Raw genomic sequence first — 211,062 nt, 5'->3', positions numbered from 1 at the left:
GTTTTCGCTCTCTCGTTTTCTCTTCCTCTCTGCTCCGCTCGCCTCTTTTCCTCTCTCGCTCTCTCTCTCTCTTTTCGCTTTCTCTTCTCTCTCGCTCTCTCTCTCTTTCTCTGCGCTCTCTTTTCTCTCGCTTTCTCTCTCTCTTTCTCTCTCTCTCCCTCTCTTTCTCCCTCCTCTTGCCTTCTTCTCTCTTCTCTCTTGGTTCTCTCTTCTCTTCTCTCTTCCTTTCTCTCTCTCTCTTTCTCTCTCTCTCTTGCTCTCTTTCTCTCTCTCTTTCTCTCTCTCTCTTCCTCTCTTTTTCTCTCTCTCTTTCTCTCTCTCGGTTTTTTCCTCTCTCTCTGGTTCTCTCTTTCTCTTCCTCTTCTCTTCTCTTCTCTCTTATCTTTTCTCTTTCTTTTCTCGCTCTGTGGAGAGATTCTCATTTCTTCTTCTCTCTCTTTTTTTTTTTTTTCAAACTCTTTTGAGAGAGAGAGAGGGAGAGAGTGAGAGATTTGATTTTTCAAAAACACTTTATTTACATATTCTTAAAACAAACAGTTTACTCATAAAGTGTAACGAAAAATCATATTATCATATCAAAAAATATACATTTATAAATAACAACTCTATAAATATATAAAATTATCCAATAAAAACCTGTGCAAAGTGTAAACATTCATTGTTCACAGTGCAGATAATATTTTTAAAACACCAACGTTTTTTAAAAGTGTCGAGATCCCCGGTATGTTTGTGAAACCTAAAATCGAGCCAGAGTCTTGCCCTGATATTGCAGAGCCACACTGTCTTGGCCTCCTGCCCCTCTCTGTTCTCAACTCTGTTTTTCCTGCTAATGTATATGGCCATTTTTGCCTCTCTTGAGAGGAAATTTAGGAGCTGCCACTTTTCTTTGTTATCTTTTTTGTAGGCAACTCCCATGATAAAAACTACGTTAAAAAGACTAAAAACCAATGTTAAAAGAGAGAAAAACTCTGTGAGTCTCTTACACTCAGTAAAAACATGGAATACAGTCTCACGTAAGTTGCAGAAAGGGCATTTGTTAAAAACAGCAGGATTAATGACGGAGATAAAAGCGTTACAAGCGACGGCACCATGTAAAATCCTCCACTGGAGGTCGGCTGTCCGCTTTTTGAGGGGAGGTTTGTAAAAAGACCCCCACTGTGGGCTTGGTCCACTTCCTGAACCCAGTCTGTTACTCCACACAGTGGAGGGTCTGCTGCACAGGCCTTTCTTGTGGATGCTTTTTACACAGTTCATATATAGAGTCTTTTTGTCGGCTCTGTGCAGCGTCAGTCCTGCCGGGTTGGTGACCTTGAGCAGGGGACCGGTCAGTTCTCCCAGCCCTGGGCTCAGGTTGATCTCTGGAAAAGGGTCTGCTGGGTCTGGAGAAGCCTTCCCGTCACTGTAGTCTTTTATTAATCTCTTCTCCTTCCCCGATAGCCTCTGGCTCCACAGCTCCAGAATCCTCTCAGCCACTTCGAACGGAGGTCAGACCCAGCAGCAAGCCCAGGGCTCGGGCATCACTCAGCGCCGGCCCCACTGCATCCACCAGTTGCTGCAAGCACAGGGTTTTGGACCTGCAGAGCGCCACCATCAGGCTGGGTGTGCTGCTGCTGCTGACGTCCAGCATGGCTCTGTAAATCAAAGGCTCCTTCAACAACCAGTGCAGAGAGTCCGACATTGGACACCTTTTATGATTAAAAAGGGCCCAAGACTTAAAAACACCCTGATAAAAAGGAGGCAGCCCATTTAACTTAAAAAAATTAGAATCAGTTAAAAACAGAGCAGCATCCAGCCCCAGGTTATTTACACGTCTGAGAATGCAGCTGGTCTCCACACCAAATCAGCCGGGCCGGTAAGATATTTTTGTAAAAACTGAAGTCTAAAAGTGGCTGTTCGGCTGGCCAGGTGGACAAGGCCCTGTCCCCCCTCCTCTCTGGATAAAAACAGCACCCCCTGTGGCACCCAGTGTAGACCATCCCAAAAAAAATCTAACATTTCTTTCTGTAGTTTTGCTAAAAGGCCTGAGGGAGGGTCTACACAGGTTAGACGGTGCCACAATTGGGATGCTACAAGGTTGTTTAAAACCAAAACCCTACCTTTAAAAGACATCTGAGGGAGCAGCCACTTCCACTTGGAAAGCTTTCCCTGAATCTTTTCTGTGACGTTCTCCCAGTTCTTCTGGACAATAATTTCTTTTCCTAAAAACACGCCGAGATATTTCAGGCCGTCAGTTCTCCAGGTGAGGCTCTGGGGAAGAACTGGGAGACCGCCACGCCACTCCCCGACAGCGAGGGCCTCACTTTTCTTCCAATTTACCTTCGCCGCCGATGTTACACTAAAACTATCTACTATATCTGTTAAAATGTCCGCATCTCTCTGGCTTTTAATAAAAACAATAATATCATCTGCGTATGCGGATAAAACAAATCTGCTATTAAAACCAGGTAAAACCAGACCTTGTAGGTTGGAGCGTATTTTGCAGAGGAGAGGTTCCAGGGAGAGCGCATAGAGCATCCCCGACAGAGCACAGCCCTGCCGGACCCCTCTACACACTCTAAAAGGAGCACACAGAGTACCATTAAACTTCAGCACACTCTCAACTTCACTGTACAACACCTTGATCTTGCCTATGAAACCAGCGCTGAACCCAAACTTCTCCATTACTTTCCAGAGGAAGTTGTGTTCAACGCGGTCAAAAGCCTTTTCCTGGTCTAGAGAAATCAGACCAGTATCAAAGCCCAATGAGCTGGAGACCTCCAAAACATCTCGAATTAGGTAGACATTGTCTACCATGGACCTGCCGGGCACACAGTAGGTCTGGTCCCGGTGGATGACCTGCTCCATAGCCCCCCCCAGCCTGGTGGCCAGAGCCTTGGACAGAAGCTTGTAATCCACACACAGCAAAGACACAGGGCGCCAGTTTCCAATGTCCTGCAGGTTTCCTTTCTTGGGCAGGAGCGTTATCACGGCCCTGCGGCAGGACATCGGCATGGAACCAGAGGCCAGACTCTCGTTAAAAACATCTAAAAGATCTGTTGCTAAAATGTCCCAATATGCTTTAAAAAACTCAACAGTGAGGCCGTCGATGCCGGGAGCCCGCCGTCCTTGCATTTTTTGCAGAGCAGCCTGTAGCTCCCGTGTGGTCAACGGCCCCTCCAGCTGTGAGTTGGTTTCCTCTGCTACCTGAGGTAGTCCCCCTAAAAACCCCTCTAAAAACGTTTCCTCCCCCTCGTACTCACTCGAGTATAGGGAGGAATAAAAACTCACAGCCCGTGTTCTGATCTGGCTTGGTTCCGTTATCTCTTGCCCTGTGACTGAGAGCAGTGAGTGGATTACCCTCTTCTGTCCGTTCTTCTTCTCCAGGCCGAAGAAGAAACTGGATGGAGCATCCGGTGGCGTTTTGGAACCGGGACCGGACCAGTGCGCCCTGGACTTTAACGTCTAGCAGGTCGGCTAATGCCATTTATTTTACTTTGAGGATTTCAATATATCCTCGATCTCCTGTGGACTCACTTATTTGTTCTAGTTCCACTATATCACCCTCCAGGTCTTTCATAGATCTGGTGATGTCATGTGTGACATTGAGGGTGTGCTGCTGACAAAGCATTTTAATTTCAGTCTTACCATGGTCCCACCACTGCCTAAGACTGTTAAAATCACTCTTCCTCTGCCTAAAAACACTCCAGAAATAAATAAAAGCTTCTCTAAATTTTTTATCAAATGTTAAAACTGAGTTAAAGTGCCAGTACGCGCTTCTTGGCAACACATTTCTAATAAAAACATTACATAAAAGCAAAGAGTGATCTGTAAAACCAACAGGTATAATATTACACATTTTAAAAATGTTAAAATGATGTTTAAAACAATAAATACGATCTAACCTGGCAGAGGAAATCCTATTCCCTCTGCAATGGGACCATGTATATTGTTTAGCCTCTGCGTTCATCCTCCTCCATACATCCACCAGACCATGAGAGCGGACCAACTGCCTCAGAACATGCTGGGACGCTGGATGCGGCTCTGCGTGGTTCCGATCTAAAAAAGCATTTTCTGTACAGTTAAAATCCCCCCCCAAGAATAAAAAATCCTCCGAGGCACAGCTATTTAAAACATCATTCATTTTTTGTAAAAACAACTTCCTCTCTGCACCGATTGTTGGGGCATACACATTTATAAAAACAGCATTAAAAAGGTCAAACCGGGCTTTTACTAAAAGCAACCTCCCCTCGATAAAATGCTCGACCTCCAGTGAGACTGGAGTAAAAGATTTGGAGAAGAGGAAGCCCACTCCTCCACTAAGAGATGTGTTGTGGCTTAAAATGACTTCCCCTTCCCACTCCCTCCTCCAGTCTATCTCGTTAGAGCCGTCGCTGTGCGTCTCCTGTAAAAAAAGGACATCAATGTGTTTTAATTTTGCAGTTTCATAAATTTGTGTCCTTTTTTTAAAAACTCTGGCTCCGTTCACATTTAAAACACCCACTTTAAAAGTATCCATGGCTGAGATGTTAAAATAAGAAAAAATAAAAACAAATAAATTAATTAAGATCCCCATCATCACTATTTATTTGTTTTTTTACTTTAAGCACAAGTTTTTTTAATCTATACACCTCCTGCTCAATGAGGCCAGACTCTTTTTGGCTCATATGGAATCTGCTTGAGCTAATAAAAACGAGTAAATCCGGGAAGTAATCCTCCACTTTTACTCCGTGTTGGTTTTTTGTTTGTTGGAGAAAAACTTTCAACATTTCAACTGAGTACATTTTTGTTTTCTGGCTGTTGCTCAGAGTAAAACCAGGGATGTCGCTGCTGTCTGACACACACTCCTCTTCACTAGCACTGTCTTCTGCCTGTCCCTGCTTCCTGCCTGTCTGTCCTTCCTCCCCGACTTTACTATTCTTGGCATCACTGGATGCACTCTGACTTGTCTTTTTCCGTTTTGTGGCAGGTTTTGTTTTTTTAACCTCTTCCTCCATCTCTGCCTCTTCTACCTGCTCACTCCACGGAATCTGTATTTTTTCTGTCCTCTCTCCTTCTACACCACCCATTTCCTCAACTACATCGCCCGCTTCCTTTTCCTCTTCTGCCCTTTACCTCACTCACCCCCTCTGCCTCCTTTACCTCTTCTACTCCTACTTCACTCACCTCCTCTGCACCCCCCCCCCCTCTTTTGCTACATCACTTACCTCCTTTAAATCTTCTACTCTCATCTCTCCAACCTCCTCTGTACCACCTACCTCTTCCACACCACCCATCTCCTCTACACCACCTATCTCCTCTACCTCTTCTCCTCCCATACCACCTGACACCCCCTGCACTTCCTCTCCCTGTTTTTTTTGTTTTTTTTTCCCATTTTTTTCCACCGCCCCAGCGGAGAGCCCTCCTCCGAAGCCGCGGCCTCTCCCGGCGAAGAGCCCCCCGCCGGGGGAGCGGCAGCCGCTCCTCCAGGATCAGGCGGAGCTGGACCCCCGCGCTTCAGACAGGCTCTCGCGGTGTGTCCCTCCTCCCCGCAACCAAAACATTTCATAACCGATGAAGTTGCAAATAACACGTATTCATAATCATCTACTTTAACGTGGAAGCGGAGGTTGAGCTCCGCATCTCGGTTATTAAGTATCATATACAGCTGTCTTCGGTGAGACACTACGTGCTTCAGCAACTGAGATTTACATCCAGACAGAATCTTTTTTACCGGGGAAACAACTTTCCCGTGTCTGGATAGTTCTCTGCTGAGAAACTCATCGGTTATGAACGGAGGGACATTAGATATTACAACTTTGGTTGCGGGCAGAGTGAGTGGCATCACCTGCACAAACACTCCGCTCACCGTAATACCTGTCTCGATGACGCGGTGCACCCGCTCCACCTGGTCCAGGAAGATGACAACAGCCCCGTTCATCTGCGCCAGAGACTTCACACTGCCATGTCCGACCTTGTCTCCCACAGCTAACCCGATCTCCTCAACGCTACACGGGAAGCCGGCTGATATTTTGATCCCGTGCTTCCTCGTTAGCTTGGTATAATCTCCATTTGCCATGACGTCAGACGCCGGCCGGCAGAACACCGGCAGGAGAAAAACACCCAAGAGCACCCCGACTATCCACCCAAACGCACCAAAAAGTAAACTAAATCAAACTGTCACCAATGAACTAAGTTAAATCAAAACCCATTATTAAATAAAGTAAGAAAAAGAAAGTATCGAATTAGCACCTGCTCAGCGTCTCACTCACACAACCAAACTCCCAGCATGCACCGAGAGAGAGAGAGAGAGAGAGGGGAGAGAGTGAGAGAGTGAGAGAGAGAGAGAGAGGGAGAGAGTGAGAGAGAGAGGGTGAGAGAGGGAGAGAGAGGGAGAGAGAGAGGGAGATAGAGAGTGAGAGAGAGGGAGAGAGAGAGAGTGAGAGAGAGGGAGAGGGAGAGAGAGAGAGTGAGAGAGAGGGAGATAGAGAGTGAGAGAGAGTGAGAGAGAGAGGGAGAGAGGGAGAGAGAGAGGGAGAGAGAGAGGGAGAGAGGGAGAGAGAGTGAGAGGGAGAGAGAGAGAGTGAGAGAGAGTGAGAGAGGGAGAGAGAGAGGGAGATAGAGAGTGAGAGAGTGAGAGAAAGAGGGAGAGAGGGAGAGAGAGATGGAGAGAGAGAGTGAGAGAGAGTGAGAGAGTGAGAGAGAGGGAGAGAGGGAGAGAGAGAGGGAGAGAGAGAGTGAGAGAGAGTGAGAGAGAGGGAGAGAGCTGAGCCCAGAGAAGAGTCCCCTATGTCAGTTGGTGCTGAGGCTAACGACCCCTCTCAGACATACTCTGACCAGTCTCACAACAACACCGCTCTGCAAACACCAAAAAGACAAAGTAGATTAGAATGTAATCTGTCCCTAAAAAGAGATTATGAATTGGCAGAATATCTCTCCTGTCAGACAGAAAGCAGAGACAGATCCTTACCAAGAACAGGCTCAGTAACCGCACACTGGAAGACACAAAAAGAAAAGTGATGTGTTACTGTTGGACAGGTGATGCTGAGACAGAGACACAATTCCTCATAACATGTGAAACATTCAATGAAATAAGGAACATTTATTTTGTCAAATTCAACTTTCTAATCCCACGTTTTAAAGAATTTAACGACCTCTCGAAATGAAAAATACTCCCTGGAGAAGGAAACAAGGCATATCTAACACACAACCTACAAACAACCGTCCTTCCCTGGTTTGGGCTTTGAGCTGTTCTTCTTTCATTTTCAGATCTTAAAATAGTATAATAAATGCAAACTAGTGAGAACAGATTTGAGGATGTGAGAACATTGTGTTGAATGTGTAAAAGAAAGAAGTCATAGTCCAGCTGGCCATATGAATCTGAATGCTGAGACTGAGCCAGAGCTGGGACTGGTGCCGTAGAGTTTCAACAGTCATGTGACTTGAAAAAAAAACAGTTTTGGATATAATGCGGATTAAATAAAAAATTGAAACCAGATGAGAATACCTCCAACTCAATATCTGAAACAGATACTGCCACCTCCTGGTCACAACATATACTGCCGGTTGCAAGAAATCTTAGTGTCCTGTTTGATTTATGTTTTGAGCAACATATCACAAAGCTTACAATGATGTTTTTATCACCTCAGGAATATTGCAAAAATAAGATATATATCCCTCCTGAACCCTTCTGTCTCTTCCAGAGGCTGGAAACTAAAAGGCACATAGCTTTTGTGATAAGGCTCTGGGACACCATGCCCGAGGAAATAAGGCTTCTAAAAACACACTTTTAGCCGAAAACAATGTATCTTATACATTCATGTTATCACTAATTTTTGTATTTTATTTCATTCTTCTCTCTGTGAAGCACTTTGTACTTTGACAAGTGCTCTATAAATACAGTTTATTCTTGTTATTCTTGTTATTCTTGTTATTATTGTTATTATTATTATTATTATTATTATTATTATTATTATTATTATTATTATTATTATTATTATTATTATTATTACTAACAAATAAAACATGTATGCAGTATGCCTTTGTTTGTTTGTTTGTTTGTTTTTATTACAGAAGAAAATATGACTTAATTACAAAGGTGTTACTGATAGGTGGCTCTCTTCTATTCAAATGTCCCAGTAAGTAACGCAACAGTGAGCCAGCATGCACAATACCAAAACCCGCATATGTATTTAAATCACATACAATTGTAATTTAATGAGCACAGGTGTAAATCATTTCATTATTTGTTTTCTGTTGTTTTCCTAATGTGATCATTCAAAGTGAAAACAGCCTATTTTGCCTCCAGAAAGCAACAGCTGATTTCAAAGTAATAACATTTGTTAGGAAATCAGGAAACCACATACAGAACAGTGACTGTAGTGTAACTGCCCCCACCAGCAGTTAGTACAACAGAACAGTAGATGGCACTCTAAGAACAAGAATGTTGTCAGAAATGTCTCGTTCAGAATGACTTCAGATTTTAATTTCATGTCTTGAAACATATATGAACACAAATGACACATGACATCACCCTCTAGTGTCACATAACACTTCACTCATATTTTACAAACAGTTTATTGCATATGCACAAATATTAATGTTTACTCTGAAAAGAAAAGAACGCAATACATTTCATTAACATTTACCTTATGAAACATACATGCTGAACTCATAAAATGAGAAAAGTTAAGATTTCTAAACTACCACACAGTGTATCAGAATGACTTCTCAGCTCCACATGGGACACCTACAACATATATCTTATATGTTGATACTGCATAATACTGCTTGAATATTTATACAATTTCTTTTTTGAAATGGCTTCTATTCTTAATGAGGTGTTTCCTCTTCATTTCTGCTTTTAAATATGCATATGAGGAAGTGAGCGGCCTAGTTTGTCCACTTCTGTAAATAATTCATTTTAAATGTAATCATATTAATTCATATTATAATTTAAAAAATCAAAGACTAAAGAAGAGTTGTTCTGAGAAGTTACTTACTGCAGTCATCTAAAACATGTAATGGAGTCTCTCAACCTGTAAACGCTAAAGGGAGCAGGAGTTGGTGATCTTCATAGTTTGGATTTAACACTCAATATTGTCCACAGGAGCAGCAGATTGCTGATTGGAGTTTTGTTCTCTGCTCTTCTGACGCTTAACAACATAAAACCTTATCACGATTATAAACACGGCCACAGCCGCAACAAGGAAAATCCAAAGCCAGAGTAAACCACCAGCAGGCGCAGAGGCACCCTGCCATGTATGATTATCGGTGGATGGTTTAACAAAACCTATAGCGATAGGAATTACAACCAAACGTTCCCCGCCCTCTGCTTTGATGCATTTCACTTGATCTTTTAGTACAAATCCTTCTTGGCAGGAGCACACAAAACCTCCAAAAGTGTTTTCACACTCTTGATCACATCCAAAATTCGAACATTCATCAATGTCCTCACAAAATGTTTCACTAAATACAAAGCCTTCAGGACAGAAGCATGAGCTATTGGTGTTTCTCTCACATATCGCGGGGCATTTCTGTTGTGCACAGTGTATGTTGCACAGCCTGGGGTCCTCGTTGTCTGGGATATATCCTCTGAAACAAGAGCAGAGATAACCTCCCTTTACATTTGTGCATTCATGTTCACAAGGACCATCTGAACAGCCTGCAGAGCTTTGGATGACTTTTGGATCTGATAGTTGTTGTGCCCGGCATGCATCTTTGTGCGTTGTTCTGCACAGAAACCCATCAGGTTTGTCCGAGCACAGCCTCTCATTCAACTTTTGATCGTTTGAAAGTGACACACAGCGTGGAGAGCAGACTTTAACACTGTCTTTCCAGGTGCTGAAGAATGGAAAAACGCTCCTGTGCACACTACCAGAGGTCCACTCATAGCCTCTCAGTGGAACTGAAAGGTTGCTGCAGGCGACAGCTGGTAAATGCAGTCCAATCCAGAAATCTCCAAATAATCTTTGACTCAAAATGTCAAAGGAGCTCTCATCTGTCTCAGACCGAAATGTCAATAATTCCCCGTTCCTGTCCCGGCATGCTTCCTCAGCTGTTTGGAAATCCACTCTGTCCTGGTTTACAGTTATGCAGTCATTCCCAATACAAAAAGGACTACAGACACCAGTCTGCTTAATGCACAATCCTGTCTTCATAGACAAGAAAAAAACAACTGACATCAAAATAGTCATTGTTGTTACCTTCAATAGCACACACGCAGTCAGTTGTAAACACGCCATGATGTCGTGCAGTAGATAATCTTATAATGTTGGCTGACTTGTGTAGAATATAGAGGCAGGGGCTTCCTACTGCGGAAGCAACACCCCTCAGGACAATGAGAAAGTCAGGAAGAAAGACAGGAAGGAAATGAGATACATTTGGACTGCTGGGTTTTTTCCATTGTTGGTAAAAGGCAACCATCATCATTATGCAAATACAGGAACAATAACCTGTTCATATTTCAGAATAAAAAAATATTTATTTGTTTTTTTCGTCTCATAGCATGACTTTATAATAAGATAACATATGAATTTGATACTCTGGTGTTCATTACATTATATTTACACTGGCATCAGATGTAAAAACAGTTATTGTCAGTTATTGCAGGTTTGAGTAAACGATCTGAATACTTGTCCCATCACTGCCATGTGGTATTCAAACATGTGTATAATCTTTGTCATCTGAATGATGCAGTAAAGACTGTATGGGCTACAAGGGGATCACAGGTTGAGTGAACAGGCAGTGGCACACACATTACTCAAACACAATTAGCTCACTGATTTTAAGATTAAAACTACATCCTGGTACAACATTCTTCCTGTTTAACTCAAATCCAAACAGTCTTGGATCATATGGCACCCAATCCAAGTATCAGTTCTCTACATGAAGTCAACCTCATTATTCACTTCCCCTCCATACTGGAACAGCCCCTTTGTACTAACAACACCTACACATATGTGCACTTTGCTAATTCTTGCAAAATTCAACATATTTTTGATATTCTTTTTTTTTTTACTTGTGAGTCACAAGTAAGTTCTGATTTGTGATCTGATATGTAATCACAAAAATAACACAAAGCCTTACCTATAGAGGTTGCAAGACCATAAATTACATAAATAAGGATAGTAATCCATGTAGACAGGCTATAGGTCATCAGTTAAGATTGACTCATATAGTTTCTCTAAACGTGGATCCAAACCAGAGGACACCCAACAGTAGCCATCTGTAGTGGTATTTTTCTTGGCTTCTTTTTTGGAGCGACTGCATCGAAAAATTGCAATAGCCAGAGTCACTGCGACCAAAAGCAGCAGAGGAATGACTGAACCGAGGACGCAGACAATCACTTTGGAATTAAATGTCTTGGCAAAACCTGTCCTACCTAAGGATGTGTTGCTCTGCTGATCGTCGTACACAAGGTTCACCAGCTCTGGAAGTGGTGAGTCAGTGCGAGGGGATTGGTGTTGGAGCTCGACTGTGGTTCTGGTTAAAGACTCTGTGAAGTTTTCTTGTGTTTCCTCCTCAGCAGGGCCATTTGATGAAGCTGCTGACGTTTCTGTCACATCTGGAGCGCAGGTCCATCCATCGGTCTCCAGGTGGAAGCCTTGCGAGCAGGTGCACCTGAAGCTGCCGACAGTATTGAGGCATTTGAACTGACAGCGACTACTGTTGCATTCATCAATGTCGTCACACGTGTGACCATCTTTAGATAAAGAGAAGCCTTCACTGCAGTAACAGGAGAAAGAGCCGATGCTGTTCTTGCAGCTGTGCTCGCATCTTGCTTGCACGCACTCATCTGTATCACCGCATTTACCGTCAACCATTTCGTAGCCGCTTTGACATGTACACGTGTAGCTACCGTGCGTATTTACGCACACATGATGCTCACAAGCTTGTGTCTGGCACTCATCTATGTCAGAACAGTTGCGCTGGTTTGCATCTAGTCTGAACCCCTCTGGACATTTGCAGGAATACCCGGACTCCCCTATTACGCACTGATGCTCACAGGTGCCAACACTGCACGCATCTTTTATCCTGCAAGTGAATCCATCCTCATTCAGGTCGTAACCTTCTTTGCAAAAGCATCTAATCTCATCTGCATCCTGGTGGCACAAATGTTCACATCCGCCATTGTTAATGGCGCAATTTTGCTTTCCTCTTTTGCAAAATGGACCAGGGACAGTCCAACGATAGATGTCGTCCACCCCCATGCACAGAGAGTATGAAGACTGTTGGTCGCTACATAAAATAACAGCATACGTTCCGAGCGGAAATAATTGCATTTCACTTCTTTGTGAGTTTTCTGAGAAGGGCGCTTTGTAGGTTATTTGTCCAGGTCCTGATAAAGCCATAGGTTTGCACATACCCTTAAAATAAAACTTACATGCATAAAAAGCAGGGCTTTTACAAGGTCCAGCTGTCCATTTGAGTTGGTTCTGTCCTGATTGAGTGTAATTAATCATTACGCATCTCTCCTCAGTGCATGTGGTGACAGGTTCTTTTTCCCAGTTGGAGTAGTGGGAATCTTTGTCCCCAGACACCCACTTAAACCCCCTGAGAATCTTGTCAGCCAACATACAGTCCCTTGTGTGCAGTTTTAATCCAATCCAAAACGTAAGGGCCCTGTCCTGATGTGGTCTTTCGATCTGTGAGAGAAGCGAGCGCAGCACATCCTCTTCTTCTCTGTCTCTGACTGTCATCAGATAACCTCCATTGTGGTCACAGTTCTGAACAGCCTTCTCAAAGACCACCCCGTCCATATGTAGGGTGAAGCAGGCATTGGAGGTGCACAGTGTCTCATGTTCAGCTCCAGAAAACCCCTTAAAGCTGTAGATGAGCTGCAGCAGAACAATCCACAACATATTTGCTACAGAGATCAACAAATAAGCTGATATCCAGAAGCTCTCTGGGAGTTTTTGGAGTGAAATGCGACCAATATGTGGTTGTTCATTCGTAGCCAAAAACAAGTGGTGTGGGTCTGAGACTAACAGTCATGCTCATGCATCCTGTTTGCGACATAAACTAAAGATGGAAACCATGTTCAGCAGTAGTTATGGGTTATTCCCCCCCCACCCCCGCTAACCAGTTCCGTTTTGAAATCCCAAACAATGGCAGGCTCCGCAGTGTTTTGACTGCGACTCCAGATGTCTCCGGCCCCAGTAGGCTTTAGGCATATAAAATGACTCCCTTGATTGTGATGACTTACAATATATGAACATGCAGGGGTCAGAGTCTCAGAGACACTTTGACATTACAAATGGATGCTGTAGATGGACGCACAATAGCTGCTGGAGGGACTGAACGTGAGACCTTTGCCACCCTGCTGTCACCCCCTGCAAAAAAACATCAAAGACACACACACACCCACACACTCACACACACACACTCACACACACACACGAATTACATTACACATTATAGTTTGGACTCATGCATGAAGCGATATACAAACAAATCCCCTCTTACTTTTGCCGATTAGTTGATTAGTTTTTATTTTGTTAGATTTTTGGAATTCACCATTGTTTCATATTTTTGCTCTTCTGTTAGGTAAGAAGATATTTTACGAGTGATCAAGAGCACTCTTACCAAGATGAGAAAAAACCTCTCCGTTTCACAGTGCACAAATAGTTTGTCCTGCGCAAGGAAAACATACGTTTTATATTTGAGAAACATAAAAAAAGCATAAATATCGTATATGATCACATTTAGAGGATTATATTTTTTTTAGCAATTATAATGATTGGATTATTTTTTATAAGACATACTATTGTCCCATTGATCTTAGTTAAGACTATAAAAACCTTGTGTTCAGCTTATGAATAGTTTACATACGGCTCTTAGATGATGTTTGATTTCCCTTTAACACTAGTAGTGTTTACTTTGTTTAACTTTATTTAACAGCAGTGATGGAAGAATAATAAGTTAATTTACTTAAGTAAAAGTTCCAAAACAAAAGTGTAGAAATACTCTGTAAAAGTATTGTCAACTGTCAGTAAGGTTGTGCCAGTTTTGGCCCTCTGGAGCGCCACAGGAGCTGAAGTGGTTTGGACGGCTGAATAAATATGTTGTGTAAAATCCTTAATGTAGGATAATACAAAAAATACATGTATAAAGTATACCTCACTATAAATATGAAACCTTTACATGTATATTGCTACTGAATTAAAGGGGTGGAATCTGTCCCCAATCTGACAACACTGTCACTAGCTCGGCTAAGGTTTCATGCTAGCTAACATCCATCCATCGTCTACCGCTTATCCGGGATCGGGTCGCGGGGGCAGCAGCTCCAGTAAGGAACCCCAATCTTCCCTTCTCCGGGCCACATCCTCCAGCTCCGACTGGGGGATCCTGAGGCGTTCCCAGGCCAGTGAGGAGATATAATCTCTCCACCGAGTCCTGGGTCTTCCCCGGGGTCTCCTCCCAGCTGGACGTGCCTGGAACACCTCCCTAGGGAGGCGCCCAGGTGGCATCCTTACTAGATGCCCGAACCACCTCAACTGGCTCCTTTCAACTAACAAACAGATATAAATGTTTTGATTTCTAAGCAAACAAAGTGGCAAACCAGATGGACAGAGTAGTAGACCGCTTATAGGTTGTCACAGTAAAGACAGAAAGAAAGAAAGAAAGAAAGAAAGGTATGAGCCATACAAGATAAACAGAGGACACTTCAAGAAAAATTAGCAGATACATTTTGAACTGTCCTTCCCCGATCCAACCATTTGTGTTTAGTGTGCACACAATTCCTACCAAGTAACTTGGAGAGCCATTTCCAAAATCATGCACCCAAAATTGCTTGATTTTGGTGTTCCATAAAAGCGGGGCTTCACAATGTTCATAATCGCAGACTAACATACTTTTCATACTAAGCATGATGTAAAATTGAGTATGTAGTGCATTCCAACTGCAGAGTATGTGGATTCTGTGTACACGAGAAATATCAAGATGTATGCTGGATTAGCAAGAGTTTGTATGAGTAGGAGACGTGAATTTACAGCACATACTCAACCCCCCCCCCCTAAATGCATTAGATTCATTCGGCCTTATTACAAATGATGGCGAGTGACAGTAATGTACAGTTAAGAGGAAAAACAGTGGAGCTCACACATGTTGGAAAGATATTCAACACTAAAATATTAAATTTGCCTTAAAATAATACTTGAAAATAATAAATTGAGTGGAAGAGGAAATGTTGATTTACATTAAATAAATGACATTACATAAATAATTTTCATTGAACGGTAGCTCGGACCGGTAGCGTCATGATCGATACGGTCATGTGATGCAGAGAAGATGTATTGTTTGAGTTTACTTCCGTGTGAACAGTCTGCTGGCAATGACTAATGACAAATCTAATCTTTACACTTTATTTACTAGAGAACATGCAAGGAGATGTATTTGTTTTGTTGCACACTGAACAAGCACTGAGACACCCAGGCAAAAACAAAGACTTCTTTCAGACTATTGGAAAGAAAACATCCAAAATACACAATCAGGTGCTTATTTTACTACACTTTGTCTATTTCCGTCTGTAGCTTTCTCTTAAATTCACCAAAATTTATCATTAAATGATGCCAACAATGTCGTTTTTTTCCATGCTTTAATAAACCCATTGCTTTGTATTATTGTTCCTATTTTCAGGGCCGTACAGTACAGCCATGCAAACTGAACTAAAATCAAGAACAAAATATTGTGGATTTGGGTCCACCTGTGTATCCCCTGTGTGTGTTTAAGTAGGCCGATTGTACTGATTTGGACATGCCAAGGACATCCAGACAACATTTCCTGTGTTAGTTTAAACACAGGAAATGCCCCAACTACAATCGCAGGAAAGAGAGTAAGACCCTACTACACCCACTGAGCAGTTACTTCAAATAAATCTCTATAGACAGATTCTTCAGTTTCTATCTAACATGACATTGCTATCAGGTTAAAACCTTATCCAATCATTCAATCATTCAAATCATATCACAGTCTAACTGGAGCCACATGTCTACGATATACAGCAGCAACAAAGCAGATGGACATGAGCTCTTGCTACTTCAGAAAAAAACACCAGTCAAGACTCACATAATGGCATAACCGCAGTACTTCTTGTAATAGGTTATTTTCATCATTGTCTTGTATACCTGAAGATCCCCTCCACTCAACAATGTGTCATTACAAAGATCGCTACTGTGATCTATTTTTTCCCCATCCATCAAACCTTCATCTCAAATTACGGCCCGATTCAAATCAAACAGTACATTTTCCCTTCGTAAGGGTTTATCTTAAATTAATATTTATTTTCTGTTCATAAAGCTGAGTGGCTGTTCAAACAAGATATGAAATATATGGTGGATCAATATTAAATTGATACTGTTAATGATTAAGCTACGTTGGTTTCACCTTTTATAAACATTGGCAGTGCAATTGTACTGCAAGCTACAGTTCTTGTGACAGTTTTTTTTGACTAATCATTGATAACCACTGTGAGATAAATGTGTAAACAATAAACACTACGTGGTTCAGATTTCAGGACATAAATGTGTGCTTGTGAAGGTTGCGTGACCTTTTCCTTGAAACTCTATGTTTGTCTCTCGCCTGGTTTGTCATTCTGCCGCTTACAAGCGGAACAAGATAAGGTTGCATGGAACTACAGGCCAAGACATATCTTGTTAAGAAAAGTCAACTTTGCCAGCTCTGGTAGCTTCAGGCGTTTAGAAACTATTTAAAAGTGAAGCAGCCTGTCAAGCTTTCACCTGCAAATTCACTTGTTCTCTTCAGCCGTAGAGGTAAGATCTTCCAAAGCCAATTACATCTTAAACTGGTTGATTCAGATTTCATATTTTAGCAGATTGATGTATGTTGATTTATAGCCTACCCGAAAGTGCATAGCCTTTTGCTGCAGGAAACCAGGCAGCCCATGTAAAGATGTCCTAGTTTACATTTTAAGGGACTGAAGTGTACATGTGACACAGTGCTGTACTTGTGTACTTTACACAATATATATATTATGAAGATATTTTATTTATGTCCTAGAGATATTACTCTTTGTATCACTAATAATATTAATGGTAATATGTTTTGTAGATTACAGGAACAATTGTTGGATTGCAGTCAAAAAAACCTAAAGAAATAAGTGGAGAAAGAAATCAAATGCAGATGCTTCCATATAGGGCACAAAGGGTCACTGAATGGTATGATGAATATAGTTGTAGAATGTTACACCATTTGTCTTCTATTTTGCAATTTTAAGGAGTTGACTCATTTTCAGCCGATTTCCTATTATATTATCTTATCCCTTTTTATAAATTGAAAATTGTTAACTTCACATTAATTGCTACTTGAAACATTAGGGATTTCGTACAAAATAAAACAAACTTTGAAAAAAAGATACCTCAAAAATAATTGAGTTGTTATTCCTGTTGTAAGCCTGCACGTTTTTCTTGTGATCACGTTTTTACTTCTTCTGACTTGTATTGGCTCTCGATAGTGTGTAAGTGTAATTCTTAGAAGTTTGGTAAATGGTACGGGCTCTGATCTCAACCTGACTGAACACCTGTGGGACATTTTGAACCAACATGTTAGATGGCAAATGAGGATTTATCTTTATGAAGAATGATGTTCCTCCCTCAAAGCAGAGATCCACATCCGCTTATGATGGGCCAAAACACTTACTCTTACTGCATGCTGGCTTCTCCTTTCATTTCTCACCCATCTCTTAAATGTGTATGCAAAATGATTGTAAATGTCAAAATGGTTCTGGATCTTATTGTCCTGAACAGAACCCGAATGCTGCAACAATGCCTCCTCCCGGTGTGTGTCTGAATATCATGGAGGCTCGTCACAAGCAAGAAGGTTATGGGACCTTTGACAACCCTGACAAGTTCTTCAACCAAGACTACCAGCAGCTGAAACAGTACTGTGTCATTCGAGGAGTAAGATACGTCGACGACATGTTTCCCCCTGACACGAACTCCATCGGTGAAGGGATACTGAAACCTACTGACGTGGCCCGTGTGGTGTGGCTGAGACCAGCGGTGAGTGTTTTGGAAGGGTTAGACAGAGGTCAAAGAGAGCCGTATGTATGTTTACTCAAGCATGTCATTTATAGAAGTCTGTCATCAGCATAGAGCTAAACGGATTCAGCTGAGTAAAAACAAAAAGCACCTATCATCTGCTCTTATGTCAACTCACAATGACATCAGTTCTCAAACTCAACCTGACTGACAGGCTAACGTGAAAGTTGCATGTTCTCCCTGTGTGTTAATAATTTGCCCACAGTTTAAATAAATACAGGTATGTTTGGTGTCTGGTTAGAACTATGCATGTTTGACAGGGACTGTTTAAAAATTATTGGCGTCAGTAGACCTTATATTTCACTTTTTAAAAAGTCACGGCCCTCCCCAAGAATATTACATTTTCTTTGGACCCTCCTCTGACTGTCTTTGTGGCAGTTTAGCTAGCTCTGAGAGAACAGACGATAAAGTATATGTGGCCAAATCCCCCATGAAAAAAACATTGATTCAAAATATAATTACTTTAGCTTAAATCATAACTGTAGCTCTGCATTCTATTAGAATGCTTTATAAAGCAAACGTGGCATAGTGAAAACATGACGTGTAGTGATAGTGTTCGATCATCATTTAACTATAAAGATAAATGTGTATTGGGGGAAATAAACGCCTTGAAACAGAGATATGATTAGTCCTAATCTGTTCTTTTTTAATGTATGTATTTAGTTGTTTCTCACAAAGTGTCCCAGATGACAGTCGCATTTTTAACCACATGGTTGCGAATTGAAACAAAAACAATATTATGTAAGGTTTAGGGTTAAAGTGAAAGTCCTGTGTTTGTTTGACCCATCCATCCATCCACCACCTAACCCTCCTCCATATGTGGATTCATGCAGACTTTGATCAAGTAATTGAGATTGCGGTTTTGTTGTAATCTTTACTGCGTTGCACCATCCCATCATAAAGTCTTTGAACATTCCCTTTCTGTATTGATATGTTACGTTTTCAATATCATTAGTACTTGTATTGTATTATGATATACTTCAAATTTGAACCTATCCTTTTCGCTATAGTCGTTAACACTCCCTCCATTTCAGAAAATTGCTCCTTATCCAGCCTTCGTGCTTGATGGAGTCTCCAGGTTTGACTTTTGTCAAGGAATACTTGGTAAACAAATTTCTTCACTCATAATTATTTTATTTTATGCTTCCTTGTGACAACAATTGAAAAGCTTTTTTTTTTACTCAGGAAACTGTTGGTTTCTTGCGTCTATTGGAGCGCTGACATTCCAGAACGACATCCTCTGTAAAGTCGTACCTCTTGACCAAACATTTGAGGAGAAATACTGCGGGATGTTCCACTTCAGGGTAAATACTAATAGCACAACTGCTTTTTATTTTTATTGTTATATTTTCATTGAACACTGGTTGAAAACAGACTTAATGTGCTATATGTGTGATGTTGGGGCTGTGGCTGTGGCTCAGGAGGTAGAGTGATCATCCACCAGTCGGAAGGTTGGTGGTCGATCCCCAGCCCCTGCAGTCAACATGTCGAGGTGTCCTTGGGCAAGATACTAAACCCCAAATTGCTCCAGATGGCCAACGGTGTGTGAGTGTGAATAGGTATCACTACTGATGACCTGATGTGCTCCTTGTAAAATGAATGTGTGTGAATGGGTGAATGCTGACATGTGTTGTAAAGCGCTTTGAGTGACCAGATTGGAAAAAGCACTATATAAAAGCAGTTCATTCTCCAGCCACATTACTTTATGAGTTCTTATGGAATGTGCTTTATATTGTGACAATATAAATAGCTGAAATTAATTATTTACCGTGAATAAGAACGTGAAAAAGGAACGTTTCCACACCTAAAGATAATTATTGACAGCACATTGACACACAACTTAAGTCATAACACACACAGTGCCCTGTTTTACTTTAAACAGTTGCTTGGTAGTGAATGCATCTTATTTTAAAAGAGACATTATATATTCCCTTCTTTGTTAAGTTCTGGAGATTTGGAAGATGGGTGGACGTCGTCATTGATGACAAGCTTCCAACAATCGATGGCAGACTTATCTTCGTTCAATCCAAAGACAAAAATGAGTTCTGGCCTGCTTTGATGGAGAAAGCCTACGCCAAGTATGAAATGAAAAGTACATTGGTTCTCAATAAATGTATTTTATAAGCATGAGTTGGAGCATCTGTAACAATTATATCACATCCACTTTTCAGAGTGTGTGGTTCCTATACCGACATGAATGCTGGAACTCCTACAGAGGCTATGATAGACTTCACCGGTGGTGTTCACATGTGTATCCAGCTGTCACATTCCCCTGCAAACCTGTGGGAGCTGATGTGCAGAGCTGGCCAATCCAAGGCACTGATGGGATGTGGTACACCTCAGGGGGTAAGTATGAATATACCACACAAAACCACTGGTGACTTCCCATCAACAGTTGGGTTATGTGCTTCTCCACTGATTACCCTCCTCCAGTAATTTTTCCTTCAAATGAATGGACGCAATCTTCCCACCAAACTCTCAAGTAGCAAAGCCATTCTGTAGAAGTTAAGAAGACTGTATGGACGTGTAACCCCAGTAACCCAGCTTTGGACATAGTGTTTCAAATGCTACCAACAGGAAGAGGAAACTGCTGCTTCTTTCCTTCTTCGGCTCCGTGAAATATTCCACAAATGGAAAGAAGGTGAACCAGCTGGCTCAGCCCATGACAAGATGACTATCCGAGACCAGCTTGTCTTTGGGTTGAGGACCGATATGGTACAACAGGAACTTCAATGACAGGTGCGTAGAAATCCTACAATGTCCTTCCGTGAGGTGTCTAGTGAAGTCAGAGCTTTAGAAACTGAACTAAAGATGGAGTCTGCCTGTGCATCACGTGTTCCAGTGCCACAGCCACGACCAGCCATGGCATCACTTAGCCTGGAAGAATGGAGAGACACAGTGAGAACTGAGCTCAGGAAAGAAATGAAAGACCAATTGTCTATTCTTAAAGAAATTCTTACAGAAGAGAAATGGATCACCCCTGCGAAATTCTCAGAGACAAAACAGGGGTAGGCCCCCAGAGAGGTATGGACGGTAAGATTCTCTGGACGACAACTGTTAAAGGGGGAAGGAGTGTCATAAAGCTATCTTTTAAGACAGTGTGATGTATGGTTAACCCTTTTTATGACTGTTGCATGTTATATATATTGTTGTGATTTGAATGTTGTTGTGCGCTATCATGGCGATGAACTCTTGTTGTGTATAAATATTTGCATGCTTCCTTTAACCTTTTCCACGAACTGTCATAACAAAGACACACAGACGCGTTGCTAATTGACACACCTGAACCCAGCATTGCTAATTGACACACCTGAACCCAGCTAAAATCAGCGATCTCATTCGCCAGTTGCCGACTCCACTCCCCTATAAATACGCCAGATTACCTGCTGAACTAGAACTGACGGGATGTAGACCTTACAGGATGTAGACCTTACAGGATGTAGACCTTACAGGATGTTTCCCTCGCCGGGCACTGATCCTCCTCAGCTCCTCCTCGTCTGGTGAACCAGACCTTGGAGGATGTTTCCCAGGACAGTTGCTGCCTTGCCTCCCCGCAGATCGGACCGGATCGGATCCCTTTTGCTCCTCGTCGAGCACTGACGGGAGGATGTTGCCCAGGACAGTTGTTGCCTTGCCTCCCCGCAGATCGGATCGGATCCCTCTTGCTCCTCGCCGTGCACTGATCCTCCTCAGCTCCTCCTCGCCTGGTGAACCAGACCTTCCTACTCTCGCCTTGGTAAAACGGCCTCCGACCCTCGCTGTTTTAACGCACTCTATTGACAGTCCCACTGAAGCACGCGCTTTCCCTGGCGCAAGTGTCATTCTCGCTGTGTTGGTGTGGCTGGGAATCCGAACCTTTTAGATGGATGAGATGTTAGCGGGCTACTCTAGTCCGTTACACTAGACCTTTTAATTTTTCCTTCAAATGAATGGACGCAATCTTTAGGTCCAGTATCCAGTTCTTATAATATGTCCACCGTCGAGAGCCTCCCGTTTCCAGTCTTTGTTCCATAGCTGTTGACTTTAACTTCACAGTTACCATAAATACATGAGTGGTGTAGATCTCCTCAGTAACTCTATTGCTATAAGTATTGCTTTAACCTTAGCCAAAGTTGTGTGTAATTTAGCCTTTAGCCAACCTTCATTTTAATTCTTTGTTACAGATGCATAAAACAGATTTCTAGACTGGTGTCACAAAATGTAATCCAGTTCTTTTTTTGACAAATCTTGTCGACGACACAAACCAGCCAACTTTTATCAATGATAAATGTTTTTGACTTGTAGAAGACATCTGCCAACAGCCCTATTACCAAATGGATTGGTCCAAGGCCATGCCTACACTGTGACGGGTGTGAAACAGGTGAAGAATTGCACAACAAACACCTGTCTAAAAGTGATCATAAAGATTATATTACCAGCAATCAGGTCTTTGTAAATGATTCATCTAGTGTTTTTACATTCATGGTACATAACTGTGGCGCTGTCTCCCATGATGCTGGTCAGGTGATGAGCCGAGGGAAACAAATAAACATGGTGCGTTTGTGGAACCCCTGGGGCAAAGGAGAGTGGAACGGAGACTGGAGTGATCGGTGAGAACGACGATTTGCAGAAATATTGAGATGACAAGATAAGCAAATTAAATTAATGTATTGACATATACATTTTTTTTAAAGATGTATTTCATTACTTTTTACATTAACTTTTAGCTGAAAGCCAACAGGTTGGTGACAGTCTTTTGCTTTTTTGAAATTTGATAATTTCCGTGGTCTTTGCGGTACATTCCTGAAGGGAAAACATAAAAGGCTTTAAAGGTTTAGTTGCCTGTGAAAACTGTCCTCTAAAAATCCCCCTCTGGTTATTCTAAACTGGTTTTGCCAGTTACAGTGAAGTAATGCCCTGTAATCTCCAGCTTTCAAGACAATTTCAAACAAAGACTTAATTTGCAGAACATACCACATGCGACATATTTGCATATAAGGACATTAGTTATAACTTGCCTCTGAACAACTTGAAACAACTGATTGTAAGATATTGTCTGCCCTCAAGGTCCTCTCTGTGGCAAACTGTGAGTGCTAAAGATCGTGAAGTGTGTCTTTCAGTGGCTGACGATGGAGAGTTTTGGTAAGAAAATTCAATCAAATGTAAAACTTTTTTTAAGCGTCTGGATGTTTTCTGTCTCACTCACGCCTAGACGGTAACAACTACAGTAACAAAACAGTGAATGTTTTTAAATCGCAAGATATTCACAACTATGCTTTACAATTGCCACAAATAGAAAACTACTGCTTAGCATATACAGCATTATAAAATATAACATTGTAGAACATTCAAAATATTGAGACACATTTTATATTTATATTAATTTGACTGTGATGCAAGGTGAAACACAACAGGAACACTGGGTTGAAAAGAACAGTTGCCTGTCACAGGATTGTAAACATGTTTTAAGGCACAAAGAACCTGGTGGAACTGGCTTGTTTGTCAATCAAACTCACTAGTTCGCAAATACTCAGAGGAAGCTGTTAGTCAATTAGCAGCAGACAGGTACATGAACGTTTGTGAAGATAAGAGATTACATCCGCACCTCCTAAAAAATGTAATATAGAATTAAGTATTTTAATCTTGTACTGTATTTCTCAAGGTTATGATTTCATAGTTTCAACATTGCATCAAGAGTGAGAATTAATAGTATCAAAATGAATCTCTGATGCCAACAGGATGACCCTGGAAGACTTTTGTAAGTTCTATGATGATCTTGACATCTGCTGCCTGTGTCCCGACTTCCTCGATGGAGACTCTTCTTGCCACTGGAAGACCTCCATGTATGAGGGCAGATGGGTTGCAGGAACAACTGCTGGAGGATGCATGAATAACAGAGGTACTTCCAGGATATCTGGACTTGCATTCAATAACACCTGATATTATTTGTCCTACGATGTGATTGATAACACTTTAAAGTACTAACAAGTGGCAACTGTCATATCAGCATAGCCTACACCACCATTTGGCAATTCTTTTTTTCCCTTTTTGTCCAGGAAGTGATTAATCAAAAGATGGACTGAATCACAGTGGAGAAACCAACAGATTGTCTTTCATATTCACAACTCCCTTTGCTCTATTAGTCAAACACACCGCACAGCTAACAGCTAACAGACTACCTCTCAGTGACAGTTACTACGGTAACAGCATAAGAAGACTCGCTCTGTTGTCAGCGCTAGATTTAGTTTGTCATTTGCTTAGCAATAGTTATACATGCATACGTAAGCCTACATATGTACGTAGCCTATGTAGCCCGGATGCTAAAGTTATCAGAGCAACTTTTATTTTAATTTGTAGCTCCAGCTCCTTCGGCTAGGATAGCATTGTAATCGCCTGAGTAATGGCAGATCTCCTAATGACTAATAACAGATACAACGGGGCAGCAAGTAAAAAAAAAGAACATTATTTGCTTTACTAATAATCCTTTTGTAGTAATGGGCCTACATTTAATCTGTTGTTCAAGTCTTACCAAACTGAAAGAACCCCAAAGGATGTTTTGTGAATGTGTATTGCATGTGGTTGATGCAGCTGTTTATTGAGATGACTACTGTTAACGACCTCTGTACTGACGGAGCGTAATAAAATATATAATTTTTATTTTAACAACATGACTAGCTTCAAGTGCTAAGCTAGAACTCTGTGATTAGCTGATAATGTTTGCAAGACTGTTGTGGATGAAAGTATTTTGGTCAAATTAAGGAACAAGTTGGTCACAAGCAACAAAAGTCGAGTAAAACCATGCGTCAATTTCCCACTTCCAGCTCGAGGAAGTTAAAAGATAAAATATCTGTTTCACACCAGCAATTAATACCATGCAGTAAAAACAGGACAGTTAAAACAAAATAATTGTGTTGTGCTTATAACTTTAATACAAAACTCATATAAATAGTTGACTTTGCATATTATATAGCACAGAATGAGTAGAAGTTTCACAAATGCTCTATTGCTACAGGCTATGATACTGTACATCCAGTAATAGATACATTTACATTTTTAAAAACAATTTCGACTTAAGAGTGAGACTTGCCTAACTTAATTATTTCAACACAATATCATTTGATATAATGTAAATCTCCATAAATCAATCTAATCACTCACCCTACTCTTTGCAAAAAGAAAAACCACGCACATAAATCTCACTCCTCTCTTTGTCTTCCAGACAGTTACTGGACCAATCCACAGTATCGGGTCAAGATTGACGGCCAATGTTCGGAGAAAGATGGAGAGAAGAATGTGCTGCTCTCTCTCATGCAAAAGCCTGACAAGAGGAACAGGCATATGGTTCAATATCGCCACATTGGACTCTCTGTATTTGAGGTAAATACTGCATTACCTTGTATTGTGTCTGTTACAGTATGATGACTGGTATGGATATACTATATAGTAGACATGGAAGATTGCTGAAGCTACTTGACACCTGCAAGCTGGAATACTGGGCAAAAGAGTTTCACTCTTATTACTGGATACCATGCTTCATTTTTCTTCTCTTGGCTTTAAATTTAAAATGTAGAAATATTTAATATATACATTAAGTACATAGAGAGGAAATTACAGAAGGAAAATACACAATGAAAATTGTTGAAACAATGTTGACAATAAATAGTATCAAGAGTAGGTTTTATTTTAATAATCAACAAACGATTATATCATATATTCATTAAAGCTCAAAATAATTATACAGTATTTTCCAAGTATTCTCAAGTATCTGTTCTCTCAGATATTCAGATTGCCCCAAAACACTTATTTTCATTATAACATTTATTTGTTGCAGCTCCATTGGTGAAGCTGTCATTGCACATTTGAAAGTAATTATGAGTAGGGGAGACTAAGGGCTATTGTAACAATGTTTAGCTTTGATGTATTACTCAAAAACCTCTTGAACTGTTTTGATACAATCGTACGTAGGTAACTTTTATCTGTTATACTTGTTAACAGTCATCAAATGTTTTTCAATCAATGTTAGAGTCACAATATTGATTGAAACAGTCAAATGTTACATCTACCCCCACGGGCCATTGTAACAACACGCATAATTCCTTCTAAATACCAAGTACCACAATAAACTCAAGAATATACATATAGTTAAAACCATTTAATTAATATCCATTGAACAATTAATGTGTGAATGTTAATATCTCCTGATGAGCATATGGCACCGTGTATGAATGTGTGTGTGTGTGAAGGGGGAATGCTGACTTGTGTTGTAAAAGCGGTTTGAGTGCTCGCAAAGACTAGAAAAGTGCTTTATCAATATAAAAATATGAGACTTCAGTTTGTCTGGAGTTTTATGGTTCTCTCTTGATATTTTTTATTACTAGGCTACTATTAGCAGGAGGGAGGGGGGCTGGATTTCTTGTATTTTCTTATCAATAAAAAATTTAATCAGGTTTTCCAAGGGAGTCAATGCTGTGTCGCAGTAAATCACTCAGTTGACCACAGTCAAAGTCCACTTGGGCAGAGTCTGCTTTTCATTTGTGTGACTGTGTAAAGGCATGTAATAATAACTGTACATGTGACACTTATCTATTCAATCAATTGCTTGTTGTCTCCAACATGAACTCTGCTGCTTTCCCTCAAGGTGAAGGAAAAGGTAAGAACAATTTCATCCTAATCCCAATTCTCCATCCACACTGTGCAGCTCAGGTAAATGTTATAAACGGCAGAGTTCTGAAATGCATATTTATTGCTACAGTACAAGGCGCTGAAGGGGAAGTTCCCAGCATCTTTCTTCAGAAGCCATGTACCTGTCGCCCAAACTAAAACCTTCATGAATGCACGTGAGGTGATGGAGTATCTGATGCTGAAGCCTGCTGAATACCTGATTGTGCCATCCACCTTTAATCCCAATGAGACAGCCTCCTTCATCCTGACCATCCTCTCCAAGGCAGAAACCCACATCTAGTATGTTCAGCCTCTCCTTACCACCACCGTTAGTCTCACTCCGTACAATAAAACCCTCTAACCCTGTGGAATGTCTTTGGTCTTTCCCGACAGTGAGAACTCTGGTGACTGTAAAGATGAGCCAGTTGAAGCGGTGTGTAAGATTGAATACAATGTTGTTGGTGTTTATATTATATTGTGTTACATCTTCTTAAATATACTTTATGTGAAATATGTTTTGACAAATTTCATTTGGAGTAAAATTACTCTCTTACACTTTCTCGCCCAAGCTCCAAAAGGCCACAAATGTCCAGGATGACGAGAATAAGAAAAAGTTTTTCCGCCAATACTCCGACCAGGTACTACTTGGAACCTATCATTAAAAACCATAAAGCTTTAGTAATGGATATTTTTGTATGAACATTTTGTATGAAATTTGTAATAACAAACATAGTAAATGTATAATTATCACCTGACTGCAGTTCCCTTTCAGCTCATTGTTTTGGTTTTGGGACAGAAACACACATTTATGTTTAGTGTCTGCCGGATATGTAAGCAGACATCTGAGCATAAAAGTGTAATTTGTTACCGCAGCAACCCATAAATTGGCCAAATACAGTAGCAGTCTTTGCTAGCTGGGTCTGGGGACACAACAACTCGTGGCTGACAGAACTCACACATGAAAGCTTAAAGTCAATTATATATATTTTTTAATCTATTTTAAGTACCAAGAAGTGGACGCTGAGCAGCTCCAGAGGCTTCTAAATGAAAACATCCTGAAAGGTTTGGGCTGTAAAAATAATATTTACAGGCTTTACAATGAACATTCAAATACTTTGTAGTAATCTGAAATGACATGCACACTGCTATTGCATAATTTAGGCTAAAGCAGTGTAGGCTAAAGGTCGTCTTTTTTTTTTTTTTTTAGGAGTCTTGAAATCTGGAGGCTTCAGCGTGGATGCCTGTCGCAGCATGGTTGCTCTGATGGATGTATCCTGTTGTGGTGCATGTGATATTGATTTTGGTATATAATTAATTTATAAAAAGTATTAATCGAAGTTAAAAATGTATACTTAATTTTCCTCTATTCAAGCTGTTCTGTCCTTTTGTATATAGAACATGTCACATGAGCAGATTTAAAGAACAACATTTAGAGCTTTATTACCTTAATGCTGGCTAAGACTTCAATCACCGGCAAACTGAATGGTGAGGAATTTGTTCGTCTGTGGAAGAAGGTCATCACGTACAAGGTAAAATATATACTTTTTAAATATATTTCTGTATAGCAGCCGCTTCATTCTACCATTAATAAGATAAGTATCTAATATAGATATGGAGCATGTAACTGCTCATTGTTGGTGGTTCTTCTCTTCACCAGGACATTTTCTTCAACACTGATGTTTCACAAACTGGAACACTGTCACTGAGTGAGCTCAGGAATGCTTTCGTAGCTTCAGGTACACCATTTATTAATTTCCTTGCTTATAAAATGTATTCGGTACACAGACCTTCATTAGATGATTTATAAATTATTAATACTTAATCTGATGAAGGTCTGAGAAACAATATTATTAAAGATCTAAGTTAAGAGGATAGTATGCAGGAGTCTTGTTTCAGAAAATTGTTAAAAATGTTGCAAACCTGAATAAATCAGATGTAAATTCAAACGTGAATGTGTGGCTAATTGTGCAGATTGGTGTTTGTGCGTTATCACACCAAGAAGTTAGAATAACCTCAATTCCAAAACTCCTCCTGGAATCTGCTGTGTGTATGTTGGACAGGAATGAGGGTCAAAGACGACATGCTGAATTTGATGGCTCTGCGCTACGGTACCTCCGCTGGACACTTGACACTGGAGAGCTTCATCAGTCTCATCCTTCGCTTTGACTGCATGGACGGTAAGTATAAGAACAATAGTAAATATGTTCAAATACATCTTAATGTTGGAGCGATTAAAAGTTCCAGTCAAGATATACAATTAATAATACTTAAGGCTTCAGTGGATTCAATTGATTTAAAATCTGTGTTGCTCAACAGAAATCTTCAAACAATTGTCGAGCGGAAGAGCCATGACTCTTCAAGAGTCAGAGGTAATAAAGTATTCTTGTCACACAACAGAGGAAATAAATACTTGTATTCAATAAAAATGAGAAAATGAAATAATGTAACTTAAAGTTGCAATAGACAACAGTATACTTGTTTCATTTATACATGTTGCACCTTAATAACTATTTAACTATCTATTCTTTATTTTCAGTGGATGTACATTTCAATGTACACTTAACTCAACAAGGAAGATGGATGGAACAATTCATCAAGACATACAGGATTAGAGTTTTTTTGCTTTAACTAAAGAGCGTTTTCGTTTGAATAATTTACTTCTGTTGCAATGTGAAAACACATCCTATAATGTGAAGCCCCAGCACCTTTGGAGACTTTGTTAGATATAACATGTTAAAATGATATATTGAATTACTAAACCTGATTTATAAGCCATTATACAATCACATTTCAGTATGACATGGGCTCATGTTTTAATGCAAAAACTATGTAAAAACATGTTTCTACAACTTAAAATAAGCAGTTAATAAAAGGTAAATTCTGTGAGTGTGCATCGTGTTCTTATGATATCCTCCTATTTTTAGTCATCAGCAGAACAAAGTATTTTTGAGTTGGGAGTCAAACATTCACACTTCTGCCATCTTGTGGCTTCAAACAGTACAGGGTGCATTCTGAGGATCAGCTTTATTGTACACATACAGTTTTAATTGTGTTGCTCTCAATGTACATACACATGTGATTATGTTCAGATACAAATATGTATAACAAAGTATTTATATAAAAACACCACAATGAAATTTGCAAACAGTAGGACAACAGTGTGACATGCATACTAATGTAACAGGTTGCTTTATATAAGGTTACTTGTCTTCCATGGGAGAAAAGTGCCTTGGAGAAAGGGAAATTGCTGCACCAGACAGCACAATCAAATATGACACTTTAAGAACACATGTGCAAACATCAGCCTGAGATTAAAAAAATTAAATTACCAACGCTAATTTAATTGTCTGACAATATTCTAAATGGGTGCACCAGGCCAGTGTTGATTCTCAGTAAAAGCTGTTTATTCAACCTGTTGGTCAGAGACGAGATGGACAAAGCACACCCAGCGTATGAATGAATGCAGATACAACCTTTGATAGGATAGAAGTTTTGAAAAAACGGCTATACTGTTTTGAAATGAAACGCATAAAACAGACACTCCTCCCTCTCTCTTCACAACTACCTGTTTCTGACCTTTCATGTGTGCCAAGTATCGCCAGACATGAACATGCGTCCAGCGTTCCACACACTGCAACAATGTCTTGCTCTCCATCTTTTTTCACAAAATGCGAGAAAAGAACATGAACAACCCTTTCCTGTAACCTCTATTACACTTATATCACTGGTTTGTGCTGTAAACCGTGCGACAGAGTTTGCATGTTCTCCCTCTAAGACAGGGGTTGGAACCTTTTTGGCTGGGAGAGCCATAAAAGCCAAATATTTTTTTTTATGTATTTCCTTGAGAGCCATATAAATTTGAATGCAACTTTATGCGTGCATTTTTTAATATAACACGTCTCCGAGTACTAATAGAGGTATCAGTGTTTCATTGAACAGGAGCTCTTTTATTAAATAAACTAAACGCTTACGTTATTTATCTCATTTATGTGCACGTGTCAGTGTTTACTGCACGGGTGTCAAACTCAAGGCAATTATATCCGGCCAGCAGAAAAATATATGTCTGTCATAACTGGCCCGCCGGTTTTGGTAATTAAATCAATGCATGGCACAACCACGGGAAAATTCATTCGAGGAAGAATCTAAATGTGTAAATGAAATGAAAGTTTTTGGAAAGCAAAGGGAAACACACCACAGATCTCTGGGACGATGTGAGCTGGACTGTTTGTGCGACATAACGAAGCATCTCACTGTTAAACCTGCAGCTTCAGGGCCATGTGATCACAGACATGTATGATGCCAAGCTGCCTGTGGGAGACTCGGATGCAGAAGGAAACTTTGGTCACTACGTGTTTCCAAACACTGACAAACATCTCCACCGCTGTGTTCCCGACAGCATTCTGCTGATCAACTGAGACCATTTGCCGACTTTGCAGCTCAAAAATGAAAACTGAACTGCTCAGCAATCCGACTGCAGTTGACTTAAATATGTTCCATATCTTTTTGCACTTTATGTTTATCGTGTTCAATAAATGTGGACTGTGTTTGGCCCTCGACGTAGTCCCAGTTTTTAATGTTGGCCCCCCGGTCTACTGCTTGCTTTGCGCAGTTTCTCCTCTGCTCGGTTTCGCGACGGGCGGGGCTCCGCCCCCTACACCCCTACACCCACACCTACACCCACACCTACACACACACCTATACACACACACTTATACACGCACACACACACACACACACACACACGTGTGTAAGTGTGTGCGCTGTGCAGTCTGAGACAGAGCGGAGGAAAGGAGAGGGGAGAACTAAAAACAAATCCGCTGCTAAATGTTTTACTTTAAAATGACACAGTATAATTGTTTATTACTTGTTAATCATGTTAAAAAATGTCAGCTCAAAATTGTCTGCGAGCCATATCGCGTCATCGAAAGAGCCATATATGGCTCGCGAGCCATAGGTTCCCGACCCCTGCTCTAAGACATGCAGGTTAGGTGAGTTAAACGTACAAAGTGCAAGTGAAGTACCTGTCTGTCAATATATGCTTCATCAACACCCATGGGTGTTTCCTGCTTCTCACCTGATGCATGCTTGGGTACACTCCTTCCACACATCGTCACCAGGAGATGTTTTATAACTTTCTTGGGTAAAAAAAGATGTTGGCCTCAGGGAATACTGGTGTTGCCACTGCAAGGCAACCAACACCCTGAGAGATGTCTTTGATGTCTTTACATGCACAAAACAAGGTGTCCGATATATAGTGCAAGCAGCCAGTGTTGATCATGTGACAGCTTTGTCTCAACGGCTGTGAAGAAACAGGTTCCAACATTTAAACAAGTCAACGGTGTAAGGCAGGATGAGTTGATGAATGAAAAGACAGCAGTGTTATATTTAGTCCCACTGCTCTTATGTAATCCCTCTCCCCCTCCCTGTCTCTCTATCGGTCTAACTCTCTTCTGTATCTGCCTGCAAACTCTACACAGCTGTGACAGGTAGCGTTGGGGGGTTTGCAGGTTTAATACAAAAACTGGAGCTTCTCTTCTCATACTTGCTGTTCCACTCAGACTCTACACTTCCCCTCTCCGGCTGGTGAGGTGAGATTAAGATCTTCAAATGCCAGTAACATTTCAAACAGGTCGATTTACAGTTTAGCAACTTGTGCTATTGTCATTGTTGTTACATTTGAGACTGAAAATGTTATCATGGGCCTGAACTCTTTTTATGTCTACATACAATGGGTTATTTTTGACATTTTAGGGACAGTAAGTAAGTACAATTTTGAAAGTCAAATCCTCTGTGTCTTATGTATTTTACTGTACACGCAGAGTCAGTGGGTGAAAATCCTCTTGGACTTGACTACATGTTATGGCTGTGAAATGCATTCTTTCTTTCTTTATTTGGACCCTCATTAGCAGCTTTTCTTCCTGGGGTCTACACACAACAAAACACAACATTTAAAAACAATACAGGATATGTAACACTCTCATTAAGAACATATTTAAAACAAATAAAAGTTCAGTAAAAACTTGTTGACTTTGGTTAATAACTGTAATGTTGTGGTTATTGTTAATGTGATTTTTAAAACTGGGTGCTTCAATGATCATTGTTGGTCACATTGTGATTGCTCTATAATGCTATACATTACAGACCTGCATACTGCGTCTGCTCTGGTTTTATGTTTGACTTTATAACCCTCTAGTAACCTGCCTGGTAGTGTGACTCATTATTTTGTGAGTGCAGAGAATGTGGTCGTTTACTATAACACATATTCCTAAAGAAACTCATTAGATTGCAGGCAAACCTATTAAACCAAGACGTAGTTCATGTCTTATGTTATGTTTGAATAAAACAATCACAGTTATAGAACTAAAACTTAACTGTTTAATTTTCCTGGATTCATCCATACTTTCTCTTTTTCCAACACAACATAATTTCTGTTAAATGTTGTATTTGTACCATGTTGTTTATCCTGTACACACGACATCTATTGCACGTCTGTCCGTCCTGGGAGAGGGATCCCTCCTCAGTTGCTCTCCCTGAGGTTTCTAACATTTCTCCCCCTTTAACTGTGGGGTTTCTTTTAGGAAGTTTTTCCTTGTGCGATGCGAGGGTCTAAGGACAGAGGGTGTCGTAACCTGTACAGTATGTAAAGCACACTGAGACAAATGTGTCATTTGTTTCCTTTATATTATTTGGAAAGCACACTTCTGCAAACTCCAAATACTAGTAGACTGTAGACTACGAAGGGCATATAACACAAAGAAAATAATTACATTATTTAATCCCTTGCAGAAGTCGCTGAACCATGCAGCGAGTGTTACCATGTGGTGGTCTATATTTTTAAAGGATCAGAATGTAGTTTGGGTTATATGACATTTTCAAAGGTGGCTTTAATAAATATAAATTGAGTTGATTCTTACCAATCAGGTCAGTTACCACATTTGACTTAGGCTATTTCCTTCATCTTGTTTTAAACTGTAATGGCATAAAATAATGCCAACGCATTTCTAAATCACCAAATAAAATGGGCACAATTAAAAAACATTTTTAAGCAAATTGTTAAAATTCAATTTCAACTTTCAAATACATTAATGTATGTATTAAATATAATATAATCTATGCAATCTTTGCCTAATTGGTATGTGAGGAGAAAGAGGGGGAAAGTGGCAGAACGTACAGATAAATGTGATATAAAAGTTTAAAGAGTGCGCTAATGCCAGCCACTCATTTTGCCTGTTTTAGAATTTAACTTTTAGTTGATCACCTATGGACCATTAGCTGGAGATTAGTATGCATGATGCAGCAGATATGTGGCCACTTGATGTCTCAAATTCAACATTTCGCCTCCAGTTTCCCTGTTTATGGTGTTACTGCACGTGTGGCCTTTTTCATGTGTTGGCTGTTCTGCTGTTTATGTCGCCCAGAAACCCATAGTTATAATGGAAAAGGGGAACTTAAACAGCTACTGGTGATGGTTGATGTGTTAACTCTGTTAAAGCACACTTTTTAATGTCAACATTGTTTTCAATCTCCCTTTTCTGAACAGAGTTCAAACACTGACGCAATGCCTCCACCGGGTGTGTGTATCAACATCCTCAATGCCCGTAACCTGAAAGAAGGTTATGGGACGATCACCAACCCTGAGAAGTATCTTAGCCAAGACTTTGAGCAGATTAAACAGCACTGTCTCATTAAACAAGTGAGGTACATAGATGAAATGTTCCCCCCTGACAAAAGGTCCATTGGGACAGGGACACTGAGCCCTGCTGACCTGCAGCGAGTGGTGTGGCTGAGACCACATGTGAGTGTTTCAGTGTTTTTATTTTCACAATTTTTCATTATTTTCATTTAGTTGCTCCTGAGACAAAATGTTCAACTTTCTTCATCTATCGCTTGTTTAATTGTGATACCTGTTAATGTTGAGCAGGTAGAGGCATTTAGCTTGCGTTAGCTCCTGTACTAGTTGCTGTTTATTCAGATTGTATACAAACTTAGATTGTTGCTTCGAATTGTTGAAAGTGTTGTCAACAATTCCTCTGTTTCAGAGAATTGGTCCTAATCCAAATTTTGAAGTCGATGGAATGTCCAGGTTAGATTTTGGTCAAGGCGCCATTGGTAGGACAATTGTTTCAATCACATTTTTCATCCAGCAATACTACTTTGAGATGCAAGTGCAGGCAATGGGCAGAAAACCAGTGTGTTTTCTGCCTGCTTGGTTGTTTTAGTATTCTCAATAGTTTGTAATCTGGAAACCTTTGTGTACACATTTAACTTTCATGCCTTTGCTCTCTTGTTACACCCCAAACTCAATGTCTATTTTTCACTCAGGAAACTGTTGGTTTCTTGCATCTGTCGGATCTCTGACGTTCCAGGATTACATCCTTAAGCAAGTTGTTCCTCTTGAACAAAAATTTGATGAGGACTACTGCGGGCTGTTCCACTTCAGGGTAAACCAACAATCATTGCCAGCTGTGTTTGTCTAAATGTTGGATCTGCTAAAATGGTACATACTATATGTCATATTGCTATAAAACCCTTCATATTTTCTCCTTTCTCAACTATCTAGTTCTGGAGATTTGGAAGATGGTTGGATGTTGTGATTGATGACAAGCTACCAACTATTAATGGCAGACTCATCTTTGTTCACTCCAAAAACCCAACTGAGTTTTGGCCTGCTTTGCTTGAGAAAGCCTACGCCAAGTATGAAAGTCATAAAGTGCATTTTGTTAAAGTGAGATTTGTCTTATTGTGGGAATATCCGTGTAATTAATTTCACTCCCACTTGCTTCAGAGTGTGTGGTTCCTATTCGGACATGAATGCTGGAACTCCTGCCGAGGCTTTGGTGGACTTCACAGGTGGTGTTCACATGTGTGTTGATCTGACAGAGCCTCCTCCAAACCTGTGGGACCTGATGTGCAGAGCTGGCCAATCCAAGTCATTGATAGGCTGTGGTACACCTCAGGGGGTAAGTACAAATAGACCACAACCAATGCTGGCTGGTTGCAACTCTTTAGGGTGTTCAAAAGACCAGGTGCCCATTTCATAAAAGCATCTCAAGGCTAAGGCTAGTTGGAAAGAAAATAATAAAAAAAAATGTTTTTGAAATGTTTGGTATTCCGGTATAACAGCCTACATCTTTGCTATAGATGTTCGGTGAGATGATATTTCTGGCTGTGATATCAGAAAACTAATCATTATGATGGCATTTACAGTAGTGTCAACAACTCTGTGTTCATACACGCACATGGACTGAAAGACTTAAGTGCCAGGATGCCAGGCTTCCACTTCTCAATAAATAAAGGGCATGAAATGCAGAATATGAGATCATTACAGCTATATAATTATATTCTAAATTTAGTTTGATACTCTTGGAGCGACAGATTTCTTTTAAATCCCCACAGGACACAGAAGTACGTAGTTATTCTCTACTCGATCCATCTAAAGGAAAAAGAGATTTAAATAAAACTGATCATGGCCTTTATTCATGGCCTCCCAATTCTCTTCAATACAACTTTATTACCTATACTGTGGCTTAAAAGTGAAAAGTGACAATCAGTCAGGAAATTACTACTCAGAGCTGAGTATGCACATAACATGACTAATGCTAAGCACAACTGAAAGCTGCAGACTTACTAGAGGCAAGGAACATCCTGCTGCTTTTGAATCTGTCTGTGGATGAGGTGTAAACAATGCTAGTGAGGAACCTGTGCACTGGCTCACCTATATGGCATGTAGTAAATATTAACATTATTAATTGTAAGGCAAGTATGACAGGTGACAATGACTTGTTAAAGTTTTATTGTGCTAAGAAAGCAGAGATGAATGCCGTTGCTAACTAATGTTTCAAAGTGCTTTGCTTATAATATTTCTCTCAAATACCTGACATTTGAGTATTTTTTGGAATGGAAATAAAAGGTATTGTAAAAAATAAATAAAAATGTAGTTTGCTAATCTTTTTATTCCAAACTAACCTCTAAGTGGCTCCATAGATTCTCCCTATGCTACAGTATATCTCAAAAGTGAGTACACCCTTTAGATTTTTGCAAATATTCTGTTATATCCTTTCAGGGGATAACATTATCCTACTGAAACTTTGATATAACTTAAAGTAGTCAGTGTGCTGCTTGAATAACAGTATAGATTTATTGTCCTTTGAAAATTACTCAGTACACAGCTGTTAATGTCTAAACAGCTGGCAACAAAAGTGAGTACACCCCATAGTGAACATGTCTAAATTGTGCCCAAAGTGTCAATATTTTGTGTGACCACCATTGTTATCTAGCACTGCTTTAACCCTCCTGGGCATGGAATTCACCAGAGCTGCACAGGTTGCTTCTGGAATCTTCTTCCACTCCTCCACGACGACATCACGGAGCGCACGGATGTTGGACACCTTGCACTCCTCCACCTTCCTCTTGAGGATGCCCCACATGTGCTCAATTGGGTTTAGGTCTGGAGACATACTTGGCCAGTCCATCACCTTAACCTTCAGCTTCTTCAGCAAGGCCGTTGTCATCTTGGAGGTGTGTTTAGGGTCATTATCATGTTGGAAAACTGCCCTACGGCTCAGTTTCCGAAGAGAGGGGATCATGCTCTGCTGCAGGATGTCACAGTATATATTGGAATTCATGTGTCCCTCAATGAAATGCAGCTCCCCAGTGCCGGCAGCACTCATGCAGCCCCAGACCATGATGCTGCCACCACCATGCTTGACTGTAGGCAAAACACATTTGTCTTGGTACTCCTCACCAGGGTGCCGCCACACACGCCGGACACCATCTGACCCAAACAGGTTTATTTTGGTCTCATCAGACCACAGGACATGGTTCCAGTAACTCATGTTCTTGGATTCATTGTCTTCAGCAAACTGTTTGCGGGCTTTCTTATGCATCGGTTTCAGAAGGGGCTTCTGTCTGGGGCGACGGCCATACAAACCGATTTGATGCAGTGTGCGGCGTATGGTCTGGGCACTGACAGGCTGACATCCCACTTCTGCAACCTCTGCAGCAATGCTGGAAGCACTCGCACGTCTATTTTTGGAAACCAACCTCTGGATATGACGCTGAGCACGTGGACTCAACTTCTTTGGTCGACCCTGGCGAGGCCTGTTCCGAGTGGAACCTGTCCTGGAAAACCGCTGTATGATCTTAGCCACTGTGCTGCAACTCATTTTCATGGTGTTGGCAATCTTCTTATAGCCAAGGCCATCTTTGTGAAGCGCAATAATCCTTTTTTTCAGCCGCTCAGAGAGTTCCTTGCCATGAGGTGCCATGTTGTCCAGCATTCAGAGAGAATTGTGCCCAAAACACCAAATTTAACAGCCCTGCTTATCATTTACACCTGAATCCTTGTAACACTAACGAGTCACATGACACCAGGGCGGGAAAACAACATCATTGGGCACAATTAGGACATGTTCACTATGGGGTGTACTCACTTTTGTTGCCAGCTGTTTAGACATTAACAGCTGTGTACTGAGTAATTTTCAAAGGACAATAAATCTATACTGTTATTCAAGCAGCACACTGACTACTTTAAGTTATATCAAAGTTTCAGTAGGATAATGTTATCCCCTGAAAGGATATAACAGAATATTTGCAAAAATCTAAAGGGTGTACTCACTTTTGAGATATACTGTATGTCTGGTCCCTTCAAATGTGGTGAAATGAGCACAGGCATGACAGTACATGGTCCTGTTATGAACGGTAAGAGAAGTAGAAAAGTGCTCGAGGGTAGTGACATATTTGACATTTAAAACTTGTGAAGGAAGATGGGCGCAGTGTAATAATACGTGAAAGTTGATGCAGCTGTCACTCACTTACAGTAATCCAGTTAATTACCTTCGTTTTCGGTTCGGTTTGTTGGTTTGTTGGTTTGTCAGCAGGATTACTAAAAACCAACTGGCCCAATTTTCATGAAACTTGGTCGAAGGCATACTGTGGGCCAAGGAAGAACCCATTACATTTTGGAGCAGATTTGAATCATAGGGCGGATGCACATACCTTTTTTCACTTATGGAAACTGCTGGCGGAGGTCTGCTCTCTCAGAATGCCCTTCTAGTCTTCACATCATATTCACATCATATTTGGCTGAAAGCAAAATAAAATGTTGGTCTTCTGTTTACTTTATTTATTGTGATATTAAATTAAAGTATGTTGCACAAGACTATCTCCAATCATAACATATACATTATCTATATCTAGGAAACATCTGCCAACACTGTATCACCAAATGGAATAGTCCAAGGCCATGCCTACACGGTCACAGGTGTGAAACAGGTGAAGAATTGCATTTTCTTTTATTATTATTATTATTATTATTATTATTATTATTATTATTATTATTATTATTATTATTATTATTATTATTATTATTATTATCATATTATTATATCCAGTATAAATCATTTTAAAACTCTGCAAATAATAAGGGCCTTAAAGGTGCAGTATACGACATTCAGAGCATATCTATGATTCTCAGTCTGGGTTGGGATTACCGGCTCTTAACATTGCGACAGCTAAACTGCTAATGGTGTTTACGGTGCTAACAGGGCTAACAACGGTAACAGTGCTGACAGAGCTATTGTTTATAGTGTTAACTTGAGGAGGAACCGGAGCCACCGTGGGTCGGGGTGGCATCATCAGCGGTAACCACTGTATGAGTGCAGTGCAGAGCGAAAACGATTAGCTAGTCAGTGAGACATGGAAGGATGAATTCACACGCACTAACATGCACGTGGTGCTGGACCAACTACCAAAACAAAAAACCGATAAACTCATACCGATATCTAACATATCTTAACATAGCAAATTGTTATTTGCTGCTAAATTAATGTGAATCTGAATGTCGTATATAGGCCTACTGTAGAACCAGAAGTTGGCCTCTACTTTATAGTCCTATGCATTATAGTAAAGTGTAGTTATTTTCTATGACGAATAACAGTTGTGTTTTCTCTGGTAATTGCTGGTCAGCTCATGAGCCGAGGGCAACTGGTAAACATGGTGCGTTTGTGGAACCCCTGGGGCCAAGGAGAGTGGAAGGGAGACTGGAGTGATCAGTAAAAATGACACAATGACTGTTTTGCAGAGAAATTGCTTTGATTTGCTGCCTCAGAACATAAAACACTGAGATTATTTTCCAATGCCAAAATAGTACATTGCAGATGTATTCATGTTCGCACACAAGCAAATTACTTAGGAAAGCTTTGGCAACAATACTGTATGCTTGTTGATGATAATCTCTAAAGTATAAAAGGGTTGCAGAAACTTTGAACGGAGCCATTTGCTGTTAACTTGAAAAACTGGTTCATAATAACTTAATTATGGACTGGTTGCGCCAGTAAACAGCAAAGCAAGGGAAGGGAAGCAAAGGTTTAACAGGTGTTCTACATTCATGTCTTTAAGGTTTTATCAGTTGTAATGAAAAGGAATGTCATTTATTTTATATCAGTGAATGCAAATCTATGCTAGTACAACGGCATTGCTTTTGAAATTGGCTAAATTTCCAAGTGTCTGAGTTTCCTAATCATAACCATATTTTGACATGCCTGAATGCTACTCAATGATTGCAGCAGACACGTTTAATTGATGTTTGGTGGATTTGGCACTTAAGTTTCTTACTAAGGCAGTTAAAACAGTTCTCCAGTGATTAGTATTGCACTTCCATATAGTCTGGGGTTTCCCAAAAGACGGATGGAAAAAAGGTTTGGTAGACATCAACATAGAAGAGGCTGAGATATCCTGACGATTAGTGCCTAGTATGTGTCAAGCTCCAACTCTTCAGGATCCTACATTTTCCATAAAGCACCTCGACAGTGTGTTTATGATAGTTTTTAAGTAAGGCTTTACGCTGCTAAAAATATCTAGCCTTCAGGCCCGAGCTGAAATACCTTTGCTTCTCCAAAGCTACCACACTATGCCAGTATTTGCAATAATAATAATTCCTCTCCTCTTGCTTCACACACAAATTGCATCTTAAGGTCGCCTTTGTGGCAAACTGTGAGTCCTCAAGATCGTGAGATGTGCCTCGCAGTGGCCGATGATGGGGAGTTTTGGTAAGCATGTAATTTCTAAAAATGATAAATGCAAAATGTTTCGTGACACTCTTACCTCAACTGACTGTTTTCTTTGATGGATCAAGTGAATCTCAGACTAAAGCCACGATGATTAATCAAAATGAATCTGTGATGCCAACAGGATGACCCTGGAAGACTTCTGTAAGTTCTATAATGATCTTGACATCTGCTGCCTGTGTCCCGACTTCCTCGATGGAAGCACGTCTTGCCACTGGAAGACCTCCATGTATGAGGGCAGATGGGTTGCAGGAACAACTGCTGGAGGATGCATGAATAACAGAGGTACTTCCAGGATATCTGGATTTATGCAAAACTGTCACCTCATTAGAACAATTTAGAGATTAGATATTATATATTTGTATTACTTTTTCATTTTAAATGTATAAATGCATAATTCAAATGTAACTTTCATTTCTAATATAGTATAACATTGTCAAAGTTCAAGCTCTTAACATGACAAGCTTTTACTAATATACTACAGTATACTACATTTAAGTATATTAAAAACTTTCATTTTATAAAAGGCGTAATTATTTCCTACTTTTTTTATCATACATTACAGAAACAGTATGAGTATTTATGGTTCATCTCACATGATGTGATGTCTGTTTGCTTTCTGCTCGATTTTTCAGTTGACCATTAAAATGTAAATATGTAGAATAATTAGTTTTCCACCTTGTTAAAATAATCTTTGCCTTCCAGACAGTTACTGGACAAATCCTCAGTATCGGGTCAAGATTGAGGAATTATTCAGCGAATGTTCTGCGAATCAGGGCGAGAAAAACATGCTGGTGTCTCTCATGCAAAAGCCTGACAAGAGAAACAGACGCCTGGTCCAAAATCTCCACATTGGATTCGCTGTATTTGAGGTAAGTTTTACCCATTATTATTGTTTTTGTCACATTGCAAAGATTATTATGACATATCATACGTAGACATGGAAAATAGCTGTTAGAGAAAGTCACATTAAAGGAAAGCAAAGATGAAAGTGTTGTGCAGGCTCAGGTATTCTGTGTCATTGTGGTGAAAGGATAATCACAAAGATAGCAGTTACAGTTTACAACACACGAAAAGAAACTAAAACTAAAACATCCGAAAAGTGATCATTAAATTCCTTGATTTCTATTTGCATTATATGTTTTGATATGTTGATATTTGACTTGAACAAATGTTTTTGTCCCCAACATGAAACAAATTTCCTCCTATTTCTAACAAGGTGACCAAAGAAGTAAGTACATTTTTTAGCCCTATCCTCATACACAGTGCATGCCCACCTACATTGTGAAGCTATGATATAGCATGAAAAGCATATAAATAAATATCTATTTATTGATGGTATTACAGTACAAGGCACAGAGCGGGAAGTTCCCAGCCTCTTTCTTCAACGTCAACAAACCTGTCGCCGAATCTAAAAAGTACATGAATGCCCGTGAGGTGATGGAGTTCACGATGCTAATGCCTGGCGAGTACCTGATTGTGCCGTCCACCTTTAATTCTAATGAGACAGCCTCCTTCATCCTGACCATCCTCTCCAAAGCAGAAACCCACGTCCAGTAAGTCACTCGCAACCCACTAGTCCTTAAAAGCTTGTACGATTGATATGCCACACACCACATATTAAGTACACTGCAGTCCCACAAGCAGTGTTGGGCAAGTTACTTAAAGTCACTGTTCAATTACTCTCCTGACTCATTAAACTTACATTACTTTAGTAATTACTCAGCAGCAAAAATAATGTCTCAGAGATGCCTTTAAAACAACTCCAATGCACACAAAACAACATTTGTACATCAATTAATTACTAAATAATTTCTCGCATGTTTTTTCTGATGGTGAACGAAGAATCCAGAACGGAAAAGTCTTGATGAATTGAAGTAGAACAGAAATATTATATAAAGAAATTAGTTTACAAACTCTTTAAACATCTCGTGCAGTATAATCAAAGTCTCATTTATACAGTTGTATGCTAACTACTTCCTAAACATATGCATTTTCCACTAAAACCTTATTATTTAAAACACCGCATAACAGTCTCACACTTGCACAGGCGCACTATACGTCCTTGTGAGTATAGTTTTATGCAGAAGCGTTTTAAATAGTAAGGTTTTAGCAAAAATGCATGTGTTTTGGAAGCAGTTAGCGTAGAGACTAGAGGTTTTTGGTTCACCATGGATGCATGCGAGGCATACAAAGTTTTCTTCACAAATTCAAGGTAGGCCCTACCGTGGGGTGAGTAGCCTAACTTATATGCAAATCATCATTTTGAGGGTGAGCTATTCCTTTAAGAATGTGAATTATTCCTTTACTGTGAACACAATTACTGGGACTAGTAACTGCAATGTCACTACTGAATTTCAAATTGTAACACCTTACACTACTTGTTACCGCTCAGAACGGTCTCTAAGCAATGTACGATATCTCTCGTCTTTCCTCTCAGTGAGAATTCCGATGGCCACAACCATGAACATGAGGAAGTAGAAGAGGTGTGCAAGATTTTAAAATATATTGTCGATCGATAGATAGATAAATACATTGCTGTTCTGTTACATGTTGTTTACTATGTTGATTACATTCATCTGGAGCTGAAACACTCAATATGTTGCAGGCCATGCAAACAGGAAAAGGCGAGGACGACGAAAATAAGAGAACCTTTTTCCGTCAATACTCTGACAAGGTAATTTGTGTAGAGCAGCATAAACTATGTGAAGTTAAACTAGTCTCACACAAGAAATAGTCAGGCACAGAGAATTCTTGTCCTTGCCCTTCTGATTTCGTCCAGTCTTTGTGTTAAGCTAGCTGCTGGCTGTAGCTTCATATTTACCGTACAGACGTGAGAGTGGAATCCATCCTCTCATCTAAATCTTTCACCAGAGATGGCGAATAACCTCATTTAAACTATTTATTTAATTAAAATCCATGTCTGCACTGTATCTTTTATTTGAGCTGTCATTAATACCTTTGGTATTGTCTTCTCTTCTTTGGGGTTACTGCTGATTACTACCAAACCCATAAAGTGTAGCAAGCGATTATTTCCCCTCAATATAAAAGTAACTGACATTATGAAAGCCAACATGTGAGCCAAATACTACCAGATACAGTAAATGCAGTACTGTTAATACAAATACAGTCTTTTCTTGTCTTCATTTCATTTCCAGTATGAAGAAGTGGATGCTGAGCAGCTCCAGAGACTTCTAAATGAAAAGATCTGGACAGGTTGAACTGTGTAACACCAAGAGGCTTGACAGCATAACAAACATTCACATATAATAATCCTGTGTTCTGCTATGTTGCTGGATTTCAGCCAAATTAAGTGTCCTGTTATTTTTCTACTTTTATTTAGGAGACTTGAAAGCTGGAAGCTTCAGCATTGATGCCTGTCGCAGCATGGTTGCTCTGATGGATGTATCCTCTTATGTGTAGTAGAATAATGTGGTTTCTTTCATTTTTCTCCATCTCAGCTACCAATTTGCTTAAGGGGGAATCTCTCACAGTAAATGTAGTTGCATAAGACACATAAGTAGTGTACATGCCAAAACTTGCCTGCCCTCTTGGATGTTTCACACAGATTTAAATGTCAGGCTAAAACAAGACTCAACACAACATGTACGGTTGGATACCTTAATGCTGGCTAAGACTTCAATTACCGGCAAACTGAATGGTGAGGAATTTGTTCGTCTGTGGAAGAAGGTCATCACTTACAAGGTAAAAGGGAGTTGAACAAGTCGTAAAAAAACAAAGATAAATGGTTAGCTTCCTGACAGACATGACCTTCAATGAATGACAAGGTTAGGGTGCGTCCTGTTTCAGAGTGTGTTTGTTCTTACTGTGTTAGGTTTGACAAGTGTCTTCTCTTCACCAGGACATTTTCCTCCGCACTGATGTTTCAAACTCAGGAACACTGTCACTGAGTGAGCTGAGGAATGCAATCATGGCTTCAGGTAGACGATCAGCCGCTTCTCTTTGCATTTACTGTATGTGAGCAATCTTGTCATCTGCTTTTTAACTGCTGGTCTTTAAAACAGTCTTTGATGCAAAACAATGCTTTGAAACCAGGTGCCTGATACATGTGAACACACACAGTAAACAAGAATACACACATTCCACACAGACTGAATTTGATGATAATCTATGTACTTCCACGCATGCATGTTAGCACTTGCTGTGACAATATCTCAAGTAGGGGTTACATAAACAGAAAGATTTAAGGCTGTCATGATCCCATCTAGAATTGATTTATTTCAGTTTACAGTTTAGTAAACCTACACAGCACTACAGGTGGGAGTTGACGAAGCAGTAGTAGGGGTTCTACATTTATATAAGGGTGGTGCGTGACAGCAATGTTAATGTGTGTCTTTATACATCTGGCACAAAGACTGTCTCGTGCATACACAGCGCTTTAGTCTAAAGTCAACAATGAAAGAAACGCATTTGGCTCCCAGGCACGATATATGCAAATATTCTTGTGCAGCAGTAGACGAGATTAAGTTTGTTGCAGGGAATGTTAAAGGAAGGTTGAGCAAAGGTTAGCCAGAGATTATTGACTGTGCTTCTAACCTTAGATTTCTAAGGTGTAATAATAATACAGCATGCTTGTCTGTCAGCAATATAAATACTGAGCTTTACTTTAGTTATGTATATTATGTAATGTTAATCCCCTGCTTTTGTGTGCGACTGACATGGATGATGAACATTTAACTACTTAAACCAACCTAAACTTTTGTCCTATGTATGTTGTTCAGGTAAGAGGATCAACGATGACATGCTGAACTTGCTGGCCCTGCGCTACGGGTCCTCCTCTGGACACATAACACTGGAGAGCTTCATCTCTCTCATCCTTCGCTTCGAGTGCATGAACCGTAAGTACATTAGGGCAACTGCACAGAAAAAGTACCTAAATGCTTTTCTTGAAATTTTATTCTTGACTTTGAGGATGATGTGTTCAATCCTTTTCAGGAACATGACAGGCGAGGAACTGTTTTTTACGTTATGTTATGTTAAACCGACTCAAATACGTCATCAGCAGAGTCCTGTCATGGGTTTGCTCGCCCCACAGGTGTCTTTCGTCAGATGGACGTGCTTGTCCTGAACTTTCGTTCAGAACACAGCCGTACTGGCATTTTCCCTGAGATGAGATGTTCCTTGGGTCTTGTGGTGGGAAATTGACGGTAAAGATCCCGGAGTATCGATTATTGCTGTCATTCACACATGAGCCCATGCAGGAAATATTCCTGAACATTTCAGGGTTAGACATAATTAGGTCTCTTGCTGTTCCTTGAATTTTGCTGACGATTTCGGCGCCAACCCTTCCCGACAGAAGGTCTCTCCAATGCACAACTGGGTGGGCTTTGGTAACTTAGTGTATTCTACCGGCGGCACACCATTGTTTTAACATGAGAAAACACAGGAGTGCAGCAACTACTGGTAAAGATGACGTGGTCGTGCGAACAAGGGACATTCTGAACTTCTGTCATGGCGTGTGACGTACACGTCTCCTTGCCTTTACAGTTTCTGGAGTAATGTAATAAGAATTAATTTTTTCTTTCTCAATAGAAATCTTCAACCAGTTGTCAAATGGAATGAACATGACTCTTCGTGAATCAGAGGTAACAGAAGTTCTTCAGAGGTGTATTCTTGAAGTTTGTTTAAGTTTTGAACCACTCAAAACCTGCACAGCTGCTGATCTGAAACAAAGGGGGGGAAATATCTTATTGGCAGAAGAAAAGTCTGTTTCAAATATCATTCACGAGTGTGTTGTTTCAGAAAACAAGGCATTCATGTACTACATCTTTACTTTTCTGTGGTGAAATGATCATGCTTTTAACCAGTGCTACAGATACATTGAAGCTCAATAATAATTTATCCCTCCTTCATTTGCAGTGGATGTACGTTTCGATGTACACTTAAACTGGCAGAGGAGATGAACTGCAGGATTCTTTTGGAATCAGCAGATGATGTGAAAGAAAATAAATACAAAAGGTGTTCTTCTGCAACTGAGTTCTTACGTGGTATGAAATAACAGGGTATTTACTTTCCATTTTGATAATGTTAAGGGTGTAACAGAATGTCCTCCCTGTGTCTCTTTTCCACTGCAGTGGGAGAACACATGGGAAGAACATGGTCAGAGATCTTTTCATATTTTCCTCTCATTTTTATACTTGGTCTCACACCTATGAACATGAAAAGTGATAATCTGCTTTGTAAACCTGTATGGGTTAGAAGAATACAGACTCCCCATCTGAGTAGATTTTAGTTTTTGACATAATTTAATCAATCTAAATGTCAATATATTTAAGCACTCTTTAGTAGTAGATCTCTTCTAGAATAACGTTAAGATTTTTAATTTGAGAATTTGTCAGCAGTAAATCTGCAGGGAGGTTTAGTTGTGGTTGGTTCTACATGTAAGTCTCTCTGATGTTCTTCATTCATTGTTTGTTGGTTACTGCATTTTCAGTCCACCATTTAATATCCCAACAATCTTTGTACGGATTGTCTATAATTTGGTTCATATCCATGGTGCCCAGAGTAGATAGCCTCCTGACTTTGGTGATCCAAATTGCTTGTCAACTATTGGATTGATTTGCAATGAAATTTGGTTCACACAAACATATTCCCCTTCAGGATGAATTGCGATCGCTTTGGTGATCACCTTTTCACCCAGCAGCATCATCAGGTCAAATATGTAACTGTCCAACACAATCACTAATCATTTATTCAATGAATCAATAAATACTTTTTTTTCATTCAATTATTGACTAAAATGGTGATTATGGTAAACGTTAAATATCAGCATGTTAGCGTCTACCTTGGGAGCATATTGGAATTCTAACAATGCTAGCATTTAGCTCAAGTACAGCCTCAGACCGCTGCTAGCATGGCTCGAGACTCTAAGATGTGTAAAGTCTATAAGCTAGTGTTTTTGATGGGATTCCTTTACACTTTAAGTGGGTTAATGCATTTTATGTTTTAGGTGGGAATAGACTTTGTACTTTACAAAATAAAGACATTTTCCAAACAGTTGTAGCGCATCAATATTTCTTTTACACCTTGTAGAATGTCTTGCAGATTTATTGAAATACATTTCCCTTATGACATATGTTACGTAAATATGGCATACATGGCTTTGACGATAAGTAAACTTTATACATAAAGGTCAGGACTAAAAAACTAAAGGACCTAAAGGACCATGTGGTGTAGTTACAAAAAGTTGTGATGGAAGATGGTCTATTTATTGAAGATATGCATGAAAACATGGGGCTTTCAGAATCCGTAAGCCAACTGCATGTCATCCACACTATGTCTTATTATTTTAATTATTAATAATAAAGTCTTACGGATATAACCGTCAGAAATATAAGAGGAAGTTGTGTTCAAAAGGTCGTCCAAACATTTCGCACCCAGTGTACAATAACGTACTGTATATGGTATTACTGGAAACTACTTTTGAATGCACCTTCACACCCCACGACTACATCCACATCGCCCCTGTTGACTGGAAAACCAAGAAGTCAGATCTCACATTTTACAGTCACACTGTTTTGCCAAATGTTATTTTCGTCAAAAATGTCAGATTTAAGTTACATATTTTATATATCGGGGCCTGGCATTCTCCTTGTATATGTCTGTATAGCACGGAACTCTTCAGTCATTTGTGAGTATTGACCAATATTAATTTGATTTATTACTATTTCAGTGTTTTTTGGGAGATCTATTTGTTATATGGCTGTATGGAAATAAAAAGTGTTTTGGAGTAAAACTCCCAAATAACATTCAACATGTATTTTAATGTATTTTCATAGAATTTACTGTCATAGTTGTAGTAAGAGTAGGAGAATGCATTCAGATGAACAATTATTCATAAGTTCTTGATTGTAATGATGATATTGCAAATTTTGATTATATATACTAGCCAATTACATTACATTCCTTTATTACATCTCCGTTTACTCTGTAATGGTAATATATGTTTACTTACAATGAATTTATATTTCTTATCTTTCAAATGAGGCCATCATTATGCGTATAGGCCTTATGGTTAAGGATCTATTGTTAATTCATTTTTGGGTATTTATTTTTATGCATTTCTTCCTGGGATCAGGCCGGGGTCGTGAGAAAGTGTTTGATCAGTTACTTTGCTCCATTTTAAAATATGCAGACTTATAATAATCTTTTTTGGAGACTATCCAAGAGTAGCGTCTTTGATGATGATTGACGGTATGTGAGGATATGTGGAATTTCTTTACAAAACTGCTCCAAGAGACAGAAATCACAAACATCAGATATTTTTTAGTATGTATTTATTCATTTGAGAAATAGCAGCGCATCTTAAATTACAATAAGATAATACAGTACTTTTGAGAGATGTATTTTTAATTCACTTCAGCTTTTTTAATAAAAAAATAGGGTTAAAATTAACAATGCTTAATTTCAAAGTCCCAGTATGTAGAATATGCAATAACCCATCACCACTTAAAACATATAATTTTAATTCCTCTGATTTTGCAACATGAGCAAAAGCAATAAATCAGTTTTCTTCAGGGATAGTTAAATATATTTAACTTAGTATTCTTAGAATCTCACTCTAAAGATGTGAGCGTTACTAAAACATGTATTTAATAGTTAATGATTATTGATTAGTATGATTAGTAAGTCACACATGTTTGTACGCTGGTTGTTGTAGTATTTGCAGCACAGATGTCAGCAGAGCAGCCAGGAATATGGATGTTGGGTTTTTTCAAAACACACAAAAGGTATGCTCACCTTGTGTTGTTTGCACGGTCGGCGCCAGGGTTGCACTCGAGCCACCTGGTTTTCCTGTGGAGGATATTCAAACTAGTTAGAGGGTGCGTTGTTAAATCAGTCAACGTCAAAGTTAGTCATCCAGCAGTGTTACTTCCTCTACTATAAATCTACTTTGTTGCATATCATTAACCAGATGTTTAAGCATAAAAACTACTGTCACTCAAAACACACAAAAGGTATGCTCACCTTGTTTTCACTGTGCTGGCTGCAGTTGATGCAGCAGCTTTTGTGCTGTCGTTGGAGCTGGGTGGTGCCGTGGTCGGGTCGGTTCTGTTGGTGGTTAGGCCCACACCTGCTCGATCCAGGTCTGACTGTGTTTGCATGTTTCTCCAAGTCTTAACCACGGTAACGTTCTCAAACAACTTCAGATCTTGTAGATGGACACCCATGAGGCCTTGAACGTTGGTCACAGTCAAACCCTGCTCATTTCAAATGAAAGTGTCAAAAATCGGTCTGAAGTTTAACATATGAGCAACAACTACAATATCACAGATTTGAAAGGGAGTTGCTTAATTTCTTTTCCTAGAGAAACCTTCGGTATAAACCATAACATTTTAAATATCCGGTAAGGATTTAGATATGTTTACTTGTAACTCTAGCACCTGGCAGCTTGTTGGCACAAAGGAAAAGTACTCACATTAAAGAGTATCAAACATTACACAACTTCCTTTTGGCACTATGCGAGTACATACAGCATGCTATGTTAAATAGAAAGGATGATAAATTGCACATCTAACCCATCACTTTGCAGCCTGTGGTAATTTTGAAGACCTAATTTCAGAAGTCAATATTTCAGATTTGTAAACTGTCTGTAAAATGACCTCATTGTCATGAAAAAGTCTAAGATTGATTTAAATTCTGAATTAGAGGAGTCATTAACTAGCTTCCATTAAAAAACTTCCAGTGATGGGTGTATTCTTTAAAACCATTATTGGAATAGATGGATGAAAAGAACAATACCACTTTCATATCTGTCTGTTCAATGAAAGGCTACAGCTAGCAGCCTGTTAGCTTAAAGAGTGGAAACAGGAAGAAACGTCAAGCTTATCCCCCTTAAAAGTACAAACTGTAATTTGTTTTTGCACAGATTAAACAAAAGATATAAAATGTGTTAAAGTAATAATCTCAGAGATTTTCATCGAAGAAATGTCTGTCGCTTCATGAGGTAACACATCGATGATTGAGCCTATGGCCCACTGATTAAAGCCCTTTGTTTGTAGTATTACGAACTGGCGGTCTGTGGCGACATTCCCAGGAAATTCACGAGAGCCGCACACTGTTTTGATCTCTGGGAAGTAAGATCCTAAACCACACCTGCAATTACCGCTTATTCCTACAGGTGCCGCCAAAGAAAACGAAGCTAAGCTAACCAGCTGCTGGCTGTAGCCTTTTGTTGTGTTAGGCAAGAAGTCAAATATATACACTTTTTTTAAATGTCAAACTAATCCTTTAAGTCTTCGAGTCAAACATTGTACAATTCTTTGGTTCTTCATACCCGTAAACCCTCCCAAATATATTACAGTGTTAGCTCAGTTGACATATATTCACAATAAAACAACCAAATGGAAGTCCAGAACACTTTCTGTTGTCAACGCTAACATCCTTACCGAGATCACGTTAGGATCCAGGCTCCGGAAAGTGTTTATGTCCATGTTGACGTTCTTGGTTGACAGTGCTACTACATCTGACAGTGGTGCCCCACCTATCAGCGTAGGAAGGAAAACAGGAAATTACAGAAGAGTTTTACGAGACAGAAACAGCAGAAAAGACGGATAACACGTGTTCTTACCTAGATCAGCCTTAATTAAATTGTAGTAGGCACTGGAACTGGAACGCCGTGAGCTGAAGGAAGTGTTACTGATCTCATACAGGACTCTCTTCTGTTCTGATGAACATCATGCCACATTCACATTGACAAGGTGCAAGAAAAAAGTAACAAAGTGTTAAGTCTAAGTCACCAAGGAGCAACCTCTGGGTCAGAAAAGTAAACGTCACACTTCCTTTTCATTTATACAGCACAGGGGCTGTGTTTAGGCCTCCTTAAGCTACATGTGACCACCCACCTGATACTGTCTGGGGTGATGGTCCTCAGTGTACTGGTGTCTAATGAGCACAGGTTGGAGTCGATACTGTTCAGCTCAGTGCTGCCCAGGGAGTTCCCAGACGTATTCAGAAACTTGGTGATTATTGCTTTGCTCTAAACGACATTAAAGAAAACACCGTATGTGAACAAATGTATACAGGTATGAGTATATTCCATAATATTGTATATGACACGGTTTTATAATAAGAAATTCCAACATTGTGTAGTTTCGATAATCCCTCTACGTTGTACCTTTGCTGTCTCCCATGATCCATCATCAGTTTTAATGAGTGCTGCCAGGGTGTCAACTTAGGTGATTTTCCACTTGGAGATGTCATCAAGTGACGCCATACGAGACACTGAAACGAGCACCTGAACTTCCTCATCAGAAACACCTGCTGGGAATGCCTGAGAATGTGAAGTAACACATGGTAATGTGTTATAATATAAATCCATTCATGTAAAAAAGAGTTCAATATATTTTCCTATCAATAGGTCAACCAGAACCACTTGTGTCAGTTCTACATGATATGGAGAACCTCTTGATGTATTAACACATTCACACTGAAACAAGTGATTCACTTTCCTTGTCTAGTTATTTCTCAAGATTTCTAGATATGTTTCTAAACTCCATTACCAGCCAGGCAGAAGGGTGAATACATGTTAAAACTAAGTAATCACTATTTCAGGCAATTTCACATTCCATACACCACAATAACCTGGTTGAGTTTCTTCAGAATGACTTTCTGAAAGTCATCATCGTGCACTTTCTCGCAGATAGAGTTGAGGTTGTCTTTCAGAACCGAGATATCCAGGCAGAGGTCAAATTGCGTCTGCTCGTAGCCAAAGGGGAAGGAGTTGTCACTGACCGTCACATGGGTGATGTTTCCCACAGTGCAGCCTTGACAATAATTGAGCAATGAGTAAGACAAGTTAGACACACGAGTGTATCACTTTGCATTAAGTATTAAATACACACAACACATACAAGTTGTGTTCAAAAGTGTACGGAATATCAACAGCTGCTATGTAAAAACACAACATTGTGGCGTTCTGCCTCTTTTTTCTTTACCTGCTCCTCGTTTTATCTTGTGAGTGCTGATCTGCTGAAACAACTTCTTGAACTTACTCTTCCTTGTCTTCGTTTTCCTCAGGGTGAACATAAAGGTCTTAAGGTACCGTCTCTTTGTTGACTGCAATAAACCAAACAAGAAATAGTTTTTTTTAATCAGGTGTCTCTTACAAGGTATTTTAAAATTATGAAATGAAATTAATATTATTGGACTAAAGGAGAAACAGGTAAAAGTCAAACACATACAGTTTTGAAGACGCCCCAGATGTTTCTTGTTAAATAGAGAGGTAGGACACCGAGATCTTTCAGTGTTTGCCTGTTCCAGGTACTGACATTCCTGAAAACAGAAGATGAAATATTTATAAAATCTGGCTTTCTAGCTTAATACACACATTGTGGTGTAGGATGCAACATGTGGGGCATTAAAGATCTTGTATAGAAAATGCCTTTAAATAAAGGAGGTAATGATTCGTCAATAATACAATGTTGTATTTTGCACAGTTCAAAGGATAAAGCTGATGTGATTCTTCATTATTTCTTAATATTCTATATTCCCCGTGTGTGAAAAACAATAAAGAGTTGTTGCAGTCTTGGTTCACGCTGGTTTGGACTATGGAGGGTCTATGTTTTTATTTTATTTCCTGCATTAATAGATGTGCAACTCGGCGATAATATGTTTTGTAAGTAGCTCATGCACAAAGCATCATGGTACACTGAGGAATGTATTGCTTCAATGGACTACATTTTCCATCAACACTGATTAGACATTAAAGGTGCCAAGATTCCCTTTAAACATTCATCACCAATATATAGTTTCAGTTTATAATGAGACTAAGTGCTTTCTGAAAACAGCTAGGCACTGTAGTTATTGTTGGTAGTGAGTGTTCATGATAATGAAGGACCATGTCACCCAGTACAACAGTGTGGCTCACACTCATAAGAAGAATAAAGAAAATCTCCAGCCTTATCCTTTAAATTGGATAAGAATTGATCTAATTTTACCCATATTTTGTTTTCCCAGACAGCAGCAGTGTCTCCATGCCATCCACCTGGCTATCAGAGAAGTCTTTGCAGGCTTGGAGCTTTTCCATAATAAGAGGATCAGCGTTCTGGATGTAAGAACCGTCCAGAGTGCAGGCCATGTTTCCCAGCACCTCCACGTTGCTTCTGCTCAGATCCACACCACTTATACCCTGGACAGTTAAAAACACAGCATTTCCTTTTAAATTGTGCCACAGTACCTTGACAGTCTCACAAGGGATATACAAACCACTTATATAGGACATGGCAATTACTTTTCAAGCTATACTTTTCAAGTGGTTTGCTGCTACACTGTTTACAAGGTTAGTTTAAAAATGTTATCCAATACAATTACTAATTACCTGTTAAAATATGTAGTCAGTAACCTAATACAAGTATCACAATATGAAAGTAATGTAACTTGATTACTTTCCGTTACTTTTAGATGACCTTAATACCAAATATGCAAATAAAGACAAGAGAAAACAAGAAGATTTTTATCTAAACTCAAGTACTCAAGTAATATGTTTATTTTTATTTTTAGCAGTATTGATGTTTGGAAGTGCGCTGCATGATTTCTACCAGCAGGTAGTGCCTGTGAGTGATTAGCAAAAGTAGAGAAGAACTATTCTTCCCCTATTCTTATTGTTTATAATTGTTTTTGACAGGAGGGAAAACATGCAGGCAGACTTTAGATGGTGGTGGTTTGTTTTGTTAAGTACATAAATAAAATTGTGAAACTACGTCCGCCTGTATCTCTGCAACCTAGTAGTGCTCATTTAAACGTAACGTTACTTCAAGTATGCCATTCACAATGTTGTAAACATCTACACACTGTTGCCATATGGTGATTCAAGCTTTGATTTTACAGAGAGTTATAACAAGCTGCAGGATACCCTATAACCCTTAGCAAACGTTCATGTCAATGGCACTCACCAAACGTCCTGGCTTCACTGAGAAGGAACGAGTCCTTGTTCAAACTCAGGAGGTCACAGAGAAGTCTGCAGCACCCACTGCGGAAAAGTATGACGTGCAGTTGGCACTCTTGACATTTTCGTTGCTGTAATAAATAGACATAGAGGGAAAATAAGCAAATATCTACTATTTTAACCAAGGGCAAATTATGTCATAATGCTCATCAAGAGACAGACTCACTTTAAGTAGAGAAGCATGTCTGAGGGAGAATCTGCAAAGTTCTGGGAGAGGTTTCCTTTAAGCAGGTTGTACATGCATGTCAGCTGTAGAAAATGATGCAAAGACACATGATGATATTATTATTTCATCCTATCCTTATCTTAGTTATCAACTCAGATAAAGGGCCATAGTAATGTCATTTCATTAAGCTTAGTTTCATATATATTTAATATGGATTTACCTGTGATTCCTTCAGCTGCACCTTGGCCCTGCCTGTCCTTGGCCTACAGGCGTGGATCAGCCCTTGGATCCTGGTTTCTTAAATTGAAAAATACAATTGATAATTGGATAATTGAAAAAAAAAAAAAGGTTAATAGGTCGTAAAAAAAATTCCATGGGGAGGAAAAAACTTTGTGAAACTTGTTCACTTACTGCTCGATGTCAAAGTTTGTTTCAGCCAGTGATCCAAAAAACATGGCGCCCTAGAAGTACAGAAACAATGATGTCAAATAATCCTTTAATTATTTATCTCTTTTTTTACAGCATCACTCTAAAACTGCAGAACACACTATTTCACATTATGGTGAGGTTGATTAAATATGATAAACTAAAGACATTTGACAAAGGACTAAGACTGAATACAAACATAGCTAACAAAAGTAACACTACGTGGCTTGCGCTGTAACCAAGGCGCTCCGACCCTGGATTGTCTTTGATGTAAATATTTTACACAACAGGGAGTCTATGGGTCATTGTTGAGTATCTTCGGGATGTTAATCACCTAATAATCCTAAACTCATTTTACATTTGCATTGGTTTCACTGGGGAGTCACACGATGTGCTAAAGGTCATTTCTGGAACTATAATGGAGTATATGTAGCTCTGAATATATTGCCATCAGACTTCAAAAACCTGTTTGTATAGCTACATACTGACCTGCTCTCCCGTCCATTACTTTCTGTTAAATCTTACTGATGTCTACAGTCTCTTCAGAGAATACCAGCAAGGACGGTGGAATCTCAGTTGCCATAGCATCGGGGACATTCTGCACCACGCTGGCTGCACTTGAGTCCACAGAAATGATCTACCAAGGAATTAAATAGAGTTTGTAAAATCATCTAAAAATTCCTGTAAGTGAATACATTCAAAACATTTCTTAAACGCTATTATCTGCATTTACACTCATTTATATCAACTTGGCATACAGTAATTGTGCCTTTTGAAAAGTCTGACAATGAATGTATTAATGCACTAACTCAACTGAAAAACAGCTCCTGTAGTTTTATTGATAGTCAATACAGGTCCCTCAATAGATCTTGACACTGACCGCTATCTTTCATCAAAAATGTGTCTACAAAACAAGACAACGGTCATTTTTGGTGGGTGGTGATGGCCTAGTGTTCTAGTGGTACCCCTTCTCAATATAACACCAGAAGGTTGTGAGTTCAATACCAGGGCTGCCACCATTGTGCCCCTGAGCAAGGCACTTAACCCTGAGTTGCTCCAGGGAGACTGTCCCTGTAGTTAGTTCACTGTAACTCACTCTGGATAAGAGTGTCTGCTAAATGAACTGTAATGTAATTTTTGGCATTTTGTGATCAGCTTGAAGTGTAGCAGGCAGTAGTGGAAGAGTCAGCAGTGAGCTGCTAGATGAAGAGCTGCGGGGGACCGGCTGCACGCCTCCAACGTCTCAGCCAGGTAACAACTACTTTCATTTTCACTGTTTGCAGACTCATGCCTTGTGCAGAATAAAATCAGATCATGGTTATTTACGTAGCCGCTCCAGCCGCAGTGCATGTCGCTGCGTGTGTGTATGTCCCACTGGCTCGCTAATGTTTGCTGCTCTGCACTGCGCTTTTCAAAATAGTTTTTCTTATTTGTTCTCTGTATAATATTGCAGTAAAATATGCACTCTTGTATCAAATGTGTATTTATCTTAATCGTAGACCAGAAATATATGCAATGTTGTGATAGAATCAAAAGTTAACAAGTACCTTTTGGACAAAGGTCTGCTGGACGACTGTTGGGGCTGTCAGCATGTTGGAAACAAAGGTGCTGCTCTGGGAGATGCTGAATAGCTCAGAAGCTGAGATCTCTTCTATTGACTCTGAAGGAACTCCAGCAATAAGTGTGCCCAGGGAATCCAGGGAGGATCCACTGTTGATCTTTTCACTTAGTTATTGTGTAAATTATTGGTCACACGAAGCTTCTACAGCAAGCAAGCCTCTTTAGATGATTATATAATTGTGTAATTAAAACGTTGTACAGGAAGCTGATAAGGACATGACAGTGGGGAGATCTTAAGAGATTAAATATCTTAAGTTTTTATAATTCAGTTAATATGCTAATAATAAACTCTTCCACAAATGCCTGACCAGGCATTGGCATGGTGGTCTCTCTCAGGGTTTCTGGCTCAGTAACTCAGGTTGCATCTTTGGGGAACTGTAAGGTGTCCTTTTGTAAATTCTCTTTTGGACAGATGTCTATGTCAAGGGGATCAATATTTGTAACTTCTTACTCAAAGCACTCCAAATGTATCCTGACTAGAATAATTCTAAACAGTCATGTAGTCGTTAATGATCTGGTGTTCGCAATTCAGTGTTACAGTCATTGGTTGTATCATTGTTTGTGTTTTGTGCTGTTTTGTATGTATTTTCTTGTTCCCTTTGGTGTATATTAACGGCCCATCTACGGGACAAGCATTTCAAACTAGCTTGTGCTGGAAATGCTGTGGTATGTAAAATGCCAAAGAATGTAAGAAGTGATTTTTTTACAGACAAAAATTGTGTAACTCTTTTAAGCTACTGGATACCTGAATTTCCCTCGGGCTAAATAAAGTATTTATCTATCTACCTGCCTGCTTTGCCATTTTCTCTCACCATCTGTCCACCGGGGAAGAATCCTATAATAAACTATTTTAATATACTCCGTTTCCAGAGTCTGGTGTTCTGTGCCTGGGTCTCCCCTGAACGTACCCATAACCGATACGCTATCAATAGGCTTTGTATGCATTCATATACGTTGTATATGCTAATTTTCATATGGCCAAATTCTACCCACATTTTGCGGATGGGCGGGTGCTGCCAAGCCCTGTATTTATGTAACAATTACATATTTTGACAAATTAGTGGATACTCACTGCAGAGGGTTGAAGGTGGGGTTGAATTCAAAAAGATGTAAGATGTAGTAGTTGGTTACACTTTCTGAGATTGCAGTGTTGTTAAAGAGCTCCAGGTTGGTTTGGTCCACCAAGAACACTTCTGCCTTCAAAAATATGTCAAAACATAGTTCAATAAATTACTTCTTAAAATCGCCTTTGGTTTTCTAAGCCTTGACTAAAATTGATTGAAAATAAAGTTTAAATTGATATAAACAAAACCAGATTACAATTGTGAAAGCTATGGCTAGTTTAATTAAACAAACAACTTCTATATTTCGTTCTAAGATTAAGCATCACTTTAGATACATTAAATAGAACGCATATCAGGACATACTTGACTGGTTGAGATGAAGGTGTTGAGATCCTCCGCAGTGATAAACGTCACAAAGTTGCCGACATTATAGGCAAACCAGGCGGTAGAATTTAGTACTGCATCACTGGCATTGTAGCATCTGGCTTCAAAGCCTATGAAACAAGGAAAACACAGGATATTGCCAACAAAAGTAAGCAACAATTATGTGTGTAACAATCTTCGAGGCTGTAATTCAGCACAGTGGAGCCTGTCAGCATGTTAACATGCTCACAGTCACAATAGTAACATGCTTGTGTTTGGCAGATATGATGTTATCCATCTTAGTTAAGCATGTTAGTATGCATTGTCCAATTAGCACTCAACACAAAGTAAACTGCAACTGAGGCTGATTGGAGAGTCATTCGTTTTGCAGGTTGAGGAAAAGTCAGGGGATCTTTTGGAATCATGTTCTGGAGTACATGAAATGGTTGTACAACAACATTTCATGACAGGCTTTGTATGCATTCATATACGTTGTATAGCCGTCCAAAAAAAGTCATTTGAGATGGAAAGTTTGTTTCAGAAAATTTAAAGCAGATTAAGAAAGTGATTTTGTATAAAAATCTAGTCATCCCTTCAGTCTAAATTACAAGTATCACATCCCTTCTATTATTTGCCAAAATTAATCTGCACAAATGGGTGTGGACACTTACACAAAATGATACATTCCACCTTAAAAACAAAATCAAAAACTTTCATCTAAATGACCTCTAGCAAACTCTTGGGGTAGAAAAAAATATAATTTCAGCTGTGTGCGCTCCAACTAGAGAAAGATAGACTCAGTATGGACTTTTACATTATACATTTGCTCAAAAATGCATCTTACCAGTTCTCAAGTAGGTGCTGATGGTGGTGTATACATCACTCTGTCCAAACTCAGAGTTGTTGTATGTGAAGTTATTTCCCATTACAGAGACCCTATTGAAAGCAAAACAATGTCAATGCTAACTCAGTGACAATAGGGCTATTGTCACTGAGCTTTCTGAAACCATGAAAAAAAGAGACTTACAGTTTCTGGAAGGCAAGACATGAAGCATTCTGCACTTCGTTGGAGCTGAGGAACCTAAGATACGAACCAGGAATTGACCTCGTATCGGCTGTTGCTACTCAGCGCCAAAGGCCAAACACAAGGGAGGATCACCATCTTCACATCATCTGGAACGTCCTCCTAATGGCATACACAATTATTTACATGTTTAAGGAGAGGCTTGTGTAACATTTGGTATTTTAAACAGACGATCAAATGAGGTATTATATGCAAATACTGTAATCACCACTTGGATGTTACTAATACCAATATGTAAAAGTGGTATGTCTCCTCATCAGTAATAATGTAAGTTATGTGGCACCATTCAGAAGAGGGACATACAGTTTCTAGGAAGGCAGGAGTGTTGTTGTAGTTATTGAAGATGACACAGATGTCAGATTCAGTACCAATCAGATTGGGCTGACTGAGGAACTGATGCAGCTCTGAGGTGCTGATGGTACTTAGGAGCTGAAAGACAACAAAGATGTTGTAGTTGAAAAACCTTTTTATGTTTTGATATTAGTGCCAGAACAGAACACCATCTGTGGGCATTTGCATTACAGGGTGATGATCACAAGGTGGTTGCTCTTATTTCATCCTCTGTGTGTAAAACAAGTCTTAAAAGGTTCAATGTGTAATTCCGAACCACCTGCTCCAAGAGTGGGGGGGGGGGGGGGGGGGGCAGTATTTCACCTCTACACTGGGTCCATACAATCTCTAGTGTTTATATTTTAGTTATAGCAGTTTGCCATATTTATTGTATTCGAATGTATTCTTTACATTGTGTATTGCATTTCATCCTGTGTAATACCAGTCAGTCAGTCATCAGTCAGTGGGCAACAATTCGACCAAACTGCTGAAACTCTAAGAGCCGGTCAAAAAACACTGCTGTTTTATAATCTTCACGTGAAGCTGATCTATCTGTGTTACTGGGGCACTGATATTAACCAGGGGCTGTAGTTCATGTAACGTTACATTAGTTTGTTTACTGGACTAAATCCAAAGTGGCAGAAACGAGAAAACTACTGCACATTTGTCTCGTCTTCCTGGTGGCGGCGCAGCCAGGAGAGCAGCCCGCCTGGGGACGAGAGAGGTCGGCCTTCGGCAGCCGCCTCCGTAAGACGGAGCTCCAGTCAGCAGTCGAAGAGACTTGAGCTTAGCCAGAACTAGCCCCAGCGCCTGCATTCACAGCTGCTGGACCTGCGTAACGGCTGCAACAGGAAGTTTGCAGTTCCCTGGTGCTGTGGCTGAACTCAAGCTGACTGCTAACAGATGTTACGCCGTTTCCCAGGGCTGTGATAGCTATATGCTCAGTTAAACAGCCTTCTGTCCTCGTTTTCTACTTTTTGCTACTTTGAAAGTGATCCAATAAACAAACTATAAAACAGACAAGGAACATGGCTGTAATATTTACAAGTGAGTCAGCAGCTGTACTTCTTCTCCCTCTGTACTGAGGCAGACTGCCGCTACAGTGACTCACTATCGCCTCTAGAGGAACAAGTGGTATTACAGACAGTGCAAAGCTAGTCAGTTAGCATGCACATTTCAGTAGATATCTCTGCAACACAATACATAGGCGTCTTTGACATAACATCAACACTGTTACCTCTTTACAATCTGTTGATAATATTAGTTAAAAATACTTACTTAAGAATGATTTTTTTTTTATATATAAAACTATTTCACAACAAAATGTACTTTGTCATAGATGTGATTTGCACAAACCTTGGAGGAAAAGCAGGCACACTTCTGTAGATCTTCCTATGGGTGTTATTGCTGAGTGTAAAGTGTTGTGTATCCAGCAATGTAATCCTAAATTCAGATTAAAATTAGTCTGAAGCAATTAAAAATACATATTGCAATGACCATGATCCCCCACAGACATTCTTACATCTCTTGGCTGCTGTTACAACTCCTGTTCTTCCCAATTTCAAATAAAGGAGTCACCAGGCTGGGAAAAAGGTAAACCAGGAGAGGGCTTAGTCGCCTGAGCTACATCCGGAACTCTGTGTCATTGATAGCTGGAGAGGACAGATTCCCTCTGTCAAATACTGCCTGGAGGAAGGCAGATTTCACCTCCACTGTGTAGTTGGCTGGGTGGGTCTGGGGGAATTATATATAGTATTAATAAGAGTTTGAATTTAAAGTTTTACATGATAGTAATGTTACGTTATTAATCATGTAACATCAAAGTACCATGTGAGTCATTATCTAATTGTACATAAAAAGCCAAATAGCTTAAGGCCCTGTCACACATATCCGTATGACAGAAACGTATGCCGGCGCAAACGAAAATTTGTCAGAGTCCAAATACGTCCAACTTTTCATCGGATCGGAAAAGTCAACATATACAGATACGCATGTCTAACCTATTGATAGCGCATCACTTACTTATACAAAATGTATCAGACGAATGCCCAACGAATGCATAAGATATACAAAAATATGGCGTATACAAAATATCGGCAACACGCTGGTTTACGTTGATATAAAGTAAGGTATAAGTAGTATTCGTTAAGAGCAGGCGGTGTTACGCTGGGGTGCGTTGTTGAACGCTGATGTTTCGAGCATGTTCAAAATTACCGGACGTACCCGACATGTGCTTCATAAGATATGCAGACGTTACGTTACGTTAGACATACGTGAACACGGAATACGTAGGTGAATAATTACCTACGTAAATACAGTACGTGAATGCTTACCTACGTAAATATAGTACGTAAATACCTACGTGACTACGTTAGAGGTACATTAGATATAGGCTACGTCGGCTGACGGTGAACCCTACAGCCAATGTATTGATAACGAGTGAATAACCTATTCATAACCTATGTTAAGATTATCCCTGATGACGGAGTAACTTATTAAACGTGTTTCTACAGTACAGCTAGCGTTCAGCATTCTAGCCGTTCTCCAGCATCAGCATGACGTGAACCAGATGGCACTTTTTCAGCTCCGTTAGTCAGACGCTCTGATACGTTTTAAATAGATAAGTGATACGCTATCAATGTTTGACATACGTATAATAATTTGTTATGTATTCGTTATGTATGCGTCAGCTACAACACCGCTGTGGAAAAGTTGGACGTATTTGGACTCTGACACATTTTTAGCTAATTTTTATATACGCCGGCATGTTTCTGCCATACGGAACTGTGTGACAGGGCCTTTTATATGTTCCCGTGTTGCTTTTAAAAATTCCACCCAAACTAACAAAACTTCTGTTTAGGATATCCGGAAAGGCCCCTTGAGCTTAAATCCCCTGGAAAGGTGGACCAACAGTTGTCCCTGTTTGACTGAGGGTTAAGCAGGCTCACTAAGTAATATCTGTGGAAACAGGACAACCCCATTCTGCACCAAAAATACCCACCTCAACATGTAAGCCTACAGGTAACAGGTAACTTTAAAGCTGTTTGAAATGCTACAGCAGTTAGTTAGTTAGTTAGTTAGTTAGTTAGTTAGTTAGTTAGTTAGTTAGTTAGTTAGTTTTTTACTAGCTTAAGTTACCCTGAAAAACATTATGTTAGCCAGTGGTTGCTAGCGTGTTCAACAGGCAATGACTAAAGACAAAATACATCTAGATTCTGAATAAAAGCTAATATTTGCTGTTGTTCACAGGTACTGTCTTATTCACGTATCATGTGACTGCTAAAACAATACAGTTTAATGAGAGGGACAAAAAAATATGTTTACAAGCCACAAGCAGACACCTAAAGATAACAGCTAAGATTTCTTCATGTTTTGCTTTCTCATGTTACTACTAAAAAAGAAGTTTATAGTATATAAGAGATACAATGGCTGGACATAAGACATTAGTAAGACCTCTCAGTAGAATGCAATGCAATTTAATAGCATCACACACTTCAGCCTCTCATTATGTTGATTCAACACTCTTTTGAAACTGTTTATTATAGCCTTAATGAAGTTAGTAGGCTATGCATTTTAAACCTGTTATAACATTGCATTAAGCTAGGTAAATATAATAAACTGAAATATCAGTGTATAATGTTGCAAAAAAAGTGTGTTTCAGTTTGACTATGTGTAAAATGACCAACCGTGTCTTTTTAAACCTGTTTAAATGGCTACAGAAGCTAGTTAACATTGGGTAAGTACACTTTTCCTCAGTGTTTGATAGTTTCAGTTGGATTTTAAATAATTAAATTATATTATCTTTCAAATATTCTGATGCCATGTATTTGGGTAGAACAGTATTATTAAGCAAAAAGAAGAAATTTCAGCTCTACAGATTTTTACCTCAATGGCCGGTGAGACTATGTCAAAGAAAGCACCAAAGTCAACAGGGTTGATGACTGTCATGATATATGTCACATCCATCATCGTCCTTTCCTGTGAGGGACTTGTTGCAAGCTGGGCCTGCTGACTGAGAGTGAGAAGATCTGCAACCTCCGCCTAGTGACAAGCAGCATTTCAGTAAGCAAACACCAACAGGGGAACTTTAAACTTTTATGGCATGCAGTGGTATGCTTAGGTTAAGCACTGGACCTCACATGTTACATATCTGCTAATCATCCAACTTAAACATTTGTTAGTATTTGTAATCGCTGTGTAAAACATTTCTTTGTGACAAGTGATGTCAAATAATGACTTGTTTACCTTCCAAATGTATAAAGGTACCTGTCAGTTTCACCCTTTCATTTAAAGGTTACTTTAATGAGTAAATAATTGTTGCAGCTGAACTACTAACAGTAGGATATTTAGTGTTTAATATCTATATTGAATGTAGCATTGATTATTTTATTATTATTTCTTGTCTCCACATGCACAGGATTTCGGTCCACCCAACTGATCTACACACAAACTCACACATCCTCACACACAAGTGATTGATATCTAACATGTTACAAATTTCCAACAACCAACCATTTTGTTGTTTTTTTGGTTATTCTTGGATAATAGAGTATAATACAGAAGACATTTTAACACTTTCCAATTTGTTGGCTTCTGCTTTTTGGGGATTTAGCTGACTGGCAAAGATTTTTGACTTTTTGTTCTTTGAGAATCTGTTCTTCTCACATCAAGGCAAAGTGGTGAGAAATGTAAAATTATTTAAGAGTAAAGTGATCGACAACTGCTTGTTGATTTGTTGATATGATTGTTCTAGGTTGTGTTTTGTGGGATCTGAAGATTTTGCCCTCAACATTTTTGCATGCGAAGATGGTTGGCTAACTAGGCTAATTCTTAGTGAGAGGTATACCATTACCATTGTTTGTTTTACTATTTGCAATCAGCCTCACAATTAACGTAATTGGGATGTATTGGGTGATACAGCAGCAGAGTATAGTTGTCGTGATTGCACCTTAGAGCTTAGAGAGAGTGGGATAAAGAAAAGTAAGGGAGAAGGAGAGTTTTGACTTTAAAGCATTGGTTCCGAGTTTTGGGTTGGGGTGTGGTTCTGGCTGAATCATTTTTGTAGTTACTGGGTCCAGCTGTGTCTCGTTCCCCTCATTAGTTTCTGTTTATATATCCCTGTCTGGCGCAGTGTTCATTGTGGGATCGTTGTTCATGTTACATGTCTGTTATCTGCCCGCTTGTGTCTTGCTCAGCCTGTTCGTGTCCTGCTCGTGCCTACCCTAGACACGGGGTAGACACGGTGTAGATACGCCGTGTCTACCTGGTTTGTCTGTTCACTATTATTTTGTTACTTTGTATAAGTGTTTCAGCTTTGTTTTATTAAAGCTCGCTTTTTGTTGTAAATCTTCTGCATTTGGGTCCTCTCCTGTGCCATACCGTGACAATTCTATATGTATGCATTTATATAAATGTATGTTACTAACTCAGCATCCGGGGCATCATCCCTGGAGTTTCTGTGTCTCTCATGTGGCGATAACGCGACAAAAATATTCACCCCTTGACTCTACGTCATGATGGAAGTGGATGAGAAAACGTTACTTGGCCCAGTGAATGGAAAGTTTACATTAATAAACTCCCGGATGTAACTGTTGATGCTCCGTTCTGTGCGATTCCTGCAGCAAAGAATGTTCAAACCATCGGAGAACTTCAAGCCTGAAATATCACCTCAACGCAAAGCACTTAGCAGCTCGGAGCTAGCTAGCACCGCCGCTGATGTTAAAGTGAGCGACCCGTCTCGTCATACATCTCGATCAGGCGTTCAGACGTAGAATGAGCCGGTCTACCTGAGACACATTAACAGCTCCATCACGAAATGTATTGCAATGGACTGCAGGTGGTAGAGGACAGGGGGCTAACGGAGGCTTTACAGAAAGCGTCAAATGACACAACCTTTAAACCGCCACAACAGCTATCGTTTATTGTGCAATGAAAGATGTTATGCCCGATTTGAAATTGCATTTTATGTCAAACTGATGGTCTGTGTTGTCTAAGATAATTGTGGCAAACAAAATATTGGAGAAATAGTATTGAAATAAAAGACATGTTGACCAGTTTATAATGCTACTCATTGATTCACTCACCTTCCAAAAAATATTTAAATATTTTGAAATGCTTCTCACAGCAAATATTGATATATGTGATTAATTTAGAGTAATTAATCACAAAGCTTGTAATTAATTAGATACATTTTTTTAATTGCTTGACAGCCCTATATATATATATATATATATATATATACATATAGTTATTATTTAAAAAGTTTGGAGACACCGGGAAGCCTTTTTGACATTATCCTGGATTCATCCTTTCTTTTTCAATCATTTGTGGGGGTTTTTTAGGAAGTTTTTCCTTGTGCGGTGCGAGGGTCTAAGGACAAAGGGTGTCGTATGCTGTACAGTTTGTAAAGCCCACTGAGACAAATGTGTAATTTATGATATTGGGCTATATAAATACATTTGATTTGATTCAATTTAATAAACTTCCAAAGCTAATAATTTTTTCCCTGTTTTCCTGTTGGATTGAGATTTTCAAGGCTGGTGTAGAAGCTAGGAATCAAACTCTTGTGCGGATAACAAAACTGGAATGAGTTGGTTCCTTTCTAAACACAATCTGGTTTCTGGATTTTAAGCATGAATTAAAAAGTTAAAAAACTGTTAAATCTTCAGATAATCAATTGTAATAGAAGTGAAGTTAGATATAATCTGTATTACCAGTATATGATTATCATAGTATCACAAATGTTTACTTACTCGTACTTACCATGTGAGTGTGGGGAATTTCCCGACATCGTCCACAAATAGAACAGGGGTTAAACAGCAGTAATTACAAAACCACAGGTAAGACATTTCGGTGTGGGACCCTAACCCTAACCACAATCTGCCACTTACACTGGAGAAGTTGGCATTGAGGGCTTGTAGATCCTGCAAGGTTGCAAGACCAGAGAAGTTGCCAACGTTTGCCTGAAGCCACTCTTTACTACCTCTGATAGATGAGACACAGCCAGGATCTGTGGAGAATACAGAAACAAAGAAATTGCCAGGGTATAACCACCACATGCTATCAAGACTTTACCAAATTGAGCCTGAGCGCCTGCCTTTACCTGATGAGTAATTTCTTGAAAGGAATGGCTTTATGAAATGAGTGAAGACAGCTTGTTGTCTTTCTCTGTCCATGGATGGTTTGACACAGAATTCCCACAGGGAAAAACCAATGTTGTGATAGTGTGGGATTGGATTTACTATGGTTGCAAATGTCACAAGAGCCTGGTCTAGAGCAGTAGTAGCTTTTTGGAAGAAAAGCTTCCAGACCTCTACCGGGTATGTCCTTTGACTTTCCAGTGAGCACTTCATCAGTGTGACCAAGTTGCTGGCTGGGAGATGTGGAGACTTGGGAAAAATTAGATAAGAAATAAAGCTAAGACTCTCAAAGCTTATGGAGATTTGTATCAGGATGCTAATGTAGCAAAAGCCAAATCTTTCTTTGGGATTCACAGCTTCCATACGACAATCTTACAGAGGAACAAGCATGCTCAGTGATGGTCAAATTGCACAGGGCTTCAGAGGAATTGTCACCAGACATTGTTTTTTCGACTTGTGAGCTGAGGAGAACAATAAAAAGTAAATCATTGTCACCCTAGTTAGATTGTGTAAAAAAACTTTACCTGAGCAAACCTAGCACCGGACAAAACAGTAATTCCCCTACCTGTTGACTGCAGCTCAGATAAGGTCCTCTGTGAAAAGAAAATATTTTTGTACATCAGATAGTATACCTTCAGAATGCAATCGTGTCATCAAAGTTGAAATGACATTTAGCTTTAGACATTCATTTAAGGACTTACCATCAACCGGGTTTGCTTGCACTGAAGACAAGCAAAGCATAATTGTTAGTCTAGTGGCAAAAGTTCCTTAAAAGTTCAAATACCTAAATGTGACTCCTTAATATTAATAACTTAATATGCCAAACTTGTGTCTTGTCAATTTTGATTAAATACTGCATAACGTAGTCCATGTGCCACACCCATAGAAATTAACTCACCATAAAGGAATCTGGAACTGAGCAACCTGTTTTTGACTAAATTGAAAAGAAGGCATGGCATCAATACAGTAGTTGTCATCTGCTTTTTAAAAAGTTTGTCAGCTGAGTGTTTTGCCACGTACGTGTGAATGTCTCCTTGAGTGACTTGATGCTTGATCTCAAACTATGTGAAAGGTGCAGTGGCGGCGATTCCACACTTTACCTAAGACCAGCGAGTCTGAAAGAAGAAAACAGAAATCCTTGTGACTCAAAGTCTTCAGGCTCAAATTCTTCAAATTCAGGTGCAAGGGCTCTCAAGGTCAGGTTCAAGATGGTGTCTCGTACACCTGGATTTCTGATGAGGGTGATGTTTTTCTGAATATAAAATGATACAAGTTTCAGCACAGGAGGACATTTCACACCTCTGAAATGATTTGAGAACTGAGAGCAACCTTGGTGACACATCTCTGCACTTTATTGCATCAAGAGAATGACACAAGCCATCATCACTTGCCATTCATTCAAGAAGCCTATCCGTTTTTGAGTCAATTGTTGGCCTCTTTTTAGATTCTGCTAAAGTTCATCCAGCCCAGTACAAGTTTGACATGGACGGTTTGCCAGCCGACTTTGTGGGAAAATATGGCAATCTCAAAGTTAAGCATTCACCTGCTTGTTGATTTTTGCAAAAGCCTGGAAAAACTGATTGAGCTGCTCATCATCACAGGACTCTGTCAAGCTTGTTAACACCTCCCTTACGAGGTCCTCATCCTCCAAAGCTTTGCCCTCTGGATCCATTTAACATGAGTTTCAGAAAAGGAAATAAAAACATTAATTTATTATATTATTTATATTAATTGTCTGAATTAATAAAATTCTCTGGGAACCATCACCTTATCGTGGTGGAGAGGTTTGTGTGTCCTTATGAACCTGAGAGCTGTGTTGTCTGGAGCCTAGTGCTCCTGGTAGGGTCTCCCAAGGCAAATTGTTCTCAGGCGAGGGGCCAGACTAAGAATGGTTCAAAAACGACTTCATGAAAAAAAGGGAAGGGAAAGGAGAGACCCTGCCCGGAGGAAGCCCGGAGCCCCCGTCTGGAGCCAGGCCCAGAGGGAGGGCCCTACAGCGAGCGCCTGGTGGCCGGGTTTGCCACGGAGCCCGGTCAGGCACAGCCGAAGAAGCTACGTAGTGCCTCCTATCCATCCATCCTGTGGGCCCACCACTCATGGGAAAATACGCTGGGGTCTGGCTGGCTCTGGGGACGTGGAACGTCACCTCTCTGTGGGGGAAGGAGCCGGAACTAGTGCGGGAGGTGGATCGCTACCAGTTGGATCTGGTGGGGCTTACCTCGACGCACAGTCTTGGCTCTGAAACCGTACTCCTGGATAGGGGTTGGACTCTATTCTTCTCCGGAGTTGCCCAAGGTGTGAGGCGTCGGGCCGGGGTGGGGATACTCACTAGCCCCCGGCTGAGCGCCTCTACGTTGGAGTTTACCCAAGTGAACTAGAGGGTCGCCTCCCTACGCCTTCGGTTTATGGGGGGGGGAAACTCTGACTGTTGTTCGTGCCTATGCCCCAAACCGCAGTTCGGAGTATTCATCCTTCTTGGAGACCCTGAATGGAGCCCTGCAGGGGGCTCCGGTAGGGGACTCCGTAGTCTTGCTGGGAGACTTCAACGCACACGTGGGAAATGATGGAGACACCTGGAGAGGCGTGATTGGGAGGAAGGGCCTCCCTGATCTAAACCCGAACGGTCGTTTGTTGTTGGACTTCTGTGCTAGTCATGGAATGGCCATAACAAACACCATGTTCGAACATAAGGATGCTCATAAGTGCACGTGGTACCAGAGCACCCTAGGCCAAAGGGCGGCAGCCTCTGCCGTGTCAGAGGCAAAGCAGCGGGTGTGGGAGAAGTTCAGAGAAGCTATGGAGAAGGACTTTCGGTCGGCACCAAGGTGCTTCTGGAAAACTATCCGGCACCTCAGGAGGGGGAAGCGGGGAACCATCCAAGCTGTGTACAGCAAGGGTGGGACCCTGCTGACTTTGACTGAGAAGGTTATCGGCCAGTGGAAGGAGCACTTTGAGGAACTCCTGAATCCGACTAACATGCCCTCTATGGTAGAGGCAGAGCTGGAAGCTGATGGAGGATCATCGTCAATTTCCCTGTTGGAAGTCACTGAGGTAGTCAAACAACTCCACAGTGGCAAAGCCGCAGGGGTTGATGAGATCCATGAAAAAAGTAAAGTAACTAGTAGTAGTAGTAGTAAAGTCTACTCCAAGGTACTGGAAAGGAGGGTTCGGCCGGTAGTCAAACCTCTGATTGAAGAGGAACAATGCGGATTCCGTCCTGGTCATGGAACAACGGACCAACTCTTCACTCTCGCAAGGATCCTGGAGGGGGCCCATCCGGTCTACATGTGTTTTGTGGATGAACAAAACACATGAAGGAGTGAAGGAGTTCAAGTACCTCGGGGTCTTGTTCGCGAGTGAGGGGACGATGGAGCGAGAGATTGGCCGGAGAATCGGAGCAGTGGGGGCAGTATTACAGTCACTTTACCGCACCGTTGTGACGAAAAGAGAGCTGAGCTAGAAGGCAAAGCTCTCAATATACCGGTCGATCTTCGTTCCTACCCTCACCTATGGTCATGAAGGCTGGGTCATGACCAAAAGAACGAGATCACGGGTACAAGCGGCCGAAATGGGTTTTCTCAGACGGGTGGCTGGCATCTCCCTTAGAGATAGGGTGAGAAGCTCAGCCATCCGTGAGAGACTCGGAGTAGAGCCGCTGCTCCTTTACGTTGAAAGGAGCCAGTTGAGGTGGTTCGGGCATCTAGTAAGGATGCCACCTGGGCACCTCCCTAGGGAGGTGTTCTAGGCACGTCCAGCTGGGAGGAGACCTCGGGGAAGACCCAGGACTCAGTGGAGAGATTATATCTCCTCACTGGCCTGGGAACGCCTCAGGATCCCCCAGTCTGAGCTGGAGGATGTGGCCCGGAGAAGGGAAGATTGGGGTTCCTTACTGGAGCTGCTGCCCCCGCGACCCGATCCCGGATAAGCGGTTGACGATGGATGGATGGATGGATGGATGGATGGATGAATTAATAAAATAATATATTACTCACTGCAGAGAAATTGTTGTTGATTTCCTTCAGATCCTCAAGACTTGTAAAGTATGAAAGAATTCCAAGATTTCTTTTCAGCAATTGTACACTTCCATTCCCTTGATTTGTGCATCCAGGCTCTTTGAATAATTAAATATGATAAAAAAGATAAACATAAGATTACAGAGCTTAAAAAATAAAGTATGTTTTAGTATCAACAAGCTGAATTGCGAGTGATATATTCTTATCCCCTTTTAAATATTCTTGATCAGGAGTTAATAATGTGTATAGAAAATAGTTTATTTTTGATTTAAAAATACTTAGTTTGTCCCTTATAATAAATTGGCCTACCATTGTATTTTTTGTCTTTTACATATAGTACATATTCTTAGCATTTTACCTGGTAAGTCATTTCTTGATAGGTAGGCTTGAATGTGTGTGTAGATTAGCTTTCCTTCCATTCTTTGAGAGTTCTCCAGTTCATCGCTCATAGCCTCAATCCTTGAAAATACATTTTCATTATTGTGTTTCTCAAAACAGCTAAAATGTTTATCATGATTCAGTTTTGTTGTCAGAATGTGTGATAACATGGGCAGCCTAATCTACTAATGTGCACAATTTTTCGATTCAAGGCCTACATGTCTACCCGTTAATGAACTCTATCTGATCACGTTCCAACCTGCATGAAAAAATAACTATTTACAAACTGAATCCCCTTCTTCGACGGGTTTCACAAGTCTCATTTTCTTGTGTTATTTTGGAAAGGCAATTACAAAATAACATGTTAAATCAAACAAAAGTAAGTGTGTGAGGAAGTAAGGCTAGATGCATTGTCTCAACGCATTGCAATGTACATTTTCTTTTGTTGTGAGTGCTTGCAATGAGGCTCTCGTCACTTTCTGTATGTGCATTTAAGGGAGAGTCTTGAAAATAGTAGGAGACATGTTACCAGACATTGATTAGTCCTCTGAAACTACTATAAAATCTGCCAGGCAGCCTAAAAACCTGCATATATTTTGTATAAATGTGCCTTCATACACATCAATATTCTTCCACAACAGAATAATGCATCAACCCAGCACAGCGAAATCCCGAGATTATTTAAAAATGGAAAATAATATTCCCTCTGTCGAGAAGGGGGCGCAGCAGCCTGCAGCAGGATGTTTATCATGTTACACCATATCTACAATATATACAATCATTATTTTAGCTACATAAAAATTGCAAGTTCACTTACAATTCTTGGAAAGAACTGCAGCAGGGCAAAAAAGGAGCCATCTTCACTGAGAACCACAGTCTGATGAATCTTGAGTCACCGTTGTTACCCAGGCTGAGACTGTGCAGGACTCCAAATATATCCAGAACATTGAATCCAGACTCATTGCTGCCCTGTTATAAAACAGCCATTAATAGGAGCTGTATTTGTCATATCAACGCCTTTTGAATTTTATGAAAAATGTGTAAAAATTGTAAATGATCAACTTAATACTCAATGGTGTAGCCCCACCACCAAACATTAAAACATCAAAGTAGAACCTCTTATCCATCTTATAATACTGACTCTTTCTACTATTTTGAAGAATTTTATTTATTGGCTTGTAGGGTAGATATTGGCTGATATTTGATTTTTGTTATTTCCTTATAAAGTAATGAGGTGAGTCAGGTCAGTGATTCATTTGTAAACAATAAAACCTAACAAAATACATGTTACACACATTTAAAAACATTGTTTTATACCAGGTCAGAGAAGACTTTTAAAGTTGACTTCACAATCTGTCTGAGGTTTTCTTCCAACTCCCTGGATTTGTCTTCTGGTAAGGTTACATTGTTACCACTTTTACAGGATAGCTCCCTTGCCAGTGTGTCCACTGCAGCAGATATCTAGAGTGAACACAGACAGATGTATTTGTAATACACAGCAACATGGGAAGGTGACAGGCATAGGTTAATGTTGGCAAGTGGACACAAGGGGGTGTACTTTATCACCAAAGATTATTGGGCTTATTGTGCATTTTGAATTCACTACTAATGTGAATTCTGAAAGACTTACTCTTTGACTGGCGTTTTGTAGATTCACTAGATGACACGTTTCTGGGGAATCATCGCCTGGATTGGTAGCATTGCTTTTGGAACAAAAATAAAATGGTGAAACAAAAACGAACATTAATGTAAATAAAATTGAAATGATTTTGCCGGTGAACATTAGTGTGTGAACGTGTTAGGTTGAACGTATAAAGAATGTGCATACTGACCTGTTTTCAGATGTCATTGGACCCGTCCCGACAAATATCAAAACATAAATGATTACCGGTACAAAGAATTAACAGTTTGATTACACTCTGAGGACATACTTTATTTCACAATTAAATATTAATTATGTTGACTAAAGATAGGTTTCTCATTACCTGATTTTGTGTTTGACTGAAATATAAAATGAAAGCTCATTCAGTATTTTACAGACAATATAAAACTGAACATTTAATTTAGTGCTAAATCAAAACAAATTGACTTACGATTGCAGAGACCAGTGTTGATATACATACTGAGAGAGTAAAAGAAAAGTAGTTACCATGTGTGCTGGCAAAAAAAGTGAATGATTCTCATCCAGATGTTGGTAGAGCAGAATAAAAAGAGAGGGACACTTACCGACCCCGACAGCTGAGAGGAGAAGAACTTGCGGTGAAGTTCTGGGGCCACCCATCGTGAGAACGGTGTTCTACTCACTTTATCATTTGTAAACCTCAAGTGATCTTCAATTTATTTAACTGGTATTTTACAAGAAGAAAAGGAAAAATGATCACAGTCAGAAGCAAGTAAGATAAGATAAGATAAGATGTTCTATAGAGGAGCTCACCTCTATCTCCTCCGCTCTGTCAGAGAAAGTGAGGATTGAAATACAGGTAGTAATACTGAAGCAGCTTAACATTTGGGTGGAGTACATGCATGCACACAATGAAAGAAGGTGGAAAATGTAATTCCTCAGCTTTATGATTAGATAATTGCGTACAGCATTACACAATACAATACAAATGATGGGCTGTTTTTTATTATTGTTTATAGGAATGCCAAAAGGTTAATAATAGAAATCTGTAATATCCACAATGGGTCAAAAAACATGAGATAAAAAACAATAAATGAGTAAGAAGGGGGCCAGACGGTTGGGATGAAAGTGCTTTAAAACACCATTTATAAATATCTTAAATAGACATCATATGTCACCATACATTATGGCTAATAGTTCACTGATGTTTTTGTAAATCTAAATTGCAAGCTAGGTGACTTGCCGCTTTTAAAACAACCAATATGATGAGTCACACTGATCTGTAATGTCTATCCTTAAAAAATGATACTATTTCAGGATTCTGGTCTATTTTCTTCCAACTTACACATTAGTTATTGGGCTGAATGAATATTACAATTCTTCTGAGTGCACAGTAGCTAATAAAACAAAGGAAGCCTGCAGAAGCTGTTCTGCTGCTGCTTATTAAGGTGCAGTCACACCTCAGTCATGCCATAGGAATAAAAGGGACCTGAGCACCCACTGAGAACTGAGAAGCACCTGATTCAGCTGCAGAGTGTGAGAAAGAAAATATTAATGCTTTATATGTAGAAATCTACACCTGTATCGTCTGTGCTTTTGTGTTAATTTACACATTTTAAAACTTTATGCCACGCACAATTTTAAGGCAAATCTTACCTTTGATTTTTAGGATTACCCGCATCAGGGAACAGTTAGTTGTTAGTCGTAGAGATGAGCCGGCTTTGTATTGGTGCGCAGTGGGCCTACATGTATGTTTAAGGTGTAACTTGATTGGTGATTTTCTAAATAAATAAGGCAAATTCATATCTTCACAAACTTGTTAATTCATTAATGATCATGCCAATTACGAATGTGTAAGGTCAGTAATTGGTTGGTAAGGTAGCTACCATAGCACATTTAGTCCCACTGTATGTATAATTCAGCACCTGTTGTAACATCCCGTCATGTGTGTTAATGTATTTATGTTATGTTTCATGTTTAGTTTAGAGTCTATGTTTAGTCTTGTCTCATTGTTCACTAAGTTACAGTCACTCATGTCTCGTCTCGTCATGCACTGTCTGTCATTGCACTTCCTGTTTTATTTTGTAATTACCTTTCCCTCTCGTTTCAGAGCACTTCCCTTGCATTACCTTTGTTCTACATTTTTTCCTCATGAGTGATTTTTTGTTGTACTTTAAAACAATCTTGAGAAAAGACCTTTTTACTTTTGAAACCTCGTCTTGAGTTGTTGCTTTTGAGTCCCACCTATTATGTCACGTTCATAACACATGCTTGCTACTGCGACACTGATCAACTGTAAATAAACTCATCAAGATGACATGTGCGGATTATGAGTTATATACTAAAATGCATTGAAGTCTAATGCAGAAGTGTTTTAAAGCCTCCACTCACTCTCATTACATCCACACGTGAACCAATACATCGAGGTGAGTTAAAGGAAATACCTCTCTAATTAAAAATAACCTGTAAAAGGGAACTCAGCTATTTGACTCCAGAGCAGCTCTGAGAAATCTCACACACTGTAATGAGCCCAAGACCCTGTGGATCATGTGTCACAGGACACACAGGTACAACCTGTGTGATGAGTTTTGGAATTCTTGCTGAACCAAATGTCTTTGCACATTTGTAAACCAAATTTTAAAACAGCATGTGAAGGTAATAGCATGACAGCAGTTAATGACAAAAAATGCATTATTACAGTAGAGTACACAAAGAGAATGCACCGGTTGGCATTCTGGTATGGCACCGCCCTCTTGATGCCTGTAACTATGGTGTATCTGACACATCCAGAGACAAAAACTGCAGTCAGACGATTTCCCACTCATAAAAAATAGAAATTGGGAAATAAGTTCAAACAAAATAAGTTGAATCAAAATGTGTTGGTGTTTTCCATGTACTTACAGATACGTTTGCCTAACATAATTTAGGTTATTTGTCTAAAATGTCTATGTAACTTGCCCTGAGTGTTTCTCTACGTTTTGCCCAAAGCTTGATGGGAGAGACCACCCCTCCAAAAGGTGAATAAGAAAAGCAGGCCTGCAATGGATGGATGAATTGATTGTCAGACTTTCTAGACTGAAACCCTGCCACTGTGGGACACACCAAGATGAATCATTACTTGGCAAAAGGCTGCAGCCTTTGTTCTGCTTAAATGCCAAAAATAGAAGAACACCAGAAGAGCCATGACACAAACAGTATTATAAAACAAATATTACACAATGTACATGCATGTACAAAGGGAATATCTCATGCATAAAGTAGGAGGAGCCCACAGATGTTCTTACCCTCCAGAGTTTCTGTGCAGGGTTGTCCACTCTACTTGCACTACTGAACATTGGCAACTGGTCACTGCTAACTTTTTGTAAAGCAATTTACTCAGAAATTTAAGCTCTTTTATAAAACAGTAAAGCAGAGCTTACTGTGAAAAACCGGGCTTGAATTAATCCACAAATTTAAACGAGCATTAGAGCTAATGTGATCATGCTAACTTCAGCCTGGTTTAATAACAACCCGCTCATGATTTTAAGACACAAGTCTGAGAAATTAGGCACAAATTACAATCAGTGGCCACAGACCAGCACATATTATGAATATAATATTAAGAAAAAAGTATTCAACAAAAAACAATTAAATCAGTTTTTTGGGTAATTTCACTTGATTATTAACATAATCGATAGCTGATAAAAATTGTTTTTTTATTGGAACTACGTTACACCGAAGAAATAGCACTATTCAATTTTAAAGCTTCAAGGTTATGAGCGCCACACATTCAATTCAATTCACCTTAATTGTGTTGGCGCTTTGAATGTTGCTTGAGATATTTTTTTCATGGGGATACACGACGATTCATGAGAGTGGTCACAGATGAATAGGGACTTTAAAATGAACCCGGTGGTGCTTTTATTATCAGATGAGTTGTGTCATGATCTTGGCTTTCAGTTTTTCCTGTTGACACACTGGGCTGTATTTGGCCATGTCAAAAGCCTTTCTCAAATCCCCAAAAAGCTTCTCTAACAAATACACCATTGTCCATTATAGAAACATTGTTTCTGTGGTATGAGTAGGTCTGTTTCGTGGGATACAGGTGGAAGTGACTGTGACTGTAAAGACCCACTGTAAGGCGGCGTGGAAGGGAACAAATCATCACCTCCATCATCGGTAGCGCCAAATAGTACTTCATTTTTGTTTGTGTCTGCTATCCTGAAGGTCAGGGACATCTATGATCTTCTTCTCCACAGATGTGACATAATTATTTTGACAAAACACTGCATACTGATGCTGCCAGCGAATTTAGCCTTCATTTGCATGAAGTTTTTATTTGCATTGCTGTCAGTCCTACAATGCCTTGGAAAATGAGTCACCGATTTCACATAGAAAAAGATTGGGGACAAACATTGCAGCAGCGCGGTGCCATGAGGTGCGTCTAGAAGTTCGTCATGCTCATTGCGTGTTCACCGTTGGTCAGGTACAAAATAAGCTGCCTCACCACCAACTTTCAGGTAACCTTCGACAAAACCAGTTCAATTATAATAGGATTGTAATTGATGACATTACAAGTGTCTGGGGAACTACTAAGACTTACGTGAGTGAGTAAGTGACACTGACTGAAACGTGATACGATTATAAAGTCACTCACATTGTTCAGGTACAAAGCTGCTTTTGATGTACTCACAACAAACACTATTAATGGTACAGTATATTTTCTGTTGAATTGTTGCTATTATCAACAGCTGGTATGAAGTTAACATGGATCCAAGGGATTTCCCAGCAACCCCGTTAAGGGGTTAATAATGAATACCACTCTGACAGATTACAAGATATTTTTCTATATTTCATGATTTTGTTGATTGAATAAAGATGATAATGTTATTTAATAATAACTGCTTGTATGTTGTAACTTTCTTTTACATTTGGTAGAATTTTACTTTCTGTCATTAATTGCATTAATACAAATATATACACTAAACTGTAAAGTAGCTTCTAATATACTGTATCAAGCTCTGAGGGGCCCAAGGTAGAAAAAGAAAAAGACAAGAGGAGGAAAAACGGGAAATCGACAGAGGTAATGTGATGAATGGATAATTTATCTGTTGTATAGTTGTCAGTTTATTGGATGATAGTAATGTTTGCTAATTTGATAAATAGCTAGAGTTAACAGTACTTACTCCCCCCCTTAAATTTTAAAGCTGGAAAGACAGTGTTAATCATTTTGGGAAATACAGTTTTTATTTTAAGTGTGCTGCATAAACCATCAACTGTTTGCTTAAAAAACCCATAAGTAAGCCTTTACATATACTACTAACCAATAATGAAAATGCATAGTATTCAGCGTACATTCATCATGTGGCTATGTGCTATTATTAGCTGGGGTTCACAATCAGCACTTTTGTATTAATATAATGTAACCCCCAATGGTCACATTTACTCCTCTTCTTTATTTAATATTTTCACCCCTGCAATTCTGCGCCACTAGCACGTTCCCACTGCAGCATCATGTTCTTCTGCCACACCTTGCTTTGTTTGTAAGGGTTAGGTAAGACATAAAGCTATGCAGTTTCTGTGTGAGTGTAAGAACACAATAATTGGCGGTAGATTTGGCTCAATGCAAGGGGCACCAGCTAAACTCTTACCTTGGGCACCAAACTGGTTCTGGTTCTGCTTCTATCCCCCTCTTTCCTTTCCATTTCCTTATAAAGCACATCTTATTTGAGCAGTTTATACAGTTTGTATACAGTGCCCTCCAAAGTTATTGGCACCCCTTTAGTACAAAGGAGCAAAACAGGCTGTAAAATGTATTTCATTGTTTATTGTCTTGGCCTTTCACTCAAAATATTCACAAAAATCGGACCTTTTCACTGAATTAAAATTATTGAACGAAAAAAATAAGTTGACCAAAACATCTGTGCCACAATTATTGGCACTCCTAGAAAGTCATATGATAAAAATCTAACTGAAGTATATTTCCAGTCATTTCTTACATCTTTAGGTTCACCTGTTTATGATTAGGAACTCTTAAGTGGTCAACCATGACTTCCTGTTTCACTGGGGTATTAATATGAGGTGACACCGGCCAACATTCTCTTTGTCATTCTTCACTATGGGAAAGACCCGAGAACACAGATGATCTGCGATGAAAAGTTGTTGGGTTGGCTTTGATTGGGCCAGGGTTATATGGTCAGATGAGACCAAACTAGAGCTTTTTGGCAACAAACGTCAAAGATGGGTTTGGCGAAGACAGAAAGAATACAGAAAAGATCCTCATACCCGGTGTGGGTCTCCTCACCCACACCTGCTCCCGTGACCACATCACCCCGGTCCGGCAGAACCTCCACTGGCTCCCAGTCCCCCAACGCATCCATTTTTAGATCCTCCTCCTTACCTACAAAGCCCTCCACAGCCAGGCCCCCTCCTACCTCACCGACCTGCTCCATTACCACACTCCCTCTCGCACCCTCCGTTCATCCGAGGCCAACCTCCTGTCCCAGCCACAAAGGACCAAGCTCCGGACCTGGGGTGACAGGTCCGGAGCTTGGACAGCGCTCTTTAAATAACATGTATTATTATTATTATTATTATTATTATTATTATTATTATTATTATTATTATTATTATTATTATTATTATTATTATACCCACTGTGAAGTATGGTGGTGGATCTTTGATGTTGTGGGGCTGTTTTTCTTCCAAAGGCCCTGGACATCTTGTTAGGATACATGGTATCATGGATTCTATCAAATACCAGCAGATATGAAATGAAAACCTAACAGTATCGTTACCGGAGGCTTAAAATGGGCCGTGGTTGGACCTTCCAGCAGGACAATGATCACACACCTCAAAATCCACACAACAATGGTTTACTGACTACAGAACATTTGTGGGATGAGCTGAAGTGGAGAGTCCACCAGCGTCAACCTCTGAATCTGAAGGATCTGGAGAGATTGTGTAGAAGAATGGTCTCAGATCCCGTGCCATGTGTTCACCAACCTCATCAGGCACGTATGTGTGTATATTTTTTCTAACAGAATTTTACTAGCAAATGTAAAAAAGGTTACAGAATACAAGCAGTTATCTTTAAATAACACAAGCATCCTTTATTCAAAGAGAGAGAGAAAAGCATATCAATGTTTCCCAGAGCTTGGTTGTAAAGCTATGAAGCATTCCTGGATCTGCCCGATGTGAACAACTCAGTGAGGGGTCCCTGTGAAAAGATAAACAACAATATGACATTTTAATATCATATAATAATGATGCATGCCATACCAACATCTCCCTCACCTTAGCTTCCATATAACTCACAGAAACTGGCAGGTCCTGTTGTGATAACAGCCAACACCTAACTTACCTTAGTAAACTGTAAAGTATTTCTTAACATACTCCATAAGACACAAGTTATTTCAAAAGTCCGATGGATTCTAAAATACTGATAATATACAAACAGAGTAGAGGGAGACTGTATACTGTATAGAAGTATACTGTCCCACTGAACGGGAAAAAAACCCATAAGGCTTCAGTCCCCCTTCTGATATTATCCCTGCGTCCTAAGCATTAAGATCTCTGCTGTTGTTGATTTAGTATGGAATGACGTAAACATGTATGTGCAGTGAAACCTGATATACAGAGAACATTGTTTGACTGACTTAGATTTAGCATCTCATCATTGACAGAAACACAGAATAACACAGAATCATAAGAGAGATATGATACTTTTTCCTACTCCTTGTAAAATATCTTGTGATTTTGAGAAAATAATGTTTTGATTATCAGTGATAAGTGACCTGTCAAAATGGTATTCAATATAGACTCTTTAACTGGTTGGTGTTGCTGAAGAACTGTTGGTAGTAACTATAATTCAACAGGAATTACATTTGAAGCCATTTATGCTGCTTGTTGTAAAATGATCTATGTAAATAGACTGCTAGGGCAATCTTAAGTACATTAAAAGCAGCTTTGTGGCTGAACAATTTGACTGACTTTATATTGATTGATAAATGGGATTTTTCCGCATTCTCACAAACACCTGAACACACCATTGAGAAAAGGTTGTGAAATCCATTCCTGCTATTAACTGCGTTATCACTCAATGACCCAACTTTGCAAGATTTGAGAAGACATTGTGTTCACCAAACTACACCAATGGTTGTATACTACTCTTGACATAAATGGCTGAAAGGTGGATCACAACCTGTTGCCTAAATGAAAAATAGGTGGCAGCTGGTTCAAATCATAAATCAGCCCCATTCCCAATATACTTTCTATTGGAACATTTTCCTTTCTCCATAAGTACCAGCAGATAGCAGTGCAGCTCTAGGCAGACAGGGGCCCTACAGTGCTGCATGTCCATGGATAGATATGTGCTGGGTTGTGTCTGAGGTTTTTAAACCAAATCTTTTCAAGACTGATTTGTATATGTTTCAATCCACACCTGTTCAAACCATCAGGGTAAGTTATTAACCAGCTGACAATGAAATCTCCCTTTTAATGACAAACCACTCAACATGTCATAGTCATTACAAACAAATGTTAGGAAACAAATCCACGACAAAAATAATTCATATACCTGTACATTGTGGGGGTTGATTACTCCATTGATTTCCCTCACACACTATTGCAGCGGCACCCTTTAACTTGAAACCATGGTAACAGGAGTACAGAGCGACCAGTTTTCCATATGTATTAGAAAGAATAAAATCCCCATTCTTTATCCTTCTTGGAGTGCCACACTGTTCTAAATCTGGAATTGAGAGATACAAGTTATTTATGTACATGTGTAGAGGAATAATACAATTCAAATGTGAATGATTTTTCAAATATTAGCAGTAGAATTTGCCCAAAAGTTGTTTACGCCACCTTGGCTCTTCTCGTCTCTCCAAGCTTCCAAATTAATTGATGGCATATGATCACAAGAGACAAGAGGTATCCTGAACCCGAAAGAATCAGGAGGGACTTCCCTAATGTCACTGTTGTCACAGATGATCCGAGACAGAGAACCTTTTAAAAGCTCAGCCTTCTGTTGCTGGCTGAAAATACCTTCAGCCTCCCACCAAAACCTGAAAAATAAAAACTGTTGAACTCTCCATTTAAAAAAATGTATAAAGTATTCTAAGGTAGTCTAAACAACGTCATTTAAAATGTGTCAGTGTCAAACTGAAGTATAACTGTACCTATCACCGTCACGAAGTGCTTTCATCTGCTTTCCAATCAGGCAAGCAAAGAGTGGACCAGTTCTTGAGCCCGGCAACACGTATTCAACAAGCCCTCCAAGCCATACATCGATATTGTTAGGATGTTTGTATATTCGTGCTATCTTCTTTGCAACCCTGTAGTCTCTCACAACCTTTTTAAAACCATCCATCGTCTTAATGCGCTGCAATCCACAGAATGATCTCCAATCATTGTATCCTGAAAAGTAATTCCAGCAAAATATAATTTAAAAGTGAACATACTCAATCGCATTTTTCATTCTCGGAGAGAGTTAAACTAGAAGATCCATACCACTCTCATGTCTGTGCGATAAATATGAATCTAGAACCGAGAGAGGGTTAGCTTAGCTTACCAGGAAACAGAGAAGAATAGCTAGCTAGTTCTCCTAAGATGACAAACCACCTACCAGAACCTGTAAGGCTCATTAATTCACACGTTATTAGCCTACCTCACTGGTACAAAAAACAAAGTATAAATACTAAAAGTTGTGGTTTCACAGAGAGTTATGTGCTAGACTAATTCTAGACTGGCACCGAGACTCACGTTGGATAGTTTTTAAAAAAGGATCAATATCGATGCAGCAGAACCAGAGATGTTGGTTTTTTTCATGCATTCTTCTTATTACCCACAATGCAACTCAACCTCCAACAATTTGGTGGGACTTTATGGTGTGCTATGCTAGTAGCAGCTACTGTAGCATCAAGCTACAGAGGTCTTCAGATTTTTCATTTTCAAACTTGTAGTCTTCAGACCCAACACTGACTCAACTGACATCACATGAGGCACTTTATTAGACTTCACACAGTTCCCTCTAGAGACACAAAAGGTACAACATATTCTTCATACTCCCCAAGACCTGTAAACAGACTTTGATGTGTACAATTTGTGGAGTTTCCCTTAAGACACTGTAAGCTAATCGCCTAGCTTTATATTAAGTGAACAGACGAGAGTAGTATCGATCTTCGTTTGTATCTCTCTAACAGAAAGTGAATTGACTCTTTCCATGACTCACCTGGGAGGGCGTGATCTCGTCCTCTCTGCAGGTTCAGTGAAGCCAGGTCCATGTACTGTGACACATTGAAAACAAGCAACCGCTCTGTTAACTCCTCGGTCAACAGTGTGTTGGCACTAATAGCTGATGCTGCAGTTCCAAATGCACCTCTCAGGGTTGGTTCAACTCCACCTAGACACAAATGCAGAAACACTTATTTAATTTTCACAACAATTTGGACGGACTTTGACTTGCCTGTAATCCCTTATCCCACACAGACAAGAAACACTAAATATACAGTATATGGTTGGTGAACACAGTTATTTTTCCTGAATAGTATGATTTCTTTACACTGTTCAGAAAACAGGTTGTATGTTACTCCTGGCTTCTCTGCTTCCCCTTTGCTCACTGGTGTCCAAGCAATTTCATTTGAGCAAACAGGATGAATGGGGATGAATGCTGTTTATCATAACAACACGTAGTTTCATTAAAGAAATAGACTTGTGGTAAAGGTAAAAACTTCAGCCACTGGAGGTCAGCAAAATAATTGTTACTATGTAATTAGAAAGTAATAAGTAATGTACTGATATGTAATAATATATTATTGCACATTCTGCAATAATACTGCTGGTACTAGTAGCACATATGTATACATCATGTACTAGGTTTAACACACAGTATTAGTGTATTGGTCTATTCTGTGGTCTAACACACATGAGTCAATTGTATTACATGCAAGTATTTATACATTCATTCTGAACAAAGTCCTGCTGAAGCTGTCCTCAATAGATTTGTGTTTGGTGTGCCTGCAGGATACATTATTAGTTCCAATAGGCAGCTTTATAAGTGTTTACTGACCTTCTTTGACTATTCTCCAGGGACTAAAGAGACTGCTATCCATTCTCAGGTGGGGGAAGTGCTCATGCTTCTGTAAGCTCTCGTTCAGTCTACTGAGGATCGGAGAGATGGTAGCGTGGCCGAACCTGAACGCAGCAGTGGCAAACACATTGGAGACTGAGGGGTCTGTAGATGGATCATATCCCTGATAGGGTCCAATGTGATGTTCAAAAGCCTCCTGGCCAATGATTTTTGGAACATAATCTCTCATGGTTATGATCTGGGAAAGAGAGGGGGATCACAAAGAAGCAAAAAGAATCTCATAGATGGCCATGAAATAAAATCTCTAATTTAAGGATTATGTGTGTCAAAAGCCACAAGATGGAATAGCAATGTCATTTATCAGATTGCTATAACATATTTGCACTTGGAAATGATTGACAGTATCTTGTGAACGTGTATGCAGCTAAAATGAATTCCCATAGGTTTTCCAGTGTGATTGAGTATTGAGAGTATGGAGCTTGGACAAATGATTGCACATTTGTTCCATCACAGTTCACTGTAGAGAATTCCATCTATCCTCATCACTATTTATAAAGGCCTCAGTTCACCATCTGAATCCTAACACATATCACACAAATGCACACGCATGCATGCACTCACACAGATGCAAACAAGCACACACACACATTATTGGCATCACATGCTGTGTTGTAGTGTTCACTGTAAATGGAGCATTGGATCCAATGCACTTTTTTTGTTGAATTGATGATACTAATGTAACAACATCGGCCTTTAGTGTAAAGACAGTGTGTTTAAGATTAACTTGTTATGGCAGGAACGATGGCAAAGACTGGAGGATTTAACGGCATCAGCCGAGTTGACTCCCTGAACAGCAAGAGTCTGAGCAGTTTGACTGGTTCGAGGGCATACTTAGACTGTTAAAGTATTACAATTAAAAACTGAAACCTGTAAAGAGAAGTTCAAATGTAACTTTCTAATACGAGTTTATTATGTATTATGGACATGCAAGTGTCCTTCTGGTCCCAGTAATAGAGCAGCCACAAGACTGCTATGTCAGTCTTTCACTTCACAACTGAAAGTTAGGGTTATCAGGCATCCATGCAGTGATGGAAAGTAACTAAGTATATTTTCTCAAATACTGTACTCAAATGCAATTTTTAAGTACTTGTACTTTACTTGAGTAAATTAATTTTATAATATTGTATTTTTTCCTTCTCTACATTTACCTGACAACTATAGTTACTGGTTACTTTTCAGATCAATATTTGTACATGTGATATGTAGTATATAACACTTATTGTGTTGCATAAAGATTAAACCAGTGATTGTTGGCGTATGACCCCTTACAAAAAAGTCGTGTTTATCACATCTCAGATGAGTCGTTAACTGTTCCAACGAAAAGGGATTCCCCCTCTGGCCAAAAAGGTAAACCTTTATATATTACAAAGAAAAAGACAAATATAAGGGAAAAATCCAAAATATCAAACCAAATGTATGGGATGCAGAGCAGAATGAAACCAGATGCTGTTAGCTGATCATTTTTATTTTCTGTTTGCTGCAAATCACAGGCTTTCACTCTGTATTGAAATGGCTTCTGACCTTTCCTTTTGTTTCCTGCAAGCCATGCAGAGCACCACACATCCCCCCACTGTTTTCAAGTGGCTACCTACAGACAGTCAGTTGGAAAAGAAGTATGAACAGTTGCACCTGCCTGCATCCTTCTCTGACTGAGCTGGAGGGTAACGTTACTTTGTATACATAGGAAAGAAGTTATGATTGAATTAATAACAGAAAGCTTCTTGCTGACACTAAAGTGTACCGATAATGCTATTCAGGTTGGAATTTATGCATAGTACAAAATAAGCAATAATGGACTAAAATGTTTCCCTATTTAAGTGTTAAGTGCATTTAAACAACGCTACTGTTTTCTTAATAATTATATACAATCATAAAAGCACACATTTACAGGCCACTGAGACTAAAATTATTTTTAAACAAGCATTAATAGTTTTTCTTTGTAGGAAATCACTAAATCACTATCTTTGTAACATATTGTCCAAATATAGCCTCCTAACTTTTTAAAATCCTTATTCTGTTTTCAGAAGTTCGATTGGTGTTAAGATGATTTGCAGAGTTACCTCTGCAGCTCTGAGCACATGAGAACCTGTCCCTCTGCTCTAAACTCAGACCTAAACATCCCTCTGAGGCCGTCTGTCTTTTACACACTCTGTGTTTTCTTTTATGGCCATCAACCATTGGAATATTCTTTCTACCACAGAAAGCATAAAACTAGCCCAGACTTTCACTCTTTTTCCCACGGTACAAAAAGACATTTGATATTGAGCAACCAGTCTTGTGGACATTAATTTGACCATGATTCAGGTTTTTTAAAATTGCAATAAATGTATAGTTGTACTGGATGAAAGTGCTAGTATTTATATGTTGATGTGTGCTCGTGGATTTGTCTGTATGATTGTTAGTGTGATAGAGATTATGTAATGGTGTTGTGTATTGTTCTGTGTGTCCCCGCCCAGGGTCCTTGTTTAATAAAGACTGATAATAAATGTGATGTAATACACTGGGTTGTTTCTTAGATGTTACTGATTACATGTTTTTGAATGTTTAACCAATCACAATATCTGTATTATCATGTGGGATGAGATGAGATTATATTACATTACAGGTCATTTATCAGACGCTCTTATCCAGAGAGACTTACATTGAACTAAGTACAGGGACAGTCTCCCTGGAGCAGCTCAGGGTTAAGTACCTTGCTCAGGGGTACAATGGTGGCAGCCTGGTATTGAACTCGGGACCTTCTAGTGTTTTGTTTGGAAGGCGTACCACTAGACCACTAGGTCTAGACCACATTAGCATAGTATTGCTAAAGGCACCTGTGTTATGCTCATTTTATCATTGCGTATTGGGATTTACTTAATCAGATCTTTACATATACAAGCCATGTGCTAGATGTCTCAATTTATAGTAGTCTGACATTTCCCCACAGTTTGTATAACTTTAGTTCTCTAGTTCTACGGCTTTCCTGTGTTGCACTAATATTGCGTGCCACAACAATGACATTTGCATAGAATTGACATGCACAGCCATAAAGGGCACTGTTGTGTATCTAACCCTGACCTATACGCACTGAGTGGAGGGGGAAGACTAAGACATAATATTGTAACAAAATGGAAGATGTGATCATGAAAAACTGGAAGCTTTAGTGATTCTTTAATTCTTTAATTCTTTATCTCAGCTTTGAGATTTTTCTTTCCTATGAAAAACCCCCGATGATGTTCCAGTGTGCTGGTTTGCAGGCTGGTCACAGCAGATAGTGCCTTACATTTCACTCCACGCTGGTCATGGTTGTAGCTACAGTATGTAAATCCTCTTCCTGCTTTTTATACTTTATCCTCACAAATTATTTAAAGAACCTATCCACCTTCTCTTTTTAATACTGTAAGTCTCTTTCCTCTTGCATTGTCCAAGAGTCACTGGAAATGGCAGGTGTTAATCACTGCTGTGGTCAAATGTCAGCCCCCAAAGTTTGACACATTACAGACTTATTTCTCTCTGCTCAGATAGGCTTTAAACTCTGCGGCCTATCAGCAGGCTCTACTTGTACTTCTACTCTCCCTCTCACGAGAAGCAGTCAATTCCATTAAAATGTTTCTTTTGTTAATTTGTTTTTCATGGAAAAAATGCAGTTTGTACACAACATGTCCTTCACTTTTAATAATACCCCCAGCCTACAGCTAATAGAAAGAGCTTCTGTCAACAGTCATTCCAATCCGTCATTGCTGCACAACTTGCCTCCAATGCATCGCTACGCAATATATGACAGGGACGTCTTTGTGCTAACTAGTATGAAACATGAATGTTTTCTTTGCACAGAGTTTGTATAAAGAAGGATTATGACCATGGTCAATCTTCAAATACAAAGAGCCTCGTGTTATCCGAGCAGAAATGTGTTTCACTGAACAAAGCAGAGCCACATCAGCTGTACTCTGGTTCAAATTGATATTAGCTAATAAGAAGAGACAGTTGTTTCTGTGTTAACATCCAACACAATGTCTACACGGGAATGATCATTCCTCACTTCCTTGCCTTCTACTCCCGCCGCCCTCACTCTGACCACACCCATCTTCGAACTCAGTGTTCGTTTTGATCTCGACTACACGCCTGTGAAGTTTTGTGACTGCATGTTGCACGACTGTGGCTTTGCTGTACTTCATTGCTGCACAGTTTACAATAAGTCAGCAATAACAACCACAGCAATAAATGCAAGAATTCTATGTGAAGGTTTATTTCTTCTTAACTGTGTGAACACTTTAATGATAAAGAATCTCTTGTTTTCTTGTGAACATCTCAGTTTGCCAATCTTTAATATCATGTAATTGCAACCTGCTCACACTCCTGACATCTCCTCATTATAAAGTCACCACACTTATATGAATGCTACATTAGTTTGTTTCCCTTCAGGCATCATTTGTGTTTCTCAATGGAAACGTTTATAGCTGTAAATCCAATTGGCCTTTGTTTTCATCGTGCTGCTGTGTCTCCTGCCTTCACCAACTGTATCCACTGCACAGGCGCAGCTCCAGTAATGAGCTTCAGCAAGGAATGTCCGGATTGCAGGATTACTACATGTCCATAATCTGCATCACTCACTTTATCCACATCCCTTTGAATCTCTCACAATCCTGCTGCTTTTGCTCTTAAAGGACCTCAAACCAACCAAAGTAAAACTTCAATCTCAGGTAACAAGTTCAGAGCGCTCACTTCAAACCTGAAGAATTGAAATACAGTTTTAAAGTAATGTTTGCACTTAATGAAATGTTTTCTTAGAGGTAACTTCTCTCAACATTTTTGTTGATTTTTCTAACATTTTCAAAATAAAAGAGTTAATCATGAAAGTAATCTGCATATTAATAGATAATAAAGAATAATGCACTCTAATGTTTCCCTCATTATGTCAGCATGTCAGCACGGTGCAGTTTCAATTGGATCAGTTCAATAAGGTTTTTATTTGGGCATACTGAAGCATGTTTAGTTGCTGGTCACATACCTGATGCAGAGCTCCAATTATCCTGCGAGTTTCTTGGTAAATAGTCTCCGGGCTCCAATGACCATTAATGTGTTTCAGTGCCTCCGCAATCCGATTGTGTTCCCTAAGCCACAGTGTATGCAAACATATCAGGGGCAGAGCCTCATTAACCCGACTGTCTCCAGCTCTGAAGCACTCCACTCTTTCCCCGTGCGGACTCTGTCGGCAGGCTGATGGCAGCGTGGCTATGAACGGAAGGTAGGCTCTTCCTCTGGGATCCCTGAATTTGTCGTTGACAGCAAGTTTCCCATCGAGGCCAGAGAGGTCACGGAGGAAGCTCTCCAGCCTTGGAGTGCTGCCATACACACCTGAAGCGTCTAAGAACGATGTGATGGCATTCATCTGTTGTCGCTGCAGAGCTTGTTGAATTTCTGACCCAAAATTGACGAGGCAGGCTGCTTTGGAGCGAAAGAAAGGCATGCAGCTGTGCGCATCAGTGGTAGTAGCCTCTGTCTGTGCAGAACACAAAGTGATTTAGTACAAGCTGCTTAGCATCCTGGACCACTTCTCATCCATTTATCAAATGTATAGTGTTTGTGATTTTAAAAGGAAATAGATTAAAAGATTGACTCCATTCTCAATATTAGAGTGGTGATGGATCTTTTCATCCAACTCTCAACAAGACTGCTGTGCTTGAAGTTTACCTCGATGGGAAAGCATGGATGCACATTTTGACATGTGTTGAAACAGTCCACCTCACTCCACACCCCGGCACAGCCTTTGCTTTGAGGGGTGAAGGTTATGTCGTGGTCGATGTACTGGCCCCACTCTACCAGCAGGTGAGAATAGACGTCATCTTTGGGTTTAGAGGAGCACTTCACTATTTTCTTGCTGACTTCCCATGGCTGTTAACACAGTCGGATTTGTTATTTTGGATGACATTAATTTACATTAATAAAAATGAACATATTTTCTGGAGATGAACCCACTATTGTGTCCCAGTCAGGGGTTATGATGGATGATGGCTTTCTTGTTAGTGTGAACGAGTTCATTCTTTAATTCATTGAGTTATTTTATAAACAGATAAATGGCTTAAAGTCAACAAAGGGGCTGTGATATGTTCTGGAAGCCTCTTTTCTTTCATATTCTATTTTCTCCCAACAAAAAGGAGTGCCACTGATTACAAATTAGTTGTGCAATACATGAAGTATCCAATGTATTATTTACATGACCTGCTTTATAGGAAATGGAATAGCAAGGATCAAAGATTATTTAATATCCAACACACTTAAGTAAATTATAGCTCTTATATATGCAGGTAAACTGGAAGCTGGATACACCTGATGCATATTTAATGATTTCTTCCACTAAATGACCTCACTGTTACACTCACTGTGTAATGAGTGCAGAGAGTGACACTGAATTACAATGCAAATATCTGCCGTTTGAAAGAAATAATGTTTATCCCCATGACTGGAAACCAACTCCTATCAAGCGATGGAACTAGTGTCTTTGAAAGCACAGGCCAGAATATTCCAATGTAACTGTAATCTGTGTCATCACACACACACTTCTGCTGTCCCTATGCTGTGGACTTTATCGGCTGTAAAACAGGTTTGAAAAATAAATGGAAAGCTACATTAACTTGGATTTGCAGGGTGAGCTCGCTTCATTTCTAACGTCTCCACCAAGACTTCTGTGTCTGTCCGACCAGCATTTTGCAGATTACCGGGGGAAGTTGGAATCCATTATGGAGCCGTCCTCGGTTCCAACCCTTGGGTTCTCTCCCTCCGTCTTCATATTCAGCTGGAAGCCACCTGACCAGGGGAGTGTTGGACGTTCCCCAGAGAGGATTTTCACTGAAAAAAAAAAATGAAGTGTGTCCAAAAATACAGCAATACAAATCAGTATATGCCATCCACAATGCAGCATCATTTGTCTTCCTCCTAAAGGCTTTACAATACTACATTTTTAACAATAGTTTAGCTAATTTGGGGATTTGCTGAATGTTTTTATCACTGACAATACAATAGTGATATAAGGTGTAGTCAGTTCATGAATGTGTGTATGTGCTGTTCAAACAGGATTCCTTAATCCAGACAGGCATGGTGTTTTCCACAAATAAGTGAGGTAGTTTCCAGGAGACAGGGTTGTGTAGAAGCAGAATATACAGTAGCCTATAGGAGCTACGGAAGTTCATAAATGCCCATTTTAAAATTAAAATAGCACTTTTATTTACCATTTGTATGCGCATCATCACAATCCAAGTGTTATTTAAAAATAAACATGCAACTAAGTATATTCTTGCTACAATAAAAATGAAAGTAAATGTGAAATGGATTTAGTATTTTCAATTTGGCAGAAATTGTGCTATACGTAACTTTAAACATTTAAAAAGAGCTTTTGCATTTTAACCAGCACGGAGGTGTGGTGGGGGTTGGGATTAACAACATGGGGAGAAATGGCTTTTACCGCCTTTCACTTTTCAGAACCTCGTCATCAATGGCACCTGATGCTCATTTAGTCACTTTACACAGTTGACCAACAGTTAGATTTACTAGAACCAGAACGATTCTGTGTGGTACTTATACAATATTGTTTACTTTATTACATAATACAGTCCTGGTTCACTGACTTATGAAAAGGTAAGAAGTTAGTTACCCGTTATTGCAAAGGCCAGATATGGAGCGGTACTTGTTGAGATGACTTTGCAGACAGATGGTTGGATGTGTTACAGGAGGACATTGAGACAGCTCTGCAATCAGCTCCACGTCCTCCCAGGAGAGTAGCTCTAGCATTGTGAGTAAAGTTAACACAAGGTTTGATTGAATGTAGTCTTGCTAACCTTTAACATATCAAACCTGAAAGGACACACACTATAATTGGAAATGCTCCTCTTCTGTTGTTTACTCTTATTTAGATTTTTGGTCATTTCCTTTATGAGCACTTTGGTGATCCTATGGTAACCTTTAAATGATCCTGTGTTTTGGTAGACTATTAAAATCCTTAGAATTATGGCAGTGGAACAATTAGAAAGGCTTTGAATATGGTGTCCCAACTGATTCAAGGTTTCTTGCCAGACAAAATGGATTTAATAAAAGAAATGAATTCTACCTGGTGCCATGACATCCCTTTTATATCTCTGTTTCGCTCTGTTCTTTAGTACTTGCAGTGTTGTTTGAAAAACCTCTGCGGCTCTTGAAATCTCCAGGGTCTCAGGCTCGGTTTGCCGAGGGAATGTAAACACATGCTTGGAAGACGAGGGGGAGCTTTGTCTGGGAATAGAAATTGACAGATAAAAGGAAAGCTTTGGTTTCTTTTGTACTTTCTTTGATGGATATTGCTTCAGGTAAAACATTGATAACTCATTTGATAGTTCATTACCGTTGTCTGGAGTGGAGTGAGGCTTCATGTACAATTTGATAGCTTTCTTGATATGAGGAGATCAGCAGTTCTCTGACAGATGTAGCTGGAAGAGAACAGCATGAACATCTGTGACTACAATATGTTCTGTATAGAGTGGTGGGAAGTAAATTTACCCAAGTACAGTAATTAAAATACAGTACAATGTTGAGGTACTTGTACCTACCGCTGCTTCTACTATAACTATTTCTTCATTTTAGAAAGAAATATTGTACTTTTTTCAGCATTGGATAAGTTTGTAATATATAATGCAGTATTATATGTATTCAACCAGTTGTTAACAACGTTTTTGGCTTGTGACCCTTATTTGGTACATTTTTCAGAAGTCTATGAGTTGTTTCATGTTGCTTAAAAACAAAGATGTTTGATATTTCACCAAAAACAAAAGAAAGATGAACTTTGTTATTTTACTAATTTTACTTTACTACAGGATATATTTTCTACCACTGCTGACTGTATATTAGACAATATTGAGTGATAAGTATGTCGTTTAAAATGTCAGTAAATAATTAGTACATTAATATATTTGAGGCATCGTCACTTTCAAAACACAAAACGGGAAAAAAAGATTTACTCACAGTTTAAATGTCTGGCTTCATCAGTTGAAAACCTTGGGAGTGTAATGGAGAGCAGCATAACAAGGACAGTTAAATTGAAATAAAATGCCATTTTTTGTGGGCAGTTTCCAACAGAAGAGTTAAAGATTTTCACATTAATAAACAAAGACTTAACAAAGTGCTGTGTTCACTGTCCTGTCCTTATATAAAGCAGGGAGCCCATTGGAAGGGTTAAGTAAACCAGCCCACACTTGGATAACTCAGAGATTCAGTGTTTCTCTTGTCCTTGGTTGATGAGTTGGAAAAATACTTTTTCCTTTTTTCCAAAAGAAATGTTGTAAGTAAACCATGACTCTCATTATTTTGACTTGTATAGGACTTGACATTGTTACAGTATAAAACAAATGTTTAGATCCAATGTTTAGCCTAATAACACAAGTTCATGCTACACTGTCATTTAGGCTACTTACTGCACTGTTGAAAGAATATGACAGAATCAGCCTAACATTTCCTTTTACCTTCTTTCCGTTAAGGTTTTGAGTAAAAGCTTGGGCACTAACGTACTTGTACTGCTAGTTGGTGAACTACTGTAACTAGCTGGTGAGATAACAGCTAACAAGCTAGCACATGCAGGCAATAGCTTTCTGAGCTTCTTTTTATTTCTCAATAGGTCTACTGGGACATGTTATCCCCTTGGCCTTTTGTTTTCAGGATTGTACATTTTATGTTATGAAGAGTAATAAAGTAGGAGAAAAATCTATCTGAGTGAGCAAACTTGCTAACTGTCCGTTTCGCAAGCTAGTTAGCTTGGTCGCTTATGAATCAATACTTTCACACGCTTTATTTGTTTACAGTCTGCAAAGCATTCCTCATTTGTGGAGCACTTTATACTTAGACAGATATATCTCAAATTAAAGCAGATGGTGCAACACAGCTTCTAAACTATAAAAGTTTCCTCCATTTTTTGAGTTCAGTAAAGCAAAATTCACCAGAGGCTGCTTGCTAAGGAAGGTTCCTAACAGTGAAACAACCCAGAAGTATTTAAGTGGCAGCCTTGATAAGAGATGGTCGAATTCTCTAAATGCCAATGAAAGGTGCTTCAATGCTTCCTTTCTTAACTCCTTAAGGGTTGCCTATGCTGGACCATCCTTTACCAAAGGAAAGGCGATAATGCCGTCCAGGCAGAAACGTTTAAAACCAATAACCAGCTGTCAATAACATCGACTGTAACTGTTTAATTGTATACGATGGATACATTGAAAACGTTCTTCTTAGGAGGTGTGATTCTGTTTTGGACAGGAATTTGTGCTTCATTTGTACAGCATTTAGATGGTCCCTGAACTCATGTTCTGTATTATAAATAAAGTTGCTGAAAAAAAATAAAAATCCTCCGTCACATAGTGAGGTTGTCTTTTCTTAAATCCTTATGAATTCTTCTTCGCATCTCCTCACCTTATAATGCTTTCCAACGAGGTCAAGGAAAAGTGTTTAGGAAAAGACATTGGACGTCATTTTTGTTGACTATTTGTCCGCAGCCATTATATGAAATTATTTCAACCAGGAAATCCACCAAATTCCAAGGGAATGATTTGATTTTGCACAAAATTCCACTGTTGTAAATAAAAGATAATCTCACCATTAAGGAAATTAATTAAAAACATGCAGTCAAAATATTTAAGCCTTTTGCTTAAACTCTCTTACAATAAACCTCAGTCTGAATACAATGCTTTTGAGAGTATTTATTGGACTTATCGGACTTGTCACTACCGTTCCGTCAAACTTTACTTCAAGGACATAACTGTTGAAACAATAGAACACAGTATCAGCTGCAGCAGGCGTTGCGGTCTTTTAATGGGTTTGTGATCCTGCTTCCTTCCCTGTGCTTCCATCCTCCTGAGCCTATTTTCTGAGTTTTAGATGCAGACTGTGGGGATTAGCAGCAGTGAGAAAGGCCATTGCAGCGGTCCTGAAGTCGCCCTGGAAACTTCTTCTCTTCACAAATACTTCAGTTAGTGTTCAGGGTCCAATGACGCCAGCGGAGTCAACTGTGAGAGTCACGGCCCATTAATAGTTGAGCAGTGTACTTGAAATTCATGCTTGACATGGTGCTGATGCAACTTGATGATGCTGTGTGTGTGGCAGCAGTCAGTAGTGACTTCAGCAGTTGTAGCTGTGCACGGTGCCTGGTTGAGCTTCAACGGAAATCTGTTTCAGACAAAACTTTGACATCTAAAGAAAAACTTATTGCATATATCTGAATATGTTGTGTTCAATCAGGCAGACCATTATGAAATACTTATTTGATTATGCTTAAATATAGTTAAAGACAAAATAACTGACACCGTTACAATATATTGCAATCTAATACTATGCAGGTGCAATAACGGCTATCTCTCTGAATGTTCAGTTATTCACTGTGTCAGCAGGTGTTAAATCCACTTTATGGCAATTTCTATTGTGCTGTTATTCATATATCCTATTAAATGTCCTTGAGTCAGTTTTGCCAACAGTCTCTTTCTGACTGCTGATGCTTTTTGTAAAGACTTATTCACTTTCCAAGTGTGTTGGGTTTAAGGATAATGGAGCAGCATTAAGCAGCAACTCTTCATTTCTTTTACCTCTAAGTGGCCTAATGAGGCCTTTAAAAAATCACCACTAGATGGTAACTGTCAAACCCAAAACACTCTGCAAATCAGTATCCAGCTCAGACTTACAGGTTACAGATGGTCAACGAAATTACATTTTTCATGCAGTTTTGTTTAATAATACAAAACACCTCTTGTGAAACCATCATAACATGGAAGCCACTGAACACATTAAATATGTTATATATTTGCTAATATAAAGGTGTGTCCTTGTTTTTTAAGATAGCAGATTAAGCTGTAATTTATCATGATGGTGATGTAGTTCAGTGGTGAACTAATGTTTCCCTGATCTCAAATAGCATACACTTCAGAAAGGCAGTATTTCTTTAATAGCAATTCAGCCCTTCAGAGTTCACCATAACACATGAGTGTATGAGAGATGTAACATTTGCCAGGCAAGGACATAGCTACTATTGAGGACACCAAGGCCTTGTGCTCAGTATTACTTAAACAGCCTGAGTAAGACGTTACATTATACACTTACACGTCATGTCTGGAATTAAGACTCTGTATTTCTAATATCCTGTCTACGGCCTTGTAGCCAGATAAAGTTCCTCAAATAAAACTAAAATGTTTGTAGTGCAGAGGATGAACTTTGGAATCCAAGTCAAAAGGCTCTTGGTCACAACACCATATGTGAAGTTCTGAACTAGGGGGTGGATTAGGTTACATATTTCTCCTGCTTATGGAGCATGAGGCATCATACTACTTTTTAAATCAGAAACATGGTGGGACAGTTGAGTGTTCAGCATATTGAGGTTTAAAGTCAAAGGTAGGATCAAGTCAAGTTCAGTTCAGTGATAAGTGATCACAGATTCAGAGTTTATAGGTTTTTTGGTAACACATTTGTTGAGTGTGCATAAGACTGACATGACACCTGTCCTAAACATGAAGGAGTCTTTATGAATGTTAATGATTGTTGTCATTAACTGTCACTCAGTCAATTATGTCATTTTTTAATGCAAAGTTGACATTATTTGAGATGTCTTTGGTATGACAACTGGACGTTGACCCAGACAACATAAACATGTCATAGCAGGCCGTATCATCAAACTAATAGAAACTATTTGCTTTTTGTGTTAACATTATATTAAACTGTCATATGTGGTTGGTTTTTGACATTGGCTGATGATATCTTTATAATTGTGTCATAAATATTTTCCGAGATCTCTACTAGAGTGGTGTAATTTGGAATTGTCATAAAGATGTCATTATGTTTTATTGGACCCCGGTTCTGAGTCAGCTAATAAGGCTGCTAGCTGTACCACTGTAGTTGAAGTCAAGGAAAATATTTATGACAATTTTTAATGGTCTAATGACAGCCAATGTCAACACCAAGCACTTAGACCAGGGGTGTCAAACATACGGCCCGCGGGCCAGAACCGGCAAACTACTAATTGTGGTTTTTACAAGGGTTATGTGGGGCCTCTGGTTGCCTGCAATAAATAGTCCAGCACATAGCCCTATGTAAAACAAACAATCAATCATTTTTTTATTTCACGTCAAACTATTCCTTTGAAATAAACTGTAAGCTAATGTTAGGTACGGAGTGTCAGCTCAGCTCATTATACCCAATAACATAGTGACTGGATCAGGCTCATCCAGTACAATCAGAAAGAATGTCAATTTATAGCAGAAGTTGAGCAACTTAGTGTGAAACATATGAACCCACAGAGAGCTGAGACAAGTCTCAGATGACAGGCAGTTGTGCTTTATGTGCAATTTATTTAAAACACAGCAAATATGCTTTTCACAATAAAACCATTACACAACGCAACTAAAGACATACAGTAAGTTCACTGTATTAGAGTGGGAGCTGATCAAAAGTGAGTCTTTAACAATACTTGTCACATTTCAGTGAAATGTCCTCATAGGCCAGAGAGAATGGAAACTCAGGCATTTGCCTTTATTAGATAAAACATATTGTCACAACAGCACAAACATTATACAATTTAATCTAGGCCAATAACGTGGCCCTGCAGATAAATGCTGCCTTATGTTTACCTTTAGTTGGGACCATATCAGAGAGGTGCTGATTCATTAGACTGCATTATACTGTAAAGTGTTTGTGTTCACAGACATGACAGAAGGAAAGCAGAGGTACAGGGGACAGAGACATGTTAGCTTATCATCGCTGTTCAACTGCGAATTTCAAGGAAAGTAAATCCCCGTCAAAGGTCTGGAGCAAATGTGAATTCCCCCAAGACAGGAAGCCAGCATCAGATTCATTTTGTCTGTTAAAATGCACTCTCACTAGATGTATTCTTCTTCACACTATCAGCTGAGATCTTCTGCTAAAAACATGGCAGTTGCTATGTTTGGCAGTTTGTGTCCTGTTGTCAAGTGTATGGCAGTTACACACCATGTGGTCGAGAAGTAAACTTGTTCATCATTATGTAATGAGAGAAAATATAATTCAAAAATGTAATAACATCTTCCTTCCGCCATTAATTCCTACGTTATCTACCTATACAGTCTTTTACAAATGTGTTTTTTTCAGTAGTTCATACAAAAATAGCAAGAACAAGATATACATATCAACTGGCTCTGTGCATAAAATACTTCTGGTTTGCCAAAGGGGAACATGACCATGAGGACAAGTCTTCTTAACTGTTTATGTAGTTTCCAGAGAAGCTTTGACTGCACATGAAGAGAGGGTCCATGGAGGCCACTTTGGCTGCGATAAAAGAATGTATACAGTGAAGGACGGCTGTGAGATTAGCAAACTCTAGTTCCTGCAAAATAAAGACAGATAGACACATCAATTAGTACATGATGTTCATACACCATGCAATAACAACACTGTTAAACTTGAAGTAATACTTCGCCTACAAGATGAACATTTGGTTATCATTTACCCACAACGCGTGTTTCCTTCAATACTCAAATCTTTATTTTTCTTGCATGCCTACAAAAAACGGAGAAAAGTCCTGATGGATTGAAGTAAATGTGGGCAAAAATATATCAAAACATCCGTTTAACACACACACACACACACACACACACACACACACACACACACACACACACACACACACACACACTTTTGTTTAAATTCATCAAGACTTTTCTCAGTTTATTTATTCTTCGTTCATGCAAAAAAACAAAGTTGTCTTCAAGAATTCAATGTAGCACAGGGTGAGTAACTGAAGGTGAAGTATATCTCTAGAAGAACAGAGTTTACTACACCAGACACTGTGGAGGAAAAAAATCCTCAGTGAGCAATAACTGGTGTCAAATCAAATCAAATCAAATTCAACAGGTAACTTTCATTATGATGTTAAAATAAATACATTTCATTACCTTCATCTCTATTTGGTTGCTTTCAGCATTCTTGAAAAGCAGTTTTACCCTGGTCTTCCCATCATCAGAGGAGCCTTTAAGTTGAGAGAACTTATATCGCCACAATGCCGTCTACAAAGGAGGAAGGGGATTATAAAACACATCAGCAGCAGCACAGGGATTTCAACAATTAATAATATATATTCATATTTGATCCTAGACTCATGTTAGAGGATATTTAAGTAGGCCTGAGGTCAAACACTAACATCTTGAGTGTCTCTTTTTCTGGTCAGATCATCTCTCCAAAACATATAGCTCAGCTTTTAGTCTACGGGAGCTGACAGCCCACAGTTGCAAGATAAGAGTTAAGATGGGCCCTGTCTGTTCAGACTGGCAAGGTCAGGGAGATAACGACCCTTGCCCTAAATGAGACTGTTAATGCTATCTATGACTGTCTTACTTAGAATCTGTTGACTGGGATTCCAGGAGCCATCTAGGGGATCCATCTTTAGGTAAACAATTGATGGATTGCTTTGTTTAGGATTAATATGGAGGGAGAGCGGCTGGTCAGCAGAATGGATGGTAGCATACAATGTGACTGCATCTCTGTATTTGCTTGTACTGTTTATGATCTGTTCTTCTTGTACAAGATTCTAATAAACATTCAGCGTAAGACATCCCTTTGGTCTCCATCAGCTTCTTTGGTTTCAAGTACTCTGCTCATTAAGAGAGATCAAGGCTCTTCAATGTGTAATATAGTACTTTGAGGAAATGTCATTTATAACAAAATAACATTAGTACTTTTTAAATCAGTGCTGTAATGTTCTTGCAGTGATTCAATGAACAGAAATGCTACCTACTCAAAATGTAGCATGGCTGCCAAAATAATGTCAAAATGTACCTTTAATAACAACAGTATATCATTCTCTGAGACACAAAGTCTCGTTCTGCACTGTGCAAAATTAGTGATATTTAAGAGACCCTCTTTATATTTTCGTGGCTATTTCAGAGTTATTTAAATTGCATTTACAAATACAATGGAAGCCTAAGTGAATGAAGGACAAGTGCACAGTGAATCAAAACAGGAAATAAAAGATGTCAAACTGCAGTCTCAGGAGCTATTTAGGGAAGAACAGCACAGCACCAGGATTTAAGTTGGTAATACTTCACCTTTGAAGTGCCTTCTGAGCAGGTGAAGCCTGATCCAAAATCTATGGTGAAGCTCAGCACATTCCCCTGGCTGCTGCACATGTAGCTTTTGGACTGTTAAGAGACAATAGATAACCATTACATTTTGCTAAACTTATCTAATGACATACTTTGCAAATAGTACAGTTCCCTGTATGAGCATCAAAGACAACGACCATACATTAAGAGCATAGAAGCACATATTACATATTACTTGTAAGCATGGCTGCACTGCATGTAAATAAATGATACCTTCGTTATTTTGTTCCCCATTTGTGGCAGTGAATGCAGCCCACTATTACCAGGGGATGAATACATAATTCATTTGGTATTCATCACATACATCTCAGTCTTAGCCCTCATCTTCTTTAATAAGACAGAACATAGGCTTCTCTCCCTGCAAAGCACAGGTATCACTAATGTCATGAGCAATGGCTCCATTCTATATGGAAGTAACCAGCTGCCACCAGCCTGAGGGCAATGCAGTTACTAAGTTATTAACGTTATTGTTCAATGTCTATGTCAACTTGTAAAATGATCCATAATGTAATTGAGAAAAAACAAAAAAGAGGCCTGGTTCCATCAGCATGAGCAACGGCAGCATGTCTCACAGAAACGATCTCATTTTATGGAATCAGCTTTGGTGAACCTTGACAGACACATTTGCAATGTTGACCGACACTCGTCCATGCCCTCATCACTTCCAGACTCGACTACAGTAATAGCATCCTCTGTGGCTCACCACAAAACTTCCAGAACTCACCTCCACCCGCCGCCAAGACCACATCGCCCCGATCCTCCACAACTTCTCGGTCAAACACAGGATTGACTTCAAAATACAACTCACAACCTACAAAGCCATAAACAACCTGGCCCCTCCCTACCTCTCCGACCTCCTCTCCACCACATCCCTACCCGTTGCAAACACCCTAAAGACCACCAGGGCTAAACTCCGGACCTGGAGTGACAGGGCCCTTTCAGTTGCTGCACCCTCCCTCTTGAATGCCTCCGCAACCACATCAGACAGTTAAATACCATCTTTCAAGCAAGCCCTTAAAACCCACCTCTTCAAGATTGCGTTCCCCTGCTGAACTCCCTCCCCCCCCCCCCCCCCCCCCCCTCATCTCATGGTTTTTGTTTTGTTCTGTTTTGTCTTTTGTTTGCATCGTGTGTGCGTACGAATTTGTAAATATGTCTGTTTTTATGCTTGTACAGAATGTTTCTAAATTGTAAAGCTTCTTTGTGTATCTACAAAAGCGCTATATAAATGAAATGTATTATAAATATTATAGTTATTATTACAGACAAGTTATGAGACAAGAGTCGGTGGTAGATAAGACAACCAAGCCAAAAGCTCGTTAGCAAGTCGAGATAACAAGGATTAAAAGGCGGTTTCATTATTTACACCTGCACTTCCTTCTGTGACAAGTCAAAACACCTTCTGTGAATTAGGCCTTTGACTCATTGTTGAATGGAATTATGTAAAGTATCATACTGTGACGTTTTCTCGGCTGGCTAGCTTCTTAGCAATTACAGTAAGTACAGTAACTAGACCATTGACTTCTCAAAACACATATTTATGAAGACGTGTGAATGAATTCCCCTTTCTGATGTGACCGTCGGGGAAAATATTTCTTACCCAATGTTTATGAGTATAACCTATGCATTATGAGGAATCGTCATGGGAAATATATTGGTGAATGAGGAGGGTCAAGCAAGAATGAGTGGAGAATAGTGGCAGGGGTTTGGGGATCAGACCACCTGCACAGTCTGTCCCACACTCTATTATCTTTGGTAAACATGTTTGCATAACCAGGACCATGCCTCGTTAAAAACATACAGTCAGCAGAAATGGAATGAGGGAGTGAGCTAATTGACAAGCTGTCCACATGGTGGAGTTATTGAATTGGATAGATGTGAGTGTTATTTCACTCTGAGTTCAGTTCTGCAGAACAACTGGGTTTGTTGTACTCGGTTTGATCTACAGTACATCTATTCACATCAAACTCTGAAGTCTGTCTTGTTTTAAGTTACAGTTATTCTATTGAAGTTTGTCAAGTGTGGCTAAGAATCTCCAACCTTCTGGCCCGGTTGAAGATTTCCAGCTACGACAACCGGGCCTAACGCAGAAACTGTGGAGAATGAGAAACCCAAAGAACTTCTGCCGGAGACCCCTGACATCCATCACCGATCAAACAGGCTGCTGAACATACCATCTCACTTCCACTAACTGGCCATCATTGTGGAGCCGACTCAAATTCTTGTCTGGAATATTGTTTTCCCACAGAAAATGCAGAATTGAAGTGATAAAAACTGTCGAACAATAACATCAATATTGGATATTGTACTTCAGGTACAGTTGTGTGTAAATACACAGAGAGCTGCGGGAAACCAAAGTCAAATTCCAATCCTGGCATGCGTTAACATACTTGGCTAATAAAGTTATGATCTTCTATCCTCTCGCCATCAGGCGTGGAAGATCTGATAACAAGAACTTCTGATTCTTTTGTTTTTTGTCCTGCACGAGCCGTTTCCTAGAGCAGCATCCTGATGATGTCAACACAGGATATCCATTTAGAATGCCATACATCTTTAACATTCATTTTGCTGCTGCAACACAAACAAGCATGTGTCTCACAATCTTCTGAAAGCACTGATGCGTCCGCTTCCTACTCTCTGTGGAGCAATATCCCTCTAAAGGCTTCTCTTGCCACATGACTTCATTTTTCTGTCGTCCACTCAGTTGGAATACCAAGAAGTGTATTTTGATTTTCCGTTTGTATTATATATCCCTTTTATTTCACCTTCTTTTTTTTTTCTTTCACTTGAGAACACAGCTGGGACATGGTGATTTCAATTATTAAGTGCAGTGTGCAGTGAATATGACATGGCACTGTACAGTCCTTTCACTGAAAGTGTTTTCTGCTCGCAGTCCTCAAGCACCCTGTCTGTAGTGGTGCCAGGAATTCAGCTGTGACGAGGATAAGAAACAGTGGCAGGCCAGCCGCTAAGTTCTTCCTGTCACCACATGTAAGACTGTGTTTTGACATGGTGAGCTGTGACTGCACTTCACTAATTGTAGGGGGATTTTTCTGGGGGAATTAGCAACATGAAATGAAATAGTTTTTAAGAACATCTCCTTAGCTAAGTCTGACAGAGGTAAGGGCGTCTGTGGGGGGGGGAAATTAAACAGAGGAAAGGTGTAAGCAAAAAATGTGTAGCGTTGCAGTGCATCTGTCTTTTCATAATTTGGCCACAAGAGTGAGATGAGATAAAAAGGTAAGGAGAAAGTTAAGGTCGGGATCTAGGATGTGAGAGCCACGGATGCTACTTTTGAAATTGGTCCAATAAAAAGGAAGCTGCTGATTACAAACACCAGCACCAACTGTGTGAAAACAGCACCACATTTCAAGAGTAACCCAACACTAAACTGCAAAGCTGTGTCACACCTGTAAACACACCCAATAGTTATGCATCATGTACCGAGCATACATTGTGCACATCACTCTGTCAGCCAAGAACGCTCTGATGTGCGCATTTGCTCTTAAAAGTTCAGATGGCCTATTGTTGTCCAAATCCACAAACGTTGTTTGAAAATCTGGTTGTGCTGGTGTGCCATGAACTCTGCTATTCATTAAATCTGTGTTTGTTTACTTTGAAAGGTGTCATTAAAAATTGACTAGCCAAACTCAAATGAAAACGGTGAGGTAAAAGACCTGTAGGTTTACACACACCATAAGTATCTTATGCCTTTGTGACATGTGCCACCTACTGACAATGTGCTTCACAACCATTTTTCATTTTCTTGCTGCTGTTCGGTGTGTATGTGGGGGTTTGCTGGCACTTAATGCTATATCTTAAACCAATAATAAGTCTTTTTTTGCCACTTGAGGGCAGTGAGCACAATCTTTAAATACAACACTTGCACATTATTACCTTTTAGGTTGATATGCTGAACTTGTTAGAGAAAAGTTGCATTTTTACATTAACACCCATTTGGAGTCGTGTTTCTGGCATAGAGTTCAGCAGCCTGACCTGAAGCATACGGTTCCCCACAACGGGTCGGGTTGGGCCAGTTTATTACATAAAGCTTCAGGCCAGATTATATTGAAATTTAACAGACAATTCTCTCTCTCTTTCACCGTCAATCCTTTGTGTCACATTGCTGTTTTTGGTCTCCACTGACTCATAAGTGCATCTAAATGCTTCGCAAACCAGCTACTCACTGATTTTGTCTGTCTGCTCTTTGTGTGCTGGGCAGGTGACAGTGATTTTATCAGAGCATTTTTGTTTTTTGGAGTTGTGGGGTTTAGAACAGAATAATGAGCTGAATAACTCTGTAAAGCATTATAAGCAAGCAACCCCTTTTACAGTACATATAGTCATTTGATCCATTGTTATTATTAAAGTATTGATTATAGCCACTTTAAACTAAAAGTTTTGTCAATATTTTCAGCTGAATACTGGAAAAAGTACAAGTTAATTGAGCTTAGCTTCTTTCAAAGAGAAGAGAAGAGAAGAGCAATCCTTGTCAAGGGACCACAAAAGTAAAATAGGACATAACTAGACTGCTTGCTGTGAGCTAAAAGACCCCATCAACACCATGTTGGGTTTCATCATCTCCAAAAAAAAAGAAAGAGAAAAAAGAAAATAAATAGGCCAAATGAGAGGGAAAACGCAGGCTGGACATTTTTGTCAGTTATACCCCCTACTTCTACCCCATCAGCAATGTTTATGTAGTGCTCACATCCAGTCAATTTGAAGGTTATTCTAAGGTTATTCTATAAATTGGACTTATAATTCGAGTGTTCCTCAGAAGCCACAGGAGGCTAGCCTAATTGGCTGGAGAACATAGAATCACAAGCAAATTGAAAAGCTTTATCACTTTCATTGGTTTCCCCAAGGATGGTGTCCCACATTTACATCATTAAAGAATGAGAAAATGCTACATTATCATATTTCATACTTTTATACTGACTGGGAGAAAACATTCCAGATCGAACAAAGTGTAGTGACTTATAGAGTAGAGAGTTCTTGATCACTGCGATCCACAGACCACTTTTATTATTGATGTGGGCCAATCATGAATGTTGCCAGTATTAAGGGTGCACAAATCATTCAAATACATTCAACCAGAAGTCAGATTTCATCAATCTGACTTGGAATCCAAATATTTTCAAATCACATTTAAACCACCAAGTTTGACAGTAGTTTTCAGATCACATTGTTTGAGATGTGTGTCAATCTGGTTTCTTTGACTAGATTTCAAATTGTCCTTCATGTCACTTGCAACTCGACAGTTGACATAGATGTCACATCCAGAGCGGTTTCAGTCCCATTAGCTGGCTAAGAGCTAATGTGTGACTGCAGCATCAAACAATCCTGCATATCATCATTCCCCCTTTGAAGCTAATGTTGTGTGGTGCAGCAGAGGAGTTCTGCATTGAGACTTGATATTGTTACAGCAAAAGAGAAAGAGGATAACATGACTATTCTTCATATATCATGCAGGTTGTTTTTGCCTCTGTGCGGGAAAATACACACCACCAGGTAATGTAAATGTACACACCTCTGCTGTTTGACAGCAAGTGATGCAAATACAGGACTGTCTCAGAAAATTAGAATATTGTGATAAAGTTCTTTATTTTCTGTAATGCAATTAAAAAAACAAAAATGTCATGCATTCTGGATTCATTACAAATCAACTGAAATATTGCAAGCCTTTTATTATTTTAATATTGCTGATTATGGCTTACAGCTTAAGAAAACTCAAAAATCCTATCTCAAAAAATTAGAATAGTTCCTCAGACCAAGTAAAAAAAAAGATTTATAACAGCAAAACAAAATCAAACATTTGAAAATGTCCATTAATGCACTCAGTACTTGGTTGGGAATCCTTTTGCACGGATTACTGCATCAATGCGGCGTGGCATGGAGGCAATCAGCCTGTGGCATTGCTGAGGTGTTATGGATGCCCAGGATGCTTCAATAGCGGCCTTTAGCTCATTAGCATTGTTGGGTCTGGTGTCTTTCAGCTTCTTCTTCACAATACCCCACATATTCTCTATGGGGTTCAGGTCAGGGGAATTGGCAGGCCAATCGAGGACAGTAATGCCATGGTCAGTACACCAGTTACTGGTGGTTTTGGCACTGTGGGCAGGTGCCAGATCATGCTGGAAAATGAATTCCTCATCTTCATAGAGCTTTTCAGCAGACGGAAGCATGTAGTGCTCTAAAATCTTTTGGTACACAGCTGCATTTACTCTGGGCTTGATGAAACACAGTGGACCAACACCAGCAGCTGACATGGCTCCCCAAACCATCGCTGACTGTGGGAACTTCACACTGGATTTCAAGCAACTTGGATTTTGCTCCTCTCCAGCCTTTCTCCAGACTCTGGCGCCTTGACTTCCAAATGAAATACAAAACTTGCTTTCGTCTGAAAAGAGGACTTTGGACCACTCTGCAACTGTCCAGTGCTTCTTTTCCATAGCCCAAGTCAGACGCTTCTTCCGTTGTCTTGAGTTCAGAAGTGGCTTGACCATGGGAATACGGCTATTGTAGCCCATTTCCCGGACACGTCTGTGAACAGTGGCTTTTGATACCTGGACTCCAGCTTCAGTCCACTGTCTTTGAAGCTCCCCCAAATTCTGGAAGCGACTCTTCTTCACAATGCTGTTAAGGCTGCGGTCATCTCTCTTGGTTGTGCAGCGTTTCCTGCCACATTTCCCCCTTCCAACAGACTTTTTGTGGATGTGCTTTGAAACTGCACTCTGTGCACAGCTTGCTCTTTGAGACATTTCTTTTTGTGTCTTACCCTCCTGATGGAGGGTGTCAATGATGGTCCTCTGGACAGCAGTCAGATCAGCAGTCTTCCCCATACTTGTGATTTAGTTTACTGAACCAAGCTGAGTGTTTTTCAAGGCTCAGGAAACCCTTGCAGGTGTTTCGAGTTAATTAGACGATTCAAGTGATTCGTTGAACACCCTACTAGTATACTTTTTCATGATATTCTAATATTTAGAGATAGGATATTTGAGTTTTCTTAAGCTGTATGCCATAATCAGCAATATTAAAATAATAAAAGGCTTGCAATATTTCAGTTGATTTGTAATGAATCCAGAATGTATGACATTTTTGTTTTTTTAAATTGCATTACAGAAAATAAAGAACTTTATCACAATATTCTAATTTTCTGAGACAGTCCTGTAGACCTAAACACACATTTACAACCAGTTCACTTTGACTTTCTAATTGAATTTCTCCCTTTCACTCAGGAGGTGATCCTTCATTCAGGACTCTTATCTTGGTGAGTGCTTCGTGCTTCTTTATTATACTGCTGTACTGGTTCCATATATCATGTAGTCCAAAGTGCACAGAAGAGACAATACCTGGACAATTAATAATGTTCAGCTTCTTAAGGATCCACTGCCAAGTTTAAAATCTAATCTTAACATGGCAATACTGAATATAACATCTTTTACCAACAAATCATCTCTTATTGACATTATCATAACTGCAATAAAATAGACATTTTATTGAAAATTGGCTAGGGACTGAAAGATTCCCAAAGTTGCACAAACTAATAAAAAGATTGCAGCTTCTATAAAGGCCATATTTATAGATATATACCATATATCTTATTCATTGTTATCTACAGTAAGCCTACATCTATTATTTGAATGTAATTGACCGTTTGCTAAAAACTTTTGCTACAACTGTCTTTCCGTTCTCTCACATGCAGTTCACAATGAGAATGGTGGCAGATTAACTTGTCAAAATTGTTAGACATTTTGGAAATAATGGGTCCTTGATTTCAGGCTGATTAGGCAAAATTAGGTTTTTAATTCTAACCGATAACAATCCATTTTGCCAATTAAATTGACACCTGTCATTGGCAGATTTGATGAGCTGTAGCTAGCTAGCTAGCTAGTTAGACTAACATTAGCTCCATGAGTAGGTTGAAAATGTTGTCATCAACTGACTTTGTTATGTTTCCAACTGACTTGTATTAAAATATGAACCCTCATAGATAGTCTTAGATATGCAATTGGTACAATATTGTGCTAAAAACCAAGGCAAAGAGCTTTGTTCCAGGCTAAAAATCAACATGCTCACCACTTGATGATGCAGCTATATGTTACCTCTTGGCCTTGTAAGTGACACTAGGATACAACTGTAGTTAGCAAGCTAGTTAACTGATTGGCCGATGCAGAGCGAAGTGAGCGAGTTGGGGTGTATGGTTTGACCATTGCCAGGATGTAGGAAGGGCCTGATCCATTCACAGCACAGTAGGCCAGTACCAGTGTCTTGAAGCAGATTCGGGCCGCCACTGGTAACAAGTTAAGGGAGCGGAGGAGCGGTGTAGTGTGGGAGAACTTGGGTAGGTTAAAGACCAGTTGTGCTGATGCATTCTGGATGAGCTGTAGAGGTCGGATAGTGGCAAGTAGTCCACCCAGGAGGGAGATGGATTTCAGGACGGAGCTCTGTGGTGAGTTGACAAGGGTCCGGCAGAGACCCTCTCCAAGTTACCCTGTATATACGGTCCTTTAGGTAGGATTCGAGACGGGAAAGAGCAGAACTCCCAGTTCTTGGAGGGTGTAGAGGGGGATCTGGTGGTTCACTGTAGCAAACGCAACAGAAAGGTCCAGAACGATGACAACAGAGGAGAGAGAGGCTCATCTAGCAGCGTGAGGTTCCTCAGTGACAGCGAGGAGAGCAATCTCAGTTGAGTGGCCTGCCTTGAAACCAGATTGGTGCGGATCAAAAAGGTTATTCTGGTGAAGGTAAAACGAGAGTTGATTGAAGACTGAAGTATTTTGGAACGAATTGGAAGAAGAGAGACGCTTCAGAAGGGTTGAGTGTGGATTTCTTCAGGACAGGGTTCACTCTTGCCTCCTTAAGATTGTTTGGAAAGCAACCAGTGGTTAAGGAAGTGCTGATGAGATTTTCAATTTACCCTTTGGTCAAGTAGCTGAACGTATGTCAGAAATTAAAATGTAGCAAGGCTCCAGATAAACTTTGGAAAAAGTTTATCTGGAGCCTTGCTACATTTTAACTGTCCTGAAAAATTATTTCATCTGTCCTGAAGTCAGTATAAACCGTCGAAAATTTGAAATGTTATCCTTTTACTTTGTTATTGTCATATATAAGTCAATGCAACCTCCGTTAACATTAGTTGTTAGCTCTGTTGTTTAGCCAAGCAGTACTGTGGTGCCAACCGACTGCTGACAGCTTACATTAACTGATTCTCCTCTGGTTTGGTCTAAATAAACCCTTAATACAAAGAGTTAGTCACACACAGACTCATACACTGATGGCAGGGCTGCCATAAAAGGTGAGAAACTGCTCATCAGGATCTATTCTAATGCTCATTCACACACACATTCATGGCTGTGCCTTCAGGAACAATTTAGGGATCAGTATCTTGCCTAAGGACACTTGCACAATCTTCTGATTAGTGGACAATCTCCTCTACTCCCTGAGTTACCAAGTACCTTTGAATATTAAGATACAATATACAGAAAAATATATGAAGAACATTAAAATATGTTGAAGCCTTTCAGGATTCTGTTGTTGCGAAGTGCAACTGTGTGGTATAATTTCTTCAAACATTAACTGCTGAAATTGCTCACTCATAAAATCTGAATTTTGTTAGTCAGTATGCAGTGCTTGGACAGTGAAGTGCCCACAGTGCATGAGGGAAATACAATGTGCTCTGATTTTCCAACTGTAGCTGCTAAGTCAATAGATGAATTAAATATTTGGCTCAGTGATTCATCTAGTTATAATAACAGTGTGCCAGCGCAGCATGCTGGTGGTCACAGGTGGAGTGTTTCAAGTTAACACTATTTCCAATCATTCCAATCATGCACATGAGAACTTCTAGAATCTAGATCAGTGGTCCCCAAGCTTTTTGCACCACATACTGGTTTAATGCAAGACAATTTTCTACGGACCGGGGGGGGGGGGGGGGGGGGGGCAGGCATAACAAAATACGCAAAATAAAAAACATATCTTATTATTACATATATAATGCAATTATTACATTTTATAATATGCACTTTATTTCATTTTTCTAAATAAAATACCCTACAGACTAATGTAAATATCAACTTCAAATTTGTTAAGTATCATCTGAAGACTTTGACGATGAAAAGTTATCAAAATCCTGACTTTTCACTGAACGACCTTGCCGTGGCGGCTTTTGTACAAGAAAAACAGGCAGTTGTTATAACTTCAATATACCGACAATGGTCCGATCGGTATATATATCCGAGATATATACATTCCGATATATATGAATCCGATATATATGAATCCGATATATATGTATCCGATATATATATATATCCAATAACGGTCCAGTCTCGTTTGATATTGAGGTTTTTTCACGCGACCACGTGATGACACGTTCCGCTTGTGTTGTGTTCAAAGTTTTTGGAGTTGATTTGTTGCGTGTGTTTATGAATTACCTCGAGGGCCGGACCAAATGGTCTCCCCGGGAGGTCCCCACCCCTGCTCTAGTGGGAGGTATCATTGCACTAAGCAGAGAGTTCCTGTTTTATTAATGACACATTGCCCTGCTCCCTACACATATGCACCTCCCTCTTACATAATTTACGAAACGTTTGTTGTAGACTCTTGTGGGAGGTATCAATGCACTCAGCAGAGAGTTCCTCTTGCACTAGTGACAGATTCCCGTCCCACTACATTTAAGCCCCGCCCCCTTGCATAACTCATAAACCGTTTGTTGTAGACTCTTGTGGGAGAAATCACTGTACTCAGCAGAAAGCTCCTGTTTTATTAGTGACATATTGCCCCGCCCACTACACTTATGCCACGCCCAATTACATACAGTATATCTCAAAAGTGAGTACACCCTTTAGATTTTTGCAAATATTCTGTTATATCCTTTCAGGGGATAACATTATCCTACTGAAACTTTGATATAACTTAAAGTAGTCAGTGTGCTGCTTGAATAACAGTATAGATTTATTGTCCTTTGAAAATTACTCAGTACACAGCTGTTAATGTCTAAACAGCTGGCAACAAAAGTGAGTACACCCCATAGTGAACATGTCTAAATTGTGCCCAAAGTGTCAATATTTTGTGTGACCACCATTGTTATCTAGCACTGCTTTAACCCTCCTGGGCATGGAATTCACCAGAGCTGCACAGGTTGCTTCTGGAATCTTCTTCCACTCCTCCACGACGACATCACGGAGCGCACGGATGTTGGACACCTTGCACTCCTCCACCTTCCTCTTGAGGATGCCCCAGATGTGCTCAATTGGGTTTAGGTCTGGAGACATACTTGGCCAGTCCATCACCTTAACCTTCAGCTTCTTCAGCAAGGCCGTTGTCATCTTGGAGGTGTGTTTAGGGTCATTATCATGTTGGAAAACTGCCCTACGGCCCAGTTTCCGAAGAGAGGGGATCATGCTCTGCTGCAGGATGTCACAGTATATATTGGAATTCATGTGTCCCTCAATGAAATGCAGCTCCCCAGTGCCGGCAGCACTCATGCAGCCCCAGACCATGATGCTGCCACCACCATGCTTGACTGTAGGCAAAACACATTTGTCTTGGTACTCCTCACCAGGGTGCCGCCACACACGCCGGACACCATCTGACCCAAACAGGTTTATTTTGGTCTCATCAGACCACAGGACATGGTTCCAGTAACTCATGTTTTTGGATTCATTGTCTTCAGCAAACTGTTTGCGGGCTTTCTTATGCATCGGTTTCAGAAGGGGCTTCTGTCTGGGGCGACGGCCATACAAACCGATTTGATGCAGTGTGCGGCGTATGGTCTGGGCACTGACAGGCTGACATCCCACTTCTGCAACCTCTGCAGCAATGCTGGAAGCACTCGCACGTCTATTTTTGGAAACCAACCTCTGGATATGACGCTGAGGCACTTCTTGGTCGACCCTGGCGAGGCCTGTTCCGAGTGGAACCTGTCCTGGAAAACCGCTGTATGATCTTAGCCACTGTGCTGCAACTCATTTTCATGGTGTTGGCAATCTTCTTATAGCCAAGGCCATCTTTGTGAAGCGCAATAATCCTTTTTTTCAGCCGCTCAGAGAGTTCCTTGCCATGAGGTGCCATGTTGTCCAGCATTCAGAGAGAATTGTGCCCAAAACACCAAATTTAACAGCCCTGCTTATCATTTACACCTGAATCCTTGTAACACTAACGAGTCACATGACACCAGGGCGGGAAAACAACATCATTGGGCACAATTAGGACATGTTCACTATGGGGTGTACTCACTTTTGTTGCCAGCTGTTTAGACATTAACAGCTGTGTACTGAGTAATTTTCAAAGGACAATAAATCTATACTGTTATTCAAGCAGCACACTGACTACTTTAAGTTATATCAAAGTTTCAGTAGGATAATGTTATCCCCTGAAAGGATATAACAGAATATTTGCAAAAATCTAAAGGGTGTACTCACTTTTGAGATATACTGTAACTTTGTTTGTTGTAGACCCCCTTTCATAACTCTTGTGGGAGGCATCAATACACTCAGCAGAGAGTTATTTCATTAGTGACGGTTTCCCCTACTCTCAAGCCCCACATAACTCATGAACCTTTGTCTTAGACTCTTGTGGGAGGCATCATTGCATGTGTGTTCCACGGCAGTTACCCCGACTCGCGTGGATGTGCGAGGGTCTGCTCATTGCTGCTTGAAGCTTTAATTATTATTTTTAATACACATTGAATCGCATTTTTAAAGGCCTAAACGTGCTCCAAAACATGATTAAACTTGGCACAAAATTCAAACATGGTGAAAATGTACGTTAAATATGGGTCTTGCTTGAAATTGATATGATTGAGACCCGTTCATCGTTGCTTGCAGCTTTAATTAAAAATTGATACTGTTGAGTTTGTACAGTAATAGTAATGAACTGGAAAATTACTTGTTTCTCATATATGCTGAGGAAAAGAGGCCAATGTGAGGTCAATACATTTATTCCCATTATTATCCTTTCTTTATTATTCATTAATAAAGTCTTCCTAAACCCCAGTTGGTACTGTCTTATCCAATGTACTGGACTGGTCTGGATCCTTTCCTTTGAAATAGTCTATGCGCTGCTTAGGGATAGGAATATTAACTCAACAAAGATTTGGCAAACTACCCATTGTGTCCTCATCCATTAAGTCTTTTTTGTCTTGTAAAACTGAAACTTACTGTTTTACAATACTTATAAATACTTAGTAAGAAATATTTCATGTAAAAATAACTACCTAACTACTACAATAGGGAGCATCCGCCACCGTCTTCCACGCAGTACATTAGACAGTAGGTACTCTTTATACTTCATAAATGCACTTTTTGATTGCATATGCATTCTGGGTGGCACCCATCAATAACAAATGCATCATGGGATGAAGGTGGTTCAGTCAACATGACACAAAATAACAAATAAACAGTAACAGTAAGTTCTTAGATGGAATAGAAATGTATAAACAAAACTGTCCATAGAAACTAGTCGGGAATCTGACCACATGTGGTGGAAAAGTAACATTTTTTAAATGGGCTAAAAAAGCTTGCCACAACTAAACAAGACAGCAGAGGCAAATGTAGTGTAAGAGATATTTAACATTTAATCTACATGTGTTTAGTTTCACTTCTACACTAATAAAAATATCATGTTGCTGTCTATCAAATCAAATCAAATTTATTTATATAGCCCAATATCACAAATTATACATTTGCCTCAGTGTGCTTTACAGACTGTACATACGACACCCTCTGTCCTTAGACCCTCTGTCCTTAGACCCTCGCACCACACAAGGAAAAACTCACTAAAAGAAACCCCACAATTAAAGGGGGAAAAATGGAAGAAACCTCAGAGAGAGACTGAGGAGGGAACCTTCTCCCAGGACACACAGACTGTAATAGATGTGTGTACAGGATAAACAACATAGTACAAATACAACATCCATGTGACAGAACTGTCATAATAAAAGAAAAAGAAAGGATGAATGCAGGATAATGTCAAAAAGGCTTCCCGGTGTCTCCAAAAAAATAATTAATTTGATATATATATATATATATGACAGGACCAGGGCAGCAGGCGCAGCCACGATTCATAACGTAAACATTAACAGTGGCAACCTGCCACATGAGAGACACAGAAACTCCGGGGATAATGCCCCGGATGCTGAGTTAGTAACAAACATTTACATAAATGCATACAGATAGAGAGGAAGAGGAGGAGAGGAGAGAGGAAGAGAAGGAGGAGAGCAGGGAAGTGTCCCCTGGCAGTTTAAGTCTATAGCAGCATAACTAAGGGCTGGTACAAGGCAAGCCTTAAAACAGCCCTAACTATAAGCTTTATCAAAAAGGAAAGTCTTTAGCCTACTCTTAAATGTGGAGAGGGTGTCTGCCTCCCGAACACAAACTGGAAGCTGGTTCCACTGGAGAGGAGCTTGATAGCTGAAGGCTCTGGCTCTCATTGTACTCTTAGAGACTCTAGGAACCACAAATAACCCTGCAGTCTGGGAGCGCAATGCTCTAATTGGTTTATAAGGTACTATGAGATCTTTAATATATGCTGGAGCCTGACCATTAATTGCTTTGTAAGTCAGGAGAAGGATTTTGAATTCTATTCTGTATTTTACTGGGAGCCAGTGCAGTGCAGCTAATACAGGAGTAATATGATCCCGTTTCCTTGTTCTAGTCATTACACGTGCCGCTGCATTTTGGATCAACTGAAGAGTCTTAAGCGACTTTTTGGGACAACCTGATAACAATGAGTTGCAGTAACTCAGCCGTCTCCAGGACCCGGAAGCGTGCAGGTAAGATTGCAGCTGACCCCTCCCACCCTGGACAAATACCTTTTGAGTCACTTCCATCCGGCAGGAGGCTGCGGTTCATCAGGACCAAAACCTCTCGCCATAAAAACAGTTTCTTCCCCTCTGCAGTTGGCCTCATCAACAAGGCCAGAGACCCCTGTGACACTGTCTCTCCCTCCCCCCTCTACACGTTACATCAATGTAATGCTTATATTGTATATTGCACATTGTCTACAGTCTATATTTTGTCCTTTCTGTCTATATTTTGTATATAATGTTAATTTTTTATATATTTGACGATTAGCACCTACGTACCACAGCAAATTCCTTGTAGGTGAAAACTTACTTGGCAATAAAAAAGATTATGAGAATCTGATTCTGATTGAAGTAACAAATGCATGGACTAGTTTTTCTGCATCATTTTGAGACAGGATGTGTCTTATTTTTGCAATGTTACGTAGATGAAAGAAGGCAGTCCTTGAGATTTGTTTTATGTGGGAGTTAAAAGACAAATCCTGATCAAAGATGACGCCAAGATTCCTTACAGTGGTGCTGGAGGCGTTTAGGGCCAAGTATAATAACTTCAGTTTTGTCTGTGTTTAGCATCCAAATCTATGAAACATACAGGTCCCCTCTACATTTAAGCATTTCTTTAATATGGAATTAAGTACAGTAGAATTATGACTCTAAACTCTCAGTGACCACATGAGCCGAATATAAAAAGGGATTATACATGGCTCGTAAGACTTTGAGATTGACAGTTTTCGCTAAAGAGCCAGTGGCCCATGCCAGAGTCAACCATGCTGCTTGCTGGTATAACTGGTGAATTAGGAAGCCATTTAATTATATCTGATTCCCATGTTGACCCGGAAAGGATTTCAGTCTGCTAGTGATTCAGATATCTTCTGACAGGTGCTCTGCTATGTAATATTTATAAATGTTCCTATTTAAGGGACCTAAGCACCAAAGCCCTCAGGTTTCATAGCATGTTTTAGCCTTTATCTTTGCTTGGCAACAGTTGAGGGCTGAAAGGGTGGGAATGGGGTAAAATTATAAAAGGCCATACTGGTCATTTCATGAAAAGTCTGACCTGACATGTGGCATACTTTCTTAATTCCTGAATACAATGTGTGATCATGGCAATATGGAAGCCTAGAAGCTAAGTCCTGATAATAATTACAGTTGTGCTTATAACAAGGGACCCTACGCCTATGAGTAAACATTTGGTTAAAGAGTCTACTACTTTTGTTTTCAACTTTGTGTGTTTTAGTCAAATTTTAGACAATGATTCTCAGTTTAGCAATACTGCTCAGAAGGGAAAAAATAAATAGGAAAGCATCTAACAGTGCTGTGAGTTGTAATTATTCAGACTTGGAGTTTGTTGCAAAAACTTTGGGCTTGAGAAATATGTGACAGTTCTGTGTTACCCCAATTATTCTTAAAATAATTTTGTTCCGCATTTAATGTGACAAACACACATCAAAGGAGCTTTATGTTACAGTGTAATATATATGTATATAAGTGTATATAAGTGTATAATATATACTATGTATAATATATTTTAATTATATGCCCACTTCCTTACTTAATTTATTTATTTGAATTACATATATTATTTATTTCTATAATTTTTTATTAATATCTTTTTAAGACAACCTTGTCGTTGTCTTAAAAAAATATCAGTTATTATGTTATAAGGTTATTAGTTTGTGTGTCTTGTTATGCATGTATTTATTATGCAGTTGCGAGTAGTCTCTCGTCCCGTCTGATGTCTTAATTTTTTTATAGCTCAATAAACATTTCTGTATATTTTGGATTCAAAATGCGCAATCATTTGTTTATAATAATCTTATGTGTGTATTCACCAATTTACAGCCTCAGCGATCATATCTGATGGAGCATTTTGTTGAGCAGATTGCCCTCTGACCGCATCATTAACTGAGCTAAACATGTTGATTTGTCTGTTAGGTTGTGCTGATGCTTGGGAGGTTTTCTGTATTCATTGTAACTAACAGAGATGGAACTTATTGGCTTCTCATTTAGGATATTTAGTCTTTTAAACTAATAAAAATAATTATGTGGAAAAGGAAGGAAAATCCATAAATCTGCTTTTGTGTAGTTTGACCGTTGTGTTAGTGTTAGTGTAGTAAATGTATTTATTTATTTTGCTTCTTCAAACATTTCACTTTAATGAGTGTGTAGCTTCAGTATTCAGAGCATTGTTGTTCAATAAACAAAGGGCCACAACACTCTATGACACGTCTCACCATGTTAGTTATAACCTTATTTACTGTGACAAACTTACCTCCATTCACATCTTCAGCTCCACAGTGCATATTGAAAACATCTGTATATAGTGTCAACATTAACCATAAACAAAATACTACAGATCATCTTGCTCATTCAGGATTAAATGAGTCTAAGAAACCTCTGCGGCTGATATTTTTCTGTTTGGTTTGTTGGTTTTTTAAAACTTGGTGGAAGGGTGTAGCGTGGGTCAAGCAAAGAACATCTTACTTTGTGGATTAGATCCGAATACACTATTATTATAATTATAATCATTGTTCCCTTATGGTACACCTGTGTTCATAATCGGGCAAAATCCCCTCTATAACACAGAGTATCACTGTTATCACTCTGTGAACATTTATTTAGTCTAGTCCTTGTAAGAAGCTATTCTCCTTCACACTAGCGGAGAGCCTTTGATGTGTCACACTCTAATATTTCCCACCATGCGCAAATGGCTAAAACGGGTTCGCTTTGACAGATTTTTTTTTTTTTTAATGATTGTTTTATTTATATTTAGGCCAAAGCATATAAGACCTATTGTTTCTATATTGTGAAATAAGTGTGTAGGACAAAGTACCGATAAAGTACAGTGCTTCCCTGCGCTGCGCTGCCTTTTGTACACCTAAATGGCCTAATTGTTTCAAAATCCCATGGCACACCGGGATTTGTCTCACGGCACACCATTTGGGAACCACTGCCTTATGGAAACAGCCTTAGTGCAGATCTGCGCTCACTGAGTGCACTCCTAGTTTCATATTGAATACCTCAGGCTACCAACATTGCTGGATTCCCTGCTGTGTGTCAACAAACAGTACCTCCTAAATTAATAATGCCCAGTGAGTCATAATGGAGGCTTTGAAACAAAAAACAAATATATATATAAACAGTATATATAAATAATCACGCTTATTCTACTTGATACTATTATTTGGAGGTATTGCAGTTGCATTCACAGAGCAAGTGTGTAGTGAAAGTAGCATCGGAGTATTTGAGCAAGTATAAGTACAGCACATTACACACAGGTATCATGCATCCAAGAAAACTGGGGATGCAGCCTTTTGCAATATGCACCAAAGCTATGGAACACTTTACCTGTAGACATTAGGGAGGCAAGCTCTCTCAGTATCTTCAAAAGTAAGCTAAAAACATATCTCTTTACTTTAGCCTTTTAATGGTGAAATTTTATATCTCTTTACTTTAGCCTTTTAATAGTGATATTTTATATCTCTTTACTTTAGCCTTTTAATGGTGATATTTTATATCTCTTTACTTTAGCCTTTTAATGGTGAATTTCTTAATGCTGCTACTCTATGCTACTTTAAACTAATTTAAATGATTTCATTCTGTACTGTTAATTTTTGCTTGAACTGGTTTAACATTGAATATGTAAAGGTAACTTCGATACATTTCAGAGTGTGTATTGAAAAGCCTGAGATCAAATAGACTGTGTTACCACGGGAACAAGAGGAAGTTTCTCTGATAAATGTGTATTGGAGAAAAACTGGCTTTAACCGATAGATTTCATAAAACTTAACAAACTGGGGTTTGTTTATGAAACGGGAAGACTACCAAGAATGTGTAGCAAATGGAGTAAACCAGTTGAAAAGTCACAGGGCCCATTGTTGATCTCATGCTTTCAAAATATGGCTCTGATAGTTTAAAACATTTACAAGAATGGTGTGATGAATGTGGTTTCCCGGCAGGAGGGTCGTTAAGTATGGCAAAGATACGGAAACGAGGCATGACTTCCAATGTTATTTTATACTATTTTAATTCTGCTATTTTAACTATTTTAACTATTTTATACTATTTTAATTATGCTATTTTAACTATTTTAATTATGCTGTTTTATACTATTTTAATTCTGCTATTTTAACTATTTTAATTCTGCTGTTTTATACTATTTTAATTCTGCTATTTTAACTATTTTAATTCTGCTGTTTTATACTATTTTAATTCTACTATTTTAACTATTTTAATTCTGCTGTTTTATACTATTTTAATTCTGCTATTTTAACTATTTTAATTCTGCTATTTTATACTATTTTAATTCTGCTATTTTATACTATTTTAATTCTGCTATTTTATACGATCTTAATTCTGCTATTTCATACTATTTTTAATGCTACTTCACTCATTTACCTCAACACTGATTATTGTACTGTAAATGCTCTTATTCTGTCTAATCTTATACTAATTTTTATGTTTTTGCTGTGAAGCACTTTGGGCTGCAATTTTTGTATGAAAGGTGCTATACAAATAAAGCTTATTATATTATTATTATTATTATTATTATTATTATTATTATTATTATTATTATTATTATTATTATTATTATTATTATTATATTATCCATAACTTGTATACAGGTGTATTGAACTGCAGTGCAAAGTGTCGAATCGAACATGAAGACAGCGAAAGCAAGAAAATAAGGACTTTTACATTTTCTAATGAGTGTTTGTGTTTGAACCTTGTGATGGACATGAGGTACCGCTTAACAAATACAATCTCCACAAGAGTTGATCGCCTTTACACTTTAAACATATCTGCTTAAGAGGCAATTTAATGGCTCACTGATGTGAGGACTAATTCTTTAGGTTAAATACATTTAAAGTAACAATTATATTTATGGAAAACAGCGCTGCCTAGCTTCTGATTTTAAATTCAATTAATTTCTTAATGAGAAATGTTAAAGCAGCACAGGACCTATAATGTGTATACAGAAAGACTTTGCAACACGTGCAATCACCTCTCACTGATGAAGCATTAAATTGGTAGGAAGGAGCAGTACTGATTAGAATTATAGAATTTAAATGATTATTAACACTATTATTCAGAAGGCTTATATAATGGTTGGTTGGCTAGCCATATATTTATTTTCTTTCATTTATAGTCCACTTATTCATGTACATTTATTATATCCTCAGACATCTGAAACAGGATGCAAACTGATTATAATAACAACGTGTTCCATCATAGTGAGTTTGTATGTAACATACTGTCAAATCTTTTTTTCTGACCAAAGAGTCAAATTGTTTGCAAGCACAGGCATAGAACCACAAAGTACCTTTGCTCAAATAATAAGTTGCAGTGGATAATTGTATATTTCCTGATAGATTTAGTCAGACACGCTTTGATCGCCATAATACAGAAGCAGAAGTAGTTTAGTTACAGCACAGGAACAGTTTTTACAAGTAATTGTTAGGGATATCATTTCATTCTGAGTACAGATGAAGATCTGTAATCAGTAAAAACATGCTGGTGTGATAAAAAGCCTGATCCAGGAAGCAGCAGTCTGCATCTCTGTTTGTATATCAAAAACATCTATCTATCGCTCAACGTCACACACTCTTCATGTAGTAAATGCTGTGGTAGACAGAACGTCAGTCTAAAAACACATTGAGTGAAACACAAAGAGGATTCTGCTGCTATACCAGCCGATCCATCACATTTAAGTATTCAGCCCTGATCCATGATTAGCCCACTGTGGATCAGGGTTTAGTATTGAGTGAATCCACTTTAAATATGAAGTGCAGCTCGCAGCAGCCAGCATCACACATTCACAGATAACATTTGCCCTCACAGCTCACCACAATCGGAACGATGAAACTCGAGCAGCTGAATGAAAAAAGGCAAAGTACAATAGTGTATAAAAGTATTTCACTATTAACATATATATTTTTTAAACTCTATGCTGAGCTGCGGTGATAAATCCACAAGTAGCCTGACAAAATCCTGACAAAACGTCTTCCACAAAGAACTTGTTGCCCAAATCTTCATTAGATGGTCGACTGCTGAAAGTTACCATCAGTATTTCACTGCAGAATAACCTCCAGAAGAGGCCTGTGGGTGTTTCTGCACCGGTGTAGGTGTGAGTGGGGGCAGCCCAGCGTGAGTATGACAGATGTCAACCTCGCAGTGAGTATGTTATGAATGTTGTTTCCGCTGGGGTTTAGGAATTGTTCCTAATTTGGACACCAAATGAAGACAATTGATGTCTGTATTTATTCAATCAAACATTAAAGAAGTCATCGTTTAAGACTCACCTTGCGGAGATCTGCACTCTACTGTGTGCATTTGCTACTTATCTCTAAAAACTAAACTTCAGGCACACAAACTAAGTCTAAGACTCTCCTGCTTTGACTCCAAATTAAAACACATCTAAAACAGGTCGACTCAAGTTTATCAACAGAAAAACTTCCCCTGATATATTATATTTATATATATATATATATATATATATACACAGTACATAATATCATATTATATACATATATAATATAATAATATATATAATATATTATATTATATTATATATATATATAATATATATACACACATATATAATATATATACACACACTCACTCGTATTCGCTGAACCTCCAAGAAGACAGCTCTTTGGAAGGACTTCTCCCGGAGAACCAGGTCCGTGGCCAGCTCCACCCTGAAGGTGTGGCTCTGTCCGTGGCCAACCAGAATACTGAAGCACAGAGACTCGTTGTCCTGCTGCTCAGGCGAATGCTCGAGTCCCAAGTAGAGCCTCGCCTGGAGCCAGCAGTCCTCTGCCATCCACAGCTGTAACACAACATTTCAATCTTTACATGTTGAGGAAAAGATTTTACTGTCTCTTCACTTTTCAAATGTGTTATTCAGGGAGTGGAATGAAGAGTAAATTCCTTCATTCTCAGGTAACAAAGAACTTTTACTGTGTACATTTCCTGGTTTGTGGATCAGGAATATCACCTCAGGTCAAGAGAGCCTTGCTTAATAGGCTCCCTGAAACACTGTTCTATCTGATAAAATCTATACTGAGATGAAAGCCGCAGTGATCACATTGTGAACATCCCTGATGCACCTCACAGCACCCCGCTCTTAACTTACCTTGTGGACCTTGAAAAGAACCTCATAGAGGTTATATGTTGTTTCAGCTTGTCCCCAGTCAGCGGCACTGATCTAAGAAATAAACATCAAGGAATGTGAGATGAAGAGGCAGCAAATCAAAACAAGCTTTTTTGCTCTCTTTAGCAGCACATCCTTATCCAAATACTAAATGCAAATGATGGTACGGATGGATGACTGCCAGTGAACAAAATGGATTTATCCTGTTGCACCTGCTGCACTGGTTGAACATTTCCATCAAGAAAATAACCAATATCCAAAAGATCCAATGCACAGGAGAGTATCACTTGTTTATCTGTCGAGAGGCATGTACAGCTGGAACAATATCCAAATCATTAATCATTTACCATAATTCTTACAACCATTGTGAATGTTACAAATGTAACAAAATGAGTTTCTTCTAATCCAGTGCTGTAGTAAATCTCATGTAGTACTCATATTGTAGAGTAAACCCTGGGAGCATGTTATGAATACAGATGAATGAATGCCACAGAGGTGACATGGCTTTATGGCTAAATGGTTTATTTACCTGTGTGAGCAGTAGTCACTGTTTCTGTATGGATGCCAATGTAGACAATATATAAAGTCACTTTACAGTAATATTTGTAACATTAACATGAGAAACCTAACTCCACTATAGATTTGGGAGATTTGGCTGGATTTAAATACTGTATTTTAACATCACCCAGGGGACAACACCACATGCAGTAACTGGTTGACAGTGTGTGGTAATCATTGGCCTTAATAAAAACTAATCTCAATATGAACTATAAATATGGCAATTTAGAACTTCTCATTATATTGTTTCCAGATCTAAACCTTCATCCTGCCATTCTCTCCTCACCTCTTAGGACGAGCAACAACTATTTCCCTGTGATCATATTTGTGTTATCTTTTGGAAACATTGCATAAAAGAATAAGTTATGCAAGTTTTACAGGGTTATAGCTTTCACAGTACCTAAGTTACCCTTTCAAATGTCAGGTCTTGAGCAGGATCACAGACATGAATCAGATAATCATTAGAGTGGTGCTATAAATATCTCTAGGTTCAATTAAATGACTATGCTAAAGGTTTGCAGCATGCTACACTGAGATTTATTTTTACACAAACTGAGACAAGAGGCTACTTGGTTTATTTTGAATCATTAAAGCACATGCACTAATGCTATCCTGCCTCTCTACCTCAGGGATATTGGCTACTGCCGTATTTCAACAGCAGCCAGGGGACATGTCTGGCATTTCACAACCCACCAGCTGCATAATGCTTTGAGTTCATGGAACCATCATTTCAACGACTCTACAATACACCCATTATGTTTAATGCAATCCATTTTGGATTTGGCTGATGACTTCTCTCACTCTTTCAACACCTCGTCAACATGATTTGAGTTCTCTGTGTCGAGTAAAACAATACCTTTTGTTTTTTTGCAACTGCTCTGCATTCTATTTTAGTTATGTTCTTTTCTGTTAAAGCTTAGAGCATTTTGAATTTAATTATCCAATTAACATACAATAGTAAGGCCATTCCTTTATGTTTAAAGTGTTTTTGCTTGACAAAAATGTGCTGTAATAATAATTTTTCTTGCCATATTGCCTTCTTCTAACTGACTGAAGGTCATTTGAAGTTCTTCAGTTTGAACAACTAGAGTTCTCATTTCTTTTAGTTACGTGGCTTTGTTAACTTAAAGGGTTAGTTTTTGTTCACTCGCTATAATTGTTTTAAAAATGGAGAAGGTCTGAGGCCTCCAAATCACAAATACTGCACCATTCGGAAATGTTGATGCTGGTTTCAAAAGAGCAATATTTATTTAAATCAGATAACTAACAAGTGAGTATGCACATTAGTAAGATTATTTAACAAATGCCAATTTAAATCCAAAAAGAATTTGGAAACGATGCCCCAAGCAGAACAAAAGGCAGCCCGCCTCCGCACACGCCTGACTGATGGTATCAACAAGCTCAGTTTAAGGCCAGACTCTTGTCCTTGCCATGGAAACAAACAGCTGGAGTTACCATCTCAAATTTTAAATGCAGCTAGAAATGTAGAGAGGGAATTGCCAAGTTGTGTCATGCGGACGACTGTTTTCTTCTACACAGAGGAAGTCATCTCTGTAACTGTGACTGTGAGACTGTGGGACTATTGTTTACTAAATGTACTAAAGTGTATTTGCTTTTAATAGGTTGTTTCTGCTGAAACTGTACTTTGTTTACTGCTAGTCTTGATAGCTGTTGAGTGAGTTTCAAATGTTAGCCATCAGTCGGGGCTATCTAGGTGACTGATTGCAGTGGGTGTGGCTAACACAACTGTATTATTATTATTACTATGACTTTATTATTACTTTTATTACATTTTATTATTACAGTTCATTTAGCTGACGCTTTTGTACAAAGCGACCTACAATTTGTGAAAACAAGCACAGCTGTAGCCACCCGAGTAACCAAGTCTGAAATGTATGGATACAGGAGTCTTTGTGGGAAGCAAAGCGAACATTGACTGGGCTAAGTATCTCGTCTTTCGAATTTCAACCTCGACAAGATCAAACTGCTTTTCCTTCCAGGGAATAGCTCTCCCATTTGAGACCTTACTATCAACATCGACAGCTCGGTTCTTTCCCCGACTCGGACTGCAAGGACACTGGAGTTGCGGCCATATTTGACTCAAACCTCTTGATCAATCCTAAACCTAAACTAAATTATAACTCTTTTGAAAGCCTTGTTCTTACGCTCTCAAACCCAACATGGAAAACAATATAGCCAGTTGTATTTGTTACTGTGTACCGCCCTCCTGGTCCGTATTCTGAATTTCTATCTGAATTCTCAGAATTTTTATCAAGTTTAGTCCTTAAAACAGATAAAGAAATTATTGTAGGTGACTTTAATATTCATGTGGATGTTGATAGTGACAGCCTTAATAATGCATTTATCTCAATATTAGATTCAATTGGGTTCAGTCAGAATGTACATGAACCAACTCACTGTTTAAACCACACTCTGGACCTTGTTCTGGGATATGGTGTTGAAATTGAAAGTTTATCAGTGTGTCCACATAATCCTCTTTTATCAGAACATTGTTTTGTTACTGGACTACAAGCCAGTAGGCAAAATATCCTATGCTCGATGTCTATCTGAAAGTGCTGTGACCACATTTAAGGAAGTGATTCCATCAGCACTTAATTCAATACCAGGACTCAATATCAATATAACAGAGGACTCCAATGCTAACTTTAGTCCCTCCCAAATTAATCATCTTGTTGATAGCGCTGCAGCCTCACTGCGAATAACACTCGACTCTGTCGCTCCTTTAAAGAAGATCATAAAACAGAAAAAGAAAGCTCCATGGCTTAATTTACAAATCCGCAAACTAAAACAAAAGTCGAGAAATCTTGAAAGTAAATGGCGTTCCACTAAATTGGAAGAATCTCGTTTAGTCTGGTTAGATCATCTTAAAACGTATAAGAAGGCTCTCCGTAATGCCAGAGCAGCTTATTACTCTTCCTTAATAGAAGAAAATAAGAACAACTCCAGGTTTCTTTTCAGCACTGTAGCCAGGCTGACAGAGAGCCACAGCTCTACAGAGCCTTATATTCCTATATCTCTCAGTAGTGACGACTTCATGATCTTCTTTAACCATAAAATTAGAATTATTAGAGACAAAATTAATCTCCTCCTGCCCTCATTTGGTAATGACTTAACTTCAACCTCTGGAATTTCAAAAACTTTAGTAACTCCTGAAATATATCTAGACTGTTTTACTCCAATCAACCTTAACCAACTAACTTCAACAATCTCGTCGTCTAAGCCATCAACCTGTCTTTTAGACTCGATTCCAACTAAACTGTTTAAATAAGTTTTACCCTTAATTAACACCTCGTTATTAAATATGATCAAACTGTCTATATTATCTGGCTACGTACCAAAATCCTTTAAAGTAGCTGTAATAAAACCACTTCTTAAAAAGCCTAGTCTTGATCCAGAGGTTTTAGCCAACTATAGGCCGATATCTAACCTACCCTTTCTCGCTAAGATCCTTGAGAAAGCAGTCGCAAATCAGTTGTGTGATTTTTACATATAATAGTTTATTTGAGGTTTTTCAATCTGGATTTAGAGTTCATCATAGCACAGAGACGGCACTGGTGAAAGTTACCAATGACCTTCTATTGGCATCAGACAAAGAACTCGTCTCTGTTCTTGTCTTGTTAGAGCTCAGTGCTGCTTTCGACACTGTTGATCAGGACATTCTACTACAGAGACTGGAACATTGTGTTGGCATAAAAGGAACCGCACTAATCTGGTTCAAATCCTATTTATCTGAGCGATCTCAATGTGTATGTGTTAACGATAAATCCTCCATGACAGCCAATGACAGTCTTGGAGTTTCGTAGGGTTCTGTACTTGGACAGATTCTATTCACCTTATATTGTATATTGTCTATGTAAATACGTGCCTTTGATTGTGTTTTGGACGGTGGAGGGACTGCTGGCAAGTTGCTGCCGCGCCTCCACCATGTTCTGTTTGCTCTGCCTCTCAATAGTGCGTATCCAATCAAAAGACGTGGACATGCTGACGTTATCGTACGCCTGCTAGCTGGCCCCAGTGTCCCCAACTCGAAATCTGATTGGTTAACGCAACAGTTTTGTCTCCGTTCACTTTAAGCGACAGGCGCCCGCACTGTTGATTGTGAAGGCCTAAGGGCAGATTTTTTGGACCCTGGCAACACATTATGGCTGAAATATGATTGGATAAAAGCTCTAACATAAAGGCCAGACCTCCAAATCTCGATCTGAGGCTGGAAGCACCGCAACCAAGAGGAAAGCTATGAAATGAAGAGAATAAACTATGGAGAATAATTTAATACATATTTGTGGATGGTTTGTTTACAACACGCTTGAAGAATAAGCTAAATACAATGTAAACACGTAGAGAAGAAATCCAATATGGCGGCCCTTGTAGAGTTGGTGCTCACTTTTCTAGACACGCCACACCAGTATACATTGCGATTCCACCGGAAGCCCGAAACTCCGATTCCATGAATCTGTTACTAACACAGCATCCGGGGTACCCGGAGTTTCTGTGTCTTTCATGTAGCAGGTTGCCACTGATAAAGTTTACGTCAGGATCATGAATAGTGGCTGCGCCTGCTGTCACTATTCATGCCGTCCTGGGAGAGGGATCCCTCCTCAGTTGCTCTCTCTGAGGTTTCTTCCATTTTCCCCCCTTTAATTATGTGGTTTCTTTTAGGAAGTTTTTCCTTGTGCGATGCGAGGGTCTAAGGACAGAGGGTGTCGTATCCTGTACAGTCTGTAAAGCACACTGAGACAAATGTATAATTTGTGATATTGGGCTATATAAATAAATTAGATTTTGATTTGATTTGACTGGACGACCAACTGTCCTTCAGTGCCAGCATTGCTGCAACAGCCCGTTCCTGCAGATACATACTTAACAATGTCAGGAGGATTACCCCTACTGACCCAGAAGGTGAAACAGGCTCTTGTTCAGGCTCTTGTTCAGGCTCTTGTCATCTCACGCCTTGACTACTGCAACTCCCTCCTTGCTGGACTGCCTACATGTGCCATCTGATCTCTACAGCTCATCCAGAATGCAGCAGCCCGACTGCTCTTTAACCTCTCCAAGTTCTCCCACACTACACCGCTCCTCCGCTCCCTTCACTGGCTACCAGTGGCGGCCAAAATCTGGTTCAAGATTCTGGTGCTGGCCTACCGTGTTGTGAATGGATCAGGCCCTTCATACATCCAGGCCATGGTCAAACCATACACCCCAGCTCGCTCACTTTGCTCTGCATCGGCCAGTCGGCCAGATACTCCTAAAAGAAATCCTGCTATCCTGGCTCCTAAATGGTGGAACAAGCTCCCCATTGATATCAGGTCAGCAGAAAGTCTTCACATTTTCAGTTGCAGACTGAAAACCCACCTGTTTTGACAGCACCTTGGCCAATAATTTAAGAAATAAGAAATTCTTAAAAAATTAAGATTACATTTTTATTTCTGTATCTAGCACTTAAATATGTTTGGCATATTTGAAGCTAAGGGTTGAGGGTTTTTTTCTATAATTTCTGTATGTTACACTTGGCTTATTTGAAGCTATTGTACTGCAAGATTATTATTGTTTGGGGTTGCATTATCAAGGTAGTTTGCATTGATTGTAAATTGCTTTAGACATAAGTGTCAGTTAAATGTAATGTAATCTGTGTTGGAGACTCAAGCAAACTGGAGAATAAAGAACTCAATATGCAAAGCATTGGGTTCACAGCAGGCACATGATCCATGTTCACCTATGTTATTTATGTATACAAGAGTTGCATCAAGTATCCTCGTTATCCTGGTGAGATGAAGCACTTCAATTCCTCCAAAAAGAGGCTGGTGTCAGTTGCATGTGAGGGCAGGGTTGGCACAATTCTCCAGGGACAACTGGCTGAGAAACAGCTCACTGACCCTCTTAACTCTGTGTCACAGAACTCGTGAGGGAAGACCATGATCCGTCTTTAAGGAATAGTTGGCATTTTGGGGAATAAGCTTATTTGCTCTCTGCTGAGAGAGAAATAATATCAACATCACTCTGATGTCTGTACAGTAAATATTCAGCTACAGCTGGTAGGAGACTGTAAAAAGGTTATATCTTATCTCTAAGTCTTCATTTTCCCGGGAGATTGTACCCTGAAGCAGACAGAATTGCATATTGAAACTGATGCTTATAATGAACAATTATAAGCTCTGATGCTGTCACTTTTCTACAGCAGTTAGGCTACATTGTGCAATCAACAATTACTACCTACCTAAGTTAAAGCAATAAACGTGTCTTTTGCCAATTTAATGTGAAGCTTAGAACATGATTGAAAACCTGTTAAAAATTGGAGAAGACAAAAAACTAAAGCAAAAGTCTGCTTGGGAACCTTTAAAACAGAGAGGATGAGCCCCAATAGCTTGTCAAACCGTGTTAAAGTATGATGAAAGCTCTCCTACAGGAGGAAGGACAGACCAACAGAGACTGAAAAACTCATAATGTGCACACCCCACAACAAATCACAGCGCCCAGAGAGTAAACATGATTAACCTGCGGAAACACTTGCCAAATGAAGTAGGAAGATGAAAGAGGCACATTTTGGACTAGAGTGGTTTTTATACTAATGGGAGAAGAGAGCTTATGTCATACAAGCACAGCACACAAAGCTAGATTCCCTTTGTTCACTCACCCTGGCAGTCGGGGAGAACATTTTGAGCTCATATAGGACCTGTATTAAATATCATCTGATAGCCAGGGGGCACTGTGAATTTCTCTCAGAATACTTGTAGATAGGAAACATTTTTAAAAAATCATACATTGAAGTTTAAGTTTCATTGCACGTTTGATCTGTTCATTCAATTTTAACAAGCAGAACATATTTAATTTCTTTAATTTAAGTCTTATAAGTTTGATAAGTTAACCCAAAAGGGATTTAATTAAAGTTAGTGTCAGTGGAAAATATTAAGTATCTCATTGTACAAAAAACCTGCATACTTAGAAGCTTCTCCACCCCTGGCAAGGTTACAAATAGTGAGGTCCAAAACTGTTTGAAAGTAAAGGCACTGAATATTGGATATATAATATTGCCCTTCATAGGCTACAGTCCAAAAAGTACATGCATAAGAATGCAAACTCATTAAGCTCATATAAAAAACTCAATAAATATAATATACATGTACTACATGTGTAACCACATTCAATTATTAAGACTATGAAATCCTTGAGGGCATTAATTACTGTGACTGTGGGTATTGTGATGATGATGTGTGGAATCTCCAACTGTGTATTAAACTGTGCAATACTCTGGTTTACTCTGGCATTAATACTGCATTTATTTAATAATACTGTACATTTCAGCTATATTCCTATTTATAATATGCTTGCATTTTAACACATTTGATCATATATCCCATTTTCACCATTATTAGTATCACTGGTGTTATATATTGTAGTATACATATTTGTACACATTTATTATTTCTCTTTTTGCATATTTATTGTTTATTAAAAATGCATATATTTTTAGATATTCATTTTCATATATTTCTATTTTTCTTATAATTTCTCTGTTTATAAATATGTCCATTCTAGAATGGGAGTAACTGTAAGTTACCCAATTTCAGAGGTGGAAGAAGTACACAGATCTTTTACTTAAGTAAAGGTAGCAATACTAAATTGTAAAAATACTTGGTTACAAGTAAAAATCCTACATTTAAAATCTTACTTAAGTAGAAGTACAATAGTATTAGCATCAAAATATACTTAACGTACCAAAAGTAAAAGTACTCGTTATGCGTAAAGAATCATTCAGAATCATAATAAATGAATGGATTATGATAATTGATGCATTAATGTTTCACAAGCGGAGCCAATAATATTTACTTTGTATACTGCTGCTGGATATGTTAACCTTTACTTATATGTCAATGTTTATTTATTAGTTCATTTATATTTTATATTAGCTAATAAACTGAATCTGTAAAGTAACTAGTAACTAATGTTGTCAGATAAATGTAGTGGAGTAGTATAAAATACTCAGGAAAAGTACAAGTACCTCAAAATTCTACTTAAGTACAGTACTTGAGTAAATGTACTTCATTACATTCCACCAATACCGAATGTTCCCCCCCCACGGGTGTCAATATGTTAATGACTCAATGTTTGAAATGTCAGCGAGGACAGAATGCATAAGTGATTGGCTGAAACTATTACTAAGATCGTGTCACATTAAAAAGACTTTTAGAAGGTTTAAGCAATAGTGTCTAGAGCTGTATGGTGTGACGACAACGTTGACAGTACAGCCAGTCTAACCAAACACAGAGTTAATATTACTGATTAATACACATTCAACCACATTACAGTGAAATCAGCCGGTAAAGAGTTTAGCTGGAATAAAATCCTGTATGTATTTAGGCATTCAGACATGGCAAAAATCTAAATTCATCCCCAGTTACCACATGCCTGTCTTCTCTTGTACAATAACAACTGAGGCATCCTGTATTTAACAGATGCTGCCAACAAGTTTAAAAAACCCAGACCATGCAGCACGGCAGGGGACAAGCACAGATCAGTGAGCAGCAGCATAAAATCAGAAGTGGGTTCAAAAACCATTTCAAAAAGGCGTGAACATAATCTTGTAGATGAGAGTTGGCATACGTCACATTAATGTTAGCAGAACAACCACCTTTTGGGTGAAAACAAGACAGTGACATACTGAAAAGACAAGGAAAACCCAATGTAATGTTAGCCGTTACAAAAGGCATATGTTAGCTAACAGCTCATCTCTACAGATTAGCAATCTGTAGCAATTATGCACCAAAACTATGGAACACTTTACCTGCAGACATTAGGGAGGCTAGCTCGCTCAATATCTTCAAAAGTACCGGTAAGCTCTCTTTACTTTAGCCTTTTAATGGTGATACTTTATATATTTTTATCTTAGCCTTTTAATGGTGCCACTTTAAAATAATTTAAATGATTTCATACATTTTTGCCATGCCTGGTTTAACATTGAATGTGTAAAGGTAACTGAGAAAGAAACGAGAAATCATATATGTTTGACCCTATTTACCATAACGCGTTTTAGTTTACTTTGTGGGTTTTGTGTTGTTTGCTTCTTGATGGGCCTGCTTGGCATTGATGGAAAATCAAGTGAAGAAATGGTTTTCTCATCATTTAAAGTAAGGAAAGGAGAAGGGGAAACAAGGGTGGATATTTGACAGAGATATTTCATACTTCTCACAGCAGAGCAAAGGAGTAGTTAAATATTGAAGTCCTTTGACCTAAGAGATATTTGACAGAGGTATTTCATACGAGTCACAGCAGAGAAGACGAGTAGTCAAATATTGAACTCCTTTAGCCTAAGGTATATCTGACAGAAACAAACTAGTCACAGCAGAGAAGACTAGTAGTCAAATATTGAACTCCTTTAGCCTAAGGTATATCTGACAGAAACATACTAGTCACAGCAGAGAAGACGAGTAGTCAAATATTGAACTCCTTTAGCCTAAGGTATATCTGACAGAAACATACTAGTCACAGCAGAGAAGACTAGCCTTAGACTGAAAAGGTTAAACCAGCGTGTTTAATAACGGTTTTATCTGGATTTTACCATAAACGAAATCTGGGACTCACAGTGACGATTGTGTTTTAACTTACTTTGTACAACGGGGACAAAGGGAAGTAAAGTATCGACCAGAGAAGTCTAAAGCCCACTTGAGTTTTTGATGAAGGTCAAGTATGGAGCGGAGAGTTGTAAACACTTAAAAACCTGGCAAGACTACAAGAATGGTGTGATGAATGTGATTTCCCGGCAGTAGGGTCGTTAAGTGCGGCACATATAGGGAAACTAGGCATTAATTCCAATGTTATTTTATACTATTTTAATTCTGCTATTTTATATTATTTTAATTCTGCTATTTTATCTGCTATTTTATACATTTTTAATTCTGCTATTTTTATAATGGTACTTCAGACTTCTTTACATCTACACTGATTATTGTACTGTAAATGCTCTTATTCTGTCTATTGTTGTACGAATTGTTATGTTTTTGCTGTGAAGCACTTTGGGCTGCAATTCTTGTATGAAAGGTGCTATACAAAGAAAGCTTATTATTATTATTATTATTATTATTATTATTATTATTATTATTATTATTATTATTATTACAGACAGACCGATGGCCTATGGGTTCTGAGATACATTTCAAATGAGCTCAAAATCAGATCTGAATGAGAAATAAACATTTTATCAAATCTGAAAATGATGATAGGCGAGTTACCGGGGGGCTTCTGAAGATATAAAAATATGGTCCTCTCAGTGCCAGGAACTTGAATGTTGAAGCTTTACCAGCGGCGCTACCCTCGGGGCTTTCACATGCCCAGCCCATGTGAACAATCTGCAGGGAGGTAGAGGAGGACATTTACATGTTTACTATTTGATTAAAACAAATTAAAGAAATACATTTATATATATACAATAGATCTGTACTTGCTCAATCAACAGACCAGAATAGCAAAGTGTGCACAGTCAAAGAACTACAGTACAGTGTGGCATCGTTCACAGATACATTTAAAAAGATAAACTTGGGATGTTTCTCTGCTTTCCTCAGCATATTTGTACTATATGTACTGTACTGCATCTGTATATGTACTGTACTGCATCTGTATATGTACTGTACCGAATCTGTATATGCACTGTACTGCATCTGTACTATATGTACTGTACTGCATCTGTATATGTACTGTACTGCATCTGTATATGTACTGTACTGCATTTGTATATGTACTGTACTGCATCTGTACTATATGTACTGTACTGCATCTGTATATGTACTGTACTGCATCTGTATATGCACTGTACTGCATCTGTACTATATGTACTGTACTGCATCTGTATATATACTGTACTGCATCTGTATCTGTATATGTACTGCATCTGTATATGTACTGTACTGCATCTGTATATATACTGTACTGCATCTGTATATGTACTGTACTGCATCTGTATATATACTGTACTGCATCTGTATATGCACTGTACTGCATCTGTATATGTACTGTACTGCATCTGTACTATATGTACTGTACTGTATCTGTATATGTACTGTACTGCATCTGTATATGTACTGTACTGTATCTGTATATGTATATGTACTGTACTGCATCTGTATATGCACTGTACTGCATCTGTATATGTACTGTACTGCATCTGTATATGTACTGTACTGCATCTGTATATGTACTGTACTGATCTGACTATATGTACTGTACTGCATCTGTATATGTACTGTACTGCATCTGTATATGTACTGTACTGCATCTGTATATATACTGTACTGCATCTGTATATGTACTGTACTCATCTGTATATGTACTGTACTGCAAATCTGTATATTATACTGTACTGCATCTGTATATGTACTGTACTGCATCTGTATATGTACTGTACTGCATCTGTATATGTACTGTATGCATCTGTATATATAATGTACTGCATCTGTATATGTACTGTACTGCATCTGTATATGTACTGTACTGCATCTGTATATGTACTGTACTGCATCTGTATAATATGTACTGCATCTGATAATGTACTGTACTAATCGATATGTGCTGTACTGCATCTGTACTATATGTACTGTACTGCATCTGTATATGTACTGTACTGCATCTGTACTATATGTACTGTACTGCATCTGTATATGTTACTGTACTGCATCTGTACTATATGTACTGTACTGCATCTGTACTATATGTACTGTACTGCATCTGTATATGTACTGTACTGCATCTGTACTATATGCACTGTACTGCATCTGTATATGTACTGTACTGCATCTGTACTATATGCACTGTACTGCATCTGTATATGCACTGTACTGCATCTGTATATGTACTGTACTGCACTGCATCTGTATATGTACTGTACTGCATCTGTATATGTACTGTACTGCATCTGTATATGTACTGTACCGAATCTGTATATGCACTGTACTGCATCTGTACTATATGTACTGTACTGCATCTGTATATGTACTGTACTGCATCTGTATATGTACTGTACTGCATCTGTACTATATGTACTGTACTGCATCTGTATATGTACTGTACTGCATCTGTACTGTACTGCATCTGTACTATATGTACTGTACTGAATCTGTATATGTACTGTACTGCTTCTGTATATGCACTGTACTGCATCTGTATATGCACTGTACTGCATCTGTACTATATGTACTGTACTGCATCTGTATATATACTGTACTGCATCTGTATATGTACTGTACTGCATCTGTATATATACTGTACTGCATCTGTATATGTACTGTACTGCATCTGTATATGTACTGTACTGCATCTGTAAATATACTGTACTGCATCTGTATATGCACTGTACTGCATCTGTATATGTACTGTACTACATCTGTATATGTACTGTACTGCATCTGTACTATATGTACTGTACTGCATCTGTATATGTACTGTATTGCATCTGTATATGTACTGTACTGCATCTGTACTATATATACTGTACTGCATCTGTATATGTACTGTACTGCATCTGTACTATATGCACTGTACTGCATCTGTATATGCACTGTACTGCATCTGTATATGTACTGTACTGCATCTGTATATGCACTGTACTGCATCTGTATATGCACTGTACTGCATATGTACTATATGTACTGTACTGCATCTGTATATGCACTGTACTGCATCTGTATATGTACTGTACTGCATCTGTACTATATGCACTGTACTGCATCTGTATATGCACTGTACTGCATCTGTATATGTACTGTACTGCACTGCATCTGTATATGTACTGTACTGCATCTGTATATGCACTGTACTGCATCTGTATATGCACTGTACTGCATATGTACTATATGTACTGTACTGCATCTGTATATGCACTGTACTGTATCCGTATATGTACTGTACTGCATCTGTATATGTACTGTACTGCATCTGTACTATATGCACTGTACTGCATCTGTATTTGTACTGTACTGCATCTGTACTATATGCACTGTACTGCATCTGTATATGCACTGTACTGCATCTGTATATGTACTGTACTGCACTGCATCTGTATATGTACTGTACTGCATCTGTATATGTACTGTACTGCATCTGTATATGTACTGTAGTGCATCTGTATATGTACTGTACTGCATCTGTATATGCACTGTACTGCATCTGTATATGTACTGTACTGCACTGCATCTGTATATGTACTGTACTGCATCTGTATATGTACTGTACCGAATCTGTATATGCACTGTACTGCATCTGTACTATATGTACTGTACTGCATCTGTATATGTACTGTACTGCATCTGTACTATATGTACTGTACTGCATTTGTATATGTACTGTACTGCATCTGTATATGTACTGTACTGCATCTGTACTATATGTACTGTACTGCATCTGTATATGTACTGTACTGCATCTGTATATGCACTGTACTGCATCTGTATATGCACTGTACTGCATCTGTACTATATGTACGGTACTGCATCTGTATATATACTGTACTGCATCTGTATATGTACTGTACTTCATCTGTATATATACTGTACTGCATCTGTATATGTACTGTACTGCATCTGTATATATACTGTACTGCATCTGTATATGTACTGTACTACATCTGTATATGTACTATACTGCATCTGTACTATATGTACTGTACTGCATCTGTATATGTACTGTACTGCATCTGTATATGTACTGTATCTGTACTATATGTACTGTACTGCATCTGTATATGTACTGTACTGCATCTGTACTATATGCACTGTACTGCATCTGTATATGCACTGTACTGCATCTGTATATGTACTGTACTGCATCTGTATATGCACTGTACTGCATCTGTATATGTACTGTACTGCATCTGTATATGCACTGTACTGCATCTGTATATGTACTGTACTGCATCTGTACTATATGCACTGTACTGCATCTGTATATGCACTGTACTGCATCTGTATATGTACTGTACTGCATCTGTATATGTACTGTACTGCATCTGTATATGCACTGTACTGCATATGTACTATATGTACTGTACTGCATCAGTATATGCACTGTACTGCATCTGTATATGTACTGTACTGCATCTGTACTATATGCACTGTACTGCATCTGTATATGCACTGTACTGCATCTGTATATGTACTGTACTGCACTGCATCTGTATATGTACTGTACTGCATCTGTATATGCACTGTACTGCATCTGTATATGCACTGTACTGCATATGTATTATATGTACTGTACTGCATCTGTATATGCACTGTACTGTATCCGTATATGTACTGTACTGCATCTGTATATGCACTGTACTGCATCTGTATATGTACTGTACTGCATCTGTATATGTACTGTACTGCATCTGTATATGCACTGTACTGCATCTGTATATGTACTGTATTGCATCTGTATATGTACTGTACTGCATCTGTATATGCACTGTACTGCATCTGTATATGCACTGTACTGCATATGTACTATATGTACTGTACTGCATCTGTAAATGCACTGTACTGCATCTGTATATGCACTGTACTGCATCTGTATATGCACTGTACTGCATATGTATATGTACTGTACTGCATCTGTATATGTACTGTACTGCATCTGTATATGCACTGTACTGCATCTGTATATGTACTGTATTGTATCTGTATATGTACTGCATCTGTATATGCATTGTACTGCATCTGTATATGTACTGTACTGCATCTGTATATGTACTGTACTGCATCTGTATATGCACTGTACTGCATCTGTATATGTACTGTACTGCATCTGTATATGCACTGTACTGCATCTGTATATGTACTGTACTGCATCTGTATATGTACTGTACTGCATCTGTATATGCACTGTACTGCATCTGTATATGTACTGTACTGTATCTGTATATGTATATGTACTGTACTGCATCTGTATATGCACTGTACTGTATCTGTATATGTACTGTACTGCATCTGTATATGCACTGTACTGCATCTGTATATGTACTGTACTGTATCTGTATATGTACTGTAATGCATCTGTATATGTACTGTACTGCATCTGTATATGTACTGTACTGCATCTGTATATGCACTGTACTGCATCTGTATATGTACTGTATTGCATCTGTATATGTACTGTACTGCATCTGTATATGCACTGTACTGCATCTGTATATGCACTGTACTGCATATGTACTATATGTACTGTACTGCATCTGTAAATGCACTGTACTGCATCTGTATATGCACTGTACTGCATCTGTATATGCACTGTACTGCATATGTATATGTACTGTACTGCATCTGTATATGTACTGTACTGCATCTGTATATGCACTGTACTGCATCTGTATATGTACTGTATTGTATCTGTATATGTACTGCATCTGTATATGCATTGTACTGCATCTGTATATGTACTGTACTGCATCTGTATATGTACTGTACTGCATCTGTATATGCACTGTACTGCATCTGTATATGTACTGTACTGCATCTGTATATGCACTGTACTGCATCTGTATATGTACTGTACTGCATCTGTATATGCACTGTACTGCATCTGTATATGTACTGTACTGTATCTGTATATGTATATGTACTGTACTGCATCTGTATATGCACTGTACTGTATCTGTATATGTACTGTACTGCATCTGTATATGCACTGTACTGCATCTGTATATGCACTGTACTGCATCTGTATATGTACTGTATTGTATCTGTATATGTACTGCATCTGTATATGCATTGTACTGCATCTGTATATGTACTGTACTGCATCTGTATATGTACTGTACTGCATCTGTATATGCACTGTACTGCATCTGTATATGTACTGTACTGCATCTGTATATGCACTGTACTGCATCTGTATATGTACTGTACTGCATCTGTATATGTACTGTACTGCATCTGTATATGCACTGTACTGCATCTGTATATGCACTGTACTGCATCTGTATATGTACTGTACTGCATCTGTATATGCACTGTACTGCATCTGTATATGTACTGTACTGCATCTGTATATGCACTGTACTGCATCTGTATATGTACTGTATCTGTATATGTACTGTACTGCATCTGTATATGTACTGTACTGCATCTGTATATGCACTGTACTGCATCTGTATATGTACTGTACTGCATCTGTATATGTACTGTACTGTATATGTACTGTACTGCATCTGTATATGCACTGTACTGCATCTGTATATGTACTGTACTGCATCTGTATATGCACTGTACTGCATATGTATATGCACTGTACTGCATCTGTATATGTACTGTACTGCATCTGTACTGTACTGCATCTGTACTATATGTACTGTACTGCATCCGTACTATATGTACTGTACTGCATCTGTATATACACTTTACTGCATCTGTATATGCACTGTACTGCATCTGTACTATATGTACTGTACTGCATCTGTATATGTACTGTACTGCATCTGTATATGTACTGCATCTGTATATGTACTGTACTGCATCTGTATATGCACTGTACTGCATCTGTATATGTACTGTATTGCATCTGTATATGTACTGTACTGCATCTGTATATGCACTGTACTGCATATGTACTATATGTACTGTACTGCATCTGTAAATGCACTGTACTGCATCTGTATATGCACTGTACTGCATCTGTATATGCACTGTACTGCATATGTATATGTACTGTACTGCATCTGTATATGTACTGTACTGCATCTGTATATGCACTGTACTGCATCTGTATATGTACTGTATTGTATCTGTATATGTACTGCATCTGTATATGCATTGTACTGCATCTGTATATGTACTGTACTGCATCTGTATATGTACTGTACTGCATCTGTATATGCACTGTACTTCATCTGTATATGTACTGTACTGCATCTGTATATGCACTGTACTGCATCTGTATATGTACTGTACTGCATCTGTATATGTACTGTACTGCATCTGTATATGCACTGTACTGCATCTGTATATGTACTGTACTGTATCTGTATATGTATATGTACTGTACTGCATCTGTATATGCACTGTACTGTATCTGTATATGTACTGTACTGCATCTGTATATGCACTGTACTGCATCTGTATATGTACTGTACTGTATCTGTATATGTACTGTACTGTATCTGTATATGTACTGTAATGCATCTGTATATGTACTGTACTGTATCTGTATATGTACTGTACTGCATCTGTATATGCACTGTACTGCATCTGTATATGTACTGTACTGCATCTGTATATGTACTGTACTGCATCTGTATATGCACTGTACTGCATCTGTATATGCACTGTACTGCATCTGTATATGTACTGTAATGCATCTGTATATGTACTGTATCTGTATATGTACTGTACTGCATCTGTATATGCACTGTACTGCATCTGTATATGTACTGTACTGCATCTGTATATGCACTGTACTGCATCTGTATATGTACTGTACTGCATCTGTATATGTACTGTACTGTATCTGTATATGTACTGTACTGCATCTGTATATGCACTGTACTGCATCTGTATATGTACTGTACTGCATCTGTATATGCACTGTACTGCATATGTATATGCACTGTACTGCATCTGTATATGTACTGTACTGCATCTGTACTGTACTGCATCTGTACTATATGTACTGTACTGCATCTGTATATACACTTTACTGCATCTGTATATGCACTGTACTGCATCTGTACTATATGTACTGTACTGCATCTGTATATGTACTGTACTGCATCTGTACTATATGTACTGTACTGCATCTGTATATGTACTGTACTGCATCTGTATATGTACTGTACTGCATCTGTACTATATGTACTGTACTGCATCTGTATATGTACTGTACTGCATCTGTACTATATGTACTGTACTGCATCTGTATATGTACTGTACTGCATCTGTATATATACTGTACTGCATCTGTACTATATGTACTGTACTGCATCTGTATATGTACTGTACTGCATCTGTATATGCACTGTACTGCATCTGTATATGTACTGTACTGCATCTGTATATGTACTGTACTGCATCTGTACTATATGTACTGTACTGCATCTGTATATGTACTGTACTGCATCTGTATATGTACTGTACTGCATCTGTATATGTACTGTACTGCATTTGTACTATATGTACTGTACTGCATCTGTATATGTACTGTACTGCATCTGTATATGCACTGTACTGCATCTGTACTATATGTACTGTACTGCATCTGTATATGTACTGTACTGCATTTGTACTATATGTACTGTACTGCATCTGTATATGTACTGTACTGCATCTGTACTATATGTACTGTACTGCATCTGTATATGTACTGTACTGCATCTGTATATGCACTGTACTGCATCTGTATATGTACTGTACTGCATCTGTACTATATGTACTGTACTGCATCTGTATATGTACTGTACTGCATCTGTATATGTACTGTACTGCATCTGTACTATATATACCGTACTGCATCTGTATATGTACTGTACTGCATCTGTATATGCACTGTACTGCATCTGTATATGTACTGTACTGCATCTGTACTATATGTACTGTACTGCATCTGTATATGTACTGTACTGCATCTGTATATGCACTGTACTGCATCTGTACTATATGTACTGTACTGCATCTGTATATATACTGTACTGCATCTGTACTATATGTACTGTACTGCATCTGTATATGTACTGTACTGCATCTGTATATGCACTGTACTGCATCTGTATATGTACTGTACTGCATCTGTATATGTACTGTACTGCATCTGTACTATATGTACTGTACTGCATCTGTATATGTACTGTACTGCATCTGTATATGCACTGTACTGCATCTGTACTATATGTACTGTACTGCATCTGTATATGTACTGTACTGCATCTGTACTATATGTACTGTACTGCATCTGTATATGTACTGTACTGCATCTGTACTATATGTACTGTACTGCATCTGTATATGTACTGTACTGCATCTGTACTATATGTACTGTACTGCATCTGTATATGTACTGTACTGCATCTGTATATGTACTGTACTGTACTATATGTACTGTACTGCATCTGTATATGCACTGTACTGCATCTGTATATGTACTGTACTGCATCTGTACTATATGTACTGTACTGCATCTGTATATGTACTGTACTGCATCTGTATATGTACTGTACTGCATCTGTACTATATGTACTGTACTGCATCTGTATATATACTGTACTGCATCTGTACTATATGTACTGTACTGCATCTGTATATGTACTGTACTGCATCTGTATATGTACTGTACTGCATCTGTATATGTACTGTACTGCATCTGTATATGCACTGTACTGCATCTGTACTATATGTACTGTACTGCATCTGTATATGTACTGTACTGCATTTGTACTATATGTACTGTACTGCATCTGTATATGTACTGTACTGCATCTGTACTATATGTACTGTACTGCATCTGTATATGTACTGTACTGCATCTGTATATGTACTGTACTGCATCTGTACTATATGTACTGTACTGCATCTGTATATGTACTGTACTGCATCTGTACTATATGTACTGTACTGCATCTGTATATGTACTGTACTGCATCTGTATATGTACTGTACTGCATCTGTACTATATGTACTGTACTGCATCTGTATATGCACTGTACTGCATCTGTACTATATGTACTGTACTGCATCTGTATATGTACTGTACTGCATCTGTACTATATGTACTGTACTGCATCTGTATATGTACTGTACTGCATCTGTACTATATGTACTGTACTGCATCTGTATATGTACTGTACTGCATCTGTAGTATATGTACTGTACTGCATCTGTACTATATGTACTGTACTGCATCTGTATATGCACTGTACTGCATCTGTACTATATGTACTGTACTGCATCTGTATATGTACTGTACTGCATCTGTACTATATGTACTGTACTGCATCTGTATATGTACTGTACTGCATCTGTACTATATGTACTGTACTGCATCTGTATATGTACTGTACTGCATCTGTACTATATGTACTGTACTGCATCTGTATATGTACTGTACTGCATCTGTATATGTACTGTACTGTACTATATGTACTGTACTGCATCTGTATATGCACTGTACTGCATCTGTATATGTACTGTACTGCATCTGTACTATATGTACTGTACTGCATCTGTATATGTACTGTACTGCATATGTACTGTACTGCATCTGTATATGTACTGTACTGCATCTGTACTATATGTACTGTACTGCATCTGTATATATACTGTACTGCATCTGTACTATATGTACTGTACTGCATCTGTATATGTACTGTACTGCATCTGTATATGTACTGTACTGCATCTGTATATGTACTGTACTGCATCTGTATATGCACTGTACTGCATCTGTACTATATGTACTGTACTGCATCTGTATATGTACTGTACTGCATTTGTACTATATGTACTGTACTGCATCTGTATATGTACTGTACTGCATCTGTACTATATGTACTGTACTGCATCTGTATATGTACTGTACTGCATCTGTATATGTACTGTACTGCATCTGTACTATATGTACTGTACTGCATCTGTATATGTACTGTACTGCATCTGTACTATATGTACTGTACTGCATCTGTATATGCACTGTACTGCATCTGTATATGTACTGTACTGCATTTGTATATGTACTGTACTTCATCTGTATATGCACTGTACTGCATTTGTATATGTACTGTAATTTGATTGTCTGTATCTCTACCAGCACTATCAAATATAGGTGTATTTAGTTAGAACTGCTAGCAGCGATATAATGTGACTGCTGTGCAGCAAATACAGTCTGTTTCTGGTTTTATAAAGATATGTTGGACTTGTATGTCAAGTGAGGCCAGTGTGAGCATACCTGGTCATCTGAAGAGCAGTATTTGTTGATGATCTTTATCTGTGAGATAATAAAAAACAACAACAATCAGTGACATATACAGTTACAACAAACTAGTAATACATAAAGCTATCCTGACCCCTAAAACACCTTGGAATTAAATTGTTAAGATAGTCATACAATAGTCAAAACACACATCATCTATATATATTTAGCTGCTCCTTGACAAAACCTGCAGGTAAATCAAAGAAACAGTTTTACATTTTTCCGTCAAATATTCAAACATCTATGTTTCATATATTTAATTATTACATTTATAATGTAATATAATTATTTCATTTTATATTATGCACTTTATTTATATTATTTTTACATTATAATATAATATAATAAGCATTATTGCCTGGATTGCGTACCACGGTGACTCATTAATCTTCTAACAGTTGTGCCTCGATGTCTTCTGCTATTTCATCAATTCACCTCGTTATGGTGCCGACAGAGGAACCTGTGCTGCCTTTTTAACGGTGGCCTCTCCTAAAAGTTCACGGCAAATGTCCTCAGCAGCCGGCAGGATCAACTCTTCACAAATAGTAAAGGGCTTCTAGGCTTTAGCACTAAGAACGATGCTCTCAGAGCAGACACATTTGAAGTGGTGGCCTTCAATAATTGCTCTTGTCCTTCGTCTTCACGTTTTTTTCTTTCAACAAACTCCAATAGCTTGTCTTTTACTGCAGGATGCTTGGTCTCCAAGTGGCGAAGCAGTTCTGAAGGTTCCAGGGCTTCACATGTTCTACAGAGCGGGCTTGGAGCGTGTGAATCACCTGATGCCATGAATCCTTTAAATACAGCTTTCTGTTTTTTGGTAGTGTTGGAGTCTTCTGCTGACTCATCATTGGATCTTTCCCCCATTTCAAAGAAGCTCTCCAGCAACGTTTGTTTTTTACTCATTTAGCTTGTGGGCTTATAGGTGCATGAAAGAAAATGCCGTGCCCTGTACCAAATGACCCATGGCCCGGTATTGGTCTGCGGCCCGGTGGTTGGCGACCCCTGACCCTCACAATAAGTAATGCACAAATAATAACTACATCACTCTGTCCATCCCCTCAACTTGGAAAAAAGGCCTTATCATACTCGGCCCCCTCAACCTGGAACACGCTTCAGCAGGAACTTAAGCTTGATACTCCTGGGACATTTTAAACTCATTTTTAAAAATCTGGAGAAATCAGCTGTTGGTTTTTGTTTCTTGTCATTGAAAATGCGCTTTGCTTTTTCAATGACAATGTTTTTATGATGTGTTATTTGACTGTTGCCTCTGTGTTTAGTGTCCTGTAAGTCTGTAACTTGTATGGTACTGTTACCATCTGATCAGGTTCTTGAGAATGAGACCCTGTGTCTCAATGAGATGTCTTACCTGTATAAATAAAGGCTAAATTAAAATAAAATAAAATGGCTAAACATACTGTAAAACATGTTACTGAATAGAAGCTGTTCAGTCAACAGAAAGAGGATGTTACTTGTAATGTAATGTAAAAATCACCTTGAGGCTTCAAGAACATATTAAGTTAGTCTCAGAAATAATGTTTTTTTGGAGGTGATGATAAAAATGTTTTGTAAAGTAGTGCAAAACATTGTCAGACTGGATGGCCCCCTGCTGTGTCAGCATATCACACTCAGCATGACGGCTGCTCCCGTCTCGCCTCACCTCCGTTACAAAGTGAAGGTAAATTGTCACCTGAAAAAATCCTTATGTAATTAGGCACTAACAAGCTGCCCAATTATTTCTGCTTTAGTCTCTGTAAAAGAACATCAAACAGCATCAAGCAGTCCTCCACCCTGCCAGATGACAGTCATCCACATTAAGAACACATGAGGGACCCCGAGGGTGTCACAGAGCCTATTTAAAGGTTTTAGGTCATTAAAACAAAAGTTCCGCTCTCTCCCAAAGCGGGCACACAATTACATCCTGATTGGCCATTTAGCAATCACACTCCACGTCCGTAATTAGGTGATGCAGGCATGAATTAATCACTTTTTTTTCTCTCTTTTTTTAAAGGCAGCTGCGTAATCGACAAGCATGGGCATACAGTGTGTCTGCGTCCTTACCACAAACGCATCACATCATCAGTGTGATAATCAAAGTGAGAATAGGAGGAAATGGGAGAGAGAGAGAGAGAGAGAGAGAGAGAGAGAGAGAGAGAGAGAGAGAGAGAGAGAGAGAGAGAGAGAGAGAGGACTACTCTGCAGTCATTCATTAGTTATGAGAGAGGCTCTTTTTTGTCAGCAGAAGGGGAGAGGTGCCACTGTGACTCAATGAGTGCTTGACAGGAAGGGTCTATTAAAACAATGCTTCACTGTCGTCTATGTGGCTGTGAAAAAGAGGTGGTGTTACAACGGTGGGCGAAACATAATTATTACCTTTCTATGTTTTCATTATTAAGATGCTGTTATTGACTTTAAAAGACCAAACGTGGGTAAATGATCCCAACGTTGAGTTACTAGATGTTCTAACGTGTTTAAAATGATCAGAGCAGTCATGTGTTTTAATAAAGACTCATTGGTGGATCTAAGCAAGCCTCTCATGTTCAGATGGACTTACATTCTCCTGTGTCAAGTCATTGATATTTGTAGATATTGCTTGGAGCCAGTCGGTGCTTTCTGCTGCAGTGCAGAATTGAAGGATACTGGTGCTCGCTCCATCCAAGGCAAAGACTTCAAAACAGTTGGACCTGGAGGAAAATAGAGGTCAAAATCAGACAGGAGCCGTGCAGAAGATTGAAAGACATGTTGCTCGTTATTTCTTTCAGCCAGGGATGGAGAACCTTTTTACAATCAAGGGTCATTTCAATTTTTATAACATTCTTGGAGGGCCATACTGAATTATTGAGCATACTGTATCACACCAACCTCTTTCAATGGTAAGACTTGTTCATTAGTAGAACTTCTAGTTTTAAACCCTTATCCCTCAACGAGAATAGGTGGTTTGCCAGTGACTCCCAAAACGAATGTGACACAGAGAACGCGATTTGAACGGGACGTAGTCACTACGTTATGTGAGGTGTATACGTACGGAGTGTACAAATGTACATATTTGTGTGACAAAGTTTCTCCAATCACATCCTTTCTATGTAGGGTTACAACTGTTTTTAGATTCTAATTTAATGTCCCTACAAGATAAAAAGGAGAGCTCAGCTAATGGCTCCAGTTAAAGGAAAGAAGAAGCTGTGTGTGTTTAACAGTGTGGGAGTGCACATGAACGCACTGTAAGCTGTAGCTGAAGTCAAAAGCTTAAAAGGAAAAGTTCAGCATGTTGGGAAATCTGCTGATACGCTTTCTGGAAGAGAGTAAGCCGAGAAGATCGATACCACTCATGTCCTGTACGGTTAATATAAAGCTAGAGACAGTTAGTTTAGCTTAGCATAAAGACAAGATAATAGGACGACAGCTAGCCCTGATCTGCCTAAATTTAACCAAACCCACTTGGCAGCACCTCTAAAGATCACTAATTTACATATCTTAATTGTTTAATCAATACAAATACCAAAGTGTGGAAATGTCAATTAGCAGTTTTATATGGAGGAGCTTCATATTTAACAGGAGTGGTATCCATCTATTCCTCCTTACAATGTCTTTCAATTGGTTTCTGCTCTTTTTCGTCTACCTTTCTTTTTTATTGGATCATGTATGGCATATGACAGAGAGACGCTTATCAACATCGGAGGAGGAAGCGTGGTGATTGGATTAAGAGCAGCAGAGCCCAGGTCCCAACGCTGAGTGGAGGACGGAACAAAACCATGTCTCCGCAGGTATTGAATCCCAAAAATGTCAAACTACTCCTTTAACAGCAAAACTCATTACACTGAATTTAAAGTCACACAAAAAAAAAAAATATATCCTTTTTTTTCACATCACATAACATCCCCAAAAAAATACTGTGGAGAGAGCGACCCTTTAGAACCTTTGTTGTTAGAAATTAGGATGTTATTATTTTACAGCACAAGTTATTTTTTATTTGGGTAAATGTTTTGGATTCCGTCATGTCCTTGGAGCCTTTTTCTCAGAATTTCTCAGTAGATGGGGTGTTGAGGAGGTCATCCGGAGAGAGATCACACTTATCAGCCAAATGTGAAACATTTTGACTTTTCATTTCAGTGCATTTGCACGCTGCCGATACTTTTAGCCTCAGAGATTGTTATTGTCAACAGACATGGAAGCACTTAAATGTGATGTGGAGAATTTGCAACATTAGGGGACACTTGTAAAGGCTAGAAGAAATGCTGAACATTAGGTAGTGTAATGGGAGGTGGGGGGACGTTGTGGAGGTATGTGAGGAGAAGGCTGATAAACACAGAAACAACAATAAAATGCATGGAATGTGCAACATGAAGAGGGAAATCCTCAAAGACAGCTCCTAAACCAAACACACACACACACACACACACACACACACACACACACACACACACACACACACACACACACACACACACACACCAGCTCCTCGATGTTGGTTACAAAGTCAGCATTCCTAACAAATCCTCTGGTGAGGATGACTTTCAATACGCTTGTTAAAATTTTATGTTCCGCTGCACTGTACTGACCCAGCAGCTCTCCAGGGGGGATTTTCACTCGACTTAAACGTCGCTTTTTATTTTTTTTAAAACAAGGATGCACATTTTTTTCTGTGTCAGTGTTCCTGATGCAAATTAGCTTAATGCTGTGATTTGTACAACTATACACGAATAGATGTTCGGAATTCTTCTTCAAATATTCTTGAAAAACATCTCTTCTTCTCTTTCAGCGAGTACCGCAGAGGTAAAGTGAGCAACTGATGAAGTGATATTAGACACGTAACGTGCAGTATATCAGTTAGATCTCTTTGAATGAAAGCACAGCAAAGCTTAGAGAGCATGTGGTAACAGGACAATGCAAGAAGGGATAAAAGAGCAAAGAATGAAGAGCTGCAAAGGAACAGTGACACTTCAATGTCAAGAGAACACAACCCTGTCAGAAGTAGCTGCTAAAGCTTTCCACCTTCAGTGAGCAGGACTGCAATCCTCACTCAGAGAGGGATCCAAGGAGAGTGCGCTTCTTTCATACATCTGCACGGCTCCCTACGGCACTGCCTGCTGTGCTTTGCCTGCTGACTAGGCAGTAATAAATCTATTGAGACAGAGCAGAGATGTATAAACCTGGTCAACATGCAGGATGATACATGAAGAATATATAGGGGGAAGAGGGGCTTTTGGGTCCAGCTGTTAGTTATAGTACGAATGCAATGAGAGGGAAAATGTTCCATGTCTTTTTTTGTTTTCATTTTGTTTTCAGAATCATTTTTACGACAGAAATTGCTTTTGATTTCCTATCAAGAAATGCAGTTCAACTTTAAATCCATGACACTGATCAGACTAGTAAAACACACTGGCTACTACTGTCTGCAAGTGACAAGAAACCATTACATTAGCAAGTTTCCTTCCCTTTTAATTATAACCATTTGGACAGCTTAGACAAAAGGCTGAGAATACGTCACTGTCAGACCGAGGAGCTGCTCTGACACCTCGGTGTTGCCAGGAGAATGTGTGCAGAGGAGGGAAACAAGGCTTGCTCTCTGCTTTCCCACTGTCAGCGATCCATGTGGCCTTGTTTCAAGAACACGAACAAAGGAACAATTCCCCAGTTCCCCTCATGGAGCGGATTTAAATTAGGTAAAAAGAGAAAAAAACTTAAACCATTTGGGAGCATTTGTTCTCGCCAGGTTCACTAGAACATTGTAAAATCTATTCGACACAATAACAACACGGTCTGCAGTCATTAGATGAGTCCACACACACTAATAGTGGCTGCTCATGCTTCACCTACAACCTGATCACTACTTTCCACTTCCATAAATTAAAGAATTTTAAAGAAACATTTACGTTCCAGCTGTTGGCAAATGTGCTTATTGACCAACATTAGAAAAGCTTTACAGACACAATACTTACTTGCCTGATCAAGTTTTCCTAAGTATTAAATGTGATAGTATAGTAGTGCTCAGTATGGTAGGAGACAAGGTCACGTACATAGGAATCCAAGATCAAGAACTCCAAGACAAGTCCTGGTATGTGGCAGATCTCAGGGTTGAATAATGAAATGTAAAACTGTGCTCAATGACTGGAAGACGACTGGAAGGCCTTCCTTTAGGAGGGGCTCGAGTTTTTTTTAATAATGCCAGCAAAAAAACGTAATAGTGATAGTAAAGATATATTCAACAGGTGGCACAGGTTTATTAATACACTCAAGACAGAAGACAAATGAAATTGGTAATTGTATTTGATACAACGTGTTACTTGTTAGGGCTCAACACCAACCTCTAACAGTGGCTGATACCGAAACTGAAAATATAGTTCCTATTTTTAGTCGCCTCATATTTAATAATTAAGAAACGTATGTAATTATACGTCAGCTTAAAAATGAAAATGTGACATTTAAGAATAAAAGCTTTATTAAAGTAGCCGAACAAATCCCCACAGTCAAACTACTTTATTTGCTTCACCCTGTCTGTAAAACACTGTGACAAAAACACTTATGTGAAAACGTCAATAGATGTCAGTTTGAGAAAAGCATCAGTTTTGTACTTTCGTTTCTATAAACCAGATTGAGAGAAAAAATTATCAAATTGAATGCAAGAGGTTTTTTTAAATACTTAAACTAAGTCAGAAGTAAAGTTCCTTTGCCAGTTTGCTAAGCGAAAAACCTCACACTTGATCTAAAAACAGATCTAATGTTTGTACAGCAGAAGTGTATTCCCACACTGTGCTATCAGTGAGTGATGGTGACTTTGAAAATGTCCTGCATATTCCATGATTTCATATAAAAAAACTTGCAGAGTAAACTCTGATATTGACGTGCGCTCTGCCTGCAGGGCTATTTATTGACTGAGCTCTGCTATACCTGCTTCTTGTTTGGGTTTAGTGTGACTATAAGCTCCAAATCTCATCAATACATTCAATATTTCACTCTGCACTAAGTGGTCATTAAACTGTTTATTGGACCTAACAGCTGGTGCTAGTATTACAGGAGTGTTGCTTTATAAAGCCCAGAGGCAAAGAGAAAGTCCTTAATGAGGTATCTGAGTGAGGATATGTTACCTTGTGGATATTTTTTAAATGTCATATTTAAGTTATAAATGTAATGATTTTTTTATATTTTATTTTGCATTCTGGAAGATTTATATGGATCTAAATTAAATGTTAAAAATAATATTAAAGTTTCTTAAACTGTTTAGTGCTTCTTTCATGTGTTATTGTGTTAATGCAGGGGTCGGGAACCTTTTTGGCAGGGAGAGCCATAAAAGCCAAATATTTTTTTTATGTATTTCCTTGAGAGCCATATATTTAATAAATTTGAATGCAACTTTATGCATGCATTTTTTAAGAATAACACGTCTCCGAGTACTAATAGCAGTATCAGTGTTTCATTGAACACGTGCTCTTTTATTAAATAAACTAAACGCTTACGTTATTTATCTCATTTATGTGCACGTGTCAGTGTTTACCGCACGGGTGTCAAACTCAAGGCAATTATATCCGGCCCGCGAGAAAATATCATATGTCTGTCATAACTGGCCCGCCGGTTTTGGTAATTAAATCAATGCATGGCACAACCACGGGAAAATTCATTTGAGGAAGTATCTAAATGTGTGAATGAAATGAAAGTTTTTGGAAAGCAAAGGGAAACACACCACAGATCTCTGGGACGATGTGAGCTGGACTGTTTGTGCGACATAACGAAGCATCTCACTGTTAAACCTGCAGCTTCAGGGCCGTGTGATCACAGACATGTGTGATGCCGAGCTGCCTGTGGGAGACTCTGATGCAGAAGGAAACTTTGGTCACTACATGTTTCCAAACACTGACAAACATCTCCACCGCTGTGTTCCCGACAGCATTCTGCTGATGCACTGAGAGCATTTGCCGACTTTGCTGCTCAGATATTTAAATTGAACTGCTCAGCAACCCGTCTGCAGTTGACTTAAATATGTTCCATATCTTTTTGCACTTTATCCAATATGTGTATCCTGTTCAATAAATGTGGACCGTGTTTGGCCCTCGACGTAGTCCCAGTTTTTAATGTTGGCCCTCTGTGAATGAGTTTGACCCCCCCCCCCCCGGTCTACTGCTTGCTTTGCGCAGTCTCGCGACGGGAGGGCTCCGCCCCCTACACACACACACACACACGCACACACACACACACAGCGGAGGAAAGTTTTACTTTAAAATGGCTAAGTATTATTATTTATTACTTGTTAAGTTAAAAAATGTCAGCCCAAAATTGTCAGCGAGCCATATTGCGTTATCAAAAGAGCCATATATGGCTCGCGAGCCATATGTTCCCGACCCCTGTGTTAATGGCTAGTATCAGTATTGCTATTAAGGACAAAAGAGAATATTTGTTTTAATAGTTTTGTTTTATTTGACTTATTCTACACAGTTATAAATTGCACTGATTACTCAATCGGATCAACTTTTATTTTTCAATGTACCTATTTGGTTCTATTTGATGTTTGTTGGCCTATTAAATACTTATCATTATTAATGATCATTTGCTTTGAACATCCTGTATACTACATACTCCACCTGTATGTACTGCATCCTGCATATGACATACTCCACCTGTATGTACTGCATCCTGCATACTACATACTCCACCTGTAAGTACTGCATCCTGCATACTACATACTCCACCTGTAAGTACTGCATCCTGCATACTACATACTCCACCTGTATGTACTGTAGCCTGCATACTACATACTCAACCTGTATGTACTGTAGCCTGCATACTACATACTCCATCTGTATGTACTGTAGCCTGCATACTACATACTCAACCTGTATGTACTGTAGCCTGCATACTACATACTCCATCTGTATGTACTGCATCCTGCATACTACATACTCCATCTGTATGTACTGTAGCCTGCATACTACATACTCAACCTGTATGTACTGTAGCCTGCATACTACATACTCCACCTATATGTACTGCATCCTGCATACTACATACTCCATCTGTATGTACTGTAGCCTGCATACTACATACTCCACCTATATGTACTGCATCCTGCATACTACATACTCCATCTGTATGTACTGTAGCCTGCATACTACATACTCCACCTATATGTACTGCATCCTGCATACTACATACTCCACCTGTATGTACTGTAGCCTGCATACTACATACTCCATCTGTATGTACTGTAGCCTGCATACGACATACTCGACCTGTATGTACTGCAGCCTGCATACTACATACTCCATCTGTATGTACTGTAGCCTGCATACTACATACTCGACCTGTAGTACTGCATCCTGCATACTATATACTCCAACCTGTATGTACTGCATCCTGCATACTACATACTCGACCTGTATGTACTGCATCCTGCATACTATATACTCCAATCTGTATGTACTGTAGCCTGCATACTACATACTCCACCTATATGTACGCATACTTTGCAATCCTCGCCTCTACATACTCCCACTGTATGTACTGTAGCCTTGCATACTACATACTCCACCTGTATGTACTGTAGCCTGCATACTACATACTCAGACCTGTATGTACTGCAGCCTGCATACTACATACTCCATCTGTATGTACTGGAGCCTGCATACTACATACTCGACCTGTATGTACTGCATCCTGCATACTATATACTCAACCTGTGATGTACTGCATCCTGCATACTACATACTCGACCTGTATGTACTGCATCCTGCATACTACATACTCCACCTGTATGTACTGCATCCTGCATACTACATACTCCATCTGTATGTACTGTAGCCTGCATACTGCATACTCGACCTGTATGTACTGCAGCCTGCATACTACATACTCGACCTGTATGTACTGCATCCTGCATACTACATACTCCACCTGTATGTACTGCATCCTGCATACTACATACTCGACCTGTATGTACTGCATCCTGCATACTACATACTCCACCTGTATGTACTGCAGCCTGCATACTACATACTCGACCTGTATGTACTGTATCTTGCATACTACATACTCCATCTGTATGTACTGCATCCTGCATGCTACATTCTCGACCTGTATGTACTGTATCTTGCATACTACATACTCCACCTGTATGTACTGCATCCTGCATGCTACATTCTCGACCTGTATGTACTGCATCCTGCAAACAGGTCGAGTATGTAGTATGCAGGATGCAGTACATACAGCTCGACCTGTATGTACTGCATCCTGCATACGACATAATCAATTTGATGTACTGCGTCCTGCATACTACATACTCCACCTGTAAGTACTGCATCCTGCATACTACATACTCCACCTGTAAGTACTGCATCCTGCATACTACATACTCCACCTGTATATACTGTAGCATGCATACTACATACTCAACCTGTAAGTACTGCATCCTGCATACTACATACTCCACCTGTATATACTGTAGCATGCATACTACATACTCCACCTGTAAGTACTGCATCCTGCATACTACATACTCCACCTGTATATACTGTAGCATGCATACTACATACTCCACCTGTATATACTGTAGCATGCATACTAAATACTCAACCTGTATGTACTGCATCCTGCATAATAAATACTCCACCTGTATGTACTGTAGCCTGCATACTACATACTCGACCTGTATGTACTGCATCCTGCATAATAAATACTCCACCTGTATGTACTGTAGCCTGCATACTACATACTCGACCTGTATGTACTGCAGCCTGCATACTACATACTCGACCTGTATGTACTGCAGCCTGCATACTACATACTCGACCTGTATGTACTGCATCCTGCATACTATATACTCACCTGTATGTACTGCATCCTGCATACTATACTCAACCTGTATGTAATGCATCCTGCATACTACATACTCAACCTGTATGTAATGCATCCTGCATACTACATACTCGGCCTGTATGTACTGCAGCCTGTATGCTACATACTCGACCTGTATGTACTGCAGCCTGCATACGACATACTCGACCTGTATGTACTGCAGCCTGCATACTACATACTCGACCTGTATGTACTGCATCCTGCATACTACATACTCCACCTGTATGTACTGCATCCTGCATACTACATACTCGACCTGTATGTACTGCATCCTGCATACTACATACTCGACCTGTATGTACTGCAGCCTGCATACTACATACTCGACCTGTATGTACTGCAGCCTGCATACTACATACTCCATCTGTATGTACTGCATCCTGCATACTATATACTCAACCTGTATGTAATGCATCCTGCATACTACATACTCCACCTGTATGTACTGCATCCTGCATACTACATACTCGGCCTGTATGTACTGCATCCTGCATACTACATACTCGACCTGTATGTACTGCAGCCTGTATGCTACATACTCGACCTGTATGTACTGCAGCCTGCATACTACATACTCCACCTGTATGTACTGTAGCCTGCATACGACATACTCCACCTGTATGTACTGTAGCCTGCATATGACATACTCAACCTGTATGTACTGTAGCCTGCATACTACATACTCGACCTGTATGTACTGCAGCCTGCATACTACATACTCGACCTGTATGTACTGCGTCCTGCATACTACATACTCAATTCGATGTACTGCGTCCTGCATACTACATACTCAATTCGATGTACTGCGTCCTGCATACTACATACTCAATACGATGTACTGCGTCCTGCATACTACATACTCAATACGATGTACTGCGTCCTGCATACTACCTTAACGATTAGGAATTTCATCCCCAGTTAGCACAGAAGTAATCTCAAACAATACGTCTTCTCTTCGCATATATCCAGGAAGATTTCTCGCGTACACAAAATCCACAGCTGGGAGGCACTATAATTTCTACTTCATACTTAGTTTTAACATAACATATTAGCAATTTTGAACACAGCCTTGTATACTAATGATTTAAGTATAGATTTAAATGTCAGCAACCGTGAGCTGGCAGATATGTAAAACAGTTATGAGGCTTTAAGTTTAAGAAGTGTTGAGCTGGAGCTGCTCTCCTGTAACTGACCACAAGCTCTCACCTCCATGGACAGCATAACATTACTTATTACTATTATAATATGGCATTTTGCCTTATCATGGACAGCTGCCCAAGGCTTAAAATACCCAATGAGGTGTCCAATAAACAAGTTTAATTAACATTTCTAATTAACTGAGCAGCACAGGGTTCAATTATTTATTTATCATTATGTATCTGTAATTCTTCAATTGTGCAATGAGACGCACCCTCACGAGTAAGAGACTTCTGCTCAGCGAGAGTGCGAGAAGTGATAAAGCTGACTAAAGGAGAATCATTCCCAATTTGAATAAAAAACTATTAGAAAATATTAAATTGTGTATTTTATTAGGCTCCCTGTTTGCATAAAACTGTCCACCGTTACTCAGACCAAAAACACATTGAATATTAGTGTATCATTAAAACCAAACTATAACAATAAGGTTGGATTTAGATCGGGAACGTTACCTAAGTATAAAATATAAAACTTGCTAATTATGTCAAAGGTATTCATCTCTTCTTGTCTGACTTAATTCTAACACAAAAACAAGTCTGTAATTAGTGTGTGTCATTAGTCTGCCACACACACATAGTGTGGGCTGGAATAACTAAATGTGGTTCAGCCTTTTTCTATTAGCATGCTCTATGTTATGACTGTAGTACAAAGTGTAGATTCTGTAAAACAATACACCTCTTAAATTGTTGTTTTTGTCCTAGTTAAGAAATAAAAAATGATGATTGAAAAAGCTTCTAAAAGGAAATCAACTGTGAAACAACTGTACACATGACAATCAATATAAAAAGGACAAGCATAATCATCAAATGCATTTACAAGTTTGACCAGTGTTCTCACAGTCACACTGCGAGGTGACCTTTTAGGCCGTATATGCCTGTGCATAGATATTGGCATTAATGTCCTCTTGCTTAAATGAGAAGTGCTTGCTAAACCAACGACTGTGGTCAGTGAACTGTGTACCTTAGAGGTGGATTATATCATGCCGGATTACCCTTACCTTAATTTATCTGTGCCAGTTTTGTATCTGGAGACTCTGGCCATCAACAAGGGCAGGGAGACGGCATCCAGCCAGCGCTTCTCGTACTTTGGTTCATTAGCTGAGGGCGAAGGGGGTGATGGAGCCTGCGTGGAATACATAAACAATGCAATGAGCTTCCTGCTTCTTTTGATCATTGAGGATGTGGTCTGGATGCAACACTTGCACCATTTACATGATCAAAGAACTCCTTTCTTAACCCGGGTTAATCAGCTGTACAGAACGTAAACATCAAAATGACACACTTCGACACTGAGAATTGCCTAAGGGTAACACCTGCACCTTTATCCATTACTGCCTCATTTAAGTGGTGACCTGCTACTGCAGGGGTCGGGAACCTATGGCTCGCGAGCCATATATGGCTCTTTTGATAACGCAATATGGCTCGCAGACAATTTTGGGCTGACATTTTTTAACTTAACAAGTAATAAATAATAATACTTAGCCATTTTAAAGTAAAACTTTCCTCCGCTGTGTGTGTGTGTGTGCGTGTGTGTGTGTGTGTGTAGGGGGCGGAGCCCCGCCCGTCGCGAGACTGCGCAAAGCAAGCAGTAGACCGGGGGGTCAAACTCATTCACAGAGGGCCAACATTAAAAACTGGGACTACGTCGAGGGCCAAACACGGTCCACATTTATTGAACAGGATACACATATTGGATAAAGTGCAAAAAGATATGGAACATATTTAAGTCAACTGCAGACGGGTTGCTGAGCAGTTCAATTTAAATATCTGAGCAGCAAAGTCGGCAAATGCTCTCAGTGCATCAGCAGAATGCTGTCGGGAACACAGCGGTGGAGATGTTTGTCAGTGTTTGGAAACACGTAGTGACCAAAGTTTCCTTCTGCATCCGAGTCTCCCACAGGCAGCTCGGCATCACACATGTCCGTGATCACACGGCCCTGAAGCTGCAGGTTTAACAGTGAGATGCTTCGTTATGTCGCACAAACAGGCCAGCTCACATCGTCCCAGAGATCTGTGGTGTCTTTCTCTTTGCTTTCCAAAAACTTTCATTTCATTCACACATTTAGATACTTAATCAAATGTCTTTTCCCGTGGTTGTGCCATGCATTGATTTAATTACCAAAACCGGCGGGCCAGTTATGACAGACATATGATATTTTCTCGCGGGCCGGATATAATTGCCTTGAGTTTGACACCCGTGCAGTAAACACTGACACGTGCACATAAATGAGATAAATAACGTAAGCGTTTAGTTTATTTAATAAAAGAGCACCTGTTCAATGCAACACTGATACCTCTATTAGTACTCGGAGACGTGTTATTCTTAAAAAATGCACGCATAAAGTTGCATTCAAATTTATTAAATATATGGCTCTCAAGGAAATACATAAAAAAAATATTTGGCTTTTATGGCTCTCCCTGCCAAAAAGGTTCCCGACCCCTGTGCTACTGTATACACTCAGAAGCTCCCAACGTTCACTGCAGGATCGTCTCACCTGAGGTTATAGAATGACTTTCAAAAACACATAACCAACAGCGGCACTGATCAGATGTACTGTAATCTATTAGCCTATTTCTCATTTTTAATTGAAGGATTACTTTCATCTTGGCAGCAGTTTGTCTCTGTGAGCTCTTCTTAATGGCTTTTTTGAGAACAGTGAGCCTGCGGTTTGAGCTTCTGACTATTCTAACAAACAGGTGCATTTAGGCTTTTCATAGCCAGTAATGGGCATTAGAACAAGCTTAGAGGTGCCTGGCTTTAGCAATAATACATGTGTTAATGTGGCATGTTTATGGGCACTTCCTGATGTTGCAAAACACATGGCGGCAAGGAGGACTTCAAATTACTTTAGAATGCACTTTACAGCAATACACATATCAATATAATGGCCAACACTTGTTTTCCTATGTTAGCAATCTACTGCTCAAATCATGTCTAATAGGCCACTCTGTGCTTGTAAACATCAGCTCACATTCAAACAAGTTTCTTTTTAACAGCGGCTTTAGGGCTTTATATAACTGAAATGGAATAATAGGTGATTGCTGTATAACAGCGAGGACATCCTTTACAAAGAATAAAGGCGAGGCAAACATATTTGTATAGCACCTTTCAACAACAAGACAATTGGAAGCGCTTTACAAAAGACTTAAAAAGCTTGAAGACAAGATGGATAACACAAGGCAATTCAAAAATACAAATAAAATAAATAAAGACTAAAATAAGCTAATTTAGATCAAAACAGATTAAAAGTGCTGTGCGAGATATAAATAACTAGTCCCAAATTTAATTTAATTAAAGTCAGAGGCAAACAGAAAAGTTTTAAGCCCTGATTTAAAAAGAACTAAGAGTTGGAGCAGAGCTGACATTTTCTGAGAGTTTGTTTCAGATCTGTGGTGCATGAAAACTGAATGCTGCTTCTCCATGTTTAGATTTGACTCTGGGGAGAGTAAGCAGACCTAAACCAGACCAGCTGAAAATAACAGCGTCCGCAGTAAACCATTCGGATCTGTGTAAACCAACAGCCCGAGTGACTCATTTGACAAACAGAGAGGAAGTGTAAAGATCTGACAACTAGACTGATGAGATCCTCTCTCTGACTGTAACGTTAGCAGAGCAATGACTTCTAATTGTTCTTCTTTGGGTCCAAAAGACTATTGTTTCAGTCGTATCTTTTTTGAATTGTAGAAAGATGAAGGCAAAGCCAATCATTGATTTGTTTGATGCACTAACTCAATGCTTGCATGGGAACAAAGTCATCTGGTGATATCGTTATATAAATCTGTGTGTCGTTAAGATTTTTTGAATACAGAATTGTCATGATGACAAAACGTCAACTAGAACAGAACAGAGGACTCAAGAACAAAGGAGGAGGCGTGTGCTGATGGTGAATAATGCACACATTTTGACGGGATTTTTGTACCTTGTACAATTTCATGTGACAAATAAAACTCATTGATTCGTTGACATTGTTACAAACATTTTAATTATTTTATCACAGAAGTTTAATTCTTTCATCAAATGTTTTCTGCAAACTGAAATGATATTGCAATGCATCCTTCAGATGGTTTGCATGAATAGCTGAAGCAGTCTGCAGTCTGGCAGAACCCCTAACACACAGGAAAAAACGTTAATATGACAACAAAAGCTTTACGTGAATAGAAGAAGATTTCAAGAAAGCTTAGTTCCAAAGAAGGGGAGCTCGGTAAGTGATGATTGTACCCTTAAAAGATGTTTTGTGAATTCTAAGAACAGTTAAATAACCACCCCCTTCACGTAATTGCGACTGAGTAACTGGAAGACTGGAGATGTAGGAAGAATTCCATTTAAAGCATTGTAAATGAAAAGCCAATTGGTAGCCAATGCAAAGACTTCGCACAGAACAAATGTGGTCCATGTATTGATCCCTGTGGAACACCCTGTGAGAGAATAAAGATACAGTATTATTTATAAAACACTTTGGGGCGGCTTCAGACAGAGCTTAGATTAAGCCAGGAATAGGCCTTAATGTGGACTAGTTCATCTAAAACATTTAAGTCTCTAGCATAAAGTGGCTTAAGTTTGGCTGAGTTAGTCACAGACTATAGAGTCTTGGAGTAAGGTAAGTAAGACTAAACTAGAACACCTGGGTTAAGCCTCATTAGGTTAAGTTATTAGGCACATGCTGTTGGTGTAATGGTGCTCATGAAAACCCGGAATGGATTCAAAAACACCAATTCTGATGTGGATCTAGAAACAGAAGTCTGGCAGATGCAAAAAGAATACGTTACAAAAAATGTTGTGAATATGAAAAAAAGCTACGAAAGCAAATTGTGTCCAACCATCCAACTATAGAAAGTAAAAACCATACTATAATTATGTCATATTTCTCAAATTTTATTTTCCAAAATTCCATGTAGAATTGTATCTGCCTTTATAGACTCTGTGAAAGAACCTTACACTGGCTTTAAAAAGCTTGAACGCAGAGGCCAGAAGAGATTAAAGACTGGTGGAGGACCACCAAACACAAACAACACCGATGCATTCAGTGACTTGTTGTTTGGAATTAAAAAGCACTAGCGACCTCTGGGTGGTATACCAGACGATGACTGTGTAGAAAGTTCAGATCAAGACCTGAGCACTAATGGTAAATACACCACAGAAAGTTAATTAGTTACGTTGTCAGGTAATTATAGTCCTGTCAGTCTATCTTTTTCCACAGCTTTCATGTTGCTGATCTGTGAAGCACAGTGGCACACACACACACATCACTGAACACAATACTACTGTACATACATTTACATAGGTATTTGGTATTATAAGAGTATGACTGTGGATCAGATGGTTATATTTGTGTTTCTAATGGTGTTCTATTCCCAGATGAAAGGAATCTGAACAGGCTGGAAGAGCCAGGGCACAGTGAGTGTGTGCCATCCACACCTGCTGTAGCATCCCTGAGAGAAGATGGTGCCACCACCTTTCAGCAGAGAACAAGATGACCATGCCAGAGAATTTCATGAGCAATAAATGAAATGAAACTCTAAATTAGGATTGCATACACCCTGGACATTGATGGAAAACCAGTTATTACGGTGCATGTACTCCTCAGCATCAGGAGTTGATGGACACTTGATGGGAACATGACATCCATCTATGCACACCAATCACTCCTGGGAAGTGACCATATTCATAGAACTGCACTTTATAGTTGGCTTGTGCAGCAGCATCAGGGAACTTTATATAAATACTCCTCAATTCACAAATGGCCTTGCAGACTTTGTGAACGATTCTACAAACAGTTGCTTCACTGACGCCACACAAATCACCAGTTTCCCCATGAAAAGTTCCAACACTTGGTGTGAAGTGGGTAAAGGCCTTCCTCTTTGAGACTAGGAGAAAAGGCGAGGCTCAAGCAAAAATATTATTTGCAATGCATTTTCTTTGTACATTCTAAAGTGGCCTCGAAAGGTTGTTTCATCATCGTAATTTAATCGATTAAATGCTTCCCATAAAAGGCCATTCTGCCTCACAAACAAACAGTTGGATTTAAGCAGAGGTTAAACCTGCCTCCTTGAAGGATTAATTTAAGATTCAATTTAGTCCTAGAGTAGCTCTAATCCTCCCCCTTGCAACCAGTTTAGTTTAATCCAGAACAAGCTAAATACAGGACTATTTTAAGATGAGGTCGCTTAGAGTTAGAACAGCCTAAACGGGCATTTTAGTCTGGGATTAGGCTTAAACCTTGACTGTGAAACCGCCCCTTAGTGTTTGGGTTTGTTCTATTCCTGGGATATTAGCAGACCCATAAGGCTCTCAATACATTCTAGGAGTGTCATGGTCTACAGTGTCATAGGCGGAACTCAAATCTACTAATAGCAGGATAGATGTAAGTAGTCTGCTCCCCTGGTCAGTGCAGTTTCATTGGAGTGTTTGCATCTACACATCTACAGGACTGAAACTCTTCAAGAAGATTTGTACTAGATAGATATGCTGTGGGTTGGTCAGCAACCACCTTTCATAACAGTGTGAACATGAAGGCAATATTTGAAATGGCTCTGTGATTGCTTGGAGATTGAAGGTTAAGTATTTTCAGTAAAGGAGCAACCACGGCTGTTCTCAAAGCAGTGGGTACAATACCAGAACTAAGAGATTTATTAATGGTGCTGAGAAGACAGCTTCCTAGCAAACTGACCACTTCTTTTGGAAGGTTGTGTAGAATGTGGCTGGTTAAGAACACTTTAGAAAGAGTGCAGTTCAGCATATTTACACTTAAGAAATCGTTAATTCCATTTGTATTACTGTTAGTATCAAAGTCAGCATTGTGTCTTCACAGACCAGTCCAACCCAAACCACCTGATTGTGACATGCAATGGTTCAAAATATAAAAGGTTTAATGAAGCCCCCTCTGAGAGATGGCAGAGCATCAAAAAGTATTCATTGTAAAGGTCCTGAATCACAACATGTTGACAAAACTTTAATTTAAATGCAAATCACAGTGCACTTAATGATGAACAGATGCATCACACATTACCTAATGAGTTACAAGCTTAGGGATCAAATGAGTGAAGCTTTACCATCATCAAACAGTGAATCATTCCTGTAGCTTTATCTGTGAGCGCAACACAATCTGTAGCCCTGTAGCAGTCAAACACACAGTACAGGTAGGTGTGTTCATCACAACAGAACCAAATCACCTGCATTCCCTGAGATACAAATGGCAGACATATTAACTGAGCATTAAAATAGCCTTTGGGTGGAATAGTGAAGAACAGAAAACTGCCTACCTTTACAAAGTAGTCGCACATCTAAACTACAACATGTCCAATGCCGACCCCCGTCAGATCCTCATCAGTAATTACTACAATTATCATTTGCTCCATTTATGTCAACCCAGAACAAATTGTTTTTAGTTAAGTCTCAAGTGGAGCTCTGCAGTGAGTAAGTGAGGTGGCAGGAAATGGAAAACCATCAGGCTGTCAGAGTGGATTACCCTGACAAAACACCTGCTTCTACTGAAGCAGCTGGAAAACAGGAATCCAAGCCTCAGTGCTGTTCTTCTTATCTTCCTTCTCCGTGAATACTGATACTTCAGAGGTGAACCGAGCATAATTATTTGAAAGCATGTAAATGAATCAGGGAGGTAAATGGTCCAGGGCGCAGTGAAAAGGAAAACTTTATCAGTCATTTCAACGTCGAGAGAGCCAGAAAGAGCTTTGTGAATTCTAATCACATACAGAGGAAGGAGATGCTTAAGTTCTGTGAGAGCTCGGAGGAAAAACCAGAGCAAAAACATAATTGGACTTTTGTATCACCCATAACGTTCTGTTACATTGAACCAACAACCAAGACACACTGTCGTCAGTCAGTCAGTCACAGTGGGTCTGAGAGTCTACAGCCATTCCTATCAACTCTAACACTGAATAAAGCAGTTTCACTTTAAACATCAGTGTTTAAATGCTGTTGTAACATGTAACATGTAAATGTAACATTTGCTCAGCTGGTTTCTCTGATAACTTAAGATCCAGACGTTGATTTAAAAAATCATTATTCCGGTTAAAAGATATAGTTAAAAAAGACCAAGATCTAGCTACTGGCTAAATGTTAAAAGGCTTGTCATAGTAGTTTATTTTTGCATAAGATTGTATTACACTGTAAGTTGTTGTTTTGTTCACGAGCACATTCAGTCTAATACAAAAACTTTAAGTGCATTACATATAGGACCTTTACTCGTTCTTGTCTCTCCTGGCCTTAAACATTTAAAAATGTAAAAATACATTTAAAAAAACAAGACACTTGAATAATTTGTACAAAATATAATCTTCATGTATAATTGAGTGAGAACGTTTTCATATGTATCAATGTAACACTCTGCCCTTGAGTTTGTGGGTTTCTGAATTTTGAAGTGCAATATGTTTTTGATAGGATATTTTTTTTTGTCTTCTGCATTCAATTGAAAATCTGTTTTCAATTATTTTATCTGATATATTTTTGCACTCTAAAGACTGCAACACAAAAAAATATTGAATCTGACCTTAGGCCATTAAGAGAAGAATTGCAGCGGAGAGAGGCAGAGGCGACGAGGCGACGAGGTAGAAAGGAGATACTTCAGACCCAAAACACTTTCTACAAGTGTGAAATGACATGAGGTGATCCCATTTATATAATATGCTCTAGTTCAAGTATTTCACTCAGTTTAATTTGCAAGACATGCTGGTGTTATATTTAACATTGTATACAGTATTTGAGTATGATATCTGTATATCTAAGTATAGTTTCATAATTAATAAGTAATGTTGTACATTTTAAATTAATTCTACATTACATACAAAATGCCATGAAAAGGTCTGGTTTCTTGTGGTTAATTATATATTCAATATATCAAAATCAACTAAAATTCAACATAACAAGCACTTTTAATTTGGTTTTAATGTTTGGCATCAATGTTGATTCCATCATTATGTGCTATCTGTGTAGGCTTCCACCATCGATGTCCGTGTGAAAGTTCACGGCAATCCAACCTCTAGTTGTTGAGTTATTTCAGACCACAGTAACAGACTGACTGACAGACTGCCATCCCATAATAATGACGGCACAGGGCATTAGTAATAATATCAATGACTCATGGTTTTACAGCACTTGGTACAAACACCTGACAGACGGCAGCAGTAGAAAAGGTCGGAGAGAAGAGAGCATGAGGTAAATCTACAAACAACATTATTATTTAGATTTAGATGATTGCAGTGTTCATCTAGTTCAGGTAATTACTCTGGGACACATGTGAGAATGATACAACACTGTATAATTGGGCTACACAATGTAACATTTTCTGCATTCCATCATTATTATGAGGAAAAAGTAATAGTGGTGTTTATTGCCATGGAGGAGTTATTTTGTGATGAGGTATGGCAATTTATTTTTTGTAGCATCAACTGTCCCTGGACTTGCCTGCCCTATTTTGACTTATTTTCCTACAATTCCAAAATAGGTTTTGACACCCCCCCATTGAAACGCAGCTGGACTTGCAGCATCCAGCAGTTTAATTTACAGCAATATGAACCTCAAAAAAAGCAATGTCTTTTCTGTCAAGTAAATGGGAGCATCATACCCCTCACCCCACCGAGCCCCTTGTGGCTGCGCTGCTTTCGGGTTTATTGGGTCTGCTGTCAGTGGATAAATTGCTGTCTCTTACTCTCTCTAGCATTTCTGTTGTTGGGATTTAATGAAAACTGGTGAGTCTAGAGGTCTAGAAGAAGTCTTTCCTCACTTCTGAGGAACCTCAAATGGAAAGCCTTCACTGCTAATGTTTTACACTCTTCAACAAAGTATCCTATCATGGGCTGAACATATTGATTTTGTGGTGACATTTGGCATTTTAAAACAACAAAATACCTCTTTATGACTGATAACATGTCAGATGAAGGTTTGTGAGCATTATCAAGGTCAAGTTGGGAAAAAAACAACAACCACAGCCTTGGGCCTGGCAGGTGGCCGGCAACATTTCTTAGGAAGGTAAAATGAAAAGAGTTGGCACACAGGAGGTCTGACTCTAAAGTTAAATCAAAAGGAACATTTCAGCTTCAGCTGCTAGAGATGCCTTAACACCTTTCCATGTGTTGTTCCCAGCCTGCTGATACAGAGCTGTTGAAATATGTTTCTTTCTATAAATAGTCATTCTCAAAACAAGTATCCTTGAAAGAACATTGCTATTTCAACTCAAATAAATAAACTATTCATTGAAGATTATATACTCTCTGCCTGAACACAAATATCACTATGTGATACCGACAGAATTGTTATTGACAGAATGCAGCTGTTTCTTGAATTAATCCAAGAGGTTAGTTGGAGTAGAAATGCAGGAAATTTGTTTTAAATTACAATTTCTTCTTTTTGGGGGACGACCCCCAGACACCCCCACCAATATGTATCTTTCCAAGTTTGGTCCCCCTGTTTAAAAACTTAACTGAAATGCAAACTGTCCTTTATTTACACATTCAGCAGACATTGAGCAACAGTAGCATTCATATGGAGACATGATTCAGGGTCACTTGACAACTTAAGTGACAGACTCTCACAACAATCAGCTTGTTGTGCTAACCTCAGCAATTGTATCTAACGGCCTACAGCTAAAGGTTTTCATGCGAAACCATGTAAGCTGTATGCGGCTGCTTGCAGTCCTTGACCTGTGGCAGTTCTGCACAAATACACAAACCATGCTCATGAGAGCAGTGACAGCAAACCACGATCATTTAAGTTGCAGCCGTAAAACCAAAACAATGAAAAAGGCCAAAGTGCCCTGCAGAGCTGAGGATAGCTGCAGAGTTTGCTGTTTGAGTGGGATCAGTGAATCACATGAAGCAAAATTATAACCATTGTTCAAAGCGAGAGTCAACAGCAGAAGAAATAAAAGAAGACACACGCAGTTCATCTTTTGTACTATACAGAATGTGCAGAAGTTGTATGTCTGAGGTCATTTACCATTCCAACCATTGCTCAACCTCAGGCTTAATGAACCTTTCCATTACAGACTATTTCATATGATGCAGAATTGCTTAATAGCATGCAATGTCTTTTCTTTTCTTTTGGTGAAAAAAAAAGAAGTTATGAGTTGCCCTACTTTCCTTCAAATATCTATCTGGAGGCTTCTTATCATTATAGTCTGAACATTAAAGTGAATTCAGGAATTACACTGCACTGGGTAAAAGACAACACAACAAGCAATTACGCTAAGAACAAACACAACCACTCATTTAATAGTTATTTTTTGTGAGGCAAGAGCAACCTCACTTGACTTTCTGTGTTGTTCACTGCCTAAATGTTATTTCTGGGGTGAGAACACTGCCTGGCTAATTGTGTTTGTCAGCTGCCTAGTCTTCAACTTCAACCAGAGAATGAATAGTAAAGATCCTTGCTGCCTGCTGAACTGTTATGTCCTACAGAGTCATGCCTTACTTGTTATGCATAGTTAGGCATTTGTCAAGGTCTTTTTCCCCCCCAGATAAACCATGTGCACATACTGGGAATTGAAAGAAATGGAGACCATGCAAAGGCCCAATGCGCAGAGATGTTTTTCCTCCTCCAGCTCCTGCAAGGGCTTTAAATGGAAACACTTTTAATCTAGAATATCTATCTAAAGTTAAAGTGGCCACCTGCTGTCCTTCATGCTTTCTCTGAATAATGTATGTGAAATGCAGAGTAAGAGATGCTGTCCTTACAGCTACTCTGTTCACTATACCTGGACGGCCCGCTCAAGTAAAGGTTATGTGTGGGAAACACTGCAATGTAGACACCTGATCGCTCAAGTCATCAACCACTGGCTCCAGACTGGTCATGTCCCATCTTCTCTAAAAACTGCCGTCATCAGACCACTTCTCAAAAATCACACCTTAGACCCAGATGTCCTCACCAACTACAGGCCCATCTCCAACCTGCCATTTTTATCAAAAGTATTGGAAAAAGTAGTTGCAGCCCAGGACCATCTCAAAACCAACTGCCTCTTTGAGAAATTCCAGTCCGGTTTCCGTTCCGCATACAGCACCGAAACAGCTCTGGTCAGGGTCACAAACGACCTGCTGACACTGGTTCCCCATCTCTCCTCATCCTCCTGGATCTGACTGCAGAGTTCGACACGGTCGACCATCAGATCCTCCTTCAGCGTCTCCACTACACCATCGGACTCTCTGACTCCGCCCTGAGCTTGTTCCAGTCCTACCTCTCTGGAAGAACAGAGTATGTATCCTTGGGAGGTGCATGTTCGCAGATACACCCAGTAACCTGTGGTGTCCCTCAAGGGTCGGTTCTTGGCCCCACTCTGTTCACCTTCTACACTCTGCCCTTTGGCCCATCAGCTAGCTTGGAATACCATTCCATTGCTACGCTGATGACACACAGCTATATATAAAAACCGACCCGATGCCACACTGTCGACATTTTCATCATCATCATCATCATCATCATCATCATCATCATCATCATCATCATCATCATCATCATCATCATCATCATCGAACACCTGCCTTGAGGAGATAAAGGCTTGGATGAAAGACAATTTCCTTCAATTAAATAGCTCAAAAGTAGGCTATTTTAGTTGGCACACCACACCAGGTCCAGTCTTCCCCCATAACCCACTGGCCAGGGGTATGTTTTCTGGCCAAAACATACCCCTATCACCATCAGTCACCAACCTAGGTGTAAGATTTGACCCTTATCTGACCTTTGACACCCACATCAAACATCTGTGCAAGACCTCTTCTACCACCTCAGGAACATTGCAGAGCTCCGCCCCACACTCGTGCACGCCTTTGTCTCCTCAAGGTTGGACTACTGCAACGCTCTCCTCATCGGGATTCCAAGCGGGAGCCTTCAAAAGCTCCAAAATATCCACAACAGCGCCGCTAGGATCCTGATGAGGGTGCGAAAATATAACCACATCACACCCATTCTCCACTCCCTCCACTGGCTTCCTGTCTCATTCAGGATTGAGTACTAAATCTCCCTACTCACCCATCAGTGCATACATGTAAATGCTCCTCCGTACCTCAAGGAACTCCTCCCTCAACAAACCTCCGCACGCAACCTCCGCTCCTCTAAAAAAACTTTTCTCCACCCCCCAGGACCAAGCTCCGCAACATGGTCGATCGGGCCTTCTGTTCAGCCGCTCCACACCTGTGGAATTCCCTCCCAGAACACCTGAGGGCTCCACAGGACCACTGACTCCTTCAAGAAGAGCCTAAAAACCATTCTCTTCAAAAAAGCATTTCCGTAACCTCTTATGTCTGTAAACATGTAATTAAATAATGTTTAAATGCCAAATGTCATTACACATCACTTATATCTCATAGAAAATTACACATTGTTGCTGATTTCTATTTTGTTTTAATGTTTTGGTCACAGAAGTTCTCTGTAATAAAACTTGCTTTATAATATTGGTCATGTAATGCCAGTTTTCTCTGGAGCAGTGTAGCCAACACCCTAGTTTACTTCTTTCACTCTCTGAACTAGTTGGAGTGGAGAGGATCAGTGGAGGGTGGAAGAATAACGGAGAGTTTTGCTGAGATAAGTTTAATTCTCTTCCCTCTGCCAAAAGAGCAGCTTCACAGCATTCAGTGGAATGGACAGCCAAACAACGTCCTAGCATATATGCATAGAGGACGTTATGGATTACTTTTTACATTCACATTTTAACATGTCAAAGTCAAAGTGGATTTGTACGAGCCACAGTCCACAAAGGGAGGCAAATGCTCAGGCTGCAGATGATAGCACTGCTGCTGCCCCACTAGTGGTTAGCCCTGCTGAGCTAACATTAGCTAATAGATAAAAACAGAGTCTCTATAGTTAATGAATAGAGTTGATTGGTATTATTTCTGCCCCTGCCGCCCTCTAATGCTAAGTGAAATATAGTCAATGTGTGCAGTGAGATGCATTGTAAACTCTGCTGCCAACATCAATGCAAAGGCAGGGTCCTTGAAACTTCTTTCACTGATAAACCAAAAAAAACAATTGACGTTTAATGAACAAGAGGACTGCTGGAAACAGCCATGTGTAATAAAAGGCTGTCTTTTATGTCTTTGAAAAGAACCTACACATTTGTTGTCCGTAGGGGGAATTTATTAGAAAAGTGTAAACACTTAGTCTACTAATATTTATCATTTAAATAAATTAGAATATTTTGCTTATTAAACACCAAAACTAAATACTTGTCTTACTTGTTAAATTACTTTTGTAATACAACTCAGTCAAGAGTCCTCAACACATAAAGTCTGTATTCTGTATTCAAACATGTAGAAATGGAAACAAACATTTATTATTATTAATACTTACTGACCAACAACAGCCAACGGCGAAACTAAACCAGCGGCTAAATAAAACCAGTGGCTAAACTAAACCAGCGGCTAAACTAATCCAGCGGCTAAACCAGCGATTTAACTAATCCAGCGGCTAATCCAGCGGCTAATCCAGCGGCTAATCCAGCGGATAATCCAGCGGCTAACGGCTAAACCAGTGCATAACTAATCCAGCGGCTAATCCAGCGGCTAACAGCTAAACCAGCGGCTAAACTAAACCAGCGGCTAACGGCTGCTATTGTAACATACCCTGCTACCCTGTTTCCTCAGAATCAGAATCAGAAATCCTTTATTTGTCCCACGACGGGGAAATTTACGTTGTTACAGCAAAGAGAGTAAAATGACAAGTAACAATTAAATAGAATAAAAATACAGTAACAGTAATATAAATACAGTCAAGAACAGTTCCTGAATGCAATCTTACGAATGGTTAGCTAGCAAGCTAAGAAGGCACAACAGGTAATATATCAAACTATGGAGTTATTGGGAGGTGCAATTCGACACTGACCACCTCCCTGCACTGCTGCCCCTGTGCCAGGTTAAGTAACTGTCCACTGAACCCACCGACAAATTCAACTCTATCCAACCTCTGGTGAAACAGCAAACAATGTTATTAGCCTACTACATTTCTAATTGTAATTCCTTGCATTTGTTAAAAAGTTCTCACATCAGTCTTACTTGATTGGACATTACACACGCTGCTTGATAAGCTATTTTCATAGTCGACATTTTGACTTGACACACCAGGAGAAGTCCAGGTGAAACTATTTTCGTTAATGGCTTTGTTCCATCAAGTGTCCCAGAGAGCCAGCATGCACCACACCAGGACCCTGGAACTAGCTCTCCTAAATGGAATGTATAAATTATTAATGTTATCAATTACACCTTTGATTTTCCTGCTATGACATGACAAAATGTCTGCCGTGTGTGACTCTCCTGTACGACTTCCACCTTTAACATTAACATTAGTATGTGGACTTTAGTGACCCTCACATAATTTCCTTCCATTCTTTACCTTAGCAAGAGGTCTAAACACGTCTGATTGACAGAAAACTCCTGTGTTTTCATCGTGTGATATTGTCATTATTTCCTCATTTGCAACAACTGGAATGACAAGAAGAATCTGGCATTTATTTTGTGATCGTCTATTCCCATGAGTCTAGATGCAGATGAAACATTCCTATTGGAATTTAGATGACTATGCAGCCTTGGCTGACGTACGTGTACAGCTGCTACCCGTTCTTAGTTCGAAGAGCCAGATGGAGATGCTGGCCGTTTCATCTGAGGCTTTGAAACCACAAACAAAGTGTGATGTCTTGGTGTCTTGTAATGTATTATGGTCATATTGACGATATGATATGAACAAGAACAAATAGCAGCAATGTTAATTTTGTTAATAAAAACTATGACTAAATATGTTCGTCAACGATCTTTTCGTCCATGACTAAAACGAGACAATGACGAGACGGCAACAGTTAAACACTAACTGTGACGATATCAACATGCAATATTGTTGACGAAAAGGACAAGACGTCTTAATTGACTCCTAATGGACTAAATGCACCACCAGTATAGACATCAGATACATTTTTAAGAATACAGGGAAATGGACTGCATTTATAAAGCGCCTTTCCAATTTTTGCAACCACTCAAAGGGCTTTACAACACAAGTCAGCATCCACACACATTCATACGGAGGTGCCTCCTGCTCATCACGTGAGATAAACACTCACACACACTGTTGGCCATACAATTTGTGGTTCAGTATCTTGCCCAAGGACACTTCAACATGTTGGACAACCACTGTACCTCCTGAGCCAAAGCCGCCCAGCATTCTGTAGATAATGTCTACAGTTCCAGCTTTATGATTTTCAAAATGTAAATGCAGTGGATGTTATGCAAGTACCGTATACTATATATACATTCAATTTTTCGTCCCGACAAAACCAATTGGTAACACAAAGTGAAGGGGATGCTTTAAAATGTAAAAGATCTCGCTACTGATTGGGAGACTTATCAAAACCCAATCCGATCCACACACTACATGCAGAAACAAAGAGATCTTTCTTACTGTGTTGTTTCCGTTTCCATTTAAATGGAATCCACTGTCAAAGAGTGGAGAGGATACTCGGCTGTGATCTGTGGACGGCCCAGGAGAACCTGAGAAAGAAAGGAGAATGATTCATGTTCTCTACAAAAAGGCTTCTGAAGAATCATTGTTAAACATTTATTCCAACTACATGTTGTGTGTGTTGTTTATTCATTCCTTCAGAAACGGAGAAAGTAAGTCAAGAGTTGTACCTAAACACCATGACCTGAGTTGATATTGACTTTATTCTGCTGCCCTGCCTTAAAGGTGTGCGGTGCATATCACGGACAGCATCCAAAAGAGACAAATGCTGCTCTTTGATATGATACCGGTATTCGCTTGGCAAAAGGACCTTTCATAGTCGGTCACACTCAGTAAAGTGTTGCAGATTACTCCTGACCTTTCCTGCTTGTACATTTGTGCCATGGTGAAACAAAGGTTGGCATAGAGAATACGACTTGAAACTTTTTTTCCTCAGGCAACAAAACGTTACTCAGCGACCAAACACCCCACAGCTAAACCTGAACGTCCCTGCACCGACGCCTCCCTATGAATGTTACATTACCAGGAAGATATGTGGGCGGGATTTCTCACAGCTCTCAGTTTGGATTTGTGAGAATGTGGTGGTTTATGAACTAGGCTATAAATATTCATGCACGTCTATTAGTATTCATCTGTGTGCTCTTCATAATTAGGTAAATTCTACAAAATGATCATTATGTTTGCTGGGGGAGAATGAAATGATTTGTTCTTCATTCTGTTTTTGCTTTCAGCTAATTCATAAGACAACAAGTATTGGTAGTTCTGTACGTTTGTATCTAACTCGTTTGTATCCAGTGTTCTGCCTTTTTATAGCAACATGGGACTATAAGTTAATTTCCTTGGACAAAGCCTGTGTTGTACTATGGGAATACATTTGAAGCTCACTTATTAACATGATATATCTTGTTTGTTGCAGGAGTTGTGCCAGACTATTGGGCAGCCAGGCTAGCTGTTTCCACCATTTTGAGTCTTTATATGAAGTCGAGCTAATCGCTTCGTTTTTAACATACATACAAGTCTTCAGAAAGAAACCAAAAAAGAAAACTATTCCTGTAAAATCTAGTATATCAATTTTGGTGAGAAAGTAAATTCTCCACATTGACAAAAAAACATCCCAGTGTAACTACTTACTGGCTTTTTCAAAGTCTTCCCCACCAGTCTCCTGCACTGTCCCTTTGCTGTTGTAACACTGTACATGTCCCCGCTGTGGGACGAATATAGCATTTCTGACCAGATGGAGTTTACGCAATGTCATTAAGACAGTTCTAAACTAATTCTATCCGTTGAGGAAAACACTGAGATGTGTTTGAAAGTTCTGGAAAAAAGCTAGTAAGTCTAAAAGGTGTTTTTATCAAGTCTGAGCACCAATCAGAATTGATCAATACTTAAAATCTGATGACAGTCACTGTACACTACTACACTCACATTAAACTTAAACAGTGCTTCAGAAAATTGCCAAACCTTCCATCATTTCCAATTTACTTTTTGTCTTTAAAAATGCTTCAATTTTCTTTTTCTCACCTCTCTCAGCTGTATACCTGATGTCTCACCTTGTACAGGCTCCACATTGATGATTTTAGTGTCTGTGTTTGCATCACTTTCGAGCTGCTGAAGGTAAATACAAGAGCAGTGGACTGCAGCTCTGGGTGTTTCTGACTTCACTGCTTGCCTCAGGCCACTGAGCATGAGAATGTATTACTCTGAAATAAATGCTCATCTATTGAACTCGGGGATCCGGGGGAAAACACAATCCCCCTTAAATGTGGTTTATTCCTTTATTGCTAAAAATGCTCAATGAAATGAAGTTTATTGTGAAGTTGCATCAAAACTACAGGACTCTTACCTAGAGGCAGTTTTAGAAATGATGGAACCTCTCGCAGGTAGCGAACAGTGATGGTGACCTCATCTCCTGCAGTGCGCAAGAGGTGAACCTGACGAGAGCGAGAGAGGGAGAGAAAGATTGAGATTGCGATAGATATCGAGAGAGAAAGAACGATTGTAAGTGATGCAGCAAGATAAAACATTTAATCTCATATAAATTACACAAGCCACATTCATGTCAAGCTGTACACAGCCTGAGCAAACTAAATATAATATAATATAAAAATAACAGGAGATGAGTGAAAAATATGTCGTCATAAGTTGAAGCTTGACAGAAGTGGCTTCAGTTAAAATCAGCAAGGGTGGAACTTGAAGGCCAGCGTTTCTCTGGTGACAGCAAACTGACAGCTCACATCAAAAAGTAATTACGCTCTGAATATCCGATTATCTGACGTCTAAGTGACACTAAATACCTAATCAAAAGGTGTCAAGTAAAGGATAATATATTAAATCTGTCTATCTTTAGTGCATCTGGGAAAAGAGGGAAAGTAAAAGAGCAAATGAGACACTTGACTGTCACATCCAACATGCAAGGTCACTTCTACACTCCCTAAATGCACGTCTGCTATCAGGGCCTTCGCTATCCTCTCAGACATTGTGTGGTAGTCCTACTTTAGCCTGAGCATCTGTCAGTGTTGCAAGTGTGACAGCCTGCCATTAAAGCTCTGGATTCTGTTGTGAAGATTCTGAAGACTGCTCATTATGCGTTTCGACGCTCTGGAGGTGAATATAGTGAACAGCTGTTTGGGGCTGCAGGAGGAGAGAGTCGGCAGACATGGGAAGAGTGCGCTTGTGTGTGGGAGGAGGGGGATAGTGGCAGAGAATAAAGGAAATGTTTAACAAAGAGTGAAGCTATATTTGACAGCGTAATTGATCCAAAAAAAGTCCATGTATAAAAACACTGTCAAATATTAGCATCTTCCTGTGCAGCTTTTGATAGCGATCTACTCCTATTAAAAATGTTTTAATTTGTCACAGTGTGAAGCAAGACGAAAAAAGCCAAGATGACAACTCAGATTGTTGAGGCGCACCTCCGTGTTGACAGCCCCTGGGATTTGGTGTTAAACCTGGGTGAAGGATGGAACAGCAATGGATGGATGGAGCAGTGTATTGGCTTTTTATAACAGTTATAACACAAATATACTCACAACTTCCTCATGAGTACAAGGCTCTACATTTATGCCATTGACCTAAAGGAACCAACAGAGAAATTGGAAAAGCAAAAAGGTAATTATTTAGTGGAGAAAGTGTGTAATTTAGCAAACCTACTAACCTATTTGCTACAGGGACAGGGCTAGAGGGATGGCTAGGGGTTTAATGTAATTGGCAACCCCTGGTACCCCCCTTACCAGTGATAGTTTGCTGGCTTGTTGCTGGATGGATGGATTACTGAACGGTGGGGCTGTGACGGTTTGAGTATTAGTACTAAATCGCTACGGTCCATTGCATGCAGCCACACGCGGAATACACCATATTTAGATTGATGCACATAATGTGGAACCAAAGTTCACAAGTGTGAGATCCACCCGGCAACTTTTAGCCGTAAGCAGCAGGCAACATTAACAATGGCGCAAATAAGACGGGGACAGTGTCAGCGTTGCACCACTGTTGTAGAGTATGTGAACGGTAACGCATGTGCCGATCACTGGGACGAGGAACAAGCAATCCATATTTTGCATTTTCAATTTCATAGTGTAAGAGACGCTTTCCAGTTTTATATGATTCATAAACTGGGTACGAAACAAACCGTGACTTCCGTGTACTATTACACAGCGACCGAACTACTGGGTGCAGGTCCACACAAAACAACGACACCACAAAGAGACAAAAACAACATAAACAAACCGCAAAGAGACATAAAACGACCACAAAGAGATGCAAGACAACACAAACCACAAAGACACACAAAACATAAACAAACCACAAAGACACACAAAACATAAACAAACCACAAAGACACACAAAACATAAACAAAGACATGCAAAACGACCACACAACAAAGAGACAAAAACAACATAAACAAACCGCAGAGACATAAAACGACCACAAAGAGATGCAAGACAACACAAACCACAAAGACACACAAAACATAAACAAACCACAAACACACATAAAGCATAAACAAACCACAAAGAAACTCAAAACATTAACAAACCACAAAGACACACAAAATAATAAACAAACCACAAAGAAACTCAAAACATAAACAAACCACAAAGAAACTCAAAACATAAACAAACCACAAAGACACACAAAACATAAATAAACCACAAAGACACACAAAACATAAACAAACCACAAAGAAACTCAAAACATAAACAAACCATAAAGACACACAAACTTCAAAAACACGCAAAACGACCACACAACAAAAACACACAAAATTACCACAAAGAGACGCAAACTGAATACACTACAAAGACTTTTACATGTCTCTGTCCAGGGGCCCATTGTCTCATAATCGATCTATGACTGTGAGCTGTGGCAGCTATACATTGATATTATTTCATATTAGATTAAAAGGTTTCTAAACCCACCCTTGATTTGCTTTCCTGCCATAGCCTATAGTATGCAAATAAATGCAATATGCTATATATTGCAAATAAATATGAAAGTGGTGATCCAAAAGGTGGAAGCACTAGCAATTCAATTCATAATATAATTCATATTATCTCCCAGTATGGAGTGGTATTATTGCTTGGCTGTCCAATGAATCTACTTCATATTCTAGATAAACAACACACCCGATAAACCTGCTAGGCAGATTCAAATTAACTTTCCAAAAGATTAAATGAAAGCCATGACTAAATACTTCACACTTTTGGGCTTTGATGATTATTCTGATGAACAGAAACTGTTATGTAAACCTTATGATTAATCCACCACACAATCTGACAATGAGGTATCCGTTTAGTTCAATTGAAATTGCGTGTTATGATTAAAGAAGTATATATTTGACCACAATGTTATCTCTTGAAAAGACATTAAAAGCCTCATTTGATTAAAATCATGCAGTTCAAACTTCAAAAATATTCTCTTCCTATTTTCTGAATCAAATTGCACTGTCAAAAACAGAAGCGGAGTAAAAATTAAGATGCAACCAGTTGCCACTCTTGGCAAGTGACCCAAATCAACCTTGAGGCAAATAAGTCACAAACGGATGAACCAACCTGCAACACAGCGTCCCCGACGAACAGCTTCTCCGTCTGATCGGCTGCAGGCGTCAGTTGTCAAGTGTCAGAGGTTAATGAAAACATTAGAAAATAACTGCTCATTTCATACATGGTAATGTGGTGGGAATAGCAATCAGTGTCTATGTCTGACTAATCTCTGGCAACGTCCTACAGCTCAGAGATAGAACACAGGAAAGCATGAAATTTGAAACTAATCGTGATATAAACTCATTTGCAGCGGCATGGGAGGAAACAATGAAAGCTCTGTTGTGAAAAGATTTGTAAAGCTCTGTGAAAGTGGCTTTTAACATCCGCGGGGATATGAAGACATGAGTCTCTCGTATCCAAAACGCTCTTAAAATGGATTTTGGCAAAAAAACACAAATTACAGGGAAGTGATTCACTCACATGTTGCTGTGATATTGCATCCTGACAGGACAGGGAGAGGTCATAAATTCTTACAATTTAAATGGATTAGGTCTTTTCCAATGTATCTTTTAACTACCCAGTGTCTACCAGTAGGTGGACATTAACAGTCCAACCAATACAACTGGAATATGTCAACATTTGGAAAAGGAAAAAGGTTATTTTCTGTCTTTCTGAGAGTTAGAAGAGAGGCTCGATACTGATATCATGTCATGGAGCTGGAGTCAGGACATGTGTAGCCTAGCTTAGCACAAAGACTGGAGACAGGGAAACACCAACAGCTCTGAAGATGCCTTAGTTATCTCATTTCCTCCTGGGATAATTAAAGTATTTCTAATTGTGACAATTAATCTTTGTTTAATTAAAACTCACTCATTACTAATCTATAATGTGGAGTCAAAAGTTTCCAAAGATGCCAAATATCTCAGGCTATACAAACACATTTGGAATTTCTTTATCTCCGTTTTCACTCACTTCATATACATGACATCATAGAATACGTTGATTTCCCCACACTCAAATATAAAATAAAATATTTTTTTTATGAGTATCATGCCGGATCTATTTTTTGACAAACAGATGGGCGCAGTGACTGTAGTGACAATACTTGTCATGAGGAGTACTGCTCAGCCTGTGCAGTTGTATAATATCTTCTGTAGCTCTGGAGGAAGCTTTCAAAAGTCTAACAAAATAACCCTGATGATGTCATGGTCTGCAGAAACAGAAAGTCTGCGTTACAATCTGGAGTTTGCATCGAAGGTCCAACGGAAGATGCTTTTAAATTGCATGACAGGAGAAGTAGGCTGTGCTGCTTAATTGTTTACTTTTCTCTTCTCTTACAAATTTTCCAAACTTTTAAGGAAATGTAATTAAGCATTGCTGGAGTGCTGGAGTGTCCCTTTAACATCCAGACATGAGATTAGTATCAACATTCTCATCTCATTTTCTTGGAAAGAATGCAAAATTGCATGTTAAATTTCAACCAATTTCTCCTGACGTTTTTGCTCTTTGATTATTATTATTGGCAAGAATCTGGCGCTACGATACGTATGATGATACAGGGGTTACGAATCAAAGTAAATTCAAAAGTTTACTTTTTTGTATGCAGTGGGATCTGCATGTGCATTTATCACAGCCGCCGTTACATCATAGCGCCGCTTTCTGTGCAATCCGAGCAAACTAATTTACATCTGCCTAAATCAGTAAATAATAAAATAAGAGTTGCAGGATTCTTTAGGTAAACAATTTAGGTCAATAAAAAATGTAAACAGACATTGTTACATATATTTTTACTTAGTTATTTATAAAAAAACAAAAAACAACAGAGGTTTAAAGGAACAATACTCAACAAACATACTTTTGCAATACTCAAGTGTATCGACATTTGAATTACACCAAATCTGCTCTCAAAATGCTCAAAATTGTTACCTGTAAAACATGCCGTGTCTATTTCTAATTTCATTTCCATAATAAACTTAAACATATCAAACACTGCATTGAAAAAAAAATCCAAATCCAAATTGCAGTAGTGAAATAAAAACACTTTCTTACCTACTTGATCTTTAAAAATCTTTGAAATAACCACAGGCACGTTGTGCTCCGCACCTCCCTGGAAAGCAGGAGAGAAAGATGAGGATGAACGTTGTTGAGTTTCGATGGTGAAATTTGCAGCCAAAACTGCTTTCTCAGTCATCTCTGCAACGAAAAACCTTTTTCATTTCCACTTTAATCTCTCCGTAATTAAAACTCCTGCTTACTTTGATGCTTAAGCCCAGACCGCCAGTCGCCTGTCTTCGCAGTACAACAGTTCTGTGCTTTAGAAAGTGGGAGTTTCTTATTGGCAATAGGATATTGTGAACATTTATTGAAACAGTATTCTGGAATTATGCGGTATGAATTACGATGCAAGTCTGGAGCCCTGGGGCGCACTTACATTTACTTGGGATTCACTTCCACTTGTGCAAACCACATCCAGCTTCTGTATGGTTAATACCTCTTTGGTCAATTTCAGGCAGACATCATAGGTATTGTGGGTCTCCTCATTGTACAGCAAAGCAATTCCAGATTGTGTCTGTAGGAAATGAGAAGAGCATTGACATTTTGCCAAGCAGAGCAATTATGTACACAATGAACATTTTAATCCTCTCTTCTTGTCATTTGTGTACCCCCATTCTGCTGGTCTAGTTTTAGGTTAATTGGTTTTGCTCGACATTGTGAAAGTGTGAACCTTTCTGTAATAGAAAAAAAAAACGGATTGCATGCTTTGAATTTCATATCTTTACATAATAATAAAAAAGGGATACGCAAAAGTTCAGGAAATGACACTCGACACTTTGAGGACAGAAAAGGTGACGCAGATAAAATACCACAGCACAGACAATCTTCTCAGTAGATTCCTGTACACATAACACAGTGCAGTTCAATCTCACTCTTGATTTTCAAGTATTATTCTCTATTCTTTTCTCTATTATTATCTCTATTCTTTATCATTCTAAGATTGTTCTTCTTTGTCCCTATCTACAAACATTTAAAGTAGCACAACCAAACCCTTAAACTGCTCAAATGAATTAGAAATAACCTGAACTTTTTTGATTTGAGATTAAGTGAATGAGTTTTTATGTGCCGTTAGTCAGACAAACTTTGTGTTTGTCTGACACACCCCACAACCCTATTAGATATTGTCCAAGTGTGTTATTCTGAAATTAATTAAAAGATCTTTAAAAATGGCTTTTATTGTTTTGAGTCCACCACTGACATGAAAAAGTTGTAGATCTTTGTAGGAATAGTTCAGATGTGGGGTTGTATGACGCACTTATCCATAGTGTACCTACAGTAGATGGCGGTCGGCACAGTTTGGAGGAACAGACAAGAGTACCAGCACCTAAAGATAGGCCCACCTAAAAGAATCAATATTCTTTTATGTATACTTCAAATATTTACAGACCGCTCTGATGTGGAAATGAAGCCGTTATCTATGCTCTCGTCAAAGCCACCAGACTCCAAAGACCATTTTACTTCCCAAAACACAAACTTAGATTTCTTTCTAAACATTAGCACTATCATTGTCACCATGTTAGCATGCTGGAATTAACATTTGGCTCAAAGCACAGCTGTACTGAGCTACTCCACAATCTTTCCAAGTACCTCCTGGTTGGGAAAAGGTTATCATTGAAAGGGTAGACTGGCCCCCTACTGGTTTAAACTAATGAAGGTGCATGAAAAACAAAGTCAACAGTAAACGTGCTAGGCTCTGAGAAGTAAATAAACTCCTGATTGTATTGTGTCACATTTAATGATTATCACATGTACTCGTCCACCTCAATCAAAATGTATTATTGCACAACATGTATTTCTGCACAAATGTATAATGAGCACTATATTAGTTATGAATGAAGCACTGTAGGTTCTCTTCAAAGAGTTTCAGGTCTACCTCCATCTCGTCACCTACAAGACTGCCCACCAAGGGGCATAACCGCGCCAACATGGACCAATGAGGGACGACGACACCCTTCTGTAGAGAATATAGCAAAATGTTTATGATGTTTTTGGACCACTTTCACTTGTACCAACAGACAGCTAACTGGCTCTTTATTGATTCGGACTGTGGACTTGGTGTGTGAAAGTGTCCTCGGCTGAGGGTATTTTTGAAATGCTGTCATCATCACTTTAAATAAATAAGTATCGTGATCATCTAGAAGTTTACTGGATTCTTTTGAAAGACAATCACAGCGCCCTTTGGGCTTCAAAACCCAAGAGCTCTCTATACAAGGAAGCCCAATGTGTCATTTTGTTCTAACCAATAATAGTAGCTGATGCAATCTACATCATTTTGAAAATGGCTGCACGGCATCGAGATGCATAATTCCCTTGTTTTGAAAATGCAGTATTGAAGTGGTGAGTTACATTATTTCCCCTGGCTTCATCACAATCCTGTCACAGGAGGAATACAGCTGATGGATGTTCTGACACATAAACAAATGATGGGAAAACAATTGCCAGTTGAACTGAAGTGATTTGACTTTTAATTACAGAAATGGCTTAATATGCAAGGAGTGGACACATGAGTCAAATATGCAGTCCACTACACCACCACAAGCAATGGCCTCAACGGTTACTAAACACTTCTCACCAGAAAAATGCATTTGAAGCTTCACAAGTATTTATTGCAATATGTTTCTTTCTTTCATTTGATACTGTAGCAGGTTTTACTCTCTCGGTTTCCCTTTTGGCTGAACCATTATTAAATGCCTCCTGCAACACGGTTGATAATAAGTAGTGCACTATGTATCATTTTAGCTCTTTTATCAATGCTTTACATGTGCTTATCATATGTAGAAAGGAACGGTGAAGGTTGTTTCATTACAATTACATTTTTGGCCTTTAGGTGGAAGTTATCCAGGGGATGGTTTTTAAGATCCTTTGCGGACAGCATCCCCAAAGACAGTGTTGGGCCTGAGATTATTTTTACATGATTTATTTATTATTTTAAAAGCTAGGGACAGGAAACATCCATTACTTCCCACGAAAAGGGGAATTATAACAACAATTGAAAACATGTTAATAGAGTTGGGTATTAAAAATGAATTTGTATGTACTTTAACTAATAGTGTAACTTCCTGGACTGTCCTGATGTTTAATGGTGCCCGACTGAAATGCTCATAAGACGACCCTGAAAGCAGGGTAAGGTAGTAAGAAGGTGATCAGTAGAAGGAAGATGCAAATGTGGTTTCTGTAGAATAGCAGAAGATTGTCCTTTTCATAGAGGATGTAATCTTAAGGGATTGAAGTGGGTGAAAAAGGTGACTATCAGTATGTGAGTGAGGTCAACCAATTCTCTCTTAAGAGACTTTGGAATGAAGGTCGTGCTCTGTTCCTGCCAAAGGAGACGGAAAATAAATTACGGCTTCTGCTCCACATCTTTACCTCGTCACTTTGTCAACATCAAATGACATATGCAAGGCCATAAACGTAACATAATTCTGTTGAACAAGTTGACTGCACCAGGGACAAAAGATCTGCACAAGATAGCTACAAAGACAATGAGAAACAAAAAATATCAAAGATGTTCTGAGAAGATTCGTCTCAACAGTAACGTGAACACTTCCTATGTTACTCCGTGTCGTGATTTGAATCGCAACATAACATATATTAGGACTGTGGAAGTGGACCATGAAAGAGCGACAGCTAATGCTAACTAGACCTCCTCTATTTTATAGCCAATCACTCAGTTGATGTTGGAATAACGTCAACGAAAAAGTGACATCTAGTTGGAAATAGGGTGCGTATGGTATGTACAAACTGTCCAAATGTTGCATGTGAAAGGGACAGGTGTCTTAATATTCATGAAAATGTATGATAGCCAAGTTATGTTATTCGGACCTTTGCTAAAAAGGAGAAAAAGTGCGGTCAGTCAGTTTTCATTGCAAATTTGAACTCCAAATAAAATAAAATCTTCTAACTGTTATTAGGCCTGTTTTCCACTGAGCGCTACAGAGCGTTTGAGTAGCTATGTGGTCCAGCAGAGGGTGCTCTCAAAAATCAGCTTTAACTATTGCAGTCACCGACACTAGTGAGCAAAGCTGTGCGGTGATCACGACACCAAAGCATTTGTAAAGCAGTGTGTGGAAGTATTTTGGGTTCGACATTGTGGAGTAGTTGGGGGCATTACGCTACGTGGGCTGCTTTCAAATGAATTCTAACTAATTACGTCAGGGTACAAATTCATTCAAGTGTTGGCTTTTGAAAAAAACATTCATAGGCTATACAGTACGACATGCTCCGGTCAGTAGTGCAAAGGAGGATGACAGTTCATCTCCTAGCAACAGATGTTAGTCACAGCTGCCATGTAAAACGCCGTCCTACTGTACAGGCTTGAAACTCAAGACAATGCTTCCATTTTGTTTAAAGAGAAAAACATGCACAATAGTCTTTTGTATAATATCTTATCTTTAGTGATAATAGATCAGAGTGCTCAAACCAGTTGAACCAGTGTACTGATGCTGTGCTTAAAGAATGAAAACATTTGAATGAAACATTGCTGGGCTTCATCAATGGATTGATAGGAGTGGATTGTTATTGTGATCGTGGAGTAGTTACATATTTTTAAAGTACTTAGTGACGGAGACCTCGAGAAAGCAATCCATAGTGTGGGGGAAATGTGTGGGAAGCGGTAATTGATGTCCTCGAAAGAAAAGAAAAAGTAGCAGCTCTCGGGCTTATCATTTATCAGCCTTGTGCTTCTGCCAGCTCGTTCATGTGAGCAGTCATGTGGGACCATAAAGCATATTGTAGTGACTAAGGTGCCGTCGAGCAGCCTCATCTCATTTGTGTAGATTGAATACAATAGGGGAGATGAAAGCCGTCTTGTAGGACACCTGTACAGAAAACATCTCGTTAAGACACACCACACGCTGGTTGCTTATTCTCCTTAAGCAGTCTGTCAGAAATTCTTTAATCCAATGAAAAAGAAAAAAAGAAACACCTTCAACATTCAAATCACACAGCCGCTGCAGAAGCACATGTATTTGCAATATATTCAAAGCTGAATTTAGTTTAGAATCTTGTGACAGCATATAACACTCATCTAGCTGACTGTTCAAACTGTGTTCTTCTTTTCCCTTAAAACCTAAACTGTGGGGGGTGAAGCTGCCAACCCGATGCCATCCAGTACAACAGCCCTGCATTATATAATGTACTTGTCAAGCTTAAAATGTCCAGTTTTTGTTGCTTTGGTGACACTGTCGGGGGGGGGGGAGGGGGGGGCACTGTGATGAAATGACCTTTGACTGATGAATATTCTTAATGGCAGCCTCGCCGTTAAAAAGTGCAAGTGATAATTGGAACAGCGACATTTGATCTCCTCAGTTGAACATTAGAGTGTCAAAAGAGCATCACATGAGAAATCTTCACAAGTTCCCAGTTTCATAAACTCATTCTAGTCCAGTCTGATCGATTCAGGTAGTCCCATTCTATTCAGGACCGGGGTCTGTTTCCTCATATTAACTCTGTATAATGTCTGGAGCGTCAGGTCCGGAGTTTCTCTTTCACACATGTGAAACACAACAGGAGATTGTCCGCTGTGAATTCTCACGCATGGGCTCAGTCGGACATTACACAGATCGAACACTATGGCGCTGGCAGGGTAAAGTACGTTTGATGTCCCGTCGAACTGATTCAGGCATTCAACATTTGCGTTCTCCCACACAGCACCTCCGGGTAATGCTTAGATGATTCCAGGGTTGCAGTGCATGTCTGAAATGGTGTTAAGTCTAACACATAATCTTCACATTTGAATGATGTGTTTTTAGGCAGACGAGAGTGTGAACTGAAGTGCACGAAAACATTGTTACTCTTTTTTACCGTGGCTGGTCATTAATCAGTGACGTCGCTCGTCTCCCTGTTTGGGTGGACTATATTTGAGTTCTACTTATACTCAGGTTTATTCAGATTGTGTCCGGCTGTCCTCGGGTCCTTTGTCATCAGCAGAGGTGGAACAAAGCTAAGTAAGTCTTGTTTCCCACATCATTTGATTGTGTTTGTGGTGGTAGCTAATGTTCAGTGTCAGAGTTAAAGAATGATCCACTTTCACAAGCAGTCGAGCATATTATCCCTCGACCCACCGACCGACCAGCTATCGCTCGCCACGGTACTGTGGGCTGAACAGAGATGATTTGCGAGTGGTGGAAACAGATTTAATAAAATCATAATTACTAAGTCGCCGTCACACACGCATTCTCTTTCTTTTCTCTCTCGCGATCTCTCTATGTCTCTCTCTCAATCGTACCCTCGAGTGTGAAACATAACCTGCACACACGGTTATTACTTTATTTTAATAAACATCTTGATAATACATTAAAAAAGATGCTTAAGCCAGGCTTGCAGAACCCTGGCAGTAGCCACTTTCAGAAAGGAGCCAAGATGTTTGGCGTTATGGACATTATTAAATACCGTATTGATTTTAAAATTCTGCTCCTCACCTTCAAGGCCCTTCACAATCTTGCTCCTTTATACCTCTCTGACCTCCTTCACACCTACACTCCCTCTCGCTCTCTCCGATCTTCCTCTGCCTCCCAACTCACTATTCCCTCTGCTCGCCTGATCACCATGGGGCCTTCAGCCACTCTGCCCCCCGTCTCTGGAACTCTCTCCCACTAAACATCCGCAACATCCACTCTCTCCCCGCATTCAAGTCTGGTTTAAAAACTCATCTTTTTAAATGAGCATATTCTTAATAATTACTCACTTGTTAACTGATTGTTGTTTTCAAGTTGTATTTTTCTCTGTTTGTTTTGTTTTGTTTGTGAATGACTGTCTGACTTTGTTGCTTCTTTTTAACCTTATGTTCTGTACGGTGTCCTTGAGTGCCATGAAAGGCGGCTATAAAATAAAATGTATTATTATTATTATTATTATTATTATTACATTTACGATGATAATGGGGAGAAAACTGCAGGAATTTTGCTAAATTGCAAGCTTGACCTGATCAAGTACAAATCTTTTTTTATTTGCTTTACAGTGAGGAAAATGGTGTTGAAGCCCGAGGTAAGCTGACGACAAATGATGTAAAGCTACATGTTAGCTACATGTGTTGAACACGTTACGTTGAGTGCATCCCCTCAGCCTTTTAGGTGCTGCACAGCTGTAATGTCACATGTATTGTTTTACATCTATAACCACAGAGCATGTACCGGGAGGTTTCATGCTTAATTCTTTGTAGCTCTCATGAAGTAAAGTCGGGGATTTTCTTCTCGGCTCGTTTTTTACGATTGTGTTGAAACCGATGAAGTGTTTGATTGTGCACTGATCCCACTTAAACAATTTGACTATTTCAATAGTTTTGGTCTCTCTTTTGGTGTGTTAGAACCATTTTACCTGCAACAAAAAGCTGTGTAATAATTGTGCACATCTGAATGTAAGGAATGGCTCAGTGTACACCTCCCTCTTTCATGCAATTAGATCAACTGGAAATGATTCCACCCAATGAATGTTTCAGTTAATATGGTCGAGAGGTTTCAAAAATGTTCTTGAGAATATCTTTTGTCCAGAATATGTACCCAATAATAATAATGTACAGTAAGGGGATCTATGTATAATACTGAAGGAAACCCAGAGGTAGACTTATAAAGTTGTCTAGTATGTATTATAGATGGTGAAGTGTGACTTTTGCCAGAGGGTGAACATGTATAGTTAATTTGTTTAGTTGGAAGATATCTTCACACACTGTAGGTGAGCAAAGTGAAAACAGAGATCAAAGCATCAGACAGACACATTGCATAAGGTCTCACCTGCAATTCCCTCCAACACAATCATATACTGTACGTACATCTTGAACAACTGCAAGTACAAAGGTGTTCCATAGTTTCCTGATCGACACATGGCCAATTCAGAGACATTCATCTGATACATATCATTGAAAGGTTTTGTTTGTAGTTCTCTTATTCTGAAGTACAATAAGACTAATGAATCTCTCACTGAATGACTTAAAACAGGGGTGTCAAACATGCGGCCCGGGGGCCAAAACCGGCCCCCCAGAGGGTCCAATCTGGCCCGCGGGATGACTTTGCAAAGTGTAAAAATGAGTTTTGATCATAAAGTAAAGTACTGTTCCAGATACCTGTGACAAAATGTTTTGTGCCTTTGTAGATACACTGTGATCAGTAAGTTGTAACACACATATGTAAATGATAAACTAATACTATTGTTGAAATTGCAACTTTTTTTTCTTACGAAATTTCAGGTTGTTCATAATATTTTGTAAAAAGATAAAATTAGAACATTTTCAGAATGTACTTGTACTTTTTTGCACTAAAACGAAGGGAAACATTTGGAGTTGTCGTCATTTATAGGTTATTATGATATGATTTTACTGGTCCGGCCCACTTGAGATCAAATTGTGCTGCATGTGACCCCTGAACTAAAATGAGTTTGACACCCCTGACTTAAAAGAACAGACGAAGCTCAACAAACACCTGCTGTGGAGAGATTAGACTCACAGAGACAGGATAAGGTCAAGGCTGAGTTTTTGAACATGCTTGGTTCACGATTCACTGCAATTTGACCTGACAGTTGATGATTATCCAGATTTGTCACACTGGCTGGAGGAGTGCTTTCCATGTCGGCAGTGGAGATCACATCCATGGTGTGTGCCTGAGGAGAGGCTGAGTTTGTGTCTTTATGTTGATTCAATGACTTGATTTGCATTACTAATTGAAAGAGACCAGGCTGAATGCACAGACATTAGATATTTAGATGGACACCGGAAACATTCTCTCTTTATTATACGCTGCAAAATCATTTTAAATTGTAAGTATGTCTCTTTAACATTAACGACTAACCAGCAACAAAGTTTGGAGAAAACCAACATTAGCTCATCTCCTTTATCAAGTACTACTGTGTGGGTAGTTTGATCAGATTTGATTGACAGTGCATCAGACAGACAGACACAAGCACTGCCTAATGTTGCTGAGTTGCCTCTCAGGAGTAGCCCCACGCTTCAAATCTGTCACAGACAAAGAATGTCTAATGTCAAATTACGAAAACTGCTTCAAAAGGTCAGAAGTGCTTTTCTTTTAAGATTAAGCTACAATAAAACCCAATACTCTTGATTTAGCCAATTGACCCACCAATCTCCACTGTGAGGGTGACAGGACGACTGCTGGATTGTTTGTGAAGCCCGTGTTTATTCACCCTGAACTGTATGTCAACTTGCCCACTGTTCTCTTTTTTAGGTAGGCTCAATTTCTCCTCAGAAGAAATGCTAATTTTGTAATTTTGTACACACAAAGCACTTGCATCTTTCCATTAACTTTATACTGCTAAGTCTAACATCCCCCTTGCTCTCGGTCCGTACACACATTAAGGCTTGAACTGTGAGCTACATTGAAGTTAGCGACTGTGAATACTTTGGTACGTATTACTGTCACCATGACAAAAAAAAAGATTTCTTTCTTTCTTGTTTTTACGAGATCGTCTTCACGTTATGAAAATATATTTATCTTGTTACTATGACATTTTTTCCTTTTATTACAACACCACTCGTGTATCTCGTTATAGAAACATATCACTATCTCATAAACCTGACCCGATGAGGTGCACACAACAGGCACTAACCGCAGTTTGTGCAAATTAAGCCAATTAACAGGAAATACAGCTATCCCAACCAAGTAGATCCATTCAGAGGCGATACAAATATAAAAATAAACTAGAAACTATTCTGCCCCAAAAGCAAAAAGTGTATTCTGGAGTCTCTCACTCAGTTTCAATATTGTAACATTTAATTAAAAAAACAATGCTATTGCTAAGAGAGCATAGAGCAATTAACTATTTGTGAGTTTGCCACCACACTGTTATTTACATTGTGTGCGGCTGACCAGCGTTCATGTTTCTGCTTTAAGCACAAAAAGAGAGCGAGGAGTTTTTCTGCCTGAGCAAACAGCACAAGTCCCGAAAGTCTTTATTTTCAGTCAGGAAGCAACAAACAAGGTTCCACAGACGTGCCATGAGACACTAGCACCTCTAAATTGTGTGAGACAGCGGCTGCAAACTGTCCCAACTGTTTATAGAGTGTTAGTACCGAGGTATCACAGTTGTGCTTCCAAAGGGAGCGGGTGAAGTACACTTTTCAGACTTGAAAGAAGTGAATCAGAGTGAGATGTTACTTGGCTTGGCACAAAGTGGGACAAAAACATTGAGTTTTGCTGTTGGATCATGAGTTTCTTTTTGCTAAGAAAGAGCCATTCATATCGACTACTCCACTAAGTTTCTCCCTCAATGTTCACTGGAAATGAAGCGCTGCAGCATCATCGACCACGTCTTTCCTTCAGAGCTAAAACATTTCCACAGCTGGAGCACAGAGACACCTTCACAAGCTCCTGTGTCATCATCACCTAATCTTCTTGAAGACGTGGGGTTAGGCGTTCTGTAGCGTTTAATCAAATCTGAATCGTTTCAAAGAATTAATTTGCAGGTAACTAAAAGTTGTAAATGACTACACCTAGAAGATTTAGATCTGTAATGAGCTTTGTTGTCGGAGGCAGAAAACTGTAATTAATGTTCACTGCTCCTGTAAGTGAGAGGAGCTGCATTAAGAATCAAGCATTGATTAAATGTTTCTAACACTGTCTGAGTACAGCTTCCAATACTGACATCTTAATGGATACAAATAGATACGTTATACAATTTGATTTTCCTGCATCTGACATGACATGGTGTTGGTGCACTACAACACGAGACATCATCGTGTGAGGTTAAAGATAACAGCTAAACATTTCATTTGAGTTGCTAAAGAGTTAGTTCTGTGTCAAAGAGCTTTGTTAGTTTTTGATCATATTTAGTCCTCATCCGGTTTTGTTTCTTTGTCATGTTTTAGTTGATTAAATGTCTGGTTTCAGTCAATCTAGTCTAGTTGAAATGTCTTTCTCTAAAGCCCTGCTGTCATTGTTCATTTCATTTACGTAAATAAATGAATCCAAGTCGTCCTGACTGTGCGTGGCGTAACAGGAAAGGGAAAGAAAATAAAGTCGCAGTTAGAGTTCAATTGTTGCCGTCTCACCATAGTTTCGTCGTCATGGAAGAAAAGGTTGTTGACAAACATATTTAGTCATAGTTTGCTAAATGAACAGTTAGCTACAGCTGATATAAATACCAACTTTGCCATTTCAACCGGATAAGTGACAAATATGAAGCCTACTAACGTTACCCGAGTATTGCTCTTAGCTAATATAAAAAAGGGACTATTAAAAAAACTAATCCCAGATTATTTTTGGGTAATCTATTCTGTTCTAATAATCTAATGATTATATTATTATTAATATTATTACTATTAGAATAGATGATTAAATTAGATTTAAATCGTATAATCTATTGTAAATTAATTTAATGAATTACAACAAAGGCACATCCCGTTAAACAGGCAGGAGTCCTCAAAGGAAATAAAGAATAAAAACAAGCAGGTTCTTTAAAACTGGAAGGGTATTGTGCATGCTGACTCACTGACAGATTACTGGTGTCAGGCAGCCCGGGATAGAAGGTACAACAAGAGATTAGTATGCATCGGAACTTAAATACGAACTAAACTGCATCCCACATGGAACCAGCTGTCAGAGCTCAACCAGAAGTAGAAGAGCTGTGTGTAAAAGACAGTTTACATTCCTATATGCTCAAATTGTTTTCTGGTTTGGTTACTTGAGGGTGGCGGTATGCGTACAGTGGTGGTGGTGGTGGAGCAGGGTGTCCACCAGGGCCCTCAACATCTAGCCTCCCTGATAAATATTTTCTTAGGCAAGCCTTTTATTTATCGGACTTCATAGTCTGTACATGGCTGTATTTATTTATGCAAAACTACTAACACACAGCGATTTGACAAACCCTGGTGTTCCTGCGTATCTTTCCACCCTGATGTGAAGACAGTTGACATTTGACTTTCCAGACACTGATAACGTTGAAAAGCAACACACACACACACTTTCTTTGTCTAGATCAATCACGTAACGTCAGTCTTCAAACCTGTAACATACACTATAGCATATAAAACATCTCGCCTTACAGCCCTCTCTAGATAATCACACTTTATTCCATCAGTTCAGTTTCACATTAATAAACACATCATTATGGATTCTATACAGGTTTGGATGGTTGGCGCTGCCTCTGGGCGATAGCAAGACATCACTCCCAATGTTCTGTCTCTGGCTACAGACCGGTGGTTGTTAATGAGTATCAATGATCGTATTTGTACGATCATTTTGCCCTGTGTACGATAATTGCCGTTTTGGTTAGCTTACTATTAGTAGTTTGGTTTTAGTCTCATCTTAATTCATTTCCAGATGAATCTTAGGTCTGTGATTACGCATCTCTTCTCACGTGATTCCCTTCAACGCACGTGGTTAGATTTGTAGGTTTGTCAAAGAGTCGTTTAAATATGTGTCGTGTAAATTTACACATTTACGTATTTGTTCTGGTGGTAATGACTCGTGTACAATCCTTTTCCTCAAAATACGATCATTTCAAGCATTTAGTACGATAGTTTAGCATTTCCAGTCTGGCAACGCTGATGTCAGCCATCAAGGTACATTTAACAACAAATGTGCAAGTTGTAAACTCACAGTTTTATAGTTTTCTCATTGTGGACAACTAATGAGCAGCCTCTTCTTTTCTTTTCTTTTTTAAGGTATGAAATGTACGAGCTGTATGTATGACAAGTACTGGATGCTGACAGGTGTCCCAATTACAACTTTTGTCAAGCTGAACACTTCCATCTGGATCCTTCAAAGATTTTCACATTTTAAAAAGAACACAGAAAAGGAAGAAAAGCAAAACTCATCACTTCAAGTCATTTAAAACTACCCAGGGTTGTGTCACTAGTAAAATAGCTTTAACTGTACAGTTTCTGAAGTTACACAAGCGTCTCCATTTGTCATCTAAAGTTTAGGTTCTCTTTTTAACTCATTATCTTAGAAATCCAGAAGTTCCAAAGTAGTTGCTTTATTTACAACTATCAGAAATAGATGGATTTATTAATAAGTCGACAGGTCTGACTTCCACAGCAAAACTACGAGCACATATATTTTGCCCACTATGAGCTTGCATTTTTGCCAACTTGCACATTTTAGAAATTGTGCCAAAACTGTGACAAAGTTAACTCTTATGCAATGTGGCCTGGCAGCTTTGTTAAAAATATTAATGGACTTTTGGGAAATCCATTTGGAACAGCCCAATGATACAGCCGCACTGATGAGCATCATCCATCATTTTGAATGAGAAAACTTTGTTAATTGTCTGCTAATAAGACTACCACATATACATACACATTTTCATTTATTTCAGGATTAGATTCAGAATTCAGGAAGTTGCTTTGGTGTATAACGGTGCATGCGCAAACACAGCAAGAGAAATTAAAATATAACACAACAGCAGATATTGAAAAAAAACTATTACGTGTACACGAAACATAAATGTGCTTTAAAGGAAATACAAGCATGTGACACATCTTTATGAGAAAATACGTACAGTGTATCTGAATTAAAAGAGAAGCTATTGTGCAGAAATGTGCAAAGGTTGACAGTACGGAGGATGAGGAAGGTCACAAAGACGTCACCAATCTTACATAAGAGTGGTAGCAGCTAAGTAAAGTAAATGTCGTCACAGTTACTGCAGAACAGACCTGGAGTACCTCAAATAGCACCACAACAATAATCATAAAGTTTGGTTTTTATTTAATTGTAGAGGGAAAAGTCAACAGTCATCTAATTTACAGTGATGGATTATATTCATTAATGCAGCAGCATGTCTGCACAAGTTTTGCTTTTAATGAATTTTTGGAAAACAGCAGGAGATTATGATGCAGACGTGCTGGATGAACCTGCAGACAGTGCAAAGAGTTCCATGGGAACATTTCTGTGTCTGCTGAACAACAGGACTTTTTTAAAGTATTTCATAGATGAAATTATTACTTTATATTTTATAACATATTATAGCCGATTATTCTTTAGCATACACCCAGACTTACAAACTCTAAAGTAGTGGAAAAGGTGTACAAAACTAAAAACTAGCTACAAAAATAAATGCTTACCTCAAGTTTTGAGACATATTCGCAATTCGACATTCTCTCCTCCCTCATTCATCCCCCTGACAACATTGATCTACACGATTCGCGTGAGTGACCTGGTTGAAATTAAAAACAGCAATTGAGTTTGCAGCTATACTTTATTGTTATAAGAGATCAATAATCTTGTCTGTAGGGATTCTCCCTGTATCTGCCTATAATTCCAATATCTTTACTCCCCTGTCCACCACACATGCAGCCCATGTGACATCCCTTGATATATGTGTTAGTATGTGTACGTTTACATGTGTGTATGTATGCAGGTATGTGTATATATGTGCATGTATATCATTGTATCTTTCATTTGGTATGTAATTGACGTACTGTTGCCTTATTGCTCCGGGAGAGGGGTCGGTGGGATGGGTTGGGATGGGGCTGGGTTGAGGGAAAGTGGAAATATGATGTTACACTTTTTCATGTGAATAAAAATATTTTGGAAAAAAAAAAAAAAATCTTGTCATTCTTGTGTTTTCTTTATTTTATTTTTACATTTAACTCAAAGTTCTATTGAAAAAGGAGCTTAAAAGGAAAAGTGCAACAGTCCCTTTCTTTCCGAGAGTTAAATGAGAAGAATCCTAAGACTCAATCATAAACACTGTATGAAGGTGCAGCTAGCAGTTTAGCAACAGCCAAGTGTAAATATAAAACATGGCTTTATGGAGACTATGTGCTGAACCTTTTCTGACACATTTTTGTTTTTGAGTTTGGGTTTTTGTATGGATTAAACAAACGAGATATAAGGCGTTAACAACTAAACACTACAGGTGTCCTTTGTTACTCGTTTCCTCTTGTTTCCAGTCTTTTTGCTCGCTTCATATTTAGCGTACTGTGATTATAATCATTATATTATATTCTCATCTAGCTCTTTTCAAGAGAGCAAACTAGTGCTTTTCCCAAAATGTCAAAACTATTCCATCAAAGTATATAATTCATAAAAAAATTACAAATTGGTTTATATGTTTGCCAACAATTGAGCCATTGAACAGCGCTAACCATTTAGCAGCAGCGATTTCCATTCTTACTTCACGCAGCCAGAGTCGGTGTAGACGGACGATTATAAATCAGACTTTGCCACCAACAGTCTGTTAATGGTCATTTGAAAGCACAATTGGCGGCAGTTAAGCGAATCCTCAGCAAATAATTGGAGACGGCACGGAACATGGCACATACTGCTGGTAGAAAACATCAGCAGCAAATATCAGATCAAATTTGTGGTTAATTAATTAAGTAACATTAAGCCTATGACTGAAGCGTGTTATCTTTTCTGCCTTTATTTGATCAACAAACTAAACTTGTTTGTCATGAGGCAAGATCAAGTCAAATGATATATTGTTGAATGATCCGATTAGTTTGGTGAACTGGTTGGTAAGGAAAAGACAGGCTGACGATGGTCATGATGAAGCTGAGGGTAGTTGGGTGAGGGGAGGTGGGCATTTTGGAGAGAGGAGGAAGAAGCAAGATATATTGTTGCGGCAAAATAAAAAACTCCTGCACCACTGTTGGAAAAAATCCAAGAGGAAACACTGACTGAGCATTATATATGTGACTGAACAGAGAAATGTAAAGAAGGATAATGTAACTGTAAAATGTCAGGGTTCAGTTCTTCATGGCTAACATGGTTGTTTGATGTTTCTATATCACTAATCCTGTTTAGAAATGAAGGTACATGACTTTATAGTGTATGTATTAAGTAGAGCATTTCCCTTATGCGTCAGTCAATCCACTGTATGCTGTACGTCAATGTCCTGGAAGGTCCAGAAACTGAAGGCAGGTCGGAGCTGTCCTCACAGAAATGTGCTATTGTATGTTCTGCAATTATCCTGGTTCAATCTTCCACTCAGAGTGGCTCCAAAGGGAATCAAAGCCACTAGATGTATTGCCTGATGCATTATTATACCTTCCTTGTTTGAATAGGCTCGTCTCGCAGAGCTGTCCTGCTCAAATAGCAGCACGTGTCCCCAAATCCGTGCAGCATGTGAGATTATTGCATGTGGAGTGAGAGATGAATCATGAGATGAAGGGAACTCCCAACTAGTCTGCTCCGTACATTCTCTAATGTCAATATATTTTCTTTTTCTTATGAGGGTATAATGCACAGGCTTATGTTGTTTTCGCCCTCTCATACAAACACAATCAACTACGCAGTAACAGTGAGGAGTTATGTACGAGTGTGGATTGGGTGTTCTTATGTTGCCGCTAAGGGAGGAGTAATTTGGGGTGAATGGAGGTTTGGAGCAACTAATCTGGGACTATGAATATTTCCAACGTTCTTTAATTGTCATTTCAAGGACGAATCTCACTTAGACAACGGGGAAAAACAATTATTGCTTTTAGTGTATTTTTAAAGTGCAGTTGTATAAGTGGAAAGGAAAATGTCCACAACAATCCACGATCAGCTGGTGAAAGGGACATAGCAGATTGCTTTATATCTCACTGGGAAATGAATGGGGACATTAAAATGCATAAGTTTCCTGCCTCGAATCTAAATAAGAATGCTAATGAAACGCTGTGGGTATTAATAATGCAGAAGACGAGTTTCCTTTTATTTGCCAAGGAAACATTTGAAGAAAGGTTCTAAACAGTGACAGCGCATGTTTTGATGCATCATGATTTATAACACAACATATCCTCTTGACACTTTAAAAATTAAAAACACCATCTAATTAAGACATTAATTACAGCCTGGTTTTGTAGTTAGTTGAATTATGGAATGTGACTGTGCATAATACTGTATTATATATGTATCTTTGCACTTCCTACAGGGACTAATTATACGTTTTTAAAAAGACTAATTTATGATATAACACTGGAGTGTGCCCTTTGGCCCACTTCACATCTCTCATGGGTTCCTCCACTTCCTGTCATTAGTTCATCTGCCTTAAAATAATTAAAAGTGAAACTGTGGAGCCATTTGACAGGAAAAGATGTCATTATATTTATATATAATTATATATATATAATTGTATATATATATATATATATATATATATATATATATATATATACACACACACACACACATATATATATATATATATAAAAAATATATATATATATATATATGTATATAGTACAAAACAGTTAATAAGGAGGAAATGCTTGGAGGAATGTCCCTAAATGACACTATTCATTTTGAAGGGCTGACTCCAATGACAGGAGGAAGATTTTATATTGTTATGGCAATGAAAGAGACTAAATATTATCTGAGTAGCTCTAGGAAAAAATGACAAGTTGAAAGAGAATACATGTTTACGGTCCAACAGGAGTGATTTGGTTCAAATATGATTGACTCCCTGAATACAAAAGCATAGACTTTCACACTCCACTGGGGTATAATTACACTTCTGCTGCTGCTGCCAAGAGACATCCTCAGGCGTGTGACCACAAGGGGCTGGACATTTTATACAACTTTACATGTCACTTGTTTTCTATGCCTTAAGAAAGGGACAAGGGTTTGATTGTCTGATAATCACACTGCATCACAGTGTATTTAATCCCATTTGTAGGTTTGGGTTGTCCTTGCTGCTCGTTCCCCTCGGTAAAGGTTATGTTGACCAACAAGTCAATATCCCCAACAGTAGGTGCAATCCTGTAAAGCTGTGTGTGAATAATTATCCACCATTGTAAATATTTTAGTGTCAGGACTGTTTAGCATTTCTGCTCGGAGGACATTGTCATGTTTAGTTCTCAGGAGGAGTGCAGATGAGAAATTGTTACATCGGCAACACATGGTTAATTTAAGTTTGAGTTACATCCTGGAATCCAAACTTGCAATAAGCCGGTTGCACCAGCTGCTTGTTAGTGTAGCCGGGTTTTAAAGGGAGGCTCATCACTAAATTAAAAACGGGTTGCATCCAGTGTTGCCAGATTCTACTGACAAGTATCCCAATCACAGCGTAGAACCCTCCAAATTGTCATTAACCTCTTACCGTGTGGACGGCCTCCCGCGGTCCACACCAGGAGTTTTATTTTGCCATGTGTTGTGTACAGTCCACCATGCTAGATATGGTATCCATGCCACATCTTTTTAGAAAGCTTAGAATCTCATCTATTTAGATTTAGAGATCACAATCACAACAGCAGGTACAATCAGTGCCTCAAAATAGCAATTAAACTCAAAAATAAAAATCATGACTTTGAGCCAACTCACCTATGAAGCCTCATAATAATCCTGTAATCAGTAATAATCCAAAAAAACAATACTGTGTCATTGCCAAAGGTCCAAATGATCGTTTCCCGTAAAAAGATATTGATCGCCAACATCTTCACGTCCATAAAAGCCCATGAACAGCTGTTGCAATCTTTGAAATCAGCTGATCGATGTGTGAGATATTTTGTTTAGACCAAACTCTTAGCGTTCGATTGAAACTTCATTTGAGCCAATCGGAGCTTCCATGCGTTATCTACAGCCATCAATAGCCAATCAGTATTAACTTGATAAGGAAGTGCCAACCCCTCTTCTTTTGTTTACAGACCGAGCCAATAGCAACAGTCTCCCGATGACTGGCGTATCGTGTAGCTAATGAAACGCTGAGAAATGTGATGCGGTACTTTGATGGTTTATTTTTTACAAATGTTTTTTTTTTTTGTAAAATTGTATTTATTATATTCAAGTTCATAAATAAATACAAAAAAAAACACAAATAAATTGCAAAAAATGTGTTTATACTTCACTTACTGTCATTACTACTGACAGGGAAATATGGGTAAATAATAGTTATTTGTGAGCAAAACAAATAATATTTTATTAATAAATATTATAATATCTTCAAATTGCAGTTTGGTGTTACTCTTAGAAAAACCTGTTTAATATGTTGTGTTTTTTTGTTTTTGTTCTGAAATTTGAACCTGAACTTCATAACACTTGGTGCTATGTTTCTATTGTGTTTTCCAGCTCTCACCCACCAGCTATAGACATCTTCAGGCATCTTTTTCAACAAGAAAATTCAGACGGAGTTTATTTCCTTCAAATGTAGTATATTCAGACCACTATAACTCAGTGCCAGAAACACTTGGAGTAATTCTGACTGTTTTGCAAGAATGAAGAGAGTTATTTTTTGAATGAGATCAAAACCATGCATATGGTGCAAATGGTTGAAGAGCAGCTTTTAATTTACTTTGGGTATGTTGTTTGTAGGTATTTTTGGGTAAATTCCCCCACCCTGTAATATTCATTTTGGACACTCACACTCAGCTTTAAACCCCCAGTTACAATAATGGAAAAATGTTTAATAGAAGCCATAAATTAGTTGTCATTATGAAGTAAATGTTGCACAAGAAATGGCACCATCGGCGTTTAGATTGGTTCCCTAAAAACAGGGCTGTGTATTGGCAACAATCTGGCGATACAATACGCATCACGACATGAGGGTTATATTATTGCGACATATTGCGTTACTGTTATTTATTTATTTTTATCTAATTTTAGGAAACTGTCATAGTATAAAAAACACATCCATAAAACCTGAGTAAAAAAGGTTTACTTTTGTTCAGAGCCCCTGGTACTAAAATCTTTGCAACCAGCGCCATATCAATTCACACAACAGTATGTACAGGTAAATAAGTAAGTAAACTACATTTTTGCTAAGACATTTCTTAAGTTTGAATGGTGCAACAATTTAGTTAAATCACTCATTTGAAACCAGCTAGTTGATACTAAGAATTTAAGAAGGACCACACACACAAACACACACACACCACACACCACACACACACACACACACACACACACACACACACACACACACACACACACACACACAAACACACCAGGAGGGAATGTGTCTGCAGGAATTTACATAGTGCAGTTTAAAGTCCTCACGAGGAAAAATACAGCTTCAACTAAGACGGGGATGTAGTCTCTCCTAACACGGGGAGGCAGGTAAACACCCTGCAAACGCTGCCTGTCCGTCACAGCACTAATATACCCTGACATTCAATACAAACACAGACTCATGCACAAACTGTACACACCGACCTTGCTGCTTGTGTTTGGACCGGAACAACCAGTCTACTGTATCTTGACGACTACCTTCAACACAAACCTTTGATTACTTACTTCTGCTGTGACCTGGATTACACAGAATCCTCACACTAATCACTATTCAGTAACTTGATCAATAGAGACATCTAATATTTGTTGATATGCACACAGTGTACCGTGGTAAAAAAAAGGAGATGTGTGCCTCTACAGCCCTTTAATCTCATATATCAGTGATTGCTAATTAATAAGCTATATTAGTGTATCTGCATGTTTCAAAAAGCAACATTTTTAAAGCGCTGGTTTGATTAAAAGGCCACGTGTAAGGATTTCTGATTACAGCTGTTTTAAGGACCTGCAAAATATTGAGTTTACTTCCTGTGGAACCACGATGACGTTTGCGCTTAACACGCTGAAACTGCACACAAGGTGATCACCATTATGCATCATGCAGACATTCCTGTGTTTGTGTGAGAGAGAGCATTTTTCAACAGGAAAACTCTGCTTACTGTGTACATTTAGCTATCAGTCAGTGGTAGTGGAGAGTGGAAAATGTGTGAAAACTGTGCACACTCTAAGCAAAATTAAGCTGCAGACTTGTGCCCCTTGAGGCTCAGGTATCTGGTTTTAAAAGCAAATGCTTCGTGAACGGAAAGTGCCCACAAAGCAGGACTCCAGGGACTGATGATATTAAAAGGTGCTATGTGTCCAGTGGAGGCAATAACCGGCCGACTGCTGAATACCATGCAGCATATGATGGCTGGTGTTTAGCCAAGGAGGATGGATTTTAGACAACATATGATATGTGTTGGTTTTTACTTTAGGCAGCTGACGGAGAATATGAAAGGCTGTCAAAATCATTTGTTTTCTTGTTCAAGTAGCCTCACCACAATGGCAAATTAGACATGAAGCACTTAATAAAGCTCAGTACACGTCTGTGACTAACAAAAGACAATAATTGTAATAACAGTCATAATACAGCCTAATTATTGCAGCAGTAGGCCACTTTACAAGCAGCCTTCCATCTGCCACTTATTGAAACTGAGATATATTCTGATAACACATATAGCCTACAGATAAATAAGCTACTGGTAATCAAAAATACCTCAAAATTAAGAACCGTCGACAAAATGCAAAGTTATAATAGTTAAACTACTGTGTGTTTACTAGTGTTTGTGTGTCTGTATATAACGAATGCTGTAACCAAAACTGACATAAAACGCACCGTTTCATCATCAGGGAGGAACGTCACATCAGCCTGCACTGACATATTCAGTAGTTCAATGTGTACTTGCTTACCACTAAAATGGCATGCCTCGTACAGCAGGACAAATGGGCTTTGGGAAATGAGCATGGTCTTTTGGTTGATTCGGCATGTACATAATATTAAATAATAAACGAAGCACTGCCGCATTTCAATGAAATATGTTCCAAACTTGTAGTGATGCGCACATAATTCGCTCCTACATTTGACGACAGTGTGGTAGAGTACTGCGAAATGTTATTGGTAAAAGTTATATGTTTGTTAAAGTACGAGAATAATAGTTTGCTAAATGTATGCCGAAATGTGCATATTCTGCTATGTATTTGTATATAGTTTTATTTCAAAGCATTCTCACTATCTACAAGTATTTATAAGCAAGGAAACACTAAATAGTCTTTTTTTAAAGGTAGTCTGTACATCAAAGCTAAAACAGCGCGTGTGCTCTTTAGAACTGTGCCCCTACACTTAGCACATCTCACGTGAATAGGGAGAACTGCACTGTGATTTAAGTTGATTAAATGAATAGGTTTACTTGCCGAAGTTGGAACCAAAAGGCTGGCGGGTCGCTCGATCAGCTCAGGTTGCTGTTTCCCGGTCACATTCATTTCCCATAAAACCGCTTTCTCTGTCCGCTGACTTCGACGAGAGTGCCTCAAGTCATTTACCCAGCAATTGACTCCAAGTGTTATTCGCCGGCGTCCCGTTCAACGACGGAGGCAGACTGAGAAACCATGCCTGTAAGCTCTAGCTTTTTTTAAGGTGCCTATATCCTGCAATTAGAACAAATGTTCCTGCTGCAGGGGAAAATATGTGACGGCAATTGTTGCTTATTTGTCTACGGCTCAGCCCTAACTGTCGGCACACAGTGGCTCCTCTGCTGCTGCTCATCAGTCTGCATGTCTCTCCACCTGCTGCCTGTCCTATTAACCATTCCTGCGTCAAAGCACAGGACATTAACCCATTCACCTGTATTTAAATCTGGAACGAAATGGCGTTTAAAAATCAGCATAAATCAAATATTTATGATTTATGTATCTCTAATTAGTGCAGTAGTAGTGGGCAAGCCTATATCACAATCACTACCTCTGCCTCTGGTCTCACCGAGATACAAAACAACAATGTGAAAATCAATATAAAGCTAGAACTCTGTACTTCAACTCTGTGCCAGCTTCCCTGAGCGTGTTAAATCTTCATACTGGCACAAATTAATTTCTGTGGGCCTTGCTCATTTTCCTGGAGGAGGAGGAGAGATGGTTCGGAGATGATTTTGTGAGCCAGTCACCACTAACTCCTCACAGCCGGCCTGAGGGAGCTGGGGCTGTCAGAACCAGACTTACTCTGGGTTTTAGTGCTATAGGTTGGTTTATACCCCATCCAATAACCATCACTCTGTCAGGAGCAATAGAGGTTATAAATAGAGCCTCTCAAACACCCTAAGTGCAAGCAGTACCTGACAGATGGCTTTACTTTGTATGATTGCATGCCTTTAATCTGTGACACACTTCTACTTGCTCTTTTTTAATGATCAGGATTAGTGCTTTATGTGCATCTGGGCAGGTACAATGATGGACTGCTACAGAGCACAGCAAAGTATGCAAAGGTATCATCAGAGGGAGGGATTGTTTGGGAAGCTCCTGTAGCTTCAAACTTCAATGACCGCTCGATATGTTACTGTCAAATCTGATGGGATGATGTGCTAACGCTGTTTTGGACTTTCACAAAATGGATTCTCCAACGTATTGTTGAGCAGGCCCTGTGATCTTCAGTATACAGCCTGGAGTTTTAGTTAAATAAACATTTCTAGAGGCAGAGCAGAGCCGCAAAGTACAAACAGACTCAGTTTGAAAGAGCTCAAAAGTCAAAGCGAGAAGAAAATATATTTTGTGATAAACTATAGAAGTATGCCTTTTTAACTTATTGCCTGTAGCGTTGTTAATAGTACTTATGTAGTTCTCAAACTGTACTTATCCTCAAAAGAAACTGAGGCTGCTATGGTAACACACAGTAGTTGCCAGTAGTTATTAAATGCATTCAGTTCGGTTGCCTTTTTAAAGCCTACTCCAAGTAAGTTGGACAAAGCTAGCTGTTCCCGACCGGTCTGTATGCTAAGGTCAGCTGGCGTACCATGAGGGTGGTATCCATCTTCTTATCGAACTCTCGGCAAAATAAAGGACAGAGCCTATTTTCTTACCCATTTAAAGTATATGGGCTGTTTGCTTAAATAAATGTATGTAAACGTTTTCTAATAGTGTTAATATTTATCAAATTTGACAATAAAAGGACAGAATAATCTTACTTTCTTAAATGCTGAGTGTTGCTGTACAGACCCCCCAAAATGAACAGGAACTTTACTGATAGGTTACCAGAACTATTACATCTTGTTTTGCCTTTCTAAACTTCTGGATTATAAAGGAATAGTTTGGATTGTGTAAGATATTTAGAATATTCTCACCACTCTACCTTGCTGTCAGACAGCCCTTTCTGACAGGTGTCTCTGCTCTCTTCAACAGCACCAGACTCCATTGACAAAAACAGTCATGTTACCTTGCAGAACACAGGAGCTGCTGACCGCTGCCTCGATCGGTTAGTTAGTTTGTGTTATTGTGTGGCTTTGGTGTTTTAAAGGGTTTCTTTGGATCCACCACAGTTGGTTAGTTTGGACAGTAACTCCTGAGTTCAGCAAGCAAAGTAAAATGACTGTTTTTATTGAAGGAGTCTGGTGGCTTTGAAGAGAGAACGGCTTCCATGTCATTCATGCGGTAACTCCTGTTTGTTTCTTCACTGACTATAGATAAGTACCTTATACAACCCCACTTCCAAATACACAAACCTTCTCTTTAATAGTTGTGTTCTAGTTCTAGCATATATGTAACTGATATTTAGCATTAGGTACATATATGCTAAAGCTCAAACTTTCAAAAGGTAGAAAGATGTCTGTATTTCACCCCTAAGCTTTCAGAATCCCCTTATCATGAAGGGAAATGATATTCCAGTGTGATACAGTTCTAGCATCTGGTTTCAGCTCTACTGAGTGGAGAGAAATAGACTTTCACATGTCCGAGCATCAATCAGTTATTTTTTTAAAGCTCTATCGGCTGCGAACGTATCGCTCTGGATCTCTTGCTTGCATCTTTAACTTCTGTGAGGCTTTGAAAACCTTGTGTGAAAGCTTCAAAGTGACTTTTCTTCCTCTGATATAATATTTAAATAAATGCTCACTTTTTCTGTGGTTGTGTTTTAAATACCAGTCTCTCTTTCTAGGACTGTTTCTGGTGTTGAAAATAAGAGTTATTGTTAAGCCGTTTCTCAGGAGGATCCAGTGTCTGCTGCGGCGACGTGTTGTCAATCAATCAATCAATAAACTTTATTGTCATTTCGAGCTATACAATGTACAATTCAAATGAAAAGCTTACTGTAAAAGTGACTAGTGAGTAAGATGTCATAAATGATGCAGAAATATAAAATAAAATGTGTACTTAAAATATTAATGTACTATATATAAATAATATATATACACTGTATAACATATATACATTTAAGAGTTCTTAGAGTGGAGTTCACATCACATTGCTCAGGAGAAGAAGTTATTTCTGGTTCAACAGTCTGATGGTTTGGGGAAAGAAACTGCAGAATCTGGTAGTTCTGCTCTTTATGCTGCGGAACCTCTTGCCAGAGGGTAGCAGGAAGAACAGGCCGTGGTGGGGTGAGTGGGGTCTTGTTGTTCACACTAAATTCTGAAAGGGATGTTTGTGAGGGTGAACTGGGATCCTCTTGCAGTGGCCACGTTTAGACTTTTCCTCCAGCAGGTGAGGAGAGCTGTAATGCATTTCTATAACTTTTCAATCTGGTTTATGAACTGTACCCAGAATTGTAGGGGAATCCCTGATTCAACGTCCCAGTGTTATATTGTAAGTGAATTTAGGTGGAACTTCTGTTTTAATCCTTTCATATCTTAGCAGAGCCTTTGTGTGGCTGAATTCTTTGCTTGGTATTAAGTGCGCTGCTTTAAATTGGTTCAGCTTCTATCTTTGTCGTACTGTACAACCTTTTCTGTTCACATTGAAAACTCATCAGACAGTAATCCTCTGCAGACAATAACAGGGCCGGGCTTTCTCAAAAGTTCAGCCTCAAGTCTCTACTTATTTTGCATTCTGTCTGCCGCTCTGTTGCTATATTTTTTGTATTCATCAAGTTACCCCACAGTCAAATCTGATCATCTTTAACACAGCCATAAAGTTATTTCTACAGTGCTTAAAGATGCTCCTTTCTAAGTATACTTCTTTAAACTTTTTCATCCTTGGCAGTTTGACACGGTTTTAATCCCATAAATGTCTCTGATTCAATGATCTAAAATATTAAGGCCAAGCAAGTCATCCGTAAATTTTTTTAGAGTTATGTACTTACATTATCCCAGATATTTCCAATCATTTTGAAACCCGGAGAAATGTTAATCGAAGTAATGGTCCGTTTCCTTGTGACACCTTGTCTGTCAGAAGCTGCAATAAAAATACTTTTATCCAGTTTCAAGCCACATTGTTTCGATACACTGTTTAGATCTTGGTCGTTTTTCTTACTCTATTTTAAGCTAATAAAGGAATTCAGTCATTGGCCGTCTGGATCTTAAGTCATCATAGAAACAAGCTGAGCAAACCTTAGCGGCAGAGTTTACCGGTTTGTTCAGCGTATTACTTCAGTATGGTATTCTGCTAACTTTTGCTACTAAGCACTAAACACATACAGGTCTGAGCTGAGACCTTCTGATAGGTCCTGATTCTTCCAAACTCTCCCTTCTTTGATGATGAGCTTAGTGTTTCGTAAAGAGAGTAGTTGGACAGAACTGTATACTTCAGTTACAAAATGAAAAATGTAAACTTTTTATTTATTTTTCAGAGTCTGAAATGACTAAATGAGCCTAAATGACTTTAGGCAGCAGTAACTCTCTTTATTCCTGCTTCAGTAAAACAACTCTCCAACATCTGGCAGCTGTTTTTTAACTGATTTTTACAGATGCTGACAGAAGGAATCATCTCTCCATTTCCCATTAGTTTCATTATTGATGGTGTTTGTCAGCACAGACAGAGTGAGTGGCTTCCTGCTGAGTCTGTCGACTAAAACGCAACCATGAACTCATGATGCTCTAAAAACAGATCTTTATTATATGTCATCCTCCTATCTGTCTCTATTCAGCCTAAATTGTTGGATTACACAAAAAGAACCTTTAAAAGGTCACATCTCTCGTCACTAACCTCCCCAGCTATTAGAAGCTAAAGCCTCCCTCATGAATAAATTCCAAAAAGAGCTTTCTTTATCGATTTTAATAAATCAATGATCACTTAGGTGTGCCCATTATACCGTTATTATTCCAAATAAAGTTATAACCTACAAATAATTTCAAAACTTGGGGATCTAAAGCCCTATTAAAGATCCCTGCAATAAAATAATAATAAAGAAAAAAGTATATTGGAAATCAGCCATGAAAAGCTTAAAAAATAAAGCAAAAACAAAAACTATCCTCGTCAGCCGCTGCCCAACACAAAGTACTAACACACATATTAATGACCTTTAAATCTCCGCTTCTAAAGTCAAATAAAAAAGGTCAAAACTAAAGGTCAAAAATAAACATCTCTATCACTTAAAATGAGTTCATGATGAGGTAAGAGTAGCGTTTAGAAAAAGATCTTTACTTCTATCAAGACATCCAGTATAACTGCAGCTTTATGTTTGCTGTCTGTGTCACTGTGGTACGGAAGAGGATGAGGGCAACGTGTGATTTTAAAAAAAAGAAGACAATTCTGAGTTTAGAATCAGAAATCTGGGAATAAAGAGCTTGGCAGCAAAATTCCCGCCAAGTTCTTGTTAACTTCAGCATCCTGAGCATCCTGCCTTTACAAACATTACAGGCATGGGATGGGATGGGATGTGCACGGCCCGGACAGGAGGGCTCTGCAGCAGGTGAGTAAGACTGTGCAGAACATCATCGGTATCTAAGAGAGACAGAAGTGTCCTCCGTCGTACCTCCAGACTACAGAGCAGCTTCTTTCCTCGGGCTGTGAGACTCCTGAAGTCTTCCTCCACACTCCAACACAAACAATTGTTTATATTGTTCTTATGTAGCAGAATGGGACAACAACTGCATTTAGTTGCACAACCCTGTTGTACAATGACAATAAATGATCCTTGTATCCTTGTGTTTTCTAAACTCCAATGAAGAGACAGTTTTATTCAAGTGGCAGCTTGTACTGGGATGAGACCTGGTATTGAGCTCTGTGGGATGTTCTAGGAGCTGTGTGCCGACATGAGATGGAATTGTTTAACAGACAAAGGTCTTTCAGAAGAACGGGATGTGAGACAGCTCAGTGCTGAGACAGATACCCACCTAAGTGCTCAAGGGAGTCCATTCAAATTTCATGATCATATCTCAGATGCTGCATCAAGGTCTAAAAGAAGTAAGACAGGGGAATCTACTGGCTGCATGCTTTTAGTTTTTTTGGTTTAAGATGGAAAGTCATCGAAAATCTGAGGGGAAGTTGTTCAAAATCTTGTATTGTTGACCTGCATTGTGTGCTTATTGTCATTATAGGATTTCTCTGAAATTATTTCCTGACTTGATTGAAAAGACAAAATAGCTGATATAATATAGGTCAAAAAGTACACATATGTATATCTTCAGTCTTAATTAAGTGCATTCATGTCAGTTGTTTTTCATCACCCCTGTAAATGCGATGATTAGGCCATAAGGCTTTTAATGCAAATAGCTCTGGGACGAAACACCTCACATCCTCGTTTACATAAATGTGAATAACCGTGGGTCACTGAACAAGCTGTGACACAGCAGACATCTCTAAAGTTCACATTGTGCCTTTGGAAATGCTTAACTAAAGCAGCAGTCTGGATGAATTAATCCGAAAACAAAAGCAAAAAGGTATGGGGAGGTCAAAACTGCAGCTAATGTGCCACGATGTGAAGTTAATAATGCATTTCTGTCTTCATTTTATTGATGGTGCACATAAAAGAATAGAATCAACTTGTTTTGACAGTTGCCAATAAAGGTTCATGCACCAAGATGTTATATCACCCTGCAGGTACCTTGGCTCAAATTGGCTCTTGCAGACTATAATGCAAAATACTTGGTGTGTGTGTGCATGTTGTGTGTGTGTGTGTGTGTGTGTGTGTGTGTGTGTGTGTGTGTGTGTGTGTGTGTGTGTGTGTGTGTGTGTCAGTATCTCTTGCAACCAGAGATAAGCCTGACAAGGGCCACAGTTGAGAGCGGTCAGTGGTGTGATATGTCTTCTGGTCCTGAAGGCATATCATCTCCTGAAACAATTGACTGGTTAGAAACATAAATACTGTGTGCAGTATAATACTGTACACAGTATTATACTGTGTGCAGTATAATACTGTACACAGTATTATACTGTGTACAGTATTATACTGCACACAGTATTATACTGTGTGCAGTATAATACTGTACACAGTATAATAATGCGCACAGTATAATAATGCGCACAGTATAATAATGCGCACAGTATAATAATGCGTACAGTATAATAATGCGCACAGTATAATACTGCTCACATTGTCCACGGAGCATTCCTAATATTGTTATGGTCAAAGCATAGTGTTAAATACTTGACCTATATACATTTTTAGTCGTATTTTTGTACACTATTCTTTTTTAGCTCTGTTTTGGGTCTCCACCAACTCTTTCGGAAACATCTGTCTCTTGTGTTCTGCTTTGTTCACCAGCTGGTCGCTAACTTTGTTTGTCTGCTGTGCAGGTCATGTACAGTTCTTTTTATCAGAGCTTTTGCAATGAAAACAGCTCCCTGCTGCATCTGGAAACAACACTGATGTTTCAGGCTGTCAAACCAAAACAATTAGCTTAAAGACGCTAAAATGCTCTGAGCTGATGGGCGGCGGATGGTAATTCACTGTGGTTTAATCCCTAAACCCTTTCAAATTAAGCATTCATTAAACTGATTGTTGATATAAAAATATTGTTAAGTGCTCCTTTAAGCCTATTAGAATTAGTTCACCTTTTTGGCCAAGTGGTGGCAGCGGGACAACCACATGACATATTGTTACCTTATGCAGTTGATAGGGTGAATGTTGCAGACACATAGCAACATTAGCTTTCATTTGAAGTCATGTTTCCTCTCATCGTTGCCCTTTTCAGCTTTGTTAAACCCACTGTGCTATACCTGCCCGTCCCCACACAGCAGACACACACAGTAAGCTAGCTAAGAGTTGGAATAGTATATATGGTATACTCGCCCGGGGGTCCGAAACACGAATCCATATGAATGATTTTTGCAACATATTTATCAATGTTTCTTTTATAAAACCAGAAGCGACAAGATAATGTGAACTTGAACTGAATGAGCTGAAAGACGCTAAAATAAAGCTCCGTAGAGTTGAATGCAACTGCAGAGTTAAGTGATAATTCTCAGGCATAGTGTAAACAAGTTTCACTGCACTCTTTGAATAAAGACTTCCAACTGCAGGCTAGTGGACCCACATGAGATTGAACCCGCCACCTTGGCATCGGTACAGAAGCACCATGTTCAAGCTAAACATAAGAGAGCTGCAGCAGGTATGGCAGCTGTTCATGCTAGGAGGGTTCAGACAGGGAGGTCACCACCAAGTGAGTGAAGCCTAATCTGTTCTGTGTGGCAGCGTTTCACAGCTCAAGCAGAGAATCAGAGAACAGAACATTCTGACTGTTATACTAAAGAGCAGCTTCTCCTTTCTGCACTTCAGTCATATTGTTACACCAAACTATTAAATCAAGATGAAGCTGATGAAGTGGAACAAGCAATTAGAAAGTCAATCAAAGTGTGGCTCAAATCTCAATCTGCTCATTTGTATCGAGACAGTTTAATTGCTGTACATCATAACGGCACTCTGCAGTATTCAATGTAATAGTTCAGGCTTTATTGTGCCGCATGGGCACATTTGTTCTGTAGGGCAAGGCTTTGAAGACAGCTTTGAAGAGGTTTCAAACATTCTTAAGGGAAGCATGTCTTTGCTCTTTCTGTCCATCATTAGGCTAATTAGGACTTCAGTAGCAGGGTGATCATTTGTAAAAGATGTGAAAAATATACCCTTTACTAAATAGAAAAAAGAAGCTAAGAGCCAGTTAGCTTAGCATAAAAACTGTAAACAAGGGGAGCTAGCTGTCTCTGTTTGAAGGTAACACAACCTCCGACCAGCACCTCTAAAACTCACTAATTAAAACAGGGCATATTTTATCTTACTTGTTTCATTAAGCCTAAAAACAACTAAGGCCGACAAGTTGTGGTTTTAGTTCCTGATTTTACACTTTCGTTTTTGTATGAATTCAACAAATAAGATCAGCATGTTAATTAGTGAGCTTTGGACATAGGCAGGTAACTTTCCCTATTTTCCAGTTTTTATGCTAAGCTAAGCAATCTTCTCATGACCATAGTTTAATACTTAGTGTAAAGAGATTAGAGTGCTATTCATTTTCTCATCTATCTCTTGGCAAGAAATCCAAATCAGTTGGTTTTTGGCGGATTTCAAATCTTTGGGTAGAGCCCGACCAGCTGTTTCCTGTCTTTTAGGCTAAGCTAAGCTAAGCTAAGCTCAGCTCAGCTAACTGTCTTCCTGGCTGTAGCTTCAGATTTAACTGACAGATCGAGAGCGGTATCAATCTTCTCGTTTAACTGTTGGCCAGAAAGCAAATAAGCCAAATATGAAACTAATAAGTTGTTTTCTTTATACAAAAATACATCTGGATGAATTCAAACCAAAGAAAGTTAAAGCTAGTGAGATACTGGTGGAGGAGCAGCCAAAGGGATATTTCACAACTTGACAACACCAAAATTGTTCTCATCATTGGCTAATTACTGACCTATGAAGCATTTGTAAATTATGTATTAATTATTAATAAAGCCAGAAGTTCCTTTATTCAAAGCTAAACTCTTCCTCAAAGTTTTTTGGGGTTATTTCCGTTAGATTTCTTTGTCCCATCATGTTAGCATATATAAATGTTTAAAGTTTAAAGGCCTCTCCATGATACTCTGTAAGCTCTGTGCTAATGAACACTTTCACTCTGGAAGGACAATGTGCATTTTCCTAACACTGCATATATGAAACTGTCAAAGCTCAACTAGTATCTGGTTCACTTCAAAGCTTAAAACCCTTTATGTTGAAAAGTTCTCTCCTCTGCAGATAAAATATTAATTTTCCAGCGTGCCTTTTTAGACCGCTTTCACTCCACCCCTCTCACATTATAATTACTGAAGTCACATGCCGGTCACTTATTGGTTTATGCCAGTTTACCTCGACAGGGCAGTCCAAAGAAGGGCCTGACGTTTAAGCGTCTCTGGCAACTTCATCCCTTTTTAATGCTTTTCATTCCGTTTCTATTGTATAATTCAGTAGCAGGACAGTAACGCGCTGAGAGCCGGTGTGTCATTAAGGAGGAGTTCAGACTGGGACGACTGGCTTTTGACTCCATCTGCTGGTCACTCACTTGGCTTCCATGTTAATATGTATACACTGCAGCTCTGTGAAGTGAAATAAATAAAAGAAAAAACAGTGGAGGGAATATGTAAAATAGAAATGACTTCAAAAGGAAAGAGCAGCAGGCAGAATAAAAATCAAAAATAATGTCCAGCCCAGGCAAGCAGAAGCAAAGACTGGAGTGTGCTCTC

General features: G+C 39.1%; 7 protein-coding genes across 8 annotated transcripts; 2 read left to right on the top strand and 5 right to left on the bottom strand.

Annotated features, from left to right (window-relative positions):
* Positions 1-8,000: 8,000 nt before the first annotated feature.
* On the bottom strand, positions 8,001-11,040 carry LOC115027653 (complement component C1q receptor-like). The gene has a single exon (XM_029461124.1). The coding sequence runs from the start codon at positions 10,197-10,199 to the stop codon at positions 9,042-9,044; it is 1,158 nt and encodes a 385-aa protein (XP_029316984.1). The 5' UTR covers positions 10,200-11,040; the 3' UTR covers positions 8,001-9,041.
* A 36-nt stretch (positions 11,041-11,076) lies between these two features.
* On the bottom strand, positions 11,077-12,958 carry cd93 (CD93 molecule). Its single transcript, XM_029461118.1, has one exon. It carries the CDS (start codon positions 12,816-12,818, stop codon positions 11,103-11,105), a length of 1,716 nt encoding a protein of 571 aa, XP_029316978.1. The 5' UTR covers positions 12,819-12,958; the 3' UTR covers positions 11,077-11,102.
* On the top strand, positions 11,502-29,511 carry LOC115027649 (calpain-9-like). The gene is given in 23 exon segments (XM_029461117.1): positions 11,502-11,571; positions 17,721-17,975; positions 19,049-19,118; positions 19,200-19,318; positions 19,959-20,092; positions 20,186-20,360; positions 22,299-22,319; positions 22,321-22,374; positions 22,518-22,603; positions 23,061-23,135; positions 23,732-23,892; positions 25,213-25,370; positions 26,632-26,643; positions 26,746-26,954; positions 27,048-27,087; positions 27,224-27,292; positions 27,659-27,716; positions 27,862-27,923; positions 28,115-28,183; positions 28,312-28,390; positions 28,715-28,831; positions 28,971-29,023; positions 29,191-29,511. Coding segments are annotated over 22 exon segments (2,085 nt in total). The 5' UTR covers positions 11,502-11,571; positions 17,721-17,738; the 3' UTR covers positions 29,218-29,511.
* Positions 29,512-32,150: 2,639 nt separating this feature from the next.
* Positions 32,151-46,627, top strand: LOC115027655 (calpain-8). The gene is made up of 22 exons (XM_029461127.1): positions 32,151-32,242; positions 34,195-34,449; positions 34,694-34,763; positions 34,977-35,095; positions 35,215-35,348; positions 35,440-35,614; positions 38,853-38,927; positions 39,621-39,706; positions 40,628-40,702; positions 40,845-41,005; positions 41,426-41,592; positions 41,940-41,951; positions 42,068-42,276; positions 43,161-43,206; positions 43,329-43,397; positions 43,879-43,936; positions 44,064-44,125; positions 44,357-44,425; positions 44,583-44,661; positions 45,463-45,579; positions 46,274-46,326; positions 46,601-46,627. Exons 2-22 carry the CDS (start codon positions 34,213-34,215, stop codon positions 46,625-46,627), a joined length of 2,100 nt encoding a protein of 699 aa, XP_029316987.1. The 5' UTR covers positions 32,151-32,242; positions 34,195-34,212.
* Positions 46,628-51,914: 5,287 nt separating this feature from the next.
* On the bottom strand, positions 51,915-54,918 carry LOC115027744 (mesothelin-like protein). Its single transcript, XM_029461227.1, has 7 exons — positions 54,853-54,918; positions 54,634-54,757; positions 53,680-53,870; positions 52,924-53,014; positions 52,678-52,798; positions 52,325-52,506; positions 51,915-52,013 (listed from the first exon to the last, which is right to left on the bottom strand). Exons 3-7 carry the CDS (start codon positions 53,817-53,819, stop codon positions 51,915-51,917), a joined length of 633 nt encoding a protein of 210 aa, XP_029317087.1. The 5' UTR covers positions 53,820-53,870; positions 54,634-54,757; positions 54,853-54,918.
* Positions 54,919-80,025: 25,107 nt separating this feature from the next.
* On the bottom strand, positions 80,026-93,082 carry tpo (thyroid peroxidase). Its single transcript, XM_029460935.1, has 12 exons — positions 92,992-93,082; positions 92,375-92,459; positions 92,105-92,265; positions 91,652-91,781; positions 90,720-90,849; positions 89,012-89,503; positions 83,941-84,199; positions 83,104-83,274; positions 82,052-82,289; positions 81,738-81,937; positions 81,448-81,621; positions 80,026-80,088 (listed from the first exon to the last, which is right to left on the bottom strand). The coding sequence occupies exons 1-12, from the start codon at positions 93,080-93,082 to the stop codon at positions 80,075-80,077; spliced, it is 2,145 nt and encodes a 714-aa protein (XP_029316795.1). The 3' UTR covers positions 80,026-80,074.
* Positions 93,083-97,328: 4,246 nt separating this feature from the next.
* sntg2 (syntrophin, gamma 2) lies at positions 97,329-201,249 on the bottom strand. 2 transcript variants are annotated; one of them, XM_029460734.1, is made up of 17 exons: positions 200,920-201,249; positions 179,475-179,612; positions 179,299-179,355; positions 179,093-179,150; positions 177,113-177,156; positions 175,090-175,131; positions 173,904-173,991; positions 172,001-172,089; positions 156,612-156,736; positions 146,133-146,262; positions 143,558-143,596; positions 132,889-133,005; positions 122,069-122,140; positions 121,553-121,762; positions 100,068-100,160; positions 98,919-99,029; positions 97,329-98,350 (listed from the first exon to the last, which is right to left on the bottom strand). In XM_029460734.1, exons 1-17 carry the CDS (start codon positions 200,986-200,988, stop codon positions 98,222-98,224), a joined length of 1,611 nt encoding a protein of 536 aa, XP_029316594.1. In that variant the 5' UTR covers positions 200,989-201,249; the 3' UTR covers positions 97,329-98,221. The 2 variants fall into 2 exon arrangements, with proteins under 2 accessions (XP_029316594.1, XP_029316595.1); XM_029460735.1 differs by having other exon boundaries at positions 98,967-99,029.
* Positions 201,250-211,062: the final 9,813 nt, after the last annotated feature.

The sequence above is a fragment of the Cottoperca gobio genome, chromosome 22 (genome assembly GCF_900634415.1).
Source record: "Cottoperca gobio chromosome 22, fCotGob3.1, whole genome shotgun sequence".
NCBI lineage: Eukaryota > Metazoa > Chordata > Actinopteri > Perciformes > Bovichtidae > Cottoperca > Cottoperca gobio.
Note: the sequence above shows the minus strand (reverse complement) of the source record. Positions and strands in the feature narration are given on the sequence as shown.

Coding starts and splice junctions, on each gene's coding strand:
- LOC115027653 (XM_029461124.1), bottom strand. CDS start 10,199: ATGGCGTGTTTACAACTGACTGCGTGTGTGCTATTGAAGGTAACAACA.
- LOC115027655 (XM_029461127.1), top strand. CDS start 34,213: ATGCCTCCACCGGGTGTGTGTATCAACATCCTCAATGCCCGTAACCTG. Junction 35,615..38,852: donor GCTGTGGTACACCTCAGGGG/GTAAGTACAAAT, acceptor ATCTATATCTAG/GAAACATCTGCCAACACTGT. Junction 43,937..44,063: donor AAATGAAAAGATCTGGACAG/GTTGAACTGTGT, acceptor ACTTTTATTTAG/GAGACTTGAAAGCTGGAAGC.
- sntg2 (XM_029460734.1), bottom strand. CDS start 200,988: ATGAATGTGACCGGGAAACAGCAACCTGAGCTGATCGAGCGACCCGCC. Junction 179,613..200,919: donor GCCTTTTGGTTCCAACTTCG/GCAAGTAAACCT, acceptor CATTTCCTACAG/ACACAATCTGGAATTGCTTT. Junction 99,030..100,067: donor GCTCAGAAGGCACTTCAAAG/GTGAAGTATTAC, acceptor CCTCCTTTGTAG/ACGGCATTGTGGCGATATAA.
- LOC115027744 (XM_029461227.1), bottom strand. CDS start 53,819: ATGGCCTGCACTCTGGACGGTTCTTACATCCAGAACGCTGATCCTCTT. Junction 52,799..52,923: donor TCTGGGGCGTCTTCAAAACT/GTATGTGTTTGA, acceptor GGTTTATTGCAG/TCAACAAAGAGACGGTACCT. Junction 52,507..52,677: donor CAAGATAAAACGAGGAGCAG/GTAAAGAAAAAA, acceptor ATTATTGTCAAG/GCTGCACTGTGGGAAACATC.
- cd93 (XM_029461118.1), bottom strand. CDS start 12,818: ATGTTGTGGATTGTTCTGCTGCAGCTCATCTACAGCTTTAAGGGGTTT.
- tpo (XM_029460935.1), bottom strand. CDS start 93,082: ATGGCATTTTATTTCAATTTAACTGTCCTTGTTATGCTGCTCTCCATT. Junction 92,266..92,374: donor TCACTCCACTCCAGACAACG/GTAATGAACTAT, acceptor TTCTATTCCCAG/ACAAAGCTCCCCCTCGTCTT. Junction 89,504..90,719: donor ATGGATTCCAACTTCCCCCG/GTAATCTGCAAA, acceptor TGTTCTGCACAG/ACAGAGGCTACTACCACTGA.